Source organism: Elephas maximus, chromosome 25, assembly GCF_024166365.1.
Source record: "Elephas maximus indicus isolate mEleMax1 chromosome 25, mEleMax1 primary haplotype, whole genome shotgun sequence".
NCBI lineage: Eukaryota > Metazoa > Chordata > Mammalia > Proboscidea > Elephantidae > Elephas > Elephas maximus.
The window spans coordinates 22,902,373-23,189,100 of record NC_064843.1 but is presented as its reverse complement, the minus strand read 5'-3'; the positions used below and the strand labels follow the sequence as shown (position 1 = coordinate 23,189,100).

The 286,728-nt window shown below is 49.4% G+C and overlaps 3 protein-coding genes, 1 long non-coding RNA gene and 1 other non-coding gene across 6 annotated transcripts; 2 read left to right on the top strand and 3 right to left on the bottom strand.

Annotated features, from left to right (window-relative positions):
* Positions 1 to 44,119: 44,119 nt before the first annotated feature.
* Positions 44,120 to 46,548, bottom strand: LOC126067378 (uncharacterized). Its single transcript, XR_007515391.1, has 3 exons — positions 46,499 to 46,548; positions 44,660 to 44,881; positions 44,120 to 44,243 (listed from the first exon to the last, which is right to left on the bottom strand). It is a non-coding gene; the product is annotated as an uncharacterized LOC126067378 (long non-coding RNA).
* A 3,975-nt stretch (positions 46,549 to 50,523) lies between these two features.
* Positions 50,524 to 61,686, top strand: CD40 (CD40 molecule). Of its 2 annotated transcripts, none has more exons than XM_049869699.1 (9): positions 50,524 to 50,643; positions 53,936 to 54,014; positions 54,352 to 54,477; positions 54,709 to 54,855; positions 55,188 to 55,281; positions 58,733 to 58,794; positions 60,161 to 60,259; positions 60,352 to 60,380; positions 61,059 to 61,686. In XM_049869699.1, exons 1-9 carry the CDS (start codon positions 50,593 to 50,595, stop codon positions 61,224 to 61,226), a joined length of 855 nt encoding a protein of 284 aa, XP_049725656.1. In that variant the 5' UTR covers positions 50,524 to 50,592; the 3' UTR covers positions 61,227 to 61,686. The 2 variants fall into 2 exon arrangements, with proteins under 2 accessions (XP_049725656.1, XP_049725657.1); XM_049869700.1 differs by having other exon boundaries at positions 60,161 to 60,247; positions 61,059 to 61,685.
* A 13,129-nt stretch (positions 61,687 to 74,815) lies between these two features.
* Positions 74,816 to 74,886, top strand: TRNAG-UCC (transfer RNA glycine (anticodon UCC)). The gene has a single exon. It is a non-coding gene; the product is annotated as a tRNA-Gly (tRNA).
* A 32,213-nt stretch (positions 74,887 to 107,099) lies between these two features.
* CDH22 (cadherin 22) lies at positions 107,100 to 185,216 on the bottom strand. The gene is made up of 11 exons (XM_049869239.1): positions 184,962 to 185,216; positions 173,957 to 174,251; positions 158,392 to 158,511; positions 150,303 to 150,470; positions 145,835 to 146,028; positions 142,203 to 142,456; positions 132,495 to 132,631; positions 118,633 to 118,754; positions 118,403 to 118,520; positions 112,075 to 112,326; positions 107,100 to 108,147 (listed from the first exon to the last, which is right to left on the bottom strand). Exons 1-11 carry the CDS (start codon positions 185,214 to 185,216, stop codon positions 107,567 to 107,569), a joined length of 2,496 nt encoding a protein of 831 aa, XP_049725196.1. The 3' UTR covers positions 107,100 to 107,566.
* Positions 185,217 to 185,470: 254 nt separating this feature from the next.
* On the bottom strand, positions 185,471 to 247,108 carry LOC126067831 (serine/arginine repetitive matrix protein 2-like). The gene is made up of 3 exons (XM_049870089.1): positions 247,041 to 247,108; positions 246,717 to 246,946; positions 185,471 to 185,611 (listed from the first exon to the last, which is right to left on the bottom strand). The coding sequence occupies exons 1-3, from the start codon at positions 247,106 to 247,108 to the stop codon at positions 185,493 to 185,495; spliced, it is 417 nt and encodes a 138-aa protein (XP_049726046.1). The 3' UTR covers positions 185,471 to 185,492.
* Between the last annotated feature and the right edge of the window lie 39,620 nt (positions 247,109 to 286,728).

Below are 286,728 nucleotides of genomic sequence, written 5' to 3'. Positions count from 1 at the left end.
AGAAATTTATTGTCTCACAGTCCAGGAGGCTAGAAGTCTGAATTCAGGGTACCAGCTGGAGAGGAAGGCTTTCTCGCTAGCTCTGGGGGAAGGTCCTTGTCATCAATCTTCCCCTGCGCCCTAGGAGCTTCTCAGTGCAGGGGCGTGCGCTCCTGGCTCTACTTTCTTGGCCCTATGAGGTCCCCGTCTTTGCTCGCTTCTCACTTTTATATCTCATAAGAGACTGATTGAAGACAAAACCTAATCTTGTAGATTGAGTCCTGCCTCATAGTCCTGCCACTAATCCTACCTCATTAACATCATAAAACCAAAAACGAAACCCTTTGCCCTCTAGTTGATTCTAACTCATAGCGACCCTATAGGACATAGTAGAGCTGCCCCATAGGGTTTCCAAGAAGTGACTGGTAGATTTGAACTGCTGAGCTTTTGGTTAGCAGACATAGCTCTTAACCACTACACCACCAAGGTTTCCATTAACGTCATAGAGATAAGATTTATCATACATAGGAAAATCACATCAGATGACAAAATGGTGGACAATCACATAGTTCTAGGAATCATGGCCTAGCCAAGTTGACACATATTTTGGGGGAACACAATTCAATCCATAGCAAGTGGGTTACCCCTTGCTGTGAGCCAAGGGAGGAAGGTGTAATTTAACGTACAGCCATTATTAAAGAAAGAGCATGTGTTTCCTAGAACGTGTGAGAACTTTGTCTTACGATTTATGGGATTGACAAATTAGGGCAATAAATGATTCTAGTTAATCAGCAACCTGTGCATTTTTCTGGGTTAAGTATTTGTTGAGTGAAGAAAAAAGTAAAGAAGAAGGAAGAGTAAATTCAATATCGTGTTCAGTTGTGAAGGAATTTTTTGAGACGTTAATTTGATTTCACTTTAACCTGGTATTTTTCTTAGTATTTCAGCCTGTTTTATAGGTGTGGAGCCAGCCACTTCTAGGGGTGGTGATTCAAAAGCATCTAAATGACGGGTTTAGGGGTACCCAAGGGAGGCAGGGCCAAAAAAGTCTATGTTAAAGGAAATCTGTAGGTTTTTTTTTTTTTAAGACAATCCTACTGAGGAGGACCAGAAGGTAGGATCAGGAAGCAACTTTAGGGTAAAAAAATCTTCATTTTAGAAAAATTCAGAGTATAATCCACCAACATCATCAGTTGCTGCTGCCTTGACTCCAACTCTTGGTGACTCCAACTCATGCCAACGCCATGGATGTCAGCGTAAAAGTGTGCTCCATAGGATTTTCAATGACAGATTTTTTTTTTTTTATGGTGCTTTAAGTGAACGTTTATAAATCAAGTCAGTCTCTCATACAAAAATTTATATATACTTTGCAATTTACTCCTAGTTCCTCTCTCCCTGATGAGACAACATACTCCTTCTCTCCACTCTATTTTTGTGTCCATTCAGCCAGCTTCTGACCCCCTGTGCCTTCTCATCTCCCCTCCAGACAGGAGTTGCCCACATAGTCTCATGTGTCTACTTGATCCAAGAAGCTCACTCCTCACTAGTATAATTTTCTACTCCATAGTCCAGTCCAATCCCTGTCTGAAGAGTTGGCTTTGGGGATGGTTCCTGTCTTGGGCTAACAGAAGGTCTGGGGAGTCCTTTTAGTCTCAGTCAGACCATTAAGTCTGGTCTTTTCACGAGTGATTGGTGGTGGGTAAGCTGGCATAAGGACTTATTCAAAGGCAAATAACACTCAGGTATATAGCCTAAAGGTTTACAAAACACTTTCAATTATACTTTATATCTCACCTGATACAACCTAGGAGAGGGAAGCTTAGTATTTAAGAATGAAAGCTTTGACCAAATCAAGATACATGACATACAGTGATAGAAGTCAGAATAGAGGTTAGCTCTGGGATGGAGGGGGACTGGGAAGGAGCTTGAGGGAACTTTTATTTATTTATTGTGCTTTAAGTGAAAGTTTACAAATCAAGTCAGTCTGTCATACAAAAACTTACACACACCTTGCTATGTACTCCTTGCTGCTCTCTCCCTAATGAGACAACACTCTGCTCCTCTCTACCCTGTATTCCCCGTGTCCATTCAACCAGGTTCTGTCCCCTTGAGGGAACTTTTGGGGGGAGATGGAAATGTCCTGTATCTTGATTGGAGTAGTGATTATGTGGAATATATGCATAGGTAAACATTTATAGAGCCGTACACTTAAGATTGTGTATTTTACTGTATGTGGGAGCTCTGGAAACCCCGGTGGAGTAGTGGTTAAGAGCTATGGCTGGTAACCAAAAGGCTGGCAGTTTGAATCCACCAGGCGCTCCTTGGAAACTCTATGGGGCAGTTCTACTCAGTCCTATAGGGTCGCTATGAGTTGAAATTGACTCGACAGCAGTGGGTTTTGGGAGCTCTAGTGGCACAGTGGTTAAGCACTGGCTGCTAACCTAAAGGTGGTTGTTTTGAACCCACCAGCAACTCCTCGGGAGAAGGATGTAGCAGTCTGCTCGCATAAAGATTACAGCCTTGGAAACTCTGTAGGGCACCTCTACTCTGCCCTAAAGGGTCACTATGAGTCGGAATCAACTTGAAGACAATGGTGTTTTTTTAAAGCATATCCTGCTTGATGCAAATGGTTAAGTACTTGACTACTAATTGTCAGTTGGAACCCACCCACAGGCACCTCGGAAGACAGGCCTAGTGATCTGCTTCCAAAAGGTCACAGCCTTGAAAACCCTGTGAAGAACAGTTCTACCCTGCACACGTGGAATTGCCGTGAATTGGAATCAACTGGACAGCAACTAACAACAACAGCAACAAAATACTTCAGTAAACATTTTTAAAAATAAAAACTTAGAAAAAAAAAAAGAGTGAGGATTTTGGAATCAAAAAGATCTGGGTTCAAATCCTAGCTCTGTGCATTAATTTCCCTGCAAGTATTGGCCCTCTTTCACACAATGGATATTTATTGACCATCTACTAGGTGCTGTTTACTGGGGTAGACTCAAGGGACATGGTAGTAAACAAGAAAGATGTGGTCCCTGCTTTCACAGAGCTTTAACCAAGCTGCAGGTACCTCATCTTGGGAACAGGGATAATTACACTTTCATCATAGGGTCATTGTGAGGGTTAAATTATTTCATGCATGTAAAGTACCTGGATTACAGTAGGTGCTCATTAGGGTGAATGACTTGTCCAAAGTCATACATTTACTAAGAAATGCAGTCAGAACTGGGTGGTGCTAGCAGTTAATGCACTCAACTGCTAACCGAAAGGTTGGAGGTTCGAGTCCACCTAGAGGTGCCTCAGAAGAAAGGCCTGATAATCTACTTCAGAAATATCAGCCCTTGAAAACCCTACCGAGTACATTTTGCCCTGACACACATGGGGTCACTGTGAATCCAAATTGACTTGACAGCAACTGGTTTGGGTCTGATTTTGAAGTCAGAACTAGAACTCAGAACCCGAGTCTTTAATTCAAAGTCCTGTAATTTTTCCAATTACATCCACACTTTCCCCATTATAATATCTTTCACTTGTATAACACTTTGTATCTTGTACACTATAAAACCAAATATTTATAAAGATATTGAAATGACACTGAAGGAGGGTTGTCAGATTTAGCAAATACAAATAGAATGAAAATTTCAGGTATACGGCAAGTAATTTTTTTGGTGTAATTGCATTCCATGCAATATTTGGGACATACCTATACTAAAAAAATTATTCATTGTTTATCTGAAATTAAAATTTTACTGGATTTCCTGTTTTCTGTCTAGCAAAACCCCACACCAAAGAAATCATTGAATTTCAAATAAATGTTACTTCATTATAAGCAATATTAATTTCTAAAAGATTCAGGTAAGGTAAAGAAAAAGACTTTGAAAAATATTTAGAGGTTGGAGTCATTTTTAAAAATAAATTTTTCAATGTTAGACAGCATTGATGGACTCCCTGTTCTGCAAGACAGGAAAATTAGAATTTTTATTAAACTTCCTCCCACCTTCTGATTTTGCTAGTTAATTATTATTATTATTTTTCTTTCAAGGCTTATAATATTTATTTTCCTTTCTGAAGCAATAATTCCCTCAGCTGCTAAATTCTGAATTTAAATGTATTCAGTGTTCACCAGCCCTTTTACATCAGCATCTTAATACCTGAGTTATTTATTTTGTTGGCTGAGTTTCATTACTTTTTTTTCAAGAAAGGTTACGTAGGTGATACTCCTTGTGTTCTTTTGTGCTTGATGATGTCTGCCTGTTATCATTATAACTGAATGGCAAGGTGGCTTGGTATAATTTTGGCACATACTTTCTTTCAGAAATGTTGGCCATTTATTGTTCTGTTCACTGTGAAGTGGCCTGAGGTAGGAGGGGAGAGCTGTAATGGGGTTGTGTGAAACCTTTGTTGGGGACCTGGGCCTCAGCTTTTTCTTGAGATTTTGATCCCCGCTCCTTCCCAGATTTATTCTACCTAACCAAAATCCATTGCCATGGAGTCAATTCTGGCTCATAGCAGCCCTGTAGGACAGAGTAGAGCAGCCCCATAGGGTTTCCAAGGCTGTAAATCTCTACGGAAGCAGACTGCCATATCTTTCTCCTGGGGTGGGGGTGGGGGGGCAGCTGGTGGTTTTGAACTGATGACCTTTTGTTTACCAGCTGAGTTCTTTAACCACTGAGCCATCAGGGCTCCTTACTCTACGTAACCAGAGGCATGTCCAACTCCTGTGAGCAGATACACTTGGCCTTGAGATCTTTACCATAATTCATCATGGTGCCTGGTAAAATGGAAGCTGGGTGGTTTTCCTGCTTCTCTTAAGAGTCCCTGGTGGTAGGCAGGGAGTTCCGCTCCAAGAGATATTTCCTTTATCTTTTCGCAGGCTATTTACACACTCTAGGGTAGAGGTGAGAAGTCTCAGGATTCTGTGGATTCACCTGCATTCCCAGTCTCCTTTTGTGGGGCAGGTTAAGAACCACACTTAATTCAGTCCAGAATCTTTTCTTTCTTTCCTTGGCTGCCTTTTTTTTGATGCTCATGCCATAAAGTTGTATCACTTTCAATGTTTGGTTGAATCGATTAATTCTCTTAATTAATTACTTTTTGGTATCTTTTCATTTTATTGTTTTAGTTTATTTTTGTTAGATGTACAGGGGCAGAGATTCTGTGACCTAGCTTCACTTTGCCATCTTTACCCAGAAGCTTCACCATATTTCATTTACGGCTCACAACAGACCTATGCGGTAGATATTATATGATTTAGAATTTTCAGTTCCTCAACGTTTCGAACATGCATTAAAGTAAACGCTATAATACACACTGTTCTACTCACCACTGTGATTAACAAATTTAAGTACTTTTGCCAATTTGCTTCAGATTTTTCTTCCTTTCTTTAAAAAAATGAAATTATATAGAAACAGCTAAGACCTCCCTCCCATAATCCTTTCTCTCCCTTCCCAAAGGTAATACCTCTCCTGAAGTACATTCCCATGTATATTTTGGGCTTTTATTATAAAGTTGTATATCCATAAGCTGTTCACTATTATTTAATGTGTTTGGATATAGTTTATGTATCTTTTCACAACTTGCCCCCCCTTTTTTTAAACTTTACTAAGTTTTTGAGATTTACCTGCATTGAAACATATTACAGTTAAATCTGCAAAAGCCAGAAAATATGCAAGGCGGAAACCTGTCAGAGAAGGAAAATTCAAATTTTCTCCCCTAACAGCAGTAGAAAAGTGGTAAGACTGCGCCCTGTCAAAGACAGAAAAATTGTGAGACCCGGAAAAACGAGGCAGTCCTATCGAGTTCTGGCTCACAGGATTCCTGTACTAGTTCGGTGGTTCTCAAAGTGTGGTCCCTGGACCATTTGTGTCAGTAACACTGAAGAACTTGCTAGAAATGAGAATTTTCAGGCCGTGCCCCAGGCCCACCGAATCAGAAACTCTGGGCTTGGCGCTCAGCAATGAGTTTTCAAAAAAAAAAAATTTATTTTATTTTTGTTGTTGCTGTGAATATACACAGTAGAACATACACCAATTCAACAATTTCTACATGTACAATTCAGTGACATAGATTACATTCTTTGAGTTATGCAACCATTCTCACCCTCCTTTTCTGAGTTGTTCCTCACTCATTAACATAAACTCATTGCACTCTGTTTACTATCTAGTTTTTCAAGTTGTTGTTGTCAGTTTGATCTGCTATAGATAGATCTTAACAGTGCACAATGCCCAAGGCAGACCTTCTTTTCTAGTTAAGGTAAACTATTGTTTGGTTTTGAGAAGACTTCAGGGGATATTTTGGTTTAAAGTTTAAAGATTATCTCAGGGCAATAGTTCTAGGGGTTCATTCAGCCTCCTTGGCCCCAGAAAAATCTAGATTCTGTGAGAATTTGTAATCTTGTTCTGCATTTTCCCCCTTTTGATCAGGATGCTGCTATAGAATCTTCGATCAAAACATTCAGTGATGGTAGCTGGGCACCACCCAGTTCTTCTGTTCTCATGGTAAAGGGGGCAGTTGCTCATGGAGGCAATTAGCATCACGTTCTATTTCCTACTCCTGTTCCTGACTCTCCTTCTTCCGCTGTTGCTCTGGGTGAATAAACATTAATAGTTGTACCTTGGATTAGTAATGTCTTTTTTTTGTAAATATTTTATTGTGTTTTTGGTGAAAGTTTACACAGCAAGTTAGGTTACCATCTGACAATTTCCACACAAATTTTTCGGAGACATTAATTACATTTATCACAGTATGTCAGCATTCTCCTTAATTGTGTTCTGTTTGTTCCATTTCCAGTACCCTAGTTTCTCTGCCCCCCATCTTCTCATATTTGCTTTTGAGCAATTGTTTACCTTTTGGCCTCATACTGATGGTTTTTAAGCAGAGCACCAATCTTACAGGTGGTATTGAAGCTGACAACGAATAGGTTCTTGCCCAGCAGACTAGCAAATTGAAGTCAGCTGGGGTTGGAAGAACAGAAAGGTTTATTCAGTTTGCAAACTAGGACACAAGCAGGGTCTCAGGACCTAAGGCTGCCAGCTCCCTGAACTAAAGTAGATTTGCTCTTTATATAAGGAGTGACATACATACTCATGAACAGTGAGGGGATCCTGCGATGCTGTGCGCAGTCCGCATTGAATGGCTTTTTGCCTGCGGCTCTTTTTTTCTTAAAATACTGCGCACAGCCCTAAAAAAATGGCGACGGCTTGCTATTGCCACCCCAGGAAGGTCATATAGCCGGTAAATTTGGAGTTGGGCCGGTAAATTTGGAGTTGGTGCACCTGCGCCTTGGCTTCCTGCCAGAAGAGAGCAAACCTGGTCAATCAAACAATCATGGTGAGGCGTTGTGAAAGTTGCAACAAAAATGTAACAAGAGTAGACTTTTCTGAAAAACAACTATTATGGGATAACCCTCTGCCGGCTTCAGTATCTTTTGTGTTCCACTCTGGTGTTTCACTGAAAGGTGACCTCAGGTGATTGGATTGGTTCTAGGCTTAAAGAGTGTCTCAGGGTGATAGTCTCAGGGAGTCCTCTGTTCTCTTCTGTTCCAGTTTGTCTGGCTTTATTTTCTTTTTAAGAATTTGAGTTCGGCTCCACATTTTTGTCCCACACTATTCAGGACCATCTATTACAACTCTGGTCAGAATGGAGAATGGTGGGTGGTGGTAGTGAAGCCTCCGCCGAGGCTTCCCCCACTGCGCCCGACTTCCCCCACCCTTTCCGCTTAAAGCCCCCTAGGCCGCGGTTGCTAACCACCGTTTGGCCCCAGACCGCCAAGCCGCAGCCCCTAACCGCGGTTTGAATTTGGCGCCGGATCTCTGCGCATGTGCGAGCCAGAATCTTGGCAGAAGCGTAGGACATGAAGAACTGTGTCCTTCCCTGAACGTCAGACCTGAGCATAGCAGAGGAAAAGATGTTTTCGGCACAGGGCATTATCGGATGCCGTTTGCAAAGCAAAAAGCCTTACAAAGCAGACTTCCTTTAAGACATGACTCAGCAACCGGATCTCCAAATTTGGGCATGGGAGGGCTCAGGTTTAGAATTCCAGTGCCAATCCCTGCCTTCTGGGGACTCTAGGACATAAAACCTCCCAGCCCCCCTGGGGCAGGGAGTTCGTTGTCTTTTGGCTGCTAGGCCCCCAGGTTGCTCCTTGTTTGCCAAACAATAAACTACCACTTTCTGTTTCCCTTGTAATAATAGGTGGTGTATGTCCTTCTTATTTCCATCTGCTAATAGGACAGGGCAAGATCCGAGTTGGGTTACAGTAGCCGGGCACCATCTAGTTCTTCTGGTCTCACAGTAGATCATGTTGTGGCTCCTGTAGACTTGCTTTGTCTCTGAGGTTTTGGCTGCCTTCTTACTGTTTTGCTCCTGGCAAGCAGAGACCTGTAGTTGTGTCTTAGATGGCTGCTTGCAGGCATTTAAGACCCCAGATAGCTACTCACTTCTCTAGGATGCAGATCATGATTTTTGTGAACTATGTTTTTTTTTTTATGTTACGCGGATTGGCTGAATTGTCCCATGAGACCATGGTCCTAAGCTTTCAAACCTGGAAAACCAATCTTGGAAGGTGTTTGGTTATGGCTGAGAAGTATCTGTATTTGTGTTTTCAATGAATATATGCACCTGTACCCACATATTTGTATTTACACATACCAAAAAAAAAAAAAAATTTTCTTTTTTTTGTAGGGTCGCTATGAGTCAGAATTGACTCGACAGCACTGGGTTTATAGATTCTAGGGAGCCCTGGTGGCACAGTGGTTAAGAGCTTATCTGCTAATCACAAGGTCAGCAGATCAAATCGACCAGCCGCTCCTTGGAAACCCTATGGTGTAGTTCTATTCTGTCCTTATAGGGTCGCTATGAGTCGAAATTGACTTGACATCCATGGGTCAACGGGATAGATACCAGAATGCTCATTAGAGGCAAGGATGGCAAGACTTTGTCTCACATATTTTGGACATGTTATCAGGAGGAATCAGTCCCTAGAGAAGGACATCGTGCTTGGTAAAATAGAGGGTCAGTGAAAACGGGGAAGACCCTCCATGAGATGAAATGGCACAGTGGCTGCAACAGTGGGCTCAAACATAGCAAGGATTGTGAGAATGGCACAGGACCAGGCAGTGTTTCATTCTGTTGTGCATAGGATAGCTATGAGTTGGAACTGACTCAACGGCACGTTACAACAATAACATAGATTCTTCTATCTATTCTCAATGTACACACCCGTATCTTCCGTATACCAATATGCTTATACCCATCCATATGCAGCAATGTGTTTCAACAAGCCTTTCTGGTAATTCCGATGCACCCTAAAGCTTGAGAACTACTACTCTAATTTGTTCATTTTAACTGCTGTAGAGTATTTTATACCTTCAGAACAGCTTGAATTTCCTCCTTCAGTTCAGATTTGTTCCTGATCATATGCTACCTTTTGAAATGGTTGAACATCGACTAATTCTTTTTGGTGTAATGATTCTGTGTATTCCTGCCATCTTCTTTTGATGCTTCCTGCATCGTTTAATGTTTTCCCCATGGAATCCTTCACTATTGCAACTTCAGGGCTGAATTTTTTCTTCAGTTCTTTCAGCTTGAGAAACGCCGAGCGTGTTCTTCCCTTTTGCTTTTCCATGTCCAGCTCTTTGGACATGTCATTATAATACTTTGTCTTCTCGAGATGCCCTTTGAAATCATCTGTTCAGTTATTTTACTTCATCAATTCTTCCTTATCCTTTAGCTGCTCAACGTTCGAAAACAAGTTTCAGAGTCTCCTCTGACATCCATCATGGTCTTTTCTTTTTTTCCTGTCTTTTCAATGACCTCTTGCTTTCTTCACGTATGATATCCTTGATGTCATTCCACAACTCGTCTGGTCTTTGGTCACTAGTGTTCAGTGCGTCAAATCTATTCTTCAGATGGTCTCTAAATTCAGGTGGGATATACTCAAGATCGTATTTTGGCTCTCGTGGACTTGCTCTGATTTTCTTCAGTTTCAGCTTGAACTTGCATATGAGCAACTGATGGTTTGTTCCACAGTCGGCCCCTGGCCTTGTTCTGGCTGATGATATTGAGCTTTTCCGTCGTCTCTTTTCACAGATGTAGTCAATTTGATTTCTGTGTGTTCCATCTGGCGAAGTTCACGTGTATAGTCACCGTTTATGTTGGTGAAAGAAGGTATTTGCAATGAAGAAGTCGTTGGTCTTGCAAAATTCTATCATTCAATCTCTGGCATTGTTTCTTTCACCAAGGCCATATCTTCCAACTACCGATCCTTCTTTGTTTCCAACTTTCTCATTCCAATCGCCAGTAATCATCAGTGCATCTTGATTGCATGTTTGATCAATTTCAGAATATCAGTCGAGGTGGTTCAGAAAATGGATGCAGCGCTGGAGGTGCTCACTCATCAATGCCAAGAAGTACGGAAGACAGCTTCCTGGCCAACTGACTGGAAGAGATCCATATTTATGTCTATTCCCAAGAAAGGTGATCTAACCGAATGTGGAAATTATAGAACAATATCATTAATGTCACATGCAAGCAAAATTTTGCTGAAGATCATTCAAAAACAGCTGCAGCAGTATATCGACAGGGAACTGCCAGAAATTCAGGCCGGTTTCAGAAGAGGAGGTGGAACCAGGGATATCATTGCTGATGTCAGATGGATCCCGGGTGAAAGCAGAGAATACCAGAAGGATGTTTACCTGTGTTTTATTGACTATGCAAAGGCATTCGACTGTGTGGATCATAACAAATTATGGATAACATTGCAAAGAATGGGAATTCTAGAACACTTAATTGTGCTCATGAGGAATCTTTACATAGATCAAGAGGCAGCTGTTTGGACAGAACAAGGGGATACTGATTGGTTTAAAGTCAGGAAAGGTGTGTGTCAGGGTTGTATTTGTTCACCATACCTATTCAATCTATATGCTGAGCATGTAACCCGAGAAGCTGGACTATATGAAGAAGAACGGGCCATCAGGATTGGAGGAAGACTAATTAACAAGCTGCATTATACAAATGACACAACCTTGTCTGCTGAAAGTGAAGAGGACTTGAAGGACTTACTAATGAAGATCAAAGACCACAGCCTTCAGTATGGATTGTACCTTAACATAAAGAAAAATCCTCACAACTGGACCAATGAGCAACATCATGATAAATGGAGAAAAGATTGAAGTTGTTAAGGATTTCATTTTACTTGGATCCACAATCAATAGCCATGGAAGCAGCAGCCAAGAAATCAAAAGACGCATTGCACTGGGTAAATCTGCTGCAAAGGACCTCTTTAAAGTGTTCGAAAGCAAAGATGTCACCTTGAAGACTAAGTTGCATCATATGCGTGTGAAAGCTGGACAATGAATAATAAAGACCGAAGAAGAGTTGACGCCTTTGAATTGTGGTGTTGGCAAAGAATATTGAATATATCATGGACTGCCAAAAGAACGAACAAATCTGTCTTGGAAGAAGTACAGCCAGAATACTCCTTAGAAGCAAGGATGGCGAGACTGCATCTTACATACTTTGGACATGTTGTCAGGAGGGATCAGTCCCTGGAGAGGGACATCATGCTTGCTAAAGTACAGGGTCAGTGGAAAAGAGGAAGACCCTCAACTAGGTGGATTGACATGGTGGCTGCAACAATGAGCTCAAGCATAACAACGATTGTAAGGATGGCACAGGACCAGGCAGTGTTTCGTTCTGTTGTGCATAGGGCTGCTATGAGTCGGAACCGACTCGACGGTACCTAACAACAACAACAGAGTATTTAATTGTATGAACCACCTGCAGTTTATGCAACCGTCCTAAGGAGTCCTTGGGTTGTGCAAATAGTTAAGGTGCTCTGCTGCTAACCAAAAGGTTGGAGGTTCGAGTCCTCCCAGGAGCACCTTGGAAAAAGCTCTTGCAATCTACTTTTGAAAAATCAGCCATCGAAAACCTTATGGAGCACAGTTCTGCTCTGACACACATAGAATCACCATGAGTTGGAATTGACTTGATGAAACTGGTGACAGTGAATATATATGTATATATACATACATGTATATCTGTATCAGAGAGGAGCCCTGGTAGCGCAATGGTTAAACACTTGGCTGCTAATTGAAAGGTTGGCGCTTTGAACCCACCAGCCGTTCCGTGGGAGAAAAATGTGGCAGTCTGCTTCTGTAAAGATTTACAGCCTAGGAAACCCTATGGGGCAGTTTTACTCTGTCCTATAGTGGCTATGAGTTGGAATTGACTTGATGGCAATGGGTTATATCTATGTCATTAGTATTGTTTTTCTCTACATTTGAGAATAAGTTGCGGACATAATGCCCCATTACCCCTAAACACTTCAGTATGTATTTCCTAAAAACAAAGACATCCTCTTTCATAACCATAGTATAAAGATCAAAATCAGGAAATTAATATTGTTACTGAATTATTTAATTTATGGGCCTTATGTGAATTCTGACTGTCCCACTAGTGGAGCCCTGCTGGCACAGTGGTTAAGTGTTCGGCTGCTAACCAAAAGCTTAACAGTTCAAATCCACCAGCTGCTCCTTGGAAACCCTATGGGATACTTCTACTCTTATCTTTACAGGGTTGCTATGAGTTGGAACTGACTGGATAGTAGTGGGCTGTTTTTGGTCCCACTAATACACTTTAGAGCAAAAGAAACAAAACCAAACCCCAAAAACCTTTTTTTCTCCTCCAGGACCAATCTAAGATTACACGTTGCATTTAGTTTCAATTTTCTTGTTCTCCTTTAATTTGCAACAGTTCTTCACTCTTATCTTTTGTGACCTTGACATTTTGGAAGAGTACAGACTGTTTAGTTTATAGAATCTCCCTCCTTATGGCTTGTCTGATGTTTCTTTATTGTTAGAGTCAGTTACGCATTTTTGGCAGGAATACACAGAAGTAATACTTACTGTGTCCTTCTTAGCCAGTGTTTTTTGACTAGAACACCTGCAAACATTGTGTGCATAAATGCATTTTTCCAGGCATAGGGATTAATGTGTCTTATTTTCAATTTCCAAAATGTTCACAGCTGGTATTGATGGGAGTCTTTGGCCAATAGTGCCATCTGAGAGAGGTGAGGAGTGAGGTATTGAGAGTGGGGGACAGGAGGGACCACAGCCTAACTTCACAGGCATCCCTACCCTCTCAGGACCTGCCTGTGCCGGGGGATTCCCAGTGAGTCACGTAAACTGATCCCTGACGCTCCAACTTTCTTGGCTTGAGCTTACTGGGGTAATTGACCATTTATAAGGCCTTTGTGGATAAGAGCACAAGCTGGTGACCTGCTTCTGTAAAGATTACAGCCAAGAAAACCCTATGGAGCAGATCTTCTCTGTAACACATGGTGTCTCCTAAGTGACAAACCAAGAACAAAAACAGAATCGACAACAAATAACTGCTCCGCCACTTCTTAGATGTACAAACTTGGGCTTGTTTTAATGCCTTTTTGAACATCACCTTCTTCATCTGTAAAATAGGGTAAGAATAGTACGTAGCTCATATGGTCATTTTACTTGGATCCACAATCAACAGCCACGGAAGCAGCAGTCAAGAAATCAAAAGATGTGTTGCATTGGGTAGATATACTGCAAAGGACCTCTTTAAAGTGTTGAAAAGCAAAGATGTCACCTTGAAGACTAAGGTGCGCCTGACCCAAACCATGGCATTTTCAATTGCATCATATGCATGTGAAAGCTGGACAATGAATAAGGAAGACAGAAGAAGATTTGATGCCTTTAAATTGTGGTGTTGGTGAAGAATATTGAATATACCATGGACTGCCAAAAGAATGAACAAATCTGTCTTAGAAGTATAACAAGAATGCTCCTTAGAAGCAAGGATGGTGAGACTGCATCTTACATACTTTGGGCATGTTATCAGGAGCGATTAGTCCCTGGAGAAGGGCATAATGCTTGGCAGAGTACAGGGTCAGTGGTTGGCAGAAAAGAGGTGGATTGACACAGTGTCTGCAGCAATGAGCTCAAGCGTTGCAGTGATTGTGAGGATGGCTCAGGACCAGGCAGTGTTTCGTTCTGTTGTGCAGAGGGTCGCTATGAGTCGGAACTAACTCGATGGCACCTAACAACAACAACATATGGTCAGTATGAAGTAAGATAAGTTAAATTAAATGTGGTAAAAAAAAAAAAAAATTAAAGTCTTAGAAGAGTGCCTGGCTCACTGTATGGGCTCGTTATGTTGTAGACCTCATTTCCTCTGGGTTCATTTGTGATACCACGGTTTGTGTCTTTGCACAGATTGGTTTGTGTTAACAGTTTGTTAGACTATCCTGGTAAGCAGAGGCCCTCTCTTCACACGTGGAATAAATGGAATAAATGTCCCTGGAAGCTGGTCAGCAAGCCCTACTTCCCCAGGACAATGGAGTGGATGGGACTACATTGCGATGACACAGAGCCCCTGGTGAGCCCCAACACAGTTAATAGCTTTTCAAAGCCAACAAAGTGGATCAGAAGGGAACTGCCCTCAGTAGGCAAGCTCAGTTGTATGTTGAAAGAGGTGGCTCCGGGAACTGCTAAAAGGCCATCCTAAAGTCCCTCCTGGAAATCAAGGAGTCCCTTTTGCATGGTCACCTGGTTTGAAGCCCAGTCTCTATGACATACCATGCATGTCAGTATAGTTTGTACCACTGTGGTAGACAGAATAATGCCCCTCCTCCCAAGATGTCCATGTCCTAATCCCTCGAACCTGTGACTATGTTACCTTACATGGCAAAAGGGACTTTGCAGATGTCATTAAACTGAGGGTCTTGAGATGAGATTATTATGTATTATCCAGATTGTGTGTGATCCTTATAAAAGGAAGTATCTTAGATATCTAGTGCTGCTAAAACAGAAATACCACAAATGGATGGCTTTAACAAACAAATTTATTTTTTCACAATATAATATAGGAGGCTAGAAATTTGAATTCAGGGTCCTGGCTCTAAAGGAAGTCTTTCTCTTTCTGTGGACTCTGGGGGAAGGTCCTTGTCTGTTTTTAGTTTCTATTCCTTGGTGATCATGGTGATCTTTATGTGTGGCATGACATCTATCTTCCCCATCTCTGCTTTCTTGCTTCTTTGCTTAATTTGCTCTTTTATATCTTAAAAGAGATCAATTTAAGACACACCCTACACTAATACTAGCTCATTAACAAAGAAAACCCACTCCCAAATAGGATTATAACCACAGGTATATGGGTTAAGATTTACAACACATATTTTGGGGGGACACAATTCAATCCATAACAGGGAGATAGGAGAGAGAGAGAGGTTGAAAGATTGAAAGATGCTATGCTGCTGGCTTTGACGATAGAGGATGGGGCCTGTAACTTGGTCGTGGTAGCAGGAGACCTTGTCTGACTTCAGGGAGAATGAGAATCACCACCAGCATCAGCCCAAAACTAATTCCTGTGAGGTGGAGTTCAGACATATCCCCACTCTCCAACCTTTTGTACGATTTCTGATACCAGCCATTTTCCCCATGGCACTCTCTACTTCTCTGCTGGGTTTGATAATTCATTGCAATGACCACACGGAACTTACAGACCATACTCACATTTATATGGTTTATTAGGGAAGTAACATGGGATCAGTATTAACTTGGAAGTAACAGGAACAGGATCAATGTGAGGAAGCACACAGGCAAGGTCTGGAAGCCTCCCCCAAATTGAAGAGCACACCTTTCCCTTCTTTAGCCTAGGACGGCACTCTCTTTCTCTCAGCCAACCACGCAGGCCTCCTTTCCACCCCCTGAGGACAGGCCTCCTCTCAGCCCCCTCTTGGGTCTGGCCTACACCCCAGGTTCGGTCTGGCTTCCTCTGCCCCGGTATGGGCCTGGCCTCCACACTACTCGGACAAATGCTACAGCTTTTTAGCTCTACCAGCAAGTGCCCAGAGGTACCCCACTCTACCAGCAAGCCCCCTGCCCAAAGGTGCTCAGCTCTCTAGCTCCTTGGGCCAGCAAGCCCACTGTAGCCGCCTCAGTCTGTGGGCCAGGAAGCCCACCATGCTGTCTTGCACCGGTCTCCTGTTTCTGCTGCTGCTGGTTCCAGTGTTACTGTTCTCTCTGTCTCCTGGGTGTAGGAGATTCTCAGCACAGGGACCCCAGGTCCAAAGGACAATCTCTGCTCCAGGGTCTTTTTCTTGGTGATAGGGCGGTCCCCCTCATTCTCTGTGGGATGGGTACTTTTATAGGCAAGTGGCTCAATCCTACTGAATGGATTTTACACATCCTATTTGCATAATAACTGACCAACCCACTCTCTGGACTAAATTGACCAATCCTCTCTCAAGTGGCTCCACCTGTTTGCATAATAATTGACATTTTCTGCTGGCAGGAACTGGCTTCTTCCCTAGGCAAAAGTAACAAGCTTCTCCAAAGGGCTAGGGTACTGACCAGCTCCCCAGGGCCCAGGAGAAAAATCACCCAAGCTGTTTTCTTCTTCTCTCTTTTTCACATAACCAAGGCAAAAGACCACATAAAGAAACTCATTTCAGTGGATCCAAGATGGCGGAATAGACAGATGCTTCCAGCGAGCCCTCTTTACAACAAAGACCTGAAAAAACAAGTGAAAGGAGTATATTGTGACAAGCTGGGAGCCCTGAGCATCAAAGGCAAGCTTAGACAATGAACTGAGGAGCAGGGGAAGCTGAGAAGAGTTACTGGACCTGAATCGCGGGGAGCCCTCAGGTACCATTCCCAGAGTGGCGGCGGTGGTGGTGGTGGGCTGGTCCTGGCGTTGGGCTGCAGTTTCCTCAAGGAGAAGCAGCCAGCCGCATAGCCTACTCACACCTCTGGAACCTGAGGAGAAGGCGCTCTCAGCAAAAGCTAAATACTTGAGTATATTTTACTGCGCCACCCCCTCCCCACCCCCAAGCCGGCCTCAGCGTCTAAATCCCTAGGCCTGAGATAGACCCTAGTGAGCACCTGGAGCCATCCTCCCGGCATTGGGGAAGGAAAAATTTTGCAACTGGGGGGAAAAGATAATTTGCTAGCTCCATTAACTGGGGGAGCTCAGGACAGAAGTGGTTTCTGTACAGGAATAAACCACCTGTGGACACTGAGCACCTTTCCCTTCTGCATGGACCTGTGGGGGCCTATTTCAGGAGAATAGGCCCTTGTTGGCAGACTCCAACCATTTCAGCTGTGTGGTGGAGAGGTGGGTGTTTGACATTTGACATTGCTTTGCCTATTAAACAAGGTCCTCACCTACCCACATCAGGGACTGAAGGACTGGTAGCTCCACTCAGGTCACCCAGCCACCTGCGGCAGGGGTCCAAAGATAACTGGTACCTCCTAGTCCTTACAACCAAAAACTTTGGGTGCCATGATCCCTCTGCAGAACCTACCAACCAGCACGCTTTAGGGAACAGAGACACGTTTTCTTCAGAGACACGTAGGGGTCGTTTCTCAGCCTCCTGCCTTGTTCAGAGCGTGACCCCCTGCTGCAATCAGATACCAGTATATATGCCAATCCCCGCTGCCCCTCTAAGACTGTAGGACAGAGCCTGTACCACACACTTGATGATCAGCTACCTGGAAACCTGAACTGAATTCATTCAAGAAAGCTTAACGGACTCCTAGCCTGATATACCTGATAACAGCTCTAGCCAGCTGGGGACAGGACAGCAGAGCTCCAAAGGTGAAAGTAATCAAGCTAGCTCACTCAAGCAGCCCATGGGAGTATACCAAAACAAAACAAAGCAAGCAGCTACGACACAGTAAGCAAGCAAAAACTAATACTTATAGATGGCTCAGAGACAACAGTCAATATCAAGTCACGTAAAGAAACAGACCATGATCACCTCAACAGGCTCTCGAAACAAAGAACCCAGGGACCTTCTAGATGAAAGTGCAATTACCAGATGCAGAATACAAAAGTTTAATATACAGAACCCTTCAAGACACCTGGAAGAAAATGAGGCAATATGCAGAACAGCCAAGGAACACACAGATAAAGCAACTGAAGAAATTAGAAAGATTATTCAGGAACATAATGAAAACTTTAATAAGCTAGAAAAACCCACAGACTGACAGCAATCAGAAATTCAGAAGATTAACAATAAAATTACAGAATTAGTCAACTCAATAGAAAGTCAGAGGAGCAGAATTGAGCAAGTAGAAGCTAGAATTTCTGAACTCAAAGATAAATCACTTGGCACTAATATATTTGAGAAAAATCAGATAAAAGGATTTTAAAAAATGAAGAAACCTTAAGAATCATGTGGGACTCTATCAAGAGAAATAACCTACAAGTGATTGGAGTACCAAAACAGGGAGGGATAGCAGAAAATACAGAGAGAATTGTTGAAGATTTGTTGGCAGAAAACTTCCCTGATATTGTGAAAGATGAGAAGATATCTATCCAAGATGCTCATCAAACTCCACAAAAGGTAGATGTTAAAACAAAGTCACCAAGACATATTATAATCAAACTTGCCAAAACCAAAGATAAAAAGACAATTATAAGAGCAGCGAGGGATAAATGAAAAGTCACCTACAAGGGAGAGCCAATAAGAATAAGCTCAGACTACTCGGCAGAAACCATGCAGGCAAGAAGGCAATGGGATGACATATTTAAACAGTTGAAGGAAAAAAATTGCCTGCCAAGAATCATATATCCAGCAAAACTGTCTCTTAAATATGAAGGTGAAATTAAGACATTTCCAGATAAACACAAGTTTAGGGAATTCATAAAAACCAAACCAAAACTACAAGAAATAATAAAGGGAGTTCTTTGGTTAGAAAATCGATAATATCAGGTACCAACCCAAGACTAGAACACTGGGCAGAGCAACCAGAAGTCAACCCAAACAGGGAAATCCAAAAAAACAAAGCAAGATTATTAAAAAAAAAAAAAAAAGCCCAAAACAGGGTAACAGCGATGTTACTATTTAAAAGAAGACAACATTAAAATAATAAAGAGGAACTAAGAAATGTAATCATACATCTTCCATACGGAGGGGAAGATATGGCCATATAAAGAAATAAAAGTTAGTTTTAAATTTAGAAAAATGGGGTAAATAATAAGGTAACCACAAACGAGACAAACTATCCTACTCATCAAAATAAAATACAAGGGAAAAATACAGACTCAGCAGAAATAAAATTAACAACAACAAATATGAGGAAAGGACAATATATAAAGAAAATCTACTCAGCACATAAAATCAAGTGGGAAGAAGAAACTGTCAACACACAAAAAAAGACATCAAAATGACAGCACCAAATTCATACCTATCCATAATTACCCTGAATGTCAATGGACTAAATGCACCAATAAAGAGATGGAGAGTGGCCAGAATGGATTAAAAAACAAGATCCATCTATATGCTGCCTACAAGAGACACACCTTAGGCTTAGAGACACAAACAAACTAAAACTCAAAGGATGGAAAAAAATATATCAAGCAAACAACAATCAAAAAAGAGCAGGAGTGGCAATATTAATTTCTGACAAAATAGACTTTAAAGTTAAATCCATCAGAAAGAATAAGGAAGGACACTGTATAATGATTAAAGGGACAATACACCAAGAAGATACAACCATATTAAATATTTATATACCCAATGACAGGGCTGCAAGACACATAAAACAAAGTCTATCAGCATTGAAAAGTGAGCTAGACAGCTCCACAATAATAGTAGGAGACTTCAACACACCAGTTTCGGTGAAGGACAGGACATCCAGAAAGAAGCTCAATAAAGACAAGGAAGATCTAAATGCCACTATCAACCAACTTGACCTCGTAGACATATACAGAACACTCCACCCAACAGCAACCAAGTATACTTTCTTTTCTAGTGCACATGGAACATTGTCTAGAATAGACCACATAGTAGGTCATAAAGCAAGCCTTAGCAGAATCCAAAACATTGAAATATTACAAAGCATCTTATCTGACCATAAGGCCATAAAGTGGAAATCAATAACAGGAAAAGCAGGGAAAGGAAATCAAACACTTGGAAACTGAAATTGTTCCCAGCTTAAAAAAGACTGGATTATAGAAGACATTAAGGATGGAATAAAGAAATTCAAGAAAATCCAATGAGAATGACAACACTTCCTATCAGAACCTTTGGGATACAGCAAAAGCGGTGCTCAGAGGTCGATTTATATCAATGAATGCACACATCCAAAAAGAAGAAAGGGCCAAAATCAAAGAACTATCCCTATAACTCAAACAAATTGAAAGAGAGCAACAAAAGAGACCCACAGGCACCAGAAGAAACCAAATAATAAAAATTAGAGCTGAACTAAATGAAATAGAAAACAGAAAAACAATTGAAAGAATTAACAAGACCAAAAGCTGTTTTTTTGAAAAAATCAACAAAATTGATAAACCACTGGCCAAACTGACAAAAGAAAAACAGGAGAGGAAGCAAATAACCTGAATAAGAAATGAGTTGGGCGATATTACAACAGACCCAACTGAAATTAAAAGAATCATAACAGATTACTATGAAAAACTATACTCAAACAAATTTGAAAACCTAGAAGAAATGGATGAATTCCTAGAAACACACTACCTACCTAAACTAACACAAACAGAGGTAGAACAACTAAATAGACCCATAACAAAAGAAGAGATTGAAAAGGTAATCAAAAAACTTGTAACAACAACAACAAAAAAAAGCCCTGGTCCGGACGGCTTCACTGCAGAGTTCTACCAAACTTTCAGAGAACAGTTAACACCACTACTACTAAAGGTATTTCAGAGCATAGAAAAGGACGGAATCCTACCAAACTCATTCTATGAAGCCACCATATCCCTGATACCAAAACCAGGTAAAGACACCACAGGAAAAGAAAATTATAGACCTATATCCCTCATGAATGTAGATGCAAAAATCCTCAACAAAATTCTAGCCAATAGAATTCAACAACATATCAAAAAAATAATTCACCATGACCAAGTGGGATTCATGTCAGTATGCAGGGATGGTCCAACATTAGAAAAACAATTAATGTAATCCACCACATAAATAAAACAAAAGACAAGAATCACGTGATTTTATCAATTGATGCAGAAAAGGCATTTGACAAAGTTCAACACTCATTCATGATAAAAACTCTCAGCAAAATAGGAATAGAAGGAAAATTCCTCAACATAATAAAGGGCATTTATACAAAGCCAACAGTCAACATCACCCTAAATGGAGAGAGCCTGAAAACATTCCCACTGAGATCAGGAACCAGACAAGGATGCCCTTTATCACCACTCTTATTCAACATTGTGCTGGAAGTCCTAGCCAGAGCAATTAGGCTAGATAAAGAAATACAGGGCATCCAGATTGGCAAGAAAGAAGTCAAAGTATCTCTATTTGCAGGTGACATGATCTTATACACAGAAAACCCTAAGGAATCCTCCAGAAAACTACTTAAACTAATAGAAGAGTTCAGTAGAATATCGGGATACAAGATAAACATACAAAAATCTGTTGGATTCCTCTACACCAACAAAAAGAACATTGAAGAGGAAATCACCAAATCAATGCCATTTACAGTAGCCCCCAAGAAGATAAAATACTTAGGAATAAATCTTACCAGAGATGTAAAAGACTTATACAAAGAAAACTACAGTACACTTCTGCAAGAAACCAAAAGAGACCTACATAAGTGGAAAAACATACCTTGCTCATGGATAGGAAGACTTAACATTATAAAAATGTCTATTCTACCAAAAGCGATCTATACACTTAATGCAATTCTGATCCAAATCCCAATGACATTCTTTAATGAGATGGAGAAACAAATCACCAACTTCATATAGAAGGGAAAGAGGCCCCGGATAAATAAGGCATTACTGAAAAAGAAGAACAAAGTGGGAGGCCTTACTTTACCTAATTTTAGAACCTATTACTCTGCCACAGTAGTCAAAACAGCCTGGTACTGGTACAACAACAGATACATGGACCAATGGAACAGAATTGAGAATCCAGACATAAATCCATCCACATATGAGCAGTTGATATTTGACAAAGGCCCTAAAACAGTTAAATGGGGGAAAGACAGTCTTTTTAACAAATGGTGCTGGCATAACTGGATATCCATCTGCAAAAAAATGAAACAAGACCCATACCTCACTCCATGCACAAAAACTAACTCAAAATGGATCAAAGACCTAAATATAAAATCTAAAATGATAAAGATCATGGAAGAAAAAATAAGGACAACGTTAGGAGCCCTAATACATGGCGTAAACAGTATACAAAACATAAAGAATATAGAATTAAAACTAGATAACTGGGAGCTCCTAAAAATGAAGCACCTATGCTCATCCAAAGACTTCACCAAAAGAGTAAAAAGACTACCTATAGACTGGGAAAAAGTTTTTAGCTATGACATTTCTGATCAGCACCCGATCTCTAAAATCTACATAATACTGCAAAAACTCAACTGCAAAAAGACAAATAACAGAATTAAAAAATGGTCAAAAGATATGAATAGACACTTTACTAAAGAAGACATTCAGGTAGCTAACAGATACATGAGGAGATGTTCACGATCATTAGCCATTAGAGAAATGCAGATCAAAACTACAATGAGATTTCATCTCCCTCCAATGAGGCTGGCATTAATCCAAAAAACACAAAACAATAAATGTTGGAGTGGCTGAAGAGAGATTGGAACACTTCTACACTGCTGGTGGGAATGTCAAATGGTACAACCACTGTGGAAATTGATTTGGCGCTTCCTTAAAAAGCTAGAAATAGAACTACTATACGATCCAGCAATCCCAGTCCTCGGAATATATCTGAGAGAAATGAGAGCCTTTATACAAACAGATATATGCACACCCATGTTTATTGCAGCACTGTTTACAATAGCAAAAAGATAGAAGCAACCAAGGTGCCCATCAACGGATGAATGGATAAATAAGTTAAGGTATATTCATACGCATCGATAAAGAACAGTGAGGAATCTGTGAAACATTTCATAACATGGAGGAACCTGGAAGGCATTATGCTGAGTGAAATTAGTCAGTTGTAAAAGGACAAATATTGCATAAGACCACTAGTATAAGAACTTGAGAAATAGTTTAAACTGAGAAGAAAACATTCTTTTGTGGTTACGAGAGGGGGGAGGGAGGTAGGGTGGGAGAGGGGCATTGACTAATTAGATAGTAGATAAGAACTACTTTAGGTGAAGGGAAAGACAGCACACAATACAGAGGAGGTCAGCACAATTGGACTAAACCAAAAGCAAAGAAGTTTCCTGAATAAACTGAATGCTTCGAAAGCCAGCGTAGCAGGGGCAGGTGTCTGGGGACCATGGTTTCAGGGGACATCTAAGTCAATTGGCATAATAAAATCTATTAACAAAACATTCTGCATCCCACTTTGAAGAGTGGCGCCTGGGGTCTTAAACGCTAGCAACCAGCCATCTAAGATGTATCAATTGGTCTCAACCCACCTGGATCAAAATGAAGAACACCAAAGACACAAGGTGATTATGAGCCCAAGAGACAGAAAGGGCCACATGAACCAGAGACTACATCATCCTGAGACCAGAAGAATTAGATGGTGCCCGGCTACAACGGATGACTGCCCTGCCAGGGAACACAACAGAGAACCCCTGAGGGACCAGGAGACCAGTAGGATGCAGACCCCAAATTCTCTTAAGGCCAGACTTAATGGTCTGACTGAGACTGGAAGGACCCTGGTGGTCATGGCCCCCAGACCTTCTGTTGGCCCAGGACAGGAACCATTCCTGAGGCCAACTCTTCAGACATGGATTGGACTGGACAATGTGTTGGAGAGGGATGCTGGTGAGGAGTGAGCTTCTTGAATCGGGTGGATGCTTGAGACTATGTTGGCATCTCCTGCCTGGAGGTTGGAGGGGGTTAGAAGCTGGCGAAAAGGACACGAAAAGAGAGAGTGTAAGGAGAGAGAGGGCTGTCTCATTAGGGGGAGAGTAATTGGGAGCGTGTAGCAAGGTGTATATGGGTTTTTGTGTGAGAGACTGACTTGATTTGTAAACTTTCACTTAAAGCACAATAAAAATTACTAAAAAAAAAAAAAAAAAAAGAAACTCATTTCACCACAGGGCCACAAGCCAAAGAATGCAGGTGGCCTGTAGAAGCTAGAAAAGACCAGAAAACAGATTCTCTCCTAGAGTCTCCAGCAGGAACACAGTTCTGCTGACCCATTTTGGACTTCTGACCTCTAGAACTGGAAGATAAGAAATCTGGGCTGTTTTAAGCCACTAAATTTGCAGTGATTTTCTACAGCAGGCATAGGAAACAAGTACAGCAACCAGCATACTCACTGAAACAGGGGAGGGAGTTCAGAGCATCCTGGGCCGGCGGCCACTTCAGTGAACCAAGATATTCTTCCCTCCAGGAAACTTAATACGTATGTATTTCCTTTTCCAATTTTACTACAGCTTACTCTTTTCCCTTTTAACGACTAAATCTTTAATCCAATTAAGATTGATTTTCACAGGTAAGTCTAACTAGATTTCTTCTGTCCCCAGACTATCTCAACACCAAATAAGGCCACCAAACCATTTTTGTAGCTCTTCTTTATCATATAGCATTCTTTTCTATATCTATACTACCATCCCATGCCATTAAGTTGACTCCGACTCATGGTGACTCCATGCATGTCAGAGTAAAGCTGTACTCCATAGGGTTTAAATATATATATATATATATATATATATATATATATATATATATATATATATACACACACATATATAAAAAACCCCAACGCCGTCGAGTCAATTTCGACTCATAGCGACTCTATAGGACAGAGTAGAACTGCCCCATAGAGTTTCCAAGGAGCGCCTGGAGGATTTGAACTGCCGACCCTTTGGTTAGCAGCCGTAGCACTTAACCACTACGCTACCAGGGTTTCATATACATATATACACATATGTATATATTTATTGTGTTTTTTGGTGAAAGTTTACACAGGGAATTAGGTTCCTGTTTGACAATCATGACACAAATTGTTCGGTGACATTTGTTACATTTTTCAAAATGTGTTAATGTTCTCTTTAATTGTGTTCTGGTTGTTCCACTTCCAGTATTCTAGTTTCCCTGTCCCTTTATCTTCTCATCTTTGCTTTAGAGTAATTGTCGATCTTTCGGCTCATTTAGTTTTTAGTGGAGCACCGTACTCACAGAATGTTGTTGTTGTTGTTGCTTGCCATTGAGTCGATTCTGACTCACAGCAACTCTAAAGGACAGGGTAGAGCTGCCCCATAGGGTTTCCTAGGCTGTAATCTTTATGAGAAGAGATCGCCAGGTCTTTCTCCCGCAGAGCATGCTGAAGAGTTTAAGCTGTAGAACTTTTGGTTGACGCGAGAGCACTTTAACCATGCACCACCAGGGCTTCTTTCTCATTGCTATTGAGTTGAATCCAACTTATAGTGACAGAGTAGAACTGCCCCATAGGGTTTCCAAGGCTGTAGTGTTTACGGAAGCAGGCTACTACATCTTTCTCCCATGGAGCAGCTGGTGGATTCGAACCACCAACTCTTCAGTTAGCAGCAGAGTGCTTAACCTCTGTGCCACCAGGGGTCTTTACTCATGAATAAAAATCTTTATTTTGTGTGCTAATCTGTTATTTCGCTAAAAGGTGACCTCAGCGGTAGTTTCAGTTCAAGGTTTAAAGGGTATCTCAGGGTGGTAGCCTCAGGGAGTCTTCCAGTTTCAACTGATTCAGTAAATCTGGACTTTTTAAGAATTTGAGTTCTGTTCCACTTTTTTGTTTTTTTTCCTGATCTATTTGGGTCCATCTATTGTGGCCCTGAACAGAATGGTTGGTAGAGGTAACTGGATACCATCTAGTTCTTCTGGTCTCCGGGTAGTCGAGGCCATAGCTCATGTAGACTATTAGCTCTATAGGCTAGTTTCTTCTCTGAGACTTTGGTTTCCTTCTCTTTCTTTTGCTCCTAAGGAGTAGAGACCAATAGTTGTATCTTAGAAAACTGCTCACAAGCTTTTTAAGACCCCAGACACTACCCACCTCACAAGGATGCAGAACATGAACTTTGTGATGCCAATTAGCTGAGTTGTCCCATGATACTAAGGTCCTCAGCCTTCAAACCCAGAAAACCATTCAAATAACATGTTTGGTTATGTCTGAGAAGTATCTGTAACTGTGTCCTTTATGAATACAGAGGCGTGCACACACATATCTGTATGTACACATGTATATAGATACTTCCATCTGGGTACACGTATGTACTAAAATGTACCTACCTGTACACATAAAAAAAAAATATGTCTATGTATGTCTATGTATGTGACCATACAGTTGTTTTTTGGTTATTGTTGGTGTTGTCGCCAAGTTATATATGTCATATTCTTTAGCACAAATATCCTTTTCTCCTGTGTGCTTCTTAGTGGCATCATTTACTTTGGTCAAGCTGTGCTCGTTACAACCACATTCTGAGCTACTTTTTCCATCCTCAAAAATTATATGCACTTATGCTCTTTAATGTGTGATTCCCTCTCGCCCACCAACACATCCCTGGTAACCACCAATGAACATTTGTCTCTCTATATATCTATTCTTGTCTTCTTGTAAAAGTGATATCATACAATATTTGTCCTTATAGATTGATTTATTTCACTCAGCTTTATGTTCTCCAGAGCCATCCATGTTACAATATGTTTTGTGGACTCATCATTGTTCTTTAGGGTTGCATAGTATTCCATTGTATGTATGTACCATGATTTGCTTATCCATTCATCCACTGAAGGGCACTTAAGCTGTTTCCTTTTTTTTTTTTTTTTTGCTATTGTGACTAATAGGTGTGCATAAGTCTGTTCATGTCATTATTTTTAAGCCTCTGGGGTATAGGGATGCTCTGGTGGCACAGTGGTTAAGCATTTGGCGTTAACCAAAAGGCCAATCACTCCTTGGAAACCCTATGGGCCAGTTCTACTCTGTCCTGTAGGGTCACTATGAGTCAGAATCGACTTGACAGCAACGGGTTTGGTTTGGTTTGGGGTATACAGGGTTGCTATGAGTTGAAATCGACTCGATGGCAACAGGTTTTTTTTTTTTTTTTTTTGGTAGGATATATACCTTTTATACCTAGGAGTGAGATTGGCAGATCATAAGGTAGTTCTATTTCTAGTTTTTTGAGGAAGCGCCATACTGTTTTCCATACAGAGTTTCCAATGGCTGCTTTTTTCAGAACTCGATTACTAAGCCTTTCTTCTGAGGCACCTCTGGATGGACTCGAACCTTCAAACTTTTGATTAGCAGCCAAGCACGTTAACCACTTGCACCGTCCAGGGACTCCATTATTTTCTACAGGAGGCTCAAATTCAGGCTATCTGTTGTTTCCATAATATCTCTGTCTATTTTTTTGGGGGGGGCAGTCTCACACTGTTTCGATGATTGTTACTCTAGATGGGACATATTTAGTCATTGTATTTCCAGATTCATGTGAAATATACTTGTGAAAACATTTAAAGAAAATTATCTTTAATTCAGAAAAGTGAATCACATTTGTGCTACTCAGAGGACCAGGGCCGTTTGATTACTGCCCCTTCCCTTGAAATTCTCCAAGGATCCATCTCCTAATCTGCCTACACGTTTTAGGTTATAGAAATAGATTATAAGTATGATGACATAGGGAGTCCCTGTGTGGTGCCAATGGTTAAAGCACTCGGCTGCTAACCAAAAGGTTGGCAGTTATAGTCCACCCAGAAGAGAGTCCTGGTGACCTACTTTAGAAAGATCACAGCCACTGAAAATCTTATGGAGAACAGTTTTACTCTTACGCTTGTGGGATTGTTGTGAGTCGGAATGAGTCCATGGCAACTGCTTTCTTACAAAATCTTTATGATGACGTACAGAAAGCCAGAGGGTAAGGTCAGAGAGCAGGACAGGTCAGCTGAGCGAAAGCCTTACTGTTTACCCTGATTCAGTGAGTCTAAGGTTACCTGTTGTCACTGAGTCAGTTCCAACTCAGAGAGACCGTATAGGATAGAGTAGAACTGCCCCATAGGGTTTCCAAGGCTATAATCTTTACCGGAGCAGACAGTCAGATCTTTCTCCGGCAGAGTGGCTGGGTGAGTTTGAATGCGCCAATCTTTTGCTTAGCTGCTGAGCGCTTAATAACTGTGCCACCAGACTCTAGGGTAGAACCTGAGAATCTGTATTTTCTAAAAGCCCTCACATGTTTGCAAATCACTGGGCTAATGTCATGGATTGAATTGTGTTCCCCTAAAATATCTGTCAACCTGGCTAGGTCATGATTCCCAGGACTGTATGACTGTCCACCATTTTGTCATCTGATGTGAGTTCCCTATGTGTTGTAAATCCTATCATTATGATGTAATGAGATGGATTAGTGGCAGTTATATTGATGAGATCTACAAGATTAGATAGTGTCTTAAACCAATTTCTTTTAAGATATAAAAGAAAGAAGGGAGCAGAGAGACATGGGAACCTCATACCACCAAGAAAGCAGTGCTGGGAGCACAGCGCATCCTTTGGACCTGAGGTTTCTGTGCTGAGATGCTCCCAGACCAAGGGAAGACTGATGACAAGGACCTTCCTCGAGAGCCAATAGAGAGAGAAAGCCTTCTGGAGCTGGCACCCTGAATTTGGACTTCTAGCCTTTCGGACTGTGAGAGAACAAACTTCTCTTTGTTAAACCCATCCACTTGTGGTATTTCTGTTATAGCAGCACTTCATGGCCAAGACAGCTTGGTAATTAAAATTGCAGCGATAACATACCTTAAAACTCTTTACTATATGTCACCTATTTTCCGGATTCCTCACAAATAGCTCAAACTGAGACTCTTAAATCTCCCTTATGATGGCTAGAGCTGGATAACTGGCTGAGTCCGTAGAGACAGCACCTGAAGGATGAGTCTTCCAGATTCATAACTTCTGGTGTAATAGCACCATTTTATTCTTTTTCATAGGTTCTAACCCTGGTAGGGAAACCCTGGTGGCGTTGTGGTTAAGTGTAACACCTGCTAACCAAAAGGTTGGCAGTTCATATCCACCAGGCACTCCTTGGAAACTCTATGGGGCAGTTCTACTCTGTCCTATAGGGTCACTATGAGTCAGAATCGACTTGAGGGCAGTGGGTTGGGTTTGGTTTTAGTCCTGGTGGCACAACAGTTAAGCACTCGGCTCCTAACTGAAAGGTTGGCTGTTCAGATCCACTCAGCTGCTATGTGGGAGAAAGACCTGGAGATCTGCTTCTGTAAAGATTACAGCCAAGAAAACCATATGGGGCAGTTCTACTCTGTCACATGGGTTCATCGTGAGTCAGAATCAACTCGACGGCACCCAACAGCAACAGCGCAGTTTCTGGGGGTCAGGAATTTGGGGTGGGGGTTTGGTTAGGCAGCTCTGTTTTGGGGTCTCTCATGCAGTTATAATTAGACAGCAGCTGGAGGTGGAAAAGCAGGAGGCTGGGGCAGCTGGGAGGTGGCCAGGCATCTCTCTCTCCCTCTTCACATAGACTCAAGCACTCTCCATGTGGTCTCGCTACATGGGCTCTTTTGGGCTTCCTCACAGCATGGCAGCTTCAGGGCAGTTATGCTGCTTATACAGCAGCCCAGGGCTCCGAGTCCATGGCCTAAAAGACCCAGGTGGGAGCTATTTAGGATGTAGTCTCAGAAGTCACTTAGCTTCATAAGCCTGGCTAGATTCAAGGGAAGGGAGCCCCACCTCTCCATGGGAGGAGTATCAAAGTCACATTGTATGAAGAGTGTGTGGGATGGGTGATACAGTTGTGGCCATCTCTGAGAAATGCCATCTGCCATAGTGGAGTCATCTCTTGTCCCCATATCCAATGCAGCAGACCCCTTCCCCCAAATCTTCTTTGAACCTGTCACGTCTTTATGTAACCATGGTAACACCTAGTCCAGGCCATCACTATCCTTAGGTTAGACCACTTCTATTGCCCCCCAGCTAGCTCCCCTGCTTCCCCTTTATTCTTCCATTTCTTTCTTTAGCTAGAGTGGCATTTTCATAAAGCAAATCTGCCATTCCCCATTGCTCTTAGAATAATGATAAATATTTTAAAACTACATTCAAAGCTATGCAAGATCCGAACCTTTTCTGCCTTCCAGCCTAATCTTATGCCACTGTCTCCTTTGCTTTCCAACTGCAACCACATAGGTATTCTTTCAGCCCCTACCATCACCTGCTCTTTTTGTTGCAGGACATTTGCGCTTCCCATCCCTTCTGCTTAAAATTCCCTCCCAGCTTTTTTCCTACATTCCCATTCTTCTTCCCCCTTCTCTTTCACCTCTTTAACTAGCTCCTACTCATCCTGAAGGTTTTAGTTTAAACTTCCCTCTCCCCACCCAGAGTAGATAGGCAGTATAGCATGGTAGCTAGGAGTGCAGACTCTGGAACCAGAGTACCTGGATCCAAACCCTGGCTCCACCATTTCCTAGCTGTATGACTTTGGGCATGTTACCTAACCTCCCTGTGTCTCAGTTTCTTCTTTGTTAGATTGGGATAAGAACAGAACCTACCTCAAAGGATTGTTGTGAATGTTGGTGAGTTAATATATGTAAAGCGCTCACAACAGTAAGTGCTCAGTAAGTGTCAGCTGGTAGCTGTTTCTCTGAGTCTGTTACACCCTGTTGTAGAATTGTGCACTCGTGTTTTGTAATTACTTGTTCAGGGTCCATATAATGGGATACAAGTAGATTTTTCCCATTACATCCTAATCAGTGACTTGGGCCCACAGCTGAGGACTTTGTTATAAAGCAGGGGATCTTAACATAGGGTTCACCGACTTGGATGGGAAAACCTGTCTGGCATCTCCAGCCTTGTTTTCGTTAACCTGTAACTGAAATTAAGCATTTCTTTCAATTTCGAATGAAGGCAACAAACGGCAGAGCCTGCTACATTGTCACCAACAGAAACCACAGATATTTCATATCATATTACAGTCGCTGCAGGTATCTTGAATTATTGTTTGCACTCATCATTACTTTGAAATGACGGAAGTTTTAGACTTGCCACTAGATCTCGTTCTTCAATCTATCAATAAAGAAGCACGTGTAGTACTATTTCACACATTGATTATTTGAATATTTTGATGTCTGTATGTCAGCATAATTGGTTTTCTTCGTAACCCTATTTATCTCATTTTATGCATTTAAAAACACTTTTTTCCTGTCCATGAGCTTCTTCTTTTTTTTGGAGTTAACAGGATTTATCGAGCAAGAAGCTATTCTTGAACAGGGAGTGTCCAAAAAGGAGCTCACTTAAACAGCTCGAGTACAAGGTTTTTAAAAGCAATCACGGGATTTTCAGTGGAGAAGCTACAATGATTGGGTTCTAGGTGTCTTTTTTTTTTTTTTTGTAATACCCTTCATTTTGTGTGCCACTCTGCCATTTTGCTAAAAGGTGATCTCAGGGGATAGGTTCAATTTTAGGTGTAAAGAGTGTCTCAGAGCAATAGTCTCAGGGAGTTCTCTGTTCTCTACTATTCCAGTTTGTCTGGCTTTTTTTCTTTTTTAAGAAGTTGAGTTCCGCTCTACATTTTTCTCCCAGTCTGTGTGAGACCATCTATTGTGACCCTGGTCAGAATGGTCAGTGGTGGTAGCCAGGCACCATCTAGTTCTTCTGGTCTCAGGGCAGATGAGGTTGTGGCTCGCATAGACTTGTTTTCTTCTCTGAGCTTTTGGTTACCTTCTTACTGTTTTGCTCCTAGTGAGTAGAGACCAGTAGTTGTGTCTAATATGGCAGCTCCCAAGCTTTTATGACCCCGGATGCTACTCACTTGGCTAGGCTGCAGATCGTGATTTTTATGAACTATGTTATTCCGTCCTGGTGGTGCAGTGGTTAAGTGTTTGGCTGCTAACCAAAAAGGTTGGCAGTTCAAATCCACCAGCTGCTCCTTCGAAACCCTAAGGGGCAGTTCTACTCTGTCCTATGGGGTTGCTATGAGTTGAAATCTTGACGGCAACGGGTTTGGTTTTGTTTTAATGCTGATTGACTGAGTTGTTCCATGAGACAAACCCAGAAAACCAGCCTTGGAAGGTGTTTGGTTATGTCTGAGAAGTATCCATGTTTGCTTCTCTGATGAATATATGTGCCTGTGACCACATATTTGTATTTACCTGCTGGCATCGAGTTGATTCTGACTCATAACAACCCTACAGAACAGAGTAGAACTGCCCCGTAGGGTTTCCAAGGGGAGGCTGGTGGATTCTGACCTTTTGGTTAGCAGCCGAGCTCTTAACCACTGCACTTACATGTACTTACAAGGTCGCTATGAGTTCTTTTATAGATACTTTTAAGTCGGGAATTCTAGAACACTTAATTGTGCTCATGCAGAACCTATACATAGACCATGAGGCAGTCGTTTGAACAGAGCAAGAGGATGTGTGGTTTAAAATCAAGAAATGTGTGTGTCAGGGTTGCATCCTTTCATCATACTTATTCAATCTGTATGCTGAACAAATAATCCAAGAGCTGGACTATATGAAGAAGGATGTGGCATCAGGATTGGTGGAAGACTCATTAACAGTCTGTGATATGCAGATGACACAACCTTGCTTGCTGAAAGCAAAGAGGACTTGAAGTACTTACTGATGAGGATCAAAGACTACAGATTTCAGTATCGATTACACTTCAACATAAAGAAAACAAAAACATTCGCAAATGGACCAATAAGCAACTTCATGATAAATGGAGAAAAGATTGAAGTCGTCAAGGATTTCATTTTACTTGGATTCACAATCAATGCCCGTGGAAGCAGCAGTCGGGAAATCAAACAACATACTGCATTGGGAAAATCTGTTGCAAAAGACCTCTTTAAGGGTGTTAAAAAGCAAAAATGTCACTTTGAGGACTAAGGTGCGCCTGACCCAAGCCACGACATTTTCCATCACCTCATAGGCATGTGAAAGCTGGACAATGAATAAAGAAGACTGAAGAAGAATTCATGCCCTTGAATTACAGTATTGGCAAAGAATATTGATACCATCGACTACCAGAAGATCAAACAAGTCTGTCTTGGAAGAAGTACAAGCCAGAATGCTCCTTGGAAGCAAGGGTGGCAAGACTTCTCACATACCTTGGACATGTTATCAGGAAGGACCAGTCCCTGGAGAAGGACGGCTTGCTGAAGTAGAGGGTCAGTGAAAAAGAGAAAGACCTTTGATGAGCTGGATTGACAAAGTGGCTGTAACAACGGGCTCAAGCATAACAACGATTGTGAGGATGGCGGGGGACCAGGCAGTGTTTTATTCCTTTATACATAGGGTGGCTATGAGTTGGAACTGACTCGACAGCACCTAACAACAACAACAACAGCAGAACATAGATACTTCTATCTGTTCTCATCTATGTACACACCTGTACCTATCCATATACCAATATGTGTATACCCATTCATATGTGCTCAAAGACTTGTTTTTACTTTGGTTATTCTGTCCTCATTACATCCACATCAGTGCCACCTTTTCCCATCACCAAATATAACAAGTCTGTACGATCTAAAAAGCACTTTTCCCTCCCCACTTCTCTCCCTGGTAACTACTAGTAAACACTGGTCTCTCTCTATTCTTGCCTTCTTATAAAAGAGGGATCATACAATATTTGTCCTTATATGACTTATTTCACTTAGCCTTATGCTCTCCAGGTACATCCATGTTATAACATGTTTCAGGACTCACCATTGTTTTTTATGGTTGCATAGTATTCCATTGTATGTATGTACCACAATTTGCTTATTCATTCATCCTTTGATGGACACTTTAGTTGTTTCCATTCATTTGCTATTGTGAATAAAGCAGCAATGAACATAGGTGTGCATATGTCTGCTTGTGCCATTGTTTTTAGGTCTCTAGGGTATAAAAGCTCAATATCATCAGTCAGAACAAGGCCAGGGGCCGACTGTGGAATAGACCATCAATTGCTCATATGCAAGTTCAAGTTGAAACTGAAGAAAATCAGAGCAAGTCCACGAGAGCCAAAATATGACCTTGAGTATATCCCACCTGAATTTAGAGACCATCTCAAGAATAGATTTGATGCATTGAACACTAGTGACCAAAGACCAGAGGAGTTGTGGAATGACATCAGGGACATTATCCATGAAGAAAGCAAGATGTCACTGAAAAGACAGGAAAGAAAGAAAACACCAAGATGGTTGTCAGAGGAGACTGTGAAACTTGTTCTTGAGTGTCGAGCAGCTAAAGGAAAAGGAAGAATTGATGAAGTAAAAGAACTGAACAGAAGATTTCAAAGGGCCTCTCGAGAAGACAAAGTAAAGTATTATAATGACATGTGCAAAGAGCTGGAGATGGAAAACCAAAAGGGAAGAACATGCTCGGCGTTTCTTAAGCTGAAAGAAGTGAAGGAAAAATTCAAGCCTCGAGTTGCAACAGTGAAGGATTCCATGGGGGAAATATCGAATGACACAGGAAGCATCAAAAGAAGATGGAAGGAATACACAGAGTCATTATACCAAAAAGAATTAGTCCATATTCAACCATCTCAAGAGGTGGCATATGATCAGGAACCGATGGTACTAAAGGAAGAAGTCCAAGTTGCTCTGAAGGCATTGGCGAAAAACAAGGCTCCAGGAATTGATGGAATATCAATTGAGATGTTTCAACAAACAGATGCAGCGCTGGAGGTGCTCACTCATCTATGCCAAGAAATATGGAAGACAGCTTCCTGGCCAACTGACTGGAAGAGATCCATATTTATGCCTATTCCCAAGAATGGTCATCTAACCGAATGTGGAAATTATAGAACAATATCATTAATATCACACGCAAGCAAAATTTTGCTGAAGATCATTCAAAAACGGCTGCAGCAGTATATCAACAGGGAACTGCCAGAAATTCAGGCCGGTTTCAGAAGAGGACATGGAACCAGAGATATCATTGCTGATGTCAGATGGATCCCGGGTGAAAGCAGAGAATACCAGAGGGATGTTTACCTGTGTTTTATTGGCTATGCAAAGGCATTCGACTGTGTGGATCATAACAAACTATGGATAACATTTTGAAGAATGGGAATTCCAGAACACTTAATTGTGCTCATGAGGAACCTTTACATAGATCAAGAGGCAGCTGTTTGGACAGAACAAGGGGATACTGATTGGTTTAAAGTCAGGAAAGTTGTGCGTCAGGGTTGTATTCTTTGACCATACCTATTTAATCCGTATGCTGAACAAATAATACGAGAAGCTGGACTATATGAAGAAGAATGGGGCATCAGGATTGGAGGAAGACTCATTAACAACCTGCATTATGCAGATGACACAACCTTGCCTGCTGAAAGTGAAGAGGACTTGAAGGACTTACTAATGAAGATCAAAGACCACAGCCTTCAGTACGGATTACACCTCAACATAAAGAAAACAAAAATCCTCACAACTGGACCAATGAGCAACATCATGATAAACGGAGAAAAGATTGAAGTTGTCAAGGATTTCGTTTTACTTGGATCCACAATCAACAGCCGTGGAAGCAGCTGTCAAGAAATCAAAAGACGTATTGCATTGGGCAAATCTGCTGCAAAGGACCTCTTCAAAGTGTTGAAGAGCAAAGATGTCACCCTGAAGACTAAGGTGCGCCTGACCCAAGCCATGGTATTTTCAATCACATCATATGCATGTGAAAGCTGGGCAATGAATAAGGAAGGCTGAAGAAGAGTTGATGCCTTTGAATTGTGGTGTTGGCGAAGAATATTGAATATATCATGGACTGCCAAAAGAACGAACAAATCTGTCTTGGAAGAAGTGCGGCCAGAATGCTCCTTAGAGGGAAGGATGGCGAGACTGCATCTTATACACCTTGGACATATTGTCAGGAAGGATCAGTCCCTGGAGAGGGACATCATGCTTGGCAGAGAACAGGGTCAGTGGAAAAGAGGAAGACCCTCAACGAGGTGGATCGACACAGTGGCTGCAACAATGAGCTCAAGCATAACAACGATTGTAAGGATGGCTCAGGACCGGGCAGTGTTTCGTTCTGTTGTGCATAGGGTCACTATGAGTCGGAATCGACTCAACAGCACCTAACAACAACAACAGGGTATAAACCCAGGAGTGGGATTGCTAGATCATAGGGTAGTTCTATTTCTAGTTTTTTAAGGAAGCACCATAACGTTTTCCATAGTGGTTATATCATTTTACGGTCCCACCAGCAATGGACAAGGATTCCAATCTCCCCACATCCTCACCAACATTTGTTGTTATCTGTTTGTTTGTTTTTTTAATCAGTGTCATTTTAGCTGGGGCAAGATGGTATCTCATTTTAGTTTTGATTTATGGCTAATTATAATTAATGGCTAATGTGGCACAGTGGTTAAGAGCTTGGCTGCTAACTAAAAGATCAGCAGTTCGAATCCATCAGCTGCTCATTGGAAACTGTGGGGCAATTCTACTCTGTCCTATAGGGTTGCAAACGAGTTGGAATCAGGCTTGGTTTTTGGTTTAATGACCGATGATTGTGAACATCTTTTTGTACGTTTGCTAGCTGCTTGGGTGTCTCTTTGGTGAAGATTCTGTCCATGTCCTTTGCCCATTTTGTGACTGGGTTGTTTATCTTTTTGTTGTTGAGTTGTTGCAGTTTTCTGTAGATTTTAGAGATTAGACCCTTATCAGATAGCTTGTTTTTGAAGATTTTTTCTCAGTCTGTAGGTTGTCTATTGACTCTTTTAATAAAGTCTTTTGATGAACACAAGTTTTTAATTTTTATGAGATCCCATTTATCTGTTTTGTCTTCTTCTGTTAGTGCATGTTTTTGTTTGTTATCTTATTTTTTACAAAACATTAGGTCCCATTGTTGTCTGTCTGTGTTTTCTTCCAGGAATTTTATGGTTTTAGGTTTACCATTTAGGTCTTTGATCTATTTTGAGTTAGTTTTCATGTATGGTGTGAAGTATGGGTTCTGTTTCATTTTCTACAGGTGGATATCCAGTTTTATGAGCACCATTTATTAAAGAGGCTGTTTCTGCCTCACTGAATGGACTTTGATCTCTTTGAAAATCCCTGGGTTTAATTCTCAGTTCGCAACTTTATTCCATTGATCTGTGTGTCTATCCTTGAACCAATGCCAGGGTGTTTAGATTACAGTGGCTGTATAGTATGTTTTGATATCTAGGAGTGTGAGGCCTCCTGTTTTGTTCTTTTTCTTCAACATTGCTTTGGTTATTTGGGGTTTCTTTACTGTCTATGTGAAGTTAGTCATTAGTTTTTCCATTTCAGTAAAGAATGTTGTTGGGATTTATGTCAAAATTGTATTGTATCTGTAGATTGCTGTAGGTAGAATTGACATTTTCACTATATTAAGTCTTCCAACCCATGAGCATAGGGTGTCTTTCTGTTTTTGTAGGTAGGTTTCTTTTAGTAGTGTTTTATAATTGTCATTGTATAAGTCTTTTATGTTTAATTCCTAGGTATTTTATCAGTTTGGGGGCTATAGTAAATGGTATTGTTTCCTTGATTTCCTTTTCGAAGTACTCTTTGTTAGTGTAGAGGAACTCAGCTGATTTTTGTGTGTTGATCTTGTACCCTGCAACACTGTTAAATTCTTCCATTAGTTCCAGAAGTTTTCTTGTGGAATCTTTAGGGCCTTCTGTGTATAAGATCAAGTCATCTGCAAATAGAGAGTTTTACTTCTTTCTGATTTGGATATGTTTATTTCTCTTTCTTGTCTTATTGCTCAGGCTAGGACTTCTAGTACAATGTTGAATAAGAGTGGTGATAATGGGCATCCTTGTCCCATTCCCATTCTCATAGAGAGGCTCTCAGCCTTTCCCTGTCAAGTACGATGTTGGCTGGTGGTTTTGCGTATATGCCCTTAATTATGTCGAGAAATTTCCTTTCTATTCCTATTTTGCTGAGAGTTTTTTATCAGAAAAGGGTGTTGAATTTTATCAAATACATTTTCTGCATCAATTAATAGGATCATATGGTTCTTTTCCTTTGTTTTATTTACTTGGTGGATTACATTGATTGATTTTCTAATGTTGAACCACCCTTGTAATCCTGGTATGAATCCCACTTGATCATGGTGTATGATTTTTTTTTTTACATGTTGCTGAAGTCTGTTGGCTAGAATTTTGTTGAAAAGTTTTTCATCTATGCTCATAAGGGATATTGGTCTGTAGTTTTCTTTTTTTGTTTTCTGATATCTTTGCCTAGATTAGGTATCAGGGTTTTGCTGGGTTCATAGAAAGAGTTTGGTAGTTGTCTTAATCATCTAGTTTTGCTATAACAGAAATTCCATAAGTGATGGTTTAAACAAAGAGAAATTTATTCTCTCAGTCTAGGAGGCCAGAAGTCTGAATTCAGGATGCCAGCTTCAGGGGAAGGCTTTCTCTCTCTGATGGCTCTGGAGTAAGGTCTTCGTCATCAATCTTCCCCTGGTCTAGGGGCTTCTTTGTGTGGGGAATCCGGGTCCAAAGGATACCCTCTGCTCCTGACACTACTTTCTTGGAGGTGTGGGGTCCCCATGCCTCTCTGCTTGCTTCTTTCTTTTAGATCTCAAAATAGATTGACTTAAAACACAACCTAATCTTGTAGATTGAGTCCTGCCTCATTAATCTAACTGCCTCTAATCCTGCCTCGTTAACATTATAGAGGTAGGATTTACAACACATAGCAAAATCACATCAGATCACAAAATGGTGGACAACCATATAATACTGAAAATCATGGCCTAGCCAAGTTGACAGATATTTTGGGGGGCCACAATTCAATCCATGACAGTAGTGTTCCTTCCTTTTCTATGTTTTTGAAGAGATTGAGCGGAATTGGTGTCAACTCTTCTCTGAATGTTTGGTAGACTTCTCCAGCGTAGCCATCTGGTCCTGGGCTTATTTTTTCTTTTTTGGCAGTTTTTTTTTTGATGACCTCTTCAATCTTTTCTTTTGTAATGGGTCTTTTCATATTTTCTACCTCTGTTTGTGTTAGTTTGGGTAGGTAATGTTTTTTTTATGAATTTACCCATTTCATCTAGGCTTGCAAATTTGTTGGAGTACAATTTTTCATAGTAATCAGTTATGATCGTCTTTATCTCTGTTGGAAACCCTGGTGACACAGTGGTTAAGTGCTACGGCTGCTAACTAAAAGGCTGGCAGTTCAAATCCGGCAGGTGCTCCTTGGAAACTATGAGGCAGTTCTACTCTGTCCTATAGGGCCTCTATGAGTCGGAATCAACTCGATGGCAATGGGTTTGGTTTTGGTTTATTTCTGTTGGATCAGTCGTAATGTCACCAATTTCATTCTTAATTTGATTATTTGGCTCTTCTGTTCTTTTTCTTTTGTTAATCTAGCCAGTGGTTTGTCTATTTTATTGAGCCTTTCAAAGAAGGAACTTCTGGTTTTGCTTATTCTTTCTATTGTTTTTCTATTTCATTTATTCCTACCCTGATCTTTATTATTTTCTTTTTTTTTTCCCCTGGTAGCCTTTGGTTTCTTTTGTTCTTCCTTTTCTATTTGTTCAAGTTACTGGTTTAAGTTAATGATTTTGGACCTTTCTTCTTTTCTAATGTAGGCATTTATTGCTATGAATTTCCCTCTGAGTATTGCTTTTGCTGTGTCCCATATGTTTTGATATGTTGTGTTTTCATTTTCATTTGATTCTAGGAATTTTTTAATTTCTCTTTTGATTTCTTCTATGACTAAATAGTTTTTTTTTTTTTTTTTTTAGTGACATATTATTTAGTTTCCATGTGTTTATTTTTCCTGTTGTTGATTTTTAGCTTCATACCGTTATGGTCAGAAAAGATGCTTCATATGATTTTAATCTTTTTAAATTTGTGTCCTAACATATGGCCTACTCTGGAAAAAGATCCATGTGCACTGGAGAAGAATGTGTATTCTTCTGATACTGTGTAGAGTGGTTCATATATGTCTGTTCGATCCAATTGACTTACGGTTTTATTTAAGTTCTCAGTACCCTTAGTGACCTTCTCTTTAAATGTTCTGTCTGTAATTGACAGTGGTGTGTTAAAGTGGCGTTGTCTATTTCTCTGTTTGTATTAGTCAGTATTTGTTGCATGTATTTTGGAGCACTGCTGTTAGGTGCATATATATTTATAATTGTTATGTCTTCTTGCTGGATCGACCCTTTTATTATTATATAATATCCTTCTTTATCTCCTGTAATAGATTATGATTTAAAATCTATTTTATCTGATGTCATAGACTTCTCCAGATTGCCAGAGGAGTGAAATGCACAAAAAAACCCTTAAGGACTCTTCTTTAAAGAAAGTCAACTTAGGAGGCACTAAGAGATGAGTTGCTTTCTTGGAGCTGTGTGTTGTGCTGAGAAATCAGAAGCTGTGTAATGGAGTATAGATCTCCTCATTTTATTCTCCCAACTCCTTAAGAGGTGGATATTATTATTCCTATATTACAGATGAGAAGAATTGAGGCTTGAAGAGGTAAGTAAATTATACAAGGTCAAAGAGTAGTATACTAGTGGTGGAGTCCGTGCTCCTAATGGCCTCAGCATCCCTCTTCTCAAATAAATCCTCTTAGTCCTTGCTACTATCCTGCACGGTAAGTCCTCTTTACCTCCATTTGACAGATGAGGAAACCGAGACTCAAAGATATTAGGTCATTTGTCCTCACTCTTAAGTGACATAGTCAGGATTCAAACTCATGTCTGTCAGGCTTCAAAGCCCACAAGTTCCACGGTACCCTGCCGAGTTAATTATAGGTACCATGGAAAGCCTGGGAGAGTTGATGGTTTATCAGCTATGTTGCTCAGGCTAGACTTTTCCATACCATCCATCAGGATTAGATGGTTTGGAAAGAAATAACTACTTCAATGCTTTTGCTGTGGTGTTACAGAGCGGTGCAGAGGGCTTCTTCATGTACATGAAATACATGAAGCTCCATTAGCCACTATTGTCTGGACTAGAGCATTAAAAATAAGAAGCAAGAGATAAAAGAATACACAAGTAGGAAGTTCTGTGTTGAGCTCATGCTGAAACGGAAAGAGCCATTATTTCGAAACCATTAATGATGAACTTGGTAAGTATCAAAGTAGTCTTGTGACCTGTAAATCTAATGAAATGAAAATGAGGTAATGGTATGTTTTATAACTATTGAGGATCTGAGAAGCTGGAAATTATCTCAGCATGAATACTATAAGGGAACAGGGAACAATGGAAGCCATCTAGAAAAGGATCTTTATTCAGCTTTATTTATAGTAGGTATTCGTCTTGTCTTTCAACACCGGGATCACAAAGGAGTTTGATTCACCTTGCTCAGAGTATGAAAATACAACAGTTGTCACAGTCCCTGCTGCTTCCTTCCAAGGAACCTAGTGCATACAAAAGAGGGAAAGACAGGGAGTGGTATGAGGTGACAAGAAGAAAAAGAGAATGGGGGTGAAGAAATGAACCAAGAGAGATTCTTTTCATCATTGCTGTGTGCATTTCTTAGACCTGAGCTGTTCAACATGGTAGCCACTAGCTACATGTGGCTCTTTAAATTTGTTAAAAGTAAATAAAATTTAAAAAATCATTTCCTCAGTTGCACTAGCCACATTTCAAGTGTTCAGTAGGCAAATGTAGCCAGTGCCTATCATATTGGACAGTGAAGATATAGAATGTTTCCTTGATCACAGAAATTTCTATTAGATAACACTGATAGACACCTCACTCCACCTATAAGACTAGGAGCATTCAAAGTCTAGGACAAGTAGAACATCATGACTGTATCATCCCTGGCCCATGGGGAGATGGAAGAGTAGAGTCTTCTAAAATGGGCCCTAAGAGCCCTAGGTTCCCATGTGAAATTTGGTGAGCTACTTGTACTCTTTAGGACTCCACTACAACTACCAGGTGACATTGAGTTGATTCTGACTCATGGCGACCTCATGTGTGTCAGAGTTGAACTGTGCTCCATAGGTTTTCAATGGCTAATTTTTTGGAAGTAGATCACTAGGCCTTTCTTCCAAGGCACTTCTGGGTGGACTTGAACCACGAACATTTTGGCTAGCAGGCGAGTGCATTAACCATTTACACGACCCAGGGACTCTCTCTAGGAGTCAGTTCTCTAATAATAATTAACAATTAATACCATTTTTTTCAACGGACATTATGATGAGAAAACTAAATAATTCATTTAACCCTTATAACAGCCGTCTGAACTATTGTGCTCACCTTACAAAGGAGGAACCAGAGGCTAAGAATGTACTCAAGGCCACATACTAGCAGCAGAATCGGGATTTGGACTCAGACCTCTGACTTCAGAGGGTACACTCTTACCCACCAAGCCACACTGTCTCCTACTGCTAGTTCCTTTTCTGTAAAATCAAGGTGTCTTAGATTCTTCCAGAAACAGAAACTTAGACAAGGATTTGAGTACAAGTAATTTGTTTCAGAGGTGACCTCAGGAAGCACTGATAGAGAAGAGGAGGAAGTGAGACAGAGGGGAAAAGGAAGCCAAAACAGGATGGGCTAATGAGCAGGTGGGCATCTGGGGCTTAATCATGCCTGGGGAGACAGTGTAGAACATACACTTCCAAGTTACACCACCTAAGGGAGGTGAGGGAGCTGAGGCAGTTATCCACTAATTCCTCATTTGCCATTGGTAGAGGGCTGCTCCCAGGAACAGCCCCAGCACTTCTGGCATGCCCCTCTCAAGGGCTAAATATGCTCTTGTGGCCAGAGAAAGCCTGTGGGCAGAAGGTCACAAGTCCTGGAAGTAGGACATGGAAAAGGTGAACTGAGAACATGTAGGTGGGGCACCAACAAGGGCTACTACAGGAGGGATTGGACTAAGTTCTGTTTCTGCTCTAAGAGATGAATGGCTCTTGGTATTAGGTATTTTACACCATAAGGCCTTGAACCATAATGATTAGCAGTCTGCTACAGCAGTCTAGGGAGAGCCTGGGGGTACAATTAGACATCAGAGCTCATTTTCAACATGAATAACAGAGCGAAAGGTTAATATTCATATTGTCCAAAGGGCTCTTTATTAGAGATGGGATTTTGTCTTAGTTAATACTATTACCCCAACACCTGACACACATAAGTGCTCAATATAAATTAGTTGAATGAGTAAATGAATAAATGAAATTGATGAAAAAAAGACAGTCCAATAGAAAAATGGGCAAAAGATTTATACAGTTATTTCATAGATGAAGAAATCCCAATGGTTAAATATTTGACAAGATGTTCAACTTTACTAGTAATTGGGGAAATGTAAATTAAAACGAAAATGAGGTATCTTTCACCACCCAATTATCAAAAATTAAAAAGAACGATAACATTTAGTGATAGAGTGCATGGTAAAGGGCCCTCATATATGTGAATTTTCATTCTTTTTGGAAAATATTTAGCAATTATCTGTTCGCATTTAAAGTACGTGGCTGTTAGGTGCCATAGAATTGGCTTCGACTCACGGCAATGTTATACACAGAATGAAACCTTGCCTGGTCCTGAGCCAGGTCTTCGTGGTTGTTGGCATGTTTGAGTCCATTGCTGTAGGTGTCAGTACATCTCACTGAGGGTTTCCCTCATTTTTGATGACCCTCTATTTTTACAAACATGATGTCTATTTTTACAAACATGATGTCCTTTTTATACATACCCAGAAATTCCAGTTCTGGAAATCTATTCTGTAGAAATGATAGCACGAGTGCCTAAGGATATATGTATAAAGACGTGTGTTGTTGCAGCACGCTTCGCAGTAGTGAAAACCTGGATGCAGCCTGAATGTCCACCAACAGATGGAGAATGGTGGAATAAATTGTGATAAACTACACCAAGGAATATAATAGAATTATTTAAAAAAGAATGTGTCAGGCATGTATCAACTAACCTGGACAATGGAAACTTACAAAAATGGAAATAATAAAAACACAGGGTATAATGTTACTGGAAACTGTAAAACTGGAACTCCAGCTATGATATCTCTGGGAAAGAAAAACCTGAAGTGCATTTGGACAAGGACTAAAAGGTGACATGTGTAAATGAAAACATTGATTTAATTTTGGGATGAAACCATGGATAATTTTTTTGGTTTGTAATAAAGTGTTTGTCTCTTTCATATAAATATTGTGAGTGGAGAAGACTTGATCACTTCCTGGGCTTTGGCTGTATGAAAAGAAGCAGAATTCTATCTCCTTATTCTGACTCCTGAACTTTATTATGATTATTTTCATTGATTCATTGAGAAAGGAAGTGGCTTTCTCATGGGTCTTTCTTCAGGGTTTGGCATTTTTCAGGCAATCAAACGTTTGACTTTTGAGGGTATTTCCTTTACATTATTGCGCCAAGACTGGGCCAACTGTCTCCTTCAGTCATCCAGCATGGTGTGTGCCCAGATCTAGGAGGAGGAAGGGGAGAGAGAAAATGCCATTTTGCCATCGAGAACGGCAACTTGTAGCAAGTGTTCTGAAGGCGCACAGCAGTGTAAATAGATTGTTTTGGCTGCTCAGCATCTCGACACCTTTCTTATCCGAACAGAATGAGTGAGGAGCAGGACCCACCAAGGAAGCCAAGGGGGCACAGATAGTTCTTTCTTCCTTCTGGCAGCCAGAATGTGGGGTGTAAGCCAAGTGTGGCAACTCTGATGTCCTGTTCAAGATTGAACCTTGAAGGAGTGATGCTGAAGCTCAGGGCCAGTTAGAGATTGTATTAGTTATCTGTTGCTGTGTAACAACCCTAAAAACGAGTGGTTTGAAACAATAAATGTTTATTATCTCACAGTTTCTGTGGATCAGGGTTCCGAGAATAGCTTACCTGGGTGGTTCCGGTTAGGGGTCTCTCACAAAGCTGCCGTCAAGGTATCAGCTGGGGCTGATGTCATCAAGTCATCTTGACTGGGACTGGAAGATCCACTCCCAAGCTCTCTCTTACTCAGTTAATGGCTGGAGACTGTAGTTCCTTGCCACATGGACCTCTTCATAGCTACCTGAGTATCTACATGACACTGTAGCTGGTGTCCCCAGAGGGGGACTTGATCTGAGAGAGAGAAAGAGAGAATGAATGTAACAGAGCACAAAATATGGAAGCTGCAGTGCTTTTATAACCTAATCTCAGGAGTGACACATCATCACTTCTGCTGGGTTCCATTGGTCAGACAGATCAACTGTGGTAGAGTGAGGGAGAGGACTACAAAAGGGTGAGAACACCAGGGGGCAGAGATCACTGGGGGCCGTCTTGGAGGCTGGCTGCCACAGAGATGACCCATGAGAGCTTTTCTGTATTAGGGTGTTGTCTGTGCCCTCCCACCTGTGGCTCCTGCTGAGCTTGGCTCTTCAGCCTTCCTGCCAATTCCACAAGCTACCTGACACCCTTCCAATGTCCTTTTCTGTTTAAGTTCGCCAGCTCTGTCTTCTCTTGTTTGCAACAACAGCCCTGACTAGAGCAGGTGCTATGAGAGAGGACAGTGGTAAGGAGGTAATTCGATAGTGGAGCGAACTTACTTTGTACAAGGTGGTCAGTGAAGACCTCTCTGAGGAGGTGCCATTTGTTCTGAGACCTGAATGATGAGGAAGAGTCAGCAGATGGAGAGTTGGAGGATGGGCATTTCAGACCAGGGGAACAGCACCAACAAAACTCTGAGGTAGGAACTTCGAGGCCTGGGTGGCTAGCACATAGCAAGCAAGTGGGCGAGTGGAGTGAGAGGTTGGCAGAGCCAGGTCATGCAAGACCTTGAGGCCATGGTGAAGAATTAAGATCTTTACTTCAATCGAAATCATCTCTCATCCCAGACATCAGCGCTCAAGGAGGCTGAGATAGGACCTGAGGCCTCCTTGTCTGGGAATCACAATCGGCCAGGTCACAGGTGGCATTAACCAGACCAAGATAAAGAAATTTTGGTACTTTGTCAACCCAACCATCTATTTTCCTGGGCTTTGGGTTTTCTGAGTTTCTGGTTGGGTTTTTTTTTTCCTGAGTTTCTTAGTTCCCTTTGATAATTCCCAACCTAACTCTGATGAGCTAAAGGGAAAGATTGTTGTCCACAGTTGGACCTGGGAACTCTAGGTGGAGTCCAGTCATCAGGTGGAAATGGGACAGTACTGAGGATGGTGGTGGTTGTTGGTGGGGAAATGGAGCCTGAGGGATCACTGTAGTCTCACTACTTTACAGTCCTGCATTCACTCGACAAACCTTGTTTTGCATTCTGCACGAGTCTGGGCTCCGTGCTGGGCCTCAGGGTACAGTGACGGACGACCCTCCTCCCCAGAAACCAAGTTAGGCATGAGGGACATACCAGTTGCTTTTGAGTTGACTCTGACTCATGGCGACCCCATGTGTTCAGAGTAAAACTGTGTGCTTCACAGGATTTCAATGGCTGGTTTTTCGAAAGTAGATCGCTAGGCCTTTCTTCCAAGGTGCCTCAGGGTGGAGTTGAACCTCCAGCCTTTCAGTTAGCAGCCAAGCATATTAACCATTTGCACCATCCAGGGACTCCACATGAGGGAGTCCAAAGATCACTGAGGTGAATTTCCCTGTTACTTAGGTATTGGCACTATGGCCCACAGCCAAAGCAACAGGCTGGCTCCAAGTACCCTGTGTTCTAAACGGGAGCCAGAGACTTTCCCTCCAGGACTTCCTAAAGGAGGCAGAACTGACCTGTACATTTCTCTGGGTCAGGGGCTCACTGCTGGCACATCTTTCCGGTGTCCCACCTTAGAGGGCTGACTGCTGGGCAAGAGTCCCATCAGTGGGAGAGCTGAGGTAGTGGGAAGAGGTTGCTGTTGTTAGGTGCCTTCAAGTCGGCTCCGACTCATAGTGACCCTTTGTACAACAGAATGAAACACTGTCCGGGCCCTGCACCATCCCTGTGATCATTGCTACGCTTGAGCTCATTGTTGCAGCCACTGTGTCAATCCATCTCATTGAGGGTCTTCCTCTTTTTTGATGACCCTCCACTTTACCAAGCATGATGTGCTTCTCCAGGGACTGGTCCCTCTTGATAACATGTCCAAAGTATATGAGACAAAGTCTTGTCATCCTCGCTTCTAAGAAGCATTCTGGCTGTACTTCTTCCAAGACAGATTTGTTTGTTCTTTTGGCAGCCCGTGGTATATTCAATATTCTTTGCCATCACCATAACTCAAAGGCATCAACTCTTCTTTGGTCTTCCTTATTCATTGTCCAGCTTTCACACGCTCATGAGGCGATAGAAAACACCAAGGGCATGGGTCAGGCGCACCTTAGGGGAGAGGTAGGAGAGGTCAAACCTGAGACGCTGTTGGAGAACTATGCAGTGGAGAAGCCCTCAGAAACATACTGACGTGCCCCATGAGAAGCTAATATGTGGACTTTTGTCACTCCAGGCTAGCCAGGGAAGCAGGGTAACCATCAGAGAGGGGGCTATTGCAGGGGCCGGACAAGGGCAGGGGCATTTACCTTTTCCACCCTCTCCTTCCAATCTCAAGAAGTGGGAAGGTTCTAGTGTCTTCCAACCAGGCCACGCCCCTCCCCCTTTTTTACTCCCAGCAGGGAGGGTCCTGGTTCAAGCCAGCCCTTGGATGAGTAAGGGAGAAGATAAAATGAGATTTAAATTGAGTTTGAGAAGAAAGCTTTAAAGGATGGAGGTTTAGCAACAGAAAGTGATCCAAAAGTAGTGCAGTCTGCCCAAGATGTCATTAAGGGATGGAAAAGAGAGATTCAGCACAGCGTGGCTGAAGGCAGAGATGAGGGAGAAAAGCTTCATTATTATGTCCCGCCAAGTTCAGTTGCCTCAATACACCGGTTCCACAAGTAAACAGAGTAATTGAAGTACACCATGGTAGGGCTGGAGGCTGGCTTAGGTAAGCAGCCACAGGGTTCTTGGAGAGCAGGGGGAAGTAAGCACACAAGTCCCAGGATGGGTGTCAGAGAAGGCTTTCCAGGGGAAAGGCACCTGAGCACAGAGGTGAAGGATGAGGAGAAGCTGGCCAGAACAAAGGAGAGTGGTAGAAGGGCTTACCAGGCAGGGTGACAGCTCAGTACAATGGGGAGGGGGCTAGAGCATCAAGTGGGAGGTAGGAGGTGTGGGTCAAGATGCAGGCCAGGAAACCCATGGCCTAACAGCCTTGTGAGCTTAACGAGTGAGGGCTCTGGGGGTCACTTTAAGCTGGGGAGCAACACAATTGGGTTTGCATTTTAGATAGACCCTTCTGGTCACCAAATTCTGGCAGCCCCATGGACACTTGTCTTCCATGCTCTCTTCTCACTCCTTCACCTGGCCCTTTGGGCCCCCCTGCAAGGCCATTTCTTCCGTGATTCCAAAATCCTGGTACTCCACTACTCTCAAATGAGCTTTGCCCATTCCCATAGCTGAATCTTTCACTGTTTCCCTCTTTGATGGGACTCTGAAATATTGCCACCTTTGCTATAAAACATCACCTCTCTTTCCTCCTCCAGCACACTCTTTTCAGCCCAGGAAGATTCTATTCCTTCTCTGGGCCTGTGCCTGCCAGCACATGCCTCCTTGGGCTATGTATGTACTAAAATATCTTCCCTTTATCTTATCTGGTCTTCGCCCCATGGGGCAACCCGAAGGCTACTATTTATTCCTTCACACATTAATTTAAGCTGCTTTAATTGCTGCTATGTTATGTTTTATATAATATAATTAATGTTTTAATTCTGTGTACTTGCTTCCGGAGGCAGTTTTGTGAAGGGCCCAATTTTGGAATCAAGCAAATAAAGAATAAGTAATGGCTGAAGTTATTATAGTAACGCCCCTTCCCAGAGGAATTAAAACTCTGCTTGTTTTCTCAAAGCGGTTAAAAAGGGAAAAGATATTTTAAGATTCTCTTCATCCTGGGCATGTTTGGGTGGTGGCTTTAGTGAAGTCCCCTGGACCCTGATTATATGTGCTCCTGGCCTATTGGTGTCTGACCAGCATCTCTTATGTCCAAGGGGCCACTGAAGCTTGAGGTGTGTGCCGACTACTAGATTTGCACCCTCCGCCCCCAGTTCCTTTCCATGGTGGAGGTTGTGCTTAGAATGAAAAGTTACTGAACTCATTCATGTATTCATCCATCCATTCATTCACCCATTCATTCAGCAAATGTGTACTGATGTCCTGTTGCATGCCCAGGACTGGGATAGATCCAACCTTGCCCTCAAAGAGCTCACAATCCAATGGGGCCAGGCAGATGGAGTTGTAGCCCAGCCCAATAAATGCTCTAGGAACATGAGATGGGCGTGGGGTAGGGTATCTACCTGTGTCCCAGAGAGTTGGACAAAGGCTTCAGAGGAGGTAGAGTTTCAAATGGTTCCAGAAAGGAGAAGGGAAAGAAGGCAACCAGAACAGCAAGACACAGCAAAACCAAACAAAACAAAAGAGTAAGAAACAACCATTTGTCTTTGGGAAGTGGGGAGAAGGTGACTGTGGCTGAAGCCAGGGTGTGTGGGAGGACACAGCAGGAAATGAGCATGGGCAGAGAGGAGGAGGCTGAGTGGGGAACGGCTTGCTCTGCCAGGATAAGGAGTTTGGACCATCCCGAGGGTATAGTGTAGTGTAGAGTTTCTGAAACAGGGAAGTGACCTGGTCAGATCAGATCTGGGCTTTACAAAGAGTACTGTAACAGTGTGAACAATGAGACAGATAGGAGGAGAGTAAGTGCTCAGCAAGTACTTACTGATGGAATGACTGAGGCTGTTGGGAGAGCCCAGGTGAGAGATGGCGAGCCTGTGAATTACAGCAGCGGCAGAGGTGATGGAAAAGAGGGGGTGGATCCCAGAGGTGGAATCCCCAGCTCTGCGAAGGTGTCCTTTGCAGCAGCCTCTTCAGCTCCCATCTTCTCTGATCTGAGCAGCTGGTCTTTTGGCCTGGCACAGAAGTTCAGAGCTGACAGGGTCATCACCCCAACGACCATCTAGTTCAAGCTCTTCAGGTTTCACTGGGGGGAAAATTGAAGCTTAAGAGAACCCAACCCATCAGAGGCAGAGCCTGGACCAGAACTCAGGTGTTCTGTGCTACAGAGCGGGGGTTGTTAACATCGGGTTCGAGGATCTCAGGGGCACCGGGGAACCATAGGCACGTGTGTGTGTGTGTGTGTTTCTGCAGAATGAGAAGACCCAGAATTTCATAAGATTCTCAGAGGGGTCCTACAAGCTCCCAAAATGCTGGTCTACTCTGAGTAAATGTCCCTTTCCAGGTGCTGGATAGGAACTGGGATGGAATAGAATCCAGATGGGGAGGCTGGGACCCTTCGCCCAAGCGAGGGAATTTCCTTTGGAAGAGAGCTAAACTCTGCGCTGGGAAACCGTTTTCCTTGAAACGCCTCTCCCGCCCTCCTCCTCCCCATGCCCCAGCTGTGGCCTTCCTGTTTTCTGGGGCAGGGGGACTTCCTCTAGCCTCTCCATCCGCGGTGGGGACGCTTTCGGTTCTGTCGGGATTCCCGGAGGCAGCCGGGGAGAACCATGAAGGTCCTCGGCACCCGTGGGGATCTCTCTCTCCGGGGTGAGAAGGACGGGCTTTTTCTTAGATGCCCCCCAGCGTGTCCCTTAACTCCAGGCGAAGTGAGACGTCTGGGAATGTCCTGGGGAAATCCCTGGCGGCGAGGGGAGAAGGGGGGCACCGGGGGCCCCGCCCCCCAGCTAGGCCGACCGCGATTGGTCCCAAAGCACCCCGCCCCTTTCCTGGGCGGGGCCACAGCCTGGGCCCTGGAGTTAGTAGAGGCCGCGCCCGGGGCCCACCGCTCCTGCCGCCTGGGTCTCCCCTCGCCATGGTTCGCCTGCGTCTGCAGTGTCTCGTTTGGGGCTGCTTGTTCACCGCCGTGAGTTGAGTTTCTGCCCCGAACCGACCGGGGAATTTGGGATTTAAGAGCGGGGAACGGGAAGGGACGGGCAGCAGGGTACGAGGAAGGGATCTCCTTGGCTGATTTAGGGGGACTGGAGGGTGGAAGCTGGGCCAAGCATCCCGGTCCTGGCTGAATGGGGTGGGCTGCCTCTCTCCTCCTGGGCTGGGGTTGCAGGTGGCCCACAGAGGGCGCGTAAGGAGGGCACTGCAGGTACAAGTGTGCCAAAACGGCGTGGACGGGGTTGGGGTTTAGGGAACTTAAGTTTATTGATCAGAAGGCCGGAGTCTGGGTTTGCCTCCAAGGCTGGTCACACGGGCTGGTGGTGGTGGGGGGGGTGGTGTGTGTCCGAGCGCGGAAAGGGAGGCTAGCCCAGGGAACGGGCGGGTCTGGCCGCCTCCTGCCCCTTTCCTTCCCCTTTGTGGGCAGATGCCCATGTGGGCAGATGCCAATCTCTGTGAGTCGTTTTCATCTCCGTGCCAGTCGAGGCTGCCTTCATCCAAGGCATCTCGTGGGAACAGGGGGCGGGGGCAGGGCTCTGGGTACTTCTTTGGGAACATCCCCCTTCCCGCCCCAATCCTGGGTGATCTTGCAAGAATACCCAGGGCTCTGTCCCTGCCTGATGAATTCAAGATGGCATGGGGGACCCCTGAGGACCAGAGAAAGGGTTAGGAGACCAGCAGGGGTTTCTCTAGGCACCCAAGAGAGCTCAGAGCCAACCAAGCATGTCTCCGGGATTTTCAGAGGCCCCACTTGACTCACATTTTACTTGAAGGTATTTTTGTAGTTCCTCATTCTGGAGGCTGGGAATCCCCCAAGTACCTGGCCCTCTCATCCTGCTCCTCTGCCCCCCGCCCCATTTGGGGGCTGTGGATTTTGGCATGAGGTCTGTGGAATGACCATGATGTGGGAGGGTTGACAGCAAGGGGAGAGTTAGTGGGGAAGCTGCCTGGGTCAGGAGCTTTCATTTTTGCTCTAAGCAAGGGCTCTTAGGGAAAAAGCAGGCGGGGGGCCGGGGGAGGGGATCCAGAGAGAGGAGGAGGAGGAGGCCCTGTAGGAGGGGTGGAGAAAGAGCCAGGGGAGGTGGGATGAAGGGTGGTCTGGGCTTCTTAAGAGCTCTCATAACCCCCAGTTTTGGCTCCAGATAGAGGCTGGGTCAATTGCAGAGGGTTTTCACTGAGGGCTTCTTGTGTGTCAGGCTCTGAGCTAAATGCTTTACGTGCATTCTCGTTCTGATTCTCCCCAACTGCCCCATTACACAGATGAAGAAACTGAGGCCTAGAAAGGGGAAGTATCTTGCCCAAGGTCTCAAAGCTGGGTAATGGTGGAACCTGGATATGAATCCACATTGGCCCGATTCTTGTGCCTGCCTCTCAGATGGGGAAAGTCTCTAAGCACTTGTCCCAAGCTCCTTTGTGGCAGAAGGGTGGGACCTGAGGGGAATGGGGACTGGCAAGCTTTCATGTGTTTGACAATGGCATCAAGGACTGGGAGTGTGAGGGGAAGGTCCATGAGGGTTGCTAGGAGAACATTCACAAGGTGGTGCATTAGGATGTGCTAGTGGGGGCAGCAGCCTTTTCTACTTCCCTTCCCATTTGGGGTAAGATGCACTTCCGTAGGTGATTTGCTCAGGTACCCAGGCTGAATGAGAACCACCCATCGGGCCAGCTCCTGGAAAGCCAGCCAGTTAGCCAGGGTGCTAGGCACTCAAGCAGATATCACATATGTATGATAATTAAAAGCTGCCACTTACTGATCACCTAGGGCTGTCCCTGGGTGGTACAAATGGTTAAATGCTTGACTGCTAACTGAAAGGTTAATGGTTTGAACTCACTCACTCAGAGGTGCCTTGGAAGAAAGGCCTGGTAATCTACTTCTGAAAGGTCACAGCCTTGAAGACTATGGGGCACGGTTCTACTCTGCAACACATGGGGTCGCCATGAGTTGAAATTGACTTGTCAGCGACTGGTTTGGTTTGCTTTACTATGTTCTAAACACTGTGCCAGGCTATGTACATATGTTCTTTCTAATCTTTACAACCCAACCTGCAGAGTAGATATTATTCCTCCCATTTTAGAGATGAGAAAACTGAGGTTAAGAAAAGCAAAATAACTAGTAACTGTTGCAAAGTTGGGATTGGAGCCTAAAGCTGTCTGACTCTCAAATCTGTGCTCCTTTCACTGGCTGTTCCCAAAGTGTGGGATGATTTTAGGGAGCACATGGATATAAAGCTAAATAACCCAGACTCACTTTACAGTTTTTTAATCCTTTTCATTTCTTCAAGGAGGAAGTCTCTGGAGCTAGAATAGAGTTAATGCCTCTCAAGGCTTTGCTAATCCTCCTTTTTAGACACAAATTAAGAGCAGGCCTGGGATGGAGGGCCTTCAGCAAGCAAAGCAACCAGCTGGGGTTTATTAGCTTTGTTTTGTTTCTGTGGAATTTATTTTTAGGGTTTGCTTTTATTTATGAGATGTGATACTGGTTCTCCTCTCATAGCAATGATATAAGGTTTACTTTAAAATGAATGTATTTAAGCTCACAAGAAGTAATTAATAGCATGGGTGGTACCTGGATATAGTAAAAAGGGTGCAGGTGAGACCCAGGTTAATGGAAAGAGGGAGCATTGAGACCCGAGTTCTCATTTGGATCCTGTTGCTGTCTGACTCCGGCCAAGTGTCCCAGCCTCCCAGCTCCTCAGTCTCACCATCTGTAAAACAGAAGAGCTGAATTTTATCATTGCAGCTCCACAAGCCTAGCATTTCATGAGGGAGGGGCCAGATGAGCAGGGATGAGAAGTTGGAGGGAGAAAACTTGATGGGATTTTGGGAGGGGCAGGAGAGCAGGAGCAGAAGAATAGGAGGAAGAGGCCAGGGACTAAATACAGCTCCAGCCAGGACTGGGACCAGCTGAAGCCAGTCAGCCTCAGGACTCCAGGGGAGGGGTTTCACTGTTATATCTTTTTAGGTCTTTGAGAAGAGGAAAAAGCCCAGGAGTCAAACCAAAAGGAGGATCCTTCTAGTTCCGAGAATCTTGTGAGGTTCCCTTGCAACCTCTTTCTAAAATATCAGAATGATTCCCTGGGTGCTTCTAGAATCAGATCACTTGGCAGTTTAGTTAAAAACAAACACACCAAGTACGTAGTACATAGGCTCATTTCCTGCTTTGGACTATCACTTCGGTTCCAGCCTGTCCCATCCGCCTTTCATCTTCCTGCACGGAGGCTATAGCAGAGATTTCCAGATGTCTTCACCTTCCACCATTCTGTTTGTAGGTTCACCCAGAGCCTCCCACTCCATGCAAACAAGAACAGTACCAAGTAAACAGCCAGTGCTGTGATTTGTGCCCTCCAGGTGAGATCCCAACATCGCATCCCTTAGGGGGCTCCTCTTGCTTTGCCAGCAGACACGAACCCATATGCCAACTGTAAACTCTAGTTTGAAGCCAGCCCTGGGGATTTCCCATCCCTGCCCAGCTGTCAGAATGTTCTGGGTTCCCTCTATCAGGTAGATCTCTGCCTACCCAGGACTAGGGGTCCTATCTCCTCCATCTCCCCCTCCAGACTATGAAGAATGAGAGGGTCCAAGACTTTTTCTTTGCACCTCTTGCCCTAAAGCCTGGCCTGGTGACTTGTGAGAAGTATCTGACTTTCAACTGGCTAGAGCTGCCCCATTTCCTGATGTTTTCTAGGGAAGAAACTGGTGAACCACTGCACTGAGGACACCAACACAGAGTGCCAGCCTTGCCATGCAGGCGAATTCCTGGACACCTTGAACACAGAGAGATGGTGTCACCAGCACAAATACTGTGACCCCAGTGTGTGGGCTGCTGGGGGTGGTGTTGGGGAACAGGGCTGATATTTTAGCTCATTCCTGACAATGCAACCATTCTGTGTTTTCAATAGCCAGGGTCTGGGTTGTACTGGTGGTTAAAGGATTTGATTACCATCCCTAATTGGAAGAGGGTCTGAGAAGAAAAGAGCAGGTGGCAGGGTTCCAAGGATGGCTTAGCAAGGGGTTCGCATCCTTCCTGCCCACTTCTGCTCAGACCTAGGGCTCCGGGTCGAGAGGGAGGGCACCTTGGAGACAGACGCCACCTGCACCTGTAGAGAGGGACTGCACTGCACCAGCCACACCTGTGACAGCTGTGACCCACACAGCTCCTGCCCCCCTGGCTTTGGGGTCAAGCACATCGGTAAGCGGCCTGTCTGGGCACTGGCTCTGGAGACAGGAAAGGATCCCAGGACCACAGGTGAGGGGCTGGGCAGTGGGTACTCAGCCCCAGAGGTGAAGGGAATGGAGACTCCAACCTAAGTTGGTATCTCAGGAAATGGAGCCTCTTCCCTTCTGTCTGCCTTGGGAGGGCAGTGGGAGAAGTCCTCCTGGGGGCTGCAGCAGCTTAGGCTGGGGCGCGGGGAAGAATGCTTAAAGCAGCAGCTCTTCCTGTCCCACCTGTCCACTTGCTCCCTTGAGAGCTGGGCAGATGGGCCACTGTGACCACTGTGCCCACCCCCCATCCACTCCCAGCTACAGGCGTTTCTGACACCGTCTGCCAACCCTGCCCAGTCGGCTTCTTCTCCAATGTGTCATCTGCTTTTGAAAAGTGTCACCCTTGGACAAGGTATGAGGACTCATCCCCCTGTTTCCTGTCCCAAGAGGGACATGGGTCCTCCTTCCATGCTATCCAGTCCTCTGTCGTTCAACCCCCTGCTTCCCCATGTCCACACATACTTGTAGAACACCCACAGAGGGACCTCATGGCTGACCAAGTGGGCAATCTCCAGCATTTGTCTTGCCTGCTCTCTTTTAATGTAATAGACACTGTTGGTCTCGCCTATCTTCGTGAAGCTCCCCCTTTATGGTGCATCATGATCCCTCTCTTAGTTTTCCTTCTATCCCTACTTCTGTTCCTTCTCAATCTTCTTCCTTCCTGCTTCTAAGCTGGTTTTTCTAGGGCTTTGTTCTGGCCTCTCCTCTCTAATCACGTTGCCCGCCTTTCCTGGGCCACCTCACCCATATCCATGGCTTCACCTACCATCTCCCTCTGATGACTCCCATCAAGATCTCCTGTCCAGTGTTGTCTCATGGGTTGCAACAATCACATCCAGCTACTGTGTGCCCACGTCTACCTGGATGACCACAGACATCTCAAGCTCGGTGTGCGCAAAATGGACTCACTGCTCCCTCCACTCACTACCATGCCTCCAGGCACTCACCCAACAGTGCCTGCCTTTCTCAACTCTGACCCCAAATCAGTCACCAGGTCCTGTCCATTGGCCTTCAGAGTGTGGGAATCTGTCTCCTTCTTGTCACCTCCACTGACACCACTTTAGTTTGAGCCTCATCAACATGAGGCCTCTGCCTCCTCCCTGACCTCCAGCCTCGAATCTCTCCCTTCAGCTGGTTCTCCACCCTATTGCCAAACTGAGCTTTCTAAAACATTTCCGATCACGACACTCCCCTATTTAAAATGCTCCATGGTTCTTGTTGCCTTCACGATGAAACTCAAACTCCTTAGCATGGCATTCGAGGCCCAGGCCGACTTTCTAGCTCCATTTCCTGACATCTTCCGCACGTCACGCTGCCTCATGCTGCTTGCAACCCTCTGAACACGTGGTTCATTTTCCTGCCTCACACGCTCCTGCTGGGAATCCTCTTAAACACCCCCCCCATTAACTTTTTACATTTAATTTAAAAAAAATGGGTAAAACATGCACATGCAACAGAAAGCACAAAAGGACCTACAGTGATAAATCTGTCTGTCACCCCTGTCCCTCTGTTACCAGTTCCTTGGGTGTTCTTCTAGAGATTCTGTGCACACACATACACACACTCTCTCTCCCTCCTTTTACTTTTTACATAAATAGTAACATACCATATACACTTTGTTATTTGTTTAGGGCCTTTCCCCAAAAAACCAAACCCATTGCCGTCTAGTCAATTCCAACTCATAGCGACCCTGTAGGACAGAGTGGAACAGCCCCATAGAGTTTCTAAGGAGTGTCTGGTGGATTCAAACTGCCGACCTCTTGGTTAGCAGCTGTAGCACTTAACCACTACGCCACCAGGGTTTCCCCCCAAAACCCCGTTTCACTCCATAAGTATGAAGACTGGGCCTCTGTCTTAGTTATCCAGTGCTGCTATAACAGAAATACCACGAGTGGGTGGCTTTAACAAACAAATTTATTCTCTCACAGTTTAGGGGGCTAGAAGTCAAATTCAGAGTGCTGGCTCTAGGGGAAGGCTTTCTCTCTGTTGGCTGTGGGGGAAAGGCCTTATTCCTTGGTTCCTTGCTGATCTTCATGTGGTGTGGCACCTATCTTCCCCCATTTCTGCTTGCTTCCCTGTGTCTAATCTGCTCTTTTATATCTCAAGAGAGATTGTTTTAAAACGTACCCTACACTATCTAATTATCATAACAAAGAAAATCCGTACTTAAATGGGATTATAACCACAGGTATAAAACCAAAAAACCAAACTCATTGCCTTCGCGTCAATTCTGACTCATAGCGAACATATGGAATGGAGTAGAACTGCTCTGTAGGGTTTCCAAGGGGCTCCTGGTGGATTTGAACTGCCAACCTTTTGGTTAGCAGCTGAGTTCTTAACCACTGCGCCACCAGGGTTCCAACCACATGGAATAGAGATTAGGACTTACAACACATAGTTTTGGGGGACAAAATTCAATCCATAACAGTCCCCCCAACTCCCTAGAACAGTGCCTAATACATAGTAGATGCTCAGTAAATATTTACTGAGGAATGTTAACTGGTGTCATAGAATTAATTGGCCCGTGGTATCAGAATCAGAGAACTGGGTTATAATCTGACTGTGGCTTGGTAAATGTGTGACTTGGGCCAACTGCCCTTCGCTCTCTGAGCTCGGTGTCCTCATTTGGAAAATGGGAATGACCTTTGTCTCACAGGGCTTGAGAAAGAGACATGTTCAAGTGTTTTGTAAAACACTTAAGTTTTCTTCTCATGCAAGGCTAAGCCAGGTGCTTGCTTTGAGACTTTTCTTTCTCCCGTGTTGGATGGTTTTTCTGTTGCGATGTCCTTCTCTGTCCATTCCTCCCCACTCCTCCTGGGACCAGCCTGGACCAGGTCCTCATCATCTCATCTCTGGACTCCTGCAATGACCTCCTGGCTGGCCACTCTTTCTGTCGTTTCTCCTTTGAGTTCTCCAGCCACTGGAAGCTTTAATAACATTTCTTACACTACTTCAGTCAACTGGTTAGATACTAAGACTCACCAGCTGACTCCAGTTGAAACCTCCATGCCTGCTCATCAATGACTTGGTTCATAAGACCCAATTCCCCATAGTTCCCTAAAACCATTCTGCGTATACCCACTTGATTTCTCTGACCACGTTGTCCCTCTTGGCTAGAATGCACTGCCACTCCAAGCCTCACATCATCAGGGCACAAGCAGATCTTACCTCCCCAGGGAAGTCTTTCCTGAATACCATTAAACCAGCAGTTCTCATCTGGGGGCAGTGTTGTTCTCCATAGACATTTGACAACATCTTGAAACATTTCGGTTACCACAACTGGGGGAGAAGCGCTTCTGGAGTCTACTGGGGAGAGGCCAGGGAGTTAAGCTTCCTATAACACACAGGACAGCTCTTCCACAGCAAAGAACGTTCCAGCCCAAAATGTCAGTACTGCCGAGGTTGAGAAACGCTGCCTTGAACTGCCGTGGAACATTTCTCCGTTTCAGCCATTGTGGGTCTGTCTTTTCTCTGAATGAGTCTTATTTCACTTTCGCCAACATCACAGAGCTTGGCACTCATTGTAGACTCTCCCATCACTACTTCAAGAGTTCCCATGCAGTAGTTTTTCTCTCCACTCATGAGTTGTGGGAGTCTGTGTCATCCTCATAGAAACCTGCATAGGATATTGTATCAAATATGTGCTCAGTGAACCCAGACTTGTAGATTGTTTGACTGCCTCCTTCTGAGGTTGGAAATCTTATGGTTAGAGAAAGTCAATGTATCTTTCTGTGTGTGTGTGTGTGTGTGTGTGCACGCGCGCTCACGCGTACTCACACGTACTCACCTGTGTTTGTATACAGCTGCAAGACCAAAGACCAGGCAGAACTGAAGGCGGGGACTAACATGACTGATGTTCTCTGTGGTGAGTCCTGGAGAATGGGCCCTTGCAGCGGGGTAGGAAGGTGGGGAACTGAAAGCGGAGACTGAGGCACAGAGAAGCACCAGGTGGGGAAACGGAGAGAAAGTGAGGTGAGAGGAGGAGACAGTTTGGGGTTGTGGTGTCCCAGTTTGGTCACGTATCTGTGGGAGCCTGGGCAGGTTACTTTCTCTGAGCCTTAGTTTCTTCATCTGTAAAATGGGATGCTAATAGCACCTCTCTCAGTAAGTCGTTGGAAGTGCCTGCATAAATGCTATCCTGCTTCCCTGCACTTTGAGGACCAGACAGTGTGACATTGTCCCCTCTCAGGGCCTCAGTTTTAATTGTAGAATGAGGAGGTTGGCCTACAGCACAGCTCACAAACTCAAATAACTACAGGGACTAGGCAGGTTACATTTATGAGTGAAAAAGTTCAGGTGTAAGAAAATTACATCCTTTTTTGCTTTTTCTTAAAATTCAATTTCCTCTTGGCACTTGCCTTAGAGACGATATTCAAGGGAGTGCCAAAAAATACAGCAGTTAGGATAAATAATATTTTAATCAATATATTTTTTAAAAATTCACAGTTAATGCCAAAAAAAAATCCCACTATGAACAAAATATCAAAAATTTAAATCACCACCATGCATTTGCTGCCTGCCTTGCCTCACCGTAATTCTGACCCTGGTTTCCATAAACCTTTCTGTAAAAAACAGGCAACATCCCTTTAAGTTTGTGGATTTGATTTTTTTTAACATGGCCTTGAAATATTATTTATCCCAATTGCTGAGCTTTTTGGCACCCCTTTTAGTTTTACGCCAAGGAAAGTGCCTCACCTGCCTCACCCTAGTCCCTTGCTTCATGGTTTTTCTTTCATTTTCCCATTTAGGATGGGAACTTAGGTACAAGAAATAACTGACATTCCCCTCTATTCTTCTACGACAAAAGCAACAGTGCAGACATAAATGATGCTGGACCTCAGCACTAGGCGGAGAGTAGGGAGTGGTGGGGAGTTTGGTGAACAGGTGGAGACAGCTACCGCTACTCGGTTCTATCTGTCGGTTGCCAGGCGTGGGTTCCACTGGGGCCAGATCTCCCAAATTTGTAAGAGAAACAAGATATCCAGATTTTTTATGTGGAATCTCCCGATTGTGAAATGTTGGCAAATATATACACATATTGAAATTGTACTGGTCACATTAAAGACATCTGCTGTCACGTTTCACCAAGTGCCACCTGTTTGAAACCTCTGATGTAGATGAGCTCAGGCAATTAAGGATTTTAGTGGTCAGCAAGGGACAGCTGCTTTGGGCATGGGCGTGGGGAGCGACCGTGGGTGGGGGAGTCATTGCTGAAGTCTTGATTTCTCCAGGTCCCTGGCCTCGGACGAGAGCCCTGGTGGCAATCCCCATCACCTTGGGGATCCTGTTTGCTGTCTTCTTTGCATCTGCCTGTATCAGTGAGTCCTCAGGTGGGAGGTGATGGAGAGGGGAGGGAGGGAGAAAGTGCAAAACAGAATCAGCCACCTGCTTTCTGACCCCCATCCCATTTTTTCTCTCCTAGATAAGGTGGTCAAGAAGCCAGACAAGAAGGTAGGTCCCCCCTGTTGTTATCTATATGGTGATAAGGAGCCTTGGTGGTGCAGTGGTTAAGGGCTCAGCTGCTAGCCAAAAGGTTGGCAGTTCGAATCCACTAGCTGCTCCTTGGAAACCCTATGGGGTGGTTCTACTCTGCCCTATAGGGTCACTATGAGTCAGAATCAACTTGATGGCAATGGGTTTTGGGTTATATCACAGAAGACTCAGTTCAGGGTCTGCCTCTGTGGCCAGGGAGCAGCAGAACTTGCTCCTCTCACCCCAGCCCTGTACCCCAGCCTCCATTCTTCCTGCCTACTCCCTCCATGACAGCCCTTGTCATGCTCAGAGCTTCCCTCCCCACAGAGCTGCCCCTAGCCCCATTGGCAAAGTCTGACATTTGTTGTTCTCCACTCCTTTCCTGGCATTAAACATGTGGGGAGCCCAGTCTTTGGGCCCTGGTGTTGGGTCAATGGGTGGGGCTAGGCGGGCAGCCCCTGTGGCACCCACTCTGGAAGCTTCTTGTCACTGTCAGTGTGGCCAGCAGGGGGCAGAAAGCACCAAAAGAATCAGCGCTGGCCCTCCCTTTCAGAAAAAGGAAGGGGTTTGGGGAGGGACTTGTTTCAGAGGGAAGGGCTCCTCAGAGGCGAAGGCTGCCCCTGCTGCTCGGGTGACCTCACTCCTTGGCTCCTCCAGGCTCACCCAGGTGAGGGCGGAAGGAAAGATCCTGAGGAGATCATTTTTCTGGATGACATTCCCGGCCATAACCCTCTGGCTCCAGTGCAGGAGACCCTACACGGGTGCCAGCCGGTCACCCAGGAGGATGGCAAAGAGAGTCGCATCTCGGTGCAGGAGAGACAGTGAGACTGTGAGTGCTCAGGAGAGAGGCAGCCTGGGCAATGGGCATCTGGTCGGAGAGCCTGGAGCAGCAGCTGCTGTGTGAGGGCAGGGGCTGGCACGGCGCAGCCCTCTCTGTCTGCCTCCTGATGTTTAAGTCAGGAGAAGCAGTTCACCTTGGAAGACTTCTCACTCCAGCTCTGGAGCCCAGCCTATCTCCCAACTTGCTTTTAAAGATGGAGACAAAACTCTTTGGGGGGCAATATAGTAATAGCCATCAAGCCCCCCAGCCTACCAGGGATGTATCATGGTGGTTTCCATGTGGCCGGGGAGACATGCAAATAACCATTGCACTGTTGTTTGTGATGTGATAGTGAAAAACTGGAAGCTACTTATCTGCCCATCAACAGGGGACTGTCTAAATAAAATTGTAATATATTTATACAACAGAATCGCGAAGACACTGTTGAATGAAAACAAGGGCAAGTTGCAGAATGATGGGTATGGAAACTTTTTTTTTTTTTTTTTTTTAAAGCACATACTCAAAAAATACAATGTATAGTCTGTGGCTATGTGTATAAACACGATGTAACATTGTATGTGTATGCACAGGAAGGAGTCAGGAAGGCTACACAAAAATCGTAATTCCAAGTGTGGTAGCGTCTGGGGTGGGCAGGAAGGGTTGGTTAAAGCCAACTTGGGTTTCCCATAGTGCTTTATTACTGTTTTTTTCAAAAGGAGAGTGAATTCACATATTGCTTGTGTAATTAAAAAATCAACAGACATGTAAAAAGAAAGACGGAGGTGGCATGCTGGATGATCTGAGCTGTTTCAGGCCCACAGAATTAGGACACTTTCTGAGGATACGTAAGAATGTCCCCAGGCTGCTGCCCCCCCAGGGTGGTTACCATGTGTCCTCACATTTGGCTTCGTTTTTTGCAAAGCATTGTGATTTGATGCATGTTCACAAAACAGCTCTTGGGGGCGGGCAGGGCCTGCATCCCTCCCTCTTTTACGGAGGTGGATACAGAGGCCCAGAGAGGTTAAGTGACTTGCCTGTAGCCACACAGCCGTTCCTCACAGTGCCCATTCAGAACTTTCCATTTTTGGCGCTGTGATGCTTCTTCTAGTCCCACCTGCTCGCTGAACCCTATATCCGTAGCTCCGTCCTTGGTCCTGGGCCTCCCACACCCTCTGACCTCCCAACTGTGACAGGAGCTGCGGCTTCTTGGTCAGATGGTGCTTCTTCCCCCCAGCAGTATCTCAGGATAAAAATAACCCATCCTGTTCTCTTTTCCTGCTGTGCCAACTGAGGGGGAGCCTAGCCAGGAGGAGCAGCAGATGGAGTGGGAGCAGAGGGGAGGGGAGGGGAGGGAGGTTGTAGGACAAGGAGGAGAAAGAAGAGCACAAAGACTCCTGGTGAGGACAATGCCAGTCTGGGTGAAACCCCAGGATCTCAGCCTTTCCCCAGCAAGAAGCTGCTTTGGGTTTCCCCAAGTGTCCTGCTGGCCGGAGTGTTGGGGCTGAGAAGGCTTCTCCCTGATGGAGGCGGGGAGGGCAACTGGGAGCCAAGAGAGGGGCACCTGGCTTGGCAGCCTTCCCAGAAGAGCTTCAAGGACCATTTGGATGCCCAGGCGGAGATCTTTGGTTTAGCAAGTGGAACAAAGTGGTGGCGGTGGTAGTGTGTGTGGGGGGGGGGGGGGGGGGAGGGGGAGCTTTGCAAGCTAGCCCTCATCCCCTGCCTGGAACCCAAATGCTAGCGTTACTCACTGCTGCGCATGGCAGTACGATGGAGAGACAGAAGACCCACCTCTGCAACCTATTATCTCTGTGACCTTGGGATGAGTCACTTTCACCTCTTGGCTTCCCAGTTTCCTTATCTGCCAAATGGAGATAATACCTGTAACAGACCCTATTGACCCCTCTTCCTTATCTCCTGGATATCCTTGGTGGCTCAAATGGTTAAATGCTCAGCTATTAACCAGAAGGTTGGCTGTTTGAATCTACCCAGAGGAGCCTCGGCAAGTCCTGGCCATCTACTTCAGAAAGGTCACAGCCACTGAAAAACCTATGGAGCACAGTTCTACTCTGACACCTGTGAGGTCACCATGAGTCAGAATGGACTCCATGGGCAACTGATTTGGTTTTTGTCTTTATCTCCTAGGTCAGGATTCTCACACTTGAGTGTGTATCAGGATCACCTGGAGGGCTTGTTAGACCACAGATGGCTGGGCCCTACCTCCAGCCTCTCTGACTCTGTAGTTCTGTGATGGAGCTCAAGAGTTGGTATTTCTAACAAGTTCCCAGGTGATGCTGCTGCTGCTGCTGGTCCGAGACCATACTTTGCAAGCCACTGCCCTCAGCATTCATACTTACATATAAGCCCCTAGCTTCCTGTTATCACTTGCCTGAGGGCTTTCCCCGGACTTGAAAACATACTTGGCAGAAGTGTGGGGCAGGTAGGATGTATCTGGGGCAGTGAATGCCCTGAGTTCTCTCAATCAAATAGGAATGAGAGTTGGCATATAAATACCCCAGCTTCATTGTCCTTGGGGGGGACAAACGCAAGGTGGGTTCTACACTGTCTCCTGGGGTCCTGGAATGGATGGAGCCCCAGTTGCCCACAGTGCTAATTTGCCTGTGAGGCACCCTGCATTGCTTTCCATTCCTCCCTTCCCTTTTTCATGTCCCCACTCCGGCACTGGTGCTTCCTGGGATCAGCTCCCAAATTAAGTACCTGCATTCATTCCTGGGCTCAGAGTCTGCTTCTGGGGGGAGCTCCCCTGAGAATCAACAGGGCTCATGGATGGAAAGCTGCAGTCTCCCGTATCTTAGAATCCCTGACAGAAGGAAGGGGTTGTGATTTATGACAGCTATAACAAGTTCTGGGTTCTACCTGGAGGTTGGCCAGGAACTTTCTGGGTGACCTTGGGCAAGGTGCTTTCTGGTTCTGGGCTTGGGTTTCTCCAGATGTGTGATAAAGGGCTGGGCCCTATGTGTTCTAAGGGTCTTGATAGTTTTAAAAATGTGCAGAGGACCAACCTGCTGCAGGGTCCACGCTGGCCGGTGTGATGGAGGGGGTGGGTGTGAGGCACGCATCGGCCAGGAGGTGGCGCCAAGGTAACGTCCGAAGACCCTGGCAGCTGGTTGGACCCCTGAGGCAAGCTGCCGGCTCTCCTTTGGAGAGACTTTCTCCCTGGCCCCATAAACCTGAGTCTCCTGAAGCCTTTACTCTGCAACTTCATTTCTTCCCAGGTCTCATTCCTTCCTCTCCCTTCATTTAGCAAATATAGACTGCATTCTTACTGTGTGCCTTACCCTGACCTAGGGTCTTGAGTGACAGTGATGATACTAAGGGCTCACAGTGACTGAGTGCTCACCATATCCTAGGCACAGTGAGTAGAGCTTTACATGCATTGTCTTAGTCCATACAACCCTATACAAGACATATTCTCTTATAATACTCATTTTGCAGGTGAAGCTCAGGGACTAAATGACTTGCTAAGGTCTCAAGAGTTAGAGCAGGGATTTTGGCCTAACTGTGAGTTGGAATTGACTTGATGGCAATACGTTTGATTTTTGGTTTTAGGGTGACTCAGGGAAAGTGCCCTGGTGGTTCAGTGGTTAAGCACTCGGCTGCTAACAGAAAGGTCAGCAATTCAAACCCACCAGCTGCTCCATGAGAGAAAGATGTGACAGTCTGCATCTGTAAAGGTTTGTAGCCTTGGAAGCCCTATAGGGCATTTCTACTCTGTCCTGTAGGGTCACTGTGAATCAGAATCAACTCGATGGCAATGGGTTTAGGCTGACTCAGGGCCCTGGTGGCACAAAGGTTAAGCTCTTGGCTACTAACCAAAAGGTCAGCAGTTCAAACTCACCAGTCACTCCATGGGAGAAAGATGTAGCAGTCTGCTTTCATAAAGATTTACAGCCTTGGAAATTCTATGGGGCAGTTCTACTCTGTCCTGCAGGGTTACTATGAGTCAGAATTGATTCAGTGGCACATAACAACAACAGGTTACCTCAAAAGCCTGTGGTTTTTACCCGCTTAGTGAGTAGGGAAATGTCAAGGGGACATTAAGAGACAGTATGACTGCCCAGAGTAGAAGGAAAGCCCAGAGCAGGAGCACCTGACCCTGAGGGCTGGGGCCGCAAACTTGCTCCCACAGGAGCTGGAGAGAGGCAGGACAGGACAGGAGAAGTCAGAGTGGCAGAGACTGTGGCAAACTGTAGAGGCTGTGCCCATCTTTGAGTCCCTGGTGGTACAGATGGTTAAACTGTTTGGCTGCTAACCAAAAGATTGGAAATTCATCCACCTAGAGGCTTCTCGGAAGAAAGGCCTGGTAACCAACTTCGGAGAAATCAGCCATCAAAAACCCTAGGAGCACAGCTCTACTCTGACACACATGGGGTTGCTGTGAGTCAGAGCTGATGGCAGCTGGTACTGGTTTATGCCCATCTTTAGAGGGCAGCCCCTCCCAATGGCCCCCCAGCAGGAATGAGGGTTACCTATTGCTGGGAGTTCAGATTTTTCTGTAAAACCTCCCAAATGTTTAAATGCTATCAAGTCCAAAACTTAAATACTTCTGTGAGAGCCCAAGAAAGCTTCCCATAGAGGGTTGCAATTAAAAAAGACTGGGAGCTTCATCATGTCAACTCTCTTGTTTTACAGATGAGGAAACTGAGGCCCCAAGAAGGGCCAGAGCCAGGTCAGGCAACATGGCAGAGGCAGGTTTCATATGAAAACCCAAAACTCCTGACTTGGGGTGTCTGTCCCCTGTGGCTGTCAGCCCAGCCTTGGTTTCCTCCTCAGTGCCCAGCTAAGAGGCATGGAGCCAGCCCCTGGGGGCTTGGGCTCCACAGGGCTGGACAACCCTGGGAGCTGGGGTCCATGGCATTAAAACTCTAAGACTAAGGGCCTTGGGACTGGGGCGGGGGTGGGGTGGGGTGGGGGCGAGACATGCTCCTCATTCTCAATTTTTTTTCTCCCCACGTCTGCAACACACACATACCCTCCCCTCAGCTCTCGGTCCTGCAGTTGGTTCCTTGGGCAGCAGAAGTTATTAAAGACTCTGCCCCTACGGATTTCTCTTCCCCAGAGTGATTCTGGCACAGAAAATTACAAACCCACCTGCAGGGGTGAGGAGATGCAATTTTAATTTGTTAAAAAAAAAAAAGCCTTGCTGTGATTCTGGAGGGGAGGGTGAGGGGGCCTCCCCTGGCGAGTACGGCGCTGTAAAGGCGGGTAGGAGGGCCCCAGTAAAGTCAATGAGCTGCTTTGGGTCCACCAGACACCACTAGTGTGCCCCAGAAGGTGGGAGGCTGTGGGAAGAAGATGCTCTGCTATTCCTGTCCCCACCCTCCTTGTCCCTGGGGCTCCCACCTCTCTCCCTGCCGACTGGCACATCCCGCTGGGCCTTGGCACCCAGCTAGTTCCCTGCCTCCTGGCTCCAGGGCTCCTTCTCACCGTCTGCAATCTCTGCCCATTCCCCCACTCCCTGCTTCCCGCCTTGCTCCCTAGCCACCTCCTTTCCCCACCTCCCAGCTCTTCCACCTCACCCTTGTTCTCTCTTGAACAAGTGCTATTGTTACTAATTACAAAAGTAATACCTGTGCCTTGCACCCCCATCCAAGCAATAAACAGGCAAACAAGATCACCTGTAAGCCTTCTCACCGCCCCCGCCAGCCACTAGGTGGTTGTCCTTCCAGATGGGGTTTCTGTGCCCACGATATTTTAAAAACTTGGGCTATTATTGTATACACTGTTTTGTAAGCAGCTTGTTTGCTTAGCTGTCTATGGCAGACATCTCTCCATGCCAATAAATATAGATTGACAACATGCTTTTTAATTGCTGCATAGGATTCCATTGGAAGCCTGGATCCTGATTCATGGCGGGACTTCCCTATTGATGGACTCATGGGTGGATTCCCTCTCCTCTGGAGTCTCCTTCTGCTTCCAGTGTCTCCTGCACTTTCTCTCGTTCTCACCACCCTCCTCTCCTGCCTTGATCCCCAGCGTCCTCAACTTCGCTTTCTCCTCCCTTTCTTCCCTCTCACCCCCCACTCTCCCTGGCCTTCTTTCAGCTCTCCTCAGGCCCTCCAAGCTCTCTCCCCCTGCGGAGGAATGGGGGGTCCACGGTGTTTAACACTAACACCCCCCATCCCCACCCCGTGCCAGACTTGTGCCGCCATCTCATTAGAGTGCCTGTCCCTCCAAGTGAGGCAGGCAGGAGCCACAGTGTCAGCGAGAGGCCTAATTGAATGTAACTAATTATTCACTCCCTTAAATGGGCCTGGGAGGGACAGAATTACTCACTCTGAACTGGGGAGACAGGGAGCTGGTCAGCTAGCAAACAAATCCCGGGGCCTGTGGAGCCAGCTCTCTTAGGAATACTAATTAGGGCAGGAGTGATAGGATAAAACCAGGGCCAGAGCCGCCTCTCCCTGTCCCCTCCCCATCCGGGAAGCTGGGGAGGCAGGAAGAGAAATGGATCCTCAGAGGAATCTAATTGGAGGCTCCCTGCTCCTGCCCTATCCCACCCGTGCTCCAGGGGAGGGTTAATATTGGGGAGGGAGGTGCTGGGGAAATGAAATGCTGAGCCTGGGGCCCAAGGAAGGCAGGGGGCTAACGTTTAATACAGGGAGAGGTGGGAGGGCACAGTGGTGCCAGCCCCTGGAGGGAAGGCTTGGTGGGGAGGCAGGGAGGTGGCCAGAAACCTCAGTCCTACCTGGGGCCTGAGGGGGACCCAGCTGGCTCCTGGGAGGGTGCTCCTCCATTCCCAAGCACTACCAAGTGCCAGGCCCTGTGCAAAGACTGGATGCCCCTAATCCTCATGGGTCAGCCTGCTGGTTATCTCAGATGAGGAAAACTGAGACTCAGAGAGGGGAAGTGATTTATCCAAGGTCATACAGCTAGAGAGTGGCAGAGCCCCAGCTCAGCCCTGTCCAGCTATAAAGCTTTAGTTCTTAACCCTTGTAAGTAGCCCAGTTAAGGAAAATCTCCTTGGAGGTGGGCAGGTGCAATGGTGCCCAGGCATCAGTGTTGTTTAACCCCACCCCCCCCAGGATTCTAATGTTCACCCAGGGTGGATAACCTCTGGTTTAGACCTTAGTTCCCTACTGAGTTTACACTGCTCCTCCCTCCCACCTCTCATTGAGGCATCCACCCCCACTCACTTCTGCCCTCTCATCCAATTCCTCCCAAATGACCTCTTAGCTCTGGCCTTGCCTGTGACCTCAGCTTCCTGACATCCAAGAACACAGAAGCTGGGGACAAGGAGGAACCACCTGGAATAGGATGATGGAAGTGACTTGGTGGGGGTTGGGGGTGGGCTGTGTTGTCCAGGGAGGGTGGGGGTGTGAGAGAAGAGGACCTGAATCCACGTCCCTGGCAAAAGGGCCATGTGACGTCAGGGGACTCTTGGCTGCACCACTCTGGGCAGCTCCTGGAGGTCAGAGGTCAGTTAGGGATTTGCACAAGTAGAAAGAAAGATGACTCAGGTTGTTGTTCGGTGCCGTCGAGTCAGTTCCGGCCCATAGTGACCCTATGCACAACAGAACGAGACACTGCCTGGTCCTGTGCCATCCTCACAATTGTTGCTATGCTTGAGCCCATTGTTGCAGGCACTGTGTCAATCCATCTCATTGAGGGTCTTCCTCTTTTCCGCTGACCTTCTACTTTACCAAGCATGAGGACCTTTGCCAGGGACCGGCCCCTCCTGATAACATGTCCAAAGTAGTCTCACCATCCTTGCTTCTAAGGAGCATTCTGGTTATACTTCTTCTATGGAGAGAGGCAGGAAAGAAAGTGGAGAGGTATGTGCCTGTGTGTGTGTGTGTGTGGAGGGGGGCTAGGTGTGGATGGCACAGTAATCAGAATTCTAGCTCCCATTTATGTGCCAGGCACTTCTCACCCATTATTTCCTTTGATCCTGACAACAATCCTCTGAGGGTGTATAGTTATTCTTGCAATGAGCAAAGTGAGGCTCAGAGAGGTTGAGAAAATGGCCCAGCCAATACCCAAATTCTGGCTTTCCTTGATTCCAAATCCCATATTCCTCTCTCTTATGCTGCTTTGATTCTGCTATTGTGTCTGTGATCTCTTCTGTAGCAGGTGTGAGTGTGGGCGTGCTGCTATTCTACGTGTGTGTGCGTGCTTGTTAGATGTACGGGTACTTGTGTGTGCGTGCACGCGCACTCCCTCCTGAAAGGAGCTAGCTAATGACAAGCCTCCCACTCCCACCCAGCACATGCCTCCTGCTGACCAGTGAAAGGAGGGAGCAGGGGTGGCTGCCTGCTTTACAACCCCCTTAGCCAGCTCCCCTGCTCATCCAGCAGGCGCCAGAGGCTGGGGAGGGTGGGAAGGGTGGGGAGGGTGGGTCATCCTGCCAGCCAAGTGACAAACAGCCTTGCTTGTCACAAAGGTGGAGAGAGACTCCCTTACTAGTTCTGGGCAGGGAAAGTCCCCCTCGTCCAGGCTCTGTGCCCCACTCCCTGCAGTGAAGGTGGCAGGGAGAGATGGACGGTGGCCCCCATCATGCTCACTCCCCTCCTTCCCCAGTTCCGGGGACTTCATGGGAGCTTCTTAGAAAAAAAGAAAAAAAATTTTTTTTTTTTTTTGCAGCAAATTTATGAGCCCAACACCAATTCCCCCATCTCCTTGCCGGCCCATTCATCTTTCTGGAGCCAGGGATGAAATGAAATTATTGTGAAATAAATCTGTACAGATGATGGAGGGACTTCGGGGAGAGTGGGGGTGTGAAGGGTGGCAGCAAGGGGCGTGAAGACAGAAGATGCTGGGCTCAGGTTGTAGGGCCATTGCCACTCTCTTGGCTGAAACCCAGAGAGCGGGGTCCCCTGACATGCCTCCCATTCACCCTCTGAGGTCTTGTGGGGCAGCTGTGTCTACGCCTCCAAATCTCCCTTGAGGCCTCTGCCCAACAGGGCTCTTATCTAAAGGGCTGGCTGCAGGTCCCTCCAGCCTGTGATGGGGCCCAGAGTTGCCCATGCTCCCAGTTTCAGAGAGAGGGGCCAGGTAAAGACCGGGCAGGGGCTGGACCAGGGAGAGGATAGGGGAGGAGATGGCGGCCAGGGAGGGGGGGGCGGGGGCGGTGGGTTGACAATCAACATCAGGACCACAGTCCTGGGTGACTTCTCACATGTTTAGTTACCCACCTTTAAAGGACTTCACGGCAATGGGGTTAATCATGGCCAGGAAGCAATCAGAAGGGCCACTGAAGGGGCAGGGTCCTTGGGGGCTCCCTGCTATGCCAGGTGATAACTCTTTGACTTCTGAGCCTGAGGAAGGAGCCAAGGAAGGGACCAGTGTTTTGGGGCTACTTGGAGGGCTTGGGGGCAGCATCTATTTACCAATGGATTTGGAAGTAGTTCACTATTTTAACCACATCTACAGCAGGAATAGGAGTCCCTGGGCAGCGCCAACAGTTAAGCGCTGGACTACTAACCAGAAGGTTGACCTTTTAAACCCACCTAGAGATGCCTCGGAAGAAAGACCTGGCAATCTGCTTCCAAAAGGTCACAGCCATTGAAAACCCTGTAGAGCACAGTTCTACTAGGACACACATGAGCACGCCATGAGCTGGAGTCAACTCAGTGGCAACGGGTGGTGCTGGCGTAGCAGGACTGGTGTGTTCTGGCTGAATGCCAGTCCTGGAGCAGGGCCAGGGCTGGAAGCAGCAGGTCCTGCAGAGCCCTGGTGTCCCCTTTCCCTTCCCTTTGCCTAGCAGTCTCTGGGTCTCTTTAGTGCAGTGGATCAGGGGATGGGCCCAGAGTGGAAAGGCTCACAGGGCAGAGTACCAGGGGCTTGTTGCCTATTCCCAACCTCAGCCAGCTCTTGGGGGCCCCTCCACCTGGAGCACTGAGCAGAGAGTAGGTGCAGCCAGCCGGCTGGGATGTGATTATCTGGGCCCCTGAGCAAGGCTACCTGAGCTGTGGGGAATGGCGAGGTCCCCAAGTCCAGCTCTGCCAGGTCACTGAGCAGGACACGCCTTTCCTGGTTGCTCTGATCTTGCCCTGGGACCCCCTTCCTCTCTTTTTCTCAGGAAGGAGCACGGTGGCTCTGGGGATGTTAAGGACCAGACAGCCAGACCATTAGCACCTACTGGTGTTGCTGTCTTGGTGGGCAGCTCAGGGCCGGCAGGGGAGTGGTGTTCTGAGTGCAGCCCTGAGGCTCACGGTAGGTGGGTGGGTGGGAGCCAGACACAGACTCGCTCTGGAAATGAGATTTGCCTTGTTATCTGTACTCGCTCAGGCTGAGGGCCTTGGGCATTAACCAACCCATCCAAGGAGTTAAGAAGAGGAGCCGGAGAGGTGGGGGTGGGGGCAGCCGCAGCCTAGGCTGGAGTGGGTAGAGCATCTATGGGTACCTGTGTGTCTAAAAAGTGCATATGTGTGCCCCTGAGTGCCTTGGATTTGTGTGTTTTTGTCTCAGAAAGTGTGTGTGTGCGTTTTCTTGGTTAGTGTGGTTGCTCACACTGAATGAATGTGTGTGTCAGCGTTGTGCTTCCTGCTCGTGTTTGCTGGCGTTCCTCTTTTGTGTGTACGTGTGTGTGTTGCTGGGATTAATATGTGTGTGTCTTCTTGATTGTGTGTCTGTTCCTGGAATTAATATGTGTGTGTCTTTTTAGATTGTGTATAAGTTGCTGGGATTAATATTTGTGTCTTTCTTGATTGTGTGTGTGCGGGGGGGGGGTACCCACATGCTCCTGGGTGGTTCTGTTTGTACATGCCCCATTCACAGTCCCCTTGGAAGCCTGCAGTCCCAGACACAGCCTGATGGGACCGACAGACAGAACCAGGTGGGCAGGACAGGCAGCCTGCACCAATGGGTGGCCTGGGTTGAGCTGGGCCCTGGAGTAGGGTGGGCCTAGGTATCTTCCAGAGCATCATCCTGGTGGGAAACAAAGGGGCAATCAGTGGAGAGGCCACGAGAGCACCAGAGCTTGGCTGATTGAGGAAGAGGAATTAGTGAGGAGCCTCCCGGGGGCCCTGCAGGGGGCAGGGGTGGTGGGGGCCCCTGTATCCTGATTAAGAGGGAGAGCAGATGCAGCTGGGCTCACCTGAGCCACAGGAGGGCAGGCAGCCTGGGAGCTGGAGGGGCAGAGGGGGAAGCCCAGGGATGGGACAGGGACAAACTGGAGCAGGACCTGAGGCTGAAGACCCAGACCGACAACCTTGCGGGAGGGAGGAAGGGTCCTGGGGAAGGGGGTGACAGAGTACAAAGCAGAAAGCATCATTATCCCAGCAGTTTCCACTTATCAAGAGCTGGCTGTGGACTTGGCAATGGGCTAAGCAGCTGAGGCAGGCTCTATCATCAGCCAGGCTTGCAACTCAGGAAATGGATGCCCAGAGAGGTGAAGTGACTTGCTCAAGGTCACACAGCTACTAACCCAGGTCTGCATGACTTCAGAATCCTCATTTTATCCTTTATACCACCTTGCCACCTGCCAGGCTTCTGCTGCATCACCAGTAGGGAGAAGTTACAGGAAGGCAGGTTGCAAGTACAGAAAAAGAGGAATTTTCAAATTAACTTTAACCACAAAGCTGACTGACCAAGGAAGTAATGAAATGTCCGTAGCTGGAGGTATGCAAACAGTGGCTCACTAAAGAAGGGGTTCCTTGCTGGATAGGAGGTTGGATTCTATTTCCTCCACCGCTGTAATATAGGCTCAAGTCAGAGTCCCTGCATTAAAACTCCAGCTTCACTTCCTACTTACTGTGTGACCTTGGGCAACTTGCTAAACCTCTCTGTTCCTCAGTTTTCTCATCTGTGAAGTGGAGGGGCATGAGGATCGCATGTGGAATACATGTAAAGTGCTTAGACCAGTGCCTGGCACACAGTAAGCACTCAATAAATTCTAACATTGTATGTTCGGTGGGGCAGAGTGGGAATGGATGGGGGCAGTGGAGGGTCAGAGAGAACTGAGGAAAGAGATGGGACTTGGGATGAATGGAAAGCAAGGTGAAAAAGCAAGTGTTCGACTCTGAGTGGGGATTCACGGTGACCTCCTGAAGATCTCCAGGCTCTATCTCCTCTGCTTCAGTCCAGACCTCATCGCCTCTCACCTGGACCATTACATCAGCCTCCTCCCTGCTCTTCCTGCCCAGCCTCTTCACCTCCAGGCCACCTTTGTTAATTTGACCATATTGTACCCCTCTCCTACGGCCTTCAACGGCTCCCCTTTGCCCTTAGATGTGGTTCTCAAAGAATGCCAGGGGAACCCCCTGGAGGATGGGTGTAATCTTAGGTGGTACACCATCACCTTACTGAATAACCCGGAGTCCCATGGGCACTTTCCAGTTCTCTTTCAATGTCAAGGAGACATTGACATTCACTGCTGGCTTGTCTTTCCCACCCCTTGCGAAAGGGGGATCAAACTCAGACTCAGAGCCATCAGCGAAAGCCATCTATCAGATAGAACTCTACAGCACTGCTTTGTTTTAAAACTTGATTTCTCCAGCTGTCCCCTTCTTCTCAAACACCTTCTCTCGGCTCCTCAACTCCATGCTTTGTTTGCTATCCTGCTTCACTGGCTGCTTCTCCTCCCCAGCTTCCTCTTTGGGTTTTCCTTTGGGGGCTAGCCCTCTAAACACTGGTGGGCTGTCAGGCTCTATTTCAGGCCACTCTTGTCTTGGACTCTAGTCCCATGGCCTCAAACATCATCCAGTGACTCCCGAATGCATCTGTCCAGACTCAGATAAATTTCCAGCTGCCTTCCTGACCTTTCCACCTGGATGCCCAACAGGCATGCATCTCTAAGCTAAAAGTCTGGAGCCACTCCACACTCTATTCTTTCTCTTGCCAGCCCAAATTTCAATCAAGGGCATAACCCCCCACTCAGTGGTCCGAGCAGACACCTAGGAGCTGTCCTTGAGTCCTCTCTATTCCTTGCCTTCCACATTCAATCCATCAGCCACGCCTGTGAGCTCTACCTGCAAACCCTACTCTGAAATGGCCACTTCTCTTCAGTTCTTCTCCCCCTGGTCTGAGCTGTTGTCATCTCTCACCTGCACGTAGCAGTAGCCTTTGCACTGGTCTCACTGCATCCACCTTTGTGCTCCCGCAATCCATCCACCACACAGCAGCGGAGAGTCTTTTGAAAACGTTCATCAGATTATGTCACTCCACTGCTTAAAACTCTCGGAGGCATTCCCTTGTGCTTATGACAAAATCCAAGTGATTTACTCTGGTTTACAAGGCTCATGTGACTGGGCTCCTGTTTCTCCCACTCCAGCCCATATGAGCTCCCCCTTGCCCACTCTGCTCCAGCCACACTGCCCTCTTTTTGTTCCTTGGACACACTAAACTGAGTTCCACTTTCTTCCCTCTGTCCAGGATTCTCTCCCCCTTGATCTTCACTTGCTTGGCACCTTCTCATCCGTTAGCTGTTCACTTCAGTGTCACCTCCTTGGAGAGGCCTTCCCTGACCATCCAATTATAAAGTAACCTCCAGACACTAAGTCATCCCCCTCATCTGGCCCTCTGTAGAAGATGTACCACATTCTAACATTCCGATTTGTTTCCTTTGTTTGGTTTTGCTTTTCCTCCATTTAATTGTAAACTCCATGTTCAGGAACTTTATCTGTCTTATTTGGGGGCAGTGGTGATTCAGTGGTAGGATTTCTGCCTTCCATGCAGGAGGCCCAGGTTCAATTCCTGGCCAGTGCACCTCACGCACAGCCACCAGCCATGTGTCAGGGGAGGTTTGCATGTCGGTATGTTGCTGAACAGCCTCCAGACTAAGAAGGACTGGGAAGAAAATGATCTACTTTCAAAAATCACTATGGGCCATAATGATCCGGTCTGCAGCCTATCATGGGGACAGTGCAGAAGGGGGCAGCATTTTGTTCCTTTGTGCATGGGATCGCCATGAGTTGGGGCCCAAGTTGATGGCAGCTAACAACAACGATCTATCTTGTTCATTGCTGTATCCCCAGTACCAAGAACGGTACCCGGAAAATAGGAAATGGCCATTAAGTATTTGTTGATTGAATTAATGAATTACAGACATTTTATAATTACCTTTGATTCAGGACAGGTGTCACTGTTTTTTCAATTTAGATAGTGATATAAAGTTTCCTTTTGAAAATAAAGTGAAAAAGATCTGATAAGGGACTTGTATCCAGCGTACAAAAAGGACTCTTACAACTCAGCAATAAAAAGACAAATAACAATTAAAACATGGGCACAGGATTTGAATAGACAAGTCTCCAAAAGAAGACATACAAATGGCCAATTAGCCCATGAAAAGATGCTTAATATTATTAGTCGTTAGGGAATGCAAATCAAAATCTGAATGAAATACCACTTCACACACACTAGAATAGCTAAAATAAGGGAGAAGAGGGAATGACTGATAGTGGGTATGGGATTTTTTGGGGTTGAACTGTATACTTTAAAAGAACGAACTGCATGCTCTGTGAATTACATCTCAATAAAGCTGTTATTAAAAAAAGCAAAAAATTACTTTTTAGGTAATAATCTAAAGGAAAAAAAAGCCAATAATAGTACAGGGACCCATGGATCTATGGCAAAGTCACGGAAAAGGAATGTGAATGATTGAAGGTGGCTTAAAAGGATAAAGGCTAGACATCCTAGCGTAGCGTTCAAAGCCTGTGCTTAACTCTAGCTTCATGTCCTGCCCCTCTCTTTAATGTGGCCACATTGGATGGCTCCTTGATCCTAAAACACTTAGGAGGAACCTTTCAAGCTACCTTGTCTTTGCAAAGTTCGGCTCTTGCCTGGAATGCCCTTTTTCCTTTTCTCCACCTGATTCAATCTAGCCAATGTCAGTGGGGTTGATGGGTGATGAGGTGCGCTGGGCGCTGTTCCTTGTACTGGGGATACAGCGTGGAGGAGCAAGACAGACATTGTCTGGTTCCCAGGCAGGTTGGAAGAGACCAAGGAGTATCCTGCAATGACCAAACTGGGAGAAGTGTCCTGGGTTGCAGGAGCACTGGGGCTGTGGAGCTGCAGTGGAAGGACCTAACACAGCCTGAGTGGTTGGAAGAGGTTTCCCTGGAAAGGGACATTTCAGCTGGGAAAGAACAGGGGGAAGAGTGTTGCAGGCTGAAGGAACAGAGTGGGCAAAGGCCTCAAGACAGAGCACGGCAGGTGGGAGGAATCATCAGAAGGTGTGGCTGGAAGGTAGCCCAGTAGGTGGGAAGAAGTAAGAAATGATCCTAGAAAGAAAAGAGGTTCCTGGTAATCAGGGGCCTTGTAAACCATGCCAAGGTCTCTGGATTTTTTCAGAACTCAATTAGATTTCATATTCCACAGATGATGGTTATTATGTTTTTCAATTCCTGATCACGCCTGACGTTATACATCCACCATTGTCTATCTCTGCCACTAGAATGTAAGCTCCATGAGGACACAGACTTTGTGCTGTTTATTGGTTTATTGTTTATTGCTGCTGACTCACGCAGGCACCCCAGAAAAAAAATGTGTGGGAACTTACCTACCTGTCTTTTAGGCTTCACTGAGTTATATAAAGTCAGTTAACCTGTTGGATTCATCTTTGTGTCCTCAAGGCCTAGCCCAGAGCCTGGCATACACAAGCTGCTTGATAAATATTTAAAGAATAAGTAAATACAGCCCTCAATGGGCTAAGAATTCATGAAGGGCAAGGATGAGCTGATTTATGCTCTCAGTGCCCAATACATGGTCTGGCATACAGCAGACACTCAATAAAGGTTTGCTGAGCCAAGCAAAGGCTTTTCTGATTGGAGGCCTCAGGCAGGCATGCAGTGGGGACTCAAACAAGGGCATCCAGGCTCCACACTGCTGGCTCCCAGACTGGTAGGAAGAGGAGATGCCCAGCTGTTAAAGGGTCTTAGGGCCAGGCAGTCACAGGCAGGGCCGATAGATTCAGCCTGGATGTGTGGGATGGCCAGGGAGACCTTGAGCACCAAGGAGGGCTTTCTGGGGATCAGGGACCTTGCCCTGGCTCATCAGGTCTTGAGGTCTCGCCCTCCTTTGGTGACTGGTAGACAGCTCCACCAATGAGGTGTGGGTGCAGCGAGTGGTGGTGGTGGTGGGATGGGACAGATGGTGGGAGACAAGGAAACCCCCATGTTCTCCTCCATCTGTTACATTTAATTGACTTCCCGCAGAAAGTAAATAAATAAATAAACCAGTTGCAAGGATGAAATTGCTAATTAAAAGGCCCTCTGATTAGACAGACAAATATTTACCAATTATGCCTGACCCTGCCTGTCCCTGTTATGTCTGCACACTCCCCCATCAGTACCATGGCCCCATCACACCCAGCTGGTGGCTCTTCCACCAATCGCTCTCCTGAGGCTTAGACTGGCTGCGGGTGAAACAGGGTAGGAGAGGGGCAAAAACGGACAAATAGTCATTCAACAAACACTTATGATGCCTATTGCGTGTTCAGGCTCAGTACTGGGCTCCAGGGGGCCAGAGCCAGACTTCTGTGGAAAGTTCTTTCGGTTGTGCCCTGAACAACGGTGAGCCCCGGAGAGGCTGGGGCTCCACCTGCCATGCTGGGACCTCTGGCTCAGGGTTGCATCACCCCCGTGGAAGCAGCAGTTTTTTTCTTTGCACAATATGCCAATTAGCATGCTGAGCCATATGCACAGGGCTGTGCCTGCCCAGGGGGAGGCCCCTTCTCCTAATGCGTGTCTGTGATAAGCAAGCATTCATTTAACAAACATTTAATGCACACCTGATATTTGCTAAGCACTGTGTTAGGAAATGGGGGAAAGAGAGGAGATTGGCACGTTTCCTGCCCCTCAGGAGCCCAGTCTACTAGGAAGAGGTGGATATACCTCAGTCTGTGTTATTCTTTCCCATCTGTCATTCCAAATAATCTGTAGGAATACCTGGGAGGTAAGAGTGACCCCTCTGGACACACGCTGACTACATTCAAATCCCGTCTCCACCGTGTACTGGCTGTGTGACCTTGGGCAAGTTACTCACCTCTCTGTGCGTAAGGTTTCCTCTCTGTAAACTGGAGATACTGCTGACATCTTAGGATTATTATAAAGATTAAATGAGTTGATCCATGCAACTGACGCCTGACACATAGTAAATGCTCAATATGGGTTAGTCATTGTTATTATTTGAGTGCCTACTATGTGCCAGGTCCTGTCACCTGGGGACACAGAGTTGTACCAGCTCAGCGTCCTCTCCCCTCAGAACTCACAGTATGGAATACACACAGAGAAATCCACCAACGCATCACACACTCAGGCTTGTGCTAAAGAAAGTTGCGGTGGCAGGGTGTACTTCTAGAATGAGTTTTAGCTTCAAAGTCAAAAGACGTGGGGTTGTCTTAGGTGCAGGCTGAGTGACTAGAACTATTGCCTGGTAAGGCAGTCAGTGAGCTCTGCATCACTAGAGGTATACAAGCCAAAGTGTGAGGTTGCCACAGGGAGGATCCCAACTACGGGAAAAAGGCAGGTCAATCCCATCAGGCAGATACTGGTTTGGGGAGTGACATCCCCCTCTGGGACAGTGGAACAAGTTTCCTAGGACCAGCTGAGCAAACCTGTGGAAGCCTGGCCCTGGGAATGTTCTGGAATTCCATTCCCCAGGCAAAGGACTTCCTACCAGGTATGAACATTCCCCATGGCAAGGCATTTAATGTCAGGACGGAGGCCAAGGCAGGAAAGAGGCAACTTCCAGCCCCTTGTAGGAGACCCAAGTTGGGGTAAGAGATAGTTGGGATGGCTTAGCTCTGAGGAATGCCTTGGGGATTCAGTCTGCTGGGAGACCGTTGCCTACTTACTTCCTTTTTCTGGGCTTCAGTTTCCCCTTCTGTAAAATGGGAAGAGAGTGGACTGGATAATGTTAGTGTCCAGCTCTTGCTTCTTTTCCTCACCCCCACATTACAGACAACCTGTATTGAGAGCTCACTATATACCAAGCACTGAGCTAATCCTGCTGCATGTAGCTTCTTGTTTAAATCTTATAACAACCCAGCAGGCAGGCACTATCATTGTCATGCCCACTTTACAGATGAGGAAACCGAGGTCCTCAGAAGCAAAGTGAATTGTCCAATTTCACCCAGTGTGGAAATGACAGAGCTGGGTCTCAAATCCAGGCCTCGATGACACTGTCACTTCAGATGCCAGTGACCTAGTCCTCCTGCTGACCAGTCCTGCCAGGCTCTCCAGGATGGTCCCCACCCCCGCCATATCCTCAGAAACAGCCCCCTCATTCCGGTCCCCACTCTTGAACTCATACCACGAAAGCCACGTGCAGAGCCTTCTACTCTAGAGGGATATATATTATCTAAATTTGATAAGACAACTTAATTTCACTCTGTGTCTGTTACTGGCGATAAAACCAGGAGACTTTTATGACCCAGCGTCCCCGGCAAGATTGTCAGGAACTTATTATACAAGGTCTAACTGGATTTCTCTCTGCAGATGGCTGGGAGCCATGGGCTGGAACGCAATTCGGCAACACATTTGGGGGAATAAATGCAAAATGCTTGTTCCAGAGAGTTAGATAAGGCAGCAGACCTCTAAGCGCCCCAAGAATTGGATCTGCCTTTCCAGGGCCCTGAAGGGCGATTTGGGGAGGATTTGCCGTAGTGGGAGGAGGGGATGATGAGTTCTCTCTCCCCCTATCTCTTGATCCCCCTCACCTTAGAGAAGGCATGTGGATGTGCCTGAGACTTGGGGTTCAGCAACAGTTTTTGGAGAGCCAGCAATTCAGGGCACAGGTACAGTGAGGGAGGGAGGCAGGATGGAGGTAAGGGAGGGGATCAAGGGGATGAGGGCTGCCTATGCTGAAAGAGGGCTGCAGGATGAAGAAAGGAATGGAGAACTGGGTGGGCTCCTCTTGCTGCCCACAATCCACCCGGGACTCCCCACTCACTGCCTGAGTTACTCGGCTCCTTTGCAGACACACCCCAGTGCTGGTGTGGACCCTCACATGCAGGGTCTCCAAATAGACACCACCCCTCAGATGTGGGGTTCACATTCAGATTCAGATGAGCCTCTTTTCTGAGGTCACAGACACTCCAAGATTTTGGGGTTCACTCTTAAAGTCACCCCAAATTCAGAGTTCAGCTCAAGTTCTGACGGCTCCCAGAACTTGCAAGGTCTGTGGGCTCAAGGACAAACTTGGGGTTCATCTCTGTTTGATAACCCCAAATGTGGATGATCTGCAGACCCCCAACCCTCCAGCCAGAGTTGGCTCCAAATTCAGAGTTCACTGTCTAGTACAGACACCCCCAAACAATGGCTTACACACAGATTTAGCAGAACCCCAGATTCAGACTTCTCCCCAAACTGGACTTCAAGCCTTAGCTTGGGCACCTTGAGCCTCGGGCTACCACCCAGACCTAGGGGTCACCCTCAGATTCAGTCGTCCCCCTCAAGAAGCTCGTACCCAGCCTTGGGGGCCGCTGCAGGCTCCGGCTCCCAGCCAGGTACAGGAAAGCCACTTCACCATCACCAACCTGGGAAATTTCAGGTCAGCCCCGGCTTGGGCCACTGGCCCGGTGACTCCAAGCTCTGCCTCCTGAGCCAGGGAGGCGGTGGAGATATTTTCATCTGTCACCTGGCTCCCTAATGCCTCATTTATCTCCCTTTAGGTGGACTTGGAACTTCATTAAAGGGAAGACTTGCTTCATCTTTTCAGCCCTCTCCTGTCTCTTCCTCCATGTGGGGTTCCCATCCCAGCTGTCCTTTGACTCCCAGTTCTTGGAAGGAAGCAGGATTTACCCAGCATCCTCTGTGTGGGAGGACTGACGTGCCCACGGGTCCATCGAAACCTCACCACAACTTTTCAAGCTAGATTTTATTATACCCATTCTGCAGATGAGGAAACAGAGGCTCAGAGAGGCTAAGCCAGTTGTCCAAAAGCACACAGCCCAGAGGAATGGGAACTTAGCCTCTGCCAGGTTCCTCCCCATGATTTGGAGCTGAGCTTGGGAGTACCCTCAGGCTTTGGGGCTTAGGGAGCGGGAGGCTGGGAGGGCGTGTTGTCCCTGAGCTTGCATTGTTTCCACATGGCAAAATGAATTATTTCCAGGAGACAGGAGGATTGGGGGTGTAGGAGCCGAGGACACTGCGGTGAGATCAAGGGCATTGGCTGCCAGGGCCAGTCACTGCAGGTGGAGGGGGCCGGGAGGTGGCCTTTGCAGGAGACAGTGATGAATGGGCTGGGTCCCAGCCATGGGTGCCCAAGGGCAAACTGAGACCCACCTCCTGTGATGGGGGTACTGAAATCACTGCCACCCTGGAGAAGCCAGAAGAGGGGACTACCCCACCTTGAGTGAAGGCCCAGGAAGTCTGAGGGGCCTCTGGAATATTAATAATCTCCTGCTGAGCCTGCTGGAGCCTGCCTGCCTCCCCATTAGGGGGTGGGAGCGGGGAGCAGGGAGTGGGGATGAGTTCTGGACCAGGGCCTTGGTCTGCACAGGAGCCTGGCTACCCCGGGGAGAACACAGACATTGTAACCAGGCCCTGCCGCTTCCCAGCTGTGTGATCTCGGGCAAATCATTTCACCTCTCTGAGCCTGTTACATGTAAACAGACGCAAGGCAGCTGCCCTGGAGAGTTGTGAGGTTGGAAGGTACACAGTAACTGCACATTGAGGAAATGGTGCTTTATATTACGCAGGGAAGGAGCCCTAGTGGCATGATGGTTAAGCACTTGGCTGCTAAATGAAAGTTTGGCAGTTCAAATCCAACCAGCTGCTCCACAGGAGAAAGACCTGGCGATCTGCTGCCATAAAGATTACAGCCTAGAAAACTCTGTGGGACAGTTCTGTTCTTGTCACATGGGGTCACTGTGAGTTGGCATCGACTTGACAGCAAACAACATTATGCAGAGGGTACTGTGTCCCTATGTCCCAAGGGAGCCCTGCTGGTGCGGTGGTTAAGTTCTCGGCTGCTAACCTACTAACCAAAAGGTCGGCTGTTAGAAGCCACCAGCCTCCTCGTGAGAGAAAGATGTGGCAGTCTGCTTCCATAAAGATTACAGCCTCAGAAACCCTATGAAGCAGTTCTACTCTGTTCTATGGGGTTGCTATGAATCAACTCTATGACCCTAGGTCAGTCGTCGACCATGCCCCCACTCTAAGAGAAAAGGCCCTGAAAATTGCCTCTGAGAGGGGCAGAGCCAGAACCCAATCCCCTAGCTGAGAGGGATTTTATTTTTTAAAGAGAAACAAGTAATATAATCCTCAAAGGATTTTCCCTCTTGGCTCTAAAAAAATAAAACAAAACTAATATCTTCATTTCCGTCCCCCCTTTTAAGCTAATTTGTGGAAAATTAAAACAGGGAACTCGCAGAGGCTGGCATTTTAATTGGATCTTGTCTGGCGTTCTCTCTAGGATTCCCTGATTAGCTTCCTCCATTAAATCCTCCCTGCTCAGTTTAGCCCGTTCCCACTCTTGGCAGGGCCTGGACAGGCAGGGTGCCGGGTCCGGGTGCCTTGGCTCACTGGGAGGGGGGCTTCAGCCTGGCCCCTCAGCTGCCTGGAGGTTTGGGGTCAGAGTGGCCCAGGTTAGAGTCTAAGCTCTGCAGCCCCCTGGATGCGTCATCTGTGCAAGGCACCCCACTCCCTGCCCACAGTTCTTCAGTGGAAAGGGGATTCACCCGAAGAGTCAATGACTTCACCTGGGACCTCGCTATACCCCCAAAACCACACCTGTTGCTGTCCTGTTGATTCTGACTCACGGTGAGCCTATAAGACAGAGTAGAAGTGCCCCATAGGGTTTCCAACTAGAGGCTGGTGGATTCGAACTGCCAACCTTTTGGTTAGCAGCCTCGCTATAAACCAAAAAAAAACAAACCTGCGGCCGTCAAGTCGATTCCGACTCATAGCAACCCTATAGGACAGAGTGGAACTGCCCCATAGAGTTTCCAGGCAGCACCTGGTGGATTCGAACTGCGGACCCTTATGGTTAGCAGCCAGCACTTAACCACTACACCACCAGGGTTTCCAGCCTTGCTTTAGGGTGGGATAAAGGACCACCCACACTGTCCCTGAGCCCCTCTGGCAGAGCTTTCTCCTGCAGTCTTTAGCCATCCAGTCTCTTGTTTAAAAGCCACTGAGTCACTTTCCCCACTTTGAGAGACTTGGACAATAATAACAACAAGGATGTTTCTTGAGCGCTTACTTCCTGTCAGGTGCGTTTCCTGCAGAATCTTACTTTATCTTCATGACAACCCATATTATGGATGATGAAATGAAGGCTCAGAGAGGTTAAGTAACTTGCCTAAGGTCACACAGATAGTGTAAGTGGCAAAGCCGGGATTAGAATGCCTGTGTTCTGGCTTCCGAAGCCCCCTCAATTTAGCCTCAGTTTCCCAGCTTTGGGTTAAAGTGTATTTGCCCTAGATTCTTGGCCCAATACTGGCAGACTCAGTGGCCCACAGCAGCCAGCCCCAGGCAGAGCGGGTGGGGTGAGGGAACCGGAGGATGAGAAGGGATGCAGTGCCCCCAGCTCCCTAGCACTCCCCCTCGCCCTAGCCCCAGCCCCAGGGCAGGCCCTCTTGTCCGCCCCGCAGGGGGTCGCAATCAGCGCTAATCAGTCGCAGCTAATTACCCAGCCAGTGGCCTTGCCAGGAGGCAGTAGCGACGGCAAAGGCGGCTTGCAACCTGAGTTTCAGGCTGGGCTGCGCAGTGGAACGCTGGGGCGCCACGCTCTTTCTTTCTGGGCCTCGCTTTTCCTGGTTTACACATAGGGGTGTGTATAGGCAGGAGGTGCCCCCTTAACTCTGAAGTGCAAGGGAAAGAGCCTCACCACCTACCCCGAGGAAAGCTGGGTGGCCGCAGAGTTTGTGATTAGAGTTTGGAGCTCAGCCCAGCTACCTGGCTTAAAACCTGGCCCTGCCCTGACCAAACCAAAAACCCAGTGTCGCGGAGTCGATTCCGACTCATAGCGACCTTATGGGGCAGAGTAGAACTGCCCCATAGAGTTTCCAAGGAGAGCCTGGTGGATTCAAACTGCTAATCCTTTGGTTAGCAGCCTTAGCACTTAACCACTACGCCACCAGGGTTTCCTGCCCTGACCCACTGGGCCAAATAATTTAGCCTGGCCCACTCTCGCTTTCGTCATGTTAAGTGGGGATAAAGTCGAACTACCTACATCACTTCTGGGCATATAGTAAGTGCTCAATAAATACCAGCTAAGGAAACGCTGGTGGTGTAGTGGTTGAGTGGTAAGGCTGCTAACTGAAAGGTCCGCAGTTCAAATCCACCAGCTGCCCCTTGGAAACTCTATGGGGCAGTTCTACCCTGTCCTACAGGGCCGCTATGAGCCGGAATTGACTCAGTGGCAATGGGCTTGGTTTTTTTGGTATGGTTAGGGGGTTAGGAGCCCTAGTGGCACAGTGGTTAAGCACTCGGCTGCTAACCAGAAGTTCAGCAGTTAGAACCCACCAGCCACTCTGCAGGAGAAGTATGTGGCAGTCTGCTTCCATAAATATTAAAGCCTTGGAAACCCTATGGGGCAATTCTACTCTGTCCTAGAGGGTCGCTATGAGCTGGAATTGACTCAGTGGCAATGGGTTGGGATGGTTAGAGTCCCTGGGTGGTGCAAATGATGGATGCCTTTGGCTGCTAACCAAAAGGTTGGAGATTTGAACCCACCCTGGAGATGCCTCAGAAAAAAGGCCTGGCAATCTACTTCCAAAATACCAGATGTTGAAAACCCTATGAAGCACACGTCTACTCTGACACACGTGGGGTTGTCATGAGTCGGAATCTACTAGACGGCAACTGTCTTTTTGTTTGTTTTAATGTTTACAGAGCATTTTGCTTTCATTATCTCATTAAATTCCCAGAACACCTTGGTGAGGGAGGTGCTGTTACAGATAAGGAAACAGGCTCAGAGAGGAGAAACCCTTGCTCCTCCGAGCCCGTATCCAGCTCTGAGCATTCACTCTGAGCATGTATTGAGCTCTTACTGTGTTCCAAGCCCAGTGCTGAACCAGACAGACGTCACTCCCACCCTCTTGGGGTTCATATTCTAGTCATTTGAGTTCCCGGCCCTGTGATTTCCCCTGAGGGGGACACCTCCTCATTCGCTTGTAGGAGCTGGGGAGGAAATCAGGGTCCCCAGTTAATGGAAGCCCTTGAGGTTTGGGTGCCTAATGAGCCCCCTTCTCCTCATAAACGTCTCATGTAAATTTCTTTCATAATTACACCGAAAGCTATCAAACTATCTAATTTAATTTCTTTGCAAAAATAAATAGCTCAAGTGTCCCTAGGTACTGGCATAAATACTTCAGGCAGAACAGGCAGAATGGCTGCTCGTGCGGGCCTGGCTGGCTGCAATACACACTTAATAAGTACTTATTTACTGGGCCTGGGCCCCCCTTGGAAGAGGCTGGGATTTTGCTGAGTCAGCCAAAAGGAGAGGCAAGTGATTGGGGCCACGGTGGCAATGTGGGGAGGAAGGGTGGGAGCGGAGGGAAATATGCTGGGTAATTAATTATCCGTCTTTGTACATCCATAACTTTTTACTAAACAAACATGCAAATGCCACCTAACAGGCTGCCTTTCCCTGGGTCTACCATGGGGATGACTGTTATTCTGTGGCTGGGCGGGTAGAGAGGAGGCCTCCTGGCAAAGTGGGCCGGGGCTGGGCGAGCCTCTCCACTTTCCCTCACTTGCTATGGCTCCCCTGGTCCACTGGGCCCATAATCATTACCCACATTTGCTTACCCAAGGCCAGTGGATTGTGCCTTGTTAATATCACTCCTCACCATTCCATCCCTCTTCCCTGTTGCCAGGGCTCAGAATCAGGTGTTGCCCTCTCTTGCTCTGGCTTCACTTCCTATTCTTCCCATCCGTCCTTGCCCAGTATGCCTCGGCTATAATGGCCTCCAACCAATCTCATTCCCACCTCAGGACCTTTGCACTTGCTCTTTCCTCTGCCTGGAATGCTCTTCCCACAAGTGTTTCTGTGGCCAGCTCTTTATTGTTATTCAAGTGTAAGGTCAATGTCGCCTTCCCTGACCACCCAGTTGAAAGTGCCCCATTGCTATCATATGACCCTACTTTATTATCTTTTTCATAGCACCTATCACTCTGATAATTTTTTTATTAGTTTTTTTCTCTCCTACTAGAATGTAGCTTCTAAGAGAGAACAGCCTTGTCTGCCTTATTTATTGCCGTGTCCCCAGCGTCTAGAACAGTATACACAGTTGGCCCTTGCTAAAAATACATTACGTGAGTGAACGAATGAAGGAGTGAAAGATCTCCTTACTCTCCTTCTTGTCCCCGGTCATCCCTTCCATTCTTCACACCATTCAGGATGTTGTTGTGTGCCCTCAGGTTGATTCCTACTCACAGTGACCGTATTTGACAGAGTGGAACTGCCCCATGGGGTTTCCTAGTCTGTATACCTTTATGGAAGCAGACTGCCACATCTTTCTCCTGCAGAGCGGCTGGTGGGTTTGAACCACTGACCTTTTGGTTAGCAGCCAAGTGCTTAACCGTTGTACCACCAGGGCTCCTTCCATGCAGGACAGTCTTTCTAGAATAAAAATCTGGCCATGTCACCCCACCCCCTGTGGATAACCTTCCATGGCTCCCTAGTCCTCAATAAAATCCAAGTTCCTTCACTTACCCTTTATGACCTGGACTCTGTTTACCTCTCCAGCTCCATTTTCTCCCCATCCCAGCTCCTTTCTTTCATGTAAAGCATTAGACTTGCATGTGAGCCTTGGCACAAATTGTTCCAGCTGCCACATTCTCTTCCATACCTCTGTTTGCTTGGCCAACTTCACCTTGTCTTTTGCTTCTCAGATCAGGTGTCACCTCCTCCAGGAAGCTTTCCGGCCTAGTCTGCTTTGGTTTCCTCTATTGCAGCACTTTTCACCTTGCCTTCTTACTTTTCTGTTTCCTTTCTAGATGTAAGCTCCGGGAAGGCAGGGACGGTGTCTAGTTTCTCATCTTCAGGCAGGAACCATGGAGCTGGGATAGCAACCAGATTCTAGATTAAGAACACGGATTCTGAAGCCAGCCTACCTGGATTCATATCCCAGCTCAACTATTTACCACTGTGGTAGGTAGCTTCTGGGATGGCTCCCTAGGAAGGGTGGCATTTGGTAATCACGCCCTTGTGGAATCCCCTCCTCTTGAGTGTGGAGAGGACCTAGTGACTCGCTTCTAATGAATATAGAATGGCACATGTGAAGGGATGTCACTTCTGAGCTTAGGTTCCCAAAGTACTGTGGCTTCCGTCATGATTACTCTCTCTTGCTCATTCTCTATGAGGGAAGCCTGCTGCCATGTTGTGGGCTGCCGTTTGGGAAGGCCTACATGGCAAGGAACTGATGTCTCCTGCGAACGGCTAAGTGAACCCGAGGCTGGCCAACAGCCACGTGAGGAGCTTGGACATGGATCCTCCCACAGCCAAGCACTGACAGCTGCAGCCGTGGCTGACACCTTGATTCCAGCCTCACGAGAGACCTTGAGGCACCCAGCTAAGCTGTGCTTGGATTCTCGACCCACAGAAACTGAGATAATAAACGTGTATTGTTTGAAGATGCTAAGTGTTGGAATAATATCTTCTAAAGTAAAATTAGCCGTGGTGGCGTAGTGGTTAAAAGCTCAGCTGCTAACCAAAAGGTTGGCAATTCGAATCCACCAGTTGCTCCTTGGAAACCCTTTGGGGCAGTTCTACTCTGTCCTAGAGTCACTATGAGTTGAAACCAACTCGACGGGAATGAGTTTGGGTTTTGTTTTGAGCCCCTGCGTGGGAAGCTTAAGTGAGTGAGTTTAAGATAGTGGTGGCGGAATCATTCAGAAAAGGGTGGGGAGAATGGCAGCGCAGCCTGAAGAGCGTGATCAGTGTCACTGAATTGTGCGTGCTGAAATGGCGTATCTTTGGCTGTGTACACTTTCCATAAAGTAAAAAAACTACACTTCACTGAAGAAGACATTCAAGGAGCTAACAAACACATAAAGAAATATTCATGATCGTTAGCCTTTCGAGAGATGCAAATCAAAACTACAATGAGATACCATCTCACCCTGACAATGATGGCATTAATAATAAAAAAAAAAAAAAAAAGGAAAATAACAAATGTTGGTTTTTTTTTTTTTTTTGGTGAGGTTGTGGGGAGATTGGAACCCTCGTACATTGCTGGTGGAAATGTAAAATGGTACAACCCCTCTGGAAACCATTATGGGGCTTCCTTTAAAAGCTAGAAACAGAAATACCATATGATCCAGCAATTCCACTCCTACATATATACCCTAAAGAAATAAGAGCTGTGACATGAATAGACATATGCACACCTATGTTCATTGCACCGTTATTCACGATAGCAAAAAGATAGAAACAACCTAAGTGCCCATCAACAGATGGACAGATAAACAAATTGTAGTCTACACACACAATGGAATACTATGCAATGATAAAGAATAATGACAAACCCGTGAAGCATCTCCGCAACATGGATGACTCTCGAGGACATTATGCTGAGTGAAATAAGTCAATCACAGAAGGACAAATATTGTATGAGACCACTATTATAAAAAGTCAAGAATAAGCTTACACACAGAAAGAAATATACTTTGGTGGTTACCAGGGATGGGAGTGGGAAGGAGGGAGAATTACTAACTAGATAGTAGACAAGTGTTAATTCTGGTGAAGGAGAAAGCTATACATGATCTGGGGAAGTCAGCACAATGTGACCAAGGCAAAGGAAGACACTGAGAGGTACGCAAGAATAAAGAGCAATTACAGTCAATGCTATAACGGGTACAATCCTGCAACAATAGTAACAATGATCAATAATTTGGGAGCAGGTACATAGGCTAATGTGTATGTTAAATAGGTGTGGCAGGTCGTACGGGAGTTCACCTGTGTGCATATATATAGGTACGGTGGTGAATATTTCTACATATTTGTAAATGCTGCATGTATATTGATATATATAATAGAGTATATAGACAGAACAGTTGTAGAAACTACTTTGACATTGGAATTGAACTACTGGACATGAAGGCTAAGGATCATAGTCTCAGGGGACATCTAGATCAATTGGCAAAACACAGTTCATAAAGATCATGTTCTATATCCCAGCCTGGTAAGTAGTGCCTGGGGTCTTAAAAGTTTGTGAGTGGCCATATAAGAAGCAACGATTGGTCTCTTCCTACCTGGAACAAAGGAAAACCAAGAAAATCGAGGGCTCAATGAAGAATTAGTCCAAAGGACTAATGGCCAACATGAACCACAGCCTCCTCTAACTTGAGACCAGAAGAACTAGATGGTGCCTGGCAGCCACTACTGACCACTCTGATGAGGATCACAATAGAAGGTCCTGGGTAGAATGGGTAAGAAATGTAGAACGAAATTCAAATTAAAAAAACAAAAACCAGACTTACTGGTCTGAAAGAGACTGGAGGAACCCCTGAGACTATTGCCCCAAGACAACCTTCTAACTTGAATCTATAGATACTCCCAGAGGCCACCTTTCAACCAAATAATAGATGGGCCTATAAAATCAGCAACAACATCCATGAAGAATGGGCTCCTTAGAACAATTGACTGTATCAGACCAAAACCAAAGATGAGAAGGCAGAAGGGACTGGGAAACCTGGACTAATGGAGACGGGGAACCCAGGGAGGAAATGGGGACAGTAGTGACACATCGTGTGGATTGCAACCAAGGTCATGAAACAATTTGTCTAAGAATCATTGATTTGGAAATTAATTACCTATGTAAGTTTTCACCTAAAGCACACACACACACAAAAAAAGTTACTGCTCTCAGCATGAAGTTTCGGCTTCTCAAGATGGCATTCGAGGCCCTTTATGATCCCCCAACCCCTGCAGCTTCTTGGTTGCAGTGCTGGCCACTGTGTTCAGCCCACCATATGTGCTATCTCATTTCATCCTTACAACATAGGTTACTTGTGAGTTAACAGTGTGGAGACCTGGGTTCAGAGAGGTGAAGTAACTTGCCCAAGGTCACACAGCCAGAACAAAATTAAACTGGGATTTGAATTCAAGAATGTCCAGCTTCTGTTTGTCCTCAATGCCTTCCATGGACCCGACATAAAGGAGAAACTTGGTATGTGGTCACTAAATAACTGGATGGATACTGCTCCTTCCCTTCCCCCCGCCCCACCTCCCACCTCTCAGGTGAGAAAGCAACAAAAAGCTCTCCCCTGCTGAGAGACTTTGGAGAGCAATGCTTAACCCTGAGGACTGGCGTGCCAGTGAGGGCCTGGGGGCATCAGCCCAGCAACCCTGCTCAGTGGCCGGCTTTAATGGAGGAGGAGGAGGCTGCTGGAGCCAGCAGGGAGAGCTGCCCATTAGCCCTAATTAGCAGCCCGTCTGGAAAAGAGCTTGGGCTGAAATTAAGATGCTGTCAGTGGGTCCCAGCTGGGTCATAGCAGAATGGCAGCTGCAACATTTCCAGAGCCTGAGCTTGAGGCAGTGCTTTTGATGGGGTTTGGAGCTTGAAAGACCCGGCTGGGAAGGCCTCTGTAGGCCTCCACCTAGAGCCAGTGGCCCCTGGGTGGCAACCAGATTCTCTCCAGCCAGGCATGATCACTAACAGCCCTTATGCATGCAACGTACTCACAAAGCCCCCACCCAGTGGCAATCTCCTCCCACAGTCTTGGAGAGTAGCCCCTCAAACCCATTTTCCAGGGGAAGAAACAGAGGCCTTGAAAGTTGTAATGGCAGCCTAAGGCCACATAGCTAGGAAGTGGCAGAGTTGGGGGACCCCTTGAGCCAGTGCCCTGAGCCCAAGGGTCAAGGGAGAAAGGCCAGACAAATCGTGAGTAGGCTTGGGGTCACCAAGGGGACAGGAGAAGGACCTGAACTCCAAGTCACCTTCACTGACTCCGAGCCTGGCACCCACTCCCAGGGCCAGGGCCCCAGTGCCACCTGCTCTGAGAAGGAGACAAGTTACTGAGCAGTAGGGCAAGGCTGAGTGTGGGGAGGGGGAGGGCTAGAAGGACAGGAAAACCAAGTGTCGGGAACGACCCAGCCTGCCTCCCAAATCTCCACTTCTTCCCTTAAGTTGCTAAGAATAAACTGGGATTTAAAACCAAACCAAAAAAAAAAAAAGGTAAATCACAAAAACAGTAAAGCCGCCTTCCAAGAAATCGATGGCAGTGATTTGTGGAGCAGATGCGCAGTGGGGAAGCCCTGCTGGAGAGCGGGCACGGCTGAGTGGCAGGCGCGGGCCAGGAGGGGCCCAGGGCCAGGGGTGCCCTGCCCTGGTCATCAACGTTGTTATTCACAATAATAACAGTAACAACACTGAGGGCTGATTATTACCTAGATACTTCCTGAGTGCTTTGTAGAGGTTAACTCTTTAATCCTTGGAGTTAACCTTATTAGCCAAAACCAGTTGCCATCGAGTTGACTCCAACTCATGGCGACCCTACGTGTGTCCAAGTACAACTGTGCTCCATAGGTTGTTCTGTGGCTGATTTCTCAGAAGTAGATCGCCAGGCCTTTCTTCTGAGGTGCCTCTGGGTGGACTCGAACCTCCAACCTTTTGGTTCTCAGCCTAGTGCTTTAACCATTTGCACATAAAACCTAAAACCAATAGGGGTGCCTATATCTGTTCTCCTTTTATAATGGAAGAAACAGGGCCAGGGAGTGAAAAGTCTTGCCCAAGGCCATGCAGATAATAAGTGGAGAAGTTGGAGTTCAAATCCAAATCTGTCCATTCCCAGAAAATTCTGTGTGCCAGACCAGACTGAAATAGGGGGTGGGGCTCAAAGGACCCGCAGCTGTGAGGGAGTCCATGATTTCCACCTCCAAGAACGACTTAGATCTTTTCTTCTAGTAAGTTTTGAAAGGGGAGGGCAGAGAGCAAGCAGATAATGGCTGCCTGGGAAGCAGGCAGCCGGACCCACTCCAGCCAGGCACGATAGCTTCCTGGATGGGAGGACGGGGGTGCAGGGGACCAAGCCTGCCCTGGTCACAGATGGAAAACTGGTGGGGATTTCCTCCTACCCTGGGGCCTCACCTGTCCTCTTAGACCAAGACCGGGGGTTGGCTAACTACTGCCTGTGGGATAGCCTGTGCCTGTTTCTGTAAATAAGTCCTACTGGGACACAGCCGTGCCCATTCGCTTACGTATTGTCTTTCTCACTAAAATGGCAGAGTTGAGTAGTTACGGTAGCAATTACACAGACTGCAAAGCCAAAAGTTTGCAGACGACTCTCCTAGACAATGTGATCACCCTCCTTCAGACCTCAGAATTCTAGAATATCAGAGCTGAAAATATCATAGAGGATATTCTGTCCAATGGAGGCACAGAGAGGGGAAGGGGCTCCCCCAAGGACACACAGCAAAAGTAGTGAAAAAATCTAGTAATAAGCCAAGGCTCTTGAGTTGGGCCCATGCAGTGGCCAGGCGTGTTAGCTGTAGAAAGCCTGTGAGAGTTAGCATCAAGACTAAAAAAAAGAAAATCAAATCTGTTGTCATCAAGTTGATGCCAACTCATAGCCACCCGATAGGACAGAGTAGAACTGCCCCATGGGGTTTCCAAGGAGCAGCTTCTGGATTTGAACTGCTGACCTTTTGGTTAGCAACCAAGCTCTCCTTACAAAAGTGGGGTTTACATGTCCCTGATGAACCACATACAGCATTAAATAACACTGAATTACCACTTGGCAAGAAAGGTGGGTCCTCCTCCATTCTCTTTCCTTCTTCTGATGATGACAAGAGAAAGATTGGGTTTGGTGCCAGTGTGTCTAACGCCTCTCTGAGTAAAGTGCGCCTGACCCAAGCCACGGTCTTTTCAATCACGTCATATGCCGACAAAAGCTGGACAGTGGAAAAGGAAGACAGGAGAATCGATGCATTCAAATTGCAGTGTTGGTGAGGAATATTGAATATACTGTGGACTGCTGGAAGAATGAGGAAATCAGTCTTAGAAGAAATACACCGAGAATGCTCCTTAGAAGCGAGGATGGCAAGACTCTGGCTCGCTTATGTTGGACATGTCAACAGGAAGGACCAATAGCTAGAAAAGGACATACGTTTGGTAAAGTAGAGGGTCAGCGAAAACTAAGGAAACCCTCATGGAGATGGATTGACACCATAGCCACAGCAATGGTCTCAGACATACCAATGATCGTGAAGATGGCACAGGATGGGGCAACATTTTGTTCTGTTATACACGACGTTGTCACGAGTTGGAGCTGACTTGATGCCAACTAACAACATCAACAATACTTAGTAATCTTCCTTGGTGATAAAGACAGTGCAAGACTCGGGCTGAAGCCCTTAGCAGGCAACAGTATCAGACCAGGGTTAATACCATTGCTTTATTTCAGTGTGTTTGTTTTCACGTCACCATCTATATTCTGTGTTACTGTTTTTCCACTTACTGTAGTGATGTTAGTTTTGCTTTCAGAATAAAACTATGTATAAAAAGGCAGTTGTTTGAAGAAAAATATTAAGTAAATAATAGCCCCAGTGGTACTTGGATATGGAAGAAATCATGAATATGGAACTAGAATGGCCGAAACTGGGAAAACACCGATTGATTCAGTAATACTTCCAAAGCTGAATGCCAAGCGTTCTGGGATTTAAGAGCAGAACATGATCTCAAAGCCAGGGTAGGGCTGCTATGCACGGTAGTACAGGCTGACCACTGCACAAAGCTACCAGACCCTCAACAGACAAATACATGTCTTCTTCTAATCCACATGAAGATGTACCCATGAGCCAGCAGGGTCCCCAGCCAGGTCCCTGCATCCCTGCCTTCTGACTTCAGATACAAATCTCATGGGGCTGGAACATCTTGGAGACAGCCAGGTGACCTGACTGGCTGTTTAAGTCACCTGGCTGTCTCCAAGGGGCTGTTCCATGCTCTCTCCCTAATCTGCCACGTGGTGATGCTAAACTTGGTAGCAGAGAAGCTGAGAGCTGTTGTCCATAGGAGCCAGGCCCTTGGGTTAGAACAACCTGGTTCGAGTGCTGGCTCTGCCACCTCCTTGCTGTGTGACCTTAGGCAATTTCCTGCACCTCTCTGGGCCTCGGTTACCTCAACTGTGAAATGTGGCTCATAAATGAGTAGAGCCGACTCCTAGGGTTGTCCTGAGGGTGAAATTAGGTGATGCAGGGGAGTAGGTGGCACAGAGTGGGTGCTGAATAAGGGGTAGGTGGACTGAGCAACTCCTATTCTGGGATGGCCCCATGCAGGGCACTGGGCAGTCAGCTCTGCCAGAAGTCATGCTGGCTCTGCCCAAAGCTGGTGGCTGCAGTAGCACTGGGCTGATTCCACAGCCTGAGCCCCACCCATCTTGCCTGCCTGCCCACCCTGCAGCCAGGTGCGTTGATGACAACTGTCTCCCTAGCCGCCAGGCAGCTACTGATGTTTTTTTATGGGCAGGTCACAGGTAATGAGCTTTCCCTCCAGGACTTGAGGATATTCCAGAAAATTGCATTCGGGTTAGAGAGTAGGACTGGCGAGAGTAGGACGACGAGGTGAGGGGCTCTCCCTGTGTCTGCCCACCTCTGTTTCCTCTACCCCACCCCTTCTGCAAAAAGGAGAATCAGGTGAAGCTGTCAAGCCCACGTGGGATCAGAACCACTAGGAGTGAGGCAGGAGGTAGGTTTCTCTTCTCTCCCAGGATTACTTTGTGCCGAGCTCTGTGGTTTGGAGGCTGATTGCCTGGAATTCCAGATGGACACTTGCTGCTCCCAAGCTCATTCTTCCTTCCTTCTTCCTTCCATGCATGCATGCACTCATCCATCTGTCAGCCTGTCTGTCTGTCCACCTAACTAACAGATAGTTATTGAGCGCTAATCTTGGCCAGACACTATGTAAGACCCTAAGGATAGACTAGTGGTCAAGACAGAAGTAGTTCCTGTCCTCCCTGAGAACATTCACTCATGGATTCATCTATTTAACAGATGTTTACTGAGTTTCTCTGATGTGCCAGGCACTGTGGCTAGTGGAGACAGCAGTGATCAAAAAGGACACAGTCCTTATGCTTGGGGGCATCAATGAAGGTGCCAACCCAGAGCTTTGAGGATGGGCACTGATGGCACTCCTGAGAATATAGGTGATGGGCCCCCAAGGGCACTGGTGAAGAACACTGATGGTGCTCCCAAGGATGTCAATGATGAGCACTGATGGTGGCCTCGAGGTTATCTGTGCTAAACATTGATGTGCCCCCAAGGACTTTGGTAATGGACACTGATGATGCTCCTCATGGCATCAAGGGAGACACTGTGCCCCCCCCACCACCCAAGGACACTGGTACTGAGCACTGATGGTGCCCCGACAGCATCAGTGATGGGCACTGGGAGGAGCCTTTCCTTGCTCCTGCTGGGAACTCAGTTCACCCATGCCATATGTCTCCCTTCCCCCACCCTCCCCATATGTCTCCCTTCCCCCACCCCCCCATATGTCTCCCATCCCCCAGCCTCCCCATATGTCTCCCACCCCCCACCCTCCCCATATGTCTCCCCACATCGTCCCGTATGCCTCCCTTCCCCCACCCTCCCCATATGTCTCCCCACATCATCCCGTATGCCTCCCTTCCCCCACCCAATTAAAGCTCCTGCAGGTGAATGGACCTCAAGGTGACCCTTCAGTGGCTGGCAGCATGATGTGATGGTGGCCATCGCCCCACCTCTCCCCGCTGGCAGGGCTGACTCCCCAACTGGAGACCAATTGATCTCCTTGCCTGGGAGTCTCTTTGTGGCTAGAATGTCATTTTCCACACACACACACAAAAACACCTCTTTCTTACAATTACTGAGAATTACTTACGAAGAGAGGAAGCGTGTGCTTATTGATTACCACCCCCGAGAAGCTCAGGGATCATTTAGAGCAGATTAACCTAACTTTCTTTTGCCTTTTAGGAAGTTGGACTCGAGTTATTTAAGGAGATTAATCAACTCATCAGAGCTCCAGACAGCCTTCTCACCTCTCTGATCTCTTTCTGGATGGGCTGGGACAATGCCATTTGCACTCTGCCTTCAAAATATCTTTTTTCCCACTCCCTATCTTCCTGCCTCTATTTCCACCACTGTTGTCCAATCTGCTCAGTTAAGCTGGATTCTGGGCTGGTTTCTTTTTTGGGGACTGGATATGCACACCTCTGGCTGCCATTAATTTATGTGGATGGCCTTGCTGCCTGGATCCCAGACTGGGCACAGCCTCAGAGTGGGTTGGGCCCCCCAGGCAATTCTCCCCCCTCAAGCCCCGGCTCTCACAGCTGTCACATTGGAAGGGTCCAACTATTTCATGCACTAAAATGCAGTGGCTTCCAGAGGCTGTCCCTTGAGGCTCGCACGTTGACCCTGCAGATGTCAGTCCTACCATCCGCCTGTCTGGGCTTCCAGATGTGGCTCAGGCCCTCTCTTCCCTTCCAGAAGGTCATCCCAGACTGCAGCATCTCCCTGGGAACGTTAGTGTTCGTGCTTAGAGAGGCAGAGAGCAAGGGAGGTGGGAAGAAAGCAAGGAAAGCAGACAGAGGAAGGCAGAAGATGGGAAAGAAAAGGAAAGAAGAGACAGTGAGCTCCAGGGGAGAATTCAGCACCTGTTTGACTCCACATCACGTCTTGCGTGCTCATGATGCGGAGCTGGAAAGAGGGCAGGTTCTGGATCTAGAGAGACTTGGGTTCAAATCTCAGCTCCAGCCCTTCCTGGCTGTGTGATCTTGAGCAGGTTACTTCACCTCGCTGAGCTTCAGGTTCTTCACATCATTCATATGGGACAGTAGTCGTTCTTACTTGATAAGGTTGCTAATGATTATCCAATGAGGTTATGTAAGTAACATGTTTAAAACAGGTCCTGGCGCTTAGTAGGTGCTCAACTGATAGCAGTAGATAGCACTAGGCCCCTGGCTTGTTGGAAGGACTCGGGGTAGATCCTCTGGGATGAAACTTTGTCCTTGCCTTGTTGTTGCTGTTATTAGGTGTCATTGAGTTGATTTCGATTCATGGCAACCCAATGTGATAGTAAAACTGCCCCATAGGATTAAAAAAAAATTTTTTTTTTTTTTAATTTTTGTGGGGCAGATACTCAGGTCTTTCTCTCGAGGAGCCTCTGAGTGGGTTTGAACCACCAACCTTTCTGTTAGCAGCTGAGCACTTAACAGTTGCACCATCTGATTCTTCCTCCCCATGCTCTCGGCCCCAGGCAGGTGCAGAGGGGGCAGCCAGTGTGGCCTGGGCCGCTGGGACGTGAGCCTGGGCTTCTCAGTGCCTGGGGTCTGGGAGGGGAAGCCTCTCCCTTCCGGAACATTACAGGCCCTCTCTGTCCCCTCTCTGCTGCTTCTCTCCTCTTCCAGGAAAAAAAGTTTGAAGTCGAATGGGTCCCGAGGTGGAATATTTTCCAAATGTCAGTGCAATCTGTGGTACATTACAGCTAAATGCGATCATTGCAGCGCCGGCCTCTGAATGTCAGCGCGCCGGCCGTGATGGAGTGACAAACAGCAGGTTGACAGGTGGGGCCATGGTGCCCCCCTCCTGGGAAATCAGCCTGGTCTGGGAAAGGCCTGGGCTGTCTCTGGGCTCGGCACGAGGGGAGCGCAGAGTGCCGGTGGTGTGCGTGCACGCATGTGTACACCTGGCCTGGGGTTTCTGTGCTCACAAGCCTCCTCACTGTCACTGGGTGTCGGCGTGCACACATGTTCAGACACCCTGGGTGGGAGGTGTTCACGTGGCATACGGGATCTGTGGATGTCTGTGTATGCATGTCCTCCATGTCAATGTGTCCATGTGAGTTTGCACACACTAGTGAACCCCTGTAATCGTGTATGCATGTTTGCATTAACTGTAAGACTGTGTATCTGTGTAGATACATACACCATCTCATGATACCTTGTATGTCTGCTGTGTACACTCTTCCTGTGCCTCTGTGTGTGTGTGTGCGCGCCATTTTGTGTGGTTCTGCCTATATGAATGTGGTTGTGTGTTGATGTGGTTGTGAGTGTGTGTGTCAAGGTTTTATAAATCCCGTCTTAACTACAAAGGTGGCAGAGGAAACCAGAGTGGAGAGGGGACTCTCCGCCTCAGTGCCCTCGTGGTGGGGGCATTTTGAGGGCTGCCTGCTCTGCAGGGCTTGTGATTGGCTGGGCGGGATGGGGATTAAATTGCCTCCAATTACCAGGGAGTGAATGGTGAGCCACGAGGCCAGAGGGATGAAGCGTGCAGGCCAGGAGCTGCCAACCACAAAGGGATTAAAAAGCCCTGTGTAGGCAAACGGCCTCCATAGATCTGCAGGGGTGTATATGTGAACGTCTGTGGCAGGGCGTTGTGTGTCTCTGCGTGTGGGTCTGTGAGACTGCACATGGGGATGAGTGCGTGGGATTGTGAGCACACAGATGTGTCCCTGTGTGCCTGTGTGCAAGGGTGGAGGGTGTGTTGGTATGCATTTGTGTGTCAGGGATGCATGTGAGTTGTATGTTGTCTGTGTCGGTTCATGTCTCCGTATCTGTGAGGATGTGTGAGGAGTACGTGTATGAGCGTGATCCTGCATGTGTCTTTGTGTGTGTGTCTTTGTGTATGAGCTTCTGCATGGTGTCTTATGTCACAGAGGTTATGTGCCTCCATTTTTATCGGTGGGTCCCTGGCTTTCTCTCTGTGTGTAGAGTCTGCTTGTGTGTGTGCCTTTGTGGTTAAATGTGAAGGGCTGAGTGAATCAGTGGGCACAAAGGAAGAGGAAGGGAGAAGGCTCTTCCCTACCTCCATCCACCCCATCCCAGCTGGTGATTCGAGTGCCTGGGCCTCCTGCCTCAGGCTGTAGTACAGGCCCCCACCAAAAAAAAAAAAATTTTTTTTTTTTTTAGGGTGGAAGAACACACACAGCCCAGTACTGGAGCCTGGAGAGGGGGTTGTGGTGAGAGCTGGTGGAGCCGTGAAGTAGTAAAAGTGCTTCTCCTTCCAGCTTCTCCCCGAAGACCCATTTCACAGGTGTGCAGGTTGTAATCAGTGGGCTGCCTCTTCTTCCGCCCCTTCCCCTCTGCTTCCCTAAAATCCTGTGTCCTCTTAGGAGTTCAGTAGCCCTGCCTCTGGGAGACCTTCTAAGTAGCCCCACCCCTGCCCTTCTCCCAGCTCCTCCCCTGTCCCAGGGCCTCACCTTCCACAAAACTCTCCTGGCAAGACTGGGCTTTGTCCCCTTATCAAAAGTAAGCATGTCTCCTTCTCCCCATTTCTTCTTTCCCTGCCTCGCTCAGTGTCCTGCATACAGCAGGTACCCACTAAAGGTCTCAGTAAGGGGTTCCACTCTCTTTCTGGGCTTGGGGAAGGGAAGGGGGCTCATCCTGATCCTACCTCCACTTCACACCAAGCCCCTTTGTCCATGTCCTTCCAGCTGACGTTTATTCTGCTCTTACTGTATGCCAGGGCCAAGCTAAGTGTTTTAGTCTAGGTTGCTTCCTCCTTGGAATAACCCAGTGAAGTAAGGACTATTTCTGCCCTGTTCCCCATAAGAGGAAACTGAACCACAAGGAGGGGAACTCAGTGGTCCAAGATCACCCCTTCAAATTCTTAAATGTCAGACCAGAGAAGAACTTTAGGGATCAGTTAGGTCACCCCTCTCACCTGCCCCCATTTTAAGATGGAGAAACTGAGGTCCAAGTGGCCCTTCTCCCTCTACCCACCCTCTGTGGTCCTCAGAGTTCATCCTTGACCTTTACCCTTGATCCCATCACTCTACACGTTCTCCCCAAGTCTCACAAACCCTTACGACTTCAGCTATCCTATAGATGATTATCAACAAATCTCACTTTAGCCCCAGCCTCTTTCCTGAGCTCCAGCCTTTAATTTCCACGTGTCGTGGACATGGTCTGCAGGCCTCTCAAACTCAACATGTCCAAAATCAAACTGACTTTTCCTGACCCCAGATCTGAGGCTCCTCCTGGGTTCCTCGGTTCATTACCAGTTTCTTTGTCCTTGTCACTCAACCCTGAAGCCTTTGATCTGCTTTCTACCCTCCGCCCCCATATCTAATCAATTGCTGACTCCTGCTGGGTCTTCCTTCTAAAAGTTTCTCAAATCCACTGTTGCCGACACAGGTTAAGCCTCAGTGTCTCCTTCTGAGATGGCTGTGTTGTTCTCCCGTATCGGCTAGAATTAGGCTTGGCTGCTTGGAACAGTAAACCAAAATAACAATGCCTTTGACAAGTTGGAAATTTATTTTTCTCTCACATAAGCCAACTCCAGAGATAGACAGTTCAGGCCTGGTATGGCGGCTCCATTTTTTTTTCCTTTTTTTGAAAGGAAATGAGTCTACTAGTGTACTATCTGGCCAACCCTAGGCTATGGTTGTTGTCCTTATGGTCCAAAATGGCTGCTTGAGCTCCAGCCATCTAACTTTGTTCAGCCAGCAGGAAGGAGAAAGGGGGAGAAAAAAGAGGCAAAAAGCATGTGCACCAGTCTTTTTAAGAAGGTTTCCCAGAAGCTGCCATGTGACAATTGTCTAGATCCTATTGACTAGGACTTGGTCCATACAATACCTATTCGTGATAGCAGTACCAGCTGCCATCTAGCCAACTCTGCCTCATAGTGACCCCAAGTGTGTCAGAGTAGAACTGTGCTCCATAGGGTTTTCAATGGTTGAGTTTTTGGAAGTAGATCGCTAGGCCTGGCTGGGAACTGTGGTCCTTGTAATGGATGGCCAGGTCCCCAGCTAAAAATTGGGAGTTCTCTAGCTAAAGAAGGTGAGGCTGTGATTGAATTTATTCTCCACCACGCCTGCCCACTGGCCTCCTGTCTCCTCTCTCACCCTCTAAAGTAACCCGGACACAGGAGCTAGGTGATCTTTCTAAAATATAAACCCATACATAGGGTTGTCAGATTTAGGAAATAAAAATGCAGGATGCCCAGTGAAATACGAATTTCAAATAAACAACGGATAATTTTTTTTTCTAGTATAAGTATGTCCTGTGCAATATTTAGGATACACTAATGCTAGAAAATTATTCATTGTTTATCTGAAATTGGAATTCCACTGGGAGCCCTGTCTGTTATCTAGCAATCCTCTCCACACACCTTTCATGGTTCCCTGTTATTCCCAGGAAAGGCTGAAGCTCTTTGGCAGCCCCTTCACAACCTGTCCACCAACTGGCCTGTCCAGGCCAAGTGTTTTCTGAACAAGCTCTGCTTTGCTACTGCTGTGTCTCCAGGCCACCATCCCTTGCCTAAGTAGTGTCTGGTGCCTGGAATGCCCTTCTTCATCTGATAAGCCCCCATGCATCCAGAAGGGTCATGGCGTCTGTATCTCTATATTCCTGGGGATATGGAGGCGAGGGGATTATTCAGTGAATGAAATGATGAGTCCAAGGCCACACAGCAAATGAAGGTCAAGGTCGGAGTGGCCATGCAGGCCTCTTGACTCCCAGTCCAGTGCTCTCTGCAGCCGATCTGACTCACATGGACCCAGCACTAGGACTTCTGTCTCCTGGAACTTCATTCTTTGCAAGCCCACATCTCAGCATGGCACCCCCAGTACACAGGGGGTTAAGCCAGCCTTGGAGTTGGGAGCTGGAGCCCATGGAGTCCTTCCTGACAATAAAGCTAATGAGTCCCTCCTTGCCGTTTTCTCTTGCACAATAACATTTAATCATCATTTGCACAGCAGATGAGAAGTTTGCAGCAGATGCAATTCTGCGTGAGTGGCGATTTCTGTGTGTGGGCACTATTCCCGTTTTCCCTAGCACACCTGACAATCTGGGGCTGGGGCAGGCTGCACCCTGGAGGGGGCTGTGTGTATCCACGTGACCGGGCTCTGACTCCACACATGTGTGGGAGATGGGCTTTGGAGGCATGTGTCTGGGTGGGTGCACGCTTGTCTGTGGAGCTGGCACATGTGGTGTGGCCGTGGGTGAACCACAGGCAGAGATGGCTAGGTGCCTGAGGACACGTGGCCTGGGAGCAGAGGCACCCAAGTGTAGGCAGGCAAATACATGGAGGTAGATATCCAGAGCGTGTATGCATGCTAGGTGTAGATCTGAGTGCTTGTTGGAGGATGCTTGTGTGTTCACATATTTAGACACTTGTAGTCTTGGGTTTTTTTAGTCAAGCATGTAAAGGAACCCTGGGGGCTCAGTGGTTAAAGTGCTTGGTTGCTAACGAAAAGGTCAATGATTTGAACCCACTAGCTGCTCTGCAGGAGAAAGATGTGGCAGTCTGCTTCTGTAAAGATTTACAGCCTTGGAAACGCTATGGGGCAGTTCTAGTCTGTCCTTTAGTGTCACTATGAGTTGGCAGTAGGTTTGGTTTTTCCTAGGTGAGCGTGTATATTATATATGTACACATAGTCCTATGTGTTCACATGTGCAAACACATCTATGGGCACTGTGCACTTGAACTGTGTACATCTGTACTGACTCTCCCTGAATCTCCACACGCTTCCTTGTGCATGCGTGAAAATGTGCATATGCTTTACGGATGAGTGCACGGAGCTCTATGCTCATGTGCACAAGCACATGTGAGAATATGTAGATATATATACTGTGTACTTGAATGGGAGTATCTAGAGACATATATGTCCATGAATGTGCATGAGTGCATTCTTGAATGGGAAGATAGGTATCATTGGACACACATGTACGTGTATGCAGGCAAACACATCTATGGACACATAAGTATATGCTTCATGTGCAAACATGAGTGCATGTCTGTAATCTTGTATGGATACACATGGCTCACAACTGTGGTACATGCATGGTGTGCTGGCATGTGGGTACATCCCCAGAGCTGCAGGGTTATTCGCTGGGTACATGGCTGTGACCATTTGTTTGTCTGCACCATGCTCACACATGGGAACAAGTGCATGTATTATTGCTGGCACGAGCGTTGGGTGTGCTCACACACCCATGTGTATGCACTGAAGCGTGGGCCCTCTGGCCCTGAAAGGGGCCCTGGAGCGAGGCTGACAGGGTTACATTTTCCAAAGGCTCAGTGGCCAGTGACAGAGCTGGCCTGAGAGCACTTGCTGGCAGGAGGTAAGTGGAGCTGCTGATTCGTGACCCGGGGTGGGTGGCGATGACGGCTGGCTGACGGATGCGGGCACTTAGCTGCCCTCTATGACAGCAGCCAGTTCTCTGAGTTGCCCGAATCAGGAGTGGGAGAGGTTAGTTCTTGACCTGTAGGGCTTGGTGCTGGCTTCCCATTTTCCTGGTGCGTGTCCACAGCCATGTGGGGACACGCACACGCTGGTACACACCAGAGACACAGGCTGGGCTTGGATTGGGGTCAGTCAGCTTGGCCCCAACTCCACCCTGCTCCCCAGCTCTGCCATCTGTCTTGAATGTCTCGCCTTCTTATCCACCTACTTCTCTGTCCTCCCCACATCCCCTAGAATCTCCACTCTCTCTCAAACAGAGCCCTCAGGGTCCAAGTCATCCTGGTCCTGTGCAGAGCCATGGTGGGGCGTATGGAGAAGTGTCCCGGGTCCTTACTAGCTTGGTGAGCACTGGGTTCCTCACCTATAAAATGGGACTAATAAGAGTACGTGCTTACAGTTAAACAAGGCAAGACATGCAAAGTGCTAAGCGCAGCAAACACAGAGTTCACGCATTTTATCTGCATTAATATTAATAATTAATAATGTGCAGTGCTGAGAACAGTGCTGGCATGCAGCAAGCGCTATATGAGTGCATACTGTCATCATTATCATCATCAAAGCCATTACCATCCATGGTCCTGAACTTCTTGGCCAGTTATGCATCAGTTCTTGCTCATGACCCTGAATATGCTTTTATCCCATGATAATGATGGTGATGGTGATATGACAAGAAAAGGGAATTTTTTTTTCTTTTCATTTCCCCAGAAGCCTCGTAAGGAGAGTAAATGTGGTAAACGGAAAGCTCTTGATTCTCTGAGCTCCCTGATGGGGTTGGATGTACCCACTGGGACCAGGCATTGGGGGTGGTCGTACTCTCTGCATGACACAGGGAGAAGGTTTTGGGGCTGTTGGGGAATGTGAGGGAACAAATGAGATGGCCACTGGCTGTGTCCCCTACAACATAACCCTTCTGTAGGACCCCAAATTACCAGAGAAGTGTACCAAGCTCACCAAACGCTTGGCATGAGTGGACATATTGGGGAACCCAGAGAAGGGGCTAGGTTCACTGGATTTCACCCCTAAGTTGACTCAGGACGCAGTGGAGACAGCAAATGTGGATGCAGGAGCCAGAAGCAGAGGGGTCTCAGGGAGCGTTATTCCCCTGCCCCTTCCGCCAATCCTGGAAAGAGCAGAAATCATAGAGGACTCCCACAGGCTGTGGAATGTGGTGAGGGGAGGAACATGTTCTTCTAGAGAACAACACAGACAGCTGACATCTGGATCTATCCAGGCCATATGTTAAATGCTTACTGCGTGCTGGGCACTGTGCCTGCTGCTAGTGGTGTAGGTATTGGGGCTGGAGTGCCCAGGTTTAAGTTTTGGCAACCCCACTATTTAGTTGTTTGATGTTGGACAAGTTACTTAACTTCTCTGTGCCTCAGTTTTCTCACCTATAGCATGGAGACATCTCACTGGGTTGTCGTGAGATCAAATAAGTTAATCCAGGTAAAGGGTGTACAGCAGTGCCTGGTGAATCAGAAACTCGGTGTCATCTATTACTGTGTTTGATCCTCACCACAACCCTATGAAGTAGGTGCTCTGAGTGTGTCCACTTTATGGCTAAGAACAGGGAGTCAAAAAGAGGGCAAATGACTTGTCCAAAATCACACAGATGGTAAACGGCAGAGCCAGAGGCTCAGAAGGTGAACGTGGATGAAGAATGCTCTTGATTTCTGGCTAGGCCTTTAATCCTGAGTGACCTTAGACAGGTCATTCTCCACGTGTGGGGTTTGGACAAGCTGTTCAAGGGTCCTTGTGAACCCATGTCCGTGTGTCTCTCTGGACATGTTACCTGTCTGTAACCTTCTTGGCAGGGTCATAATCTATGAAGACAACTGGTGCATGTGGAAGGAAGAAGGACTTGGAGTCAGGGTGCTAGTTTTGTCCTATTCTGTCCATACCAGTTGGGTGACTTTGAGCCAGCCACTTTACACCTCTGAGTCTCAGTTTCCTCCTCTGTACAATGGGCATGACAATAACCCACCTCAGAATTGATGTTGGGATTCTGTGAGAACTGGGCACACACGGGTGAGGGAGCTGATCACACATCTCCTCGCTGGTCTCCAAGTTACCATACTCATTTGTAGCATTGGGTAAAGTGTCCCAAATATCCTCCCATTTGGGCTTACCACACCAACCCCACATTCCCACAATTAGCCACCTTTGAAGGACATTTAGGAGACATATTCAAGTTGAGCAAAGCACCAAATTCCTTAGCCTGGCCTTCAGGTTCTGTTAGCAACCTGTCTACAACCCAACTTTCTTGCCTCACATTTCCACATTCCTCCACCCTGGGATCCGGCCCCTGGGACCACACAAAATTCCTGAAGCTGCCACACGCTTCTTCCACCCCTAGCCCTGCCCCCTGCCACTCTTGCACAGGTGTTCTTCTCTCTGCTTGGCCGTCTCATACTCGTTCATTCTTTAAGATCCAGTTGGATGTCACCTCCTCTGGGAAGCCCTCCAGGAATTATTCAGTGTTCTCATTACTTTGTTCTGTTAATTCCGCAACAACTCTTACCAACAACATTATTATTGGCTGTTTCCATGTCTACCCCTTTCCCCTTTCCCTAGTCAGGCCTTGAGCTCCTGGAAGGCAGGAACTACTACATCATGTGTAACCTTGGGCAGGTTACTACTCTCTGAGCCTCAGTTTTCTCACCTGCGAACTGGGACTGACAGTACCTAACTTAGAGGGTTGTAAAGATGAAAATAACACAGGTAGGGCACACAGGATGTAATGAACCTCTCTGAATCCATCACAGTGGACCTCGGCAAACGTGGGGCTCACGGGTGAATGTTCACTAGGAGGGAAAAAGAAGTAAAGCTAACAGCATTCATCGAGCACTTTCAGTGTTTTAGGAAGGCACTCAGATCAGAGCTTAACACTCATTTTCTCATTTAAGCCTCTAAGCAATCCTTTGAAGAAGAGACTGCCATTATTCCCATTTTACAGATGAGAAAATGGAGGCTTCAGCATTCCAGGACCTTGATGAAGGATACCCAACTAGAACAAAACAAAACAAAAAAGCAAACCACTGCCGTCGAGTCGATTCCGACTCATAGCAACTCTATAGGACACCCAACTAGGAGGAGCTGGGATCCACACCTGATTAATGCGGAGTGAATGAATCACTGGCTGTGGGGGCAGGGGGAACGACCAACCTATGCCTTCTAGTCATATGGTTTTAGAGCTGGAAGTTCTTAGAGACAATTTAGTGCAGGGGTTCTTAGCTTGGGGTCCATGGATGGGGAGGGTGATTGGTGTCTGGACTGGATAGACAAGGTCCCCACCAAGCCTGGTGGCTTCTGACCCTTCCATCTCCTGCCAATCCCACCACCACTACCCAAGTCTCTGGAGCCACCCAGTGCATTCTCTCCTGGTACCCTGCCAGCCGCCTTACTCCACTGCCGTTGGGGGCATCCCCACTCCCCACTCAGGGCAGGAGCAGAAGCTGACAGTTGGGACCATTTCTTCCTCTCTTCCAGATGTTGGAAAAAGGGCAGCTGGGGGAACAGAGAGAGCTCAGGTCTGGAATGCAGACACACTGGGCTTCTACTAACCACAATGAGAATAACAGTAACACAATGATAATAATAGTAACATCGGCTAACATTTATTGAACACCTACTATGTGCCAGGCACTGTTCTAACCACTTTACGTGTATCATCCCTTTTTATCCTCACAGCTCTTGGAGGTCGGTTTTGTTATTAACCCCATTTGACAGATGAGGAAACCGAGGCCCCAAGAAGTGCGGTTACTTGCCCAAGGCTAGGCAGCTGGTAAGTGCCAGAAGCTCCGCCACTCACTGGCTGGGTGTCCTTGGACAGATCACAGCCACATCTTTGGGCGATTTTCCCCATCTGTTACCTGGAGGACCTCACCTCGTGGTTTCTATGACAACTGAGCTGTTCTCGGTACAGCGTCCCAGCACACAGTAGGCGCTAAGTAAATGAACAGCCCTTCTTTCCTCTTAACTCTGTTCGGGAAGGGGGAAACTTGGCGTTGGGGGGAGTTCTCCGCAGGGTCCTCCCTCCAGCGCCCCCCAGGCCAGCATTGGGTAACCCGCCCCTCCCGTCGCAGCACCGCCATCCCGTCTCCCTTTGTACCCCAGAGCCACGCAGTGCCCAGTGTCGCCACAGTTTTAATGACATCGGTCGTAATTCCCGCACCCCTGGGTCCAAAAGCCGCCGCCGGGGGGAGGGACGTTGGGGATCGGCCCCTAACAGGCCCTCCCGTCCGGCCGCCCTGGGAGTGGGAGGGTTGGGGAGGTGAGCAGCGGCAAAGCTTCGGTCCTCAGCCCGTGGGGACGCCCCCGAGGGCAGGCGGGGCGCTAGGAGGCCGGGGCCTCGTCGTCCCCGCGGTGGCCGGCGTAGAGCGCGGCCAGCGGCCGGAAGCGCGGGCCCCAGCCGCTGAGATAGGCGAAGTCCTGCTCGGAGCCCGACGAGCCGCTGTGCAGCGAGCTGAGCGAGGAGGCCGGCGAGTCCGCGCCCTCGAAGGCGTACGTCTGGAAGGCGTCGTAGGGCGGCACCGACAGGTCCCCGTCCGCCAGCGCCACCTTGCGGCCGATGAAGTCCCTGAACACCGAGAAGTCCGGCTCGGGGCTCGGCGGCCCCTGCGGCAGCGAGTGGCGCTCCGAGGGCAGGCCGGCCTGCGGGGGGCTGCCCGTACCCCCGCCGCCGCCCCCGCAGCCGCCCCCGTCGCCGCCGCCCCCGCCGCCACCCCCGTCCCCGCCCTTGAGCTCGCCGAAGTCGTAGAGGCTCCGCAGCGCCGACATGTCGTAGGCTTCCGTGTCCTGCTCGCCACCGCCCTCATCGTTGTATTTGATAACGTTGTCCCGCATGTCCTCGTCTTCGTCCGAGCTCAGGTGGCTCTTGTGGTGGCGCCGGAGGGTGAGGATCAGTAGCACTAACACTGCGTGGGAGAGAGAAGCGGGCCAGTGAGGGCCGAGCCACGCCCAGGGCATGGGGAGGAGTGGTTCCTCGCCCCCTATGCCCCCAATCTCCCACCGCAGAGAAGGCCCAAGCTTAGTACTGTTAGAAATTTTCTAGATTTCTCCTCAAGAGACCTTTTGAACAGTCACAGTCGGAACTGAGCTGGCTGTCTGGAAAGGTAGTGAGCTACCCATCTCAGGAGGTGTGCAAATCTAGGCTAGCCCCCCACTGGGTCAAGCAGAGAGCAGTGCTAAGAGTTTTCATGGGTGTTGAGTTGTTATATGTCCTCATAACGATTTCAACTCATAGCGACCCTATATGATAGAGTAGAGCTGCCCATAGTTTCCTAGGCTGTAAATCTTTATGGGAGCAGATGGCCAGATCTTTTCTCCTGCAGAGTCCTGGTGGGTTCGAACCGCAACCTTTAGGTCAGCAGCCCAGGGCTTAACCACTGCACCACCAGGGCTCCTTGGGTGTTAAGCAGAAGGCTGGATTAAATGTCCGAGGTCCCCATCCTCAATTCCACGAAGAGACACTTGTGAGGACTCCAGGTGCTGGGGGTGTGAAGGAGGCAGTGAGGGATGATGGGGCAGAGGGGAGTGGTGAGAGATGTCCTTGACTCTGACCTCTCTTTCACTCTGGCTCCTGCTCAGTCCTTTGGGTCTCAGGTCAAGGTGTCGCCTGCAGGAGCCCTTCCCAGAGAGCATCAGGAGGTTCAGTGCCTTTGCCTCAGTTCCCCTGGTGATGGGTTCCTCCCTCTAGCCCAGTGGTTCTCAAAGTGTGGTCCCTGGACCAACAGCATCAGCATCACCTGGGAGCTTGTTGGAAATGCAAATTCTTGGGTCCTTGCTTAGATCTCCTGGGTGGGGCCCAGCAGTCTGTGTTTTAACGAGGCCTCCAGGTGATGCTGAGGCAGCTCAAGGTCCCTGAGTGGCACAGCGGCTTGCTATTTGCTGCTGACCTGGGTCCCCTGCTCCTTTAACCTCATCACATGTTATCTAAACTGGGGGCAAAACCTTGGGGCGACTGGGGAAGAATCCTAAGACATTTGGGGGCAAGATCTCTGGTATCAGTCCCACCAGCAGCCAACTGAACCCCCAAATATCCCCAGGGAAGAGGTCAAGTAACCTGGATGCCAAACTGGTCAAAGATGAACTAGCTCAAGTGGCCAAAATGCCATCTATCACCATGGCAGCCTCAGAGTGCAGAAAGACACCTACACCTCAGCTCTGACCACTGGGATTCATGGGGCAGCCAGAGCTGGAGAGACTCCAGGGAGGTCTGGGTTGCAGACAGCAGCTTTGCTCAGTTTCCTGGGACATTTCACCCAGGGGTTCTATAGGAGAAAGGCCTGGCGACCTGCTTCTGCAGATTACAGCCAAGAAAACCCTATGGTCTGTAATGTATGGGGTCACCATGAGTTGGAATTGACTTGATGGTAACATTTTTTTTTTCCTCCCCACTCTGTGTTAGCACAGACCCTGCTGTGACTATGTGTTAACATGTCTGTCTCCCCTGGAAAAAACAAAAACAAAAAACAAACTACCTTTAAGGAGCAGGGAAATGCTCCCCTAGCTTGGTGCCTGGCATCCAGTCAGCACTTGAGCTTGCTGAATGAATGAATGAATGAATGACCAGAGGAAGAGGTGGAAGGAGATCTGGATGAGTGAAAGGGTGAATGAATGAATGAAACGTCCCCATTTGGCTTTCTTCACTTGACTTCCAGGACTCCACGTATTTCTCATCCTCCTCCCACCTCCCTGATCACTTGCTCACCATCTTCTAAGCAGGCTTCTGCTCCTCTCTCCGACTTCTTAACATAGTTCGTTATCCTCGCTCACGCCCTTGGTGCTCCCCTCCAGTCTCCAGGCTTTAACTTCCACTTAGAAGCCGACAGCTCTCATATCTCAGCCTCCAGCCAGGTCCTCTCCCCTGAACTTCACACTGGATATCCAACTTCCTACTCAACATGTCCTCTTGGTTGACCAGAAGACTCTCAAAGTGAACATGACCAAAGCTGACAAAATGATCTTTCTCCCTTCCCTACCCTTAGCCTTCCCCATCTCCGTGGTGGCAACTCCAACTTTCCAGTTAATCAGGGCTTTTAGTCTCTTTTTTTCACTGATGAATCCCCAGCGCCTAGAACCCTCCAGCACAGAGGAGTAGCTCACAGGATGGATAAATAAGTAAACGGATGAACGAATGAGAGGATTAAATGGATAGGCAGATGGATGGACAGACAGGGCTGGAAAGTACTAGACACTTCTTGGTGCTCCAAACAGCTCCAGCAGGGCCAGTAGCCAGAGCCAGCTGCTGGGGCCATGGGGCAGGGTGCTGGCTTACCACCTAACAAGGGGCTCATGACAGGGAAGGGGTGGAGGCTAGGGAGCAGGTCCTGAAGGAGGGCAGGAGGGAGGGAAGGTGTCAGGAGAGAAGTGGGAAAGATGGATGGACAGCTTTCGGTGCTGTGGAGGGGATGCCCGGGAGAGCAGATGGTGGGGAGTGCGGGCGGCGGGCGACAGATGTGCCAGGCCTGCTCAGCGATTCCGCCCGTCACCTTTAGAGCACTGATGTGCACTTTCTTCGTTTGTGGGCAATTAGGCAGAAATTTGTTTGCACTGCCTCGGAAAATGAAACTGCTGTAAAGTGCACCCTCTGGAAAAAGGGTTTCTGAGCCATGGGCTGGAGTGGGGAGGGAAGGGGAGCCTGGCCCTCCAGCTAGGAGGAGTCTGCCGGGGCCTCTGCAGGGACCTGAGGAGGTGCCGCACCAATGAGCTTGGTTGCGGGCAGGTAGTCTGAGGGTTGGCAGAAGACACACTAGTGGTAGGTGGTAAGGAGGGTAGGGGTGGGGAGGTGCAGCTGACCTGTCCCAGGAAACTGAGCAAAGGTGCTGTCTGCAACCCAGACCTCCCTGGAGTCTCTCCAGCTCTGGCTGCCCTGTGAAACCCAGTGGTCAGAGCTGAGGTGTAGGTGTTTTCCTGCACTCTGTGGCTGCCATGGTGATAGGTGGCATTTTGGCCACTTGAGCTAGTTCATCTTTGGCCAGTTTAGCACCCAGATAACTTGACCTCTTCCCTGGGGACATTTGGGGGTTCAGTTGGCTGCTGGTGGGACTGATACCAGAGATTTTGCCCCCAAATGTCTTAGGATTCTTCCCCAGTCATCCCAAGGTTTTGCCCCCAGTTTAGATACATAGCAGGTAGTGAAGTTAAAGGAGCAGGGGACCCAGGGTGAGAAGACCTGATTTCAAGTCAGAAGACTATCTGTGTACCATTAGGCAAGCCACTTAGCCTCTCTGAGCCTGTTTCCTCATCCAAAAAATGGGGATGATATACCTGTCTGGGTAGTTGTGAGGCTCACAAGAGCTCTTTTTACTGAAAGTCCTATAGAGAGAAAACAAAAGGACTCTAGACAGAAGGAAGGAGCCCTGGTGGCACAGTGGTTAAGCACTCAGCTGCTAACCGAAAGGTGGGTGGCTCAAACCCACCAGCTGCTCCTGGGGAGGAAGATGTGGCTGTCTGCTTCTGTAAAGATGGCCACCTTGGAAACCCCATGGGTAGTTCTACTCTGTCCTATGTGGTCGCTACGAGTTGGAATCTACTCAATGGCAATGGTATAGACATAAGAGAATTTTAAGAAATGTGTTTGGTTTTAAAGAATAGATGTTGAATTTCAGGGAGGGTTTGGGCTGTGTGGAGGGTAAGCCAGCATGAACTTAGTCCCAGGTGGGGGTTGACACCCTCTTGAGTAGTTAGAAGACTTCTCATCAGCACCATGTTACAGCTCGGAGATCACTCATACCAGCCCATTGTTGTACAGAGGGGGAAACTGAGGCCAGTTGGGGAGGAAACCCAAGGCCTGGATGAGGGCTGATCAGGCAGGAGTAGGTGGCTCTCGGGGGACTCACCGACCAGGATAAGGACGCAGACCAGCAGGGCAATGAGGGCGCCAGGGCTGAGGGAGGTGGCCATGACAAAGGCCGTGGTGTTGCAGGACTGGATGGTGCCGGAGCTGTCGCAGCTGCAGATGCGGATGGTAAGCGTGCCAGTGCTGCTCAGTGTGGGCGGCCCGCTGTCCACCACCAGGATGGGCAGGAAGAACACGTCCTGCTCCTGCCGGTTGAAGCCCACGTGTTGTGTGTGCACGGCGGCCGTGTTGTCTGCTCCAGAAGAAGGGCTGGCTGTGACTCAGGCCCAGGGTCGGCCTCCCCTGGCCCAGCCACCTCCTGACCCCGCCTCAACATCTGCCTCCCTCTTCTCCAAGCTACTGCCTTCCAGCTGACCCATGGGTCTATTCCCTGGTCTCTCTAAACTCTGTTCCCAGCTGTCCCAAAATTTTGCCCCCGCTGCCGGAAGATCTTGTCCCCAACCATACAGCCCATGATTCTATCCTCAGCTTTTCCAGGATTCTTTTCCCAGCTGTCTCAAGATTCTCTTTTCAGCTGTTCCAAGATTCTGTCCCCAGCTGTGCCAACGTCCTGTCCCACTATGTCAACTTCCTTTTTTTTTTTTCGGTCATTTGTCTCAAAAGCCTGCAGATTCGACCCCAGCTGCCTGGTGTGTTCTGTCCCTGGGTCCTTGGACTGTGGCTTGACAGGCCCTGACAAGTCCTGGGCCATCAGAGGGGACTGGGAACTCTCACTGGTATCTACCTCTTGCTGAGGATCTTTCTGTCACCCCATGCCCTGAGGCTGGGCAGGAGTCCTGGAACCGACTCTGGGGTCTCTGGTTAAGAGGCTAAGCCTGGAAGGCTGGGGGCATGGCCGTGGTATGCTGAGGGACCCTAGAGCACCAAGGTCTCTCCCTCCACCCCCTTCATTTTCACACCTGGGAGAGGACGGCTGGAGAGGACAGTGAACTGACACAAATCATACTTGTTTCTCTGCAGCTTCAGCCTGTTGCTGGGAGAGTCAGGTGGGACCGAGGGGGATGGGTGTCTGGTCTTGGAGCATGGGCATACACCCACTTCCCTTGCCCTTCCCACCCGCCCTACTGGCTGCCGTATGAGTGAGGCCATCCCTTATCCTCCATCACTGTGATGGCTCCACTCAGCCAGGCTGCAATGCAGCGGTGCAGCTGCACTCAGAGACCAAAGTCACAGCCAGCTCCACAAAAGGGGGGCCCTGTCTTCCTTTGGGGGGCCCAGGCTTCATTCCTGAGTCCTTCTCCTTGTCTTTGCAGTCTGCAGGCTAGTCTGTCTTAGACTCTGGCAGCCTGAGTCACTTTCCAGCTTTTTGGCCCCAGTGAACTCAGCCCCTTCCCCAGCAGCCTCCACTTTGGTGTTCCTGTCCTGGTCTTCCCCATAATGGACATATTGTAGGGAAAAGAGCCCCTAGAGGGACTGACTCTGTGACCTTGGTCACATCTGTCCTGTGGACTGAAGGTCAAGATGAAACAAGACCGGCCGTGAGGTGAAGCTATGTGATGGGCACATGACGGTTCATTATATTAGTCTATTACTTCTACAGTGAATCCCTGGGTGGTGCAGTGGTTAATGCCCTTGGCTGCCAACCAAAAGATTGGCAGTTCAAGTCCACCCAGAGGTACCCTGGAAGAAAGGCCTGGCGATCTACTTCTGAAATATCAGCCATTGAAAACCCTATGGAGCACACTTCTACTCTGACACACTTGGGGTTGCCATGAGTAGGAATTGACTCAATAAACCCAACCCAATAGCAACTGTAAAAAAAAGAATTACTGCAATTTGAAAACTTTCATAAAAATGTTAAAAAAATAATACTGAGCCTATCATTTACTAGCTTGGGAAGCTCAGTCTCTTTGGACCTCAGTTTCCACATTTGTAAATGAAGAAAAATAGTATCATTTAATCCTTACAGGTGTGAGGGTTAACTGGTACAATCCACACATATCCCTGAGAATAGTTTCTGCACATACAGGCTGGTTATTGCTATTGCTATTATTTTCATACCCCAGCCCCATCTTCCCAGTGCTGCACCACGCCATCACCATCTGGCTAGGCTGCCCTGCCTTTATTCATGAGGTTCTGCTCTCCAGATTGCCCTCTCCACCCTCTTTCCTGGGCGAATCCCTCATCCATCACGCTCCAGCTAAATGTCACCTCCTTTCTGTGGCCTCCTTTCTCGGCTTGCCTGGGAAGGAAGGATTTATGGCTTACCCCTCCCTGCTCTGACTACTCAGGGGCCAGACACACCTCAGTTACAGCACTTGTCACGCTGTATTACGTTCGTGTTTGCTGTGTGCCTGTCTCTTCACTATATGGTCAGCCGGGGCCTGGTGCTGAACCAGTCCTGAAGAGCAATGTTTGAACCACGACTTTGGGGTACTTGGTGGTTCTGAGTCAGCTCTTCAAGCTGACTTCCCTGGGGAAGAAAGGAGGCTCAAGAGCAAGATGGGGAGAAGGACTGGTATGGGCTCATTCACACTGACTGGACGCTTTTTATGCACATGGACTGTGTTGGGTACCCTAAGTACAGTCATATTTAATACAACCAAAAGTTGTGGCATTATCCTCATTTTATATCTGTGGAAATTGAGGCTCAGAGACAAGCTGCTTGTCTGAATTCAACCTTGACATTGTGCCTTCAATTCCAGTACCTACCACCAGGGGCGATGGTGCCTGTTAGGGTATCAAGGCATGGCTAACAGATGACTGAGCACAAGGTTCATTCAGATATACAAACAGTGGTGTCCCCTGCCAATCACTGACTTGGCGGCATAGACATGTTTTCCATGCACTCATTAAATCATTTATCCCTCCCTCCTTCCCTCCCTCCCTCCATCCATCCATCCATCCATCCATCCACCCACCCATCCACCCACCTACCCATCCGTCCATTCGTCCATCCATCCACCCACCCTCGCACCCTCCCACCCATCCATCCATCCACCCACCCTCCCACCCATCCATCCATCTATCCACCCACCCACCCATCCACTCATCTATCCATCCATTTAACAAACGTTTATTGAGTAACTCCTATGTGCCAGCGCCATGCTAGTCACTGGGGGAAAACAATGAAGAAGTAAACCAACCATAGTCCCTGATCTGAGACAAATGTTAATCAAATAAACCCAAAAATGAAGTCTACAATTACAAACCATGACAAGTGCTACAAAGTATAGGAAGAGTACATAACAGAGGACCTGACCCAGCCTGGAAGGTTCGTGGAGGGCTTATTGGAAGAAGTGATATTGCTGAACCCTGAGTGATGGGTAGGCCTTAACCAAGGAGAGGTAACAGCACATGCAAAGGCCTTGAGGTTGGAAGGGACATAACACGCTCCCAGAACTGTGGGAGTCCAGTGTGGCTACAGTGAGTCAAGACAAGGCTGGAGGGGAGGCAGGAGCTCATTATGGAAGATCTTGGAGGCCACGGTGAGGAATTTGGATTATTTTCCTAAAAGCAATGGGAGGCCATCAATTGGTGAGTTTTAAGCAAAAAACATTAACCTTGTGATATATCATCCATTCATTCAATGCCAAATATTCACTCAGCACCCTTTTGTTAGGGCTGTTTTAGCTTCTGGGGCTGCAGTGAACAAGACAGACATGGTCCCTGCCCTGCCGAGCCTACGTTCTAGTTGGAGGAGCTTGTCATCCTAAAACACAAGAGTGGATGTAGAAGAGCGAGCAGTTAGGAAGTTACTGTGTGTTTTAGGTGTGAGATAATAGTGCTAGTGGAGGCAGAGAGACATCGACAGATTTGAGAAATGGGAGGCTGGCCCTGGTTCAGCCTCAAATTCCCCAGCAAGAGCAGGGGAGAGAAGGAAAGATGTTTGTCTCTCAGGGTTGCTGTCTTTGGCCATGGAGCCGTATGTTCTGAAGGCTCTGGTCCCTGCCACTCCACCATCCCATCATCCCTGAACTTCCCAAGCTGCCTCCTGGGCAGCAGCTGCCTCAGCTGGGGAAGCCTCTGGCCACCCCAGGCCCCCATCCCACCCTTCTAGGTGGGATGGACGCCCGGCACCGCATCCATCCATCTGGCCTGACATAGATCAGTGTCAATTCCTGGCTGCAGAAGCAATATTTATAAATCACATTTCCAAACTGGCTACAAATTTGTACAAAGAAACAGATGGATTGGGGTAGCCGTTTGTCATCCAGGATATTTATATGGTGAGGAGGAGGGGCTTGGCACGTTGCAGGAAGAGACTAGGGGACTAGAGGGGGGCCTTCCTTGGCTGCTCTGACCTTAGGCATGCTGCTGCCAACCTTACCAGGTGGTCACGTTAGAGGAGAGCTCTGGCGGCCCCTGGACAAATAGAGTCAGTTGGGACAGAGACTCAGGCCCCTTGGGGTGGAACGGCTCATGAAATTGGCCAGGCCCAGCCAGGGCTATCTATGTCTCCTGGGGCCAGCTCAGAACACCACTGGCATGATGAGCAGGTAACTTGCCATACTGGTTGTTAAAATATTAAGATACTTCCAAAAAGGTTTAAATAGCTGCTACTCTGAGCCTCCCAAATGTCCCCCTGTTGCCTCAGCCTTTTCCCCATCCCATACTCCCTCGGCCTTGCCACAACCAAACAACTGAAGGGTTAATGCCTGGCACAGCAGGGGCCCCAGGAATCTGCTAATGGGTATGGTCAGCATCCTTTCTGATTGGTTATCTGAGCTGCACTGGTTGTTAAATATTTTTAGTATGACTCCTGGGAATACAGATGGACCAGGCTTCAGAGACCACTGAGGGCCTCTACCTTTAGGGGGTATAAAGCTCCTGAGAGTGACCCCAGGCCCTTCCAGGGCCAGAAGGAAGCAGTGTGCTCTAGCCCCATAGTCTCTCTGACTGTATCTTCCAGTTCTGTGGCTCACTCCTCCAGCCATGCCAGCCTCCTTCTCTTCCTTGAACATCCCAGGTCTGCTCCTGCCTCAGGGCCTTTGCACTTGCAGTTTCTTCCACCTGGATTGTCTTTTGTCCAGTAATGTGCACTGCTCACTCTCTCATTTCCTTCAGATTCCTAGTCAGCTATTGCTTTCCCCAGAGAGGCCTTCCCAGACCGCCCTATTTAAAAGAGCCTCCCCCTCCCATCACGTTTTATTATTTTACTCTGATTTATTTTTTCATTTAACAAATTTTTACTGAACATCTACTACTACTAGGCACCCTGGGTCTAGCAGTGAACGAAGTAAGTCCAGACTCTTGTGTAGATTGGGTTACTACCCCCCACAGCCACATATCATCCCCAACATCTTATTTATCTGTTTAATTTCTATGTCCCCTCACTAGAATGTAAACTGCACGAGGGTAGGGACTTTGTCTTATTTGCCACTGTATTTTCAGGGCTCAGAACAGTGCCTGGCACATAATGGATGCTCAATAAATATTTGCTGAATGAAGGAATTGATATGTTCTAAGCATGACAATATACATTGGTAGCCTTCATCTCACTGGGGCCAACTAACCCCCTGAGGTGTCATCAGCCCATTTTACAGATGATGAAATTGAGGCTTGAGTGACATGGGCACACGCATAGAGAGCCGTCAACTTAGCCTCGACTTGCACCCGGGTTCCTGACTCCCAGTCCATTTGCTTACCCTGCCCCTGCCCCCTTGCAATCTATTCCTTGAAAGGCTCAAATATCAACTTCTTGGGGAATTTTTTGGGGATATCTCACAATGGAATCAGCTGAGGCTGGTGCAGCCGGGTGGTGGGGGGCAGGGGACAGTTTGCTTTCAAGGTAGTGAGCTAAGTAAGGCAGGAAGAGCACGGGGTCTGAGACAGGTATGGGTTTGAATTCCAGCCCCACTACTGACTCCCTATGTGATCCTGGCCAGGTCCCTTATTCTCTTACAGCCTCAGTTTCATTGCCTGCAAAATGGCGAAAGGGATAAGACTACCACCCTCCACAGTGGGAGTGAGGATGCAAAGAGAAATGTGAGTGGAGAAAGTGCTTTTTCAGCTGAAGGGTGGGGAGTGTGCGCACGTTCACTTAGAACTAGGGATTCTCCCCAGCCCAGGCAGGGCTCCAGGCCCAGCCACTCCTCAGGCATGCCCTTTGCTGATGTTATGGTCCACCATTCTCTATCCTTGGGATGCTCTCTCCACTCTGCCAACCCACACTCTGCCTGTTCTTCATAGTTTGATCAGTGTGCTGAGTAACAGCTCCAGCTTGTCCTGGGCTTTCTGTGTGGTCATAGACCCAACATTGGCCCTCTGGGTGCCTCAGTCTCTCCATCTAGAATACGGGAGGGAGCAGGGAGGACAGGCCCCCCCTTTGATGCATCCTAGGATCTGGTGGTTCAGAGGTAACTCACCTTGGATGTCGAGCAGAGAGAAGTGAGGGTTGCTGGGAGCCTCAGGCACTAGGCGGAAATAGAAGTGGTGGCCGCCCTGGGGCTCATCTCTGTCCACCACGCTGATGGTTTGGATGAGCTGAAAGGTGATGGGGGGGGGGGCAGGAGGCTAAGCCCACTCTGGCCTGGGTAGAGGGCACCTTTGGGCCAGTCCTGGCAGCACTCCCCAGCCCCCAGCCCCTCAATTGTACCTGGCCTGGCTTGGCATCTTCACACACGGCTGCCTCGTAGGGTGTGGCCAGCTCTGGGGGATTGTCGTTTACATCCAAAATTCGGATCCTTAGGGATGCCCGGGATAGCTGGGCATGATTGTCTACAGGCAAAAGACAGGAGCAGGATGAGTAGCATCAAGTGCGAAGCCTACACAACCCCCCATCTGCTACTTGAGCAAGATTAAGCAGACGAGTCACACTGAGAGATTGCTGGGTTGACCAAGTTGGTGATAGGAGCAGGATAGGGGACATCTGAGCACAAGTGGGTAATTATCACCATGACCCTCACCACTATTATCAACATTCGTCACCACCACCATCCTCCCATCATCGCCATCATCATCGATCACCATCACCGATACCATCACTGATACATCACCACGACCATCACTGTCACTATCATCACCATTACCACTGGCACTGTCTTAGTCATCTAGTGCCGCTATAACAGAAATACCACAAGTGGATGGCTTTAACAAACAAAGAGAAGTGTATTCTCTCATAGTCCAGTAAGTTACATGTCCAAATTCAGGACGTCAACTCTAGGGGAAGGCTTTCCCTTTCTGTTGGCTCGGGAGTAAGGTCCTTGTGACGCGTCAGTCTTCCCTTGATCTGGGAGCATCTCAGCACAGGAACCTCAGGTCCAAAGGACACGTTCTGCTCCCGGCACTGCTTTCTTGGTGGTATGAGGTCCCCATGTCTCTCTGCTCGCTTCTCTGTCTTATATCTCAAAAGAGATTGGCTTAAGAAGCTACCTAATCTTGTAGACCTCATCAATATAACTGCCACTAATCCATCTTATTACATCATAGTGATTGGATTTACAACATATAGGGAAATCACATCAGAAGATAAAATGGTAGACAGTCATACAAGGAAATCATGACATAGCCAAGGTGACAGATATTTTTTGGGGACACAATTCAATTCATGACAGGCACCATTAGCATCATCACCACAACTTTCATCTCCATAATCACCAGTACCGTCCCATCACCACTATTAGTATCATCACCCCCATCTCCACCATTATGACCTCTTCTCTACCACCACAATCACCATTACTGCCATTAACCCATTACCACCATCGCCATCTCCACTACTATAACTATCAGTACCACCATTATCACCTCTGTTATCACCAGTATCATTAGAATTATCACCACTACCTCCACTGCCATATGTACTAGTTCCACCCTCATCATCCCTACCACCATCACAAACACTAAGACCATCGCTGTCACCACCACCATCGGCATCAACCACCGTCACCAGTACCATCAGCAGCACCATCACCACAATCACCATCACCACCACTGCTACCGTCACCCCACGATAATCACCATCACACCACCCCAACAGCAACAGCGTCATCACCATTGCCATCTCCATCCCCATCACCATAGACTGCACAGACCGCACCTGGAGTATCCATATCCAATATTTCAGGTATCCTTGCAGAACTAAAACATGGGAATGTTTTAAAAATTGGCCTTCAGTCCACACATCTTGCAGCTGAAGCTCAAAACCTCTGCCATTTTAAAACCAGACAAATCCTCTGGGGTGGGTGATGCCCAGAGCCCTCAGAAAAACTGTGAAGTCCCGGCCCCATCAACTGTAATCTCACTGAGGTCAAGGTCCCTGTCTTATTTATCCCTGGAATCCCAGCATTGTGGGGTATGGCACAGAGTAAGTTCTAATACATGTCTTGAATGAATGAATGAAGCCTAGAAAGACTGAGAACTGAAGGAGGCTTGAATTCGAGGCGTGGCTCTGTCCCTGACCCATTGTTCGATCTTGGGTAGGACCCTTCCCTCCCTGGTATCGGTTTCCACACCTGAAAAATGAACAGAGCATAGTGACTCTGCCACTTATTAGCTGTGTGGTCTGCCTCTCATTTTTCTCACCTGCAAAATGGGGCTAAGAGGATAGATTTAGTTAATATCTATAAAACACTTAACGACTGTGGGGTACAACACATAGTCAGGGCTATATAAGTATTTGTTAAATAAACAGATGTCCTCAAAGGGACCTTTCAGCTATGACATTAAATGACTGAAGGGTATTGGCATACTTCATCCCAGCCTGCCTTCTCTGAGCAGCACACTGAGCACTGGCTTTTTCTAGAACCTAAGAGAACCTTGCTGGTACCCAGTTGTCAGCTATCTTAACCAAGTATTCATCGCTGACATGTCCCAGGTGCCAGCGACCTCAGGCACATCCCCTGGGAGAAGAAACTGGACCCCACTTCCCAGCAGAGGTACTGATGGCTGGATCTTCGGCCTGGCTGGCAGAGAGCTATGCCGAGGTCAGGCTGGAAGCTTCCAGGCAGCCAGTGAAGTGAGTTTTGGGAGGAGCAAGGTAGGCGCCTGCCTCTTTCTCTGAACCCAGGGGTCCGCTGGATGCCTACGGCAGCTGTGTGTGTGTTGATAAAGTCAGAAATGGAGGTTGGGAGGCAGGTGCAGCCCCCTCCTGGGGGCCACGGAAAAGAGGCGGGGTGAGTCATTAATCAACTCAGACCCCAACCCCCCTCTGGAGCGCCCCTTAGCCAGGGCACCTTATCTTCTCGGTTAACCCAGATCTGCTGCCTCAGTGATTAGAGGGGGGCTCTTCCGGGGGCGAGCGATGGGAGTCGTGACTGGGAATGCTGGGTGAGCCGTTATTTTTGAGAGCGCGCTGCCAGAGAACTTAAACAGACAGAGGGTGGGTGCTCCTGCAGCCAGAAACAGGCGCCTTCCTCCTCTCTGAGGTAGAGGGAGGGGAGGGGAGTGGCAGGGTCTGACCGTCCTTCCCGGGCAGCCTCTCCTGCAGGGGGGCAGGGCAGAGGGGTTGGAGGGGGAGAGAGGGCCAAGTGGTCCATGCGGAAGGGAGACCTCAGAGCAGGACTGGCCTCTCCAGTGGACAATCACCCTGCTGGAGGGCTGGTCACTGCTGGAGGAACCTCCATGATTGCACCACGCCTTTGGGTTATGCTGGGCCCTCTCCAGTCTCCTCTTTTAAAATGTCACAGTTCACCTTTTGGGGAAATCCTGAAATTTCAGTGTGAGTGAGGGTCTCAGGCCTGAGGGATGGGGCAGCTGAGTGAGCACTGAAGAGGGTGTGTGTCCACATTGTCACAGCTGCCACCTGTAGAGCTTATCGATGGACCCCTGGATTTGGGGCTGGACTAGAATCCCCAGAGCTGGGGGCTGGCCCCAGTCAGCACCCAGTGTCGGTGTGATCCCAACCGTGGTTCTCTGGCCTGGCTGCACACCAGAACCACCCGGGAAGCCTTTGGAAATTACCAATAGATGCTCAAGTCCCAGTCATTGATGGTTTTCAAAGCTCCCCGGGTGAATCTAATGTGTACCATGCGGGCTGCCAACCTCTGCTCTAGAGTCCAACCTGATGTCTCGTCTCCTGATCACAGTATCACTTGTAATAATTGATCCAAATCATTCATAATTTTATCACCTTAAATGTTTCTAGTATAAAACGGGGATCCATCAATTGATTAATCTGGACCTCTTTGTAGGACTTTCCAATTTATAACAAACTTTCAGACCTAGGACATCTTCTTTGTGAAGGAGATTTGTTATGTAATCCCATTTTGTAGATGAGAAAACTGAGGCGCAGAGAGGGGCAGGACCTTGCCAAAAGCCACAAGGCAGGTCAGGGGCAGAGCTAGGACTAGGCCCAGTGCTCATGGTGCAGATATACCGTAAATGGGCCTTCTTGCTGCCTTGCTTTTTGTCCAGCTGGCGGCAGCTGTTGCTCAGACCCAGGCCCGAGCTGACTTCACCCACTGCTTTTCAGCAGGTGCCGCCTCCAGGGGCTGGGTCCCTACAGGGCCCCACCCCTCTCTTGGCATCTCGGTTCAGCTGACTGACATGCAAATTAGTTTAATTATTTCTTCTTCTAAAATAAATTATATTTTGCAGTAGCTGCAATATGTTGTGTCAGGCAAAATTACATTCAATATTTTTAAACTAATTGATGCAGCCTTGAGGAAGGCTGATTGACAGCCCAGAGCTGAGCAGGCCTGTAGCCTTAGCCGATTCCTAAATTAAAATTAAACGTGCTTCAGCCTGGTGCTTCCTAGCTACCTCATCATCTATCCGGGGCATTGGCAGGGGAAGCCCTAGGATTCAAGGGGCCTTGGGAGGCTGGGCAGCCCAACAGCCCAATGTGGGCCTCAGAAGAGGCTGGATTTGGAGCAGGAGAATTGCTGTGCAAAGTGGGCAGGTTGCTTACCTCGAGTCTCAGAGTCCCTTCTGGGAAGCCGACAGGGGACTGGACTGAACGATTTGAAACTGAGTCTCTGGCTTTTGCTGACAATTATGAATTGAATGACTTCTGTGTACCAAGGACACAGCGGTGAACAAGACCAACATGGTGTGTCTAATGGCAGGGACAGACATTACACTGATAAGAGTTGAGACAAAAAGCACAGGAGCTGTGAGTGTGTGAAGCAGGGGTGTCCTAGGGTGCAGGGATGCTTCCCCTGGAGTACTTGACATTTGGGCTGAGATCTGACCAGCAGATAGTCAGGTGAAGGGGATGGGGAGGGAGAGTGATGCAGGGAGTGGAAACAGCATGTGCAAAGGCCCTGGGGTGGGAGGGAAAACTGTAGATAATGAGACCCTGGGTCCCTTCCAAAGAGGACCCCAGCCCCTGGGAGAGCTACTCACTTAACCAGTGGCATCTGGGCCCAACTGGGCTTGGGGGACTTGGGGCCATTGATAAGAGGAGGTGGGGACTGACTTGCTGGCCCTGTCAGGGTTCTCCTGGCAACGTGATCCTTCCCAGAAGGCCACCAGGGAGCACACATACAGCATTTACCATGGATCAGGGTCTGTGCTGCCCCATTTTATCCCATCAGCCATTGTGGGAAGGAGGGACTATTATTTTCACTGATTTACTGAAGAGGAAACCAGCTCAGAGATACAAAGTGACTTACCCAAGGTCTCAAAAGGAACGATTGATGAAGCAGGGACTCAAACCTGGGTCTGATTACAAAGGGGGGAGTTTCTAACCACCAGATGGTACTGCCTTTCTTACAGTCTTTAGCTATCGGAATTCTCCTTGCCTTCAAGATCCTAGACAAAAGCCTCTGCCTCTTCCAGCAAGCTTTCCTTGACTGCCCTCAGCCCTGGGCAATCAAAGTGTAAGCCTTCATTCATGACCCAGGAGGCCCTATGCTATCTGCCTTCTGTTGCCTCCTCATCCTCACCTCTCTGCCCTCTGCCTCTCTTTCACTCTGCTCCAAGCTCACTCCTTTACCTCCTTCAGGTCTTTGCCCAGGTGTCTTCTTCTCTGAGAGACTTCCCTGACAGTTTTATTTAAATTTGTCCCTTCTCTGTTTTCTTTCTTTCCATAGTACTTATCCAACATCTTTTATTTTTACTTATTTAACTTGCTCATCATCCATCTCCCCCACTAGAATGTAAGCCCACAACCCCATCTGTCAGTTTGTTCTAATGTGGTGGTTTGCATATTGCTGTGATGTCACTGGTATTTCAAATACCAGCAGGGTCACCCATGGTGGACGGGTTCAGTGGAGCTTCCAGACTAAGACAGACTAGGAAGAAAGACCTGGCAATCTATCACCAAAAATAAGCCAATGAAAACCTTATGAATCACAACAGAATACTGTCTGATACAGTGCTGGAAGATGAGCCTCCCTAGGTTGGAAGGCACTTAAAATACACAGTGGCCGCAACAATGAACTTGACCATACCAACGATCATGAAATGCTGCAGGACCAAGTAATGTTTCATTTTGTAGTACATGGGGTTGCCATGAGTTGGAGCTGACTTAACAGCAACTAATAATGATAGAATATAAGCAGACATTTTGTTCTATTTTTTTTGCTGCTGTACCCCCAGCATCTATGTTCATGGCATATAAACCAAAAAGACCAAATCCATCGTCCTCCAGTCAACTGCGACCCCACGTGTTACAGAGTAGAACTGGTCTGCAGGGTGTGTAATCTTCACAGAAGCAGATTGCCAGGCCTTTCTTTCAAGGTCCCACTGGTTGGGTTCCAACTGCCAATCTTTAGGTTAGTGGATGAGTGCAAACCCTTTGTGCCACCTGGCACCAAATGCATGGCACATAGTAGGTGGCTTACCAAATGTCTGTGGAATGAATAGATTTACCCTATTTTTCCAAAAATAATGCACCCCTTCTATATTTGTTTGCCAACCGAGCCCTCCCCCTGCGAGGTATTTTCATAAGCGCAACTACGCCAATTTATTTTTACAGGTTGTAAAAAAAAATTAGCATAGTGTGCTTATGAAAATACCTCCTGGGGGAAGGGAAGAGCGAGGTTGGCAAACAAACGTAGAAGGTAAGTTATTGCGTAAAAACACAATAAGTCCCTGTGGCATCCCTGATATCCCCGATCTCTAAGAGGGATGGTTGGGAGGTGACCAAGAGACCAAGACCTGCTTGGATGGAGTAATCCTGTGGGCTTGCACCTCCCTCCAGAAACCCTCCCTCTAAGGAGCAGTCTAGCTGTGTGACTCTCTTCCTATCTCTCTCCTGGGTCAAGGTTTTCTCATCAGTAAAACAAACGGAGTTGGACTCTGGGGTTCTCCTTCGCTGTCACAGAGAGGGAAGCGCAGACAGATGAAGTGAGGTTCCAAGAGTGGAAAGTGGAGAGAGAGACAGACAGAGAGAGACAGAGACAGACAGACACAGACTAGCTCAGAGGTCCTCCTAACCACCCTTGCAGTAGGGGTAGTGGTGTAGAGCAGAGCCCGGACCCTCTTTTCCACGGTCCCCCCAGGCCCTCCTCGTCTCCCAAAGGAATTAAATTGCATCCAAACACCAGGCTCTGATTTGAGCTGGCCAGCTGGGCAGGAAGATTTATCATCCCAATTACCAGCTCTCCAAGACAGGCAGGCAGGGTGGTGAGGAGGGGCTGGGGAGCAGGTGGGGGTCCTCCTGGGAGAGCGTATCAGGGCGGTCAGGAGTGGACTCCTTGCACTCACTGCCCCATCCCCACTCACCCAGTGGGAGCAGGAGCTTGAGCGCCCTTCTCCCTTGGGGACTTTGATGATCTGTTTGGCTTCTGTGTTGAAGCTAGAGGCTTTAGCCTTGTTGGGAGAAAGTTTAGTCCTCCAGGGTGTGGGCTGAAATCTGAGTAGGAAATAATCAGATGAAGGACTGGGAATGGAAAGAATGACCCAGTAGTGGGAGCACCATGTGCAAAGGTCCTGGGGTAGGAGGGGAGGCTGTAGATAATGAGACCCTGGATCCCTTCCAAGGAAGGCCCCAGCCTTGGCACAGGCACTCATCTGGCATCTGAACCAAACTGTGCTTGGGGGGCGAGAGCCCAGTGGGAAGGGAACTAGGGAATCTGGAATCACAGTGTCCCTGGGATTGAGGGTCCAGCTGTTTCCTAATGTCTGCTCCCCTGAGACTTCATAGATATCACAAAATCTTTGTTCCTGTTGGCATCTGTTAGACACTTAAGGTGGCAATGGACCCCAGCGGTAGCCCATAAGAGGACACCCAGGCCCAATTTACACACCTCTGGTGAGGGGGAGTTCACTGCCTCCCGAAGCAGCCCTTTCCCTGCAGACCTGTTACAAGCCTCTCCCCAGACTGCACCCACTCTGTCCCCCTGGAGCTTCCTCCTATCACCCTAGCCCTGCCCTGGCACCCCCAGCACATGCCTGATCCTGAGTCTTCCTGACAGTCTCCCATCTGTTCTCCCCTCCAGGCTCGTCCTTTCCTGCCCACGTCCACCCTGAACCCGACTGAATGCTGGGATCTCACATCCAGTCACGTCACTCCCCTGCTCAAAGCCCTGTACTGGCTCCCTGTTGCCTCCAGGAGATGGTTACCTCCTCAAAGGACACCCAAGGCCCTCCTTGGCTGGGATTGGCCATTCTTGGGCCCCAGCCTCCAGCCACCCTGAGTTTCTCTGTCTTCAGAATGGGCAGTAGGCTGCCAAGCCTCCAGGCCTTTGCACACAGCAGTCTTCCTGTCTGGCGTGCCCGAGCCCCACTCTGGGCCTCCTCAGCCTTTGAGACCTGACTTAGATGTCACCTTGTCTGGGAAGGGTTTCCCATGCCTCACGGTGCCTCCCTCTCTGAGTCCCCACAGATTTTACTCTGTGTCATCCCTGACTGCTGACGTGCCCGCTCCTGTCCAACTGTGAGGCCCATGGGTCAGTGGCCTAGCCTGGTTCATCATCAGGTCCCAGGGACCAGCCCAGGCTGGGTGGGTGACAAGGACCCTCAGAAAACACTGGCTGACAGCAAACATGGAGGGGGGTCCTGGAGGAAATAGAGTACTGTCTGTCACTCACACCCCATTGTAGCCCCTCACTCCCCATCCTTGCTCCTCCTCTACCCTCCTCAGACCTTCTCTAGTGTCCTTCTAAGGAGCACTGGACTGAGAGCCAAAGAGCCTCATCGGTGGGCTTTGGCAAATTGCTTCCCTTCCTTGGGCCACAGCGTTCCCAGCTATGAAATGGGGGTGGAGTTGGGAGTGGCTGGAGATGTCATCTCTGACATCCCCTCTCCCTTCAGACTCTTTCTCTGGCATGCAATCTCACCTACTATGTATCAGGCACCCTGCTAGGCACTTTGCATAACTTCTAATCCATGAGTTGTTCTATAATAAAGCATGCAACACGATGTCTGGCACAGTGTAAGCTCTGAATACAACATATAGAAGCTGTTAGCAGTGGGGGTTCAGTGGTACAATTCTCACTTCTCATGGGGGAGGCCTCGGTTCAATTCCTGGCCAAGGCACCTCACCCGCAGCCACCTCCCATCTATCAGTGGAGGCTTGCGCGTTGCTATGATGCTGAACAGGTTATAGCTGAGCGTCTAGACTAAGGTAGACTAGGAAGAAAGGCCTGGTGATATATTTCCGAAAATCAGCTAATGAAAACCCTGTGGATCATAACGGTCCAATCTGCAACCGATCAGGAGGATGGCGCAGGACCAGGCAGCGTTTCGTTCCCTTGGGCATGCAGTCACCATGAGTTTGGGGCTGACTAGATAGCAGCTAACAACAACCATCATTATTAACAGTGATTATCCAACAGCCATCCAATAAGATAGGCGTTATTGTCACCATTTTATAGATGAGAAAACTAAGGCAACTGGAGGGGGAGTGGCCTATTCGAGATGACACAGCGGGAACCGCACAGCTAGAGCCAGTTCTTTCCTATCCGCTGTCCTAGCTGGGTGGGCAAGCCCACTAGTTCATCCTTCCAGCAAATATTTACCACACGCCTACTATGGGCCAGGCCTGGTGTGGGTGCTGCGGATACAGACCAGCCCTGCCCTCATGGAATGTACAGTTTCCTGGGGGAGGGAGATATTAACCCAGCACGCACACAGATGAATATCTAAACCACGAAGCATGCTCTGTGGCCTGAAAGAAAAATGCAGTGTTGGGAGACGTGACTTGGCCTGGGGTGACCCACATGGGAAGCTTCCAGCTCATCTGGTTAACCCTTTGCTGCCCCAGACAGCTAGCTATTCCCCTTCCAGACCTGCATGGGGCCTGAGGACCCAGGAGGAGGGAGCTGGATGCAGCACCCAGGACCCTGCCCCCAGAGTTGGCTTTCCAAGTCCCTCTGTCTCTTTCAAGACTGTCCCTTTACAACTGCCCTTTCCACCAAAGGATTCAGACACAAATTGTACTTTAAATTCAATATCGGTCATTAATATTTCATGATTACAAAACGTTAAAGATAATGTCAGTGGAAGGAGCGTCTGCATGGGCAGAATGGATGACTCAGAAGTTAGGCAAGAGGGGAGCTGGCATACTAAGTGGCTCCGGGAGTCTTTGAGGTAATCCAGTATGACAGGCGGCTGGCTCCTGGCTGAGCACAACATTCTCCGAGGGGCTTGCAGCACTCCGTGGCTGTGTATAAATATTTCCCCTCTGATTCTTGTCACCTCATGTTTGTTATGCCCAGGAGCAGGTGGGGCCACCATGAACCCGCAAATATCCCTTCTGTTTCTGAGGATACCAAGTGGATACTTTGGCAGGAGGCTAAATGTGGAGGGACCCATTGGCACTAAACTTTGGGCTCTGGTGAGGACTCGGAGGTGGGAGGTCCAAGATCAAGACCTGGACCTGCATTGACTTGCTCTGTGACCTTGGGGATACCACTCTTCCTCCCTGATCCTCTGTTTCCTCATCTTTAAAATGGGAATGATAATTTTGTACTTGCCTCATGGAGATGGTGAGAAGGTGGAGTGGGTGGATATAGCTCCTGGTTTTGTGCAAGAACCAAGGATATGTGCTTTGAGGGGCATCTGGGAAAGTGCTGGGCTCTGGAGCAGACAGGCTGGGGCTGAATCCATGAGAGTCTGGACAAATGACCTCACCTCTCTGAGTCTCAGTTTCCTCATCTGAACGTTGGGGATAATACTGGAATCAATACCCCTTAGGGATGATGTGAAGATTCAGTGAGCTCATCACTGTAAAGTGCCTGGTACACAGTCAGTGCTTAACATATGTCAAAAGCAATACCAAAACCAAAAACCAAATCCAGTGCCACCGACTCGATTCCAACTCATAGCGACCCTATAGGACAGAGTAGAACTGCCCCGTAGAGTTTCCAAGGAGTGCCTTGCGGATTCGAACTGCCAACCCTTTGGTTAGCAGCCATAGCACTTAACCACTACGCCACCAGGTTTCCGTCAAAAGCAATATATCCCTTTAATTGAGCACTTAGCTAAGTACCAGCCTAAGGGCTTTCCATGCACTCTCCCATTTAATTCTCCCACCAGAACTGCAAGTAGGGCCCATTCATTTTCCCATTGACTAATATCCCAGGTGGAGTTTGGGTAGGGGTCCTGGGTCACAATCCAGAGGAGGGGTCTCTATGCCAGTGCCCAGTCTTCTCCTTTCAGAGACTCATCATCTTCCCCATGGCCAGGCGCTGGGAATTGGTGTAGGACTTGGAGAGCAGAGAGTGCAGGAAAATGGAGGCCATGCAGCAAAGCCCTTGTCATGGTTGAATTGTGTGCCCCCGCCCCCAAAAGATAGGTTGAACTCCTAACCCCTGGTTCCTGTGAACGCAATCTTGTTTGGAAATAGTGTCTTTGAAAATGTTATCAGTTAACCTGAGGCTGTGCTGAAATAGACCAAACCAAAACCCAAACCCACTGCCATCAAGTCAATTCCAACTCATAGCGAACCTATAGGACAGAGTAAAACTTCCCCATAGCGTTTCCAAGAAGCGGCTGGTGGATTTGAACTGAACCGCCGAGCTTTTTGGTTTGCAGCCAAGCTCTTAACCACTGCGCCACCAGGGCTCCCTAATCCAATATGACCGATGTCCTTATAAAGGAGGAGACGAGACACAACTAGACAGAGACACGGAGGGAAGACAGACATGTGAAGAAGGAGTCAGAGATTGGAGGGATACACCTACAAGCCAAGGAACGTCAAGGATATGGGAACCACTAGAAGCTGGGAAAAGACAAGGAACCTTCAGAGAGAATACGGCCCTGCTGACACCTTAATTTCAGACTTCTACCCTCCAGAACTGTGAGACAATAAATTCCTGTTGTTTGAAGCCCCCCATTTTGTGGTACATTGTTATGGCAGCCCTAGGAAGCTAATACAGCGGTGGAAGGAACCGGGCAGACGGGATCCAAATTCCAGCTCTGCCATTGTATGTCTCCTACCACTATAAGCCTTGATTTTCCCATCAGTAAAATGGGTGATGATCATGTTACGTCACCAAGTAGCTGTGAGGACTCCATGAAAGTGCCTGCTAGAAGACATCTAGCGCAGAATACGTATTAGGTAAAGACTGTAAAACGTTTGTAGGGGAGAGTCCGCCCTCCCGCATTCTTTCTCCTGTGAAACGGCAAACGCACCCCCCCTCAGTGCGGCAGACTTTATGTGCTACTCTAGCTGCATTGTGAAAGCAACTGACTGGGTAGAAGCACAATGCTTAACCCAAGAGGGGATGTGCTAATGGTGCAACGCCAGGTAGTGTGACAGGCTGGTGGGAGAGATGGATTCCTGGGCAGGGAGAGGAGGCATCTCTGCCCAGCAGCCAGGCCGGCCCTCCCTGGCTCCATTTGCAGGCCAGAGCCTCTGCTGCTGCCCAGGGAGCAGGTTTGGGGAGGCAAAGGTGGGGGGGTCTCTTCCCCCCGAGTCCAGCTGCCACTTCCTCTCCAGCCACCTTTGTTATCTCCCTTCCATGCGGTGGAGGAGTGGATTCAAAGGCCCCAGAGCAGCAGGCACTGAGGTCTGAGCCAGCTTTGTATTTTCTTTTAAACTGAAGTTGAAAGAGACAGAGGGAACTTCAGCCCAGGGACTTCCTCGGCCCAGAACGGGCCAGTGGGGCCTGAGAAGGTGGGAGGACACCAGTGGGGAAAGGAGGAGGCAGGCAGGCAGGAGGGCTGGCCAGAGGCAGGAGGGGCCTGGAGCCGAGGTGTGCAGAAGTGAGTTTGAACTTGGCCTGCCCATGGCTCTGAGAATTCCTGCAGTCATGGTTGCTTACCGCAGCTCCGTTGACTCCTGAGACCTCAAGAGCTGACAAGGTTGGGGAGCCTGGAGACCAGGTTGAGGCAGTGGCAGCAGTGGCCTCGGTTATGGAGGAGGCCTAGCAGGTAAAGATGAGCCTGGCACGGCCCCCCCTCCAACCCTGGTGCTCCAGGACTCCCTACGCCCTCAGCCTTACTGATCTGGTCCCCCATGTCTCAGGGCCCCCTCTTTCTGTCTCCCAGCTCATACTTCCCCCCAGCTGCACCTAACTGCCTGTGATCCACACATACAGCATTCCAGAAATGGGGGCTAAAACACCTTGGAGTCATTGTTGACAACTCTCACACCCACATCAGCCCATCAGCATGTCCTGTTGGCTCCATTTTTAGCCTGTGTCCCAAAGCCTACTGTGTCTGACATCCTCCATTGCTACCTCTTATCTCCTTGGCTCTGCGGCATCGAACTCCCAGATGAGCCCCCATGCCCCCTCTTGTTGTTGTTGTGTGCTGTAGAGTTGATTCTGATTCATAGCAACCCTATAAATTGGAGTACAACTGCCGCATAGGGTTTCTTAGGCTATAAATCATTACGGGAGCAGATCACCAGGTCTCCCTCTCCCCCTCCCCCCTCCACGGAGTACCTGGTGGGTTCAAAGTGCCAATCTTTTGGTTAGCAGCCGAGCACTTAACCATTGCACCAACAGGTCTCCTTCTCCCTCCCTTAGCCCCAGTCTATTCTCATGGCAGCAGCCGGAGGAATCCTAAGTCAGACACTACCCTTCTCAGCTCAAACCCCTCCAGTGGCCCCCAGCTCGCTTGGATGGAGTAAAGTGCCCCTCGCCAACCACACTGGCCTCCTTGCTGTTTCTCTAACACACTAGGCAAACCTGCACCTCAGGGCCTTTGCCTGGAGTGCTTTTCTGGTTCCCTCATGTTACTTCAGACTCTGTTGAAATGTCTCCTTTTTAGAGCAGCCTTCTTGTAGGTGAAACAATGCCTCTCTTCCTCCCAATCACCTTTCCCTGTTTCTTCTTGGCATTTAACATAGCCTGACATATTACGTACATCCTTTCTCTTGATTTATTTGTTGATGGTGTATCTCTCCCCTGTGAGGACAGGAGCTTTCCCTGTCTTGTTCCTGATTGAATCCCCAGCCCCTAGGTCACATAGTTGTGTTCAATAAATGATGAAGGAAGAAAGCCCTGTCCCCTTGGCTCGGGAGCCCTCCTGGATCTTTGTTCACACCCGTCAGGTTTTATCCCTCTCTCTCCAGGATCCTGGCCCAGTTTCTTAATCTTTGCCCCACCCCAGCCCTTGGCCCCACCCTTCAGATGTGCTCCTCCCCCACAGAGTTGCCCTGCTGGGGCACTGTCTCACCAGCCTCCATGGCCAGCACCGTGATGTTGTGCCAGCCGGCTGTCTCTCGGTCCAGTCCCTTGCCCGTCACGATGGCGCCCGTGTCCTCATCAATATTGAAGATCTGGTCCAAATCCGAGTTGCGATCAATGGCGTACCTGAGGGTGCAGGGAGGGGCTGATTGAAGGTGCCTCAGTGCCAGCTGGAGCCTGTGCTCATATCCCCCAGCCCATCCCAACAGAAGAGGGATGGGAAAGAATTTGGGTTTGCCTTTCAGCTGACTGGGTTCCTGCTGTGTGACACAGGCAACCCGCAACCTTTCTGACCCTTAGTTTCCTCAGCCAAGAGATGGGCTAATAATTTGCACCCCACCGTTGTAAGGGTCAAAGACAGGTAAAGCGTCTGGTACAGGGTTAGCATGCATCGAATGTTCAATTCTTATCTTTCCAGAAGTGACCGAAGAATTGGGCTTGAAGGCAGAAAACCCATTGCCGTGGAGTTGATTCTGACTCATAGCGACCCTACCCCTACAGGACAGAGTAGAACTGCCCCATAGGGTTTCCAAGTCTGTAATCTTTATGGAAGCAGACTGCTACATCTATCTCCCCTGGTGCAGCTGGTAGGTTCAAACTACCAACCCCTTGGGTAGCAGCCAAGCACTTTAACCGCTGTGCCACCAGAGCTCCTTGAAGGCAGAGAAGGGGGCCGGAAATACATTCGGGCAGGGGGAACATAATGTGCAAAGGCTGGGGCAGTGAGAATTGTATGGTAAGGAGCTCCGGTGGTGCAACCGGTTAAACACATGGCTGCTAACCAAAAAGTTGGCAGTTCAAACCCACCCAGTGGCAAGGCTTTGCAGGAGAAAGATCTGGTGATCCGCTTGCATAAAGATTACAGCCAAGGGAACCCTACGGGGGCAATTCTACCCTATTACACTGGGTCACTACGAGTCGGAATCAATTGATGGCACCCAACAACAACGATATTCAGGCAATGGCCAATAGTGCGAAATGGGTAGAACTTGGACGTGGAGAGAGTTAGGAACCAGAACACGCAGGGCAGGTGTGGAATTCAGGAGTTTGATGTGTACTAGGGGGCCAAGGGGGAATTCTGAGCAGGTGAGAGGGGGTTGGTTCTGGGCTAGAAGGCCCTCACCGGCTGCCACAGTGCGGAAGCCCCAGAGCAGGGCCACAGGCAGGCGAGTGCCTGTGTGGAGGGGCGTGGGGGGAAATGGCCGCCGGCCCCACCCCGCCTGCGCAGCACGCGCCAGCTAATCTGCGGCCTTTCAGCTGCCCAGTGAAAAAACCCTTTGTTCCGCCTTCTTCCCGGGCCTTTGTGCAGCGGCTCCAGGCCTGAAAGGCCCGTGTCCAACACATGTCTCAGGCGGAGCGACCCAAAGAGGCCCCGCCAGCACTGGCAGCCGCTTTCCGGTGCTGATAATGCGGGAGGGGGCGCGGCCAGGCAGCGCAGCTGGACAAAGGCCTCGAATACCAGGCAAGGGCTCATTGTTAGGCAAGGACAAAGCAGCCTGGTGGGGCGGTGCTGTGCCCCAGTCACCAGCCCCTCCCACAGACAGTACAAGAGGGGCCTCTCCCCCATCTCCTGGAGAGGGAAGCTGAGGGGGGTGGTGAGGACACCAGAAACACTGCCAGCTGTGGCCCAAAGCCCTGAGAGGCCCCTTCAGTGGAGCCTTGGCTGCATTGCCAAACCTCTCTGGCCTCAGTTTCCTCATCTGTTGAATGGGGATAATGTCTCCCAGTGGGAACACACAGATGATAGAGCAGACAGAGCTGGGTTCGAATTCTGGCTCTTGCCCTATTTTACTCATGTGACGTTGACTGAGTTACTTGGCCTCCTTAGCCTCCCTTTGCTTACCTGGAAAAGGTGATTAATATCCTTCTCATACTGTGGTGTGGGTTGTTGTTGTTGTTGTGTGCCACTGAGTCAATTCTGACTCCTAGCAACCCTACAGGACAGAGCAGAGCTGCCCCATAGGGTTTCTTAGGCTGTAAATCTTTACAGGAGCAGATCACCAGGTCATTTCTCTCGATGAATGGCTGGGTGGGTTCAAACCACCAACCTTTCAGTTAGCAGCCGAGTGCTTTAACCATTGCGCCACCAATTCCTGGGGCTGGGGCATAGGTGACAGCCCTTATTCTTTGCTATTTGCTGTTGCAGGGGAGGTGAAGGCACTTGACAAACTGTAAAGGAGGTTGCACGTGAGTGCGGTGGCCTTATAAGCCAGTCTTGAGTCCCCGGTTTATCACTCCTTCCTGTCCCTACGCTGCTAAACCCACATCCTTCTTGCCCCTGGCCGGCGTGGGTCCTACTGACTTGGGTGAAAGAGTAAATGGAGGTCCAGACCCCAGATGATAATTCCACCCCCAGCCTACCACTTGACAGTTTGTAGACTGCTCTTCCCCAGCCATCCCCCCTTTCATTCCTTTATGTCCTCAGCATTACTTGAGTGCCTCCTTTGTAGCAGCTCTGATCTGGGCCCTAGGGATAAAGCCATGAAGGAGACAGACAAGGTCTCTAGCATCCTATGATGCTGATGATCACTCCCATTTTGCAGATAAAGACACTGAGGCTCAGAGAGGGACTTGCCGAGCTCAGGGCTGCCAAGTACGATGGTGTAAGTTGTGTCCCTCATGGGAGTACTAGGCTGAGGGAAGAAGTGGGGGTGAAGTCCAGTCAGTGTTCTGGTTGCCAAGACACACGTCCTAGTTAAGGGAGTATCTTCCTAAAGGGGCACCGTTTCTTATTTACACAAAGGTGCCATATGTGCTAGCGATGACCCTCCCTGAGGCTGCACAGGGACTCCGTGACAGACTTGGGATGTGCACCCAGATTTGGAGCGCTATACCCAGAGTTCTTTCTAACTTGGTGGACCTTCCAAAGCCTCAGCGTGTGGAGACTCAGTCCCCTTTGCCCTAGCCTGGTGCCGTCAGGATGTCTGGGCTCGAAGGACCAGACTCGGAGTCTCTGCTCTGCTGGAAGGACATTGGAGACCTCCTCCTGATTTTATAGATGGGAGAACAGAGTCCAACAGGGGCATGACACAGCCACGGGCTCCTGTTCCCAGGTCAGGGAGGGCAGGAGGCAAGGCTTACGGAAGGATGCTGACTGCCTTCTCCTTGCTTCTCCTCCCCTCTCTTCCTCCTCCCGGTTTTTCTCTTTTGTTCCCTAGTGGAGGAGAAGGGGTGGAGGGGGTGGGGGCTGGAATCTAAGCGGAGGCAGCTGTTCCCAAGGCCGTGGGGCGGGGGCTGCGGGGACCCACCATTAACCAGCTAAAGACTTGGGGCTGTGGGTCAGCATGGCTGGCTGAGGCCAGGTGTTTTGTTCCAGCTCAGGGAGCCAGCCAGGGAGCGGGGTGCATGGCAGGAGTGTGGCCCCGCAAACGAGTGTGGGGGGAACTTGTGCACCTCACATGTGGGTGCATGCATTGTGTGTCTCATCGTAGGTGGAAAAGTGTGTGTGTGTGACATGAATATGTGAGTGGTGTGCGTGCGTGCAAGCGCATGCCTGTGTGTGTGCATTGCAGCTGGAAGAGCCAAGGCTCAAGAGGCAGCTGCTCGGCATCGGATCTGGATCCAGGCCCGTGTTGACCCCAGGCAAGTCACTTCTACCTTTGAGCTTTAGTTTTCAGCAAAATGGAGATGATAATCCGACCTGGCAAGGCTGCTGGGGGGATTAAATGTATGTAAAATGCCTGGCTGAGTTCCAGGAAAATGCTCCATGCATGGGAGCTGTGCTATTCTAATTATTACTCAGAAGTGTCTGGCAAGGGGTATGAAGGAGGCCCCTCAGCCCAGTGTGAGGTCTGCGTGCCTGGGGTGGGTGGCACCACGTGCGAACTTGGGGGCTGTCAGTGGGGGAGGAGGCCAGGAGGTGGCTGTGGGTCTAGAAGTTTCTGCTCAAATCTTGACATCCTGCTCCCCACCTGGTCAGCCAGGACCTAGAGGGCGGGAAAGGGAAACTGAGCACTCGTGGGCAGAAGAGTAAAGTGGGAGAGTATGGATGCGTGTCAGCTGGTGTGTGTATGCATGTGCGTGTTTGTGTACCTGGGAGCATGTGCCAAGGAGGTTTGGGAATAGTGGTTAAGAGTGCGGATCTGGTTAGTAATCTGGCTGTGTGACCTTGGGTGAATCACCTAGTGACTCTGTGCTTCAGTTTCCTCCTCCTGAAAATGGAGCTAATAATAATAATACCTACTTTACAGGGCAGCTGTGAGGATGACAAATGTCCACCAATGAAGGACACGCAATGTGGTAGATATGTTAGCTCTTATTTACTGAGCAACTTTGTCCAGGGCTTCACCTGCACCAGCTCCTCAAATCCTCCTAGGTACGGTCATCACCCCCATTTTATAGATGAGGAAACTGAGGCTCGGAGAAACCAGGTGTCTCGTCCTGGGTTACAAAGCTGGTAAGTGGCATAGCCAAGTTCCCAGCCTACATGGGTCCAGAGCCCAAGGTCAAGGAGCACCATTGTAAGCAGCCCAGCAAGGTGCAACTGCCGGAGTCCCAGTGTACCATGGCCACACAAAAGGCTGGGTCTGGCCAGTGGAGTCTGTTTTCAGGGCTGGGGGTGGGGCGGGGGGGAAAGGGGTGGACACTGCTTCTTGGCTTGGGTGCACGTGTGTTTTTTCGTACAGAAACGTGCATATATCATGCACACAGGCATAACCATGAAAGACTGCAGGCTCATGGGTGGGAGGGCTCATGGACATAACTGAGCCGGGGCTTGGAGATGCAGCCCCCAACCCAAGCTGCTAGTGGGAGGAAATCTCTTCCCCACCCCCCAAGGAAGGGGTTGAAGCTCCTCTTCCACTCCACCTTGTCTTCATCTCTCCCCCCGCCCCCCTTTTAAGAGGTGTGCTTGCTGGCTCCAATGCCCACACATAATGACTGGAACACTGCATGTGGCCAGTACTGGCTGCTGAATGAAGGGGAGAATCAGGCCTCCAGACCACCAAGGAAAATGCTAATGTCCTTTCTCTGAGGGCCTACTACTTGCCAAACACTAATCCTCCGCCTCACTCCCCAGCCCTGGGAGCAGTAAGCACAGAACCTGGTACATTGCAAGCATTTAATGGCTATTTTTTAAATAAGTGAATGAGGCGAGTATTATCATGATGCCCATCTTAGAGATGGGGAAACCAAGGCTTGGAGGGGATGCAGTGACTTGCCCAAAGTTCTGCAGCTGAGCTGGGATTTGAAGCCAGGTTTGTGTGATTGCAAAGTCCATGGACTTTTTGCTGCAGCCTGTTGTGGAGTGTTGGGGGGATCCTCTGGTCTAGCATAGGCTATTTTGCTTTTGATGTTCAAAGAAGACTCAGGCAGGGGCTGGGGCTGGAGGTGCATAGCTGGGCTGATAAATGGACAGTTTATATGTAAGACTGCCTAATCCAGAGACAGGCCCACCTGAGCACTCTCCTCCTTCCTTCTAGTCTTCCAAGTTTTCCCACCGCCTGCAGGGGAAACTCCTGGCATTCAAGGTCCTTCACAGCCCATCCTCATCTCCCACCACCCCTGATGTGAGCTCATCCAGCTGGTCCCCCTATCCCTGACCTTGTCCTCCTGGCTCCATGATTCTGTTCCTGCCCCCTGCCCCTCACCATCACTCCAACCTGGAGCGCCCTCTCCCCAGTTCAAGCCTCATCCCCTTTGTCCTCCCTCAGGGGCCACCTGGGGGAAGCCTCAGCCCCAAGTCCCCTCAGGCCTGATCTGTTATTGGATTAGTTCACTCAGGGCCCAGCCCTTCCCTGGGCCCATGTCTGACTCATGTCTGTGTCCCACACACAGGGGAGAGTACGGCACAGGTTTGTGTACCGCGCTAACCACAAAAGAGTAAGAAGCAGGGGTGAGCTGGCAGGAGGGCAGACTCAGGAAGCCGACAGGCATGGGTTAAATCCTAGTCCTTCCTCTTTCAAGCTGGATAACTTTGGGCAAGCTACTTCCCCTTTCTGATCCTTAGTATCTTCATCTGTAAAATGGGTATAACACTTCATAAAGGGTAAATGTAAAAATCTGAGGCACTTTATACTCTCCCCAGTGCAGGGCTCAGAAAAATCAGTCTAGACAGTCAGAGTGTATTTCCCAAGAGCCTACTGTGTCCCACAAACTGTGCTATGCAAGGTCTTATGAGGAACACCCAGCTTTCCAGGAACCACCAGGCTTGTTCCTGTCTCAGGACCCTTGCACTTGCTGTTTCTTCTCCTGGGATGCTGTTCCCTACGTCTTTGCATGGCTGCCTCTCTCTTCACCATTCTGATCTCAGCTTAATTGTCCCCTCCTAGACCATTGAATTGGAAGTAGCCTCCTGTGGCCCCAATTCCTCCTTATCCTGTTCCCCTGTTTTACTTTCTACATAACCTATGTCTGAAATTATCTGGTTTAACCATTTGTTGACTTGCAAATGGTCTGTATCTGCCCAGGGAAGGTAAACTCCATGTGGACAGGGACCTTATCACCGCTGTCCCCCTGTTGCCTGGGACAGTGCGGGTATGACTCAATGCAGAGTTGTTGATTGAGTCAGTAACCCTTAGAGCCTGGGAGCCAGGAGATATGCTGGATTCTGGGCAGCTCATGTGTCCTGCCAGGACCCCTTCTGTCTACCACCGCCACTCATCACGTTCCCATTTCCAAGTTTGTCTCCCCACAGGCTGGGAGCTCCCCCCACCCTGTGCTCCGCCCTTGGCTGAGTCATCTCTCACCCCCAGGCCTGGCTTTGGGCTGAGCATGCAGGAGTTGGGTGAATAGACCTGTCTCAGCTCCTCACCACCCCCACATCTGAGGGGCCCCAGGGAAGGGCCGATAGAGAGAGATGAAAGAAGGTGAGAAACAGGTTTCAAAGTTAGCCGTTTCAGCGCAGATAAAAGCGGAGGGAAGGGAAGCCAGAGTGAGGAGCCTGAGAAGGGGGTGGAGGGTGAAACTGGAGAGGAGGGGAGTGGGCGGACCTGGCCCCTCCTCTTTCTCCCCTCTGGGCCTCGGTTCCCTGACATGACAGTATCCTCCCAGGAGAGGTCTGGGCCCAGGCCAGAGGCCACGGTGGTGTTTAAAGACTGGAGAGACAGCCAGGGTGGAAGGGAGATGGAAGAGCTCAGAGGCAGTGGCAGGACGGTTTTGACAGTGAGGGGGTGCAGGCAGCGAGGGCACCCTGGGCTTCTGGATAGAGTCTGAGCTCCTCAGCCTGTCCTTGAGTTCTGCGCCTTTCCTGCCCCATCCCCCTCAGTCTGCTGTAGCCATCGCTGCCCGCTCTGTTCCCAGGCACACTCACCAACCCTCTGCCTCCATGTCTGCACAAGCTGCATCTCTGCCCCTTCCCCTCATATTTCCATCTGACCAGACCCAGATACCCAGCTCTGTTCAATTCCTACCACCTCCAGGAAGTCTTCCCAGACCCCTGGGGCTATTTCCCACCCTGAGAGCTCATGGACGCCTTAGCAGGATGACATTTTTGTGTCTCCTCACACAGGATTGCCACAGAAGGTTGCACAGGCTGCGCACTACACAACTCCAAGAGCCTTTCACACAGATGAAGGTGGGAATGTTACCTTCTGGAATTGTGCAATTCCCCAGGCCCCGCACAGAGCTCAGCACACGGTTGGCTCAGGAACCATCATTGACCAACTATGTGCAGGGCTTTGAGAGAGGAAGCCAGGAGCCCCAGAGCCTCTTCCCCATCCATCCAGCACTGGCCACTGCCCTGACCCCGACCTCCTCCTGCGTCAGCTTCTGCTGTAACTCTTCTTCCTTCACCTATCTGTCCTCTTTCCTTCTCCCATCCTGGGCCACTGTCAGGGACTTGCTCCCTCCCTGACCCCTGCAGGCCCCAGGGACACCAACAGTATGAGCAGTGCCCCACCCCCCCACCTCCCTGTCTCCACCCCTGCTGTCTCTGTCTCTGTCTGTGTCTTTCTGCCCCTTTCGGGCTTTCTCTTTAGGCCTCCTCTCTGTTTCTACACTGCCAGCGAGGTCTCTCTGTCTCTTTTGGTTTCTGTTGTCTCCGTTCTTTCAGCTCTCCTCTCTCCAGTCTCTCCTCATTGTGTCCTCTCACCATCTCCGTGTGTCTGTCTCTCTGTCTCTTTTCTTAGTCTTTCTCTCCTTGTACATTTCATTCATTTGCCACACATTTGAGTGAGTGTTCATGGACTGCCCGGCACAGGGCTAGGCCCTGAGGATACAGCCGTGAACAAATAAATGCAAATCCCTGCCCTCATGGAGCTTACGTTTTAGTGGAAGAAACAAACAGTTTAATTGGAAAAATAGGTCGCATGTTAGATAGTGACAAGGCTGATGAGGGAAAAGTAGAACGTGGAATGGGGATATGAGGTGTGGGGGCTTAGGGTGCAGGCTGGGATTGAAATTTTAGAAAAAGTGACAGGAAAGGCCTCACTGGGAAGGTGAGGGGTGGAGGACATAAGGGGCGAACCATGGAAATACTGACGAGAACATTCCAGGCAGAGGGCTCAGTAGTCGCAGAGGCCCCAAGGTGGAGGTAAGTGTGGTGTATCTATAGAGCAGGGAGGCAGATGCCAGAGTGGCTGGAGCAGAGTGAACTAGGAACAGCCGAGGTGAGGCATGACAGGTGAGGTGTGAGAGGCCTCATATGCAGGCCTGTGGTGTACGGACTGAGGCCATTGTGAGGGCTTGGTCTTTTATTTCAGAAAAATAGGCCCCTTTGGAGCATTTGGAGCAGAGCAGAGCCATGATCTGACTGATATAGAGAAGCTGGCTCTTGTGTCGATTCTTCATTAAAGGGGGCGAAGACAGAGCAGGGGAACCAGGAAGGAGGCAACTGCCACAGTCCAGGTGAGAGAAAATGGCACCCTGGGCCAGGGTGGCAGCTGTAGAGGTGGAGAGAAGTGGTCAGATTTTAGGTACATATTTTAAGGTAGAGATGGCAGGGTTTGCTGAGGGGTTGAAGGGAGGTGTCAGAGAAAGGACCCGGGGCGGTGCAAACAGTTAATGCGCTCGGCTGCTAACTGAAAGGTTGGTGGTTTGGGTCCACCCAGAGGTGCCTAGGAAGACAGGGCTGGTCATCAACTTTCAAAAAACCAGCCACTGGAAACCCTGTGGTGCACAGTACTACCCTGACACACAAAGGGTCATCATGAGTGGGGGTTGTGGTGAGTTGGAGTGGACTTCACAGCGGGGGGGGGGGGGGTGTAAGAGAAAAAGGGTCTCCAACAGTTTCAACCTGAGCAACTGTTAGGATGGAGCTGTCATCAGGGAGAGGAGGATGGCTGAAATAGAAGCAGTGGATCGTTTGCTTTCTCGGTGGAAAGACCAGGGGCTGGTTTCTGACCATGTTAGTTTGAGATGCCCAGTGGATTCCACGTGGGAATGTGTAGGGAGAGGTAGGGCTGGAGAAATGGCTTCGGGAGCCCTGAGCAGGGGTTTGGGACAGCCTCAAAACGTCAAGGGAGGGAGTGCGGATGGAGAGAGGGGGACGGACACCGCTGAGCCCCTTCACTCTGCTGCTTTGTCACCCGCTTCTCCCTCCTTCTGAGTCCCTCCTCTCTCTCTGGGACTGTTCTCACCACCTGTTTGCTTGGTCTCTTTGTCTCCCTGTCTGTGTCTCTCCCTCTCTGCATGCCCATCTGTGTCTCTCCCCACCCCCAGCACCCGTTCCCCCGCACCCCTCCCTCCCACCCTGCAGTCAGTCCCCCTAGCGATGGCGGGATAGCAGGCAGCAGGCGTCGGCCCCGGGCAGGGGTCTCACCGGACGGGCCGGTTGGCGGCGTCGGGGTCCCGCGCAGTCACCACGCCGACCAGGGAGCCCACCTGCGCGTCCTCCTGCACCTCCAGGAGGTCGGAGGGTGGCCGGAACTCGGGGGGCTCGTCCACGTCTGTCACGGCCACGCGCACGATCGCCTGGTCGCGGAACGTGCCCAGGTCAGCGAAGCGGGGGTCCACGAACTTGTTGAGGGCCTCCAGCACCATGGTGTGCACCGACTGGGACTCGAAGTCCAGGCGCTGGGGGGCAGGGGACAGAGGACTGGTTAGTGGGCTGGGGTCTGCTCCGGCAGTGACCCCTGCCCACAGATCCCAAGCCCCTCTTGCTCTCAGAGTCCCGGAGGTGACCCCAGAGAGGGTGAGACTGGCCCAAGGCCACACGGTGACCCAGCAGTGGTGCCCAGAGTATCTGAGCTGCACCAGTGAACTGCCTCTCAGAAACCAAAACCAACCTTCTGGGATTACAGGTGGGGGAACTGAGGCCTTGAGGGGAGAGGGTCTTGCCTAGGGACACACAGCCGGTCAGGGCTAGAAGGGTCCTGAACTGAACCCAGAATTCCCATCCCCCAGCACAGCATGTTGGGGCATTTCATTAATTTATTTAACAAACACAAAGCACTTACCACGTGCCCCACTTTATATTAACTCACATCATTTTACAACAACCCTAAGAGGCTTATACGGGTTATCTTTCCTACTTTACAGATGAGGAAATAGAGGTCCGGAGAAGCTCAGTAACCTGTCCAGCACTGTTTAGCAGTTAGACACTAGCAGAAGCAGGATCTGAATCCAGGCGGTGTGGCTCCAGAGTCCCCACTCTTAATCCCACGAAAGGAAAGGGCATTCACTGGATCTGAGGTCACACCAACCTGGGTTCAAAGCCTGGCTTTGCCGCCAACTAGCTGTGTGATTGTGGGCAACCTATTTAGTCTCTCTGGGCCTCAGTTGGGAGGATTAAATGAGGGAGACATCCCCCAGTACATGTTGTTAGGTGCTGTCAATTTCAACTCATAGTGTCCCTGTATATCAGAGTAGAACTTCTCCATAGGGTTTTCTAGGCTGTAATCTTTTCTGGAGCAGATGGCCAGCTCTTTTCTCCCATGGAGCCATTGGGTGGGTTTGAACCACCGACCTTTGGGTTAGCAGCTGAGCCTGAATTAACCATTGCACCACCAGGGCTATAGGAAGGAGCAATTAATGTGAGTTGAGCTTGAATCGGCCAGATAAAATTTAGAGCTTTCTGCTGAGATCTGGCTACACCCAGGCAGGAGCTGTGCTTCTCACCAGCCCGGCTAATGCGCAACCCTCTAATGAATTAGCTCCATGTCTGTGTGTTGGCTCTGGCCTTCTAAAGACAATGTCTTACAGCCAAGAGAAATACTGATGGTGGAACTGCAGGCACCCCATTGCATGCTGGGGGAGATATCGAGTGACGAGTGACCTTCCTAGACACCCACGGGTGGGTACCTGCCCTGTGTGTAGGGACCGTCCCTTTCTCTCATTCTCCCATCCTTGTTCCCTTGTCCCCACCCTCCGTCCTGTTGTCTGGGCAATCAGGATGCAGGCAGGCAGGCAGTGGTTTGGCCTGGGAGTGAGCGATGGGCCCTGGAATCAGATCATCAATCAGGCTGGGGTTCTGCTCCCGAGCAGCACTGCCTCCACAGAGACACCTCAGGCGCCACTGCTGGAGCAGGAGGAGGGGCCCAAGGGGGGTGTGCAGCTCAGGGGAGGAGAACAAATGCGACGCTGGAGTCTCCAGGCTGGGCTTGGAGCCTGGCTCTACTGCTCTCCAGTGCGGGGCCTCTTTGGGCCTCCAATTCCCCATCTGTGAAATGGGCCGGTCTTACAGTGAGGACGAATGGAGATCCAACACAGCATAGTGTTTAAGAGGGTGGATTCTGGAGTCCATATCCCTGCTCTGCTGTGCTGGATGCATGACTGTGGGCAAGTTACTTCTCGGGGCCTCAGTTTCTCACCTATAAACTGGATAATACTAGCATCTTAGAGGGTTGTTATAGGGGCAGAATGAATTCATACATGGAAAGCAAGTGAAAGGTGCCTGTCACATGGCAAGCACTTTAAAAGTATTAGTTATTTCAGTAACACCTGAGAAAGCTGGAGCCAGTCAGTATAAGGTGGAAACCTGCCAGAGAAGGAAAACTCAAATATTTTCCACTAAAAGGAGCAATAGAAAAGTGGTAAAACTGCACCCTGTCAAAGGTGGAAAACTCAGAAAAACAAGGCAGTCCTGGCAAGTTCCAGTTCTCACAGTTTCACTGTACTACTCTCTGGGAAGTAGCTGAAGGAACTGGGAGGGATCCCTGTCCTCAAACCCTCAGTGCTAGGTAGAGGTGTGTCATTATGTGCTTGCTGGGTGAACAAAGGGCTGTCCTCTAGCCAAGGGGCAGATGTTTCTGTGGGTCCCTGAAGGCAGAGCCCAGGCTGAGAGGAGCAGATTTAGGGAGGTGGGTTCTCACTGAGTGGGAGGAGAAGAGCTGGACAATGTCAGAGAGTGAGCACCCCATCCCTGGAGGTATGCAAACATTTTACGGGCCAGTGCAGGGGGATTTAAACCTCCCATGGGAGAGTGGAGTTGAAGTGGACAGTCTTAAAGGCCTATGCAGCCCTGAGTTGCCAAGCCCATGACCAAGTCTTGGAAGATGGAAATTTCACTTCTTTATCTGGCCTGCATTCACTCTCCCTAAGGATGCCTGAGTTTGTAGTTTTAGCTTCTGGCTCCTGAGCCAGTCAGTGGGTGAGGAAGGTTGTTAGACTCAGGAAGGAAAGAACTTTGGAGCCACCAGACCTGGGTTCATATCCCCACTCTGCCCTTTACAGGGGCATTTGTAAAAATAGGGATAATGACATTTCCTCCGGCGGGAGGCATGAGGATTAAAGGAAATAATGACTGTGAAGGGCCTGGCCCAGAGTCAAAGGAGCATATCATAGTCTCTAAGAGCAAGAACACAGAATTCAGACTTTCTGGAGTCACTGAGGCTGGATGAGCCCCTGAAACTACTGCCCTGAGATCATCTTTAACCCTGAAAACATAAACCAGAAATATCCCCTGAAGGCTTCTTTAAACCAAACAACACTCTAGCTTAACTAGTAAAGAATGTCTGCAGTGAGCACTGTGCCCTTCTAAAGAACTTACTCTATGGGATCATATTGGTAACAGCAACTTGAAAGCTCAGACAGGAGGCTCAGGGGGAAGTGACTGTCAATAGGGTAGGAACAAATCAAAAAAGGGGGGTGAGACAGTTGCACAGTTTAAAGAATGTAATCAGCGTCACTGTATGGTACATGTTGAATTGGTGTATGTGTTGCTGTGTATGTTCTCAACAACAATTAAAAAAAAAAGGGAGCACAAATGCAAACCTGGATTGAATTCCAGCTCTGCCAACTAGCTGTGCAACCTTGGAGAAGTCACTTAACCTCTCTGTGCCTCAGTCTCTCATTTGTAAAATGGGAAAGATACCATCAGTGTTCTGGTTGGTCCTGGGTGCTGGGAAGAGCTAAACCTGGAGGAGGATTGGGGTGGGGGGATTTGGCTGCTCAAGAGCCAAACCCCTCGGCCCCTGGGGCCTGCCTCTCCCATCCCTCCTGGGGGCAGCGCACCTTCTGCACTACGATGATAGCCTCCTGAGTGTCGCTGTCCGTGGTGACCTTGAACACATCTCCACCGCTGCCACTCTCCTCCTTGAGGTGGTAAGTCATGTCCGTGTTCTCGCCCACGTCCGAATCCTCGGCCTTCACTCGCCCCACGGCTGTGCCGATGGGGGCTGACTCCTTGATGCTGAACTGGTACATCTCTGTGGGGGACATGGCCATGAGTGGTGTGGGGGCAGTCCCTGGCCTGGCCTCTGCCAGCTCTGGGGATGGGAAGGGGGGGTTCAGATGGGCCTCCAGGGAGGGCAGTGTTTCCGAGGGGTTCCCAGCTTGGCTAGCATGGCAGCTGGGGAAGGTGCATTCCCTGCAGAAATGTGGGAGGAGGGCCCTATTCGGTTGTTGTCATTAGGTGCTGTTGAGTCAGTTTCGACTCACGGAGACCCCATGCAACAGAGCAGAACTGCCCCATAGGGTTTTCTACGCTGTAATCTTTGCAGAAGCTTGTCGCCAGGTCTTTCTCCCATGGAACTGCCAGGTGGGTTCCAACCACCAACCTTTGGGTTAGCAGCCGAGTGGTTAACCATTGTGCCACCAGGGCTCCTAGGAGGTCCCCATTCTGACCCTGAGTTTATTTGTTGATTGACTTGGGAAAGTCCCTGTAGTTCTTTAGGCCTCAGTTTTCCCATCTGCCCAGTGAAAGGGATAGAAGAGCACTGTGATAAAGAAGTCAGGGCTCTGGAATCCATCCTAGCTGTGTAATCCTGAGCCTCAGTTTCCTCATCTGTAGAATGGGAGTAATAATAATGATAGTACCTTTCTTAAAACAGAGTAAAATTAATTTTAAAACAAGTGGGTTATATTACTTATTAATCGCATTTTGTTTACACTATTGGTTTCATTTTCAATAGATAGCATTATATTAAATAAATTAGAATAATTGGAAAAATAATAGTTCCTTTCTAACAGCAATGCTCTTACGACAATGAACTTAGATGATGATGCATGTAAAATGCTTAGTGCGGTGCCTGGCACACGCTCGAAAAGTGGAACAAACGGTATTAAAATGATGGTGCTTCATACTGACTTTGCTGTTGTTTCTTTTTTAACAAGCTGTTGATGTTAATGGCATTTATTCCTCCACTGCAGCGTATTTACTGAGCACCTATGATGTCCCAGGCACAGCTCTAGGCACTGGGGATACAGCGACAGAGAAAAGACAAAACTTCCAGCTTTCACGGCGCTCTTCTTTTAATGGCAGGAGACAGACGCTAAGCAATCACAGCAGTAAACCATACAGTATGTCAAATGGTGATGTGTATTTAGGAGAAAAATAAAGCAGAAAAGGGGGATGGGAAGTGCTGATGAGGGCTCGCGGGGTGATCAAGATAGGCTTCACTGAGAAGATGGCATTTTTACAAAGGCCTGAGGGAGATGAGGAAGTGAGTCAAGCAGAGATCTGGGAAAGAGCACTCCAGACAGAAGGGACAGCAGGTGCAAAGGCCCTGGGGTGGGTGCAATGCCTGGAGTGTTTGAAGAATGGCAAGATGACCATGGCGACTAGAGGGGAGAAGCATGGGAAAACCAGAAGGATGAGGTCACATGGGATGCAAACAATTCTCCTCCCAGAGCTGAGATGAGGATGACTTGGATGGGCCAGCCCAGCAGAAGCAGGGGCCATGGGCAGGGAGATGTGGCTTTTGGAGATGTGCCCCTTATGGGCAGCGGCCACCTCCATTTTATTAGCACACAGCAGCCAGGGGGTGCTTTCTAAAACACAAGCTGACCATGTCACTCCCTTGCATAAATCCCTTCTATAGCTCCTCACTGCCTTCAGGATGAAGTCAGGCAACCTCTTGGCTTGCCCTACATGGTGCCTGCTGCCTGGCCCCTGCTGTCTTCTCCAGCCTCATCCTCCTCCATCCCCAACTCCAGCTTCAGCCTAGCTGAAGTTCTTGTAATTCCTCAAATATGACTTGCTCTCTGTCCAGGCACTCCCTCCAGGCTCTCCTCCAGGCACTCTCTCTCCCCGTTCTCCTCTTTGCCTTCACCTCCCCAGTTCCCACTCTGCCTTCTAGCCTCGCTGAATGCTACTTCCTCTTGGGAACTTTCCCAGACTTCCAGGCTCAGCTCCTGTGCTCCCATGGCCCCCAAGCTTTCCCTGCTATAGGGATTACCACATTTTACTATCATCTTCTGTTTATTCTCTCTCTCCCTTGGGTAGGAGTGCCTGGAAGGCAAGAACCACATCTCTTATTCATCAGGCATCCTCAGTGCCTGGCAGAACACCAGGCTGTCGCATAAATGAAATGCGTGAGTGACTTGTGAGTGAATGAATGAAAACCAAGATGAGTTACCCATATACACTCACCAGATTAACACAAGTTAAAGAGTCTGATGATACCAAGTATTGGCGAGGATGTGGTGCAGTGGACACTCACATTTCTTCAGGGCGGAAAAAGAGTTTGGCTTTACTTAGTAAAATTGAAGGTAAGTCTATCTCAGGGCCCAGCAAGTCTACTCACCTGTGTATACTAGAGAAATACTTGCAAATAGCAGCAGGAGACATGTACAAAAATCTCCAAAGCAGTATCTTCATAATAGCCCCAAACTTGGAAATAACCCCAATGCCCATCAAGAATTTTTTGCACTGTTGACATCACATGTGTGTCAGAGTAGAACTGCTCCATAGGGTTTTCAATGGCTGATCTTTCGGAAATAGATCACCAGGCTTGTCTTCCAAGGTGCCACTGAGTGGTTTCACTAGTAGTTGAGTGCTTAACCTTGGCACCACCCAGGGACTCCTCCCATCAAGAGCAGCCTAGATGAATTGTGGTCTAGCCATACGGTGAAATACTATACAGCAATGAAAATGAACAAACTACAGCTACAGCAACAACACAGACGGACTTCATAAACATAATTTGAGAGACAAAAAAAGCAAGAGACAAAATAGTTTATATTGTATGATTCCATTTATATAAGGTTCAAAAGCAGGCAAAATTAAACTATAATGTTTGGTGATGCATACCTAGGTGAACAGACCCTAAAGAAAAGCAAGGGGATGATTATCACAAAAGCAGATGTGGGAGGAGGAGGATGGGGGAGAAGTTATGACCAGGAAAAGGCATGTGGGGGCTCCTGGGGTCCTGGGTTGGTGCTTACTAGGGTATTTGATTTATAATTATTTCTTAAAACAGACGTTTATAGTTTATACTCTTCTATTTGTGTGCTGAGTGGCACAAATGGTTAAACGCTAGACTATTAACCGAAAGGTTGGCAGTTTGAACCCACCCAGAGGCACCTCAGGAGAAAGGCCTGGTGATCTGCTTCTGAAAGGTCACAATCATGAAAACCCTGCGGCACAGAGCTCTACTCTGCACATACGGGGTTGCCATGAGTAGGAATCGACTCGATGACAACTGATTTTACTGCTATATTTCACAATATAGAAATGTTTAAAAAAGAGAAAGAAATGAATGAATGAATAAACAATTGTCTCCCTGAGGCCCTGGCTTCCTCCTCTCTGCTCTGCCCACCCCTTCCAGCTCAGAGCTGGCATGGAGTCTGGCACAATGGGAATGAGACTGGGTGCCCCCATCCCTCTGCATGGTGCTTTGGAGCTCCCCAGCAGTGGGCGGGGGCTGGGCTAGGGGAGCAGACAGTGGGCTGGCTCCGTTCCAGGCTCCCTGGCAACGTGGCACTGGCGTCGGCTCTGCCCACCCGGTTCTGTCGGGGCTGAGGTGCTAGGCTGCTATGCTGTACGTGCTCAGCTCAGGGATTGGATTCCCTTATCTCACGGGGGTCAGTCCCCTGTGGCGGAGCCTAATGTGAGAGCAGCAGACCTCGGGTAATGACTCGCCTGATAGGAATCAGCCCAGCTCCCTGTGGCAGTCAATCTCCGCCTTGCTCCAGCAGCTTCCCCGGTGGCTCTCGGCACTGGCCAGGCCTCAGCTTGGGACAGAGGGGCTGGTTGGGCCGACTGGGGTGGGGGACCAGGTCAGGGAACCCCTCTGTCGTCATCCCTTCTTGACCCCCTCACTTCCCTCTGTGAGCATGAATCAGGGGCATGTGGCAACTCACCGTGTGAGAAGCAGCGGTGGGGGCAGGGGGTGGTACAAAGGGTGATGGGCAGACGGGTGGACAGGTGGGGCCCCCTCTCTGCGGGAAGCAAGGTGAGGGGTAGGAAGGTAATTGCACTACTTGGATTATGGAATATCAGCCACATTTTGGGTCTTCTTCTGTAAGAAGCATAATTCTGCGGGGAGGTGGTGGTACATAGGTGATTGGGTGGATAGACAGACAGATGGAAGCCCCTCTTTTGGTGGGAAGCCTAGAGGGAGGCTGGGAGGCCAGTGGGTGGCTTGGATGGATAAACAGACAGACACCCACAGTGGCCTCCCCCCAAGGACACCCAATGAGGGGGCCCAAATGGACAGACACACAGATGGTGGCCTCCCTCTGAGAAGGTTTCACTCACTCTGAGGGAATCGGGGTGGGTTGTCGTTGACATCGGTGACCACAATGGTGACAGTAGTGGAGCCTGAGAGGCCGCCCAGCTGGCCCGCCATGTCTGTGGCCTGGATCACCACCTCGTAGCGCTCCTGGCTCTCTCGGTCGAGGTCAGGCACAGCTGTCCGGATCACACCTGTGGGTGGATGGGGTGAGGCTGAGGAAGCTCCCACAAGCTCCAGCTAGTATGGCGACCTGGCCTGTGTGGTGAGGCCGGTTCAGTTCTGGTGAGCTCTGGGTCAAGTTCAGGAGGGGAGTGGGTGATGCCAAAGACACTGATATGGTCACCAAGGAGGTGCAGAGCTCAGCAGCCATCACACACACACACTCACGCACATATACTCCCATACATACACACACTCACGGACGCATACACACGCTCACACAGCCACACACACACACATCTACACACACCTACACACACTCCCATATTCACACATACACACTCAGACATGCTCTTGCACACCTACACACACACACATACACACACTCACATACTCTTACATGCTCACACACATATACCCACACACACACGAACCTGTCACTGTGTGACCTCTCCTGGACAACCAATCTCGCTCTTCAGGCCTCAGTTTCCCCATCTGAAGGTGAACGCTGATGCTATGTATGAACCTGGACTGTACCTGACTTGTCTCTGTCAGTGGCCCTCGGCCCAAAGCTGCAGCACTGTGCTTGTCAAAGTGGGCTGGACTCACCCACCACACGCATGTCCCCTCACTGAGGTGTCACACTCAGTGTACACAGCGTATTTCACACGCATACTATAAAATGCATGCACAAAAACACACACAAAGTCACAGACACACACACACACCCCCCCCACAATCAAAGCCCCCCCCGTCAGCCCCAGGGGCCCCAGCTGCCTGCCCCACACCCTGGCCGAGATTCCCTATCCAGGCACCAGCTATCTGTGAACAGACAATCCTCTAAGCTGTTAATGGCAGCGGGGGTAGGGGCAGGAGTGGGGGTGCCCGCAAGATTAATTCTGTGCTGGAGAAGGCTGGGCTTCTTGTCTCCCTGCCAGGCGAAGAGACTGGGGCTGGGGGTGGGGGGAGTCGATGAGGCTTTCCAAGCCTCTCCTGCCACCGACTCCAACCTGTCGAGTGCCAGGTGGTGGCAGGTGGTGCGCAGGGCCTGAGCGCCGGGTGGAGTCATGCACCAGCAGCCCCTTGACGTGTCTCATAAAACCCAAGCACTGACTCTGATGTCCCTAAACAGCCCACAGACTACAATAAAGGCAGTGAGACTGGAGGAAAGGCTGCGTGTGTGTGAATACTTATGTGTGTCCCTGGGGTGGGGCCTACAGGCAGCTCTGCTTCTGGGGGATCACAGAAACACGGAATGGGTAGTCTTATGGAATCGAAGGTTATTGGCCTTCTCCATGGCCCCTCAACAGACCCCCTCTTTATCTTCCCAGGGACAGAGGTGCCTTGGAAGCAGGTGGACATGAGATAAATCCTAGAGCTGCTATTTTTGGGCCATGTGATCTTAAGCAAATCTCTTCGCCTTTCTGAACCTCAGTTTTCTTATCCATAAAATGGGGACAACCATGATCCCTCCCTAAAGAACAGGGTTTCTCACCCTCAACGCTGTTGACATTTGGGATAATTATTTCTTGGGGGAGGGGAGGCTGTCCTGTGCATTGTAGGATGGTTAGCAGCATCCTTGGCCTCTTCCCACTAGCTGCCCCAGTTGTGACAACCAAAAATGTCTGCAGACATCATCAAATGGCCCCTGGGGGTAAGCTTGGTTGAGAACCACTGAGAGTCGCTGGTGTAGGGTTTCTCCTCAAGAGAATTGCATGTGACAATAACACCCATAACTAACATTTATGCATGTTTACTCTGTGCCTGGCACTGTTCTAAGCACCTTAAGCGGATGGTCTCAGTTCATCCTCTCAACATTCCTACAAAAGAGGTGCCATGATTACCCCCATTTTACAGATGAGGATATTTAGGCACAGAGAAGCCGAGTACCTTGCTCAAGATTGCACATGCAGAAAGCAGTGCAGCAAGGATTCAAACAGCCATTCTGGCGCCAGAGCCCCTGCTCTGAACTGTCCCGCCATCTGCTGTAAGGACAGCATCTTAGGACAATGGTCCAGGACAGCAAAAGCGAAAGGAGCAAGGTCTTTTAAGGCCAAGTCTTGGAAGTTGCACAACATTGCTTCTGCCACATTCTACTGGCCAAAGCAAGTCACAAGGCCAGCCCAGATTCAAGGGGTGGGGAAATAGACTCCACCTCTTGATGGGAGGAGTGGCAAAGTCACATTGCAAGGAGGCTGTACACAGGGATGGAAGGAATTTAGGGCATATTTTGCCTCTACCATGCACCGCTCCTCTCTCAACCTCCTGATGCTGGGAGAAGCATCATGGAGGCTGTTGCACCTGGAAGTCTGGGGTAAAAAGTCTCAAATTGGTCCATGAAGCTGTTCCCAAAACCTCCTGCTTCTGCAACTTCATTCATTCACTCATTCATTTATTAGAGCCTCATTGAGGGCTAGGGCACACGGAAACAGACAGGAGGCAGTGCCAAAAGGAGGGAGTTTAGAGTCAGATGGATGTGGTCTCAAGTCTTCTTTCCATCATTTACTTGCTAACTTGGGCAAGTCCTTGAGTCTCTAAGCCTCAGTGTCGTATTCTGTAATATGGGCATACCTACTCAGTAGGGTTGTTGAGAGGGTAAAATGAGACAAAACTTCCAGCAGAAGGTTTTGCATTTGGCAATGCCTCATCGATCCCCCTTCTCAAGTCCTGGGTTGGGCACCTCATAAATAAGGTTCCCAGGGAAGCAGCAGTCAAATCTAACCATGTATTGCACTGGGCAAATCTGCTGCAAAAGACCTCTCAAAAGTGTTCAAAAGCAAAGATGTCACTTTGAGGACTAAAGTGTGCCTGACCCAAGCCATGGTATTTTCAATCACCTTGTATGCATGTGAAAGCTGGACAATGAATAAGGAAGACCAAAGAAGAATTGATGCCTTTGAATTACGGTGTTTGCAAAGAATACCGAATATTCTAGGGACTGCCAGAAGAATGAACAAATCTGTCTTGGAACAAGTACAGCCAGAATGCTTCTTAGAAGCAAGGATGGCGAGACTTCATCTTAGGTACTTTGGAGATGTTATCAGGAGAAACCAGTTCCTAGGGAAGAACATCATGCTTGGTAAAGCAGAGGGTCAGTGAAAAAGAGGAAGACCCTCAAAGAGATGGATTGACACAGTGCTGCAACAATGGACTCGAATATAGATTGCGAGGCTGGTGCAGGACCGAGCAGTGTTTCATCCTATTGTGTATGGGGTCGCTATGAGTTGGAACCAACTCGCAGCACGTAACAACAAATAACAACACCGACGACCCCCCTTCTCAGGTCCTGGGTTGGGAACCTCATAAATAAGTTCCATGAGGACAAGGATCCTTTCTGGTCTTGGCCATCATTTCATTTATAGGATCTGGCACACAGCAGGTGCTCGATAAACATTTTAATTCACTGACCGACTCCCTCTGCCTCTTCTCTCACAGCCTGGGTGTAGTTGCCTAGTTGTTTCTGGCTTCTCTGTTAGAACTCAAGTTCTGAGAGGGCAGAGCCCAGGTCTAGTTCATTATCTTGACCCCAGGGTCTGGCCCTTAGAAGGTTATCAAAAAATATTAGTTCCATTCCTTCCCAGGAAAACTGACATCCAGTTGGGAATTTTCAGTGTAGATCTTGAAGTCTCGGAGAGAATCTATTTGTGCAAGGCGGTGGTGGGCAGGGGCTGGTAATTATAACCTAACCATGGCTCCCTGCAGCCTTGTCCTCACTCAACACCCCCAGTTCCAGCTGTTGTCCTCGACGCCCCCGCTGCCCCCTCCAAAGGCGGCAGAAGGGGCCCCAGGAGCCCGTGTGATGCCTCATTAGCCTGCAAATGCCCTCCCTTTTGCCCCTGTTGGAGGCTTGCCAGCAGGCCTGGCCTTTAAACCACACAAGTTAATTCCTCTGTTGGCACTGGGGCCTCGTGGCACCCTGCCTCCTCCTTCCCTCACACCTTCCTCTCAGGCCCCGTTCCGGCTCTGCTCCCTGCTATCTGCACAGCGAGAACAGACTGTACCTCGAAGCAGCTGCTAATTATAGACCCGCATCAGCGGAATATTCCTGGCTGGGGAAATGGAGCTGGGGCTGCGAATGGCACCAGGGCGGCTCCTGCCGTGGGACTGTGGGCAGGGGGAGGAAAAATCTGGTCTCTTCTGGAAAATGTCTAAAACCCTTTCAGACTGAGAAAGTTGAGGGACCCTTCTTTCCCTAAAAAAAAAAAGCCCCCCAAAACGAGGATCCCGCCTGATGCCTGTACCTGCCTTGCTTGGTGTCTGCCTCCTACCTCCTGGGAACTGTTCCTGCCCTCCCGGGCCCTCCAGGCCTGCCTCTTGCTACCCTCCTCCTCCTGACCCTCTGCAGTGGGCGATGCTCTTTCTTGGAACTTGGCTTCCCTCTCTTGGAGTCCAATCTGTTGTCTGCTCATCCCTGCCACCTCCCAAGTCTCAGTCCTGGCCCTTCCCTTAATTCTGTGTCCTCTCTCTTCCTCCCCCTGAAAGCTGAGCAACTCTAAGGTCCCCGCCTGCCCCAGCTAAATGGATGAAGTCTCCATCATCTCATTTACATGTCTGCACCAAGAATTGCGCCGCCTACTTTCCCTGCTTGCTGTTCCCTGGACCTGGAGTGCTCTCATACCAGATATCTGCATGGCTCACATCCTCCCTGCGTTCAGGTCTCTGCCCCAATGCCTCCTCCCCAGAAAACCTGTCCTGCTTTTCTTTTCTACGTCCACCCCCTTAGCCTGCTTGATGTTTCTTCCTAGCCCTCAGCACCACTTGTCATTATGTTATATGTTAATGTGCTTATTTTCTGCATCCTCTATTTGGATAAAAGCTTCATGAGGGTAGAGTCTCTGATCTGCCTTCTGCTGCACCTCCAGGGCCCAGAGCAAAGCCAGGCACACAGTCAAACCAGTCGCCATCCAGTCAACTCCAGCTCACAGCAACCCCGCCTGTGTGGGAGTACAACTGTCCTCCTTAGGGTTTCTGTTGGCTGATTTTTCAGAAGCAGATCACCAGGCCTTTCTTCCGAGGCACCTCTGGGTGGAGTCAAACTTCCAACCTTTCAGTTAGCAGCTGAGCATGTTAACCATTGGCACCACCCAGGGACTTCAGGCACACAGTAGGCACTCAATAAACACTTGTTGGAATGCATCAATGAATTTTCCCATTGAATTCTCACAATGATCACGTCAGGTGGTTATTATTACTTCCCTTGAGCACACAGGGAAACCAAAGCTAAAGGAGCACAAGCTGTTCTCAGAACTCTAAGGCCATATTTCAGGCGGCCTGCGAGTTCTAGGAATTTCTTTCCTCCTTTTCTGTCATCATCTTAAAGCCAGTATGGTTCAAACTGAATTCTCTAGCTCTGCACCGGATCCTGGGGCTCATTTGCTAATTCCCCTGCTCCTTAATCCACATTCCTTCTGTTTTTGTAGGTGGCGCCCCTCCGCCTCCAGTCTCCATGGCGGTTTTCTCCCTGCAGGATCTCGCCATCATCTGCCATTCTCCCTCTTCTGCACCTCAGCGACCCCTCACTATCAGTTCTTTACCACCTCTGCCCTCCTAACTAGACAAGCAGGTTGAGGAGTTGGGTGGATACCAAGAAGGGGCAGGCTTTTGGTTTTTGTTCTTTGGAGCCCTATTCTGGGCACCCCAGGCTCTGGGTCTCCCTGCCTGCAATTCCTGCCTCTGAGCCACGTTCTCCAGCAAGAAGCCCGAGAGATCTTGTTAAAATGAAAACCTGAGCATGTCACTTCCTTGCTTAAAAGCCATCAATGAACCCCAGTGCTGGTGAGGAGGAAGGGAAAGAGGCACTCTCTCCTGTGGCTGGCGGGAGTGTAATCTGGCCCATTTAGGGAATATCTATCAAGATCCCAAATGCACATGCTCTTTGACCCAGCTTTCCCACTTCCCGAAAAGTATCCTGCAGAGATGCTCACACGAGCGCAAAATGATGTATGTACGAGGTTATTCATTGCAGCATTGTTCGTTGTAGTAAAAGATTGAGCACAGCGTAAATGTCCATCAGTAGGGGACTGGTGAAATAAACTTTAGTGTATCCATACATAACAGCAGTTAAATAAACGAATGAGGAAGCGCTTTAGGTACTGATACTGAATAATCTTCAGGATGTATTGTTAAGTGAGAAAGGCAAGCAGTGTGTATAGTATGTGTGTGTGTAGCTACTATTCACATAAAATAAATAAAACAAATACATGCACCTATTTTCTTGTACATGCATAGAATATCTTTGGAAAGACATGCAAGAAAATTACATTGGTTGCCTTAGGGACAGAGACTGGGTGACTGGGGGATTGGTGGGGGAAAGGATTGTCACTAAATACCCACTTTGAACTCTTTGAATTTCAAACACTGAAATGTATTATCTATTAAAAAAAACTCAATATTTTTCAAGCAAATGAGTCCCAGATCTCATAGGCTATATATATACCAAGTGGCTACCTTTGGGGCTTCAATTACTGGGGGTGGGAGGTGGGAAGTACTTTCTTTTCTATTTTTTACATTTCTTTGTTTAAATGTTTTCCAAAAGGTATTACTTTTGCAAGGAAAGAGAGAAGCGGGGGGGGGGGGGCACAAAACAAAAACACACAAAAAACCCGAATCCATCAATGCCCCCTCCCATTGCCAATAGAATGAAATACAAGCTCCTTAGCCTGGTTTACACTCCACACAGCCAGCCTGTTCCTTCACCTCTCAGCACTCCAGTGTCCCCAAACCTGAGTTGCTTACAACTCCCCTCATGCCTCAAACTGTGTTCTTCCTCCCAGCTCTTGCCTGCACCATGTCCTCTGCCTGGAATGCCCTTCTCTGCAATCTCAGCCTGGGCAACACTGAAACAACCTTTGGAGATCTGCTGCTACCGCCTCCAAGAAGCCTTGCCTCCTGATCTCCCCTGTCTATGCCTGTCCCCTGCCCCCACTGCACTGTGAGCCCCGTGAGGGCATTTGCTTAACGTTCCGTGGAGTCTCATGTCCCCTCTCCTGCCTTCACTCTTGCCCTGTTCCTCCTATCTGAAGGGGGCCATGAGACTCCGCCACGGTGAGAAGGAGAAAGAGGCACTCTTTCACGGGGCTGGTGGGAATGTAATCTGGCCCATTTAGGCAATATCTATGGACAGTCCAGCTGTGTGACCTCGACTGAGTCGCTGCACATCTCTGTGCCTCAGACTTCTGTCTGTCCTCCTTGCCTCTGGCAAGACCCTCAGAAATGTAATCAAGTTCTAACCTCGCAGTGAGCGAAGTGGGGGACGGTGGGTTGGGGTGCTGCTACGTTGTTTGGTGGTGTCGGGGGAGGGGATGAGAAAGTAGTCGCCCGTCCGTTAGCAGTCTCTGTCTCTCCTCAAATGACGTTTCGCCAGATCCTTAACAACTGCTGTGTGAGCAGAGCTTTCAAAGTTGCTGAAAAGGTGCCCTTCACCCGGCACCCCTCCTAAACTATCCTGACGACCCCTAAGGGCTGCGGACAAGCCCACCTCAATTTAGCGCCAAGGACAAGTGGAGCCGGTTAGCTCAGGCTTCTGAAGTCCTTTCAGGGCGCTCACGGCTGCTGTCTCCTGACTTTTTGTCTTTCTGTAACCCTTACAGACCCCTCCCACCCTCAATTCATTTTTTGTTCCTTAGACCTTTCCTTTTCTTGCCTGGCTGCCCCATCCCGTGACCCTGGAGGTCTTCTGGTGCCGGCAAGACGCCTCGGTGTCTCGTATCTGCCGCACCCCCAACGCTGTTTGGAGAGACTCGATCCTTGATTCCGAGGTCTGAGAGCAGGCTATGGCCCTGGGCCCGCCCACCGGGCTCCGCCCCCTGGCACCTCCTCTCTGTTCCCTTCAGGCCCCGCCCCTCGAACCCCGCCCCGCCCCAGATCCGGCTCCCGGCCCCGCCCCCAGCGTCCCCACCCCGGCCCCTACCTTTCGGACAGGCCCCGCCCCCCTGGCCCGGTCCCGCCCCTCACCAGTCTTGGGGTCCACCGCGAAGTGGTGCTCGCCATCCAGCACGCTGTACACCAGCCGAGCGCTGCTGCCGTACGTGGGGTCATCTGCATCTGAGGCCATCACCTGCATCACCGACGTGCCTGGGCCCGGGGGACCAAGCGAGACAGAGTCACCTGGGGCCGTTGTACTCCTCACTCCCACCCCTCCCCACCCCAGGGAAGCTGGGAGAGGAGGCCTAGGCTGGCGGCCATCGAGGCCAGCCCCCTCACAGTCGCCATTGCCTCAGTCTCCACCCCGCGTCCTGACTGGCAGCCTTCCTAGCGGCACGAGGTTGGCGGTGGAGCTGGATTCCAGTCTCACTGCGGGGGCAGCTATCAAATTTCTTTCCTCTTCAGCAAGATGAGGGTAACCCTACTCCCTGGTTCACGAGGTTGAGGAAATGCGTTCAAGCTCAGGGCTCAGAGTAGTGTCTCAAGAGGTGGTTATTGTTGTCAGTTGCCACTGAGTCGATTTTTGACTCATAGTGAGCCCATGTGACGGAGCAGAACTGCCCCATAGGTTTTCCTAGGCTGTAATCTTTATGGGAGCAGATTGCCAGGTCTTTCTCCCGAGAAGCCGCTGGGTGGGTTCGAACCTCCACCAATCTTTCGGTTAGCAGCCAAGTGCTTAACCATTGCGCCACCAGGGCTCTTTCAATGAATGGTGGCAACCATCATTTTCACCCTGTCACTTAAGGTCAAGTCTCAGAGTTGGAACCAGTTCAGTTTTCTTTCTACCCATCCCCTCTGACTCCTCAAGGGACTCCTCCCCCACAGGGACACCTGCCCCCTCCTGCCCCTGAGGGGCAACAGAGTTCCTTGGGAGTTCAGAGCCCAGAGCCTCCTGGCCCTGGGGGCCCTGGGCAGGAGGACAGCAGCGCCCTACTTTCCTTTTGGGAAGTAGATGGCTGCGGACGGTGGTGCCCTCCTTGCCCCTCCTTCTAGGTGCCCAGGCAGCCTCCCACAACTCCTCCTTATGCTCTGCACGTAGACTGCTGGGGAGAGTATAAATTGGATAAAAGTCCATCAAACGGCGGCAATTAAGTTATTGATTTTCGACGCTGCCTCATTAAACTGGGAGCTTCTCTCGGCCTGTCCCAGAGATGGCTCTAATTTGACATCATGTTCAATTTAACGAAAGCAGGGCTTGGGACGTGAGGCTGGACTGGGCGGTGGTGGGGTTGGGGGGGCGGGTCAGATGGAGGGTCCAGCAAAGCTGTCTGGTCCATCTGGACCTTCCCAGAGGGGAGAGGTAAGGTGCAGAGCCAAAGAGGGGGTCTTGGGGCTCAGGCTATGATTCACGGGGGGATAAGATTCAGACCCCACTTCAGGGAGATGCCCTCTGCTGGGTGTCCTGCCAGGGTGCGGGGAGGCCTACGCCTGCTGAGAGTTTGGATAGGGCCCTCTGGGACCGGGATTGGGCTCTCCTGGCCAGCAGGCTGCATGCTGGGAGGTAAGGCCAGTCCACTGCCTGGCTAATGAGTGAAAGTCTGGAAGTGCTACTGCAGCAATTCTGCTAAGCCCAGCCTGCCGCCTGGCTCTCCCGCCTCCAGCCTGGGGCCCTCGATCATTCCAGACAGACACATGTATTTATTTTTCACTCTTTTGCATTTCTCATTTCCCTCTCAGGGTCCCCCCTCCCAGTTTGAGCCTCCTAATCTGGCCCTGCAATGCGCCTCTTTCTCTGGCAGCTCCAGCTCCATGTCAACCATGTCAGTTGCCTGGAGAAGCTAGGAAAAGGGGTGGACAAGCCCCCTCCCTGTTGATGCTGGTGCCCAAGGGTCTTCTACTCGGGGCCAAGGGCACAGCCCCAGGTGCCTTCTAACCATACAAAGAGAAGGGGCAGGAGAGAACTCCTACTGAGGATCCGCTCCATGCCCAGCTGCACCAGCCACTTAAATCCCACATCTCTAACCTTCATAGCATCTCTGGGAGCAGAACGGGCCCCTCTAATATTCCAGGTGAAGAAACAGGTCACAGGGGAAAAGACAGGGCACACAATGAGAAAGTGCTGGAATTTGAACCTAGGACTTACTGATGCCAAAGCCCTTCTGGGTGCTAGTGTTAGTGCAGGCACAGTGACTCTGGGGATGGTGGCCTGGTGGATGGAGTTACAATCAGTGATGACTCTGCCATTTAGTAGCAGTTTGACCTTGGGTGTGTCATGAACCCCTCTGTGCCTCAATTTTCTCATTTGTGAAACAGGGTAATAAAGGTGAAACAGGGTAATAAAGCAAAAAAACCAAACCCAGTGCCGTCGAGTCGATTCTGACTCATAGCGACCCTATAGGACAGAGTAGAACTGCCCCATTGAGTTTTTGAGGAGCGCCTGGTAGATTCGAACTGCTGACCCTTTGGTTAGCAGCCGTAGCACTTAACCACTACACCACCAGAGTTTCCACAATAGCACCATCAAACTCTTGGGATCGTTCCATGTTCAGCACCGAGGCCAGCGTCTGGCTCATGCTAAAAAAAAGAACCAATAAATGCAAGTTGTTGTCATCTCAGGAGGCCCTGCATGGCAGTATACAATAGCACAACCGTGCCTGCGTCATGGAGGTATTGAAATGGGAGAAGATACATAAAGCATCAGGCTCATGGTGGGTGCTCAATAAATAGTGGCTGTTGAAACTGTTATGAGAAAGGGTCTCCTTGACACTTCCCCATCATGTCCCCCACCCCCCACCGCCTGGGCAAGGCACAATGCCGGGCTAAGTGACTCCCCAGGGACCCAGCTGAGCTCTCTCTCTCTCACTCTCCCTGGCTGCAACCCATGGACTCCCGAGGGGATGATGGAATCATTTTCCCAATCCGGGATTCTTTATTGCAGCCGTTACAGTTAACGCCAACACGTGGGGATGGTGAAGGGTCAGTGATTTACCACCGGTGCCCCGGGCCCCAGGGGAATGGATTCCTCAGGCCACACATCCCCTCCTATCTTCTTTACAAGTCAGCAGCTCCCCAGAATTGGCAGGCAAAAAGGTGTCATGCTTGTGGCTGCTGTGGGGCCACCTCAGGGTCAACTCCCTGGGTTCGGCAGTTTACATGCTGCAATGCATCATTGTGTCCAGTCTCTCCTTTGGTCCTTGCACCAACTCCACGGTGTAGATGCAGTGGTGTGCTGGAAAATGTGTAATTATTGGCTTTGAGGTGGGGGACCCCTGCTGTGTAGTGTTTGCAGATTTCTGTGATGTAAATACCCTACCATGGATGCTTTTGAGCTACCAGTGGGACATGTACTGGCTCACAAAACTCCTGAGAATCCATATTCGGTTCTCGTGAGCTGGTATGAGCAACACCACTGCATGTTTCCCATTTTACAGCTGAGGAAACTGCTCTGCACAGTCAAGGGTGAAAATATGGATTACTAATGAACCCCATTATGGTAGCACAGTGGTTAAGAGCTTGGCTGCTAACCAAAAGGCTGGCAGTTCAAATCCACCAGCTGCTCCTTGGAAACACTATGGGGAAGTTCTATTCTGTCCTATAGGGTTACTATGAGTCAGAATCAACTCAATGGGAATGGATTTGTTTTTTGTTTTTAATTCAACAATAATAATAATAATGATGATGTTGTTGTTATTGGCTGCCATGGAGTCAGCCTCCACTCTACCCATGCACAACGGAATGACATGCTTTCCAGCTCTGAGCCATCCCCATGACTGGATCCAACCACTGTGATCCACAGGGTTTTCACTGACTGATTTTCAGAAGTAGATGGCCAGGTCTTTCTTCCTAGTCCATCTTAGTCTGGAAGCTCTGCTGAAACCTCTTCTGCATCATAGCAACACGGAAGCCTCTGCTGACAGACGGGTGGTGGCTGTGCCTGAGCTGCACTGGTTGGGAATCAAACCCAGTCTCCCACATGGAAGGTGAGAATTCTACCACTAAACCACCAATGCCTCGCTCAATCCGTCTCATAATAATAAACCAAAAAAACCAAACCCATTGCCATCGAGTTGATTTCGATTCATAGTAACCCTATAGGACAGAGTAGAGCTGCCCCATAGGGTTTCCAAGAAGCAGTTGGTGGATTTGAACTGCTGACCTTTTGGTTAGCAGCTGAGCTCTTACCCACTGCTCAACCAGGGCTCCATGATAACGATTGTTACCATATATTGAATAACTACTTTGTGCTAGATACTATGATAAGCCCTTTATGTACAGTAACTCATGGAATTTATACAATAAAGCCTTGAAGTAAATTGTATTAAAATTTCCACTTTACAGATGAGGAAATGAAGGCTGAGTGAAGTTAAGTAACAAGTTCACCTAGTAAGGAAGTAAGAGAGGCAGGATTCAAACCCAGGTCTGTCTGATGTCAAAACCCAGTGTATCCTGCCTTATAGGTGGGAGGAGAACCTGGAGAGCAGAAGTAGATGGGCGAGTGAGAGAGAGAGAGAAGAAGCAGAGAAAGGAGGAAGGAAGAGGAGGGGAAGGTCAGGGAGCTAGCTCAGGACTCTCCCTCCCCGACGTGTTCAAGGGATTGGCTGGGAGGAGCGGTCTGCTGTCCGTGGTGCTGACGCCCAGCCACTTTGCTGGGTAGGGTTAAGGTTCTGAGTTCAGCCTGGAAGAGGAGGGTCTCTATAGCTGAATCCTTAGTAAACAGGATCTGAGGGGCCCTGCGATCTATGTGGAACATTAGAACTGGCAAAGCTGACCCTTGGAGAGCCCAGAAATGAGTGGTTCTCAAGCTGGCTGCACAGTAGAATCTCCTGGGAGCTTTAAAATAAAACACGAGGAGTCTCACCCCAGGCCAATGAAATAGGGCTCTCTGGAGGTGGTAAAATGTATTTTTACAAGCTTCCAGAGTGATTCTCAGTGAATCCCAGGCTGATAACTGCTGTCCTAGCTCAATCCTTCATTGGAATGATGAGGAAACTGAGTCACAGAGTGATCCATGACCCTCCCAAGGTCTCATCGCTAGTAAGTGATGGAAAAAACTCAAGCCCAAGTGTGAATAGCTGTCATTTCACCCTCCCCAGACTCTCTGTGCCCGTACTGTGACTGATACACAGAAGGAAGCAACAAAGATGACTCAGGCCACCAAGTCAGCTGTCCTCCTCACAGGTAAGGTCAGCGTGAGGAGTCAGACACACCTTCATGAAGACTGAGTGAACTCTGGCATCAGAGTCCTAGGTTCAAATCCCACTACTTCTTCACTGTGTGCTCTGGACCAAGTCTTTCCACTGTCTGACTTGCTTCCTTACCTGTAATATTAGAGGGGCCTGAACTGTTATGAGGGTTAGAGATGAGGGATTTGAGTGGCTGGTGAAGCCGGGCATGTAGTGGGTGCTCAATACGAGTTCATTCCTTCTGCCTCTCTCCATATGGTCAGGAGGCACCTGGGGCTGTACCCTTAGCCCTGAGTAGGAGACCCCTGGGCACCAAGAGTGGGAGGAGGGAGGCTTGTCTGTCTACTTCTCATTTCTGGTTTACCTGGGTGGCTCTGACAAGGTTGGTCATGAAGTCAGAATTGGAACCCATGTTCTGGCTGTCAGGACAGAATTCTTTCCTTTCTTCTCCCTTAGCCCTCACTATTTGTGAGATGCAACTGAGCCCCAGACTCAGCCTCCAGAACCCTCAAGAGGAGCCCCAGAGGGCTCAGGGAGGGGGTGGCACAGTGGAGATTGGAGCTCAGGGACTGAGGACATAAATGCTTATTCCAGTCCTGTTCTTGGCTCTTGGTGTGGCTGTGGGAAAACTCCCTGACCTGCCTGGGCCTCAGTTTCCCTTCTGTAAAATGAAGATAACGCTTTATCCCTCTCGTCTTCCCAGGTTGTGGGAGACCTCTTAATAAGAAAAAATAGGTGAAGCACTCTGGAAAAGAACAGAGTCTTCAACCAAGGTGACCAAGTGTCATTATTATGAAGATGTTTGTAATTATTATCATCCTGCCTCTTCTCTACTTCCCACTGCTGCCCTGCTGGGCCTGGGGAAACCCTTGGCTCACATTTAGCTTCTCAAACATTTATAAAAAATGAGTCCCACCCCCTGCTGCTGCCAGAACGGCTCTGAACGCTCAGATTACACAGGAAACAAGTCCCCTCCCGAGCTTCCCCCACCACCCTCCCCAGCTCCCTCTTCAATCATCTCTTATAATACAGGCTCACTAGGCTGGCCTCGACCCCACTTCCAGCCATCCAGTCAGGGCAGCCTCCACTTCCAGCCACCCAGTCAGGGCAGCGTAATGTAGATGAATCATACACAGGAGACGCAGGAACAAGGCTGGGAGGGAGGGGAGGTCGCAGGCCAGAGGGGGAGGGAGCAGGTCCAGAGACAAGAAACAGAGAAGGTGGCACAAAGAGATGGGGAAAAAAAGTGGGTCAGAGACAGGGAAATGAGGGACAGAAATAAGGGGCAGAGGGGCAGAGAGAAAGAGGAAAAACACAGATACCCAGAGACAGAGAGAGAAATGAGGACAGAGACAAACAGATGAGGGTCAGAGTGACAGAGATATATAAAGCCAGAGAGAAAGTGGGACAGAGACAGCGAGACAGATGCAAAGAGACAGAAATACAGAGATAGAGCAGAAAAGTAGAGATACACAGAAACAGAGTCAGAGAAAAATAGAACAGAGACACAGATAATACAAAGCAAGGGGAGAGTGAGAAAGAAGGGAGGAAGGACAAGAAAAAAGGCAATGTTTGGCCCAGTGGGGTGGGAGACCTCCTACATTGCAAACACTCACTTCTCCAGTCTCCAGGGAATGCCAGAACACCCTCCCCTCACTCTTTCTTTCTTTATGGACCCCAGAATGAATTTGCCCTCTAGGCAACCCAGAGTGTGTTGTTGTTAGGTGCCGTCAAGTTCCAACTCATAGCAACCCCATGTACAACAGAACGAAACCCTGCCTGGTCCTGTGCCATCCTCACAATCATTGTTGTGCTTGAGCCCATTGCGGCAGCCACTGCGTCAATCCATCTCTTTGAGGCGCTTCCTCTTTTTTGCTGACCCTCTACTTTACCAAGCATGATGTCTTTCTCCAGGGACTGGTTCCTCCTGAGAAGATGTCCAAAGTACCTGAGACGAAGTTTCGCCATCCTTGCTTCTAAGGAGCTTGCTGGCTGTACTTGTTCCGAGACAGATTTGTTCATTCTTCTGGCAGTCCATGGTATATTCAATATTCTTTGCCAACACCATAATTCAAAGGCATCAATTCTTCTTTGATCTTTCTTATTCATTGTCTAGCTTTCATATGCATACGAGGTGATTGAAAATACCATGGCTTGGGTCACCTTAGTTCTCAAAGTGACATCTTTGCTTTTCAACACTTTAAAGAGGTCTTTTGCAGCAGATTTGCCCAATGCAGTATGTCTTTTGATTTCTTGACTGCTGCTTCCATGGGTGTTGATTGTAGATCCAAGTAAAATGAAATCCTTGACAACTTTAATCTTTTCTCCATTTATCATGATGTTGCTTATTGGTCCGGTTGTGAGGATTTTTGTTTTCTTTATTTTGAGGTGTAATTCATATTGAAGGCTGTAGTCTTTGATTTTCATCAGTAAGTGCTTCAAGTCCTCTTGCTTTCAGCAGGCAAGGTTGTCATCTGCATATTGCAGGTTGTTAATGAGTCTTCCTCCAATCCTGAGGCTGCGTTCTTCTTCATATAGTCCAGCTTCTTGGATTTGCTTAGAATACAGATTGAGTAAGTATAGTGAAAGGATACAACCCTGATGCACACCCTTCCTGATTTTAAACCAAGCAATATCCTCATGTCCTGTTCAAACAACCGCCTCTTGGTCTATGTACAGGTTCTGCATGAGCACAATTAAGTGTTCAGGAATTCTCATTCTTTGCAATGTTATCCATAATTTGTTATGACCCACACAGTCAATGCCTTTGCATAGTCAATAAAACACAGTATGTGTATGGGGATCTAATATGTCCCCCAAAAGAGAAGAGTCTCCTACCACCTCAAACTGAGACCCATAAGCTCTTTGGTGCTCTCAACATATAAGTGGAACCCTCGGTGAAGTAATCTGGTGACCTCTTTGTTTGGGACAGCAACACTCTAAGTGTCTGCAATAGTACCCCTGTGCCAGCTGCAGAAAGTAAACACTTATTGCTTATAATTCTGTTCCATTTACTCACCCAGCAACTACAGAGCACCTGCTATGCACTAGTCACTTTAGGGCAGGATGGTGGCTGTCTCACCTTTGTATCCCAGTGCCGTGCAGGCACAGGGCTGGGCACAGAGAAGGGTCCTCATGTTTGTTGAATGATTTATTGATAAAAAGGCAAAGAAGAGCATGGATACACCCCTCTTCTACCCAGATTACCTGGGCCAAAGGCTGCTCTCCTGAGGGCCAGGGCCTCTGCTCCTTCCTGCCACCCCGCCACCAGAAACCTCTTGTCCTGTTCCCCCAAGCCGGGTGATGAGAGCCAGTGCCGTTGCTAGGCGAGGAGATATTGCACATATAGATCTTCCTGGACTTTAATTAAAAACATCTTTAGAAGTTGTCTCTGCAGAGGCCAGCGATTGATTCCTGGCTTGGGCCTGAGGGCTGCTGAGCCACTCTCTCTCTCTCTGGCTGAACACGGGACAATCGGAGGCTCCCAGCCCCAAATGAGGCCTGGGGGAACACACCGTCTCCTGCCTTCCCCCTGTCCTCTCTGCCCTCTGCCCCCTCCCAAGCACTGAATCAGTGCACTGTCCCAATTTTATTTCCCTTCCCCTCTTTGAGCCTCAGTTTCCCCAGTTGTAAAATAGGAGCACCGACACTCATCCCAGGAGAGCTCCTGGGAGGATGAAATGAGATTAGGGATATGAAAGTGGTTTGCAAGCTGTAAAGTCCTGTGTAAGCTAAACAAATGGTCATGACTATATCCCCCAAGGAAGCCATGCACGTATGGTCAAGTAACTTGAGTGCTGGTTCCCGGTTCTGGGTCTGGCTCTGGCTCCAGTTCTTTCTGCGGAACCTTAAGCAAAACTCACTTTATCTCTCTTTGCATTTATTTCCTCATCAGTAAAATGAGGACAGTAATACCTGCCCTGCTTATTCCCCAGGATTGTGAGAATAAAGGAAAATAGCTCTGCGAAAGCAGTGTTGTCCGATACCTGATATTTAGTGAATGTCCCAAGAAGTGCAGGCTGCACTACAAAACAGTCTTTTTCCATCTATTAAAGATGCTGCTCACAGAGCAACTGGAATACATAGCAAAGTGCTGCAGCAGGGCCCCTGCCCATTTCCACAGTCTGTTGAGCCCTAGCCCTGTAGTCCAACAATGTCAACTCTACAGCACATGTGCTGCCATATTCTCCTCCCTCTGCTCACAGCAGACATCACTAATCGATTGTGGCACTCGTTTCTGCTGAGCCTGAATGAGGACTCAGACTCCTTCTAAACACAGCTCTGCAGCCGCTACCAAGTGATTAGAGTTGGCACAAGAGATGAAACTGAACTGCTACTACTCTGAGGTCAGAGCTGTGTCTTGCTCGTTTTTGCATCCTCACATACCTAGCAAAGTGCCAGGTACATAGTAGGCACTCATATGTGTTTAATGAATTGAAAGTAGCTACTTATTTTCCTGGATTCTATTGGTGGTTCAGTAATAGAATTCTCTCCTTCCATGTGGGAGTCCTGGGTTCAGTTTCTCGACAGAGCACCTCATATGCAGCCACCGCCCATCTGTCAATGGTGGTTTCGTGTTACGCTGATGCGTAGCAGGTTTCAGAGGAGCTTTCAGACTAAGACAGACTAGGAAGAAAGGCCTGGCAATCTACTCCCAAAAAATCAACCAGTGAAAACCCTATGGAGCACAATGGTCTGATCTGCAACCGATCATGAAGATGACACAGAACTGGGAAGTAGTTCTTTCTGTTGTGCATGGGATTGTCTTGAGTCGGGAGCTGACTCAATGGCAGCAACAACAACAAGGACTTATTTTTCTACCCCTGTGGGGCCATGTATAAAGCAGGTGCAAATAGATGTTTACTAAGTCAGTGACTCACCTTTGTGCCCCTACAGAGCCAAGTATACTGGAGGCCCTGTATATAATGGGTGCTAATAAACATTTGTGGATTTAATTCAATTACTTATCTTTATACCCCCTGCAATGCCCAGAATAAAGTAGTGGCTAACAAATGTGTGTTGAATTCAACTTCTCATTTCTGTATCCTTAACAGCGCCAAGTCTAGTGTCTTGTACACAGTTGACAATAATAAGTAGATGGAGTTGAACTGGGTATGGGAGCCCTGCAAATCCTCTCACTGTCCACTGGTCAGATCATGACACGCTAGGGAAGGGATTGCATTGAGAGATCCAGCTCTTCTTTATCAAAACTCACTCCCTTGGCAAGCTGATCCAACATCCAGCTTTAAATTCCCTCTCTCTCCTGTTGACTTCCGAAGTTGTGTCTCTAACCTTGATCTCCCACCTGATCTCCAGACTCACAGATCCAACTGTTTCTCTGACATCTCCACTTGGATTTCCAGTAGATGTCTTAACCTTGACATCTTCAAAACTGAATTCGGAATTGTGTGTCAGGGTGCATTCCGGCCTCAGTAGCTCCATCCAGCCAGTCGTTCAGGTCAAAAACCTCAGGGTCATGCATGACTCCTCTCTCTCTCATTCCCCACACCCAATTCCTCACAAAGTCTTTGGCTCTACCTTCAAAGTACATCCAGAATCCCAAATCTCTCCTCACCTCCTACTCTGGTCCAAGTCACTATCTACCTGAACAGTTGCATTTGCCTCCTCATGCATCCCTCAACCCCCTACAGTCTATTTTGAACATGGCGGCCAATGAATCACCCTTTTAAAACACAAGTTGGGTCATGCCACTCTTCTGCTTTCCATCTCACTCAGAGCACAACTGGAAATCTTTCAATGGCTACAAAGTCCTATGTGATCCAGCTGCCAGTACCTCAACTGACCTCATGAGATACTCTCCTTCTCATTCGCTGGCCTCCAGGCTATTCTGCAAACATGACAAACACATGCTGCCTGAGGATCTTTGCACTTGCTGTTGCCTCTGCCAGGAACACTCTTCTTCTAGCTTAGTGGTCCTCACAGTGTGATCTCCAGACCAGCAGCATCGGCATCCCCTGGGAATTTGTCTGAAATGCAAACTCTCGGGCACTACCCCAGACATACTGAATCATAAATTCTGGGGGTGAGATCCAGCAATCTGTGTTTAACTAGCTATCCAGGTAACCTGGATGACCAGTAAAGCTTGAAAACCACTGTTTTAGACAACTCCTTATTTTGCTCCCTTGGTTTCTTCAGACATTTCTTCAAATGTCCTCTTATAGGAGACCTCCCTTGATCATTCTAAACTATCACCCCCACAATACCATTCCTGATTCTCTTAGCTTTCATAGCACTTACACTACCTGCCCCATTGTGTAGTTGCTTGCTTATTTCTTTACTTCTCTTAGTATGTAGGTTTCCTAAGAATCCCCAATGCAGGGAACAGTGCCTGACACATAGTAGGCACCCAATAAATATCTGCCAAATGCTTGAACTCCCTCAACGCTCAGAAGGGAACTTGGGGCCCAAAGAGGGGTGGGGGCTTGGCCAAGGTCACATGGGGAGCTAGGTCTCCTGACTGTCAGCTCGTGACCTGCTTCCTGCACCCCCGGCTCAGCATGGCTGGCGTGCCCCTTCTCAGGCGCGTGGCTCATCAGAGGCCCCTGGCACACTTCCTTTCCCTTTCAAGCTCTGAGTGGTTTAATTTGCAAGTGCTGCCGCCTTTGATGTCCTGAGCTGCGTCCCTGCTCCTTCTGATCTCCGAAGCTGCCCACTTGTCGGCCCCGCCCCCGCAACTCCGATCAGGAGGCTCCATAATTGTGACTGATTTTCAAAGCTGCCTGGAGTCTCCACAAGCACCCTGGTGTTGGATTCGCTTCCCCTTCAAAAAGATGCTCAAATGAAATAAACTAATTTAATTTCTACTTCTTCCCCCCCCCCCTTCTCGCCTCCCCGCTTGTCCCAGTTGAGTCCCTCTGCCTGACTTTTCCCTGAGTAGAAGGTGAAGGTTGGCGGGCTGGGGGAGGGAAAGGAGACAGGGCTGGTCTCTGTGGGACCTTGGGCAAGTCCTTCCCCTTCTCTCAGCTTTGGTTTCCCTGTCTGCGAAACAAGGGTCTGAACAGTCTGGGAGCCAAGCCCAGTGATTTGCTCAATCATGGACTTCCTATGTAACTGTGGGTACATCTCTTTCTGAGCCTCAGTAATGCCATCTTTTCAATGGGGATGCTAACATCAGTCCCGCATACCTCTCAGAGTTGATGTGAGAATGAGGTGTGATGGAGGAGCCACCATTGTGGATATAGGGGCTATGCCTCCACCTGGCACCCCCCATCCCCACCCATTCTCCACATTGCAGAGAGGGAGCTTTCTAAAATGCAAGACTGCTCATAGTACTTCCTGGCTTAAGTCTTTCCCAGGCTACCCGCTTCCCTTCAGCCCTTCAGCCATGGCTCCTGCTTCCTTCTCCAGCCTCATCTCTCCCACCCTTCTGGCCTTTCCAAGCAGCAACGTGCAGGTCAGCATTGGGTGAAGGGAGACAGGGTCATATCTTCTTGGGCCAGAGCTTGAGTCAGCAGGTGGGGAATGCTGGACCTGGAACTGCCTTAGACTTGTTACATAACCTTGGACAAGTCACTGATCCCCCTGAGCCTCAGTTTCCCCACTTGCAAAATTGATTTCTAAGTTCCCATTGGGCCTGAAAGTCCACGAGTCTCTGCCACTGACAACTTCAAAATTCATCTCTCCAGCCAGACCTCTCCTCCGAACCTATATATTCAACTGCTTGTTCAAGACCTTTGCTCAGCTACTTAGTGTTTCCAACTTAGTACGTCGGAAACCAAACTCTGGATTTCCTTCCACCCCCAAATCTGTCCCCCTCACTGTTTCCACTATCTTGGTAAATGGAAATTCCATCTAGCTAATTGCTCAGGTCAAAATCTCCACAGCCATCCCTGAATTTTCTTTCTCTCACACCCTACATTCAATCCATTAGCAAAGGCTTTCAGCTGTACTTTCAAAATATATCCCAAAGTCGACCTCTTTTCAACGCCTCCGCGGGTGCCACCTTGTTCCAAGCCACCATCATTTCCTGCCTAGATGACTGCAATATCCTCTTCATTGGGAAACCTACTTCTGCCCATGTCTCTTTCCCCATTCTAATCTTTACGGAACGGCCGTGGGATCCTGTTAAAATTAAGTTAGCTCATGCCACTCCTCTGAATACAACTCTCTGCTGATTTCCTAGCTCGCTCAACATGGAAGGCAAAGCCCTGACTACGGTCTGCATGGCTGCATGACCTGATCTCCTCCTCGCTCACTCTGCTCCAGCCACACTGGTCCCCCAAACCCCTTGAGGGAATTCAACCTCAGGCATTTGCACAAACTTTCCTCTTCCCCTGGGGCTCACACCTTCAGTTCTTTCTTTCAATGGCACCTCCTTCCCGGATCAATGATATATTTGGTTACTTGCCTATTGCCTGTCTCCCCCATCTAGAATGTACCCTCAACAAGAGCTGGGAGTCTTGTTTGCCTGTTCACTGCTGTGTCTCCAGTGCCTAGAACAGCGCTTAACACATAGTAGGTTCTCAGCAAATATTTGCTAAATGAACAAATGAACACAGTCAAACAGACACATGCCAAGTTACATGCATGCACAGGCCTTAAAGTGCCATTCAGCTAGCCACACAGTGCACATCTGCACACGTGTGTGAATGCACATGGACAGCAGGCACACACCTGTGGATGCATATGCACACCTGCACATGTGTGTGGATACATATGCGCACCAGCACGTGTGTGAGTGCACATGGACACCAGGCACACGTGTGTACCCGCCGTGTGTGTGTACACCAGCCTGCACTCACACAGTGCCATAACTGCCCTCTCCCCCCATTCTCCCCTACCCGTTTCGGCCCACCACTCTCTGGTTCACCTCCTCCTTTCCCATCACTGCTGTCTAATCATCCACCAACCTGCCAGATCTGGCCAACCCAGGGCAGGGGGCTGGGGCCTCACTGCACTCTCCCCCAGAACCCAAACACCCCTGGCCTCTGACAGCCAGTGGCAGAGCTGGAGGCTGAGAGCGAGGCACCTGGAACCCTTGACCACAGGCAGACAGTGAGTGTGGTCTAGGACCCAGTGCCACTGCTCCCTGTTCAGATGACTTAGGTTAACACTTAGTAGGGGAAGGAGATGGCAGCTACTCCTTGCACCCGTTTGCCCCATGACTCCAGCTTCCACCAGAGCCTCAGGAGCCCAGGCTGGGTGAAGGCTTGATGGTTGGACAATGTCTGGGGTCCCACAGCGGGAGACGGCAGGTTCACCTGGCCCTCAGATTCCGTTCCCCGGCGCTGTGTGAATGTGAGTTTCCGAGTGTGGCTGTGTCTGAGGTCTTCTAGTAGATGTGTGTTTCCGTGTGTGTATTCCCTGGTGTTTTCCTATGTGTGCAACTGTGTGTGTGCAGTGTCCCTGGGCGTTTGCCACCTTAGCCGAGTGTGTGCGCCTGAATCTTTGTCGGGTTCAGCTATCTCTGTATGCGCCTACACTGTGGGTCTTGGTGTGTATGGTGGCTTCTTTGTGGGCAGTGAATGAAGCTGGTGGGACACTGTTGCACCTGGCTATGCCCACGCCTGCCTGGGGCTGCACGCTAGTGGAGCTGGCCCAGGATGGTGATGTCTGGGTGTGGCATCTGCCTGTGTCCGTGTAGGTGGCTGTCTGTGGATACCTACATGAGGTGCAGTTTCCTGTGTGGGGTTTCATGTGGCTGTGGCAGGGTATGAAGCTATGTCTGGGTGTACATTTGTGCCTTGTCTCCACCGTGCGTCCCTGTGGTTGTTTCTCGTTGTAGGTGTGCCATGTCTAGTTGTGTCTAGACACGTGATTGCATCTGTGTGCGGTTGCGTCTGTGGGTGTGGCGTTGGGCTCTGGTGAAGGGCTATGTTGAGGTGGACACGGGGCCTGGGTGGGGGGCTGTGTCAATGGGGGCTTGGGGGTGGCTCTGCCCATTGTGCCAGTAGGTGGAGCTGTGCTTGTGGGTGGCGTGGGCACAGGTGGGCAGGTGAGCTTGTATGTGGCGCTGTGCTTGTGTGCTCGGTGGTGGCTAGATACGCAGCTATGCCTGTGTGTGGGTGGGGGACCATGCCTGAGTGTGTGGCCGTGCCCATGTGTGGGTCTGTGTCCATGCATGTGGCTGAGTTCATGTGTGTGGCTTTGTCCCAGTGTACAGCTGTGCCTGTGTGTGGGGGTTAAGGACCATGTCCAAGTGTGTGGCTGTGTCCATGTGGAGGTCTGTGTAGGGGCCATGTCCACGTATGTGGCTGAGTCCATGTGTGTGGCTTTGTCCAGGTGTGCAGCTGTGCCTGTGTGTGTGTGATGGTCTCTGGGAGGATACCTGAGCCATGCGGGCACCTGTGCTCACACCTGTGCCTTCTGCCCTGGGGCAGAAGTTCCTGCCTCTTCTGCTCCCCCAGAAAAACCATTCCCCCCCACAGCAGGCTCCCACTCAGGGCCTGGTGGTCCCCTCCCCTGGAGGGCACATGACTCTGGCTCACCCCCAGCCCTGGAGCGGAGCCCACCTGTGGGCGAGAGCTCGGCCACGCTGCCAATGTAGGGGCCATGCAGGAAGCGGGGCTCGCTGTCATTGATGTCCTGCACCTTGATGATGAACTCCGACTCGGGCTCCAACAGGCGGTTGGTGGCACGGTCCCGGGCCTGGGCCCGCAGCGTGTAGAAGGTTTTCTGCTCTCGGTCCAGGCGCTCCATGGCGTGGATGTCACCCGTCAGCTCATCAATTAGGAAGATGGTGCCAGCGCCCTCACCTGAGATGGTGTACTTGATGGCACCGTCACCCTCGTCTGAGTCCGAGTGGATCTGGGGAGCAGGAGGAAGATGGAGTGGAGGCTCGGGTGGGGGCTCCTCTTGGCCTCCCCCTGGTCCCAACGGGGGTCTGCTCCCTAAGATACACCCATGTTTTTGGTGAAGACGCTGAGGACTGGGAAGCCACACCTCATTTATCCTAGTCCAGGCCTCACTGTGTCCAGCCCTGTTCCAAAATCTACCTTTCCCTCTGCGGCCAGAGCAAATAGCCTAAGAGGTGGATCCCAACAGTCCTCCCCTGCTTGCGATCCTTCTACGGCTCCCCATTGCCTTTACAAAGGAGCCCAAAGGCACCGCCATACCTCTGTGCTTTTCAGCACGAGGGACCCTAGGGCTTCGGCTTTGAGCTCCCTGCCTTTATTTCTCTGCCCCATGGAAAGTCTACTCATCTTTCAAGGCTCAGCTCAAATGCCACCTCTTCCAGGAAGCTTTTCAGGATTCCTCTCTATCCCCACCCCCACGCCATGGTCTCTTAGTACATCAAGCCATCACTATCATGTTCAGCTTTGTAGAACTGCTGTAGCTGTAGACTACTTCTCAAACCTTGGCATGCATGCAAACCACCTGGGAATCTTGATAAAATGCAGATTCTGACTCAGTAGATCTGGGGTGCTGCCTGAGGTATTTTTTTTTGTTTTTGTTTTGTTTTGCATTCCTAACAAGCTTTCAAGGAGCCCTGGTGGTGAAATGGTTAAGCACTCAGCTGCTAAACAAAAGGTCATCGGTTTGAACTCACCAGCTGCTCTACAGAAGAAAGACCTGGCAATCTGCTCCCATAAAGATTATAGCCTAGGAAAGCCTATGACACAGTTCTGCTCCGTATAATGGGGTTGCTATGAGTCGGAATTGACTTGATGGCACACAACAACAACAACGATGGCAAGTTTTCAGGAGTCCTGGGTGGTGCAAATGGGTAATGCACTCAGCTGCTAACCCAAGGGCTGAAAGTTCGTCTATTCAGAGATGTCTCAGAAGAAAGGGCTGGCAATCTACTTCCAAAAAATCAGCCATTGAAAATCCCATGGAGCACAGTTCTACTCTGACATGGTCTCCGAGAGTCAGAGTCAGAGTCAACTCCGTGGCAACTGGTGGTGGGTGCTGGTGACAAGCTTTCAGGCTGCTGGTCTGTGGACCTCACTCTGACGTACAGGTCCATCTCTTCCTAGGCTCTGAGTCCCCAGGAGGTAGGGGTGATCTCTTACTCATCTTGGCATCTGGAGAGCCAGGCTCAGAGTTTGGCACATGGTAGGGATAGGAGTGAGGGAGAGAGGAGGAAAGGGAATGCAAATTGAAGGAGCACCTACCATGTGCCAGGCACTGTGCTAACAATTTTACACACTTATCTTGTTCAGGGCTCTTAAAAAATGCTGTGCCATGAGGCCAGGAGAACTGAATGGTGCCCAGCTACCATTACTGAACATTTTGATCAACGATTCTATAGAGGAGGGGACATGCAAAACAGACTTTCAAAGTCTCATGGAATCCAGACTTTCTGGAGCCATGGAGGCTGGATAAATCCCTGAAACTATTGCCCTGAGATAATCTTTAAACCTTAAACCAAAAATACCCCTGAAGTCTTCTTAAAAAACAAACAACAGTTGAGGTTAACTAGTAAAGAAAGTCTCCCCTGAGCTTTGTGCTCTTTTAAGAACTATCTATATGGGGTTAAATGGACTACAGCAACTGGAAAGATTAGACAGGAAACTTAGCGGGCAGTGAGTTTATGCTAATGAGGGAGGAACTGTTCTGAAAAGGAGCGTGAGAATGTTTGCACAACTTGAAGAATGTAATCAGTGTTACTGAACCGTACATGCAGAAACTGTTGGTGCCTGTTCTGCTGTGTATATTCTCAACAACAACTACAAAAATAAAATAAATTATAGAAAAAAGGAAATCCTAAACAACAACAAAATGCTGCAAGAGTGGGTTTTGCTAGCCTCATTTTACAGATGAGGAGACTGGGATGATTTGTGTGAGCTCTGATCTCTGGAGACACCAACCTGGCTCCATGCCTGGGGGAGCCCATGGGAAGGAGGACGGCCCACCCTGGCCTAGCCTTGGCTCCATCATCACCTCCCTGCATGTCCTTGCATACATCGCCGTGCCTCTCTGGGCCTCAGTCGCTCCATCTGTAACGTGGGACTCCTACTCCTTCCTCTTTGGGATGTTGAGGCATGAACAGAATTACCAACCACACGAGGTTCTTAGCACTTGCCTGGTCTCAGGTGACATTTAAAATATTGAACACCGGTGTGGCTGGGGCACTGACCATGGAAGGTACTGCAGCCAGGCCCCTGCTGGGCTAGGCAGGGAGTGTTTGCTGGGTCCTGGAGGCCCAAGGAGCTGAGAGTTAAGGTGAGGGAGAGGAGAGGGGCTATTTACCACAGTTATGAAGGGTGTTCACTACTTTAACAAACAGTACACTCATTCCAGTGTGTACTAGCTGAAAATCAGCCCTGCATGAGACATAATAAGTGTCCAATAAATGGTAGCTATCGTTATTATTACATTATTATTAAATGGGAGCTATATATAACTGGGATTTAATTCAGGCACATTTAGACTCCAGGGTCCAGAGTGTTTGCACTGCACCAGGATCTCTTGGGCAAGGAACCAGCAAGAAGGCTGTTCCCCCAACAGAAACGCCCAAGTCTGTATCCCCCGATGTCCAAGTCTCCGAGGTGGCCCTGAACAGAGGAAAACGCATCCAATGATGCCGGTGACCTTGGGTGGATCCCTGTTCCTTTCTAAGCTTCCAGGAAGACAGGGCATGAACGAGACAAGCCCTGAGGGCTCTTTGGGGCTAGCACTCCTTGTACCCCAGCCCACTCATCAGGGGAACAGGTGCCAATGAGTGGTCACGACACGGGATACAAGCCCACCCTTGGCCCGCGGGAGGAGCCTGGGTATAAATTCTGCCAGTGGAACTTGGTGTCTGAGAGGTGGATTATAGAAGTGCCATTTGGAAGATTGAATGGCCCATAAACATTTTCATATTTCATTAGCCGATTAATGGGCATCTCTCTCTTTTTGGCAAGTCTGCTGATTCTCAGCAGAAATTGCAGGGAGTAAATGGAGGCATCTGGTGGAACCTTTCCGGGTCCCCGTCCTGTTATAGATTGCCCCAATTAATGCCCATCCTGGGTTCCACCAAGAAGCCTCCTTCCTGTCCAGTTACTGTTAATAGATTTCTCATAAGTGGCTGGATTGTAAAAACCTCATAACTCAGTTTAATGCCCCCAATAAAATGATCTCAGGATGTCGGCCCTGAATCACTGGCAGTGCCGGGGATGAGGAGACCTGTCTCCCCTGTTTGCTGTTTATGGTTTTCCTCCACCTTTGCCCAGGGGAGACGGGGCTGGGATTGGGTGGCTCTGCTCCCCCAGGTGTGCCTTCACCCACTTCCCAATCAGACCTGTTGTCTGCTTACTGTGTCATTCGTAAGCAGTGTGGCAGAACTGATGTCTCTGAGGGGGAGGGGGATGCTTAATCGCTATTACCTTATTGGTCCTTATCATGAAACAGTGTTGTTCTTCCCATTTCTCAGATGACAAAACTGAGGCACAGAGAGGAGAAGCCATTTATTTGGTCACACAGCTGTTAAGTGGGAAAAGCTAAGCTCCTGAGTCCACAGCTAACCTGCCTTTGTCCACTAATGCTGTGAACACGGACTTGCAATTTTACCTCTCTGAGCCTGTTTTCCCACCTGAGGAATCAGACCAAGCCCTACCTGGCACAGCAAGTGGTGAGGAGTCAGTGAGAGCAGGCTCGTCATGACCTAAGCACTCTGTCAATAGTTGTTCCCTTCCTTTTCTGTCTCCTTGGTCTCCTTATGTCCCTGCAGCCCTTGACCTTTTCACTCAGACCCTGGACAGGAATTACTTAAGAGTGAGGAGTGGGAAGGAGGGAGTGGAACCCAGGAGTGATGTCATTGATGTTCTATGAAGTGCAACGTGGAGTCCACCCTGGGCCAAGCGGCTGCTCTCTGGGGACTGCAGAGTCAGACAGGGCCGATGCTAAGAGCTCGGAACAGGGGGATTCGGGCTGGGCCGAGACTGCCTGCCCTGCCTGCCTGGGTCCTGACTCTGCAGAGGGGAGGGGGTGCCCCAGCTCCCCCTCCGGATGATAATTCTCAAGATGCTCACTATGAGTGGAGGCTGGTGCTCCCACCTATTGAGTGCCTACTATATGCCAGACACGTGTTGCAGGCCATCCATGAAAACCTAATTTAGCTCTGGAACACAGGTAACTGTAGACCCATTTTCCAGATGAAGAGACTGAGGTGCGGCCTGGTCTGTTTGACTCCAAACCATGGGTTGGTCCTTCTGCAGCCTCGGAGAATCTGGTTAGTCTGCTTAAAATGCTTCTGGCTGAGGATGAGGGAGATGGGGAGTCACTGGGGACAGGGAAGATGAGGATGCAGGGCCATGACTGGGGAGAGGCCCTGACACCTGTCTTCTGTCCTGCATCCAACAGGCCACAGTCACCGATGGCCTCTGCTCTCTGCGCCTCCATTTCATCCTTTCAAAAAGGATCTCAAACCACAAATCAGGAAGATGAAGGACTTTTGAGTCAGGGACAGCTGGGTGCCAGTTTCAGCTTTGCACTGACCTGCTGCATGGGCCTGGGCAAGTGGCTACCCTTTCCTGTGCCTCAGTTTGCTCATCCGTAAATGGGACTGATATTACTTACTCATAGATTCTGCAGATTCATAATATGTGGAAGCTCCTGGTACACAGTAGGTGCTCAAAACAGCATGGATCAATTCCCTCCTCTTTTCCCAGCCTGGTCTAAGGAGGGCTGGGGGGGTCACCTAGTTCATCTCCCCTTCCCCTGACATAAGAACCACAGGCTCCAGCCCTGCCCCTTTGGAGATATAGTGTCATCACTCAATGAATACCTTCTTGTCTTTCAGACTGGGCTTGTTTCTTCCTCCAGTTAGCCCTCTCAGATGCCCTTCCATTTGGTTGAAGAGACCCCGCCTGCTCTGTGCCCCTGCCCCCTCTGCCATGCTCCATGCTTCCCAGTAACACCCAGTGTTGCACATCCGTCTTCCAGCTGTCACGGGCCTCAGGGGCGTGGGCTAAGTTTGACTAGTGTCTGAGCTCCCCATGCCGAGGTGCTCTACCTATGCCGGCAGAGGAAATGCAGCAGGGGTGGGGAGAAAAATGTGTGTGCAAGTGTGTGTGAGTGTGTATACATGTGGAAGTGTGAGACTGTGAGCTCCCTGAGGATTGAACTTATGGCCTGTTCCCATCTCCCCAGCACCCAGCACAGAGCATAGCACCAAACACCGAAGAGATGAATAATGAAAGACATAACTGTCATTAGAATTCCTCATCTGTCTTCCTGGCATTTCTGGAGTAGCCAGCCACACTGTGAAGTCTCAGGTACACACAGACTAGGGAAGAGAGTCCCTGGGAATTTACTATATGCCAGGCTCAGTTCTAGACCCTTTTCACCACTATCTCTTTGGTGTCTCATAATGATCTTATAAATCAGGGATTACTCTCCTCATTGTACAGATTGGCAAACCGAGGCTCAGAGAGGGTCCAAATCCTACCTAAAATCACACAGCCAAAAAGCAGCAGCCCCAAGGCCTGTTTGACTCCACACCCTGGGTACTTGCCATTGCATTCACTGTATGCAACCCCGGAGGAGATCCCCCCATCCCACCCCCAGCCCTTGATCAAAGACAAAGTGGAAAACACAAGAGTGAGGGTTTCCCATCCTGGGGGCCTGAAAAATGGGATTCACAAGGCCATTAATTACTTCCTCCTAATTAAATCAAAATTGAATGTGAGCAGAGGTACGTTTGCCTTATTAAAGACAATTAAACGGACAGTATGGCTATGCAAATAAAACAAGTCCAAGGTTTAAACAGAAAGCAAATCAAATAAAAAGCCTCCCCCAGAATGAGGTATCTGCTCACGCCTGGGCTACTTACAAACCAGGAGTTCATCAATTTTCCTTAAATATTAGCAGCGTAATTAAATCTGCTCTCCTCCCTACTTTAATCCTGCCGTATATCTAAAATAGATCTCACCGCCTACGGGAGTTGGTCATAAGTGCTGACCCCATAATTCTATCTTTCTCAAAAAAAAAGAAAAAGAAAAATCCTACAAAATCCACATCCAGCTAACAGAAGCCTCGGGGGAAATTATAGTTCGGAAGAGGGATTAGTCAAAGGACCCGGATTTTATGGAAATGCCAGGATGTGGCGTGGAGGGTGGGTGTTGTGAGAAGGTGAGGGGAAGAGGTGGGCCAGGGCCGATGCTGGGGGGCGGGCTGGGGAGAGAGCCCTTTGTGTGGGGCCTTGGCGGCCACTCAGGGGCCCAGCGGTTCCTGTGGGTGCGGACAGGAGCCTGGCAGTAAGTGATGGAGGAGGCGGTTGTAAAATAGGTTACCATTGGGTTGCCCGGGGTTCACTCTGTGGATGGTGCTGTTGCTAAGCTACCTTTGGAATTCGACAAGGACGGATGCTCCAAGCGGCGGATCCTTGGGGTGGGGGAACCGAGAGACAGTGAATTAACTGAAACCATGGAGAAGTCCTTTCTCCCTGAAGATCGAGAGCATGGAATGAGTGTGTGTGCATGCCTACATGTGCGTGAGCACACAACACTTGAATATACACGGTACTCAGCCGGGAAAAGGACAGGTGGTTTGTAACGGCCCCAACTCATATTCTTTGAGAAGCGGGCGGGCTAGTGATCACCTTCCCCACTGAGCGGTGAGGAACCAGGATGCCTAAAGGCTTTCTGGGTTTGGGGCAGGGCTTTGTAGTATCTGCGTGGACAGCATACTTGGGTGGTAGAGAGAGCAGGTGAGATCTAAACTAATAAAAGCTAACGTTCGCCAAGCATGTGTCAGGACTCAGGTGCTGTTCTAAGTCGTCGGCATAGGCTAACTCATTGGCTCCTTACCACAACCCTTTGAGGTAGGTGCTACCAACAGCCCCATTCAACAGATGCGGAAACTGAGCCTCAGATGCCCAAAGTCAGAGAGATGATAAGCAGCAGAGCTGGGATGTGAGGCCAGGCAGTCTAGTTCCAGAGCTTGCCTGCTCACACACACATTATATACCTTTCAGCTTTCGTAAGAAAACGTGCTTTGGGCAAGTGTTTGCAAAGAGATGGAAACTTCTCCCTCTTCGCACAAAGTACTTTTCTGGAGGTGGTCTTGGGAGTCAGAGAGCAGGGGCTCTGGGTGAAGATGAAGGAGGGCACAGTCCTGATGGCAGTGGAGATGTGGAGAGGGGTTGCTGTGAGGAAAGGATAGACCCCTGGGCCTGGCACAACGATGGGCTCATTTAAAAAAGCCAAACCAGTTGTTGTTGAGTCAATTTCAACTCATGGTGACCCCATGTGTTGCAGAGTAGAACTTTGCTCCATTGGGTTTTCAAGGTTGTGGCCTTTCTGAAGCAGATCGCCAGGCCTTTCTTCTGAGGCACCTCCCGATGGGTTCAAACCATCAACTTTTCAGCTAGTAGTCTAGTCCTTAACTGTTTGCACCCCCCAGGGACTCTATTAGGCTTATAAAAAAAAATTAATATAGGTCTGTTAAATTGAATTGACCACAGAGCCAGCGTCAGAAGGCTGGGTTTATTGGGTAGGTTCTGTCACTGTGTTGCCGTGTGGTCTCGCATGATTTTTAGGGACCTCTCATCTCGGACTGGCTGGTCCACGGGAGGTGGGGGTGGGGTTAGACTTATGCTGTCGAGATGACAATAGCTAGGTGAATGCAGATGAAAAGTGCGGATTCACTGGCTGGTTTTTTTCTCATCTCTTCAGCATGTGGGTGGCGGGGGAGGCTGCTGGGCGAATTGCAGGGCTGAGGTGCCCAAGACGACCACAGCTGACATTTAGGCCCTCCTCTGTCTCTCTGGAGTTTTCCTGGACCAAATTCCTTCTCCTAAGCCTGGAGATCTCAGAGAGGTTTGGAGAATCAGGCTGGGACTGGTCTTTTCTCATTGGGTGGCTAAAAACTCCAGCTCATACAGGTTCAAATCCTGCCCAACCTATGACCCTGCCCTTTCTGAACCTCAGTTTTCCCATCTACAAAAGGGAACAATAATTTCTACCTTGCAGTTTAAAGGTTAAGGAGCCCTAGTGGTGCAATGGTTAGGCGCTTGGCTGCTAACCAGAAGGTTAGCAGTTCGAACCCACCCAGCAGCTCCTTGGGAGAAAGACGTGGTGATCGACTTCTGTAAAGATTATAGCCAAGAAAACCCTACCGGGCAGTTCTACTCTGTCACATGGGGTCGCTATGAGTCAGGATGGACTCAACCGCACCCAACAAAAGTTTAACGTTTAAGTGCTTTATATGGAAATGATTAAAAAAAAAAACAAAAACGCTTCAAACCAAACAACATTCAGGCCCCAAGCTGAACACTTTACATGCTCAATTTTCTCCTTTAATTTTTTCAGCAACACTAGGAAGTGGCCTCGAAGCCCCATTTTCACAGATGAGGAGACTGAGGCTCAGAGAGGTGAAGTGACTTGTTCAAGGTCACATGGTTAATAAGTTGGCAGCACCAAGCTTTGAAGATAGGTGAGTTGGGCTCCAAAACTTGCTTTTTTAGCTATATCACCATTGACTACTGCCCAGCACATGGATGGCACCAGTTTCTCCTTCCCCATTCTTATCAGCTCTGCCATCTCAGTGCCCTGGCTGGGAGTCAGGAGTCCTTGGTTCTGCCCCTAGGTTGCTGGGCAACCTTGAGCAAGGCCCTCAACCTCTCTGAGCTCCATCTGTCAATCCTCGCTTTGCTCAGTTGTGGGGATCAACTTCAGCCACGTGTATGCAGGGGAAAGTAGCCAAGAACTGGAAATTACTTTCTCTAGACCAGAGAACTCTCATAGTGACCCTGTAGGACAGAGTAGAACGGTCCCATAGAGTTTCCAAGGAGTGCCAGTGGATTTGAACTGACCTTTTGGTTAGCAGATGTAGCTTTTAACTGCTATGCCACCAGGGTTTCTAGAGTCGGAATCGACTTGATAGCAATGGGTTTGGTTTTTTTTTTCTTTTTAGTTTTTTAGACCAGAGAAAATCTGGGTTTCCTACAAGGCAAACCTAAAAGTTTAAATCTAGACTTTCCCCCTTTCTCTGCCAAAGGTCCTGATCCTTGAGCCTCAGAACTGAGTGTCCTGCTCAGCCTCCCAATTCCCAGGCCTCCGCACTTTCTCTGCCAACCAAAACTTTCTAGAAAGCTGACTGGCTTTGGCAGAAGCCAGGGAACTGTCCTTGGGCGCTGCCCTGCTTTCATGTCTACAGGCACCCTTTACTTCAACACCCCAACTGCTTGCGAGCCAGGCTCCTTCAGGCCTCCAAGAATTTGCATAAGCTATGTGCTCTTCCCCATCAGCCTGATGAACTCCTACTCACACATCAAAACCCTGCTCAGCTGTTTTCTCCTCTGTGAAGTCAGCCAAGAAATACCATTTATTGAGTACCTACCAGTTCAGACCCAGGTGCTGACTTGCAAGACTTTGAATGCACCAGGGTGTCTCCCCGACTCTGGGGAGCCCCCACATGGCAAAGACTGGATCTTATTCACTTCTACCTCCCCAGTATCAACCCTGAGCCACATGAGGGGCTCAGGTATTGAATGGATGAATAAAAGTTCTTCTCAGCTCCTCATACTTCCAGGGCACAGATGTTCAGCCAGATTAACCAGCATGTACTCAGAGGGTCTGAAAAGTAGCTTTCATTCATTCATTCAACAAGCAGCTGGTGAGCAATGTCTGTGCTTGTATGCTATCAAGTCAATTTTAACTCATAGCGACCCATAGGACAGAGTAGAACTGCCTCCATAGGGTTTCCTAGGCTTGTAATCTTTACGGCAGCAGATCATCAGGTCTTTTCTCCTGTGGGGCAGCTGGTGAGTTTGATCCACCGACGTTTCAGTCTGAAGCTGACAGCTTAACCATGTGCCGCCAGGGCTCTGTGTCTGTGCTAGACACTGGGAATTTAATGGCGAGCAAAACAGGCATGGTCTAATAAGAATGACATACATTAATCGCGAAATGAAACAAACACGCATAATTAAGTGTTATAAAGGAAGATACGGGGAGCTCAGAGGGCTTCTAACAGGGACCTGTCCTAGCCCGGAGGTGCTTCTCTGAGGAAGTAGCAACTGAGCAGAGATATGTCATGTGAGTGTAAGGTAATAAGGCATAGTTCAGGGAGAAGAAACAGCCTAGGCAAAGGCGAGGCGTCAGGAGAGTGTGTGGGTATAGGAGGAATGGTCAGAAGGGCACGAGGGGAGCCGGCAGTGTGGCAGAAACTCAGAGAGCTGGAGGTGGGAAATGAGGCTGGAGGGGGAGCCAGCTCTTTGCAGGCAACGGGATGGGATTGGGCTTGACCAAGTGCGTGGGAAGCTACTAATGAATCTTAAGCAGAGTGAGGGGTGCGTGTGACATGCTCAGATTTGCCAGCTTGTTTTTAGGCTCCACATGCATCTACCTCTAAGATGGTCTGGGTTCACCTACTAGCACTGTCTTCCCTAAGATGCAAGAGGGCCGAGAAAAGGGCATGGATGAGTGACACTGTTGTCTGCGCCTGGCCAGACAACAAGGAGACAGGCTAGAAGGCGGCCCGGGGGCCAGGATTTAGGGAAGCAGGGGGACGGAAGTCCCTTCCATCTACCAGTGGGTGCTCCCAGGGTTCTGGGGCTGGACACAGGGTGTGGGGCCCCCACTTTACCTTGCCCACGTACAGAGGCTCCGTGCCCGTGTACTCCTCCACCACGAAGAACTGGTTCCACACCCAGCCGCGCTTCACCCGGCCGGCGCCCGTCGCGCGGTCCTCCCGAGCCCCGGGCGACGACGGTGCGGGAGTGCCCGCCGCCCACAGGCGCCCCAGCAGCGGCGGCGGCGGCGGCAGCAGCAACAGCAGCAGCAGCGCGGGCGACAGCGCGACTCCCGCCCGCAGCCCCCGACCGTCGGGCCGCGGCCTCATGCTTGGCCTGCGCGGGGCCGGGTCCCGGGAGCATGTACTGGGGGCAGAAGGGCGCCGCCACTGGGTCGCACGACGGAGCGGCGCAGCGTCACATGGTGGCCTCAGCGCGGCCGCCGGGACGCCGCCCCCCAAGGGGCTCCCGGACAGGCCCGCGGCTCTGACCGGCGCCCGACCGCGGGGGCGCCCGGCTGCAGCGGAAGGGGGCGCGGCCGCGCCCGGGGCATGGACGGCCCCTGGGGTCGCCGTCCGCACCCCCTTGGTGGCGCCGCGGCCGGCTCAGCAGACGGCGCGGGCGCAGCTCCCGACTGGGCTGTGCGCCATGGGCCCTGGGCAGAGAGGGTGCTGGCTGGGGCCTGCAGACCCTTCGAGGACCCGGGGCCGTCCTGTCCGGGAGCCTGCAAAAGAGACAAGAAGACACCAGTTATGTGTGGGATGGAGGGCAGCTGGAGCTGATCTTTCCTCCTTTAGGTACTAATTAGGCACCTACTGCGTGCCTGGCACTGGGCAGGGTGGGGCACACGATAGTGGCTGATACGTGGTCCCGCACCTCAGCCCTAGGTTCTTCAACCCTCATCACTCATTCCTTCTCTCCCACCCTCTCCTAGCCTCTCCTGCCCCTTTCCACAGCCCCCTCACCCAGGTCCTTCTCAGAGGTCCATGTCCACAGGAGCAGAGACCCTGAAGCAGCCTCCCCAGCCCCTGACTATCGTTTCTCCAGCCTAGCCCCCAGGAATCCCCCACCCCAGAGATCTAGCAGGCCCTTCTAGAAGGGTCTTCAGGAACCCCCAGGGCCCAGGTCTGGGTGCACAGAGAGCTCTGGAGTCCAGCACCCAGCCCATCTTCTCCCCTCCCTAGCAGCTCAGAGAGGAAAGCCCTCTGGTCTCACGAGATTCCCTCCACACTCCACTTCAAGATGGAGCACTTGAGTCCAGAGGGCCTTGCCCAGTGGCACCCTGTGTGGCTTTGGGCAGGGTCACAACCTCTCTGAGCTTGCCTTTGGTGTCTCCACATTCCCCCAGAAAACCTTTCTTTCTCCAGGTCTGAGAGACGTTCTCCTCCCCCACCCTGGACTTCGGCTGCCATCCCCAGATCAATCCATCTCTCTTTCCCTCCCTCCATCAGATCCTGCTTTCAGCAGAAAAAGGATCTGAGGGACTAACTCCTACTCAGGCCATAATGATGAATAATGGCTTAATGTGGGTGTTTACAGGGGACGGTGGTGCTGCTTTAATGGGGGCGTTTCAGGCACAGAGCAGAGTGAGTGGAGGTGAGGGGCTCAATCCCCACTCCCCACCCCACGCCCAATTCAGTGCAGTTCAACAACTCAATCCCACTGAGTTTCAACACGGGGCCAGGCTTGGGCTGGATGCTGGCAGCAAAGAGAAATAGGCCCACAGTTTGGTGGGTGGGAGACGAGTCCCCTAATAATAACCTGGTGGAGAGTGATCAGGACTATAAAAGGGGGGACAACCTGAGACATGGAGGGCCCAGGGAAGGGAATGGGCACATGTTTGGAAGGGGGAGGTGGGTGGCAAGGAATCAGGGGCTACTGCTTGGAGGAGGGGACACCTCAGCAGGCAGAGATGGGAGGAAGGGGTGGGTGTTGCAGGCAGAGGGGTTTGCATGGAGGCTGGGTAGTGGTCTGGCTATTTGGGGAATTAGGCTGGGCCCAAAGGGTGTGTGGCTGGCTGTGGGGTGGGGTGGGGGGACTGACCTGGCCCCAGGCAAGTCCTCCTAAGGGCAAAAGAAGTGGGAAAGAAGACATGCTGACCATCTCCTTCAGCCCAGCACCACCAAGGGCAATTCTCACGCCTTTGTCTCATGTGAGCCACAACCCTCAAAGGTGGTGTTTTATCCCTATTTTGCAGAGGCCTGACTCTGTCCCAGTAGTGGCTTCAGAATGTCTTTATGGAAGGGGCTTCAGGGTGGAGAGTAATATGTCGGGAGGCAGGGGCGATGGTGAGAGTGTTAACATCTCCAAGGCAGTGAAAATGGGGACACAACAGCAGCCCATAGGAAAGAGGGAGAGAAAGGGTCCTGAACAAGCCCTTCCCTCTCCCTTCGAGGCCCCGCCCTGGAAAGTTGTGGTGGCGGGGTGCTGTGGCCCTACTCTGAGCATCCCCACCACCTCTTCTTCCCCCACACTCTGTGGCGCTTGGGAATCAAGGCGGAACCAAGGGATGTTTGTAGACCCTCCCCCACTCTGGGGGCCCCCATAAGCCATGAGCTGTGCTGCCGCCTCTGGGGATCCGGCTTTGATTCCCCACATTACAGCCTGGGCTAGTCATAATGAGCCTGGAGTTATGGGTGAGGAGGAGGCACCGCTCCGAGGCCTTCATTTCCTGGAGCTTATGACTTTCCCGCTGTGGGAACTGTTCCCCTGACTCCTCAGGCAGTTCCAGGGCCATCATAGCCCCGCAGGGACTCAGAGGGAGGGTAGGAAAGGGAGGACCCGGAGGGAGCCTGGGGTTACCCTGGGGAGGGGTGTGGGGGTGGAGGAGGGCTGGGCCAAGGGAGAGCCCCCAACATGTGCAGGAACCCAGCTGTTGGTCTCCCTCCTTCCCTTCCTCCTCCGGTCTTTTCTTTCTTTCTTCATAACACCTTTTACAAGGCGGGGGGGGGGGGGGGTGGGTGGGAGAGAATGCTAGATTTCAATCATTTATTCACTCATCAAACATTAGTGTCTGCTACAAGTGTCAACTACAGGACCGCACAAATGCATTTCATTCATTCATTTATTTACTCAACATACTTTTTAAATCATTTGTGTAGGGCAGCAAGATGTGATCAGTTATTCAGCTACATATCAGGAGAGAGATGCGTGTCCTCGGTGTCCTCATTAGCTCATTCCACAAATATTTACCAGCCTGTCCCTAACACCAGCCCCTGAGCTGGGCACTGGGGACACAGTAATAAACACGACAAAGTTCAGGTCTTCATGGAGCTGACGTCTTGGTGCGGGACATATAATGAAGGAATGAATCTATGCTATAATCTCAGGCAATGGTACATGTTAAAGAGAAAAAACAGGATAAGGGGAAAGAGAATGATGGGATGGATGGGGTGGGTGTATTAGTACAGAGAGGGAATCAGAGAGGGTCTCTCTGAGGAGGTGACATTTGGCTGAGTCCAGAAGGATGAGAAGGAGCCCAAAACAAAATGGTTTCAGGCACAGGGAACAGTACGTGCAAAGGCCCAGAGGCTGGGACAAGCTGAGGAACAGCAAGGAGGTCACTGTGGTTGGTGCACAGCAAGAGGCCGGTTGGAGGTGGGGCAGGAGAGGGAGGTAGGGGCCAGATCAGACAGGACTGGAGAGGGAAAGGCAGTTTCAGTTTGATTCTGAGTGTTCAGAGAAGACCTCGGAGGAATTTTACACAGTAAAACCACAGTACAGAGCCTTCAGGGAATTCCATGATGTGGGTCTTCAATTTTGGGGCCCAGTGCAGTGGATTGCGGAGTAGGGAATCATCATGTGAAGGGGCCCAGGAACTTGAAGTACCAGAAGGATTTAGGCACATGGAATGGGCTGTTAGGAAGGGGAAGAAGGTCTCGGTGGAAAGGCTGCGCTGGGGTCAAATCTCCATTTTAGAGATGGGGAAAGTAGAGCCCGAGACTGCCGCCCAAGTTTGCAGAGCATACTTGATGATGGAGCAGAGACTTGAACTCAGGACTTGGATTCCCCTTGGCTTAGGGCAACTTTGAAAGGATGGGAAAAGGCAATCTTCTGGGTGGATGCATTGCAGGGCCAGGGGGAGCCTGGCTCACCAAGGGTACCTGCATCTCAGCCCCCACCTGCCCCCTGGCCTGGTGCCCTTGTGCAGGGCACAACCTGCACCATCGTTTGAGGGCGGAGCTCCAGTCCTCACAGTCTCCACCTCTCCCTCCCCCACCTGGCCTTCATACCGCAGCCCGACAGGTCCTCCCTCAGGCCTGTTGGCCAGGTTCCCTGGCCGCCTGCCAACTCCTCAGGGCCCTGCCACATGCTGCAGCAGACACTTCGGTCTCCTCCCTCCCTCCTCCTGCTCCAGCTGCCTTTCTGATCAGGCGTCTGTCCGACTTCAGGACCCTGTCCTGGCATTCAGAGTCCTTCCAGGGAGGCAGCTGTGGAGCCCCAAGACTGTGTTCCTTCTGCTAGGACTTGTCCTGAGACTTTGGTCACACTGGTGGCCTTATCCAGGTGGCAGGTCTCAACCGACTACACAGAGTCGTTTAATCCCAAATGGGATTAAAAACTGAGTCCGGGCCTGGTTTAATAAATGTTGGCTTTGCCCCATCCACGCTTCAGTCTCACCTCCTGTAATCCGTGTGCCCGTGGGACCATGTACGTGCACATGGTTCCTAGGTGTGTGTGTCCGTTCATGGGTCTGCATTCACACATGTCGGTGTGTACATGCGTACCTGGTGCACGTTCCTTCGTTCCACAAGTGTTTGTGAGTGCTTGCTCTGTGCTGTTCTAGACACAGTGACAAGAAACAGGCAAAACTCTTGCCCTTACAAAGTCAGACGGGGGACACAGATAGTAAACAAACAAATAAATACAGCAAGTGAAAGCCAGAATCTGTGTAACGCAGAAACCTGTCAGAGAAGGAAAACTCAAATATTTTCACTAAGCGATAGGAAAGTGGTAAGACTGCACCCTATCAAAGGTGGAAAACTTGTGATACCCGGAAAAACAAGGCAGTTCATGTGAGTTCCAGCTCTCACAGGTTTCACTGAAGCAGGTCAGATGATGGTAAGTGCTGAGGGAAAAAAAAAACAGGGTAAGGGGCATAGAAAGTCCTGGCGCAGGGGTTGATCTGCTGTCTATCTTTCATCAGTGATCATTTATACAGGGTGGTCAGAGAAGGTCTTACGGTTAAGAAGACATTTGAACGGAGATCTGAAGGAAGTGAGGGAGGGAGCCATACAGATGAGAGACTTGTGTGTTTCAGGCTGAGGGAACAGCAAGTGCAAAGGTCCTGAGGTGAGTGTACATCTGGTGTGAAGGAGGAACAGCCAGGAGCCCAGTGCAGTGAGTGGTGGTGGTGGTGGTGGTGGGGTGGCACCCCAGGAGGTCAGAGAGGTGTGGAGGTGGGGTCAGACCTTTGGGTTTTTACAATGAGTGAGATGGGATTCTAGGAGGGCTTTGAGCAGAGGAATGACACGATCTGATTTATGTTCTAAGAAGATGGCTCTGGCTGTTGTGTTCGAAATAGATGGAGGCTGGGGCTGGGGAGCGTGGGTGGGGAGGCTATTTCAATAACCCAGGCAAGAAATCATGGCGGCTTGGGCCAAGTGAGAGCAGTGGATGTGCTCAGAAGTGAGGCTGAGCTGCAGGGTTTGTTAATGGGTCAGAATTCAGGTGTAAGAGAAAGAAAGGAACCAAGAATAAGCATGCTTTCAGCCTAGGCTGCAGGAATGATGGAGTTTCTTTCACTGAGACCAAGATGACTGTGGGAAGAGCAGGGTTGGGGAGAAGACTGGGAGCTCAGGTTTGGAGGTGGTGGAGATGTTGTGTAGGCAACAGTGCCTGTAGTTAGGAGTTCGGCGGGGAGGCCCTGGCTGCAGGTATAAATTTAGGTATCACCAGCCTTTGGATGGTATTTAAAGCTGAGACTGGACGAAATCACCAAGGACTGAGATGGAGAAGCGGCCTCCCTTTTACTCCTAGTTTGGATGATATGGTCATTGTATTGGATTGAATTGTGTCCCCCCAAAATATGAGTCAACTTGGTTAGGCCATATGTAGTTGTCCTCCATTTTGTGATTTTCCTATGTGTCATAAACCATAATCTCGGCCCGTGGTTAAGGAATTACTCAGGTCACTTCCCTGATCCAAAAGGGACTTTCCCTGGGGTGGGGCCTGCACCACCTTTTATCTCTCAAGAGATAAAAGGAAAGGGAAGCAAGCAGAGAGTGGGAACCTCATACCACCAAGAAAGCAGCACCGGGAGCAGAGCGTGTCCTTTGGACCTGGGGTCCCTGTGCCTGAGAAGCTCCTCAGCCAGGGGAAGATTGAGGACAAGGACCTTCCTTCAGAGCCCACAAAGAGAGAAAGCCTTCCCCTGGAGCTGACACCCTGAATTTGGGCTTGTAACTTACTAGACTGTGAGAGGATAAATTTCTCTTTGTTAAAGCCATCCACTTGTGGTATTTCTGTTAGAGCAGCACCAGATGACTAGGACAGTCATCCTGCTGATGACCTACTGGGCAGGCATCGACTACTGATGGTCATCCTAGTGATGGTCAAGTTGGATGAGGACTTGGGATTGACCATGGTATTTGGTAACATGGAGGTCATGGATCTTGACAAAAGCTGTTTTGGTGGAGTGGCAGGTGTGAAAGTTTAAGTGGAATGGGTTCAGGAGGGCCTGGGAGGAGAGAAAGTAAAGACACTTGAGGAGAAACTGCTTCTGCATCTGGAGGTAGCTGTGTGAGGAGGTGATGGCTGGAACAACAGCAGCTATCTTGGGATAATGAGGGAGAGCCAGTCCAAGAGGCCACAGCAACCTACTGGGCCTCGAAGATACAGTTCCAGCCCTGACTTCCTCTAGACTCTGTTATTCTCTCTCCTCTGAACTCCCTTAGACCTGTCTAGCTGAGTCTCCCTGTGGGATTTGGTGTCATCTGTGACAGCAAGCTTATGGATGACAGAGGTTGTTCTATTCCTTCTTCCATTCTCCCACCCCCACACACACCCCTGGCACAGCCAAGTACAGAGCTGGGAGGGACTCAGGACAGCCCTCCCCAGAAAAATTCCAGGGGCCTCTTGGGCAACATGTCCCTCCCACTGAGGAGCTTCCCGCCCTGCTGACTTGCTCTGGCCCAATTATGTTCTGGGCACCACTATCACTGTCCACACTCTGTCCTTCCGGAACGTGGGCTGGGCAAGCACATATCCTTTCTTGATTTCTCAATGTCCTGGTATCAATGCTGCCAAGGCTGTGTGACTGCCAGCTTGGTGGCTCCAGGCTCTTCTTTGTCATCTGGCTGTCTCTCCGGGGACAGGGAAAGGGCTTCTTGTCCTACTCATCCCAGCTTTGCTTCCTGGCCTCACTCTGTGCAGGCCAAGCAGAGAGGATGGGCTCAGGGACCACCAGGCAGGACAAAGCAGGAGATATTTCATGGATCAGACTGGGGCTCCTCTTCCCTCTCTTCCTTCCCAAGGTTTCTGTTGTCCCTCCTAGCCCCTATCTCAGGAGCAGAATTTAACATTCAGGGGCCCTACAGGTTCCAAAGTCAGACCAGGGTTTGAGTCCCAGCTCTGCTATTTTACTGTATCTGTGACCTTGGTATTTTGCTCCATTTCTTAGGCCTCAGTTTTCTCATCTGAAAAATGGGGATAACAATGCTTACCTCATAGGGCCAATGTGAGGAATCAATGAGATGGTGCATGTAAAGTGATCCACAGTGCTTGGCAACAAATGCAATGACAAGAGTCCCTGGGCGGTGCAAAAGGTTAATGTGTTCAGCTGTTAACTGAAAGGCTGGAGGTTCAAACCCACCCAGAGGTGCGGCAGAAGAAAGGTCTGGAGGTCTACTTCTGAAAAATCAGCCACTGAAAATCCTATGGCACGCAGTTGTACTCTGACACACGTGGGGGTCACCATGAGTCGGAGCCAATGGAAGCTTTTTTTAATGTAATGGTAATGACAATTATTATCGCTATTGTTATTATTTCCAATAATTTAACATTTAACAAATACTACTGGGTCCCTATTATGTACTGCGTACCCTGACCTGGTAAAGGGGGTTCAGAGATAGATAGCTGTCTTGCTAGCCATTCATTTACTCACTGATGCGTTTATTTAACAATTACTTCTCAGGCCCAGGAGTGCACCCCATTCCAAGAAGAGAGAGGGCTTGCTTGTACAGGGTAAGGGTGCTGCCTCCTGCTCTGGTGCTAGGCTGGTGGTCTCAGCTGCTTCCGACAGGCCTGCCAGGAGGGAACAGAGATCCTCAGGAGCCCTTTCCTCATTTCAGGGCAAGGTGCCCTGCTAGGGGGAAGGGTAACACAGGAAAAGGCAGCTCACTGGCTTGTCCATTCATTTGTTCACTCCTTCTTTCTGCCCTGTCCACCCAGTTTGGCAAGTACATGTCCTCTCTCCATGCCTGCCTGGCTCCCGGGTTTGCCAGTGGGAGCTGTGCCTGGCAGTCTGGCTCCTGTCTGACCCGTCCGAGTCCCAAGGGCACTGTGCCCGCTGGATCCGGAGCCCAGAGCTCTCTGTGCTTGGTTGCTGCCTTCTCCCCAGGAGAATATTGTTTCTACCAGCTCAGTGCTGTCCTTCCGGGCCAGAATGGCTCCCAGAGTAACACAGATGCTGTTGGAACACGAAGGAGCACTGGACAGAGCCACCGGGTCTCCGCTCACCTCTCCTGTCCCCCTCCCCACCAGGTGGAAGGCACTGTGATGCCCAGGGGTGGGTTATCCAATAAACAAGGTAAGCATGGTGCTTACCTTGCCCAGATCATCTGTAGTGAACGATTTCACTACAAATTAGTAAGCACAAGTAACCCTGTGCTTACATCGCTTACTGGGTCACTTGCCCCTGTCAGAGACTGTACATTTTGAAAGAGGCTTAGATTCTGTAGGGAAGTGCTGCGGGGTTGGGAGAGAGACAGATGCCAGCCATACCTAGAAGCAGAATCTCCTCTTGCAACTTTTGTGTGTGTGTGTGCTTTAAATGAAAGCTTACGAATCAAGTCAGTCTCCCATACAAAAATTTATATATACCTTGCTATATACTCCTGGTTGCTTTCCCCCTGATGAGGCAGCACACTCCTCTCCATCCTGTATTCTTGTGTCCTTTCAGCCAGCTTCTGACCCCCTCACCCCTCTCATCTCCCCTCCAGACAGGAGCTGCCTACATAGTCTCATGTGTCTACTTGAGCCAAGAAGCTCACTCCTCACTCGTATCATTTTCTATTTTATTATAGTCCAGTCTAATCCCTGTCTGAAGAGTTGGCTTTGGTAATGGTTCCAGCCTTGGGCTGGCAGAAGGTCTGGGGACCATGACTTCCTGGGTACTTCTAGTCTCAGTCAGATCATTAAGTCTGGTCTTTTTATGAGAATTTGAGGTCTGCATCCCACTGCTTTCCTGCTCCATCAGGGATTTTCTGTTGTGTTCCCTGTCAGGGCGGTCATCAGTTGTAGCCGGGCACCATCTAGTTCTTCTGGTCTCAGGCTGATGTAGTCTCTGATTTATGTGGCCCTTTCTGTCCTTTGGGCTCATAATTACCTAGTGTCTTTGGAGTTCTTCATTCTCCTTTGCTCCAGGTGGGTTGAGACCAATTGATGCAACTTAGATGACCACTCGCTAGCATTTAAGACCCCAGATGCCACTCACCAAAGAGGGATGCAGAATGTTTTCTTAATGGATTTTATTATGCCAATTGACCTAGATGTCCCTAGAAACCATGGTCCTCAAACCCCCACCCCAGAAGCAGAATCTCTGACGTGGTGAAAACACGTGAAATTGTTCACTACAGATGATCTGGTAAACAAGGTAAGCATGGTGCCTATTGATAATCCCTGATGACGTCAATTATGGCGTTAACCCCTGGTGATGCCATGAACAAGGGAGCCAGCCAGTTTCTGCCCTGGTGCACCTGTGGCACCTATGAGCTCGTGTGTGCTAAGCACGTGTGTGTGTGAGCATCACTACTGATGTGTGCATCCTGGCACCTAGAACAAATCCCTACACGTAGTAGGTTCTCAATCAGTGAGGGATTGGATGGGTGGCCTGTGCCTGTGGGCTGTGCTGGGGCCTTGGGTGTGGTGCCACACACCCTGCAAGTTACGTTTCTGAGTGTGTTCGAGTGTGGGGTCAGGATATGCCAAAACTTCTGGGCTTGCTAGCTGGGCCGTTACCCAGGGAAGTAAAGGAGGATTCCAGAGGAGAGGGGATGATCAGAGGAAGAGGCCATACCCCCCACACATACACATGGCCAGCCCAGAGACAGCCCTCTGCAAAGGCTGATCCCGGGCCCCCAGTCTGTCCTCCAGTCTCGGCTGATCATACGGCTGGATGGGCTAGAGCATTCTGCTGTTCAAAACTTTCCCCAGCTCCCTCTCACCCTCAGAATAAAGTCTAGACTCCGAGGCGTGGTCTTCATTCATTATCCTCTAGAGTCGCAAAGGGGTTTTCATGCTCAGTGACTCCAAACACAACCCTCTGAGGTGGGTACTGTTATTTGCCCCCATTTTCAGATAAGGACACTGAGGCACAAAGAAGTTATGTGACTTGCTCAAGGTCATGCAACTGGTATGTTGTGGAGCTGAGATTTGAACTCTTGTCTATTACCAAGCCTGTACCTTTAGCCATTATACATGTGGCCATTGGAGGCCCCGCCTGACCTGGACCTGCCTACTCTTTATTGTCACTGCCTCTCTGCATGTACCCACCTCCCTGGGAAGACAGGCAGAACTAACCATCGTTTACTACTTTCATGCCTCTGGGCCTTTGCTCCTGCTGTTTCCTCTGCCAGGAATGTCCTCCTGTGTGTCCCTGACACATCCAACCTTGACTCACCTTCCAAGGCCCATCCCTCTCCTCCATGCAGCCTCTCTGCCTCCTCTCCCCGAGCCCAGTGAGCTCACTCTCATCTGAGCCCATGGCCAGAACCAGGCTCTCTCAGTACCCTGCCTGCTGGCTGAGGGCTCCTACGTTATTGCTCTCTGGCCATCAGCTCACACCTCAGTGCTGTGTTCAGAGCGGGCACCACTAACTGAGTGAATGGATGAAACAATGCATGGATGGACGGAAGGATGAGCAGAAGGACAGATGATGGGGTTGCCTGGTCACTGCCACACCACCTCCCACCAGACATGTTTTTTCTTTCTGCCTGTTCCAGTTATTGATCCAACATCAACAAATACTTATTGAGCAACTACTACATGCCCAGCACTGTGCTGGACGCCGAGGATACAGGAGGGAGCAAGTCAAAGTCCCCGTTTTCATGGTCTTTCATGTCTAGTGTGTGTATGCAAGTGTGTGCACATGTGTGCAGCAGAGAGAGAGACATTTATTAATCCAACAACCCCACAAGTAAGTGTAGAACTACCAACTGGGTCAGGCTCCACAAAGGGAAATTATAGAGGACTTCAACATTTAACTCCAACATTCACAACCTCATTTGAGATGGGAGGGACCAGTCAGGAACACTTCCTTGACAAAGCGATTTTTGAGACTGAAACTTGAAGGACGAGTGAGACATACTCAGGCACAGGGAACAGAGTGTGCAAAGCCACATTCAAGGAACTGAAAGATGGTCAGGGGCCAGCGCCCATGGAGTGTGTGGGGGACAGGCTAGAGAAGCAGCTTCAGGAGGGGCTTAAGGAGTTTAGATTTTGGCGCGAGAGCAATGGGAACGCATTGAAAGGTTTTACCCAGGAGAGACGTGATGAAATTCGTGCTTTTAAAGGGATCACTGTCCTTGCCTCTGAGAATGAACTACAGGTGTGTGAGACGGGAAACGGAGCCAGAGGGGCGACTGCGGGAGTGTCGGGGTTGGAGAGGGGGGGAGAATAGTGGTGACTCGGACCAGGCAGGCAGCCGTGAGATGGAAAAAAGGTGATAGATTTGAAATATTTAGGAAGCAAAATGGACTGGACATAGCGACGGATTGGATGTAGGGGATAAGGGAGGGAGCTGCATCAAGAATGACTCCCAGGTATCTGTTTTCATTTTAGCTGACATTTATTGATCACCTAAGAGCCAGGCATGGTTCTAGTACTTTCCATGCATTACCTGCCTCTTCCTCACAATAACGCCATAAGGTAAACTATCGTTATCCCCCTTTATAATCTAATTTCACTCCAACAAGAACGATGGGGTGGTGGGGCACAATAGGACCTGTTCCAAGCTTGTGCCTTTGGGGGACAGCCTTAGAGGATCAAAGGAATAGAAAAGGGCAAGAGGGAGGCAGGTTACAGATGTGGAGCTGGTCCTGAGTCAGTGACAATGATGATAGATAGCACTTAGAGAGCTTTTACCATGTGCCAGGCATGGTGCCATCCAATTAGCTAATAATAAGAGGTAACACTTCATTCATCCAGGCCCTTTATATCAATGGTCTGATTGAATCCTCACAACGGCTCTCTTTAAAATTTCTATTATGGAAGAAGGGACAGTGGCTTAAAGAGGATGAGGGACTTACCCAAGGTCACATAGCTAGTTAGTGGGGGAAATGACCTTCAAACAGGTGTGGCAGGGGGAGCAGGATGAGGCTGGGCAAGGAGGTGCCCAGGGCTGTCAGGAGGGACAGGCCTGTACTGGGCTCCCCGCCCCCCTTGAGGTGACCCCAGGGCGGACCAATCATGCAAGCTATGACCATAGCATGTGCACACACTCCTGGGCTGGCCCTGCTTACCTGCCCAGATGAGGCCCACCTGGGCCCTCCACCCTAGGTGCCTCTGCCTTGCCCCTCCTCCCCGCCCTGCCCAGCACGGGGTGCTGCAGGCAGAGCTGCGCCGTACATCATGTTGACAGTAGAAATTACACCCTGAGCTGGTGTTTTACACTGCACCCTGTCAGAACTCACCGCAGCCCAGTGATCAGGACAAATTGAATACCATCCTGGCCGTGTCAATATTTATTCCATTTTACAGATGCAGCCGGATGGGGGGCAGGGCCCCGCCGCGATGCCAGCCAAGCAGAGCCCAGGTGGCCCTTCTCCCTCCACACCAGAACTGCTTGCTCCTCCCCCTCCTCCCCGCTCCTCCTCCCCTTTCTCAATTTTTTATAATTGTTTAAAATTGTGAAATCTAACACTGATGCCCCAAAATGCACAAATCATAAATCCGTAGCATAACAAATAGTTATAAAATGAACAACCACGAAGCCACCTTTTGATCTAAATCTTGAACATTGCCGCTCCTCAGAAGCCCCCTGGGTGTCCCTTCTTCACCCACCACTTCCTTCCATCCTGACTTTTATGAGAACCCCTCCGTTGCCTTTCTTCCTAGTTTACCACCTAACTGTGCATCCCTAAACATCTTACTTAGTCTTGCTTGCATTTGAGCTCGATACAAATGGAAACATTATATACATTTTTTTTGCATCTTGCTTCCTTTTCTCAACATTCTGTTTGCGAGAGTTACCTTTGTTCTTGTGTGTGTCCGTTGTCACTGCTGCATAGTACTCCACTGCACGAATGCACTGTTGTTGTTGTGAGGTGCCATTCAGTTGATTTTTGACTCATAGCAATCCCATGTGACGAGTAGGACTGCCCCATAGGGTTTTCTTGGCTTTAATCTTTGTGGGAGCAGATTACCAGGTCTTCCTCCCATGGAGCTGCTGGGTAGGTTCCAACTACCACCTTTCAGTTTAGTAGTCAAGTGCTTAACCATTTCACCACCAGGGCTCTCGATTCATAAACCCATGCTATCTGTTCTCCCTTTTCCTCCTCTCTCTCTTTTTCTCCTGCTCTTCCTTTTACTTGTTCTCCTCTTTCCCTTCCATCTTCTTCTCCTTCCTTCTTCTCACCCCTGTTGCACTTCCTTGGTTGTCCATCCCCCACTGTTCTGCTTGCTCCATCTGAGAAATGGGCACACACATCTCACACACATTCGATCCCAGCTCTAACATCTTGCCAGGCCCTGGTGCCCCCTGTGGGTGTCCCTTCTGGGTCTTCCCCACCCAGCTCCTGGAAGATGTGGTTCTAGCCAGTGGGAAGCTCGCCCTGGGTCTGAATCTATTAAGGTCTGATTCAGAGGATCCCTGGGGCAGAGATTGGGGGTGTGGCACAGCAGGGTCCTTTGTCCCCTGGGCATCCTACCCTAGGTCTAGCAACCGTTGGGGAGAAGGGCTCATCTCTCACTTTCAGCCTTTGGGCTGGGGTGGGAACTAAGGTGGCCCACAGTGATCGTGTGTCCATCTGTAGGATGCATGCCTGATTGGAAGGGGGGTTTGGAACCCAGGCCATCAAGGGCCAAGCCCCACCCTCAGCTCTGTCCACTGGAGGTCTGCATGGAGCACCTACCATGTGCCTGGCATCATGTTCCGCTCAGGCCAAGACAGAGGAAGCCAGCAGCCTGGCAGGGTCCTAACAGTGCGGGGAACCCTCCAAGGAGCCAGTAGAGAGCCTGTTTGGATACCCCATGAGCATGCATGACACATTTCATTTCAGCTTCCCTAGTCTCTTCTCTGTCTCAGAGCTGAATTGATAATGCACATATTCAGAGTAGTTAATTCTTACTGCCATCCGAGCAGATGACATTAAGGATCTGTCCCTTTGCAGCACAGGAGAAAGCTCTCTAGGCTGGAAGGCAAGTGGACTAGGTGGGAGCTTGGCTTTGATCTCATCATGCTAGGTTACCTTGGGCAAGTCCCTGCCCCTCTCTGGGCTTCTGTTCAATGGAGGGTCATACTGGAAGAGTGCTTTCCAGGGGTTAGCCAGAGGATCAGGGTCATGCTGGTGGCATAACAAGGGGGACTTGTTCAAAATGCTTGTTCCTAGGTCTCCAGAGCATCTGGTTCAAGACCGTGATAACAATACCAATAGGCAATATTTCCAGGGCGTTTTCTATGTGCCAGGATGCGTGCATCCAATGAGCTAAAAATAAGAGGGTGTGTTTATTGACCATCGCACTAAGCACTTTAGGTGTGTTACTAGTTTAATCTGTGCCATGATCTGTCCTATTATTATCCTTATCTTACAGATGAAGAAATGGGTACAGAGAGGTGAAGTAACTTGTCCAAGGTCATAGCTAGGAAGTGGAGAAGCCAGGACTTGAACCCTGCACTAGATCTGGGGCAGCTCCCTAGCATATTCTGATGTCAGCCTGGAAGCCCATGGACCAGGTGGTCAGGAAGCTGTGGAATGAAGGTCAAGCATTGTGCACCTACTGTGTACCAGACTCTGAACCAGAAGCAACATGTCTTCACAGTGAATCACTGAGATGCGTGTGATTCACCAAGATGCACACAACCAATGCAGGCTATTACCATTTCACACAATCCTCACACCAGGACCCTGGGATGGGATTTAGTCTCTCCAGTTACTGATGAAAAAAATAGAGGCTCAAGACCACAAGCCGGGGTCCAATTTCAAAGCTGTGAGCTTCTCACTTGAGCACACTGCCTCTGTTACCCTACTCTGCCTTGGTCCTGGTAATAGATGCTGAGTTGGAACCCCAACAATCTAGGCCTCAGTGTTCCCATCTGTAAAATGGAAGAGTTGAACTAGTGGGCTGGGGTCTGGATTCCAGCTTCTGTCCCTAACATTAGGTGTGGCACTGGATGAGTTTCTTCCTTCTGGGGCCTCAGTCTCCCCATCTGTAAAAGGTGGCTCCATGATCCTAACCCAACACTATACAACCACGTGGCTTTAAAACAAGCCTCCCGGTGGTGGAAGGCCTTGGGTCCAACTCCCTAAAGACAGACTCTGAGGCTGAGGTTTGCCTTTGGGAGGTTGACTGGGGTAAGCTCTGGGGAACACCATGGGAGGGAGCGGTGGCGTGGGGTGGTACAGAGGCGATGCTGTCTCCACAGAAGCCTCAGCTGGTCCCAAGGAGACCTCTGGAGCTGGAATACCCCCAAAATTGAGGCAAGGGGCAGAGTCTTTGAATACATGCATCTAGCAGACACGGGGTGTTGGTTGCTCCCCACTCCCCCCTCAGGGGGCGTGGCCTTGACTGCAGGTAATTCCCAAACAGGGACGCTGAATACTGTCAGTAGCCACACACAGGCGGCAGCTGACCTGGGCGGGGCATTCTGCTACTTAGAATCTGCTGAAAATGGGCAGACCTCAGCTCTGGAGACGGCAGCAGATGAGACGTGGCCTGAGCCCTGGGCTTAGCCGAGCCCTGGCCCCACTCCCGCCCATGGCCCAGCCTGCCGCCCGCTGTGATCACAGCAGGATCAGCGCCCCAGATCTCGCTTAAAGCCTGACCGCCACCGCCTGCCTCGCGGCTCATCTCCCGCAGCTCCCCGAGGTCCCAGCGATTATGCCACTAAAAATTCTGCTTTCTTCTTGTCAACCTCGCAGTAAATTACAGGCCCGGGGAGGCACAGGCCTCCTCCTTAAACAAGATTCAATTCCAGTTAGCTGCCCCCCTTCCCACACACAGGTTCCCTCCCTGCCACCACCCGGCCAGGATTTATGGCCTTTCCTTGCAGGCAGCTGGTAACCATGGCGAGCTCCTTGGGGAGGCTTTGGCCTGAGCCTCATCAGCCCCAGACTCCAGTGCGGCTGCCTCCCCCTAAGAGAGAGGAGAGGCCAGAGATGGCAGAATGGACTTCCAGAGGCCAAGACAGAGGGATAGTAGTAACCCCACCAATAATAAGCACTCTGATGCTATCACATCTAGCCCTCACAATCACTCTATGGTGCAGACACTATCATTATTCCCATTTTATAGATGGGCAAACTGGGGCCAAGGAGCTAGTGTGAAGTCAACTGCCAAGGTTACACCTAGGAAGCAGCTGACTCTGGGGCTGGGTCGCTTAACCACTAGGACACACTGCTGCTTGGAGGGTTTTAGAGTCTCTTAGTGGGCAGGGCTCCCACCCATCTGATATCTGAATTCTCTTTTAAATTTCAACCTCTGCTTGCATGCCTCCGGTGATGGGGAACTCACTGTCTCTCAGGAAAACCCAGTGCCGTAGAGGCCCCATTATTTCCCTAAGGCTTAGAAACAGTCTCCAAATAACTAATCAACATCCTGTCACCCCTCATAAGCATGTGTTTTGGCATTTAAGGTCCTCCATGATCCAGCTGCTAATTCCCTTTTGTAAACACATTTTTTAAAAAAAAATTATTTTGTTGTTGTTGAGAATATACACAGCAAAAACCAAACCAAACAAACAAACCCATTGCCCTCAAGTCATTTCTGACTCATAGAGACCCCAGCAAAACATACATAAGTAATTCAAGTTTCTACGCGTATCACTGATGACATTCTTTGAGTCGTGCAGCCATTGTCATCCTCCTTTTTGGAGTTCTTCCTCTCCCATTGACATAAATTCACTGCCCCCTAAGGTTCCTATCTGATTTTTCAAGTTGCTGTTGTCACTTTGATCCCATATAGATAGTTCTCAAAAGAGCATAATGCTCAAGGCAGACTTTTTTATTTTGCTGGTTAAGCTAAATTACTGTTTGGTTTTAAGAAGACTTCAGGGGATATTTTTGGTTTAAGGTTTAAAGGTTACCTCAGAGCAATTTTTCAGTGATTTATCCAACCTTCACGGCTCCAAGAAGTCTGGAGTCCATGAGAATTTGACATTCTGTTCTGCATTTTCTCCCTTTTGATCAGATTCTTCTATAGAATCTTTGATCAAAATGTTCAGTAAGGGTAGCTGGGCACCATCCAGTTCTTCTGATCTCAGGGCAAAGGAGGCAGCTGTTCGTGTAGGCAATCAGCCATGCATGCTGTAACCTCCTTATATTCCTGACTCTCTTCCTTTGTTGCTCCAGGCGAGTATACACCAATTGTGCCTTGGATAGCTGCTGGCAAGCTTTTAAGACCCCAGGCACTACGCAATGAACTAGGAGGTAGAACTGGAGCACTAAACATGTTATTAGGCCAATTAACTGGGATGCCCCATGAAACCATGACTCTAAACCTCCAAATATGAAACAAAATCCCATGAGGTTTTTGGTTGTACATAAGCAGCCTCGTCAGCTCTTCTGTTTTGTGTGTGTGTGTGTGATTGCTGTAAATATATCACACAACTTTTGCCAATTCAACTTTTTGTTGTTGTTGTTAGATGCTATCAGGTGAGTTCCTACTCATAGTGACCCTATGTACAACAGAACAAAACACTGCCTGGTCCTGTGTCATCCTCACAATCATTGTTATGTTTGAGCCCATTGTTGCAGCCACTGTGTCAACCCATCTCGTTACAGGTCTTCCTCTTTTTCACTGACCCACTACTTTATCAAGCATGATGTCCTTCTTTAGGGACTGGTCCCTTCTAATAACATTGTCCAAAGTACTTGAGACGAAGTCTCACCATCCTCACTTCTAAGGAGCATTCTGGCTGTACTTCTTCCAAGACAGATTTGTTCATTCTTCTTCCATGGTGTAATCAATATTCTTTGCCAACACCATAACTCAAAGGCATCAATTCTTCTTTGGTCTTCCTTATTCATTGCCCAGCTTTTGCACACGTATGCGGTGCTTGAAAATACCATGACTTGGGTCAGACTCACTTTAGTCCTCAAAGTGACATCTTTGCTTTTGAACTCGTTAAAGAGGCCTTTTGCACCAGACTTGCCCAATGCAATATGTTTGATTTCTTGACTGCTATTTTGATGGGCGTTGATTGTGAATTCAAGTAAAATGAAATCCTTGACAACTTCAATCTTTTCTCCATTTATCGGGATTTTGCTTATTGTTCCAGTTGTGAGGATTTCTGTTATCTTTCTCAAACAAACAAACAAACCAAACCCAGTGCCGTTGAGTAGATTCTTTTTATAGGTGTGCAATTATAATAATCGGCTGTGCAACCCTCCCCTTAATGAATGTGATTTTTCCATCGCTGGTAATCCCCTCTTTCCCCCTCTCTCCCACCCCAGTAAACACTAATAAACTTCTTTCTCTTTACCTTTGCCTTCTCTTGTCTTTTTATATAACTGAGGTCATATGATATTTGTCCTTTTGTGATTGGCTTATTTCACTCAGCATAATGTCTTCCAGCTCTATCCATATTGCTGTGTGTATCAAGACTTCATTTCTCCTACTCGTTAAGTAGTATTTCATTGTATGCACGTATCACGTTTTGTGTAAACACATCTTTTGTGGCTCTCCAGCACTGTAGGCTGCCTGGGGGTCTCTTCCCTGCTGAGTGCTTAGCTCTGCCCCTCGGTCTTTACTTATACCATCCCTGCCCCTTTACGCTTAACCCTCCCCACCCTCCACCCCATTCATTCCTATCCCAGAATATCTACAACCACACCACATGCCGCTGCTGAGTTGATTCCAACTCATGGTGGCCCCATGTGTGTCAGAGTAGAACTGTGCTCCAGGGTTTTCAACGGCTGATTTTCTGGATGTATATCGCCAGGCTTTTCTTCTGAGGCAGCTCTGGGGGGATCTGAACCTCTAACCTTTTGGTTAGCAGCAGGCTAACCATTTGTACCATCTAGGGACTCCCCCAGAGTATCAGAGCTGGAAATCTCACTACTTTATTCACTTTCCTGATGGGGAAAGAGAGGCCCAGAGAGGAGAATGAATTTCTCCCAGGAAACATGGTGACTTGTTAGCAGGACCCAGATCTTCTGCCAATTAAAATAATAAATAGTAATAAGAAGAGCTTACATTCCTTGAGTACTTAAGGCCTTCATTCTGAGCATCTTGCATGTGTCACCCTGTCTAAATCTTACATAATCCTATTTTTCTATGGCAGGATCTATTTTTTATAATCACAATTTTATGGATGGCATGAGGCTCAGAGAGGCCAGGTGAGTTGTCCACGCTCTCAGCCAGGCATTCCTCTGCTCCACGCTGCCTCGCTCCATGTGGCCTGCTTGTGGATGGACCAACAGTCAGGAGATGGCAAGAGGGGCAAATGTGCCAGGGGAGGTAAGGGTGGCTGCTCTGCCTGGGAAGCTTGAATTCTTGGGTCTGGAATTTGGTTTCAGCACTGTCCCACACCCTGACGCTGCCCACTGGGGATTACCACTTTCCACTTCCTCGCAGCTTCCTGTCCATGTTCTCAGGGACCTCCAACGCTGTCACTCCTTCCTGCTGGACTGCAACGCTGAACCTCTGAAGGTGGGCTGGAGTCTGAGTCATCACTGTCCCCCAGAGCACAATACAAGGGTCAGCACACAGTAGGTGTTCCATAAAGCCTTGCTTTCATATAAGGGAGCTAGGGAAGGCTTCCTGTAGCAGGCGACATTCAAGTGCTCCTTGGAGGGTAAATAGGAGATCACTATAAAGAGCAGAGAGGAAAGGGAATTCCAGGCAGAGGGAATAGCTTGAGCAAAGTCTTGAAGAAAGGAATATTCGGAGTGTCTGGGATGGGGGGATGGGCCAGGAGCCCCTGGGTGGTGTAACGGATTAAATGCTTGGCTGCTAACTGAAAGGTTAGGTGTTCATACCCACCCAGTGGCTCTTCTGGAGTAAGACCTACGATCTGCTTCCATAAAGATTACAGCCTAGAAAACCCTATGAGGCTGTTCTGTTCTGTCACATGGGGTTGCTATGAGTCAAAAAATCAACTTAATGGCACACAACAACAAATAACCAAAAGGTTGGTGGTTCAAACCCACCCAGAGGCACCTTGGAGGAAAAGGCTGGCGAGTTGCTTCCAAAAGCCTTGAAAACCCTATACCCATTGCTGTCGAGTCGATTCCAACACATAGTGATCCTATAGGGCAGAGTAGAACTGCCCCATACGGTTTCCAAGGAGGGCCTGGTGCATTTGAACTGCCGACCTTTTGGTCAACAGCCATAGCATTTAACCACTATGCAACCAGGAAAACCCTACAGTGCGCAGTTTTACTCTACACACATGGGGTTGCCATGAATTGGAATCGATTTGATGGTGACTGGTTTGGTTTTGGTCTGGGGTGAGGGGTGGGAGTTGCTAGAAAGATAAGGAGAGGCCCAGCTGAATACCTTCCTGAGGGGTTGGGTCTTAACTTGGCGGTGGTCACACTCATTGTGGCTGTGCCTGAAACACATGGGAAGAGGGAGAGGATGTATCTCATGTGTCCTACATCCCCAGGCTGGGATTGCTGGGGCACCAGATGGCTAACCAGTGTGGCCAAAACACCGCCCAGCCTGTGAGCAAGACCACGTCTGGAGTGAGAGATAGGCAGCTCCGATGCCAGGCTGGAGGGGCATTTTACTTTATTCCTTCTCCTGACAAGTGATGGAGCTGGCAGATAAGGCATCTTCTTCCCTAATCTCTTGGCTCATGCTGGAACAAGAAAGCAAGCCAAGCCTGGTTCCTTGTTCAAATCTTAATCCTTTTCTTCTTGAGTTTAAAGCGATTGATTCTAGTCATGGATTCCCCATCGCTGTCTCTAGGAGACACTGTATGTATTGAAGGAAGCCGAGCTCGAATACAGGGCTGTTCTGTAGCAACTGCGTCAGTGTGGTGGGGAGACCCTGAGTCAGCATTCCCCTTCATGGAGAAGGCAGGGGCTGAGGCGGCAGGAGTGAGCCGCTGAGTCAGACCTGACTGGAATACCACTCTTTTCCATCAGCTGTGTGACCTCGGGCAAGTCACTTGGCCTCTCGGATCTTCAGTGTTCTCTGTAAAATGGAGAAGAGAAACCCTCCCAGGCTTGTTGTAAAGCTCGAGTAGTTGATTAATACAAAGGTAATCCTCTGGGAAGAGTCAAGTGCTGTAACAGGTGAGGTGTGATTATTATTATCCACAAGAAAGAATGGATTGGAGTTGTGAGAACCAAAGATAATAATAGCATCTGCTGTTTGTGGAGCGCTTACCACCTGCTATTACCACCCTGACTGAGCCCATTATAAGCATCCATTCACTAAATCTCCACCCAGCCCCATGAGGTAGACTATTATTATCCCCACTTTACAGATCAGGAAAGACGCCTATGGCCTACCCCATTCTTTCCCTTTGCAACAGAGGAAATGTCCCCCTTCTTGTCTGATGCCAGCCCCCTGACCTGAGTTACAGAGCCCACACTTTCCTAGCATCTGATTTTTTTATTTTGCTATTACAGATTTGTCCTTCCCCTGCCTTATCTTCAAGCTTCTCTAATGGGCTCCTGGCCATCGACATTTAAACATGCTCGGTAGATTCCATCTTAAAAAATAAATAACACACACACTGCTCCCTATACCACCCAGCCCCTTTCCTTACTAGCAACACTTCACAGAAGACTTGTCATCCCACTATCTCCTTTACTCATTTCCTCCTTTCTCCTCAACTCACTGACACCTGGCTTTCACCCTCAACACTGCACCAAGATGGCTCACTAAGGTCACCCATGGCCACCATGTTGCTAAATCTAAGTGATGTTCTTCAGTCTTCATTTTACTCGACCTCTCGTGTGACTAGATAACTGGGCTCCTTCCTACTTCTCTGATAGTGCCTTCTGCATCTTCTTTGCGTGCTTATCCTCCTCTATCCCACCTTCAAAAATCCTCAATCTTTCCCTGGGCAATCTCATCCATGCCAACGACTTCAGTTGCTATCAGTACTATGATGGCTCCCAAATTTAGTATCCCCAGTTCTAACCTCTCCTCCGAAGTCCACACTTCTACTTTAGATGCCTCTAGGAAACCTCAAACTCAACATATCCAAAGCCAAATTATGCTCTTTTCCCTCAAACCTTGTCCTTCTCCAGGGTTCCTCATCTCAGTGAATGGCCTTTATCCACCCATATCTATCAAGTAGTCGAAACCAGAAGGGTGGAAGTCATGCTCAGCAGCTCTCATCCCTGGACCCCCAGTGGATAATCTGTTATCAAGTCTGGTTCACTAATCTCCCAAATAACTCTTTAATTTGACCATTTCCATCATCTCCATTAGTACCCTATTGTGTCTCCCCAAAATATGTTTTGTAATTCCTGACCTCTATGCGTTTTTTTTTTTTTTTTTTTTTTTAATGCCTGTGAATGGAGCCCTGGTGGTACAGTGGTTAAGAGCGTGGCTGCTAACCAAAAGGTTGGCAGTCTGAATCCACCAGCTGCTCCTTAGAAACCCTCTGAGGTAGTTCTACTCTGTCCTATAGGATCACTGAGTCAGAATTGACTGGACAGTGGGCTTGGGCTTGGGCTTGGGCTATATGGGATCAAAGTGACAACGGCAACTTGAAAGATTAGATAGGAACCTAAGGGGGCAGTGAATTTATGTCAGTGGTTGTCTTTGTTATGTTAATGAGGCAGGATTAGTATGGGGTGTGTCTTGAGTCTATCTCTTTTGAGATATAAAAGAGATTAAACAAGCAAGTGGGAGAAGCAGAGATGAGCGAAGATAGATGCCAAGGAACCAGGAAGCAGAAGCTGAAAAGACAAGGAGAGAAAGCCTTCCCCTAGAACCGATGCTTTGAATTCAGACTTCTAGCCTCCTAAGCTGTGAGAAAATTTGTTTGTTAAAGCCATCCATTTATGGTATTTCTGTTATAGCAGCACTAGTAAACTAAGACACCAGGGATTCAGGTTTTTGACTTGACACTGGATGGTGGCGACACTTACGATAATGATGGAGCAAATTAGGGAAGGAAAGGTTGTGGGAGGGGGCAAGAGTTTCTTTCTAGGTGTTATGTTTGAGACATTCATGAGACATGCAAATGAAGATGTATAGCAGGCAGTTGGATAGAGCAGTCTGGAACTCCAAGGAGAGGACCAGGCTAAGGACATAAATCTGGGATTTATCATTACGTAGATGATATTTAATGCTGAGGAAATGAATGAGATCACCTGGGGAGAGATCGAGAGCTGGCCCAGAAGTGAGCCTCCGGGCACTCCAAAGATGAAATACAGGAGGAGAAGGAAGCAAAGACTGAGAAGAAGCTGCCAGTGAGGCTGGAGACCGAAAGCTGCCAAGAGGCAAAGTAAACTGAGGACAGAGAAGTGACTCTGCTAGACAATACAGAGGTTGTTGATTCTGTCTTCCCTGCTGGTATAAGCAAAGGATGTCACCTGCTTCGCCCACATTGTACCCCCAGTGCTTATCTCATTATGCATTATTTTCTTACATGTCTGATCATCTTTGACTGTGTGTTAGCCATTTTATTGACATTTTCTTTTTTAGTAAGAATTTGAGGCCTAGGATGAAGGTACTTTCTTCTAAAGAGGATTTGCATTTGTCTGTGTGCGCTACCACTCTGGGATTACCTTTTTAAAATTTTAGGCTTGAGGTTCCCTGAAATACCCAGGCAACATGCATGAGGCTGCCAATCCATGATTCAAGGCTGGGTTACCTTTGGTTTACGCTCACCTGAAGCGTGAGGCCCTTTGGAGTTCCTGTTTGTTTTGGTAAAGGTCTCCCATTTGATTGTCCACCTTATCCAGGCAGTGGGCTTTGATTTCAATCCTTTTCTGCTGTGAGATCATCAGAACACAAATTCAAATCTTCTGGGATCAGCAGTGCCCTCAGGACAAAAGCAGTTTCTATATTCTAATTTCTCCGGGTTTCTGTTTTCCCTTCAGTTTTGACCTAATAATTTCTGGTAATTCCTTACAAAGAGCTTACTTGTCAGCTCTTTGATGATTTAATAAGATGCTTCTTATATTTTATCCAGCATTCTTAGCTCTTTTCAGCTGAAGAGTTAGTTAAAAAAAAAAAAAAAAACCCAGCCTATCGTTTCTAAACACAGCAATTTCTAATCCCTAGGGTTTAGCCCGAGGCATGTCACATAGTAATGGGTCAATAAAGATTTGTTGATTGAACGAATGTCATGAGCCCAGGTCCCCAGGGTCCCTGCTCTATCTAATGCATTGGCCATCATACTCACAGAGTGCTGCGGTCAGAGTTCAGAGTTCCGTGAACTGTACAGACAGGCAGGGCTGAGGAGCTCTGAGGATGGAAAGATCCATGGGTATGGAGAGGAACAATGGCAGCGAGTGATGTATAGGACCAGGGAACTGCATCTTGGCAGGTGAGTCATTGGATTGGGAAGGGAAGGTCACAGGAAGTGCACATTATAAGCAAATGTCTGCAGGTTGCAATGTGTGAGGAATCCAAGAGCTAATGGTGGCCAAAGAAGCCGGACCAACCAGGGCCAGGTCTTGAAGGCCAAGGGAGACGCCTGGTCCATTGAGAAGGTGGCCGCAGAGCCCAGGCACGGGCAGCACCCTGCAGCCCGGGGAGGAGGGGGGCAGAACAGCTTTTGTTGAAATGTACACACGGTAATTCCTACAGAAGAGTATTCCCCTAGTTTAAAAAGCTTTCTCCTCAGCATTTTCCTTGGTCCCAGTTTCAAAGGAATTTTAATTGCAAAGAAAATTTTGTCATCTCCCTGGGGGAAGAGGGCTCTGTAGCTTCCAACAGTCATGCCTGACGCTGATTGTTCTCCAAACTGGAGATTTTCATGCTCTGGCTGTGTGAAAGCTGTCTGGGGATTGGGGATAGGGCACTGTGGTGGGGATAGGTGGGATGGGACCCCTCCTTGCTCCTTTCTGGGGCTGGGCAGGCTAGGCTCTGGGGTTCCCTGGCCTGGGTCCTTGATGAAGGTCTTTGGTGCCAACATGGGCACCAGGCATCCTGGTATCAATGACAATCCTAACTCTTTTCTCCTTGAACTTAGCGAACCTATCTAATTAATTAAATGACTGGTCTCTCGGCTCTCATCCTAGCTCCAGTGTAGACAAATCTCCACCCAGCAGCCCATTTGGAAAACAGTTTGGTAGTTTCTTACAAAGTTAAACATAAATTTACCATACGACCCAGGAATCACTTGTAGGTATCTACCCAAGAGAAATGAAAATGTATGTCCACGCAAAGACTTCGTACACAAATGTTCACGGCAGCATTATCCAAAATAGCCAGAAAGTGGACACAATCCAAAAAGTCTATCAACTGGTGAATGGATCAACACAATGTGGTATAGCCACACAAAGGGATACTATAAAACAATAAAAAGAAATGAACTACTGATATATGCTGTAACACGGACGCACCTCAAAAAACATTATGCTAAGTAAAAGAAGCCAGATGCAAAAAAACATTGTATGACCGTCTATATGAAATGTCAAGAAAATCTATAGGGACAGAGTAGATTAGTGATTGGCTTGGGGCTGGGGAGGCTGGGATAGGAGGTGACTGCAGATAGACCCGAGGGATTTTTTTGCCTTTTCTTTTTTCCAGCTGCCATGGAGCTGCTTTTGACTCTCAGCGACCTCACTTGGGTCAGAGCAGAACTGCACTCCAGAGGGTTTTCAATAGCTGTGATCTTTCAGAAGCAGATTGCCAGGTCTTTCTTCTGAGGTATCTCTAGGTGGGTTTGAACCATCAGCCTTTTTATTATCTTATTATTATTATCCAAAAAAATTAAAATAAAAAATTTCATAGTGCATATCACCTTCTGGCATGTTCTATGACTTACTCATTATGCTTTTTGCCCATGGCTTCACCATTTGCACCACCCAGGCATTCCTCAAGGGATCTTTTTGGAGTGATGAAAATGTTCTAAAACTGGATGGGGATGATGCTTGCACAACTCTTTCATCTACTAAAATCATCGAATTGTACACTTACAATGGGGGGATTTTATACGATGTAAATTATTATTATTTTTTTTCTAAATTATACTTCAATGAGACTGTTGAAAGAAATGGCTCCCATTTCTCTCAGAATAAAAGCTAGAGTTCCTACAAAGCGCTACCTAATCCACATCCATGGTGTCCCTTCCTACTCACTCCCTTGCTCACTCTCCTCCAGCCCCATTGACCTTCTTGTTCTCCTTTAACACAGCAGATATGCTCCAACCTGATACCTTTTGCACTCTCTGTTCCCTCTGCTTGAAATGCTCTTCCCTCCAGACACCTGAAGGGCTCCCTCCGATATTATTTCAATGTTGTTGTTGTTAGGTGCCGTTGAGTTGGTTGCGACTCATAGTGACCCTATGTACAACAGAATGAAACACTGCCTGGTCCTGTGCCATCCTAACAATTGTTATGTTTGAGCCCATTGTTGTAGCCACTGTGCCAATCCATCTCATTGAGGGTCTTCCTCTTTTTCACTGACCCTCTACTTCACCAAGCATGATGTCCTTCTCCGGGGACTGGTCCTTCCTGATAACATATACCTACACTCAAACTTCATCTTTTCATTGAAATGTAACCTGACCACTCCATCTAAAATTACAGCCCCTCCACAAGGTACTGCCAATTCCCCTTTCTCTACTCCTCCATTTCCATAGCACATATCACCTTCTATGACTTACTTCTTCTTTATGCTTATTGATTGTCTGTCTCTCCCTACCTGCACGTAGGCTTCACTGGGATAAGGATTCTTGTTGGTTTGATTCACTGATGTACTCTCAGGGCATCATACTGTACCTGGCGCAGAAAGGTGCTCAACAAACTTTTGTAGAGCGGATGAATTAACAAGTGACTCAACAAATGTTGAACAAATGCCCACTCTGTGCCAGCAGCTAAGGATACAGTGGTGAACTAGGTGAACAAGTCTCTCGTCCCCAAATGGCTTGCATTTTAGTAGTAGAGAGAAAAACTTAAATCCGTTATAAACAGGGACCCCTATCCCCCACAGCCAAGAAGAAATGAGTGTGATAAACTTTACAGAAGTCTGCTGTGGGAGCAGGATGATGGGGTCTTGGGGAATGGCCTGCTGGGTAAGTAGGAATTAGCTAGGCAAAGAGGCAGGGAAGAGTGTTTCAGGCCCAGGGAACATCGTATGTGAAGGCTCAGAGGTCAGAGAGAAAGTAAAAGAAAATATAAGATGCTTGTTCTCACTGAAACATGAATTGTAAGGGGGGCAGGAGAGAGATGAGGCTGGTGAGGTGGGGTGGTGCCAGACTGCACAGGACCTTCGGCCCAGGGGATAGGCAACATAAGGAACAGTCAGCTAGCTCATCAGGGCACCGACACATCAGAAAGATGCTGGCCATTTTTCTGGCTGGGACATTCTGGCGGAATCTCTTCTGTGCCCTAAACCACATGAGAGAGCCCAGACTTTAGACATATTGGTGATCACTGAAGAGTTTAAACAGAGGAATGACAGTGATTAGATTCACCTTTTAGAAGGATCACTCCAGCTGTCAAGAGAAGAATAGATTGGAGGGCCAGAGTTGATTCAGGGAAACTGGATAGGAGGCTATTAAGCTATTCCAGCTGGGAGAATTGACAATCATAGGAGATAGATCGTATGTAGTGGCCAGAAAAGGAAGGAGGCATGGATAATAATGATCATAATAACCACCAAAAAACCTCATTGCTGACGAGTTGATTCTGACTCATAGAAACCCTATAGGTCAGAGTAGAACCGCCCCATAGGGTTATAAGAACCACTGCCATCATTTATTGAGCAGATACTGTGAGCCAGGCATGGTTCTGAGCACTTTACAGGTACCATCTCTTTTAATCCACACAACAACACTACTATGAGGATGGAACTATTATCATCTCCACTTTACAGATGAGGAAATGGAAACACAGGGAGTCTACACCACGAGTGCTGGATACACAATTCAGACAGTCTGGTCCCTGAACTTCACCATGTTAGGCTTTCATGGGTGACTCCCAGGTTGCTGGCTTGAGTGACCAGTGAGTACTAGAGCCATTTGGGGAGGCAGGAGTGGGGGAGGTACTAGATCCACAAAGAGTGTGAGGCGTTGGGGCCACCCAAGTGGACGCCAAATGCCCAGTCTACCTGTGGGTCTAGAGTCCAGAGTAGCAACAAGTGACTTGAGCGTTTTCCCCTCCAGGACACTACCGGATGCTGTAGTGGTGGCTTGAGACAAGTATGAGGTGTGAGAAAAAGCTCAGGTCAGCCCCAAGATTTAAAGGGCGGGCAGGGGTACAGAACAGGGTGTTAGTATGGTCCTTTTGGGGTTAAGTAAAACAATATAAAAACGTGTGTTTGTGCATGCACAAAACATTTTTCTAGAAGGAATGGGTTTACCTCTGGAGAGAAACTGGGAGGGTGGGAGAGGATGCTCTCCCTGCCTCCTTTGTCCCTTCTGTACACTGAGCACGTACTCAGACATGCAGTACACGTACATGGGGTACACGCACCAAAGCTACTTTAAGAACTACATCAATGAGGGACGCTTGATTGGTGCGATTTTAAGTCATTTTTGTTCTCTCTACTTTGTATTTTTTTTAACTAATGAATATTTTAACACAAGTTGGGGGCAGTGGAGGAGGGGATGGCAATGATGACTGAGGAGTTGAGGTCTGGATGCGGAGGAAAGGCAGGAAGTGAGAGAGTGCCAGGCCAGGGAAAGGAGGGTTTAGAGGAGGGCGTGGTCCTGAGGTGAGGAATCAGCACCCTGGGGTTTAGCACCAGGGAGGCAATTGGCGACCTTGCCAGAGTTGTAAGGGGGGAGGGGCAGACACCGGATTGGAGGAGGTTGTGGAATGGGTGGGAGAGAGAGAAAATGGAGACAACTTGATAAGTAGGCCTGTGAAGGGAAGGAGGGCGAGGGGACGGAAGTTGGAGAGGAGTGTGGGGCTGAGGGAGGGCTTTTTAAAGGAGAGAGACGCCTACCATCTCTTTTAATCCACACAACCACATCACTCCACACCCCTATGGGGGGGAGGGGAACCAAAGCCATTGCTGTTGAGTGGATTCTGACTCATAGTGACCCTATAGGACAGAGCAGAACTGCCCCATTGGGTTTCCAATGAATGCCTGGTGGATTTGAACTGCCGGCCTTTTGGTTAGCAGCTATAGCATGTAGCCACTATGCCACCACAGTTCCCACTATGAGGAAGGGACTATTATCTCCATTTTACAGATGAGGAAACGGAAGCACAGGGAGTCTACACCACAAGTGCTGGATACAGGGTTCAGACAGTCTGCTCCCTGAGCCTTTCCTCTTAACATCCACGTTAGGCTTTTGGGGTGAGTCTCAGGCACTGGCTGGGGTGACCAGTGTTCAGTGCTGATGGGAAGAGTCACAGAGTGGGAGAGGCTAAAGTGCAGAAGACTGGAGGCAGAGGGGGAAGGCGGGCGGAGGGATTAGCCTCAGCTGAGCAGAAAGACAGCTCCTCCATGACAACGGGCGGTGAGGAGGAGCCAGAGGGTGAGTCTGGGGGTGGCAGGTCGCGAGACCTGGGAACAGAGCCCAGACCCAGTCCTCTGGGGGCCTAGGAGCTCCCATTTGGTAGTTGCCTTCTGGGGACTGGCTTTGCTTCCCCTGTCCATCACTAGCACCAGCCCAGGCTTCCCAGGCCCCTCCACTCATGCTGCTCAGGCCACTGAGGATGTGAAGACTCAGCTTGGATGGGGCACAGGCAGCCTCTGCAGGTTGCCCGTCCTCAGGCTTACTGCATGGCCTTGGGCAAGCCCCCCCCACCCCTCCAGGCCCCAACACACCATTTTCTCTGCAAAGGTCAGTCCAGCTCCAGGCTTCTAGGATCCCATGGTTCAAAGGCCCTTCCAGTCCCTGCCTTTGCTGCCCCGGCCCTGGCATCTAGATTAAGGAAGGATCATGAGGGGCAAGCCGGTCCTCCTAGGAGACAAGATGAGCCTTCTGGCTGGGAGAGGACCTGGATGGACACCTTTCATATTACCAGAAGAGACCTGCCACTTGGAATTTTGCGGATTCTGGTCTCTGGGTCTAGAATGACCTAGTTAGTTTTCCCAGCGATTCCTGCCCTAAACCCCCATGAATGGAAGGAGAAGCTATTTCTGGGGTAGGGAATGGAGGGGGGTGGTCTCAGGAGAACCAGGTTCTAGTCCAGGCTCTGTCCCAACCCAGTTGCTCTGTGCCTTTTAGCAAATCCTGCATCTCTCTGGGCCTTGAGGTTCTCATCTGAAAATTGGAGATAATAATTGCAGCCATGTGTTCTTATCGTAAGAGCTAAATGAGATAATACCTGCAACACTCCTAGAATATAGCAAAAACTCCACATATGAAAGCTCTTATCATAATTAATAGGAGTCTCTGGGTAGGGCAAATGGTCCAGCATTCGGCTACTAACCAAAAAGTTGGCAGTTCAAACCCAACCAGAGGAAGCCTCGGAAGAAAAGCCTGGCGATCTGCTTCTGAAAGGCCACAGTCCTGAAAACCCTAAAGAGCACAACTCTTCTCTGAAAACACAGGGGTCGTCATGATTTGAAATTGACTGGACAGCAAGTGATAACGGTATCGTTATTAATAAGCCAACCTGATTGATTAAAACTGAAAATGTATAAAACCCGGAAGTCTGTGCTACAGAAATTTGAGCATATGTGTACGAGAGCTTGTATATAAAGAGAGTCCTGTCAGCAGTGCTGATAATAAGGGAGGAAGAGAAAACACCCTACATGTCGATTGGAAACAGAGTGGACAAATAAAACGGAGTATATTCGCGTGATGGAATACAGCCCCTTATATGGAGTGAGCTAGAGCTATATATATCAACACTGATAGCTCGCAGGAACAATGCTGGAGAGAAAAGAAAAGGCAAGCTATAGAGTGATACATCCAGTATAAATCCATTTACATTAAAAATACAAAACAATGTTACTTATTTTCTGTGGGCACATGTAATGTATGTTAAAGTATAAAAATGATATGCAGTGATCCATACCAAGCCCACCCCAGGGGCTGCCTCTGTGGAAGTGGGGAGGAGCCCAGAATTGAAAGTGGTGATAAAGGGATGTTACCTCCATCAGCAGTGTCCCAATTTTTAAGAGAATGGACGCGTGTATTCCTTATAAAATTAAAATAAAATTTTTGAAAAGAAATTAACAACTTCAAAAGATTCCTGCCCTGCCTATTTCACCAAATTGTCTGGAGGATCAAATGCTAGGTGCATGGAGAATGTCTAATTCATTTTCTAGTTGACAGAGCATTTTTACCCACGTGACCTTACTCATCCTCTCCATGAGACATTGAGTGATGTATTATAATTTCTGTTCTATTGAGGAGGAAACTGGGGTACAGAGAGGTGAAATGATTTGTCCAAGGTCACAGATGTGACGTGGGTACAGAGCTGGGATTCGAACCCGGAGCTGGCTGATTCCGTATCCTGGGCCCATCTTTACGGTGCTTCAGGCTGGGGGGCGGTGAAATGCCTTTTAAGCTGTGTATGGACCACTGCTGTAATTAGCATAATGATGGTGGAGGTACCGCCCTCTTCTGAGCTCCCTCTCTGGAGAACTCAGTCTCCAGGCAGAGGCCCTACAGCCCCAGCTGAGCTGGCCCCAAAGACCTCAGCCATATGGTCTGGATGCTGCCCTCTCTCTTGAGACCTTTCCCAGGAGGCAGCATAGTGCTAAGGATTGTGGTTGTTGTTAGTTGCCATCAAGTCACTCTGAGTCACGGTGACTCCATATACAACAGAATGAAACGCTGCCCAGTTCTGTGCCATCTTCACAACCGTTGCTATGCTCAGGTCCATTGTTGTGGCCACTGTGTATTCTGAGTGCCTTCCAGCCTAGCAAGCTCATCTTGCAGCACTACACTGGGCATAGTCTATTGTGATCCATTGGGTTCTCACTGACTAAATTTTGGTAGTAGATTGCCAGGGCTTTCTTCCTAGCCTTCTTAGTTTGGAAGCTCCACTGAAACCTGTCTACCATGGGTAACCCTGCTGGTATGTGGCATATAAAATCATAGCAACATGCAAGCCATCATACTATGACATACTGACAGATGGGTGGCGATGGCTCCCCATCGGGGAATTGAACCCTACTGTCCCATGCGACACATGGGAATATTCACTACTGTACCATGTTAAGGATGTTGTTGCTGTGTGTCGTTGAGTCGATTTTCCACTCAGCAACCCAATGTGACAGAGTAGAACTGCCCTAGGCTGTAATCTTTACTGCAACAGATTGCCAGGTCTTTTCTCCTTTCAGTTAGCAGCTGAGCACTTAATCATTGTGCCACCAGGGCTCTTGTGCTAAGGATAGACTTTAGATATTGAACACAGAGGGACCTGGATTCAAATCCCAGCTCTGTCACTGACCAGCTGTGTGACTTTGAGCAAGTCACTTCTCTCTGCAAGATAATACAGTAAAACCTGTGAAAGCCAGAACCTGTGTAAGGCAGAAACCTGTCAGGAAAACTCAAATATTTTCCACTAAAATGAGCAATAAAAAAAGTGGTAAGGCTGCACCCTATCAAGAGCGGAAAACCTGTGAGACCCAGGAAAACAAGGCAATCCCAGGAAGTTCCGGCTCTCACTGTTCCTATTTCACAGGCTTCTGTGCGCAAAGTGTACATTGAAGCACTTGATGAACGTTAGTTCCTGTTCTCTCTTCCTCTTTCAACAGCCCCTAACTCTACCCAAGGACCGGACAGCTCCGGACAGTGTCTGACTCGCCCCTGAGCCCTGTGCCAGACACAGGGTGGGGTTGAATTATCAGTGACAACAGAAAAAGCCACTACAATCTACCTGAGGTGGCAGGTCACTCACAAGCAAGAGTTCTCCTCATCACAGCTGATAGCTGGTCTCACATCACTAGGGCCATCTTGAATTCTACCTTGACAGCCCTTAGAGGTTTAATCGAGGGAGTGACATGGTCAGACAAGCCTGAGAAAGAACATGCTGCGTGGAGCGTGGCTTGGAAGGGACAAGCCTGGAGGCAGGGAGACCTGTGAGGAGGCTGTGGTGAATAGTTCAGGTGACAGATGAGTGCCCCTGAGGTCCTTCTAATACTATGAGATCCCTGAGGATAGAGATGGCAGTGGAGGAGGTCAGAGAAGAGTGGGGTGATTGGACTAAACTTTGAAAGGTGCTCTGATTTTATAGGAAATTGAAATAAAACACGTGATGTATATGAGAAGGTGTTTTGTAAACTAAAAAATAGTATCCACTTACCCTGATACTCTCATGGTCACTGCCAAAGCCTCTCTTGGGCATACAACATCCCTGCACCTTTGTATTCAGGGAACGTTGACACAGCTCTCAAGTAAATTCCCAGCTCACCTGAATCACTTGGCAGAAACAAGTTTTTATGTCAATTCACAAACCGACCCATGTAAGCCCTCCGACAAACACAGTGCATCATTGTGAAGGCAGGTAACCGAGAACAGGGACGGCCAGCTTTTCTTCTCCTTGTTTGTCACAGACACATCTGTCGACCTACATCTGGCACTCAGGATAGCACCACCGATGCCTGAAACTTCCAATTCAAGCGAGAAGCAGGAAGGGCAGGTGGAAGGTGACCAGGGTGAGAAAGGGAGGTTACGGTTCATAATAAAAATAGCAGCTACCGTTCTCTGAATGCTTCTTGTGCGCTGGGCTCATGCATTAATTCTTACATCACTCTACGACATAGGCGCTGTTATTATAGACACCTTCTACAGATGAAAGGTGCAGGCTGAGGGAACTGAAGTCTCTTCCCAAGGTTCACACAGCTGCTAAGTGGCAGAGCTGGGGTTTAAACCTGGCCCAGCTCTGAAGACCTCTATGACAGCTTCCTCCCATTACTAGGCTTGATGAATACTCATACCTTCCTTTGTGTCCCCAAAGACATCAATACTGACGATTTTAATGAAGTCGCTTCTTTCACTTATTTAATAATAACGCTCCTACTCTATGCTTACAGAGCCTTGGTGGCACAGTGATTAAGAGCTTGGCTGCTAACCAAAAAGGTCGGTAGTTCGAATCCACCCGTCACTCCTTGGAAACCCTGTGGGGTAGTTCTAGGCTTGGAAAAGAGGAAGGAGAATGGCAGGGGGACTGTACGGGCAAAGGTCAGATGAGTGTGACGGTGCTCAGAGTACCCTGGACTTTGCAGGTGAGAATCCAGAGTAGATTAGCCTGGGTGGGTGGGGAGCCATTCTATACAGAAAAAAAAAAAAAAAATACAGAAAGGGTCTATAAACAGTGGGTGGAGATGGGGGTGGGGCAGGAGGGAAGTGCAAGCAACGAATAAGTCTGGAATCTGGCTTCCTTATTTATTACCTCTGGGCTCTCCAATGCATGACTACCAGGCAGAAGTGACAAAATAAAAAGGGAAAGGAAAAAATGCCAGCAACCGCTAGAATAAAATCAGGGCAAATAGAATAAAACCTGACAGCCAAGTATAAATAAATATTCGTAAAAGAGTTAAAGGACAGATTAAAATAAAAACACCAAATGCAATTCTTACCCCTTGACAAATGCAGTGCGAATTGGGTTCTTTTAATCAAATGTTTGGCAGGTGTATGAATTATTTATAATTCAATATCGGGTGGTTAAATGGAAAATGGAAGATGTACCCGTGGTCTTCCCAGAGCTTATCCGCCTCCCGCAGTGAGGTCTCTCCAGGGGAGGGGTGGTTCGGTAGGGGGTTACCCCTCCCCCACTCCGCATATAGGGCTGGAGTCTGGAGCCTGTGATCTTTGGCTAGTTCTGGGCGTCACCATTTGTCACCTTCTTCCCTTGTCTCAAGCCTTCTTGCTGCTCAGGATTATGTTTAGGGAGGAGTTCCCCTTCAGTGCTGGGGATAGGAGTGGACAAGACCCGGGTTCTTGTCCCTGGCTACCACAGACTCCATGCAGGCCCTGTGAAGTCTTCGTCCCTTTCTAGGTGCTCCTCCCTCCTGTGAGAGTCCCCACTGCCATCATTTTCTCTGCCATGCTTCAGTTCTGGGCTGCGTTATCTCGTGTGGTCCTCACCACGTCCCTCTAGGGCAGAAAGCCTTGCTGTCCCCATTTTACAGTGGAGAAAAATTGAGGCTCAGAGAGATGCCTGGAGGTGCCTCTCCTCTGGTCACTTAGCTGGTACAAACTTGACTTGGGAGTAGAACCCCAGACTTCAGACTCCAAGGTCACTAGGAGCGTGATTTGGGGAGCAGGTGAAGGTCTGGAACCGGATAGAATGGACAGGCCTGAGCTTCAGAATCAGACACAGGCTCCACTTCTAGCTCTGACCTCACTATGGGGCTAGGCTGGGCAAGTCCCCTGGATCTCTGATCCTCCCCATTCTTGTCTGCGCTGGGCTATTGTGAGGCTCAAGAGTAGACACCTGGGCAGTGTCTTCCCGTCGGGAAATGGGACACGGCTGCTGTTGTAGCTACAAGAAACTTCCTTCCTTTTACAGATGAGGAAACTGAGGCCCAGAGAGTCAGAGTGATTTCCTCCAAGTCATTCTGCGAGTCAGTGGCAGAGAACCTAAAAGTGGCAGAGAACCTAAGTCCCTGGGAGCTAGTCAGAGCCCACACCTCCCCAGGTACCCCCACCCCTGATTCTGAACTAGATGCCCCCCCCGCCAAGAGTCCCAGAGAGAACTCACCCTGAGTCGAAAGACATTCTGATCTTGTTGGTCCCCCGATCCTGACTTCTCTCTGTCTCACACTGGGGCTAGGGACAGGCGAGTGAGGTACCAGGGTGCAAAATTTCAGGAGGTGCACGCCCTCAGAGCCATGCAAGTGCAGGGCTGGGGAACCTCCTTAAATCTCCTTAAATGTGGCACCCTAGATGCCTCACCTGCCTCACCTTAGGCCCAGCCCTGTGTGTTTGCAAGGACATGCACACACGCTATGAGCAAAGGCAAGCGTGGATCTCACTGCGGCCCATGTTGACTGACTTCCTGAGCAGCAGATGAATGAGGCCTTGCAGCTAACAAACCGCTGTCGGAAAGGTAGGGGAATGAAGGTAATTAGTCCCCTTAACGCCGATTTCAGACTAATCTTTCACACTTAAGGAAATTGTTCCAATGATTTTATTTTCAGGGGAGCTCGTTAAGTAAGAATTAGAAAAATAGATATAGTAGAAGATAAGAAAATGGATTTTGTAATGACAAGCTGCCTAAACACACTGAGAGAAGCTCGCTGGGCCAGGATGGAGTGACAGACTCCTTCTGGGGTGGAGAGGATGTTGGCTGTTCCAGGGCCCTGGGCAGGACGGAGACCCCTGGGGCAAGGGCCCAGGCCACCAGCCTCAGCGTGGTCAGGGGCCTCTGCAGAGCAGTGCTCAATGAATGCTGGTTGCAGTCGATATATTTGGGCCCCAGCTGGTCTCTCTCAGCCTCTGTGCTCCTAAGTCCTGGCCAGAGGGAGCCATTATTAAACAACTTTGCTCAACACCTGGAAAGAAAGATGTCTTTGCTGGGGTCAAGGGAGCCCTGGTGGCACCATGGTTAGGCACTCGGCTGCTAACCTAAAGGTTGGCAGGAGAAAGGCCTGGCAATCTGCTCCTGTAAAGATTAAAACAACAAAAAAACCTAACCTGTTGCCATCGAGTTGGACTCATAACAACCCTACAAGACAGAGCAGAACTGCCCCATAGGGTTTCCAAGGAGCGCCTGGTGGATCTGAACTGGTGACCTTTTGGTTAGCAGCTGTAGCACTTAACCACTACACCACCAGGGTTTCCTCTATAAAGACCACAGCCTAGGAAACCCTAAGGGGCAGTTCTACTTTGTTACATTGGATCCCTATGAGTCAAAAATAGACTTGACAGCACCTAACAACAAGAACAGGGCCCACTGCAGGGAACTCAGACCTCAGCACCTTCTGGGTCCTCTAGAAAAGCCAAGGAATGTTTATTGAGTATCTGCTGCATGCAAGCTGCTGTGCTGAGTGCTTTACCTCCATTTCATCCAACAGCCCTACAGAGTAGATATGAGTGTCATTTTCTAGAGATGGAGAGGAGGACCGGAGGCAAGGCTGATGATCAGCCGGCCCTAGTAGTGGTTTTCAGGTGTTGTCTGTTCAGGCTGGTCCATGCCTGGCTGTACCGGCTATTAAATATGTTGACTATCACCCTTGGTCATGGGACTTGGTCAAGGTCCCAGGGCTGTAAATTGCGATCTGGAATTGGGACCCATGGTGTCTGATACCAAACTGTGCACCACTTCTGCCCCTCCAGGACTTCTGTGTAATGAGTCCCAGTGGGGAGGAGTTGGAGGGATGGCTTGGATCCAGAAGAAACTGGGTGTCCCCTGCACTGGTGGGAAAGTGGGCAGAGGGTCTATTGGGTACAGAAGGATGTACCAGTGGCTAAGGAATTGCTGGGTGGCTCAAACAGTTTGCACTTGACTACTAACCTAAAGGTTGGCAGTTTGAACCCACCTAGTGATACCGTGGAAGAAAGTCCTGGAGATCTGCTTCTGTGAAGATTACAGCCAAGAAAAGTCTATGGAGCAGTTCTACTCTGTAACACATGGGGTCGCCATGATGGCAACGGGCATGGGTACTTGTGTCTCTCCTCCTGGGAGGGGTATGACCATCTGTCCCCACCTCCTACCACTATGTCTTCTTGCCTCTCCATCTTTGCCTAGGCTGTGCCCCTACCTGACCTTCTTATCACCTTCTCTTCATCTCTCCAAATCCTCCATCGCCTCTGTGCAGGCCAGCCCTAACCATGCCTGACCTTCAGCCCCAAGAGCCTCAGATCTCTCCACCTGTGAACCTAGTAGCGAGCCAGTGGTCACCATTTTTAGCTGCAGTGGATTCTGGGAAGCTTAGCCTTGCATGTCCAGTGACCTTCCTGTCTGAACCAGGTCAGCATTATCAGCAGAAACTGCCTAGTGATTGGCTCTGATAAGAATAAGAATTGCTCTCTGACAGGCCAAGTGGGAAAATGTGACTTTGTGAAAATGTCAATATGACATTTCTCCTCGGGTCATAGGCTGGGCCATGCATTCAAGTCCTGTCTCCTGTGCCCTCCCAGTCACAATGTAGACCTCTGCTGTGCAGAGTCTGTGCCTGGTTTAGAAAGAGCTCCTGGAGGGTAGTTCTCAACCAGGACCAATTTTGCCCTCCAGGGGACATTTGCTATGTCTGGAGACACTTTTGCTTGTCATAACGGGGAGGAGGGGTGGTTGCTATTAGCATCTAATGGGTGGAGGCCAGCGATGCTGCTAAACATCCCACAGGGCACAGAACAGGCCCCTACAGCAAAAAATTATCCAACCCCAAATGTCAGTAGTGCTAAGGTTAAAAAACCGTACCCTAGAATAATATTTCCATTAAGTAACTTACCCAAGAGCTGGGGGTAGGACTCAGGTCTCCTGACTGTGTCTACCCCTGGGATTAGACAGTAAAAAGGGCATTAGGCCTCTGAGTCAAAAATTCAGGGTTCTGACACTTTTTGTTTTCAATTCAACAAACACGTGTCGTGCTCCTACTACGTGCCAGGCATTGTGCAAGGGGCTGGGGATTCGGTGACAGAGAAACTAGGCACAATCTCTGACCATTTGGATCTCAGAGGGTAATGGACTTTGAGCTGGGTGACCTTAGACATGTCTCTTCCTCCTGAGCCTCAGTTTCCTTTTCTCTAAAATGGGCACAACAACCTGTTTCTCCCAGCACTGCTGCGAGGCCTTCAAACACTTAGGTGTCAGATACAACTGTACGTCCTCGACAGCCACTTAAGTGGACTGAATGCTTCTTGGACCTGAAGAGGTTCCTGGGAGGTGGTGGGGGCAGTTTTTTACTAGGAGAGGGGAAGGAGACAGAACTAAGAAATTACTGATCACTTACTTCATGCTTCTCATGGAATCCTCCTATTAACCTTGCAATGCAAATGGTTCTCTTTCTCAAAGCGCAGATGAGGAAACCGAGGCTCAGAGAGGGAGAGACAGGCTCAGGCTTGAACCAGATTCTTCCAGCTTTCCCCTTTCTGCACCTCCAGAGCCCTTTAAGATGGTGCCAGGCAGGGAGACCAGGTCTGGGCCTGGCCAGGCCTCACCCTCGAGCCTTATTCCCAGAATCCCCCTGGGTCTTGGACTTACCCCATTAGCGCAGCTTTAAAAAGTGAGGACTGACCGGGGCGCGTTATTGCCCACATAAATCAGGCGGCTCCAAGTACGGAACACCTTTAAACAAACAGCTGATGGGAGTGAAGTTACAGGATCGTTATTAATAGCTTTTCATTTCGGTGGCCGCTGTGCTGTGACATACCTTCCCAGCAGAACCCCCGCGCAGCCAGCCCCAGATCGGCTGATCCCCCAAGTCCGCCAGTCAGAATGAATGACTGTACCTTTGTGTTAATTGTGGAGCCCAAGCCACAAGCGGAATGCTAATAGGGCCAAGTGGGAGGGGGCGGGTGCCAGTCTTGCCTGGCTGCTGGGCAGGAAAGGACCCCACCTCTGGCCTTCCTCCACAGCAGTCAGCAGTGGGATTTTTCTAACGTGCCTCTCTGAGCTCTGCCCTCCCCTGCTCCAGAAAGCCCCATGCCCCAGGGCCAAGTCCAGACTCATCTGTCTGGCATTCAGAGCCCTTCATTTCACGTTCTATCTATTGCCCAGCCTCCTTGCTTGCCATTCCCAAGCCACAAACCCTGTACTGCTAAAGCTACTACTCATTCAATCATTCATTCATTCAACAAATATTTATTGAGCCCTCTGAAGGATGCAGGAATCCCTAGGTGGTGTAAATGGTTAAGCGTTGGGCCACTAACCAAAAGGTTGGTGGTTCGAACTTACCGAGAGACGCCTCCGAAGTCAGGCCTGGTGACCCGCTTCCAAAAAGTCGCAGTCTTGAAAATGCTATGGTGCAGTTCTACTCTGCGCACCCAACAACAACAACATCTGAAGAACGCAGGGGATGAAGCTGTAAACAGGATGGACATGGCCCCTCAACTCATGGAACTTAGCATCAGGCAGCAAAGATAGACATTTGTGGGCTCTGAAGCCAGGCTGCCTGGGCCCATATCCCTGCTGGGCTCTTGAGCTTCTGCGCGGTCTTGCACAAATAACATTTTCTGAGCCCAGTTTTCTCCTTTGTAGAATGGGAATAATAATTGTAGCCACCTCACAGGGTTGTCTGAGGAATTAAATGATTAGGAACATATGTGAAACCCTTACTGTAAGTGTGTGGCATAAAGTGCTCAATAACTGTATGCCATTATTATCATTATTAACTCACGCTTTTATGAAAACATATGATGGTGTTATTGCTGTTGTTGGGTGCCATTGAGTCAGTTCTGACTCATGGCCACCACATGTGATAGGGTAAGACTGCCCCCATAGGGTTTCCTAGGCTCCAATCTTTACAGGAACAGATCACAAGGTCTTTTCTCTCTCAGAGCAGTTGGTGCGTTTGAACCACCAGCCTTTTGGTTAGTAGCTGAGCGTTCAACCATTGCACCATCAGGGCTCCTTAAAATGATAATGGCCTCAAAAGAAAAGTACGGAAGAAGGAGAGCCTCTGACAGGGGTCTGATCCAGTTTGGGCCTCTGGGAAGGGCTTCCCAGGAAGGGCTGTTTTTTCTGAGGCTGCAGGGCTGAGTGGGTGTTAACTACAGTGGTGGTGGTGGTGGGGAGGGGAGGTAGGCTGGAGGGGTAACAGCATGGGTAAAGGCCCAGAGGCTGGCCGCAACCCGCCAAGCTGAGAAACCTGAAAGCGCCAGTGAGGCTGGCGTGTCAGGAGTGATGGGGAAGATGAGACTGGAGGAGCAGGCAGGGGGCCACACCACGCCACGCCACGCAGGGCCTGGTGGGCCTTGTTAAATTTTAAATTCCTTCCTTAGGGCAATGGACAGCTGTTGGAAGCCTGTGAAGCAGAGCCTTGACGTGGCCCTGATTCTGTTTTTAAGCTCACCCAGGCCACTGAGTGCAAGCACAGAGCAGCCTGGCCCCTCCCCCACCCAGCTGGGGCCCTCTCAGAGTGACTGAGAAGGAAGCAAGGAGACTGGAGAGGAGGCTGGTGTCCAGAAGGGTGGTCATGATGGCCTGGACCAGGGTGGGACAGTGGCGGTTGAGAGGAGTGGGCAGCTTCTAGAGCTATTTAGGAGGTAGAATCCTCAGGACATAGTAGGGGGTTGATGAAGAGGTGAGGGAGGTGGCCCCATTTGTGGATTTGAGGAGCAGGGGGGAGTAACAAGTTTGGAGGGTCACAGACCATGAGCTCAGCTTGCCCCGCCCTGAACATGCCTGGTGGTTGTAGATCTTTGCAGACGCTGTTCCTTGTCCCTGGGATGCCCTTTCCCAAGCTTGTCTAAAGGGAGACTTTTTATTCATAACTCAAGATGAGACTCCAGTGGCTCCTCCAATACAGGAAGCCCTCCCTGGCTCCTCCAGATTTTGTCTTCCTTCTCTGTAGCCAACCCCTTCAGCATCCTGCATCTTGTATACCTCTCAGCTCCTTTGTGTTTCCTTTGCACTTTCGATCTCATCTCCCTCCATGTGTTGGAAGTCCCCAGAACTTAGTCCTTGGGGCCCTCATCTTTTGTGTCTGTACCCACAACCTAGGTGACCTCATGCAACCCCACACCTTTAAACACTGTTGATTTGCTGACGACACCAAATGTTTACGGCCAACCCAGACTTGTCCTTGCAACCCCAACTCACAGATCCATCTGCCTGCTCCACACCTCCACTTGAATGTCTAAAATGGACTTCAAGCTTATCATGCCCCAACCAAACTCCTGAGTTCCACCCATAACAGCAAAACGATAATCATGATAAAATAAATTTTAAAACTATTCCTCATCCAGCTGTCCCCATCTGAGTAACTGGCTACTCCATTATTCCAGCAGCTTCTGCCAAAAGCCTTGGAGTCATTCTTGATTTCACTCTTTATCTCACACCCCACATCCAATCCATCAGCAAATCCTGCCAGTTCTACCTTAAAATAGATCTAGAAGCTGACCATTCTCACCACCTTCGTTGTTAACAACCTGGTCCAACTGCCATCATCTCTCACCTAGCTTATTGCAGCAGTCTCCTCACTGGTCTGCCTGCTTCTGCCCTTGCCCCCTACAGACTGCTCTCAGTTATGGTGTTAAAACATAAATCAGATTATAACACTCTTCCTCTCAAAATTTCTTTGACTTCTTGTCTTACACAGAGTAAAATAGTTCATGAGACCCAATGCGATCTGGCCTCTTGTTACCCCTCAGTACCCCCCAGCCCCACACTCACACACTCTCTTCCAGCCACACTGGCCTGCTGGCTGTTCTTTGAATGTACCAGGCATGCCGCCACTTCACGGCATTTGCACATGCTTGGAACGTCCTTGCCCCTGATATCTGCCTGGCTTACCTTCTCACTTCTTTCAAGGGTCTGTTCAAATGGCTGACCTTGGTGAGGCTTTCCCTGACGAACTGAGACAAAACAGCTCCTCACTCTCTTGACCCTCCCTGTCCCCCTCACCCTGCATCCTTTCCCCCATAGAACTTATCACTATCTGATATATTATAAATTTACGTATTTGCTTATTGTCTGTCTCCTCTCCCTAGAACGGGAGCTCCAAAAGTATAGGGGCCTTGACTTTTGTGCTCCATGCTGTATCCCCAGCATCTTGAGTGGTGCTGGCATACAATAGGTGCTCAATGGGTGGTTCTTGAATGCCTCTAGACTCATTGCTTTTAACTGTCTACTTGTGGGTCTCCCCCAGTAGACAGCGGACGGCAACTGGTCCAATGCCCCGCTGTTTTTCCTGTGTCCAACACAACCCGTCCAGGGTGGGTGCTCATTAAACGTTTGAATGAACAAATGAATAAACAACAGAGTTTCCAGATGGGTTCCTTGGGGTGGTGTTGGGGAGAGGTTATGAGATAAATAGAGTTGTCTCCGGAGCCTCTCATTCCTGTGGCCCTTCCTGCCTTTCCCCCAAGGACTTGGGGTCACATTAGAGGGGGAGGAAGGCTGAAAAATTGAGCCAAAGAATCTGCAGAGGCCAGAGAGACAAGGATCAGAATTTAAGAGCTGGTGCTGGAAGGATCTGGAAGTGTAGGATTCCTACTGGGCTTTATGATTGGGACCAACCTTTGGATTTAGAGTTCTGTTTGAGGTTAAGGAACCTGAGGTTTTGAAACAGGTTAAGGGTTTAGGGTTAGGGCTTGGATTAAGGTTTTGGGCTTGGACATGAGTTGAAGTTTTGGATTTAAGGTTAAGATTCAGAGTTTCTGGTTAGGGGTCAAAGTTTGGAAGATGGGCCTGAGATTTGGGGTTAAAGAGTTCTGAGAATGGGTCAAGGGATTGAACTTTGGTGGGAAAATGGGATGAAGTTAAGGGAGGCATCAGACGCCAGACTTGAGGACATTCATTAGGTTGTAAAAGTTTCCATTCCCGGAAACTAGAGGACAGAAACTCACATTTCCTAGCAAACTTCTAGAGCCACGGGTCTCAACCAGGGATGATTTTGCTGCCCAGGGGATACGTGGCAATGTCTGGACATATTTTTGGCTGTCACAACCTGGAGGGGAGGGTGCTATTGGCATCTAGTGAGTAGAGGCCAGGGATGTTGCTAAACATCCTACAATGCCCAGGACAGCCCCCCACAACAAAGAATAATCCAACCCAAAATGCCAATAGTGCTGAGGCTAGGAACCTATTGCTAGACAATTTACCTATTCCCTGGAGGGTTAGCCAAGGGTTAATCCAAGAGGACCAGGAGTCAGGATATGAGTGTTTGGGGGCAGAGGCTGGTGTGACGGGGCTTAGGTCAAGAGTGTGGGGCAGGTGCCCACATGCCCCCTCGCCGTGGATTCAGCTTTGCACAGCTGCCTCTGGCTCTGACAGACTAAGCGGAGAGGAGGAGGGCAAGGATGGAGATGGGGAGGGAGAGGGAGGAAAGAGCCAGCCCAATCTGTCAGGGGATCCAAGAAGCTACAGACAAGCAGGGCAGGAGCTGGTGAGAATGAGACCGACAGCCTTGGCAGGGTCCCTGAGGTTCTGAGATGGGTCCGCGGGAGGCCTGGGAGGTCAGAGAGCTGTAGAAAGATGGCGGCGTCTGGAGAGGCCATTGTCTGAGGCACCCTCTGCCATGTGTGTGAAACAGAATTCATATACTAATAGCTAATGCTCGCATAGCACTTACTCTGTGTCAACATGGGTCTCAGTACTTTACATCTGTAAACTCATTAATCTTCCCACCAAGCCTATGTGGTAGGTATTACTGTAATCCCCATTTTACAGATGAGAAATTGAGGCCCAGAGAGGCAAAGGAAGCTGTCCAAGAGCTCATAGCTGTGAGTGGCAGAGCTGGCTCCAGAACCTGTGCTTCTGCTTGTGGTCAAGGAGGTCAGGGTAAAGGTCCCCTGATTTCATACGCTGCCCGTCTTCCTCTGCCATCTACATATGGAAGCTCATTGCAGCCTCTCCACAGTCTCCAGAGCTAGGTGCTGTGATTACTGTCCCTGTTCCACTGATGAAGCAGCCAAGGCTCAGGGAGGTTAAGTACCTCTTAACACAGCCAGGTCTACCCAACATCAGTCTACTCTGCTTCTCCATATTACAGCCTGGAGTGCACAGAACTCCGTGCCCACCCCCACGACCTGGTTTGTTCTTCACAATAATGCCTCAGACTGCAGGGTCCCTCAGCCTTGGCACTATTGACATTTGGGGTCAGATAATGCTTTGTTGTGGGGGCCTATCCTGCAAGTTGCAGGGTGCTTAGCAGCATCCCTGGTCTCTGCCCACTAGATGCCAGTAGCATCTCCCCTCCCCAGGTGTGACAACCAAAAATGTCTCCAGACATTGCTAAGTGTCTCCTGGTGGGGAAATTGCCCCTGGTTGAGAACCACTGCCAAGAGAGTTGGCAAGGAGGATAATCCTGATACAGGTGATTGCGGACAACGAGGCCTGGCTAGGGGTGGTGTCCTGCCCAAGGTCACATAAAGTCAGTGGCAGGGCTGCACGCAGGACTCAGGTTCCCTCCAGCCAAGAGGAAGGCCTTGCCGCTGAGCTTTCCCGCTGAAGTCGTGCTCCCCAGGGGCAGGTGTTGAGTGTCAATGAAGTGACGGAGCTGCCCCAGCCCCCTGCTCCCCACACATGCACAGGTCCCACTGGGACAGATTGTCCTTGCCTGAGCCCTCTGCTCTCCAGCTGAGCTAAGATGGGGCTCACCCTGCTCCCAGCTGCGGTGCTGAGAAAATAGTCTAGACTTTGATGTCAGATAGACCAGATTTCAAATCCCAGCTCTACTACATCCTTGCTGTGGGGCCCCAGGCATTAGAACTTAACATCTCTGACCTTCTGTTTCCTCATCTGAAAAATGGACAGTTTGGAAAAGGGCATCTCAAAGACCCAACTAGCTCTGATATTTTAATTTTATGACAAAGTAAGGCATCTTGTAAATAAGATTTCAGATGCACCCCCAACTCAAGGTGGCGTTTTGGGCAAGTCACTGTCCCTCTCTGAAACCCAGTTTCAGTTGCCATTCACCTCCAGGCAGCCAGCACTTAAGCCACACAGAAATTCTCACTGTTCTCTAAATCATAACTAATTCCCTGCCTTTGCTTATGCCATTCCCACTGAAATGTTATGCTCCCTATTGTCCACCTGGCGAACTCTTATTCATCCTTCAAGATTGAGTCCAAGCCATTTGCTCAAGGTCTTTCTTATTAATGCAGGCAGAGATAAGCACTCCCTCCTCTGTTTTCCTTTAGTGCCTCCCACTCTCCAGGAAAGCACTGACCACTGGATGTGTTTGTGTTTTCCCCATTAGACTGAAAGAGTTCTTGAAGAAAGGGACTGAGTCTGTCTAATCCTCCTACCTTGTGGCCCACACAGCACCTGAACAGGAAAAAAAAGAAAAAAAAACCAAACCCATTGCTGTTGAGTTGATTCCAACTCATAGCCACGTTATACGACAGAGTAGAACTGTCCCTTAGGGTTTCCAAGGAGTGGCTAGTGGATTTGAACTGCTGACCTTTTGATTAGCAGGCAAGCTCTTAACCATTGTGTCACCAGGGCTCTCTGAACAGAATAAGTGCTCAATAAAGGTCGAGTAAATAAGAATGAATGAATGGGGGGCGGGGAGGGAAATTAAATGGTTGCCAAGAGCCTTAGCATTTCCAACACTCTCCAATTCAGGGAACTAAGCCAGCCTCTTGCTGTCACCCAGTCTCGCATCCAGAGGACTTCCCCACCCCCAGTCCCAGCAAGTGCCTGCCACCCCAGCCACCCACACAGTCTGCTGGACCCAGCGAGTACCTTGGACAGCGACCAGACATTTATAAAAAATGCTTTTATCCTACGTAGAGGTGCCATTACTGGGAGCCGTCTGTGCAGACCGGCATCCTGGCACGTGCATGGAGGAAGAAGAGGCCTTGCTTCTTCCATTTTCCAGCCCACCCCAGGCTCTACCGAGGACTGGGCAGGGCCTGCCTTTTTCACAGTCTTGCCTCTGAATACGCCACCCCCAGCCCAAGCCAGGGGTGGATGGGGGTGAGGCAGTACTTTAGAATTTCCTCTGTCTCATATCTTCTCCAGGAGTCCCTTCTCCTCTTCCTCTAAGCCCATATACCCAAATTGTCCTCAACCCCCTTTTCCATGAAGCCCTCCAACTGAAGGGACCAGGGCTCAGTTCCTGGCTTGAGGGGTCAGCTCGAGGGAGGGAGGTGTCCTGGGCTCTTTGAGATCTACCCATTCAACAGGTATTTTCTGAGTAGGTATAAAAGCACCTATATTGTGCTTGAATTCTCAGGACCTCAGTTTATTCATCTGTAAATGAGGGTAGAAGTATGAAGGGGTTCAGACAAGATCAAGTCCTTAGAAGGGGACAACTCCATGGTTTGAGTTCAACCTCTCAGTGCAATGCATGAATTCCAACTTGGGCCAGGTGCTAAAAAAATGGAGCTACATGTCCTAGTCAGCTGCTGCTTTGCTGTGTGACCCTGGCAAATCCCTTCCCTCCTCTGGGCCTCTGGACACAAAATGAGGGATTTCTGGTCCCTAAGTTCTGGTTCAGCCCTGCAGGCCTGAGTTTCTAGGATTCTCTGATAGTGCTGGGAGGCCATGCTACCTCCTTTTTCTTCCTCCAACTCCTTTTCCCCAGAGGAAGGGGCTGGACCCTCAGGGAGAAGGTGGGAGGGACCAGTGTTCCCAGGGGTGGGCAGGCCGGTGTGGAGAGAGGAGGATCTGTCCTAGCCAGGACGTGAGAGAGACGAGTTAACAGCTCAATTGTTATTTCAATTACACGGATTATTTGAAAACAATGTTGTGAGTTTCATCACTGACAACCCTGGGAAATGGCTACCATGGCAACCAGGGAAAAGAACGGCCCTGACCAGCCAATCAGAAGTTCTAGCCATGGCCCCAGTTTGTACAAACTCTGTTCTCCATAGTGGTCCTTCCCATCATCTGCCTGGGGAAGGGGCCTGGGAGGAAAACAGAGAAGAGAGGGGCAAATGGAAGGACCGCTCTATAGAAGAGAAGAAGACTAAAGAGGAAACTGAGGCCCAAAGAGAAGAGACTCCTGGAGTTGGTTGTTTATCCCAAATTCTTCAAAGGCAAGGGCAATGTCTGATTCACTGACCCTCCACAGGTCAGCATAGAACAGGTGCTCAGTAACAGGTGTAGTTCTGGGCCTGGCTGAGATTCAGGAGGGAATTCTCTGAGACTCCCTGACAAAGTGTCTTGATCCCACTCCGCCAAGGGGACACGGCAGCCAGCCTCACCTGTTTTTTCAAGAATAAAGAGTTTATTGAAAACTTTGTATAGAGTTTGTCCATCCCTTACCACATTCTGTGACCTGGGCTGGTCCCTTCCACACCTCAGGCAGTGTCTCAGCTCCTGATGGTGGCATCTGAGGTTGGGGCAGGGCCCAGACCTTGGGAAGCTTGGCAGCCAGATCCCACCAAGGATCTTTGTGAGGTGGCAGACAGCGGATGGGGAATGGATCCCTGCTGTGCTGACAGGGAGAGAGGAGCCCTTCTGGGAGCCTCTACCGGGCCACAGAATGGGCAAGCGAGACCTGTGTGGGTCAGGGGGCATCTCTTAGAGCCCCGGATTCCTTTCCCTTCTGCCCTCTGCAGATCCTGCCTCTGCGGTCCAGGTCCTGGACCCAATCTCTCCATACAAGGTACACTACGGTCTCCAGACAAAGCCTTTTAACTTTAGAAACATCCAGTCCCCCGCTTCTTCAGAAAGAGGCCAATTTGATAGGATGCTGGCTGGACTATGTGGCTTCCAAAATTTTAGTTCTGAAAGCCCATTTCCTGTCCTGCTTGAGCTCCCCTGCTGTCCAGCCCAATGTCACTGAGTCCTTCATCAGTGTTACTTAAACAAACCCTTACATAGAGCTCACCAAGTGTCAGGCACTATGCTAAGTATTTACAAGCATTAGTTAGCTCATTTAATCTTCACAAGGAGCTGTGATTACCATCCCCATTTTATAGGTGGGGAAACTGAGGTGGTTAGGTAACTTGTGGAAGGTAAAGCAACTAGGGAGGGACAGCACAGGGATTTGAGCCCAGGCAGTCTGGCTCCAGAGTCAAAGCTCTTGACCGCTATACTACTTCTTCCCAACAGAAGATGGATAGGTTGAGTCTTGTCTAATGGCCAAGGTTACCCAGAATTTCATTTTTGATTGCCTCATCTTCTTATATCAGGAACCACCCCCTCCGCCAAGTGCTTGCCCTAAAGCACATACTCCTCCTTGTATCTTCTTAGTGGAACGGCGGGCAGACTTGTACAGAGCAGGCAGCTGGAGATTTGGCTGGTAAGTGGTTATTCAGAAATAAATGCTGGCCCTCACAGCCCAAAGTTTTCTGGTTGTAAGGTGGGGAGGGCACCTTCGTTAATTTGGTGCCTACCATGAGCAGGGCACTATGTACCAATTACCTTACTTACACCCAGCAACAACCTGGCAAGGGAGGTCTTAACTCTCCCCATTTTGCAGATGAGGAAACTGAGGCACAGAAAGTTGAAGAGACTTGCCTGAGGCTAGCCAGACAATATATATGAAAGTGAGGGTTGGTACGCAGATCTGTCTGCTTCCCACATTAATACAAGTCATGGTTCCTGTCCTCAAGGGATGAGACAGAGAGCCATGATGGGCCACATCGGCTCGTGGCGGGCTGAAAGGGGGCCCTCAGACTGCTATGGGTGTTACGAGTACAGACCAGGTAAGCAAAGTTCGGCAGGTGAGAAAGGACCCTAAAGCAAGGGCTTAGCTGGAGCAGGTATGTATCAGGGCTCAGTGGGTGACCATGGCAGATGATGAGATGGGGCCTGAAACGCCAAGCAGATGGTTTGGAGCTGATGGGCGAGGCCACGGGGAGCCATTGCTGGTTTAGGGGCTTCTTTCCCTCCCTCCCGAAGCGGGCTCCTTCTTGCCAGCAAGTAATTTCCCAAAGCATTTTCTCTAATTTGTGACTGTTTTTCTATCCCAGAAGCAGCAAGTCTCCAGCTTCTCCCAGCCCACTAGCTGAGCCAGGCTGTGCTGCCACAGCCGCAGGTCTCTGTCCCCAGCCTGGCCCACTTGGGGACCTCCAAGTCCTTCTGTCCCAAGAGCTGCCCCCCCGCCCCCCGCCCCAGAGGTCTGGGCAGGCTGTGAAGAGGGCCTTGTAGGCCCAGATCTGGGAGTTCCTTTCCCAGCCTAAGCTAAATGAGTTGATGCAGAGGCCCAGGGGTGGCTTCAGAGTGGGAGCCACCACCTGCTGGCTGTGCCCTGGGGCCCTCAGGCAGTGGGGCATGAGGGCTCTGGATGGGCCAGAGTGAAGGGCCAAGGGCTCTGTGAGGGGGAGGAGGGTTCCCTAAGGAACAGGGACTCAGAGAGAAGATGAGGGTTGAGGGGCAGAGACAGAAACTCTGGGAGAGAATGGGGCCTCTGGAAGGGGTAGATATGCCTGAAAGTGGCCAGGGGCTCAGTGAAGTGGCCATCGGTTCAGTGAGGAGTGATGGGCTCCAGGGAGGTTGGGGCCTTATCAAAGGGATGGAGCTCCAGGAGGGGGTGGGGGCTCAGTGGGGGGATGGAGGCTTAGTGGGAAGATCTGGGTCTCCAGGATGGGGGGGCAGGGCTTTCGCAAAGGGAGCAAGGGCTCTGGGGTGGGAGGCTGAGCATTCTCTGGGACTCTATGAGGGAATGAGGCTCATATATGGAGGTTCTGTGAGAGGGTGGGGATTCTGGCCAGGAGCTCAGTTAAGGGCCTGGGTTTGTGAGGAGAATCAGGGCTCTTGAGGGAACAAAGGCTCGGAAGAGAGAACATGGGCTCAGTGATGGGGGCAGGGGCCAAGCAGAGGGGCAGAGGCTCTGGAGGGGTCAGGGGCTCCATAAGGGAATGAGGCTCAGACAGCAACGCTGGCTTATGAAGGGCTGGGGCTAAGTGAGGAGAATGGAGGCCCCTCCCTTTAATGGTTGTTTTGAGAATTAAATTGGGCCATCTTCCCCCTTCCCCACACAGCCCCCTTCACCCAAAGGTCCCCTTGCCCTGGTCCTCTGCCCCTCTACTCACCAATCCCCACCTCTCTTCAAGGCCAACCTCTCAGTCCCTTTCCACTAACCCCTCCATAAATGCCCCGTCTGCACCTATTCTACTCTAAGTCACCCCTGTAGATGTTGCTGTCCCCTACAGCCAAGCACAAGGAGTCCTTGTAGCACAGTGGTTAAGTGCTTGGCTGTTAACTGAAAGGTCAACGGTTTGAACCCACCAGCTGCTCTGTGGGAGAAAGATACGGGAGTACTTTTGACACCTGTAATGTTTGCACTTGACTAAGAAACCCTGGTGGCATGGTGGTTAAGTACTACAGCTGCTAACCAAGAGGTTTGTAGCTCGTAATCCACCAGGTGCTCCTTGGAAATTCTATGGGGCAGTTCTACTCTGTCCTGTAGGGTTGCTATGAGTTGGAATCGACTCGACAGCAGTGGGTTTGATTTTTGGTACTAATCTAAAGGCTGCCATTTTGAACCCAAACAGTGGCGCCATGGAAGAAAAGCCTGGCAATCAGCTTCTGTAATAGATTACAGCCAAGAAAACCCTATGGAGTAGTTCAACTCTGTAACACATAGGGTCACCATGAGTCAGAACTGACTCAATGGCAGTGGGTTTGTTTTTGTTTTTTTAATGATCATTAAAGGAGTTTTCCCTCGTTGAGTTATTCTCAATTCTTCCAGATGCAAGTGCAACCGATTTCCTCTGTTTTGTCCTGGGAATAGAGCACAGCCGATCTGCAGGCCTCCTTCTATCAGTGCCTCCATAGCTTTGGAGACGTAAAGGCTCCTCTCAAATGTCTCTCTTCTAAGTAAAATAATTCCTCCTCCTTCTATTGGGTTTTCTAATCACTACCTTTATTATTGGGCATCTCCAAATGTTTGTGGTAAGATTTTATCAGAGTCTGGCACATAGTTGGTGCTCCAGAAATAGTATCTTGGATGGATGGATGAACTGATAGATTCTTGGAAGAATGAGAGATAGGATGGATGGGAATCAAGAAGATGAAAAGAAGGTGAGTGGTGCACGTGTGGGTGGATGATGGATGGATGGGTAGATTGATAAGTTGATTAATGGTTGGCTGGCTTAGATAGTGTACTGGATGGAGAAATAATCTCAGTCAACATCTCAACTTTTCCCCAGATCCCCCAAGTTTAGACTCCCCTAGTGTGGTTAATTGCACCCCAGTTCTTCCAGACACCCAGGCTTGAAAACTTGTCCTATTTCACTTCTCCCTCTCATCTCCTACAGCCAACCAGCTCTAAGTCCTGTTGATCCTATCTTCTTGGTGCCGTTTCCCTCTGACCTCTCTTCTCCATAGCCTCATCCGAGCCCCTCTTATTTATCTCCTGGATGATTTCAGCTGCCCTTGCCCCTTGCTTCCTTCCTATATACCCCAAGTGTATTTTCTAAAACACCGCCATCAGCATGATATTCCTAAAGTCCAATTCTAAGCAGCAACCTTCAATAGCTCCCTATTGCTCCTGTAGAATTTCCTCAGCCTGGAGGTCCACATTCCTGAATTCAGCTGAACTTCCTCCTTTCTGGTCCTATCTTTCATTCCTCCTTCACATACTCCATGCTCTGGACAAACCAGGCAACGAATGAGCTGTCACGCAGGCCTTCACCAAGCTTCCCCCTTTGCTCACGCTGTCCCTACCACCTACAATGCCCTCCCTGTCACCTCCACCAGGGGCAATGCACTCCTAGGCTTCAACACACAATTCAAAAGCTGCCTCCCTAGAAAACCTTCCCTAATCCCCTAACCAGGTGTAATCATAGGAGCCACTTCATCAAGACACATTTATTGAGCACCTACTCTGTGCCTACCTGGCTAATAGGGCCCTGATGGTAGGGTAGAGAAGAGAAAGAATGAGAAGGGCACAGAGTTTACCTCCAAGGAGTCACTTGCGCAGGCCTGTGTGTGACAATGTCATGCACTCAAACACACACAGAATTCAAGGGAACAAATCAGGGCAAATAGCATAATATTATGAGCTAACGCAAATAATCCATGTAGAGTAGAAGGTGGGTAAAAAAGAGGAAGACCCTCAACGAGATGGATTGACACAGTGGCTGCAACAACGGGCTCAAACATACCTACTATTGTGAGGATGGCGCAGAACTGGGCAATGTTTCGTTTTGTCGACCTGTAACATGTGGGGTTGTTACAGGTCAGAACTGACTCGTCGGCACCTACCAACAACAACAACGCTAACAGAGTGCTTACGGTGGCCAAGCACTGTTCTAAGTGCTTGATTTCTATGAACACGTTTAATCCTCTCAGCAACCCTATGAGGTAGGTGTTCTTAGGTGCCGTAGAGTCAGTTTTCAACTCATAGCGACTCCATGTGACCAAGTAGAACTGCCCAATAGGGTTTTTCAGGCTGTAATCTGTATGGGAGCAGATCGCCAGGTCTTTTTCCCGCAGAGCCGCTGAGTGAGCTTGAACTGCCAGTCTTTTAGTTAGCAGCCAAACGCTTAACTGTTAGGCCACCATGACTCCATATGAGGTAGGTAGAGATGAGAAACTGAGACAAAAGGTTGGGTAATTTATCCAAGGTTGCTCGGCTGGGAAGTGGCTGAGCTGGGATGGGAACCCCGGCAGTCTTGCTCCTGGATCTGTGCTTTCAACAGTACACGGTGTGTGGGACAGGGAGGGACAGGGAGCATTCACATCGAGGCTCATCCTGACCCCCTGCCCCGCTGTGCTATAATATCCCCTTCCGCCAACCGATTCCCTTCGCTTCCAGCCCAGCTTAGAGGCTGATTTGGAAAAAGCAGTGAAAAGTGGACCTGACAGAGGAAGGGACTCAATCTACTCCAGAGACACCATAGGGCCCTGGGCAAGTCCCTTTCTCTCCTTGAGCCTCAGTTCCCCGTCTGGATAATGGGTTTGAATTCAATGATCCCTAAAGGCCTTTTCAACTGTAAGGATGCATAATCCTAAATCCAGTTGCTTGGATGGGAGGAAATGTAAACCCTGGGAGCACGGCCACCTTTTGGCCTCGGGGCCCGGCTACATCCCCCAGGAATTCCCTGTTGTCCCTAAAAACACCATTGCAGCCCCTGGTCCCTGTGGGCCCCACTGTGAGGCCACTGTCCTATGTCTGGTCACCCGAATCTGTCCCGCTCATCACCTGCCCATCATCTTGTCTGCCCACTGACCTGAATCCACCTTCCTCTGCTACCTATCCATCAGCCTGCCTGCACCCATCCACCTTGCGTCCCCGTCTGCCTGGTGTCTGTCACTCTGCCCATCACACACACACACACACACACACACACACACACACTCCACTCTCTCCCAGTCCCCTGCTCTGCAAGCACCATAGTCACAACAAGGGAAGTGGGGTGGGGTCCTTTCCCTTTTCATTCACAGACAAGCCCACCGGCTTGACACCAGGACCTGCTTTCTGGAAGCCGAAACAATCTTCTGCCACCCAGCATCCTCTCCCTCCCTGGGAGACCCACAGCCCCCTCCTCGCTGGGCCCAAGGGCTTCTACTTGAGAAATCTGGTCAGAGCCACATGCCTCCTGCCAAAAAGGGCCAAGTGGTCCCGGAGGAAATCACTGGACAAGAGCGTGAGGATGTGTGTACAAGGATGTTCGTCGTAGAATTGTTTGTAATCGCGAAGGACTGGAAACAACCCAAATGTCCAATAGAGGGGCCTGGTTAAATGAATTATGGTCCAGCCACACAATGGAGAACCACGCAGCTCTTAAAAAATGATGATGTAGATGTATATTTATTGAAATGGCAAGGCATTCACAATATATTATAGAGTGAACAAAAGCACGTTACAAAGGCATATGTATAAAGCAAGCTGCCCCCTTTTTTTTTTTTTTTAAGATCTATATATGTCAAGAAGGATAAGCACTGAAATGGTACCCAAGTGGTGGTGGCATTATGGATAATTAAAAATACTCTCATATATAAAAAGACACCTATCTATACAGATACATAAATGTACACACAGAGAGTCACTCTGTATCAAATACATCCTAGGAGCCCAGCACGGCAGGAAGCCCTTTGTCTGTTTTACCTCATTTACTTTTCCCGACAATCCTACAGGGTGGATTTTATTCAAGCCATTTTATAGATGAGCAAACAGAGGCTCACTCAACTAGTAAGTGGCAGAACCAGGATTTAAACCTGCCTGTCTGACTCCACAGCCATGTTCTTAATCAGTAGGTTGTCATGTTTCTCCTTTCGTTTATCTGTAACTTGTCTATTTAAAAAAAAAAATAACATATTTCCTTGGGTGATAAATGACAAAAGTGAACAAGATAATGAAGGAATGAGGCTGGCAAGCTGTACACAGCCCTTGGGTTCCTCCAGAGGGTTCCTCAACGGCCCTTCCTTCTCTGCTCTGTAAGTGCCTGGATTTGTGGCTGGTCCAGCCTGTTGGGGAGGGGCCAGCAACCCTGCTTAGGATTGTTGTTGGGTGCCGCTGAGTTTCGACTCAGGGCAACGCCATGTGACAGAGTAGAACTGCCCCATAGGGTTTTCAAGGCTTTAATCTTTACCGGAGCAGATTGTCAGGTCTCTCTCCTGAGGAGCCGATGGGTGGGCTTGAACTGCCAACCTTTTGGTTTGCAGCTGAGCTCTTAACTGTTGCACTACCAGGGCTCCTCTGTTCAGGGTTGTGCCTTATATATTGCCTTATATAATGCTGCATGGCCTAAAGCCTCCTCAAGCCCAAATTTAACCCAGCGAGGGTAATAACTGCCTGCTTTGTGCCAATGCCATGGTAGGCACTACAGGCACCAGAGTGAAACAGCCCGGTGTCTGCCTTCAGGCTCTCCTCATCCGGGGCAGTTTCTCAACCTCCGCACTACTGACACTGGGGGCTGGACAAATCTCTACTCTGGGGCGGGGGCTGGCCTGTGCACTGTAGGATGTTGAGCAGCATCCTTGGCCTCTACCACTGGATGCCAGTAGTGCCCCCAGCTGTCCAGTTGTGACAACCAAAAATGTCTCTAGACACTGCCGCATGTCCCCTGGGGGGCAGAATTGCCGCTGGTTGAGAACCACTGAGAAGTGGATGATTCAGGCAGGTGGTAAAAAATGTCCTAACGAAAAATCTAAACCAATTGCTACGGGAGTTTGGTGTAGACAGAAATCCTTTGTGCCTGTATAGGTCAGAGAAAGCTTCTCCCGATACACCTATTCCTGCAATTCAAGAGTCCCTCGAGGTTCTTCTCATTCTACAGACTTGTCTTAGCTGATCTCATCCATCATTGTGGCTTCGAAGATCTATTTCCTGTCCAGAACTCTCAGGGTGGTCCTGGGGTAGACCACTGCCCACTGGTCATCTCCCCTTGCATGTCTACCAGCATCTCCCATCCAACCTTCCACAACCTTCCATGTTCACATCTCCATAACCCACACAGCCTCCTAAGTCAGAAAAGGGGACTCCTCCTGCCCTCATGTTCACACAGTCACCAAGCCATGTCTATTCTACTCTGAAAACCCTCATAAATCCTCCTCATCACCCCAGGGCTGACCACCATCAGCCCCGGGATCCAGTCTTCCCTTCCAACTCATTCCCCACACAGCGGCCAGAGTGAGGCCTCTGAAGGCAAACCTAACTGTGCCACTCCTTCACTTAAAACCCTTCAGTGGTTCCCGCTGCCCTCGGATAAAGTCCAAACTCCTCCTGGTGGCTTTCAAGACCCACAGGACCTGGCTTCTGCTCATCTTACTGGCCTTGTTTCCTACTTCCTCCCACTCCCGCACCCTACCTCTCTGTATTGCATGCCAGCCAACTGAAAGTACAGTTCCTCCCATATTCTCCCTCCCCTAGGGGCCTCGGTACAGGCTGTCCCCTTGGCCTGGAACCTTCTCCCCGTGCTCCTGTTCCCTGTTGGGTAATGGCTATTCAACCAGCAGGTCTCTGCTTAAACACCACTTCCTCCTGGAAGCCTCTGCTGCTCCCCTCTTGGCTCTGATCATGCTTAAAAGGAAAATGTTTGTTAGTCTCTTTCCCTGGACCACTTGACTTTGGCCGGCCAGGATTCTGTCCACTTGCTCTAGCATTTAGCACACTGCCCAGTGCGTAGTAAATACTTGCCATGTATGTGTTAATGTGCATTTTAAACTGAATGATGAATGGAGGAACAGACAGATAGATGGATACATGCAAGGAAGAGGTACTATTTGGTTTGGATCTTGAAGGCTGTGTGCCTGCAAAAGCTTTTCCAGGGAAGGGCATTCGGGTTGTGGGGTCAGAATAAGTAAAGGGCAGGTGTGGTGGCCTGGAGGAGTGTTGGATTGGAGGCACAGTGAAAGATAAAGGAGGATGCAGACAGATTACAAGGACCTTGAATGTCATGGTGCGGAGCCTGGACTTAATTCAGTAGGCGATGGGGAGCCATGCAAGGGTTTTAATCAAGCAAGTGACATGAGCCCACCAGCGTTAGAGAATGATCACTCTTGGCTGCAGCAGGGAGTGTGGTGGGGGGGGATCTGAGGCTGGTAGGTCGGGCGGGGGCTGCCACATGGGCTAGGTGGAAGCCAGTGAGGTCTGAGCTAGCGCAGGGGTCATGGGATAGGTGGCAGGGGAGAAAAGGTAGAGACGAGGGTGAAATGACTCCGCGCAGGAACCTTAAACTTACTCCCACGCCCCTACTGCATGCAGGGACTGGGCTGCTCCACCACCCCCAGACAAACGCAGCCTCATGAAGGATCCTGAGGTCAGAGACAGATCCTGGTAGTCCTGACTCATCTCTGCCAAGGCTATGGACAAAACCAAACAGAAAGGCACAGCCACCTTCAGTCCCATGGGAATCAAGGGATGCAAACAGGGTGATAATAACGCTGCTTCATTTATGGAGTTTGCTGTACACCAGGCCCTATACATTTAATCTTTGCAACCCAGTGAGGTAGGTATTACTGTTTTCTCCATTTTATGGAGGAGGAAACTGAGGCTCAGAGAGGCAAAGTAACTTGCCCAGAGTCACACAGCAGTAAGTCAACAAACCCAGGCTGGCTTAACTCCAGTGCTAACACTCTTAACCAGTTGTATACAATATACAAAGGAGGGAGCTGATGGTATGTGGATGGTTGAAGGGTCATGGGTCTGATGGGGAAACAAGAAGTTCCCGGCCTGACCCCAACGTGACCTGCAGCTCCAGAGGAAGGGGTCTGCTAATGGGGCATGGAGGGAAATGTGGGGGAATTAAGGGAAATTCTCCCGGTCCCTGCTCCCCATGTACTCAGACTCAGGTATGCAGAAAGGTGTGTCCCCACTGTAAGAGCACTGGGCATCATTTAGCCCCAGCTGGGTCACCACCAGCCTTTGTGGGAATGAGAGAAAGTCATCTTCCTCTGGGGCGATGCAGGCTCACAGGCCCTGGGTGATGCGCATGGTTAAGCCCTTGACTACTAGCTGAAAGGTTGCCGGTTTGAACCCACCCAGAGCCTCAGAAGACAGCCCTGGTAATCTGCTTCTGAAAGTCACCTTGAAAACCCTATGCAGCCGTTCTACTCGGCACACATGGGGTTGCTGTGCGTCCAAATCAACTTGAGGCCACTAACTTGAGGCCACTAACAACAACAGCCCCTTCCTCCAGGAGGACAATCTGCCTGGGCACCTGGCTTGTTGAGTGAAACTTAAGGTGGATTTCAGCCCCTGCTCTCCCCTCCTGCACCTAGTGCCTTTGGACAGTCACCAACCTGCTCAACAGTACATGACAGCCCTGCTTCCAGCCCCACCCCCATCCTGTACCATCTTCCCCAGCAGCTACTCTGCAGCATCCTGAATAACAGAAAGGCCCCCCCTGCCAGATACGTAGAGCTCACAGCCTCCCACAGACTTAACTTGTGCCCCCCTTGGGAGGAAAAGACAAAGTTGTATTATGCGCACCATCTGGATGAAAAAGTTGAGGACAGAGCCTATCCTGGTGGTGAAAAAAAAATCTAGGCTTTCTCTAGAGAGCTCTGAATCAAGGCACAAGATTCTAGAAAGCAGAGGCCTCCAGTCAAGAGCTCCATCTTGAGGGTGCTCTGAGGAGCCCAGAGCTGTGAAGGGTGTTTTCCCCTTCATTGAGGTGTGAGGCCTTTCTCCAGAAGCTGGGCCTGAGGCCTGGGTCTCAGCTTGACTGGGGTGGACTCTGCTTTGTCCCCAGCCCCTAGTGCCCTCCAGCCCGGAGGCCCCAGCCTGGCCCCCTCCTGAGGGTCTCCTCTTCCTCAGAAACCACCTGACTCTGGACTCTGTTCTTAGTACTCGCCCCCTCCCCCCAAGCTGAGCTTTGCCTGCCTGGCAGCCCGAGTTACATAAACAGGAATCTCTCTCTCTCTCTCTCTCTCTCTCTCTCTCGGAATACCTGAGGCTGCATTTCCGAATGGAGCTTCCTGACGGAAGAAAAAGAAAAAAAAAAGAACAGAGAGAGGAGAGGAAATTTAATTGGCTGACTCCTATCGCCCATGTGGTAAATAAACTGGCGGCTACAAACTCTGTTAACTGAGGAGGAGGCAGGCTCTCCTGCAGTCCTTGCCCCCTGGATTCAGCCCAGCCCCTACTCGGACGGGGCTCCCGCGGAGACCCCAGAAAAATCAGAGCCATGGAAAGCAGCAGGGGGGCTGCCAGCCCTCCCTCTGGGCACAGCTATTCCCAGACCATCGGAAATGTCCTGAGATCACAGCCACCCCTCCACATACACACGTTTTATGGAAGGGTTGTGACTTGCCCAGGGTCGAAACACATCGTTAGGGACAAAGCTGTGTCCTCAGTGACTCTCTGTAACTCAGGCTTCTCCGGCAAAGACATTTCTACAGCCTTCTCCAGGCACTGACCTGGGAGTACTGCGGGTCTAACTTAAACACTTCTTGCTGCACTTAAACAGGTGTCCTCTTGTTTTGCCTCCAGTGTGAAGGTAAGAAACTACTGCTCCGCCTCCCCTCCACAGGTAAGGAGGGTCAGTAGGGTCTGCAAGTCAGGAAACCCGGGTTACTGATCTAAATCTGGACATAGGTCACCACGTGACCTCAGGCCCCTGCTTCCAATACTTTAAAATGGGAAAAAGTTGGCCCAGCTGGTCTTCAACGAGCTCATGGTCAGGAATAGGGGAGGAGGCTTCTCATCTCTAGGAACCAGCTGAGAGGACCACCTCAGGAGGGCAGTGCCTTTAGCTGAGTGAGTCCTAGCAGGCCTTGCAAAGCACCCACCCCAGGGTCCCCAGAGACACATACAAACATGCCCAGGAGGCAGTGTTTAAATGTGGCCCATGGCTTTCCCTCCCAGGAGGAATGGAAGGGGGAGTTGTTCCCCTGTCCCCCCTCCCCCAGCCCAGCTCTGGGGCAGACACTGGGAGAAGAAGAGGAATAGGGGTGGAGAAGAGATTGGGGTAGGGAGGGGGGTAGAGAGCAGGTGACTACTACAGAGAGAAACAGAGGCAGGCGGATGGAAGGTGGGGGGAGAGGTTATAGATGGGCAAAAATGGAAAAATCCATCATGGGGTAAAGCCCAAATTCCAAAAAGGGTGGTAGAATAGGGGTCATTGATGGGGGACAGAGTGGGCATTGATGGGCAAGTACAGGGGGCACTAATGAGAGACACAGGGGCAGGGTGGTTAGGGAGGAGCCTACAGGTTCCAGGGAAGATTGTTGAGGGCAGCGGTGACGCTGATATAGGGTGGTGGCGCTGACTAGCCAGGGAAGAAGAGGATGAGACCCAGGACCTGCTGCTCGGGAGGGAGACAGTGGGCTGGCAGCAGCTGAGGCCCTCAAATAAACCGCTGCCTGTGCCGGGGGCACCTCAGCCAGCCCCGGAGACTCTGAGATACCCGGAACCAGACCCAAGGAGAACGGAGTTGGCACACACAATCCCTGGCCAGGCCCAATGGGGTGGGAGACAAGAGAGTTCCTAGACCAGCAAGTGGAGGAAGGCTCCGGCCACCTTCAAGCGGCGGCCCATAGCTGCTCTACCCACCAGCAGGGGGTGCCCCTTGCAGCTCAGGGAGACCTCGGGGACTCCCGCTTAGCTCCTCCTACCACAGCCCCGCCTGTGGTCTCTCAGCGGCGCCCCAGATGGGGGCGGGGGCCGGACAGTGCCGGATAGGAAGGAGTAGGGAGGTCAGGTCCAAAGGCTCAAGCGAGACGGGTCCGGACTGTGCCCACTGCTGGCCGCCGGGCACCCTATGCGCCCACACAGTCCATGCCACCCCTGTCAGCGTCTCGGGCCCAAGGGTCAGTCCCAAGTGGCGCTCCCTTTGGACGTGAGGCCGTCGGGGCCCCCTCCTTCTTCCGTGGCAGAGACAGTGTCTCCGGAGCTGGACCCGCAATAAGAGGGCAGCGCTGCCCTTCGCCTCCGCCTGTCCCTGGGCAGCCCGAGGGCGGCGGGGTCATGCTGTGGGGACGGCGGGGGTCCCTGCAGACCGGCTCCCCCCTGAGGTGGCTGCAGCCGTGCGTGTCACCACAGCTTGGGTCTGCCTCCGGGGCAGCACGACCTCGCATATGCACACTCGCGCGCACACGCTCCCACCGGGCTGTAGTTCCCGGCCCGGACCCCGCCTCTGGGAGGGGCCCGGGGGCCGAACCCCGGTGGCAGGAGGGCCGGGGACGCCCGGGTCCCGGCCCTGCGCGGAGCCTACGCGCTGCCTCCCCAGCCCCTTCCGCGCGCGGGCTCGGCTCCTGCCGCTGCCCCCTTCAGCCTGCGAGGTTCCCAGGGGCTGCCGGGCGCGGGGGCGCGGTGGGGGGCGCGCGGGGGCGCCGGTTCCGGGCCGAGAGGCGCCTGGGCTCCGCGCGGGGAAAGTTTGGACGTGGGAAACTCCCTCCCGCCGCCCTACTAGAGGAGGGGGCGCGAGGGCCGGGCGCAGGGCTCCCCCTGCACCGGAAGACTGGTCCCCCGCGCCGCCCGCCGCCCTGCGCTCCCTCCGCCGGGGCAGCGCCCCTCCGCACGATCGGCCCCCTCTCTCGCACCCGCGCTCTTACCTCGGGGAGCGGCCCGGGGCTCCCCCAGTCCTGCCACTTCGGGACGCCGCCTGGGGCGGGAGCCCCGGCGCGGGCAGCGGTGAGTCCGGAGCCGGCGGGCACCCGGAGGAGCCGGAGGACAGCGGGCGCGGAGGGGGAGCCGCGGAGGCGGGTGCGCGCGTGTGTGTGAGCGAGAGAGCGGGGAGAGCGAGGGAGTGAGCGAGCGGGAGCGAGGGAGTGTGCGTGTCTGACTAGGGGGGAAGTGTGCAAGGGACGGATCCCTTCCTTCCTCCGCAGCCTCTGGTGGAGACTCGGAGAATGCAGCGCCGCTGGGCAGGAGCGCACGCTGCGCCGAGTCGCAGGCGGCGGCCCGCTGGACCCCGCCGTCCGAGCCCCGGCCCCCTCCCCCTCATCGCACCCTCCCCCTCCGGGAGGGCCGGCCTCTCCCTCTCAGGGGCGGCCTAGTCCCAGGAAACCCCCGGGGGCGGTGCCCCTCCTCCTCCAGCCCCGGATCCGCGCGAAGGGAGCGCCCCCAGGAGGGGACCTCCTACCTCCCGCCTGGTAGCTCCCCAGCAGGCCCCAGCGGAAACCGACCCTTCTCTCCCACCTGACTTTACGACGTCCAGGGTCTCTCATTCCCCCCTCCCCCGACACTACTAGGCGAGCCAGGCTTCAGAGGAAGAGGGGCGCAGGCGAGGGTGGCTGCCCAGGAAGGCCCCTTGCACAGACCCACTGGCCAGTTTCAGGCAGAATCTGTGCGCACGGGAATGGGCCGAGACCCCTGCCCAGGGACTGAGTCTCCAGGCAAGGTGGTGAGCTTGGGGTTCAGGGAGGAAGAAAACTATGAGCACCCCTCAAATGCACACTTCTAGCCTCCAGAGGGGCACAGAGTGCGGCTGGGCACCGCTGCAACCCAACAAAGCAAGAAGGCAAGACCACCCCATCCTAAATTTGGCCTCGAGAGCTTCCCAATAAACCCCCTTACTGCCCCGACATACCTTCCAGGAAGGATTTTCCATTGCCTTAAAAATCCAGGTAGACTGCCACCTGATGTCTCCTGTGCCTGGCCTGGCTTCTCTCCCCATCTCATCTCTCGAGAATGAGGCCTAATTGAGGAACCACCCTACCACATCCTAGTTCTCATTATGAGGTTGTTGATGGTGTGGATGGGACATTGACTCCCACACACCCACCCTTCACCTTGGATTGGGGATCCTCTTAGGAACACTCCCTCTCCCCAGGGCTGTCACACAGGTGGGTGAAGGATAACAGGAGACAGAGTGCCGTATACCTCTGTCCTGCCATGCTCTTACTGATCAAACACCTAATGAGCTAAGGATCAGCTGCTGAAGTTCAAGGCAAATAGGGGCAGGACCCCCCAGGCCCCCCAGGCCCCTTGGGTCCTCAGGGACCCAGGCTCTACCTTGCCCCCACCCTGCTCGCTCCTCACACCCTTCCCTAATTTCCATCTCCATCCCACCCCCAGTCCATCCTCTTTCCTTCAGCCCAGTGATTGGAATCCCTTCTCCTGCTGGCTGCCCCTCCAGCTCCTGCTACTAAACTCCATCACTCTTTTATTTATTTTCAGATTTATTCTCCATTGTGCCAGCCTGTTCCCTCCCCTAAGTCCTTCTCTCTGTTTATTCCCCTTCATTGATCTCTCCCAGGCTTGCCTTTGTATCGCCCTCCTTCTTTGGTCTCTTTCCTCCCGTCTCGTCTCTATTCTTAGCCTCCACTCTTTCATGCTTTCAGAGACCAGAGGCCGGCTGGCCCTTCCAGATGGGTCTCTTTACTTTCTATTCTCTCCCTCTCCTCGGACTCACTTTTGCCATTAGCTCCTGCTCCCGCTCCCTTCCCAGCCCTCCCCCAGCCCTCTCTCTTTGGCCCCACTGTGCGCTCTTCATCCCCGTGCTCAGACCTGCTTGACTGGCCACAGGATCCTTGAGCCTGGGACACTGTTGCTCTCACACCTGTGCGCAGACAGTAGGTGCTCAATAAATGCTTGTTGTATGAACTGCTCTGACATCTCTCTTTTGTCCTGGTCTCTCTCTCTTCTCCCCATGACTCCTTATTAGGTCTCCTGGCTTTTCTTCTCCCAAAGACTCCTCAGACTCACTTCCACTCATCTCCAAATCCTTCCTTCAGCGAACCTCCTCCAGGCATCTACTCTGTGCCAGATGCTCTGGGCACACATTTGATGCCACCATCCGCGATTAATGAGCACCTGCTGTCTGCTATGACCTTACTTTTAAATCCTCACATCAGGTACTAGTGCCAGCCCCATTTTACAAATAGGGAAACTGAGGCTCAGAGTGTTGAAATGACTTCGAGATCACCCAGGTGACCAGTGGGGGGATCAAATGGGTGCAACACCACTGAATCTGACCTTCTGCTCCGTTCTGGGAGAAGGTCAGTGGGGACTTGAGCTGTGGTGTGACAGAGGAAGCACTGGACAAACCCAGGCTCCGAGACCAGCTCTGACCGCACAGGCTGTGTGAGGTCAAAGTCATGTCCTCCAGCACAGATAAATGAGATGATAACAATAGTCAAGGGGTATGCTGGATGTTTTATGTGGCCCATTTCATTTGATTTTCATGGCAACCAATTTATAAATGTATAAATGGGGAAACTGAGGCACGGAGAAACTAGGAAGTCTGATCAAGGTCATATGCTTAGTTTGTGGCAGAGCTGGGATTCAGACCCAGGCAGGCTGGGGCTAGAGCCTGCATAGCGAACTGGTGTGCCTCTGGGCAAGTAAAATGCTTTGCACACTGTAGGTGCTTAGCGATCTGAACCCCTGCATTGCTATATTATAACACAGTGAGTTTATAAAGAGAGACACTACTTTTCCAGGGTGGGGATAGGGTGAGGAAGGACCTGGAGGAGGGTGTAGCTAGGGAATGGATGATTCCAGAAGGAGGGACATTTGAGATTCCTCCTTTCACCTCCATCAGAAGTGCATCTGGCCCCGACTTGTCACACTGAGAATATTCTTTTTTTGGTGTAGTCATCTATGCTCACGGGGTTTTCCCTCTTTAGCCCAGGGTTTCTCAGCCTCCGCACTATTGACACTTTGGATTGGATGATTCTTTGTTGTGTGCTCTCTAGGATGTTTAACAGCATCCCTGGCCTCTACCTACCAGATACCAATAGCATATGTGCCCCACCCCACTAGTTGTGACAACTAAAAATGTCTCCAGACACTGCCAAATGTTCCCTGGGGGGAAATCACCCCCAGTTGAGAACTACTGCTCTAGCCTCAGCTCATTAAACAGCAGGATCTGCTCCAGGGCGCCCTTGAGTTTGAACAGGTGTCAGTCAAGGGCGGTGTGGCGGGGCGGGCAGGCTGCTCCCGCTCCAGGCTCTGCTGCTCAAGCTTCTCTCTCCTTTTCTACATTTGAGGCCCAGGGGCTTCACTACTCTCTGTGCCCCCACCCCCACCCCCCACTATCCGCAGCCCCATCTCTGTCTATCTCCTTGTTCCTCTCTTCAGGCCTGCTGCTTTTTCATCCACAGTAGTGGTCTCCGCTTCTCTGTCTCCCTCTCTCAGTGTTTCTAGGTCTCTTGGCCTCTTTCTGTCAGAGTGTCTGTCCCCTTGTTTGTCCCTTTCTACCTGTCCCTATTTTTTCTTCTTTTCTCTTCCTCTTTCTCTCTGTGTCTCTGGCTGCCTACCTCCCCAGCTGGGTCTCTGTGTGTGTCTTTCTTTGTCCATTTCCTCCTCCTGTCTGTCCAGCCCCGTTCTCTCTGCCCCTGTCTGTCTCCTTCTCTCTGACTGTCTTCCCATCTGTTTGCCCCCCACCCCAGGTCTCCTGCCTGCCTGTTCTACTCTGATGCCTTCTGTCCCCATCGGTCCCTCTGTCCACCTCCCTCCTCCACTCTAGAGCTCTCTCCCTTCTTTCTCCCTTTCCTCCTTCTTCCCCCCACACTCTAGTTCTTCCCTCTCCTTCCTCCCTCCCTCCTTCCCTTCCTTCTGTCTCCCCCCATCTTTCCCCTATCCACCTTTTCCCCACTCTCTCTCTCCTCCCTCCCTCCCTCCTTCCTTTCTTTCCTCCCCTCCCCTCCCTTCCTCCCCCTCCTCCCGCTTTGTCGGTGGGAGCTGGAAGTTAAAAGCTTTTCCGAACTTGCTCTCCAGTCGCGGTTCCCGGCGCCTTTCATCTCGCCAGCACATTTGTAAAACTGCGCAGACTGAAGGGCCGTGACATGAACAACCAAAGAAATGTCAGCGCGGGGACTGGTCCGCCAGCCCGCTGGGGGGCGGTGGGGGAGGGCAGTCAGGGCGTACCCCAGCCCCGCCTAGGAACGGACCAGGACGGGGCTGGGGGGACCCACGAGAAGCTCCCAGCGCTCCGTGCCTCTGCGGCCCCCGACTTCCTCCACCTGGCGGCGGGGAGCGCAGGGGCGGGGAAGGGGCTCCTGGGGGAGGGGAGGCCGGCCCGATCTGGGCAGCTCCGCCCCAGGGACAGCAGGCCGGCTGTGGGCGCAGCGGAGCCGCCAGACCTCTGCGCGGTGGGAGAGGGAGGGGACAGCGGGCCTGCGGGAGCTACGCGCGCCGAGCGCCAGCTGCGCCCTTAAACACCTCTTCGCGTTAATCCTCGAGGACCCTAGAGCATGGGTTCAAATCCCGCCGCTGCCGTTTATCAGCTTTGTCACCCTCGGCAAGTGACTTACGTGGCTTCACCTCTCCGCGTTTCTGTTTCCTCATATGTAAAACGGGGATGATCACGGTGCCACCATCAAAGGGGGGGGGGTGAAGATAAAATGGGCAAGTCCACGTAAGACACTTAGAATGAGTGTTTGCTGTAATAATAATTGGAATAACAGCAACAGCTCAGGAACGTAGGAGTATTACCTCCAGGCTACAGGTGGGGAAACCAAGGCTTAGAGGGGGGACTCAGAACAATCAGGGGCAGAAGGATATGAAGCCTCCTCCTGGTCTTCAAGAATTTGAGGACTGAGTCTATTTTGTTCCTGTGGACATCAGTCTGTGCTTGGCACCTGTTGTTGTTGTTGTTAGCTTCCTCTAGTCGCTGGAACTCACGGCAACCCCATGTGTTAAGAGAGTAGAACTGCTCCGTAGGGTTTTCTGGGACTTTAATCTTTATGGAAGCAGATCACCAGGTGTTTTCTTCCGAAGAGAAGAACCGTTGGGTGGCTGCGAACCTCCAACTTTTCGGTTAGCAGCCAATTGCAAATGGCTTGTGCCACACATAATAAATGCTCGATCAATATTTATCGAATGAATGAGTGAACAAATGAATGAAAATTGTTGGAAAGATGTCAAGTCTGGAAAATTGAAAGGCTACTTTGTTTGCTTGGCAGAATGAAGGGAGGTGGGAGAAGGATGAACCCAGCACCCAGGGAACTTCTGGGCAAGGGGATCTTATCCAAGACCAGGACTCCACTCCCGGACCTAAAGAGTGCACCACCAGAAACAGCAGACATGGGTGTGGGGTGGGGGGGCAGGAGCCCACCTTTACACCAGGAGCTACCCAGCTGCCTGGCCAGGCCATTTCAGTTCACATCCCAGTTCCCTGACCCTGATCCAGAACCTCAGCCTGGCGCTAGCCCTTAATGTTCTGCCCCCTCCGACCCCCACCCCACACATACACCCTGCCCCTTCTTTCTCTCTCTGGGCCCAGGTCCAAAGCCAAGGTAGCCCCTGGGAAATGCACGCCTTTCCCTTTTCCTCTCTTCTCCCTGCAGGCAGCCTCTGTGGCGGGTGGCTCCAAGGAGAGGGGCAGAGGGGTCCCCTGAGCTGTCTTGAAAGGTCCTAGAGACACACAATCAGAATAGAACAGTGCCTGAGCACCTGGATGACCCCTCCTGAACCCCCTCCCTGGGGTGGGAGGGTGAGACAGCCTTGCCACCCCACTACCACTTCAAACACTCACTCTCCCTGAATTATTCACCTGCCTCTCCCGAGGGCTGCTGCAGAGCACCCTGCCCAGGTGCTGAGGAGGAAAAAAGCAAGAAGGCGCATTAAATTTAAACACCGCTGAGGATAGGTGGAGGTGAGGTTCTATTCCTGGCCTGGGAGAAGAGCAGCCAGCAGGAGGGAAAGGGGACGAGGATGGAGGGACCCACCAGGGGCTGAGCAACTGGCTGAGCAGCAGTAGGAAAGGGCTGTGATGCAAGAGAACCTGGGCCTTCTCTCACCTGCAGGTCCTCATCCATGAAGAGATGGACTTTGCCGCACAACCCCACTCACCTGGTTCTGGTAAGACCAGAGGAACCAACTAAAAATAGCCTCTGTGAAGTTCCTGAGAGCCCACCCTTACTCCTTCTGCATGAGGAGCAGGGCGTTGCCTCTCCATCTTCGTCTCTTCCGGCTTCCTTCTTGCACCTTACATTCTGGGGAAGCCAAACTCTTATAGTTTCCTTATCACACCCTGAGCTTTTGCACATGCTATTCCTGCCACCTGGATCACTCTTTCCTCCTTTGTCTTGCTGGAAAACTCCTATTTATCCCTCAAAACCCATCATCCCTCCAGAAGGCATTAATCTCTGCCACCTATGCGCTACATTAACCTGGGTACACATGCTTCTTATTGCTTCCTTTTCTTCCCCCTGCATAATTAGAGGAGTCCTTGACTTTCAGACCTGACGGAGCCATCACAGGTACTTGGAAGCCATAGAGAGGGCACTAGTTACTCTGAGAAGTCTGAGATCGCCTCCAAGATTTGGCTCTGGTCCCAGCTCTCTGTGTGTCTTTGGGCAAGTCCTTGGCCTTCTCTTGGTCTTGGTTTTGTGCTCTGTAAAATAAAGGGAAGGGATGATAGGGAATAATCTCACAATGAGCAAGGGCCATCCATTTATGAGCGTCCAGGATTCTCCTCCCCACACACACTTTTTAAAACACTTTCTCACTCTTTCCCTATGTGGATGCTGTCTGACCAGCCCCCTAATCATCCCTGAAGCTGTGGAGTGCTGGAACTCCCTCATACTTGTTCATCAGAGCCAATTGTTACATTTTTAGGAAGTTTGTAAACTAGTTTTTCAAGCCGTTAATATTGGCCATGTTGAAAGTATTTACACCATGGAAATTGGCAAACATTACAAATCAAGGCTTTCCTCAGCCCCTGCACCCAGAGCCAGTTTACCTTTGCCTTAATGTCTCCATTCCCTCCAGGCCTTTGCTCCTGCTTGAGATGCCGCTACCCCATCCCTTGCAATCTGTTTTCTCCCACCCAGGCTTCACGGCTCAATTTACATGCTGCCCTCACACGGTAGTGGTCCTGGATGCCTGGAATGCCCATTTTGAGTGGCAGCAGTTTGATTGGGGAAGAACACATTCTTTGGACAGGTTGGAGTGGACCTCCTGGCCCTGCTCTGTGCTCACTGGGTTAGAGAGGGCTTCCCTTAACACACTGCCCACTCCACCTCACCCCGCCATCACTGTCTATCCCTTCACCCTGATTTATTTGTCTTCTTCCCATTTATGACTTCCTGACATTTATATTGATTGTTGACTTGCCCATTGCCTGTTTCACCCCCTAGAATATCAGCTCCGTGAGGGCAAGAGTCCTTTCTGTCTTGTACACTGCTGCATCCTCATCTCCTAGACCCTTGCCCAGCACATAATGGTACCCAGTGAACTCATTGAATAATGGTGGTGTGACCTTGGGCATATTGCCTTCTTGAGCTTCAGTTTCTCCAACATCCCACCCAGCAAGACTATTGTAAGGTGTATATTCCTGGCCTGAGCTGCCTTAGAGAGAGCCCAGGACTGGGATCTTATTCCCAGCTCTATCACTAACTCACCGTGTCCCTTGGACAAATCACCTCCCCTGTCCAAGCCTGGGTTTTGCCTACCTCTCAGGGATCAGGTGAGATGACAGGCTGGAGTGAGATGTCATTTCAATCTTTGGGTCCTATCTGCTGCTCCCCCCATCTCTTCCCCACTTCATTCATTCATTCAACAGATATTTATTGAGCATCGACTATGTGCCAGGCACTGGAGATACCCCAGTGAACAAAATAGACTAAAATCCTTGCTCCCATGAACTTGCATTCCCACGGGGAAGATGATAAATAAGTAAATTAGTAAAATAAAGAGTATGTCAGAAGGGGAGAATGCTAAGGAGAAATATAAAGCAGGGCACAGAAAGAGTTGAAGAGGGGGTTTCAGTGTTAGAAAGGGGGGCCCAGGAAATATCTCACTGTGAAGGTGATATATGAAGAAAGACACAAAGGAGGTAAGGGAACGAGCCAAGGGCTCTCTAGGGGAAGAGCCTTCCAGGCGGAAGGAACAGAAAGTGCAAAAGCCAGAGGCAGGGGCACCTGATGGGTTTGAAGAAGGTCCAGGAGGCCAGAGTGGCTGGAGCCCAGAAATTGGGGTGAACTTGGTGGGCAGAAGATTCAGGGAGCCATGACGGCTGGTTCTATGCTTTCTTCCTCCCCTCACCATTAGAAGGATGGTCCAAGGTCCTTGATATGGGTGTCTCAAGGGAAGGATGGGGGTCTGCTCCCTGCCTTCCTCTCTCCTTGCCTGCCTGCCTGGGCCTCTCCCCAACACAGGGAGCCCATCCTTGCTGCGTGTGCTGGCAGCTTTTGGATCGGTAATTTATCTCCTGGTGCCACGAGTTTCCTGAAGCTGGGCACTTCCTCCCCACTCAGCCCTGCTCCCCTGAGCAACAGAGACAGGTGTGAGGAATTAGCTGTGGGGACTAATGCCGTGACAGGAACCGGCACAAAAGAAGGGGACAGAGTGTAATGTTTATTACGTTTGAAGCAAAGCAAACACACGGCCTATTTATGTATCTATAGAGAATTAATTGGCGAGCGGCAGCAAGAAGCAGATTATAAATTAGAATCATTTTCGCCAACTGAAACCCATTCATCTTGCTTCAGAATGGGCCTGTCACCTCCTCCTGACTAATTCCTTTTAAATTCTTTGCTTTTTCTCACTGGCCCCCCACAGCTCTCACCTTGAGACTCCAACCCCATGATGTGGCACCTGCCTTTGGAAGAGGCCATGTTCAAGCTCTGTGCTTTTGGGGAACCGACTGTCTCCCCACCCCAGGGTCCTGGAGCCTTCCCCACCTGTTCTTGGTCTGAGCCCCTGATTCCCTCACCTGTCATTGTCACCCCTTCTTGCCCTGTGGCCCACAGCCTCCCTCAGCCTCTCTCTGGCAGAAGGCGGCCCAGGCAGAGGCCCAGGCTGGGCGTGGAAGGGGCAAGCTCTGGAAGCCCGATGTTGGCATCCTAGCGACCGTGGGGCACTGGCCACTGCTGCCTGCCTTTGATTCTGGGCTCAGAGAAGGCGGCCTCCATGGAAATCAAAGGGAAGCCACACTGTTGGGATCCATGAGCCTGGCTCTGGCTGCTCTCACCTGGAGCCTGTGGAGATGAAAGTCTAAGGCAAGTGCCAGCGGCTGCCAGACCTGAGAAAGCGGTGCCATGGCTGGGCTGTAACCCAGTTAACCCTTGCCTTCCTTTTGCCCAAGTTGCCACTGGGTCTCAGTGTCTGGAGGTTGCTGTGAGAGGGGGCTTGCTGGAAGAGAGAAAACAGCCAGAGGTGAGCTTCTAGGGCTGGGACAAGGTGGCTAAATTAGGAGCCTAACAATGAAAAAGGTATCCTGACGGCACAACAGTTAAGTGCTCAGCTGCTAACAAAAGATTGGTGGTTGAACCCACCCAGGGGTTCCTTGGAAGAAAGACTTGGCGATACACTTCTTTAAAAATTACAGCCTAGGAAGCCCTATGGGGCAGGTCTACTGTCACATGGGGTCACTATGAGTCAAAACCGACTCGATAGCCCCGAACACTAACAACGATGAAAAGCTTTTGGGCCCTAGGTCTGAACTCAGGTAGCACCTCTGACTAGAGGTGGCAAATCAGTGCAGCTCTCTGAGCCTCAGTTTATACGGCTGAGAAATGGAGATGATGATAATAGTCCCGATAACCTGAACTGACATTCAGCTAGGCTTGCTAACATATTGCAGTGCTTCCGCTGTTGCTGGCTGTCGTTGAGTTGGCCCCCAATTCGTGGCGACCCCATGCACAATGGAGTGAAACGCTCCCTGGTCCTGCACCGTCCCCATGATTGGTTGCAGATCAGACCATTGTGATCCATAGGGCTTTCATTGGCTGATTTTTGGAAGTAGTTCACCAGGTCTTTCTTTCAATACTTCGGTAAATAGCCAATGGACCAAATGTTCTTTCCTGCTACTGGCCGTGTCCCGCCAATGGACCACTTACCTCCCCATGATCCAAAGATCAAAGGTCAACTCCTTCTCTGGGGGCTTAAGGACCTGCTCCAGCATCAACAGTGACTGTTCTGATCCATGCCCCAGGGGCTGGGTGGTAAATATCTTGTGTATCTCTCTGCCTGCATCCCACAGATGTTATGAGGATTACGTAAGATAATGGGAGTATAGGACCTGGCACCCAGTAGGTGCTCAATAAATGCAGCTATTGGTTGACAGCATTATTAATTTGGACCAGGGCGCTAAGCCCGGAATCCTGACATCCCAGGTTCCCACTTCTTTTCCCACCCCCTTTCTAAAAAATTCATCAGTCACTTCCTGCCTCCCCCAGGACACCCCCAACCGCTGGCCTCAAGGGATCTCTCTGCACCTGCCTGAGCTGGAACTTCCTGGGATAGGAGAACCTTTGAATGTTGAGTCTCGCAGCCAGACTTGCAGCCCCTTGAGGGCAGGACTCCAGCCTGACTGACCTCTGTGCCCCTCTGTCCCCCAGATCAACCACAGCCTGGGGTTCTACAAAGGGCTGGTCATTGGCACAGAGAGACAGGCCTGCACCTGGCCCCTGGCAGGACCCAGAGCTGCATCTGGCGTTCAGGCATGGAAAGGGGCCTGGATCTTGTCATGGGGCTGCAGAAAAGTTTGAGATGTGAAAGCAAAGGAGGAAAAACAGATTAGCTCTAAAATACATAAAAAAAACTGCAAAATCGAAATGAATGAGTGTTTAATTAAATGTCTACAAAACTGTGCCAATTAGTCAACTGTAATTCAGCTCACCTTTCCCACCCTCATGCCTACAGTAGGTTTAAAGTGGGAGCAGTGCTTTTCACAGCAGGTGATGGAGGGTAAGCAGGACTGCTCAGGGCTCTACCACAGACTTCAAACTCTGTTGGGACCTAGCCCTGTTCCTCAGTCACTGCGTGACCTTAGGCAAGTCAGTCCCACTCTCTGGGCCTTGGTTTCTTCATCTGTTAAATGAGGAGACCCCTTCTCTAGCTCCCAGGGTGTCTGAGTAGATTATACAGCAAGCTCTAAAGCACTGAGTTCCTGTGAGAGAAATCCAGAGAGGAGAGGAGCTTGCCAAAGACTGGATGAGAAGGACTTGAACCTCAACCTCTGGAGCTCTTGTCTGGCTCCATCCCCCGCACTGGAATTATGGACAGGGTGATACTCAGCATACGTGTTGTTGTTAGATGTCGTCAAGTAGGTTCCGACTCACAGCAACCCTATGTACAACACCGCCCAGTCCTGCGCCATTCTCAAAATCAGTGCTATGCTTGAGTCCGTTGTTGCAGCCACTGTGTCAGTCCATCTCATTAAGGGTCTTCCTTTTTTCGCTGACCCTCTGCTTTACCAAACATGATGTCCTTCTCCAGGGACTGAGCCCTCCTGATAACATGTCCAAAGTGCGTGAGATGTAGTCTTGCTGTTTTTGCTTCTAAGGAGCATTCTGGTTGTACTTCTTTCAAGGCAAATTTGTTTGTTCTTTTGGCAGTTCATGGTATATTCAGTATTCTTCGCCAACATCACAATTCAAAGGCATCAATTCTTCTTCGGTCTTTCTTATTCGTTGTCCAGCTTTTGCGTGCACATGAGGCTATTGAAAACACTGTGGTTTGGGTCAGATGCACCTTAGTCTTCAAGGCGACATCTTTGCTTTTCAACACTTCAAAGAGGTCTTTTGCAGCAGATTTGCCCAATGAAATGCATCTTTTGATTTCTTGACTGCTGCTTCCATGGGTATTTGTCATGGATTAAATTGTGTCCCCTAAAAATATGTGTCAACCTGGTTAGGCCATGATTCCCAATATTGTGCGGTTGTCCTCCATTTTGTGATTGTAATTTTATGTTAAAGTGGATTAGGGTGGTGTTTTAACACCCTTACTTAGGCCACATCCCTGATTCAATGAAAAGGGAGTTTCCCTGGCGTGTGGCCTACACCACCTTTTATCTTATAAGAGATAAAACGAAAGGGAAGCAAGCAGAGAGGGGGGACCTCATACCACCAAGAAAGCAATGCCAGGAGCAGAATGCGTCCTTTGGACCCGGGGTTCCTGCGCAGAGAAGCTCCTAGTCCAGGGGAAGACTGATGACAGGACTTTTCTCCAGAGCCGACAGAGAAAGCCTTCTCTTGGAGCTGATGCCCTGAATTTGGACTTCTAGCCTACTAGACTATGAAAGAATAAATTCCTTTTTGTTGAAGCTACCCGTTTTTGGTATTTCTGCAATAGCAGCACTAGATGACTAAGTGTGGATAGTGGATCGAAGTAAAACAAAATTCTTGACAGCTTCAATCCCTTCTCCGTTTATCATGATGTATGACGTTGATTGAATAAGTATGGTGAAAGGATACAACCTGGATGTACACCTTTGCTCATTAGCGTTCAGTGCATCAAATTTATTCTTGAGTTGGTCTCTAAATTCAGGTGAGATATACTCAAAGTCATACTTCAGCTCTCGTGGACTTGTTCTAACTTTCTTCACTTTCAACTTAAACTTGCATGTGAGCAACTGATGGTCTGTTCCGAAGTTGGCCCCTGTCCTTGTCCTGACTGATGATATTGAGCTTTTCCATCATCTCTTTGCACAGATGTAGTTGATTTGATTCCTGTGCATTCCATCTGGTGAGGTCCACGTGTATAGTCACTGTTTATGTTGGTGAAAAAGGTATTTGCAATGAAGAAGTCCTTGATCTTGCCAAATTCAATCATGTAATCTCCAGCAACGATTCTATCACCAAGGCCATATTTTCCAACTACTGTTCCTGCTTCTTTGTTTCCAACTTTTGCATTCCAATCACCAGTAATTACCAGTGCATCCTGACTGCATGTTTTTGATCAATTTCAGACTGCAGAAGTTGGTAAAAATCTTCCATTTCTTCATCTTTGGCCTTAGCGGTTGGTGTGTAAATTTGAATAACAGTGGTATTAACTGGTCTTCCTTGTAGGCTTATAGCTATTATCCTATCACTGACAGCGTTGTACTTCAGGATAGACCTCGAAATTTTTTTTTTTTTTATGATGAATGCAATGCCATTCCTTTTCAAGTTGTCGTTCCCAGCATAGTAGACCATATGATTGTCAGATTCAAAATGGCCAATACCAGTCCATTTCACTCACTAATGCCAAGGATATTGATGTTTTTGCATTCCGTTTCATTTTTGACAATTTCCGATTTTCCTAGATTCATACTTCGTACATTCTATGTTCCGATTATTAACGGATATTTGCAGCTGTTTCTTCTCATTTTAAGTTGTGCCACATCAGCAAATAAAGGTTCTAAAAGCTTGACTCCATTTGCGTCATTAAGGTCATCTCTACCCTGAGGAGGCAGCTCTTCCCCCTGGTCATATTTTGAGTGCCTTCCAACATGGAGGGCTCATTTTCAGCACCATGTCAGGCAATGTTTTCATTGGCTAATTCTTTTCAATAGTAGACCACTGGGTCCTTCTTCCTAGTCTGTCTTAGTCTGGAAGCTCAGCTGAAACCTGTCCGCCACAGGTGACCCTGCTGGTATTTGATTACCGGTGGCATAGCTTCCAGCATCACAGCAATGCGCAAGCCCCACAGTGCAACAAACTGACTCCCCCCACCATATATCTCAGCTGGTAATGGACACAGGATCCTGGAGACCCTGGCTGGGCCAGGTGTAATCCTTTAGTTGCTGAATTGTGGGGAGAGCCAGGAGAGTCCCAGAGGAGGAGCTGGTGGTCAAGGAGGTGGGCTGAGCCCTCAGGAGTCTCCGGAGGCAGAGAGGCAGCTGTTGGGCAACCAGAATGAAGCACAGCCCGACTTGTGTGTATTAGCTCACTGTAGTTGGTATGGGTCACCTCCCCAGATGGGCTGGTACACCCTTGTGAGTGACATGGTTCTTAGAGACCATTATTTCCATGCTGACCCTAGGATCCAGGGATTCTGTTCCTGGGAAGAAACCCCAGTGAGATTCTCACGCAAGTTCACGAGTCCATACGCTCAGTGTTGCTCAGCCCAATGTCTGTTGGGGGGGCGTTCAGTTGGAGGCAACTTGGTTCCCTCCCTATGGGACATACATGGTAGAGGTATTAGAGCAACATACGAGACATATACCAGCGACAGGCAGAATAGGTGTTTTAAAACATGGAAAGAAAGGAGTAGGAAACTGATGGGGACCTATAGCACGATATCATTTATGTAAATTAAAAACGCATTCAGATGGTGGTTACATGAATCGGTATGTGTTGAAATCTGTAGAAATGCACACCACAAAGGTCAATTTTATTACCTGATAATGAAAATAAAATAAGACAAGAGACCACCTTCAGGGTGCTCACGGTCTAGGAGAAGAGACACACAGTAAAAAATGCGTGCTCCCCAAATCATGCTCCTTTGCAAGAGTACATTGAACAAAAGAATCCCACTGGGACCCCTGCCCCTTCAGGAGCTCCCAGGCTAATGCAGGAGACAGACCAAAACAAACAAAACAACCTCACTCCAATATCATCAGGGCTTGTGCAAACATACAAGGCACTCTGGGACCACAGAAGAGGGAACAATGTATTCTGCCCGCGGGGACCCCGGAAAGCTGCCCCTGAAAGAAGACGATATGTAGTTTGGGGCTTCGACCCTGCATAAAAGGAGTTCAAGGCATAGTATGATCCCTACCAGAGAGCAGGCAATGCTCTGCCCCAGGGGATGCAGCTGGAGCAGTGGGATTCTAGGTGCCAAACCAATGCCAACTCCCATCGAGTCGATCCCAACTCATAGTGACTCCATGCGTGTCAGAGCAGAACTGTGCTCCATAGGGTTTTCTTTTAATAATTTTTATTGAGCTTTAAGTGAACGTTTACAAATCAAGTCAGTCTGTCACATATAAGCTTATATACACCATACTCCATACTCTCACTTACTCTCCCCCTAATGAATCAGCCCTTCCAGTCTCTCCTTTTGTGACAATTTTGCCAGTTTCTAACCCTCTCTACCCTCCTATCTCCCCTCCAGACAAGAGATGCCAACACAGTCTCAAGTGTCCACCTGATACAAGTAGCTCACTCTTCATCTGCATCTCTCTCCAACCCGTTGTCCAGTCCCTTTCATGTCTGATGAGTTGTCTTCGGGAATCGTTCCTGTCCTGGACCAACAGAAGGTTGGGATTCCTCTAGTCTCAGTCAGACCATTAAGTCTGGTCTTTTTATGAGAATTTGGGGTCTGCATCCCACTATTCTCCAGCTCCCTCAGGGGTTCTCTGTTGTGCTCCCTGTCAGGGCAGTCATCGGTTGTGGCCGGGCACCATCTAGTTCTTCTGGTCTCAGGATGATGTAAGTCTCTGGTTCATGTGGCCCTTTCTGTCTCGGGCTCATAGTTATTGTGTGACCTTGGTGTTCTTCATTCTCCTTTGATCCAGGTGGGTTGAGACCAACTGATGCATTTTAGATGGCTGCTTGTTAGCATTTAAGACTTCCATAGGGTTTTCAATGGCAGATTCTTTGGAAATAGATCACCAGGCCTTTCTTATGAGGTGCCTCTGGGTAAACTTGAACCGAACTTTCAGTTAGCAACCGAGCATGTTAACTGTTTTCACCACCCCAAAACCAAAAAAACCGTTGCTGTCAAGTTGATTTCAACTCATAGTGACCCTAAAGGGACTCCTAATAAAAACAACAAAAAAACCCAAGCCAAAAATAAAGCCTGTCATTAGGTTGTTGGGAGGATTCAGTGAGGAAGATGCTTAAGCTCTTAGTACAGTCCTTGGCATAGAGTAGGTGCTCAATAAATGTTGACTATTATTGTTCCCCTCCCCTGACTAAGCTGTAAGTTCCCAGAGGTCTGCTTGTTGAGTGCATCCCTCACTGGCAAGAGACCCAGCTACTGGCACTCCAAGAGGTTCCACGTAGGGTCCACGGTGAGCCACTTCTGAGACCTGGGTAGTCCCTGCCAGGCTGGAGTGCTCAGAATCGACTTGTAGATTCCAATACTGGAGTTGCTCCATGCCTTTGACTTGGGGCCCCAAAACACCTATGGTGATTAGGGGCCACCACTGACAAGAGCACCCCTACGGCCTGTGCTTTCCTGCCTCCTAGCCTGGTCCCAGCCCCCCGTACCCCCCCCACCCCCACCCATGCAAGCCATCTCCTGTAAGACAGAAAGTAGCAGACAGGGCAGAGAACAGAAGCCTCCCTGTGGGAGCTTCCCCTGGCCGGCCCACCCTCGGGCCATCAGGCTGACCCTTCTTGGTGCTGTGCCCTATGCGGCTCCCTGCCGGCTTCCAGCAGAGCTGAGGCTTTTCCCAATGCAGCCCCACTAGGCTTTCCGACCTGGGTGGTCCTTGGCCTCGTTAACAAAGAAGTCTTCCTTGGCAGCCTTACTAATTAGCAGAGAAAAACAATTAGTGTCATTAACAGACTCAAACATTTGTATTACGAGCTCCTTGTTGGCTTCAGGGGTGCCCTGGATGGAGATGGGGGTGGCAGCCTGGGAGACAGCAGTTCTGACAGAAAGCTGGCAGGAAAGGCAGCAAGACTGTGGGAAGGAGAAAGGGAGGGAGGGAGGCGCAAGAAACAAAGAAATTTAAAGTGGATGAATTATTTACTGCAGGAAACAATCCTGGGCTCACTTACTCTCACTTGAACATCCCAAACCATAAGCAGCAGCATTTTTCACATCTCCCCAGCGTGCTGAGTGATGTCCTTTACGACTGGATACCAGAGGCCTGGGTAATCTTGTAAGAGATTGGTTTGGTATTGACCATGGGCAGTGTCCTGGGCTCTGGGCTCCCACCCACCCTGCACACTGGCACCCCCCCACTTGCACCACACCCCAAGGTTGGCCTGGCCTGAGTCTGTCCCACATGGGAGTGAACAAGGTGGCCATCTCCTTGGGGACCCTTTGGAACCCCAGGATTGACCTGCTAATAAGGCCAATGACTCTGCCTCAGAACCACCATGGCCCATTTGGTCTCTGAATGAGCCCTGGGGGGGGCCAAACAGTTAAGCGCTTGACTACTAACCAGAAAGTTAGTGGTTCGAACCCATCTGGAGGTGCCTTGGAAGAAAGTTCTGGTGACCTGCTTCAGAAAAGTCACAGCCATGAAACTCTATGGAGCCATTCTACTCTCCACACACGGGGGTCGCCGTGAGCAGGGATCAACTGAAAGGCAACAGGTTTGTTTTTGTTCATTTGTTTATTTACATACACCACGCCATTGCCTCCTCCCAACAACCCTAACTATTAGTCCCATTTTTCAGATAACAATGGTAGCTACTCCTCACTGACTTCTTCCTATGTCCCAGGCACTCTGCCAGTACCTTTAATTTGTTATCTCATTATTTCCTTAAAACAGTCCTGTTCGTGAGAAACTGAGCGAGGCTGCATGGCTTGTCTAGGTTACACAGTAAGTGGCAGAATCTGGACCCGAACTCTGATCTCCTAACTGCCATCACAGGGCACACACTCAGACCCCCGCTAAGAGCGATGGAGAGGAGGCCATCTTAATACACGTGATAAGCTAGAGCAGGTGCTCAGTTCTACTAAGTGCCCTTGCTGGGGGCTTCCTGCAGAGGGCAGTGCTTAACCTGGAGGAATGTGTTGCTAATGGGCCTCCAGCAGGCAGTGTAAAGTGCAGAGTTGCTGGCCTAGGGCCAGGGGTTGTCTTCACAGCAGAGATGAAGGGAGTCCCACTGGCTGGGAGGACAGTGCTAGGGTGGCAAGATTTTCCTGCTGCAAGGTGCTATGCCCCCAAGGGAGAGGGACCTTGCTGGAATCAGGGAGAAGAGGGAGACTCCCATGAGGGCTAAGAGGCAGAGAAACCTCAGTAACTGCAAAACATGGGCTCAGGGAGGGAGAAGAGGTCGAGCTTTAGTCTTGCCTGGGCTAGGTGACCGTACGTGAGTCCCTGCTCCTTTCTGGGCCTCTGGCTTTCCACCTGTAAAGCGGATCTTTGTCCTGGGTCATGTAAAAGGGCTCCTTGTCAGTTGATCAGGTCAGCAGCTGCCCCCTGCAAAGAGGAGGGTGCAGGGAAGATGGTAGATGCCAAATCTGCCCCCTTAGAGTGTTAGCCCATTAGTGTCGGCGTGACCTCTGCCGTCATTGGGGCCGACCCACCCACTTTACAGGTAGGAAAACTAAGGTCCAGTGAACATTAAGGGAGTCATATGGCTAGTCAGAAGCAGGGGTAGGACCAGGCTCCCCAGCCAAGCTCCTCTTGGCCAGTCCCATTCAGGCACAGGGATAATTTGGTTCTAAAGCCACTTTGCTTGGGACTAAGGGAGTGCTGGCATAGGGCTGGGGGCTGGGGGCCGGGAGCAGGGAGCAGGCCTCAAGACAGGCTCTGGCTATGGCATTTGGCCACCTCTCTCTGTGATTATAATTGTAAATAAAGCATCTGGGAGGACTCCCAGCACTTCAATGGGTTTAACAAGCTGTAATATGTGACCTATACTATAAATGGGTATTTTAATAATGAATAAGCAATTATTTATCAAGTAATAACAATTTTACCAACCTCAGGATCTGTGAGAACTCCAAAGCTCTGGCATCCAAGTCTTAGACTGGCATCCTCTGCTCATATCTTTTTTCCTTTTTTTTTTTTTCCCCCGGTTGTTTGTCTTTCTCTTATTGATTGGTAAAAGCTCTTTGTATATTAAGGCTATTAACCCTTTGCCCACTATATGCAAATATTTTCTCCCAGAAAGCAAAACAAACCCATTGCCATTGAGTCGATTCCAACTCCTAATGATCCTATGGGACAGAGTAGAACTGTCCCATATGGTTTCCATGGAGTGGCTGGTGGATTCCAACTGCCCACTTTTTGGTTAGCACCCAAGCTGTTAGGCACTTTGCTACCAGAGCTCCTTCACCACCAGGGCTCCAAGTCTATACATTTGTTTTTTCTGTAAACCGTTTGGTTGTACAGAAGCTTAAACCTTTTGAGTAGTAAAATAAGTTCTTTTTTTTTTACTTTGAGGCTTCTGAGTCTTGAGAATTGCTTACAAAGGGATGCTCTGGCCAAAAGCCTTCTGCAAGGGGCCGGATATGTTTCTCTGGCTCTCTTGAGGAATTGGTGGGTGAGGCCAAGGCACAGGCTGGGGGTGGGTGGTGCTCCACAGAGTGCAGACACAAGAGCCCTGCCCCAGAGTACAACCTTGGATGAGTCCCTATCTCTCTCAGGGCCTCAGTCACCCTGTCTGTAAAATGGAAGTGTTGAAATAGACTGTCAGCTGACTCCCAGCACCAATGTCCCATGATTCTAAGAAGAGGACCTGGGAGGGAGGATGCTGCAGTGCACTCTGGGAGGGGCCCCGGCTGTTCTATCTTTCCTGGATCTACTTCCCCCATCAGACCCCCAGCCCCTGTAAGAGCAAGAGCTGATATTATTTTAACTGCCATGTCCTTAACGTGTCTCAGAGGGCCGCCCCACTGGAAACCATTGGTAGAAATTCACCCGAGCCGTTGACACACATGAGGGTGAGTCCCAGCTCCAGGTCGTGCCCTGTCTAGAGGGAGTGGGAGCCCTAGTGGCACAATGGTTAAGCACTGGGCTACTAACTGAAAGGTTGGCAGTTTGAACCCACTCAGCAGCTCTGCGGGAGAAAAGACCTGGAGATCTCCTCCCGTAAAGATTACAGCCAAGAAAGTCCTATGCGGCAGTTCTTCTCTGTCCTATGGGGTGACTATGAGTCAGAATCGCCTTGACAGCACACCACAACAACAACCTAGAGGGGGTAGAGCGGGGTGGATAAGGCAGTGCGCTGCCTGAGTTTGTACGTCAACTCTTGCATTTGCTGGCTGTGTGAGCTTGGGCCAGTCACTTCACCTTCCTGAGCAGCTGTTTCCTCATCTGCAAACCTGGGACAAGACCTCCCAGGGATATCTTGCAGCTTAAATGAAAACCGCATCTAGAAGCAAGAAACAAGCCATTCCTGCCACATACTAGGTGTAGAGTGAATGTCAGATCTCTGATACCTCCATTGCTGACTCCAATGCTTCACATCTTGAGAGGCTGAAAAATGTTTGCTGTGTGTCTTACTTTGGGTTCCCCTAGAAGGAGACCGGAAATCCTGATGGCGTAGTGGTTAGGTGCTACAACTGTTAACCAAGAGGTCAGCAGTTCAAATCCACCAGGTGCTTCTTGGAAACTCTACGAGGCAGTTCTACTCTGTTCTATAGGGTCGCTATGAGTTGGAATCAACTCGACGGCACTGGGGTTTTAGAAGGAGACCATCAGAAAGGGATTCCAGAGCAAGTTGTTTATTTGAGAGGCCACCCCAAGAAACAGCAGTAGGAGAGTGGGGAAGTGAGACGGGAAGGGAAGGCAGTCAATAAAAAGTGCATTGTTGAGCTTGTTACCACTGTGGACATCTAGGCTGAACTCCACTGGGGCACCCTGGGAGCCAGTGTAGGATGTACCTCAAAGTGATCCCCCTAAGGGTGAGGGAGCTGGGGTATTTGTACCCCAGCTCTAAAGAGCCATTAGTTAAGAGCTTCTTCCTAGACCCTGATTCCCTCTCTCTTCCAGCCTGCCATCTCAGGCAAAGGGGAGCAGGGGCTGGCAGCTGGAAGTCAGTAGGTATACACGGAAATGCTAAGGGCGAGGGGACTTGTCACTTCTTCCAAAAGGGCAGGTGAAGACGACAGTCTCAAGTGGGCTGGCCTCATGGGATTCAAGGGAAGGATGGGGCGGCAGAAGGGGGTTACCAGGGACTGATTCGTCATCGCTCTCCACTTTGGTCGCTGCCTGAAATTGATAGCCGGTACCAAAGGGCAGAAGTGTCACCTCTCAATAAAATGAAATCTATGTCTTAGGCGGATGGAGACGACAGGAAGATTTATCAGGGCCCTGGCAAAATTAACATTTGGATGGGGGACTGTGCAAGAGCATTCTCCAGAGGGGGTCTTTTGCATTTATTCCTGCTGGTTCCTGCCAGCGACTGGACTAAAAAGGGTCGCCGGGGTCAGCAGCCCCACCGGCCTACTAGGGGAGGGACGCCAGGACGGACAGATGCAGACACATGAGGCAAAAGGAGACAGGAAGGAGAGCTATTGCCTGGGCCAGAGCAGGAGGCTGCGGGAGACTTGGCTTGAGTCCTGGCTCTGCCACGGACTTGCTGCAACCTGGGGCGAATCACTTACCTTGCAGGACCTCAGTTTCCCCATCTGGAAAACAAAAGGGTTGTACTCAGTGCTTCCAGCTCAGACAATCTCTGAGACCATGGAGCAGAGCAAAGCTCTTTCCTGTGTGTTAGCCTAACAGCCTGGGGAGGCTGGAAGGAATACGCCCACAAAAACGATGGCCAGCCTCGAATGAGCACCTACTATGTACCAGGCACTATGATAAGGGCTTTATCTATGGTTTCTGCAATATTCAAAATAGGCTTGTAAGGTAGGCACCATTATTATTTCCATTTTGCCGTTGAGCTCAGAGAAGTTAAATAACTCACTCAGGATCACACAGTGAGTTTGGGGCGGAGTAAGGATTTGAACCCAGGTTTCCTGGTTCCCAGTCCAGGGCTCCTTCCACTGGAGTCATGTTCTTGGGCCCTGGCTCCAGGGTCTCCATTACTTGAGGCCAACTTCTCTCTTACATGGGACAGTGTGCTGTTAAGAGCTCGTGTTCTGGATTCAGATAAACCTAGGTTCAAATCCCAACTTGGCGAAGTCCTCACTGTGTGACCTTGCATAAAGCCCTTCACATGAGCCTCAGTTTCTCTGTGAAATGGGCACATGAGCTGCACTGCCCTCATGGGGTTGGTGAGACAAGTAACACGTGTGAATGGCCTGGTTCTGGGGTCACCGGGGAACAGGCTCCGGTGGAGTTTGACCCCCTCCCCTCTCCGTCCTCCTGCTTTAGGCCGGCAGAGGCCTGTGATTAGTATGTGTATGTGGGGTTCCTCTGGGAATGAATTTGTGCTAAGGAGGTGAGACCCCGCCTCCTGCTCAGTGTGTGTGGGATGAGGGTTACTAGCAGGCCTGGAGGATGCTGGGACTGGGGCCTCGTCTCAGGGAAGAAGAGGGGCAGGGTTGATGGAGGAAAGGCAGGTGGCAGGTGACAGGTGACAGGAGCAAGGTCCTCAGCCCCACCCAACACTGGCACTGCATACATCATCTGAAACCCCATCCTTCCATCCTGAAAATGCTGATCCTTGATGCTGAAAAACGAAAGGAAGGGAGCCCTTGGTGGGAGTGACCAAATTCTAAAGCTAAAAGCAGCTGTGGACCAGACCTCAGTCTCCCCATCTGTGAAATGGATACTTGGAGTGCCTCTTCCACCCTGGAGCTATTTAGATGAACGTGGGCTTTTCAAGTAGGGACTCCAGGTGCCCTATAAACCTGAAAGGTTACTGTGAATACGCTCTAGATCCTGGGCAAGTGACTTAACCTCTCTGTGCCTCAGTTTACCCACCCATACGATGGAATATAATACAGTGAAACCTGTGAGAGCTAGAACTTGACGGGACTACCTTGTCTTTCTAGGTCTCACAAGTTTTCCACCTTTGACAGGTTATCACTTTTCTATCGCTCTCTATTTAGTGGAAAACATTTGCGTTTTCCCTCTCTGACAGGTTTCTGCCTTACACAGGTTCCAGCTCTCGCAGGTCTTATTGTAACACTGCATTGGGCTGTTAGGATGAGAGGAGTGATGTCATCTAAAACACTTGGCACAGTGACCGGCACTTAGTAAATGCTATATGGCTGCTAATATCATCATCATCATCATCATCATCATCATCATCATCTCAGATGAGGGCATGAGGGGTCCAGAGAGGGGCAGATCGTCTCAGGGTCACCCGGCAGTAGGGACCATAACCCAGGGACCTGGACTCTGGGGCCCCAGCCACCCACCCTGAGCCCAGCCAGCCCAGCCCCTGGCATCCTCTCCCTCCAGCAGGGCTGCCCCCACCCCCGCCCCGCCCCCTCCCTCATCCAGGAGTGAGAGGAGGCCCAAATCCAATTAGCCTGGGAGCCGACTGCAGAGCGTCGCCCCTTTAATATAGTCGAGGAGCTGAGAGATAAATTGGAAATTAGAATTCCACTGGGGTCCCTGAGACCTGCCCGCCAGCCAGCCCTGAGCTGGGGCTTTGGCAATTCTCCTCAAACTGAGGGAGCTGTCTGAGTCCTAATGGGGGGCTGCCCTGAGAGCGGCCGGTGAGGGCCAGGCCACTGCCCTGCCTCTACAGCGGCCTGCTGGCCTCTCCTCCCCTGAGCCTTCCCATGGACCACCTGTCCCTCCCCACTGCATGCCCCCTCCCCCCACAGACAGAGTTAACCTCCCCCCTTTTGACCTTCCCTCCTTCACCTCCTCCTCCAGGAGATCCCGCCCCTCCTTGGACCCCAGGACAGGTGTTTGGAGGAAGCTGGGGGGCATCATGCCAGGGTCTGACCCTCAGTTCCTGGTCCGCCCTTTCATTCTTCCCATCCCTGCCCTCTCCTCGCCTCTAACCACTCCCAGAACTCTGCCATCCTTAAGGAGCAGGGCCTGGCCAGGACTGCCTGAGGCCCCCCACTGGCCACTTGTGGGGTTGGGGTTAGAATTAGGTCGGAACCTTAAATGGGGTTGGATTAGGCCTGGTGACACCTGCGCGTCTCTAGCCACCCTCAAGGAAGAGGAGGCTGAGGGTCTGCAATAGGGGCTCCTCTTGAGGGTCCCAGAGTGGGATGTGCAGAGGGGGCATCTGCAGCCCCCTCTTCTGGGGGAGGCTGTCACAGGAAGTCCCCCAGACACTGCCGCTGCCTCTGTGATCTTCTGCAGCTCCTGTTCCACCCAGACCTCAGTGTCCCCTTCTGTACAACCGAGAGGGGACTGATACCCTCCAAGCCTAAGAGCAGAGCCCGGGCACCCAAGGCCCAGACGCTGGGAAGCAGGCAGGCCCCCCACTCTCAACCCAGCCCCGCCTCTGCCTCTCCCACTCTCTCCCTCGGGGGAGACATTTGCTGCAGGAAAAGTTAATCCATTACAGTTTAAAGGCTCCCTGCCTCACCGGCAGTAAATTACCTGCTTTGCATTTTGCAGCAACAACTTAACGGTATTAATTTATTGTGCTCTGTCTTTAACAAACATCATTATCATATTGCCAGCCAGGATTATGCAAATGGGAGGGACAAGAGAGAAACAGGCCGATTCTTATCTGCAAAGTCACCTTGATTTATTAACTTTGGGGACCCACAATTGGCCATATCTGGGAGGCACAGGTGAGCGGGTAGGCCAGGAGGACCCAGAGTGTCCAGAAGGGAGTCTGGAGGCTGGTGGGGCTCTCAGGAGAGGTTCCCCTTGGAGGTAAGGACTGGTTGGGTCTTAGGGGGATTTGCTTGTCATGTGACTTTGGACAAATCTGTTCCTTCTCTGGGCCTCGGTTTCCCCACCTGTAAAATGGAGCTTGGATAAAGCGGTTCCTGGAACTGATAATATGCGAACTTGAGATTCGACAACATATTCTAAAGGATCCAAAAGAGGGTATATGCGTGTGAGTTTGTAACAGAGAGAGAGAGAGAGGGTGGGCTGAGTGGGGAGGGGCCTGGAGATCATGATCTGGGACTGGGGTCTGCCCTCTCCTGGAGCCCCTGGCTCTTGTAACGTCCATCCCAGGCAGTCTTTACTAGACTAATGATGGGGAGAGCTGGGGAGAGCTGGGGGCTCAGGAGAAACGGGCCTGAGGGAGGGCTCTGCCTGGGTAAAAAGCCAGTGCCAGCTTATGAGAGGGTCTCAGACTTCCTTGCTGTGGGTGGAGATGGTGGGATGGGAAGCGGAGCCACGCCCAGGCCAGACGGAAGGTAGAGGCACTTACCTCTGATGGAAACCAGGCAGGGCTAAGCCACAGGGGCTGTGGAAAACTATATACTGGTTCCCGTCCCCTGCCCTACGCCTGCAGCTCCCTTTCTGAATTTTGTGGGCTCTGAGTGCCCCGTGGGAGACTCCTGTTGGGGCTGCTTGCTCTGCTACCCTCGGCCTGCCCTGCCTACCTCCTGACCTGGGCTGGAGGTGGAGAAAGCTGCCTGATGACAGAGCTGGCTTCCTGGGCTCCCAGTGGCCCTTCCCCACCACCTGCAGCCTGACCTTGCCAGGAACTCACTGGGGCTGCTTCTAAGCACCCCCAGGCTCCCACCCAGGGTTCTGGCCTGGCCATTAAGGGCCTGCCCCAGAGCCTGTGAGGTGCCAAGGTAGGGGCTCGAGAGGGGCCACCAGAGAGGAGAGGGCACCAAAACTCTGGCCTGGTAGTGTGTGGGAGCAAGGGCAAACAGTAGGGGGCAAGGCATCCTCTCTGCTGAGCCCCCATGTTGCCCCATCTGACCTCCCTGATTCATTCTTGGCCTTATAACTGTCCCCTGCCTCTGTCCCAGCCCTGCTTTCCTCTTCACCTGGCTTCTCTCCTGCGTCTCTGCCTCTTGGTCCCAGGGGTGGGGGTAGGGTGGGAACCAGGAGCAGAGGGAAGCCTAGGGGAGGCAGAGGGGCTGCAGTTCAATTCCCAGACTTGGTCCTGGCAATTCAGGCCATGTCGTGATCAGAAAGCCATTTCCTGTGATGGGCTTCTAATCCACACTCTTCTACCTTTGCGTTCTGAGGCTCCCTCCTCCCATGACCAGAGGCTGCAAAAGACCCCCGCTCAACATCACAGAAGGGGCCACATCCACTCCAGGGGAGCCTTCCTGGGGAAGAAGACATGGTGCAGGACACAGTTGGGGTAGAGGCTGGTGGGCTGGGGTCAGAGGACAGCCAGCCCAGGAGGAGATGGGACCCCCGGTCAGTGACAGCAAAGAACCCCTCGGATGGCTCTGTAATTCACATGAAAGAGAGAGAATAGGGAGATGGGGTGGGGTGGGGTGCTGGACAGGGTCTCATGGGAGCTTCTCCTCCAGGCAAGGAAAGGAGGAGTCCCCTCCCTCACATTGGGCCCCCTTCCAATCCAGCTGGTCAACCTGGGCCGGCCAGGTGGGCTGAGAAAGCAGCCAGGAATTTGCCATCCTCAGCTTGAAGGTGCCAAGCACAGCCCTTAAGGGAGCTGCTTGGTGGGGCTACCACAGCAGAGCAGAGCCTGGCCAGGGATGGAGTCTCAGGGGGCCTCAGGACCACCAGGGTAGCCTCCAAAGCATTTTTTGGCTAGTTGGGGAGGTAGCCTGTGGGATGGAGACCTGGGAAGAGGTGGGAGCCAGGAGCCAGGCAGTTATGGGGAAGCTGGCAGGAGACTGAGGTGGGGCTGGGGCTCGGGGAGGAAGCCCCACTGTCAGCAGGGACAAGGGCTGGCCCTCCACACCCCACCCCTTCATGAGATACCCTCACCCTAATATCAAAGGGGTCTCTTGCCTCTCCTGGGGGGCCTGACTGGGAACTCAGGCTTCCTGAAACCTTCTTCTACCAGTCTCCCTCACAGGCCCCTGGAAGCTTTGTAAAGGAGACTGGGCAGGGATAGGGCTGGACTCGGGGCGAGGCGCTGAGCTGAACCCCTCTTTGCCTGCTCTCCCTTACTGGCCCCAGAGGGTTTCATGGGAGGAGAGGAGGCAGGACATACAGCTGGGCCAGACCCTTCTTCCTACTTATTCCTCCTTCCCAGAGGGTGATGGGAGAGAATTGGCAGAGGGTATAGGGCAAGAAGAAAAAATACTGCTCACTCCCTCTCCCCACCTCCCCCAGCCCTCACTGCTGACTCCAGATTTGCTGGGGAGAGGTGGGGGGCTATAAAGCTGGATGGGATCCTGTATCCTCTTTCCACACGCCCCTTGCTGGCCTCAATTCAACGGGGATGGTGGGTGTGGAGGGAGAGGTGCAGGGCAGGGGCTGGGCCACCCGGCTGCGGGAGGCTCCCCAGAACAGCTGGCGGCTGCGCAGGGCCGTGGGTGGGTGAGTGGGGACTAGCTTTAGCAGCAAGCTAATCTCATTTGGTTGCCGCAGCCACACAACCAGGGCTGCATGCTAAGTGGTCAGAGGCAGCGGCAGGGCTCAGGACAGACCTGGAGACAGGCTGGGCCCATGGACACCCCAGAAAGCCCAGAGGCCAGCCCTGCCTGGAGGAGGACCCACAGGAGGCAGTGGCAGGGCCAGGGCGGGGGCATCCAGGAAACAAACATCTCCCATGGGGTCAGAGGTTACCCCCGGAAGGGGACCCACTGCAAAATGGGGACACCAGGGTCATTCAGCCCCTCTCTCAATTCTTTGCCCTCCCCCGACCCATCCAGCCCTGCTCCTCAGGGTCTCAGGAGTGGAATTTATGGGGATTCACATACTTGCTACCTGGCAGGAAAGAGCTAGAGAGCGTGGCATCCTGTTTGCTAGCAGAATTGTGATGGCGAGGGACCGGCTGTGGGTTGCAGTGGCCAGGAGCTGGTAGGGGAGGCACGCAGTGCGGGGAAGGGGAAAGGGATGCAGGGGGTAGGATGGGTGGGTGGTAGGAAGGCAGGCTGGGGGAGGAAAGCTAGTAGGAGCCTCAAGCCTCACCCTCTTCAGCTCAGTTACCCCACTTCTCTGAGCCTCCAGGAGCTCGTTTGCAGGGCGGCCCAGTGAGGCCCGGAAAGGGCCACTAAAGACTACCAAAGCTTGGACTCCTGTAGAATAGCCTGGAACCATCTTTAGCTGGGGGGAGAGGGGAGGTGCTCAGAATGGGAGGCCTGGGATTGGAGGATGAGCCAGGCTGGGAACCAGCGCTCTGAGGCCTTCCTGACTGCAGCCCATATCTCCATCCTGGCCACCACCCTTAGCTTCCCCAGAGAATCCTGGCATCACATCGGCCACTCTTGGACTTGGCACTACATCATGGCAAGAGATGGAGTTGAATCCAGAGCCTGCAAGTGCTTTCAGGGGGCCACAAGCTGCTACCCCAGACCCTTTCTGGCACCCTGTGGGTGGCTGAGTTTGCACCCCATTTAACAGCCTTGTGCCAAACACAAGCCCTGCCACACACAGGCTGGGGGCTTGGCGGCCAATCACTGAATCGCTCCATGACTCAGTTTCTGCATCTGTACACTGTACCCCATCTGTGCTGATGAAACGAGGTGATGCATGTCAAGTGTGTAGCCCAGCAACCTGTTATCATGTTGCAGCGTCACACCCAGCTCAGTCCTGGACGAACAGAAAAAAAAAAAAATAACAACAACAAAAAAACAAAATCCTGTTGCCATAGAGTCTATTTCAACTCATAGTGACCCTATAGGGCAGAGTAGAACTGCCCCATAGGGTTTCCAAGGAGCGACTGTTAGATTTGAACTGCTGACCTTTTGAGAAGGCACCACAAAAAAATTCAAAGCACTAGAATGTTCCAACGGTAGAATGGGCGGGGCCCTTATAAACAGCTCTGCCCTCAATTGCTGTGTGCCTGTGGGCAAATACCTTTACCTCTCTGAGCCTCAGATTCTCAACCTATAAAAATACAGATAATACTTAACTCCCAGGAATGTCGTGAGGAGTTAAATAAGAATATGGACGTGAATTAGACAGTAAACATAGAACAGTGCCCAGTATGCAATAAGTGCTTCCCTTCCCCCTGGGAGCCACCTGTCCCACACTTTAACTCTCAGGGGGATACTTTGAATCCAGAGAGGGGAAAAGGGCTCCCCCAGGACCCAGGGCTACAACTAAGGTCTCCTGATGCCCGCCAGGGTAACGGGAGGGAAGAAATCTCTGGCTCTCAGTTTCTCCACCTCTAAAATAGAGGACTGGGTGGATCTGTGATTTCCAGCTCTGCTCTGAGCTCTCGGGGCCACAGGGTCAATGCCAAGCTCATGAGGCTTTAGGACCATCTTTTCTAATTCAGCCAGGCCACCCCCATTTTGGGGGCATGGGCAGTTCAGTGGTAGAATTTTTATCTTCCATACAGGAGACCTGGATTCAATTCCGGTCAACGCACCTCGTACGCAGCCACCACCTATCTGTCAGTGGAGGCGTGGGTGTTGCTATGATGCTTAGCAAACTCCAGTGGAGCTTCTAGACTAAAACAGACTAAGAATAAAGACCTGGCAATCTACTTCCAAAAATTAACCCATGAAAACCCTATGGATTGCAACAGTCCAATCCCCAACAGATCACGTAGACGGCACAGGATTGGGCAGTGTTTCGTTCTATTGTGCATGGGATCACCATGAGTCAGGACCTGACTCAACAACAGCTAACAACAACGACAACAACAATTCCCCCTTTACTGACTGAGGGTCCACAGAAGACTGTTTAAAAGAAGGATCCCATGGCTCAACCTCAAAAGTGTGAAAATCCCTGACTTGTTTATTTTCAAGTGTCCTGGCAACTGGGACCATCAGGGATGGGGGTCCCTTGCCACACCCTGCCCACATAGGCCCTCCTCATCCCTGCTTGGAGTAGGGCTGGCTCAGCTGCCTGGCTGGGGGTGAGTGGACAGAGTGACCGACCCGACCCTATCCCCAGCTAGCTGGAGCCTAGGCCTGGGCTGCTGGCTCCGCTGGCAGTTAAAGTCCCCCTGGTTGTCTAATTTAATCACAGCTGTGTGCATGGTGACTCTATAAATAATTTTTAGTGCGACATAACCATTATTTCGCTAATTGCTTCACACGCACCCCTGGCCTGTGACATAAATTAAAGTTTGCTGAGTCAGCACCTTTGTCCAACGTTGCTTTGGGGCTTAGGAAGGGCAGTCCAGCCACTGGGGGGTTTCCACTCAGCCTCAGCTGGGTGGCTTGCCCCAGCACCCAGGGAGGGAGGACACCCCTTGCGTGAAAGGGCTGAGGGTGAAAGGAATGGAGGAGGAATGAAGAGAAAGGGGCTAATAAGGGTCACCATGTACAGTTGTACAGGTTGTATCCTGCACAAGGGCCAATGGAGCAAGTGGGGGCTGAAACCCCTCAACACTGTGCTTTGTCAATCTCTGTGCCCTGACATGGGACTTTGTTGGCCCAAAAGGAAGGGGGTGCCTTTTTGTAATTTGCCCAAAGGCACTGAATGGGACTAGCAGCTGCCGAGCTAACACCTGCCTAGCAGGTTGTCAGGACCACGCTTCTTAGAAGGAAGCAAAGCTGCACTTTTTCTTGCACCTGCTTTAAGGACGCCTCTTACCTTACCAATAGTGTGGAGACCGGGGCCCTAGGCCAGGTGCCTTGGCTCGCTGAGTGATCTTGGGCAAATCACTTCCGTTCTCCTGAGTTGTAATATTTCAACAGTTTACCAAGTGCTGATCACATCCGGGGCTGGGCCTCATGCCCAAGTCAGCCTGACCCCAGGCGCTGGGTAATTTCCTCTGATGCAGCATGTTTCCAAGTTAGCAGGTGAGGCTTGAGAAAAGGTTCACGTGGGCAAGTAGGTTTGGGAAGCTTCGGGTTATATAAGTTTCTTTTCTGCAGGACTTGGCAGAGAGCCTTTGGTACGATCAAGTGCAGTGGGACTCAGAAGGGCTGGAGAGGGTGTGGTTTATTTCTGGATGCATTTGGCCATTGAATCTTTTAGTTTAAGACTCTTGTTTATGGAGCGCATAAGCTGGGATCCCATGCCTATCTCTGGGCTAGGAATGAGTGGAGCCATTCCCACAGGCAGAGAACTCTTCTGTTCCTGGCCTGTCTCCAGACTAACACCCAGGGCTCTGTCTGGACTTGGGGCGCTTCCTACCTGATCCATGAGCAAATGTGACCTTCCTTCTCCATTGGAAGAGCGGTCTATGTCCTGAGTCCACCAGACTGTAAGTGAAATATCTATAACAAAACATTTTCCATTTCAACATTTTTACGTGTATAACTCTGTGATCTTAATCACATTCAAGGTCCCTGGTGGCGCAAATAGTTTGCCCTCAGCTATTAACCAAAAAGCTGGTGGTTCGAACTTACCCAGCAGCTCCACAGAAGAAAGTCCTGGCAATCGGCTTCCATAAAGATTATAGGGAAAATAAAAACCCTATGGATCAGTTCTACTCTGTCACACATGGGGTGGCCATGAGTCAGAATTGACTTGACAGCAACGGGTTTGGTTTTTTGGTTTTTAATTACGTTCACCATGTTGTGTAAATATCACCACTACCCCCTTCTAAATTTTTTCATCACCCTTAACAAAACTCAGTAGCCCTTAAGCAATACCTCCCCAACTCTAAGTTTGTTGCAGGCAGGAGCCAGGTCTGACCTATTTACCACCTTTTCCCTGGGCTCACCCCAGGGACTACTTGTCAAGTGACTGAAAAATTGGGCATCGATTTGAAAAGCTACGGGAGCCGAGATACCTGGTTTTGTCTCCTGCCCTAAACCTTACCAGCGGTGTGGCGTTTGAGCAAATTGCTTCGCCGAGTTCATCACCACCTGAGCTTGTGCGTCCCCATTTTTCAAACGTGGATCAAAATCTCAGTCTCGTTCATCCTGAAGTGCTGACTTGACACTCAGATGCCACAATGGATGAGAAAGAGTGCTGTTCGAAGTGTGAACTGCCTGACCAACACCAGGGGTTATGGCCATTAGCTGTGGCCTCGTTCCTGCCTGGCACCAGCTGAGGCTGGGACAATGTATTCATGGCCACTGTTGACTGAGTGCCAACCAAGGGCAGGCCCAGCCCTGGGGCCTCACACAAATTGTCCTAGCCTATGAAAAGAAGGTATTATCCTTGCTTTATGAAAGAGAAGCTGAAGTTCAGAGAGGCAAAGTGGTTTGTCCAAGATCATACAGCTGGTAAATGGTGGAGCTGGGATTTGAGCCCAGGTCTCCCTGACTCCAAAACTTGTGTTTTCTCTCCACTCCTGACTTATTGGTGTCTATGTAACCCCTTTTGGTTTTTTTTTTTTTTATGTAACCCCTTATTCCTCCTTCCTGCCCTTTTTGGGCAAAGTGACACTCCTCTTTTTAGGAATATCAAGGGATGCCAGCAGTAGAGGGACTATATTGGCCCCATTGCCAAGTCATTCTTACATATTAATTAAAAAAAAAACAAACCCAGTTACTGTGGAATCGACCCTGACTCCTGGCGGCCCCATGTGTGTCGCAGTGGAACTGTGCTCCATAGGGTTTTCAATGACTGATGTTCAGGAAGTAGGTCAACAGGACTTTCTTCGAAGGTACCTCTGGGTAGACTTGAACCTCCAACATTTTGGTTAGCAGCCAAGCATGTTAACCATTAGCAAGCACCACCCAGGGACTCCTTGTTGTTAAAATATAATTATAATATACATTTATATTATAAATTTATTTTGCATAAACAGATATATGTTATATTATAATTAAGGATAATAAAACATTTGTTATACGTTAATAGTGACAAGGACAATCCTTTGTTGAGTCTATCATGCACCTGGCTTTGAGCTGCTTTAGATCCATTATTTCCCCAATGAATGCTCAGCCAAAGCCTCTGATGGAGCAGGGACCACTCTCATTTCAGACATGCAGAGACTGAGATTCGGAGAAGTGACGTGACCTGCTCAACCACACACAACTAAGAAGCGAGTGGCCAAGCTCAAATTCCAAGTCAATCTGATTCCAGAAGTTTGCTCTTCCTCACTGGTGCTCAGGCTACTGAAAAATCCATGGCCCTGAATATCCAGCCTTGACTCCAGGGTCAGACACATGGGCCCCTCTGCAATAGCTGCCATTGAGATGTCCACAAGGCATATCATGAACCGTTGGGCTTTTTCACCCCAGCCCAGCCCTCCACCCCAGGCCCTGTCCTTGTTACCTGGCACACGGTTATTGTCTGGGAAACACTGAAGAATGATGACAGCACTCTGGGCCCGGCTTCTCCAAGGTTCCTGCTTAACATCCAGGAAGGTCAGAGGAGGAGATGGGAGAGAAGGGAGGGAAGCGGCTGCTGACATTCACGATGGATACAGGGTAGTGTTTACCTCCGTCTGAATGCTGCCTCCTCCAGAGGGCCGTCTCAGCCTCTCTGCTCACCTCCCCAGTCATCCTAGGTGTCAGCCTGGCTGCCACAGGGACTGACCTCCCCAAGGCTGGCTTCCCTTTCAGCATGAGTCCATGAGACCATTCCCCCGGTCACAGCTGAGCTCCTGAGCATGGCATTCAAGGCCTCTCACACCTGCCTCCAACCTCTGTTTTTCTAGCCTTATCTCTTGCTTGCTGATTCATTTAAAAAATGTTCATTGATCACCTATATGCCTGGCAGTGCCCTAGGTGCTGAAGACAGCAGAGAATAGAATAGGTAAAGTCTCTGCCCTCCTGGGAGGAACTGACCCTAAGCAAGTTAAGAAATATATGTATGCAATGTCAAGTAGTGAAAGGGGCTTTAGAGAAAAAAAAAAAAAAAAATGCCAGCCCCTGTGGGGTCTGTAGACAGAATTCAGAAGGTCAGCGAACTTGCGTGGGAAAAAAAATTACATTTTTATTTCATTGACTTCTAACCAAAACATAGCATCTCTCTCCAATTATAAATGTTGGCAACAAACCACAGTAGTATTAGCAGTGCCTGTGACTGTCACCAACAGAAATCAGATATTTCCTATCACATTACGGTTGTTGCAGACATTCTGAAATCTCATTGACACTCATCACTGCTCCAGATTGTGATCGTTATTAGACCTGCTTCTAGATCTTGTTATTTAATGCATTGGTGAAGAAGCACATGGAGTACCAGAATGCACACTTGTTTTGTAAATATTTTGAAAACTGTATTTCGATATAATTGGCTTCCTTTGTAATTCTGTTTTTCTTCCATGCATTAATTTTTTTTCCCCTGGGGCTTCACCAGATGCCAAAGGGCCCCCAAATGGGCTAAGCAACTCTGGTGTCAAGTGTGATGGGAAGGAGGGGGTTTTGGATAGAGTGGTGGAAGACTCTCAGGGGAAGCGATATTTCAGCTGTGACCTAAAGGAGGTGAAGGAGCTGCCAGGCAAGGTTCTGGTAAAATGATTTCGACCAATGGGGACAGCAGGGAAGAGGGCACCAAAGTGGGAGTGAGCAAGGAGGCCAGGGTAGCTGGAGCAAAATGATGGACAGGAGAGAGTTTGGAGGCGGCAGGGACCACATCACATAAGGCTTCGCAGATCTTGGTAAGGACTCAGGATTATGTTCTGAGGGAGGGAGATGGTGACACGTTCCAAAGTGACACGTTCAGGTTTATATATTAGAAGAGTCACTTGGCTGTTGGGCAGAGGATGGAGTGGTGGGGGTGGGTAAAAGCAGAAGCCAGGAAACCAGGTACAAGCCGATTGCAGTCATCCAGGTAGGTGAAGATGGGGCCTAGACCGGGGGGAGAAGTGAGAGAGGTGGTCAGATTTAGGATAGATCTTGAAACTAAAGCCAACAGGACTTAGCAGTAGATTGAATGAGCCGTGAGCTTTCACACCTCTGTGCTTTTGCTTATGCTGTTCCTTCTGCTTGAGTTGTACTTCCCTGCTTCTTCAGTCCTTTGGAACCAAAACTGTCCTCCAGTTCTAGACCCATATGGCAGAGGCTGCTCATTGCCTACCCTTTTTTTTTTTTAAATCTATTTTCCCCTTCTTTCTTACTAATTTGTCGTTCCTAGCTACCGTTGAGTCATTGCCCAGTCCTGTGCCGTCTTCACCATCACTGGTATGCTCAAGTCCATTGTTGCAGCCATTTTATTTTGAGTGCCTTCCAACCTGGGGGGCTCATCTTTCAGCACTATATCAGATAATATTCTGTCGTGATACACAGGGTTTTCATGGGCTATTTTTTGGATCTTTCTTCCTTGTCTGTCTTAGTTTGGAAGTTTCACTGAAATCTGTCCTCTGTGGGTGACCCTGCTGGCATTTGAAATACCAGTGGCACAGCTTCCAGAATCATAGCACCACGCAAGCCACCACAGCACGACAAACTTACACAAGGGTGGTGGTTCTTACTGATAAAACCCGTTGCAATTGAGTCAATTCTGGCTCACAGCGACCCTAATATTATCTGGGGGAGTAATGTGCCCAGCTTAAAGGCTACTTATCCCAGCCTCCTTTGCAGCTAGGAGTTGCCATGGAGATATAATTAGAAGTCATTGGGTGGGGTGTCCAGGAATAGGCTTTTTATAGGCTATTGACTCATCCTTTTGCTTCTCTTCTTCCTCCCTGGAACACAGCATGGTGGCTGAAGTCCCCTCCCCTCAACATCCTTTTTGAGACCATGAAGGAAAGGTCAAGAGAATCATAATGACCTCAGTCCTGACATCCTTAAGGGCTGGATCCCTATCCTGACTTCTCATGAGAAAAATAAATCTTTATGGGTTCAAGCCATTGTATTGGGATCTCTGTTATTAGTAGTAGAATAAAATTTCCACTTGACATAACCACAAATGCAACAGCTTATTGGACATCTCCATAGGAACAACCTCAGGGCCCTCAGACTCAACATGTCTAATATGGGGTTGTCTGCTGTCTTTCTCTCAAGCAAGTTCTTGTTGGGAAACACAGACATCTGTGAAAAAAGAGAAGTAGCAGCATAGGAGTTACATCTACCCATCCATCCATCCGTCCGTCCGTCCATCCGTCCATCCATCCATCGGTCCGTCCGTCCATCGGTCCCTCCGTCCATCCATCGGTCCGTCCATTGGTTGGTCCGTCCGTCTGTCCGTCCATCTGCCCGTCCGTCCATCCATCCATCCATGCATCCATCCATGCATCATGCATCCACCCATCCACCCACACACCCACCCACGCATCCATCCACCCACGCATCCATCCACCCACGCATCCATCCATCCATCCATCCATCCATCCATCCATCCATCCATCCATCCATCCATCCATCCATCCATCCATCCATCCTCCATCCATCCATCCACTCATCTTTCCTTCCTTAACCCAAACATCTGTTCATCTGTCCACCCAGCAAATTTTATTGAGCACCTACTATGTGCTGGGCCCTGTGCTAGACGCATCTTATTCGATACCCACGTGCTTGCATATGAGTGCATCTCTGGAAAGATACACTCAAGCTGAGAACCAAAACTGCTGTCATAGAGGAAAATGGGCACCAGGAGACATGGACATTTATTCCTCTTGTACCTTTTGAATTTTGTATTGTGTATATGTTTTTTTTTTTATATGTATTCACTCTCTAAACAGCTTTTAATTAAAAACATATGTACATATCATTTGGATACTCAGAATCTGCCTTGTTCCTGAAAGAATCTGAGGCAGCTTACAAGAATACACAGAGATGAATAGATGCGGCCCCACTGTCAGGGAGCTGATGGTCTCATGGGGAAGACAGACGAGTAAACAATCTGATACAGTGTCGCATAAGTGGCAGATATAGTGTCAGGATGCCAAGCCACTTGGCATGCTCTTGAATGATCCTGGAGGCAGCACGGAGCCCACTGCCTCCCAGCAGTGACCTGCCACTGTCACCTCAGTCTTGCCGTTGGCTGGGCTGGAAGCAAAGAGGCCTTCCTCGGGAGCTTATGTGGCAGATACATCCCTATCCTCACCCCCAAGTTGAGGCACTTCTGTTAGGCTGACCCCCAAGTCACTGAGCCACGACATTGTCCAGGTGTCCATATGCCCAGATCAGGGGTGGCTAGAGAAGCAGCTGGAGCTGGGGGAGCATGAGGCTTCCTTGCCAGCATGTCGTGGGTGTGTTTGTGCCATGTGAGTCTGGCTGGGCCAGGGCAGTGAATGCACAGAAGACAGGAAGGACATCATCTCCCCCAGCTCGGCTGTGACCCCATCCACAGCCTCGGGCCAGGAAGCAGGGATGTGAGCTGCAGGAAGGACAGGAGCCGATTGCGTGGTTGGGCTGGGGGAGCAAGAGGACCAGTGGGCTGCTTGGAGAATGCAGTCTTTTCAGAGCAGCCCTTTGAAATCGAGCAGGAATAACTTTAAACAATAAGATGCTTCTCTCTTCCCCTCGGCTGTTGCCCAGGCAACGCCAGAGTGCTCAACAACTGTTTAGTTTTTTGAGAAACCAAATCTCCCTCCCTTTGGTCAGCTACCGCCAGGAAGATGAAGTGGTGGTGTAGGCGCCCCTCGCGGCCCATTGTGCAGGAACCTGGGTCAGCCGCCTGCAGCAGTGACATTTAAATCTGACGCTACATGTTATATATGAACCCTGAGCCGCACTCCTCAGTGACTTGTGCTCCGGAAACGGGGAGGTTCCACTCTCCCCCGCCCAGACTCCTTGCTGTGCATGGCTCTGGCAATTTAGGGGGGTCAGAATGGGGAGGCCCACCTCTGCTTGGCACAGCAGCTCAGCGTAGGTGTAGGAAGGCCATCTGTCCCCAACCCTCAGGGTAACCTGGCCCAAGAAAGCCCTCCTCAGGCCAGGGATCATCACATCCATGGAGTAGTATTTGACCTCCAGAAAAAAAAAAAAAGAGAGAGGCTCCCTAAAATCCCTGCCGTAGAGAGGCCCCCACCAGGATGCCAGCTGCTCCCCTAGTTGCCATCTCCCAGCTGATGAGACACATAGAGGGCCTCACACAGCCCAGTGGGGAGGTTTGTCCTTATCCCCATGTTACTTATGGAGAACGGCTACCTAGATGTCAGGCACTTTAACACTGAAATCCTTTCAGCCATCCAGGGAGGGAACTGTTACTGTGAGCCCATTTTCCCAGAGGGGAAACTAAGGTTCTTGGGGTTGAAGTGACAACTAGTGGATATGACAGGATAGGGACTCAGGCTGACCCAACTGCAGAGCCCAGGCTCCTCAAATCCCGTCCCAGACTGCCCTCGTGGGGCTCTAGGACCTGGGGACAGATGGACAGATGGATGGATCTTTCCTGGGCCTCTGCCAGTGTGCTATCCTGGGGGTGGGGCATCAACTCCCCGCTTTGCCTCCATAGGAGAAAAATGATGAACCTTGGCTACAGGAAATTCTGGGTTGTGTGTCCTCAGGTATTTAGAACCTCACTTTGCTTATCTGTAAAATGGGAACAATGCCCAGCTGGCAGTGCAGTTGTGTAGAAGATAACAAGAACAGCTGACTCTTAGAATTCACTATGCTTTAAACGATGTTCTAAGTACTTTACATAGATTACCTCCATTTAACACTTATAACAGCTTCACTACGCAGGTACAATGATCATCTCCACTTTCAGGTGAGGAGTTGAAGACCCAGGAGGAGGAGGCCCTTCCCCAAAGTCTCGCAATGGAAATCGGTGCTAACGCATCTATACAGTGGAGATGGGGCCTGGCACATAGTAGGTCCAATGCTGACATGAGCTCTCTTCTCCCTGGAGAATAAATAGAGGGGCATCTGTCTCTTGGGAAACAAAACATGGGAGAAAGTTAAATTTAGAAAAGTCAAACCAGGTTAGAATGAGCCCCTTATTCAGCTCGATAGCAGAATCAGGACGGGGAATTGGTTTCAGCCACAACAAAAAACCTAGACGAGGAAGAACAGTGGGGGTTTGGAGGGAGGGCCCTGGCAGAGGAGGGGACCTCAGATCGCTCCTCTCTATCCAGGGGTCTTTCGGGGAGGTGGGGAGCAGGGAGAAGGTCCTAGATCTCTCCATCTTGGGGTCTTTGGGGGAGGTGGGGGGGCAGAGAGAAGACCTCAGGTCTTTCTTCTTCATCGGAGGGTCTTTGGGGGATGCTGACTGTGGGGCGTGAGCAGCAGCTGGGGCAGGCCCAGGCCCACCTGACTGAGGAAGCCGACACCTGAGACAGGTGGGCTTGCCCTGTCTGGGAATCCCTGGAGGCCTCCTGAGTCCCCGGCAATGACAGGGAGCGCAAGCCGATGACAAGCTGCCAAGGTGCAAGAGTAACATTTCCTAGTTGACACTTCCACCTCCTCCCCTCAGGCCCTTCTCTCTGAGGAAACCGGCGGCACCTCAGTCTGCAGCCCCTACCTTTCCCTGCAGAAGGTTGCTTCCCTTTGTGTCTCCCCCAGCACACCCGGTTTAGTGCTGCTAAATGGCAAGCCCAGAGGTGCGTCATGGGAAGGGGCGGGGGTAATGAACTCCCATTGGCTTCCCTCACAAGATCACTGCCTTAATTTACGAGGCCTGAGCAAGTCTCATTTCCCCAGTGCACAGTGAGTAATTAACTATTAATAAAAGCATTACTGAGTTAACCAGGGGGCATGTTTAATTCATGGGGCAGCCCAGGAACAGGACAGGGAGGCTTGGGCTCAGTGGGGGATTCCCCCAGAGCAAAACACTGCCAGCAGGATACTGCCGCTGCTGGACCCTCGAGGCCCCTGCGGATGGCCATTCTTTCCAACCCTAACCAAACTCAAAAACCAAAAAACCAAACCCAGTGCCGTTGAGTCGATTCCGACTCATAGCAACCCTATAGGACAGAGTAGAACTGCCCCATAGAGTTTCCAAGAAGCACCTGGTGGATTCGAACTGCTGACCCTTTGGTTAGCAGTCGTTGCACTTATCCACTATGCCACCAGGGTTTCCCAACCCTAACCAGAAGGGTCTAATCCTAGGAGAGTAGTGAGACCAGCTGGTATCCCAACTAGAGCGCTGCAGAGTGGAGAAGTAGGGAGAACAGGGACAAGGAGGTGTGAGCCTCCGGTGGGAGGGCTTCCAGCTCTGTGGCTAATAAGTTATGTGACCTTGGGCAAGTCACTTAGCCTTTCTCAGCCTGTTATCTGGAAACCACATCTGTTAATAACAACGCCCTCTGGAGACTGCAGGAGCATAAAAACCCAAAACAAACCCAGTACCGTCGAGTCGATTCCAACTCATAGCAACCCTATAGGACAGAGTAGAACTGCCCCGTAGAGTTTCCAAGGAGCGCCTGGTGGATTTGAACTGCTGACTTCTTGGTTAGTAGCTGTAGCACTTAACCACTACGCCACCAGGGTTTCCAAACTATTGCTGTCGAGTCAATTCCAACCCATAGTGACCCCATAGGACACAGTAGAAATGCCCCATAGAATTTCCAAGGTGCGCCTGCTGGATTTGAACTGCTGATCTTTTGGTTAGCAACTGTAGCTCTTAACTACTATGCTACCAGGGTTTCTGCAGAAGCATAGGAAACCACAAAGGAGGAAGGAGATGGTGAATGGCCCACTGCACTTTACTTTTAT

Coding starts and splice junctions, on each gene's coding strand:
- CD40 (XM_049869699.1), top strand. CDS start 50,593: ATGGTTCGCCTGCGTCTGCAGTGTCTCGTTTGGGGCTGCTTGTTCACC. Junction 58,795..60,160: donor CATGACTGATGTTCTCTGTG/GTGAGTCCTGGA, acceptor TGATTTCTCCAG/GTCCCTGGCCTCGGACGAGA. Junction 60,260..60,351: donor CTGTATCAGTGAGTCCTCAG/GTGGGAGGTGAT, acceptor TTTCTCTCCTAG/ATAAGGTGGTCAAGAAGCCA.
- CDH22 (XM_049869239.1), bottom strand. CDS start 185,216: ATGAGGCCGCGGCCCGACGGTCGGGGGCTGCGGGCGGGAGTCGCGCTG. Junction 142,457..145,834: donor CTATCATCGTAGTGCAGAAG/GTGCGCTGCCCC, acceptor CCTGCCCCCCAG/CGCCTGGACTTCGAGTCCCA. Junction 118,755..132,494: donor GGTGCTGGCCATGGAGGCTG/GTGAGACAGTGC, acceptor TTTTGCCTGTAG/ACAATCATGCCCAGCTATCC.
- LOC126067831 (XM_049870089.1), bottom strand. CDS start 247,108: ATGAGGGGGAGGGGGCCGGGGCTCGGACGGCGGGGTCCAGCGGGCCGC. Junction 246,947..247,040: donor CGCCTGCGACTCGGCGCAGC/GTGCGCTCCTGC, acceptor CTTCCCCCCTAG/TCAGACACGCACACTCCCTC. Junction 185,612..246,716: donor GCCCCGGGCCGCTCCCCGAG/GTAAGAGCGCGG, acceptor TCTCTTTTGCAG/GCTCCCGGACAGGACGGCCC.